Source organism: Triturus cristatus, chromosome 2_2 (assembly GCF_964204655.1).
Source record: "Triturus cristatus chromosome 2_2, aTriCri1.1, whole genome shotgun sequence".
Classification (NCBI taxonomy): Eukaryota; Metazoa; Chordata; class Amphibia; order Caudata; family Salamandridae; genus Triturus; species Triturus cristatus.
The window spans coordinates 1141617179-1141905536 of NC_140582.1; the positions used below are offsets into that span (position 1 = coordinate 1141617179).

At 44.7% G+C, this 288358-nt stretch overlaps 2 protein-coding genes and 1 long non-coding RNA gene across 3 annotated transcripts; 1 reads left to right on the plus strand and 2 right to left on the minus strand.

Moving 5' to 3' along the window:
- Positions 1 to 20755: 20755 nt before the first annotated feature.
- UBOX5 (U-box domain containing 5) lies at positions 20756 to 196222 on the minus strand. Its single transcript, XM_085642681.1, has 5 exons — positions 196096 to 196222; positions 184319 to 184416; positions 125398 to 126586; positions 55465 to 55635; positions 20756 to 22761 (listed from the first exon to the last, which is right to left on the minus strand). Exons 2-5 carry the CDS (start codon positions 184370 to 184372, stop codon positions 22553 to 22555), a joined length of 1623 nt encoding a protein of 540 aa, XP_085498807.1. The 5' UTR covers positions 184373 to 184416; positions 196096 to 196222; the 3' UTR covers positions 20756 to 22552.
- LOC146863257 (uncharacterized) lies at positions 49445 to 69836 on the plus strand. The gene is made up of 3 exons (XR_014978229.1): positions 49445 to 49510; positions 49597 to 49705; positions 69568 to 69836. It is a non-coding gene; the product is annotated as an uncharacterized LOC146863257 (long non-coding RNA).
- Positions 189895 to 210659, minus strand: FASTKD5 (FAST kinase domains 5). The gene is made up of 3 exons (XM_085642680.1): positions 210642 to 210659; positions 196096 to 196217; positions 189895 to 192568 (listed from the first exon to the last, which is right to left on the minus strand). The coding sequence occupies exon 3, from the start codon at positions 192534 to 192536 to the stop codon at positions 190056 to 190058; it is 2481 nt and encodes an 826-aa protein (XP_085498806.1). The 5' UTR covers positions 192537 to 192568; positions 196096 to 196217; positions 210642 to 210659; the 3' UTR covers positions 189895 to 190055.
- Positions 210660 to 288358: the final 77699 nt, after the last annotated feature.

Consider the following 288358-nt stretch of genomic DNA (forward strand, 5'->3'; position numbering starts at 1 on the left):
ATGGATAAGAATAGCACAGCCATGGCAAATAACCTTCAAAATTTGGGCTTTAGCCATTTAAACAGGTGTTTTTGTTTTTATTAAATCAACCAGCTGCATACATCCATTGTTCACAACTGACCTCTTTGGATTACACGTGGGTCTTATTCATGGATTTCTATGAAATCCTTTAGTTCTCCATTGTCCTGTCTTTTGAAAGGGACCATGCCAATCAAAAAATCATAATATTACTTAACCAAGGGTTTTAGAAAGGCCACGTTTTCTAGGATTCCAGGCAGAAATAGAATTAATTCACAAAATCAATTGGTGGTTTCAAGAGACCGATACCCTTCAATGAATCTCTCCATGGATAAATATATTTCAGGGGATAATTAGATATCTGCCCTTTTCCTGCAATGTCCCAATTTACAACAGGACTACTACAGTCAGCAAGAAAGGCTCCACCTACCCATTCTAGCTCGGTCTTTAATCTGGCAAGAAGGTATGCAGTAAGCTTTGAGAAAAAATTACGACAACAGTGCATTAAAATAGAAAACTCACAGAATCATGAGAATGTAAACACAACCAGGGCGACCTTTCATTAAAATATATATTAAAACAGCCTACAGTAAACAAAAAACTCCGGGCCCTTAGAAAAGAAAAAGAAGACAAACAACTGATTGTGCTTCACGAGACAGCGAAGCATAATGACTGATGGAAATTTTGGAACATAGTTAATCAGTGCATTGCACATCAAAACAACCTTCTCCATCACAATCCTGCAAGCGGCTGGACTGCTACATCAGCAACCTGTATGTTGACAATACCCTTCCATCCCATAAGATCGAATCCCAAATTATAATTAATCGCCCTCTATTCAAGGATGAACCTAAACTTGTAGACTCATTGATCTTGGGGTCTGTCTGGGAAAACTCACTTCTCCGCTATATTTAACCCAAAAAATGCCTCACGAAGTAAAAGGGGCACCGGTATTTGATCTACGCGTGGTCTCACAATTAAGTCCATCGATTACAGTGATAGATGTAGAGGACGCATTGTCAAGAGGAATTAGTATGAAAGCTCCTGGCCCCGATGGAGTTCCCCTTGATTTGTTTAAAAATAATCCTAAATTATGGGCACCCATACTTACTAATGTTTTTAAAGCTGTGGTGATCGGTCCCATCCCATCATCCTGGAAGCAGGCAATTGTTGTCCCAGTATACAGGAAAGGTAGTAGGAATGACCCTGCCAGTTACAGGCCTATTTCATTAATTTAATGCTACTGAAAAAGTACTGGGGAGGGGTATCCTTGCACGTCTTGAGACCTGGGTAAATAAGACAGGGATTGTCTCGAGATTGCAAAATGGATTTAGAAGGGGGGATGGGCACTACTGAACAGTGCCTAAACCTGTCCCTTATTATGGGCAAGTTCATGAGGGCCAGGAGGGGTTCCATTCATCTGGCCTTCATGGACTTGTCCAGCGCTTTTGACACGGTTAACCGGGAGAAATTGTGGGGGCTGATAAAGCAAATGGGTTTCGAAGAGGCTCTTATATCCCTTTTACGCAGGCTTCACACCACAAAGGTTGCCGTACGTTATGGTTCTGGGGGGAGAGGACGGGCTCAATTGTCTCTACGGAAGGAGTTCTTCAGGGCTGTATTTTAGCCCCCTTTCTGTTTTTATTGTACACAAATGGATTAGAGGCCTTTTTAATAGAGAAGAAACTTGATTTCCCTACAATTGGAGGCAATCCGATCCCATTGTTCTCTTATGCGGATGATACCATCTTAATGGCTTTGATAGCCAATAGCCTCCAAAAGTCACTTAACACTTTACTGATTTTATGGCGTCATTGGATTTAAAAGTGAATTTTATTAAATCTTATGTCATGGTATGCGGCCCTAAAGGCACTAAAACACGAACATTTGAGGTTAAGGGCAGGACCATTGACAAGTCAAGGAATTTTACATACATAGGGAATATTTTTAATGAAACTATGACTTGGGATCATCTTATTGCAGCTAGGGCACAACAAACCAGTCGGTCGTGGAAGGACTATTTTGATTTGCTCACAAGCTAGGCCATACACCTGTGTCTGAACTAGTTACCCTCTATAAAGCGAAATGCTTGTTGGTGGCATCATACGGGGCGGGAGTCTGGGGCTACTATAACACCAGACAGTTGCAGGTCCTGGAAAACAAATTTATAAAAATATTATTACTGGCTCCTAATAGTGCCCCTCCATACTTTTGCCACCAGGAGCTAGGGTTGGAATACCTTGAAGATCAATTTGCTATTGCCTCATTGCTTTTATGGGCCAAGATTTGGTTATCTGAGGACTTAATGTTCTCACAAGACGTTATCCTAGATTGCACCAACTTAGATAGCACACTGTCCATTCTCTGGCTTCGCTTTGTGATGGAAAATCAATACGAGTTAGCTTTGGGACACTATTATGATAATCCTTCAAGTATCAACATAAATGCAAAAGATGTCATAAAAGAGGCCTTTTATGCCAGGGCCCACTTGCGTTGTACACAATTGGTAGAACCCGATCCCCCTGTGTTTATCCCCTGGTGAACAGAAATTTTAACACTAACGTCCAAGCACGATTCTACCCGACTAGGATGCGACAAAATACATTGCACTATGTAGTGGCATTTCCTAAACAATCAGGCTGGGTTTATGGTTTGTCGGCTTGTCCGTGTGACAATTTGACAGTACAAAGCACGTTGCACTTTATTTTATTTTGTTCCCTCTATAAGGAGCCGAGAGGGCAATTTTTAATCCCATTATTAAGGGATATAAGGTCATGTACTTTCATTGGTAGTTTTAATATTTTACTGTTCTGGTCTACTGTTTGTTGCTCCTGAGGCGGAAGCCGGGAGATTGCTTGTTTTTAAATATTGGAGTCACCTGATATTGTGTGTGTTTTTAACTCGCTGCCTATCTCCCTGAGCACCCCCACGCAGCGGACCCTAGCGCTGACGCTGGGAACATTGCCTAATTGACGACACCTGGTCGAGCACTCAGGCCACGCCCACCTCGCTGACCACGCCCCCCGCATTCAGTACATAAGGCGCGCTGATTACTAACGCGCCCAGAAGACTGTTTGTTGCTCCTGAGGCGGAAGCCGGGAGATTGCTTGTTTTTAAATATTGGAGTCACCTGATATTGTGTGTGTTTTTAACTCACTGCCTATCTCCCTGAGCACCCCCACGCAGCGGACCCTAGCGCTGACGCTGGGAACATTGCCTAATTGACGACACCTGGTCGAGCACTCAGGCCACGCCCACCTCGCTGACCACGCCCCCCGCATTCAGTACATAAGGCGCGCTGATTACTAACGCGCCCAGAAGACTGTTTGTTGCTCCTGAGGCGGAAGCCGGGAGATTGCTTGTTTTTAAATATTGGAGTCACCTGATATTGTGTGTGTTTTTAACTCACTGCCTATCTCCCTGAGCACCCCCACGCAGCGGACCCTAGCGCTGACGCTGGGAACATTGCCTAATTGACGACACCTGGTCGAGCACTCAGGCCACGCCCACCTCGCTGACCACGCCCCCCGCATTCAGTACATAAGGCGCGCTGATTACTAACGCGCCCAGAAGACTGTTTGTTGCTCCTGAGGCGGAAGCCGAGAGATTGCTTGTTTTTTAAATATTGGAGTCACCTGATATTGTGTGTGTTTTTAACTCACTGCCTATCTCCCTGAGCACCCCCACGCAGCGGACCCTAGCGCTGACGCTGGGAACATTGCCTAATTGACGACACCTGGTCGAGCACTCAGGCCACGCCCACCTCGCTGACCACGCCCCCCCTCTCTACTAAAATGTGTCTATTCAGGAAGCGCAGCGGACGAGCGCAGCGGGAGCGCCGTCTGCGCCCCGAAGGCGCGCCTAAGGCAAGCCCGTCTGCGCCCGACCGCGCCCAGGGCCCGGACCCCTGGTTCGCCCTCCCCAGACCACCACTTACTCCAGGGACACCTTGCTGGAACTCCGAACCCCCCCAACCCCCTCCTGCAGCAACTCGATCTCGCTCGCTGAAGGGAACTCTCGCTGTCGTTCATGCTCGTACAGTTTCCATCTAGAGCCAACTTTGAAACCCACCTCCCTCAATATGGCCCTGCTTGACTGCAGATCCCTCCCAAAGCATCAAACGGAAATTAATCTGCTCCTGAAAGACTCCGACATTGAAATCCTATTCCTTACGGAAACATGGCTCGCAGCAGGATCAGAGCCTGATATCGTTCAGTCACTTCCACCGGATTACCTGATTAAATTTCACAACAGACCTGTAGGCATCGGCGGAGGAATAGCTGTTATTTACAGAGACTACCTCGCATGTCAATTCAGAGATAGTCCCATACTGGACTGCGAAAACATCCTTTTCTCAGTGAGCCGCCCACCATCGCTCACACTCTCGGGACTATTAGTTTATCGCCCCCCTGGACCAATCCGCAACTTTTGCGAATCACTTATTGACTCTGTCTCCTCCCTGGCCTGTACTACGCTTTTACGATACTGGGAGATTTAAATCTCCATCTTGACGACCCCTCCAACAAACCGGCAATGGACCTCAAAGCCGACCTAGGTTCACTTAGCCTCGAACTACTCAACAACCTCCCGACTCACATCAAAGGTCACCTGCTGGATCCTGTGTTCTCCAACCTCCCCCGTCTCACAGCTAGGCCCCCTATCCCCACTCCATGGTCAGACCACTTCTTGGTTCCATTCGAGCTACTGCTATCCACAGAACCTATGGGTAAGCCCCCTCCCCAACCCCCAGATCGCCCGTGGAGAAAACTGGACAAAAGCGCCTGGGCTCAGGTTCTATCCTCCACCTCCCCCCTCCTGGACGAAGACCCGTCCTTAGCAGAAACTCAGCTACAGGATTGGATCCATCAATCCCTTGATACCATTCTGCCACCCAAACCAATGCCTAGCAGGAACAAATCGACCAACTATCCCTGGTACACCCAGGAACTCCGTTCCCCAAAAAAGAGCTGCAAAAAATTAGAACGCGCCTGGAGGAAAAATTGGTCCATAGCCTCCAAAATCGAATACAGAAGCGCTATCAAGCTCTACAAAGCCGCAATTAAATCCACCCAGGCCACCTTCTTTGAAGGAAAGATTGCGGCAGCTGCTAACTCAGCGAAGGAAACATACCGCATAGTTCGGCTCCTTACCAAAATCCAGGACCCTCCCCCCCTCCTGACCCTGAAGGTGTGAGATGTAATCAAATGGCCAACTTCTTTTCCGCAAAAATCGACAAAATACTCACCTCACTCCCCGCACCCTCTGCTTCTCTCCATCCTATCGCACCCCCCCTTCGGCCGGAGGCTCCCTGCCTGCGAGCCTTTGATCAGATCTCCACGGAAGCTTTCTTAGAAACCCTGAAAGCTGTTAAAAGTGGCTCACCAGCGGACCCTGCCCCCATCAGTAAGATGAAACTGGTCGCCCCCACCATTGCCCAACCCTTCACCTATCTAATAAACGCCTCCTTCAGGAGTGGCACCGTGCCAGCCAATTGGAAAAAGGCTACGGTCAAGGCCCTCCTGAAGAAACCCCACCTGGACCCCCTAGACCCCTCCAACTTCAGGCCGATTTCCCTCCTCCCAGGGATTAGTAAAGTGGCTGAACGAATAGCTAACAAACAGCTATCCTCCTTTTTGGAGTCCAATCACCTACTACGCGACTCCCAGACTGGCTTTAGACCGGGTCAAGGCACCGACACCGCCTTGCTCGCAGTTGTCGAAGAGGCTAGAGCCATCATAGACGCAGGAGGATCAGTGGCAGTGATCCTCCTCGATCTAAGTGCCGCCTTCGACACGGTGGACCATTCCATCTTGGTCCACCGGCTGAGCCAACTGGGAATCACTGACTCGGCCCTCGCATGGATTAAATCCTTCCTCGAGGGAAGATCATTCCAGGTTTCAGACGGCTTCTCCACGTCCAAACCCCTACCGATGCAGTGTGGGGTCCCTCAGGGCTCCTCCCTTAGCCCCACACTTTTTAATGTCTATATGGCACCTCTCGAAGACATCATCACTCCCTTTGGTGTCAAGTCAGTGATGTACGCTGACGACACCCAGTTGGTCGTGTCCATTAACCACTCCGACTCTAGCCTAGGAAACTTGGCCAGGTGCCTAGAAGGGATCTCACAATGGATGTCGGACTCTAGACTCAAGCTTAACGGCGACAAGTCCGAAATCCTCCTACTGGGCAATCAACATAAATTACCCGTCAACCTTTCCTGGCCTGCCTGCATGGGCACCTACCCTACTCCCAAAACAGAAGTCAAAAGTCTAGGCATCTGGCTTGACCAGGACCTTAACTTCAAAACCCAGGCCAGGAAAACATCAGGGACCTGCTTCGGCCTAATCCGTATGGCCCGTAAGATCCTCCACCTGATCCCTTTCCATTCCAGGAAGCTACTGATGCAGGGACTGGTCAACTCAAGACTTGATTATGGTAACATCCTATACTTGGGAGCCCCTGCATCAGTCACTCAAAAACTCCAGGTGGCCCAAAACGCCGCAGCTAGAGTCCTCACGGGAACTAAAGCACGGAATTCGGCGAAACCTGCCCTCAAGAGCCTACATTGGCTCCCAGTAAAAGAGCGCATTACGTTCAAAACGCTCTGTATATCGCACAAAATTCTGCAAGGTAAAGGCCCCCCAATACTCCGCTCCTTGATGAAACCTCACAAAGCTAGTAGTCAACTAAGATCTGATTCACTTGTACTGGCATCCATCCCGAGAATAAAAAAGGCAAGATCGGGTGGCCGCAGGTTCGCCTATAACGCGCCTAAACTATGGAACTCCCTCCCATTACCCATGAGGAGTGAGCAGAATTTACTAGCATTCCGGAAAAAATTAAAAACCTGGCTCTTCCCCTAAACATTTTCCTGCTCCGACCCCACTGGGAATAAACTAAGTCCTCTCAGCGCTGGGATGCCCAAGGGTAGCTATGCGCTCTATAAATCCATATCCAAATCCAAATCCAAATCCAAATACGTTAACTATTTGCACTGCTGTTATTAATTTTATTAGAGTTGCAATGTCCATAAGCAAACGCTATGAACTGTTGAAATTTAAGCAATCTTGAGTAACCGTTCCCTATAAATGAGTAACACGGTCCATACTGTATAAGTGATGTTAAGAGTTGGATGTCTAGGGTACCTGACACCAGGGCTTATATCTCCTTTTAATATGTATGTACTTTTTATTGATTGCTAGTATTATCTGTTTTTTTATCTATGCCTCAGTAATTATGATAGGTTAATTTTATTTTTGTAATACATTTTTCGTCAAACCTTTATGGGACTTGTAACCCAATAAAGTCAATTTGACTTGACTCGAATCCCAAATTCTTCAAGAAAGGTTTGCTCCAGCCCTTGACCTAGGTATTTTAATTACTTTGTACCTGACTTTGAGGCCATTATTAAATCTTCCCGCCTCAGGACCTAACAGTATTCCAGCTGCCATCTTTAAATAAACTTTGATACAATGGGCTAATATACCCCTGCCTTTCTACAAATCCTGTCTAGTTACAAATGTAGTTCCTGATAGCAGGCTGGGCTTACTGTTGGACCCCGTTCAGAAAAATGGATCTAATAATGCACCTGGATGCTTTCGTATGTTAGCTCTCAAGAATGTGGAAGAAAAGTTTTATGTGAAACTCCTACTTAAAGTACGGGAGTGGTGGACTGTCGAAAAGCACCTCATTCCATCATTTCAAACTGGATTCCAGAAAGGCAGCAGGATAAACAACAACTTACTGTCCCTAGCAATATTTGTAGATCAAGTTCTGGAAGAAAAGAACAGACTATTATATACAGCCTTTATAGATTTTACCTCCACCTTCGAAAACATCAACCATGCAAAACTTAACAAAATGGGATATCCCACCCTTGTTGTTCACAGCCATTAACTGCCTTTATACTAAAACATGGATCAAGATCAAACTGACTTCCAAAGTGGGTTACCTCAAGTAAAATTGCCACAAATAAAGGGCTGAAAGAGGGATGTATTATTCAACCTTTATCTGGCACATATGACAGATGCATTGCTTCTGCTAGCGTCTGTCCCCAAAAGCTTGCCGGTCAGAGGGTAAATATCTTGCAATATGCTGAGGATGCCATATTACTAGATCAAACTGCAATAGTGTTACAAATATCGCTGGATGATTTAGCTGTATAATGCTCCAGTAATAAAGATCAACACAGACAAAACTGAGATCATCTTTGGCCGTAGGTTAAACAAGAAGTGCCAAAGGCTGCTTGATAATGAAAGAATTGAAAAAGTTCCATCCTATAATTACCTTGGGGTGTGCTTTGATGAGAGAGGCTGCACTAGACCACATAAAAAATTAAATCAATCAAAAATATCATCCTTTCCCATAGCATTACCTTTATGAGATTGTGGAAGAAGCTAACCGGGACAGATATAAACAAGCTCTGCAGAGTCACTGAGTGCATACCAACACCTTTGCTGCTTTACAGAATTGTTTCCTTTAGACTCACCCTTTCCAAATGGCTCGCTAATATCCAGTGTAGCATATATCAGTATTTTTAAGACTCCCAGATTCTACTCCGCAAGCCTAGTTATGACTGGAGGGACGCCAGTACATGGCCCAATCTACTACTGTTCCAAGCGCAACAATGCTCGGCCCAACACCTTAAAAATTTGCCATGGTATATCATAACGAAAGGAAATCTTCAAGTAAATTCTATCCGAATTTGTCTCTACTGGATTTAGAATCAGAAGAAATTTAGAACAGGGCACTCCAGAGTAAGTTACAAGGCAAACGTCCGCATAAACAACATACATTGATACCAGGTGCCCTCAACATGGGAGGCACAGCAATAAATCAAATTTCATACTTGAAACTGTACTTTACAATCCGTTGACCACCTCGCTATATCTGAAACAAAAATAGTTGCTTTAGTAATAAAAAAAAAAGACAATTGATGCGCTATAGGTTTGGTCCGATTTCATTAAAGGCCTATTGCTACAGCAGAATAAGGAGTGGTCGAGACAGATCATGCAGTCTATGTAGGTCTGTTCCTGAATAAGTAACTCATATTGTTTGCATACACCCCAAACTCAGTAAGCTGATACATTTTGGCTTAAACAGATATTTAGATCCTAAAATATATGCACTTGGAAACCCTGCTGACAGCTAATCTCACATCTTTAAAGTTTATAATGATGGCAATGGAAGAAATGAATAGTCAGGCCCCTGATAATCATTTAGACGTTCCAGGTCGATAATGATCGATAGACCTATTTTTGTTTCCAATCTTGGTCTATCTATTCATTCTTTCAAGGGATCCAGGACGTAAAACCACACTTTAAATGAAATAGGCAGACTTTAAGTTACCCGTGCAGTGTTGATGGTTTGTTTTAGAAAATCATCCCTAAAAGTATTTCATTGTTTGTCTTTTGATCTCTTAACTTGTTTTCTTGCAATGATTTTAATTAATCAAACAATACAAAACTACTACTACTACTCATCATCTTGCCCCATGCCATCTACTACAGGTCACAGACCCATGTCTACCTGGCCCATTGTGGGACTAATAATATTTGTGTCATGTACGGCTGTTTGCCCTTGCTTAGCACTAATGGTATAAGTAGAATTGGGGGAAAAGCGTTTGCAATTTTCCCTGATCAAACTATTGATAGGGAATTCTTCCGTGACCAGAGGTGTGGGTACCTGGATGTAAGCTTTGGCATTTTGCATTCTCTTGTGTTGTAAATAGATCTTTTTGTCGGATGGGCTACTCTTGAAACACCTTCATGTGAGGTGCCCGCTTGTCTGCTTCATATGTTTGCTTCTGTATTTTGGAAGCCTGTGAGGTGCAGAGATATTAGGGGTTTGTTCCTCTGAACAGCACATTTCCATATGCTCCGGGCTAGCTTGGGGAGATCCTGTGATCCAGATGCTCCCTCTTTGTTTATATAAAACATTGTTGTTGTATTGTTGGTCTGCATTTGAACTGTTTTCCTTTTGACTTGTGTCTGAAAAGTTGTCATAACTAGGAAGAATGTTTTGAGTTCCAACACATTTGTGCGTTTTAATGCATCTCCTGGGCTCCAGGCCGCTGGTGCAGCTTTCCCAGATGTGCCCCCACCTCATGTGGGAGGCATCCGTAGTAATTGGCCGGTTAAAGGGTCTGCCTATTGTAATGTTCTCCATACCGCAAAATTACATTTCCCTTTGTACTCTCTGTGTCTCACTAGATCCTCTCAACTCCTAGATGCTTGTGACTATTGATGTTGGAGACACTCCTGCATTGGACACAGATGGAGTTTAAACGTGGGGAATCAGGGGTATGAAGAATGCCATCATGCCCAACAATTTCACTACACTCCTCACTATCAAAGATTGTTCCTTCTGGTATAGATGAGTTGCTTTGTCAATGAACGGACCCTTTATGGTATGGGAAATGCTTTGGCCTCCCTTGAATTTAGTCTTGCTCCCTGAAATGTCTTTTCTCAGTCTGGGACAGGAGATGATTTCTCTAGGTTCAGGAAGAAACACAATTTTGGGAGTATTACCAGTACTGTGCGCCTAGTTTACTGGCGTTTTGTGACCAACTTCACTTTCACCAATCATCTAGGTAGGGGCCCACGTGTATCCCTTACCTTCTCAAATGTGCTGCCACCATTGCAAGACATTTTGTAAAAAAACTGGATACCAACTTTATCTCAAAAGGCAATACTCTGAACTGATCATGCACCTTGTCCGTAACAAATCTGAAGAATTTCTTGTGCTTGTTTTTCATTGGCACATGCAGGTAAGTGTCCTTCAAGTCTTTGATCTCTACATAGTCTTCATTTCTCAGGGGTGGGAAGTCTTATTGCAGTGTGGACATTTTGAGCTTCTGAGTTTTGATGAACTTAGTCAAAAATCTTAATTCCAGAATTCCCGTTAGTTGATTTTTTTGGCACATTTTTTATTGCTTACATTAACAGCTCTTCCACTTCTTGTTGCAAGCAGGTTAGCTTGGTTTGTCAACTTACTTTTGGACATATCCTGAAAAAGTTGTTTACAGTATTGCGTTCTGTATCCATTTATCTGAGGTGATTGCTCTTCACTCTAAGAGAAATTCCTCTATTCTTACCCCTGCTGGTGTTCTATGGTGTGGTCCTTTTAGCAAAAAGATACTTGGTTCTGGGCCCCAACTCTTCTGAGGTCTTGCCTCTTTCTCTAAAATGCTGGCATTGTACTTTGCGGACTGGCCAGTGAAATTAATGATATTTTGGAAGCATGGGCTAGGAAGCGTTCTTGTTTGGAAACCTTCTATTCCCAGGGTTCTCCTGGCAGGTGCAGTTTCTTTTCTAAATGACCACTGAAATTGAAGTACCTTATTGCCTTTGCGGTTTTCCCTTTTGAATAAATCCATTGCTTCATCTACTGCCGTGCCAAAGAGGTTGTTCCCTTTAAAAGTTGTCTAAACCTCTTGCTTAAACCCAGACACCCCAGTCAATCATTTATTCTAAGGGTGTCACCCATGCACATTTGCCTGCTTGCTGTGTCCATAGCGGACAGTGGAGTCTTTAAGAAGGTACTGACTATGATCTTTCCCTCTTTGTTAGACCTGGCATTTCTTGACGTGATTACCCCAGACTTTTTGCCTCTACCACCTCTACTTTTGATGCTGTGATGGATTTCGTTTTACCAACTTAGATGCTTTGGGCACTTTGCCACTGCTAATCAGTGTCAAAGTGCAAGTGCTCCCTGTATAAAGTGTAATGGTAATTGGTTGTCCATAATTGGTATATTTGATTTACTAGTAAAGTCCCTAGTAAAGTGCACTATGTGTGCCAGGGCTGTTAACACAAATGCTACTAGTGGGCCTGCAGCACTAATTGTGCCACCCACACCGGTAGCCTTAAAGAGAGAACTCAGGCCTGCCACTGCAGTGCCTGCGCACAGTTTGTTAAACTGCCTTGCTGTACTGACAGGTGCACCCACTTGCCAGGCCTCACCCTTCCCTTTTTATGCACATCAGACACCCCTATGGTAGGTCCAAGGTACCCCCCTGGGCAGGCTGCAGTGTATGTGAAAGGTAGGACATGTAATAAGCTGTGTACCATTTCCTGACAGTGCAATTCTCTCCATTTCGTTTTTCACTGTTGAAAGGCCATCGTGTCCATAGGACAGAATGGGGAGGCTGTGTAATATGTTTCCAGCCTATCTTCCCATAGGCTTAAGATGGAGAGGTTAAGTTTAGTGTGCCTGAACTCACAATTTAATAACAAATCTTTTTGTGAAGGTGGTTTTTGCATTGTGTGTTTAGAAATCACACTTTCAGAGGAGACGAGAGTGAGATCGCACCCCCCAGGTAATGCTCAGCAAGCGTGCATGCGTGTGTCGCGCCTGGGGCGGGATGCGGGCTACGAGAGAAACGCTCTTGGCCTTTCCCCACTTTGCAGCACGAGCCTCCGCTGAAGTCCGTATTGCAGCCCGTACTTGCCGAGGAGTGGCAGTACCGGGGCCGGAGTGTGGAGCTACACTTTGTTTTCCATCAAAGACCGCGTTGGGGGCATATTTTGGCAGTAGCTGACCGCGAGTCAGTAAGAGTGGCATAGAGACCGTCCAGAGCACCGCGATCGGTGCCGGAGTACATTATTTTGGTATTACGAACTGCCTGATTGTAGCATTACGAACTGCCTGATTGTTGCATTATTTTTGTATAACGAATTGCCTGATTGTTGCATTCCAAATTGCATTCTTTTTGCATTACAAACTGCCTGATTGCTGCATTACGCATTACATTATTTTTGCATTACGAACTGCCTGATTGTTGCATTATGCATTGCATTATTTTTGTATAACGAACTGCCTGATTGCTGCATTACGCATTACATTATTTTGGCATTACGAACTGCCTGATTGTTGCATTATGCATTGCATTATTTTTGTATAACGAACTGCCTGATTGTTGCATTCCAAATTGCATTCTTTTTGCATTACAAACTGCCTAATTGCTGCATTACGCATTACATTATTTTGGCATTACGAACTGCCTGATTGTTGCATTATGCATTGCAATAATTTTGCATAACGAACTGCATTATTTTTACATTACGAAGTGCCTGAGTCTTGCATTACGAACTGCAAAGCATTGCATTAGGACTGCATGGGATCATCGAGAATTGCTCATTAATACTGCAAGAAGCTACAGGGGCTTGCTGGCCTAATAACCGGCCAGGTGAAATATTACAAATACGCATATGTTGGATTTTTATCGTGTGGTCTCATCGTATATCTTTTTATATAAACATATTCTTGTTTTTTTATGAAACCCGTGTGGAGTCCATTTGTGGTGTTATCATTGGGTTACTGAGAGCGTGGTTGCAAATACTTTACACATTTGCCTTGAAGATAAGCCTGGCTGCTCGTACCAAGCTACCGAGGGGGTTAGCAGGGGCTATCTGAGAAGGTGTCCTTCCTTTCCCTGACTTAGAAGCAAGGGTCCTTATTTGGCCTAAGGTACCTACCTCAGCCAACTAGAGGCCCCCAGGTCCAACACTCTTCTTTAACCCTTTCATGTATTATTCAGGAAGGTGTTGAATACACGGTTCCATCTCTTCTCACTGCCAATGGCCATTCTTGTTTAGGACATTTGAATTCGTTATCCTCCACTGCATGGCTGGTGCTCTTTCTACCATCCGATCAACTATTTCCACACTCTTATTTTCCAATAGAAGAGACAGCCCATTGACGTAGGCCCTCTTTCTGGCTGTTGGCGCAATGATGGAGTCCACCACTGTATTGTCCTTGAAGTAGGTGTAGTCTTCAGAGGAGTGTTTGTTTCCGTTTTCGACCCTTGGTGTCACTGCGTTAGATGAAACAGGTTTTTTAAAACTTCTTTCCTCTGATCCAGAATACTCTAGAGCTCAGGCAGATTCTGATTTTTCTTTAAGGATGGCATCGCTTTCTCCAGATAGAAGCACGATTCAGTCTACTTGGCTTCCAGTTGCACCACATAAGTGCTCGCTGCTCTTTTCATGAGTGCATTGCAGCCTGTAATGTCGTCAGGTGGAAAAGGCCTCAAGGGGTACGATTCACACTCTCTTCAGGAGAGTCGGTATCAAGGTCTTGCCAGAGTCGTCTTATGATTCTGAGGTCCAAGAAGGAGGCCTGTTCATAATGGTCCTCTTCTTCATAGAAAAGCTCTTGATCTTAGTTGCGGGCTGTGGCATTGTTGGGGCTTTAAGCTCAGCATGTTACTCTTCCTACCTTTTCCCTCCTCTGGTTTTGTAGGGATTTGAAATTTCATGAAGAACTACTTGAAGTTTTGTTTCTTATTTAAGAGTGCTGCAATTTTGGCCTCGAGTCAATGCTTCTTTCTCTCGACTTCAATTACATGTTGTTAGGCAAAGCATGACTGGTGTCTTTCTCTTCAGAGTCAGGCCTCTTTTTCTTTAGACTCCTTATCCCTACCTCGGTCTCGATCGATTTTCGGAGTCTGAGAGTTTACCTTTTGCACTTGAACTTGTGGGTTACTTGTGTTGCTTTTTTGATGTTTCTTTTCAAGGCTCTTATTTCTTCAGGGCAATGCCGCCCTTTTCCATGAAAGATCCTTCCCCTTGTGCCAGCTCAGTGTCTTTAGGATTTCCTCCTTGTCACTGGACAGGCCAAGGTCCCGGAGAGGGGCTTTTTAGGTCTCGCCTAAGCAGCGCGTATGCGCTGCATAGGAAAAAGACCTTTAGTAATCGCTTCAGCTTTGCAGGCAAAAACGTGCACCCGTTGCACTGCTTTGAATGGCAACGCGTGCACGTTTGGCGATTCCCTTGCGGGAGCGAGCTTTGAAACCATTTGGTTCTTGCTCGCTCCCGCAAGGGAAACCGGCGCAGGCCTCCTCCTCTCTCCCCTCCCCTTTTAGAGGGAGGCGTGCACGCTTGTCACCTTGGGCCCTGTCAGCGTGTGGATGCGGAGCGTGAGGAGGTTGGGGATAATGTGACGCTATCTGGTTGGTAGTGCCTGGTATCTCTTGGGAAGAAAGTTCAGCTACAACGCACCGACATACACAGCCCTTTGGTTTCCTGGTCGCACCGACCCATGGGAGACCACTTTACTTTTGTTCCCGACGGCTTTCGATCATTTCCTTATGACATTGCTCATTTGGCCCTGAAGAGTCACAGTTGTTCTACTGTTGACGAAACACGTGTCGGCTGGCGCTCTTTGTACTGATGAAAGACATCGTTTGAATTAAAACATCATATTTCCATTGCTCATTGAACCCGGTTATCTTTTCTGTGATCTCATTAACTATATTGTCACGTGTGCACAGGATTTGCTTACAATTGTTCTGGTATGGGCTTCTGCCCACACCTTATACAGGGGTTTTGGGTATTCCCCTGACCTGTTTGCACCGTTAAGCATTGGTTCTTTGTTCTTCTGACTCCATCTGTCCGTTCATCTGCCTTAGCGCCATTTATCCTGTCTCCAAAACCCTCTCTGGTCTATATCTCTTGGGGAGGGTTGGGGGTCTCTATGAACAGCAAGTTCCCCTCTTTTATTACTGAAATCCTCAGAAGTACTGGTTCGGTTCTTCCTCTTCTCTCACCCTTACTGTTTCCCTTCCCTCCCGTTTTGGGCTCATAATGCTGGTAATCGCAGCTGCTCTCACTTCTCTTTAGCTAATCTCGGCTCACTAGCTTCCCTTTCCTGCTCCCACATTCGTGTTGTTTCGTCAATATGGGCTTCGGGTCTCGGCACACACCGCGACTGCCCCCGCCCAATCCCCTGCCCCCCTCCAGTTAAGCCCGACCGACCCAGCAGCGGTTTCTACATTGTTCTCCACTTCCCTCCTCAATCTCGGTTTAACTCTTCTCTGCTACCCCCATAGTGTGTGGCGCTCTACTATCTCTTCACCTACTGCTTTCCTTCTTTTTTAAATGCCCCCCCCCCTCCCATAGTTTCTCCGGTTTGATAGGTTTGCTGTTCATCTTGAGGGCCATATGAAATAGTAACATCTGTTATTCTGGGCGCTTAGAAAGGGTAAACGTGCTGTATTTAGCGCTATAAAATACGTTACAATCGCACTATTCATGCTCTTAATCTGTGCCTTGAAAATTATTTGTTTTACTCCATCACTAGTGACCACATCCCTTCCTCTAAACATTGGAACGTCTGCGGCCTGGAGCCTCTGAGAACAGCTGGCGGTGACCCGGACCGGACCTTTTCGGTATTATGTGTCTGTTTTCCATGAACCAATGACTAATCAGATCATCCTGAAACGCACTGCGTACAGCTGCCTTTTCAGTAGAATTTTATAAATGCATGATACTGCTTAGTACATACTTTGTGTACTCTGTTTTTCATGTCATGCATGTCTTTCTGACCTACCTCTGCAAGGCTTGCAGGGCTGAGGAGCAGTCAGTCATACTGTGTTGCCCCTTGCCAGCACTCAGTCCTGAACTATAGGTCAACAGCACTTAAAGTCCTGAGACTTTGGAGCCAACGCTTATAATGGGGACAATCTAAACTACAAGTCCCAGAATGCCGAGCTCTGCTGGCTAAAAACACTCCAGAAAAGGCTGAAGGTTGAATACGTGACCGTAGTGAAATTAACATCAACGCGGCCACACATTAGGATAATCTCTGGGTAAGGAAACAGTTTGTCACGCGCCGTTTTGGGGGTTGTTTACAATTTTTTATCAATTACTTAGTTGACCATGCATTATATTCCTTATATTGTAGCTACTCTCCTGTGGCTTGAAAGAATAACATTTAAATAAGTTGTCAGTTTACATTTTGTGCGCAATTAGCATTTGCAGGCAGTGTAGGTGTTGGTTGTTGGGCACACCTCACTTGTGGTGAAATCGCAACATCGCTATGAACCCGGCAATATAACATCAGTGTAAATGTCCTTTGCTCTTTAGACTTGCATTAACAGCAATCGAAAGATAATTCTAAACCTCTTGATCTAATGTATATATTCTCAACATTATTGGAAAATGAGAAATGCGGTTGATGTATATGGTCTATGAATATGATCACTGGTTGTAACATTGTGAAGTCCTCTTAGAGGATCAGCCTCCTTCCTCCTTTGATTCCACGATTCACGGTATTGGTGTTTCTCAGGGCTGAATGGTTGGGATTACGTCTGTTCACTCTGGTAGGATTTTGTGTCCTTTTTTCCCTCATCTTTGGTCCTATTATCTGCACAAAAGTTTTTGTACTTAACGGTGATTGGCTCTTTTCGCTCACTGCTGGGCGATTGTGCAGTGGTTCCATCTTTTCATTCTCATATGTAATTTTGATTTCCATTTGATCCAAACCAACTACTGGGTGTGAGGAATTAAGCACATTTGCATCAGTAAACAAGCATTGGCATAGCCAATAGGTCTCGCCTTTGGGACCTTATAAGTGTTCAGCCATGCAACACTTGATGTTGTTGCACCAAGGATATTGTGCTGGATAACTAAACACTTATAAGGTCCCAAAGGTGAGACCTATTGGCTATGCCAATGCTTGTTCTAATTCTCCCAGACTTTGAATGTTTTGGGTTGGAATTCTGCATACGATTCGCTCCCCTCTGCGCTATTGCCTTTCAGCAAATAGAGATTATAGACCCTGTGGGTGTCCTTTTGCAAGTATTTGTGGTAGCACTATGGGCAAAACCCAAAAGGGGATTTTCTCCATCTCCCTCAAACGCCCCCTGAACACCCTCCTCTCTCCTGCTGTGCATTATCATGCACACTTGGCCAGGTTCCCATAATGGTAAATCAGCTGATAGATTTGTGTTTCTTCCTAGTTTTTCAATCTTTCTTCAAAATTCATGGTTGAATGTGTGATTTTCATCCTGTTTTCTGGTTATTTCTTCAATGCACTGTCGACCACTTCTCAGTTCTGCTGTAAATGTTCTGGATCTCCTAAGTTTGTTTGCTGACCGAATGGCGGAAAAAATAATCTGAAGATCTGGACATACAGAGGTTATCTGGGGCATACGTCTGACCTCACAAAAGGATGGACTTACCATCAAACGGCCGACAACGCCAGAGAGGGGGATGAATTCCAGACCCACCCACAAGAAGGCAGAACAATGTACCTTGAGTGAATCCAAAAACGATCCAGGCAACGTTTGTAGAATTCAAGGTGAATGAAATGTAGGAGTGTGGAATGCATGTGTGGACCTTAATATAGTTGAACAATGTGCTAGGCTCTGCATGCCTGTTTCTTTGCTGCTCAGTATGCTTATCTATGCATAATAAACATAGGAGCCAGCTTTAGAGAGTGGCTCCATAATTGCGAGCATTGTATGTTAAGTATATTTTGCGATATGGGTCACAGATCTGATCCATTCTTCTTAAACATAATGTTGCTGCCTTGCACTTGATTAGCACTGTTTTTACGGTACAAATGATTTTGGAACAGATTCAGGATGACCTGAAAGAATTTATTTAGTTTTTTAAATCACACTTATTCATCTGTAGGATTGGAAGTGTTGCACATTCTTTCTTGTATACCTACATTAACCCTCCATGTTGATTAAAACATCAAGGATTAAGAATATGAATCCAAACATCCTGAAGTACTCTATCAGGAATGCTCACACTCTTTGTTTCAGTTTACTGATGGCAGTGCAACATTACTTTTTGTGCTATAGACCTTATCAATGCAAGTGCACTTCTAAACAGTTTTAGATGATCCATCAGGACATAGGATTCCCCTGAATGCTGATTACCGAAAAAGTCTATCCAGACACATCTGCTCAATATGAGGACAGTTTTATAAGTGATCTGTTGTAGATCTCCAATTTATTATTGTACAAGTGCTCATATTCGGGACCAGTGAAGTTTAACAGCAGATCGTGATTGTTCTTTGTCTGGCTGACATTTTCAGATATATTTTTCTTGAAGAGTGTCACATGACCTATAGGGACATTGTCGTTTTTCTCTAAGTTAGCATGAGCACGCTGGAGCTTACCTGCTGCTTTGAGCACGTCACAACACAACTTTATTTTTGCAATAATTTCTATGGCTGTTTTCACCCGAGAACTCATCACTGTGTTCACTCTCTGCAAGGTCCTGGGATTTTGACTGAACATTGTGAGCAAGATCGAACAACAATGCCCCTTGATATTTTGTTCTGGCCTAGCCTTAGCCCATAGACAAAACATACGGATGCAGCGTTTTTTTGGACAACGTACTTTGGTCTTATTAGAATACAGGAATAGGTAGCACGCACTTGGAGAGGGACCTTTCAATGGAGAAGAGCGAGACAGCACCTATGATGGCGATTTACCATCTATAGGTTGTGGTATGGGGTCTGCTGACAAAGCCCAGAGACCTTCTAATATATAATAATTACTGCTTCTTAGCAAGGGGAGGGGGGTTAGGCTCTATTGTCTTTCCATGATGACATTTCCCTTCATGATTTATGGACTAGCTGCTATGCTGACTGTATTTGTACTATGCATTTTCCTGCTTGTTGTGGCACGTACACTGCAAGTTAGGGCACATTAGTTAAAATAAATATTTTAAACTGTTTCATGTCTCTGTCAGATCTTATTGTGGACAAGTACAAGAGTGCGAGCGAAAGGGTGTGTCTTGTAACCACAATTCCTTGAATTTCTGGGAGTGTTGTGTTCTGGGGTGTCTAATCATTTGTTTCTCTGTGAGACACTATAGCTAGTCGGTCCTGGGTTCATGGGTACTAGAGTGGTAGGATGACTCTATCCCTCTACACCAAGGTCCTACAATCATGCTCATAGTTCTGTTTTTGGGCAGAATCCCTGCAACAAGAGAACATAGAGGTTTTCATGCGAGTTCTAAACAATAGAAGTTATAGACAGACACTAAGGCATATTTTATCAATAATTTTCTACTGGTTTTCCTTTTTATGTATAGTCCTGAATTTATAAAATAATGTGGGAATCAGTTTTTATCAAGTATCTACTCCTCTTTACCACCACAGCTGCCCATTGTTTTTTGTTTAGATCACCTCATGGCTGCTGTTCTCCATTTCTTTGGTCTTGCAGATATGTTGTTATTTACTAGTAGAATCTTGTTGAATTTTGGGGAAATAATGTAAAGCTTTATCAAGTGATGTGAAGTTTTCATTACTGTATGAAGGGCTCTTGGACATCTTCTGAAATAGACCCTACCAGAAGAGCTAAGCGCACTCTGACAAAAGTGTTCGACTTTTTGATATAGTTCTGTAACCTTGGACTTAATATTAACTAAGGTCCTACTTATCCTTCGGAATAAATGGGGGTAGAGGGGAGGGTGAAAGGAGTAAGCTTAAGGCTTCCATAGTCTTGTGTCTTTTTACTTTTGCTACATCTTTGCTGTGTTCTTTGATATCGCTTTTACTAAGCTGTCTCAGCCATAAAGCGGCACCTGTAGATCCAAAATGGAATTCGTGCTTGCAATGAATTTTAGTGGTTAGGCTTCATATCCCCTGGGCTTGCTAGTAATGGTACATTCATATATTTAGCAAATGGTATATGTTGTAACTTACAGGATAATTGTTTTTTTTTTTTTTTTTTTAGTCTTTACATTCCTTTATACTTTCGGTCACTTTGTTCAGCCCTGTTTTGGTTATGTAAACCTTACAATCAATGCTTTAATGGATTATAAGAAAAGGTCCACCAGGTAGTACACGTTTGTCTCATTGGATGTGCACCCTTTCGTTGTAAAACACTTCGATGTAGTTAAGTCATTGTACAGGGCAATCAAAAAATCAATGTATATCATGCATTGTGAAATTAGTATAATAATGCAACAAATAATTTAAGACAAAAGGAGACTTTTACCAAAATTTATTAAGGCATAAAGTTACACCGACCAAATGAAAAGCTCTTATAACCCCTACAATGGAAGGTCTGAAATATGTATTTCTTTGTACAGCTCATTACTAAGATGGGTATTAGACTGGTTCATGTACCCCTGAAGCAGATATTTGTTTTAAGCCACTTAACATCTGACTTCCACTGATCACAGTGCTATTCACAAAGATTAAGAACTTCAGCAGGTCACACCTTATTTGTAGGAGTTCTAGGACAACAACAGTACAACAAGGAGGTTGCTCGCTAAGGTCTAAGAATTCGAGCACAAGAACTGAAGCTGCTGCAAACTCCAAAAAGCAACAATGCAAACAAACACAAGACAAACTATGGCATGCACCCAACCCTGTTTTTCTAAAGTCTAAGTTCTTTTTTGGCAAAATACTCCAGTGACGTAAAAAGGAGTAAAGTTAATGGCAGGACATCTCACAAAGTATGTCATCTGGGCACAAAACTATTGTGCATAACATAACTTCTGAATCAATTGCTCACCCCTCCTTTGTGAGCTCCATGTGTAACTATAATAGGGCCGACCTACAAAGCAAATAGTAACTTTTTAAGAAGTACAATTCAGATACTCATAAAGTTACTCTTTTCTTGGGAGCCATAAAACTCTTGGCGTACGCACCAAACTAAGTAAAATGTCAAATTTTCATGTGCACTCATAACCATGAATCAGTAGGATTTACTGGTGAAAAAGCGTCTGATATGAGTCAATCGAGATTAAGCTGCAATTGTACCATAATGTTTGGGGGTTTCATCAAACTCATTACCCTCACTGCCCTCAGATAATAAGAGTGTTATTCAGGTCCAATTTGCACACTTCTTTCACAGCCTTTGCATGCCATTAAATATTAGCTAAATGTACAGATCTTGACTGAAAACCAATAAGAAAAATTCATAAATACCTAAGAAGTTGCATCTACCTACCCAATGGCCACTACTGTACCCCTCAGATGAAAGCACCTATGTATACCCAACGAAATATCAACCAAACAATGAGAAAACTCATACTGGCGAATTTCCCAGTTGCAGTTTCCAACTGTGGCCTTCATTGTCCACAGTTTGATTCTAACAATTAGGATTTGCTATTTTTCCCCAAAGACTGCACTATTTTCATCCCTGAAAGGAAGCTGGGCCCAGTGTTGTTATAACGTAACCTACCACTGGTGAACCCAATAAATAAAAATGTTAAAACTAAAATAAAGTTTATTTTGGCATCTGTGTATAATGATGTGATGTGAAATGAAACTAAGAGGAGAAACATGTTATGTGCTGTACTGTTCCCAGACCCTCCCCCAGATTACCAACCTCTGAGTGACCCGCCCTAACCTGAAGTGGAGTGGAAACTTGTGAAGTACAAACAGAAAGGGTGCAGCCAATGGGGAGATGGATTCCCCCTGTAAACATGCGTTTTCAATCTCGGAGATGGGTGGCAAACATTGACAGCCACATATGATTTTAAAAAGCCATGCTACTACTTCAGGCTAAAAGCTTTACTTGAAGTAACAAAATAACACATTGTTTATTCATAGGATTATGTGCATGATGTAAGTTTTGCTAACATAATTAAACAGTTAACACAAACAAAGCATGTGGTTTCTAACCGTCCGCTAAGCCCCCAACAGTGTTGTCTTCGAGCATAAACGTGATTTTACAGAACACATCCGCTGCCGTCTCATAGTATTGGCGTAAGAACTATATCTTTGTCCTCTGTTACTGGCCCGTCTGCTTGTCTCTGTGGCACATAAAAGTAAATTAGAAATGGACTCTCTGGATATCGCGAGAAGCGGCTGATCTTTTACAATTCATGCACACAACTGTGGCATTGCGCTGCTTTTCTGAGAGACAGGCACGACACATTAAGTGGCCGCAAGGAAGTTGGTACACAGACTCCGTTTTCGAATAAGCAGAAAATGTTCTAGAGCAGGAAGAACATCTTTGGACGCTGCTGCCCCGATTGTGATCTGAAAAAAAAGGCAAATCGTTACTAGTGAATATCCCCCACACTTCTCTACAATTATGCACCTAACTACACTGACCAGCACAATATCGAGGCATGGTTTCTCCAAGATAACCTAGGTGCCTCTAGAATATTGCCTCGTAGGATACCCACAAACCACTTAACAGGATTTGGCACCAGGTCGTTCCCACACAGATAGCTGCTGACACAGAAGGAAAAATGTGTGGTATTTACTATTATTCTCTTAATGTTATTTACTATTATTCTCTTAATGTTGCCATGGCTGCGTCTGGTAACTTCATTCTATTGCAAATCTTCCAGGACATGTTATGATGTAAGGTGGAATGTTGTGTTTTGAACTGTAATACAGATGGAGCCTTGTTGCGAGGAGCTGCCTGCTCCTGAACTGTGTAGCCTTAAGTATTAAACTACAAGATGTTTCAACAACAGTGTCTGAGTAATTTCTACATTTTACTGGCGACGATCTGGCTACACAGTGACCTTGTGTGCAACTACTCTCCGTGACTCCACCGACTCATTTTTAGCTTGCTTGCACTCTCCTGGCTGCTGCTGTGATCTGCTCCTTCCACAGTTCGCGTCTCCTGCAGGAGACGCGAACTGTGGAAAAAGCTCTGGTGTGGCCTGCTTGCTCGGGCACACCTGCGAGTCCCTCACTAGCGGTGGAGTTCCGTGGACCAAGACTACGTTGCGTGCCTCTGCTCGTTGTGCAGTGCATCCGGAGGTGGAGATCGGTGTCTGTCCCTCACAAATCCCACGACGTTGTTCAGGTCGTATGTCCCCACATTATCAGAGTTGTCTGCACCTCTACGACCGCTGTTGTGATCCGGTCTTCTCTGTGCCTCCCGCTTCTTTTCCCGGTGATTGTGCGAGTGCGTGTCACCTTGGCTTCGCTTCAGAGCCATTACTTCCTTGCACTTTGCCTCGATACTCCTAGTCAAGGCTTGGAAAAGGATTTCAAGACAATTTTGCATCGCTACGGACACACCGCTGTATGCCCCGCACGCCGGTGATGTCACCAAGCTCTATAGTTCTCCGACTTTTCAGATCGCGTTTTTTTGTTTGTTCGGCGTATCTTTACACTCTTTCTCCTAGTGACAATCGCTGTAAACACTACATTGTTTTTTTAATTTTTTTTTACATAATCCAATCTATCGTATTATTTCTGCTTGGGGCATTGCATCCCTGCTTTTCTTTCAACTAACCACAGAATTTATCCACAAAATCTACCAACTTTTGAGTTGTTTTAACAGCTTGTTCCTCCACTGCTTTCACGCATTTTACCTATATGGTACACAGTGTCTCACCCAAGTTTTTAATATGTTGGGAGAACGTTTTCAGCTGCATATTTTCTGCTCATGTTATTATGTATAGTGCCCTCTGCAATTAGGTGTTTTTCATTGTTTTTTCTAATTCAACTTTTCACATTGTTGCTAGGTTGTAATTTCTGTGATTCTTGTACATCTCCATATGTACCATGCAGTTTATCCATCCTCCTCCTGCGTTCCTGGATAACCCTTGAGATCCACCCGTTAGGTGGGAAGTCTGGTATGATGCTTTCAAAACTTATCTAGGAGCATCGGAGCACTCCGATTCAGTGCTGAAAGGAAAAAAAGCCTACTACTTGACTCCCTGAGGTTTGAAGGTAGATCTATTCTTAAGCAACTCCCTGAAGTTACTGCTCAAGAAGGTGTGGTGTTTGACAAATTTACTGAAACAGTTTTAAAGCTTAAAAATAGGTTTGACAAGCAACCCAGCATAATGGTCTTGAGACCCAAGTTTTTCAAGCGCAGTCAATCTGAGAGTGAAGACGTGGATGGATGCATTTCAACATTACGCATATTAGCTGATGACGGACAATTTTAGACATTTAATGATCAATTGATTAGAGATCATTTTGTTTGTTAATGTAAAGACAAATTAGGCAAAAGTTGTGGAGTATGGGCAATCCTTCTCTTGAAGAAACCATCAAAGTTGCCAAAATTAGTTAAATATCACAATCTTCTCTTAAAGAACTTGAAAACAAATTAATAAAGAGTATAGGTGTGGTTAGTGGTTACAAACCCAACCCTAAATCTGGTTGTTCGAAGTCTAGTAAACCAGACACGTTTAATGTTCAAAATGGGAATTTGTGCATGCGTTGTGGTAATCCGCCACATCCTAAATGTGGAAGGTGCCCTGCCATCAATGTCACTTGCAACTACTGCAAGAAACCTGGCCACTTTGCGAAAGTGTGTATGAGGAGGAAGTCTCATCAGAAGGTTGTTGCTTGTGTTCTTGAATCTGAAGGAGAATCTGATGTTGAAGTTATATCAGTAGTGTGTGAGCATGGAGAGAAGGATCTACCTGTTGAAGGTGATCCTTCGAATTGTGTTGATCCCATTGTAGAAGTTACGGGGGGAACAAGTCTCTAAACCTTCTGGTGGATCCGGGGCCAAGATAACTGATTACACAAAAATTATTTGAGGAAACATGAGGGGATAGGGATCTTTATCCTCCTGATAGGTCTCCTGTTTCGTACAAAGGTCATAGAATTGAGCTATTGGGCAACATTGAAGAAGAAAAACAATTCAAGGGCAAGAAAATCAAAGGGAAGGTTTATGTAGCTGGGAAGGGCCTTAACATTCTTGGATGGTTTCATCAAGGACTATTTGTATGATTTTGAGACCAGGCACAAAGAAACAAGTCTTAGTTGTTGACTGTGATAATTGTGGTATCAAGTGGAAGGAGAAATTTCCCACAGTTTTTGGAGACAATTTAGGAAAGGTTGCTGGTTTCAAACACAAAATCATTATGAAGGAGGGTGCTATACCCATCAAACACAAACTAAGGGGAGTCCCTTTTAGCTTAAGGGATGATTTGAACAAAGAATTGGAGTCCCTATGTGCTAAAGGTATCATTGAACCCACAGAATCCTCCCTGTGGCTTTCTCCCTTTTTGTTGAAAGAGATGTGGTCAGTTGAGTGTCTGTATAGATTAGCGTTCCCTCAACAAGGTGGACTCACACCCCTTGCCCAAAATAAACGATTTATTTGCTTGTATAAAAGGTGCCAAACATTTCACCAAAGTGGATCTGGCCAGTGCATACCACCAGATAAGAGTTACATCCAGAACCTCACCACCTTACTGTATTCACATCACCCTTAGGTACATTTCAATATTGGAGGATGCCTTTCGGTCTGGCCTCCGCTTTTCAGAGGATTATGTTTAATATTCTGAGGGACGTTAAAGGTGTGGTTGTATTTCAAGATGATGTTCTTGTTTTGGCAAAAGACATCGTTTCACATGATGAGATTGTGTGAAGTCCTTGACATCTTCTGTAAGAAAGGGGTCGTGCTTAAAGCCGTCAAATGCAAATTCAATTGTCCTTAAGTAGAGTATTTTGGTCATCTTATCTCTGGGGAAGGTATCAGCCCTAGACCAGGATTGGCTAATGCCATAGTGGAAACTTCTCCTCCTACTGACAAAACAGGAGTTAAATCATTGTTAGGTGTTTGGGAATTCTATTCCAAATTAATTCCTGATTTTGCTACTAAGGTTCGGCCTATTACCAACATTTTGAAGAAGGGAGTCAAATTTGTTTTGAATGAGGAATTCATGGAGGCTTTTGTTCTCATCAAAAGTATGTTGAAAAATAGTAAGGTTTTAAAACCTTAAGATCTAGAATGCTTGTCGTGTATCACTGTAGATGCCAGTCAGGTAGGTTTGGGTGCTATTCTGACACAGAAAATTGATAGCGTGGAGAATACTATTTTGTTTGCCTCCAGAGTTCTCAAGGAAGCAGAATTACAAGATTCAGTGATTGAGAAGGAACTGTTAGCCTGTACATGTGCCATAGAGAAGTTCCGTCCTTATGTATGGGGAAGGCGAGTCTTGCTTCAGACTGATCACAAGCCCCTTGTCAGCATTTTAGGAGGAGGATTGGGAAAATGTTGTACTCCCAGAATTTTGAGGATGGTGTCCAGACTTCTCCAGCACCAATTTGATGTAACACACATTTCTGGTGGCAAGAATGGTAGGGCGGACTTCTTGTCTCGCTTTCCTTTGGGTGGTGCGGATAGTGATGATGAACAGTTTAGCAATTTCCTAAAAGATTGTTTAGTTGCCACTTTGGAAATGTTTTAACCTAAAATGTGTTCTGAAGATGAATGGGTGAATGTGTTCAAAGAAGACCATGTTCTACAAGAGGTATGTGAGCTTGTAAGAACTGGTTGGCCTAATGAAAAAGCTCTCTCCTCTTCTCGAACGGTACTGTAAAGTTAAAGATGAGATCTCCTAAGAGGGTGGGTTGTTGTTGCGTGCTGACAAGCTAATGCCCCCTCATGTTATCAGGCATGTTATTGCCAAGAAAGCTTACGAGGGCCACCTTGGGTCCACTTTAACTAAGAGGAGGGTTCGTGAATCATTTTGGCGGCCAGCTATGGACAATGAAAACTGATGAAGTGGAGAGTAATTGTGTTTGTGGATCCGTGGACAAATCTCTCAAAGTTGTGACGCCACCTCTTACTCCCATTAAATGCCCTTCTGGACCGTGGGTCAAGGTTGGAGTTGATATCATGGGGCCTTACGATTGGTTGCCTGGTGGATGTAAATACATTTTGGTAGTCGTCGACAATGCATCCAAGTGGCCTGTAGTTAAGATGGTGAGAGATCCGAATACTGAATGTGTGATGACTTTCTTAAAGGAGATATTCTTGAGAGAGGGTTTTCCTGACGCACTGGTTTCAGGCAATGGTACGCAATTTGTGAGCAGGGAAATGCATGCGTTTCTGGAAGGGTGTGGTGTTATGCATTTTAAGAGTTCTCTGTACCACCCTCAAACTAACGGTTTAGTTGAGAGGATGAACCGTGTGGTGGGAGAGTGCATTAGATGGGCAAAGAGAAGTAACCATGATGTTTCACGGGCGGTGGACAATATGATCTGGTTCTATAGGACCACCCCACATTCGTCCACCAAGGTAACACCTTTTGATCTTTTGAGAGGGAGGAAAGCTAATACTAGTTTCAGACCCAGGTGGATGTCAAAATGGCTCAAGTCAGAGTCTGATGTGAGACAGTTGATGTTGATTGTGGAAGAAAATATGTTTCAGTCCCAAGGCAAAGAGATGATGTGGTTTGACAATAAAAGAGGAGTTAAGTTGGTTCCTTTGACCATTGGTGACATGGTTAGAATTACAATTCCCGTGCATGTCAGGAAGGGGGAAATTAAATTTAATGTTCCAGTCAGAGTGATTCAAATCAAACGCAACGCTGTCATGGTTGAGGACGGACATTGGTGGAATCTTGATAAAGTCGTTAAATCTAGATCGGGGATTAGAAATCGGCTGATTCTGAACAAGATAATGGGGGTTCTCCTGCAAAATGTAATGGTGAAACTTCTGGTGTGATGTCTGGGTCCTCTCCACAAAGTTACGTTAGGAGGAGCTCCAAAGTCAGAAGAGTGCCTAGTCGTTTCCTTGTTTAATTTTTATTTACTTTGTGTTTTTTTCCTACAGGTACATACATTTCTTTGGTTTTTTTCTTAGTTGTGTTATTTCATTGGGAAGGAGGGAGGATGTGTGGTATTTTCTATTGTTCTCTTAATGTCGCCCTGGCTGCGCCTGGTAACTTCATTCTATTGCAGATCTTCCAGGACAGGTTATGATGTAAGGTGGAATGTTGTGTTTTGAACAGTAATACAGTTGGAGCCTTGTTGCGAGGAGCTGCCTGCTCCTGAACCGTGTAGCCTTAAGTATTAAACTATGAGATGTTTCAACAACAGTGTAGCTACTGAAAAATGTGAAGCTCATTTTCAGTAACTGAAATGCTCAATGTAAGTGTGCGTCTGCAAAAGAAAAAAATAAGATATATCCTAGAACGTTAACCAGTGAAATACTGTCTTGAAAATCTATTCTGGTAATACAAAATAGAGAAGGATTTTTATATGGTTGTAGTCTGCAGAGATACTGTTTAGTTTCATCAAATGATGGTGAAGAGCAGATGATGCATAGTTCATTTGTTGATTGAAGTAATACTTGAGGGGGTGAGAACCTACCTCAAATAATCATAATCCTTGTTAGGGTAACCATAAAAGTAACTAAATAAACCTGGTAGCTTGGCACTAAGCAGTTACTTAACTTTAACACAATGGGTGAAGTATTTATACAGTGTTCAAACAGCAATAATGTGAAAACACAACAAAAGAACAATCCTAAACCAATTTAGAAAACTAGAGTAAATTTAATACACAAAATGACACCAAAATAAAACAAATTCCAATCAGTAGAAATGGAGTTATGAGTTCTTAAAGTTTTAGGTAAAAGTAGTGGCAACTGCAGGTATCTGGTTGTGCCGAACCAGGACAAAGTCACAAATTCAGGCCAACCACAATAGAACACGGGCCAGGTCCAGGACCAGGTTCAGCCAGCTGGGAGCTGCACCTTTTGTCGTTGGTGTGGGGGCTACACGCAGCTGCAGTGTGAGGCTCTGCGTCAGGTTTGTTGAAGCTGGTGAGCTGGAACTGCATGGTGCTGTGATGTAAGGCTCTGCATCAGATCCAGTGAAGCTACTGATCAGGAGGTGCTCAGAGCTGCAAAGCAAGGCTCTGTGCCGGATCAGGTGAAGTCGCAGATCAGGGGCTGCATGGTGTGAGGCCTTCAGTTAAGCAGTGAGAAAGTACAGCCAAGGGTTCAGCACATTCAGGACAGCACTTCTTGGGGGTAGGAACCCACCGTCACAAAAGCCTGCAGTGGGGACCAGGTCCTCTTGAGTCTGTGTGGCATCTGAGCTTAGCTCCTCAGAACAGTTGGAACTCTGTAGACGTCATTATGTTTCCTTCACGTGGAACTTTATGTAGGTCACTAGCTAAATCATAGGGGAGATATTTGAAGGAAGGTGGCAACTGTGGCAGTTGCCTTCAAGATCCATGTGCGATGGGCGAGATCTTTTATGTGGAATAAACTTGGATATACATAACAACTTATGTATCTTGTGAAGTGTTTACTTTGGATACCATACTGGCGTAGTCGGCATGATTACCACAAGAAGATCTCAACACATGAGTAGGGCTCCTGTTTTTTTTGTGTTTTTAACATTTCTGTCAGTATTTAGCCATATTTCGTTTTGGGCTATTTTATCTGTATTTGTCCATATTTATTTTGTGTTTTGCGGATAAATAAAGTTGAAAAACCGTACATTGCCATATTTATTTAACTAATAGATGCGCACTCATACTTTAATGCCTGTCGTGTTTTAGCTATTTAAGCTGTCAAATATTACATAACAATACATCCACTGGTAAACACTAGCATTAGACCATAAATATATGTTGACATATGCCCTTATTTAAATAAATTTTATCCTGTTTTTTAATTTCCAATGCTGTCCATCTGCTCAGCTGCTGGCCTAGAATTCATGAAGGACAGCACGGAGAGTCACTTAAAAGAAGCATAATTTTCTGTATTTATCCACTTTAAAAAAAAAATGCAGACAAAAAACACATTGTTTTCCGTCTGTATTTATCTGTATAAACGGAAAACAGGGAGCCTTACACATGAAGCAGGACTTCGGAGTTCAGCAGACGCTATCGACTTGTTGGTGGTGAACTTTGCATTCAGACTTTCTACCTGGTGAGATCGTACCTATGAGGAGAGACTGTTTCATGTACTTAGGGAAAGACAGTGCTTTTCTCTTGTATTTTATGGTTGTATGTGTGCCGTGGTAGACTGTCTGGGGAAGGCCGTAATGGTTCTAGTGAATGTAGCTAGCCCTCTGTCTCGTGCACAGACATTCCAGTTAAGAGAGCTTGCCGGCTCAGACCCTGAGCATGCCCGATCCTGCCATTGTAGGTGTGCTCAACACTCCTGCTCACATCCTCTCTGTTCGGTCTTGAGACTGTGTACGCTACTTCGTTGTAATAGTGTGCAATTTGTCTGGCTCACAAGACATTCTGCAATACCTGAGATGTGTGTAATGCATTTGCAGTGGCACCACCACCACGCAAAGCACATAAGCACTTACTTGTGATTTCTTGTGTGTTGGATTTCACTGCAGGTCAGCGTGTAGATCTATTTGCCTTATGGGGAGCTGCTTTGTTTCTGCTGCTCGAAACACATCTATACGGGATGCATCGAGACTGCTGGATCCATAGCCTTGCTTGGGATTGTGGGTGTGGCTTTACCGTAATGGGCAGACCTCTGGTGTGCTAACGTGCATTTTGGAGGGTTATCACTATTTTTAGTGACACGCTCATTTTTGGAATCAGTCAGTCCCGTCTTTAGCTTAATGTATTCAGCGGTGCTCACCTCCACATGGTGTTAATGAACCGTGGCACAGACACTTTTGTTTGAATGGTGCTTGCCATTTTTAGTGACACACTCACTTCTGAAACATTTTGCAGAGGGTTTGTTATTTCCAGTGACACGCTTACTCTTGGAATTCTTCAAGTATGTCTTAAACTTCATATCTTCAGCAGCTCTTACGTTCTTATAGGTATTAATTAGCAGTGGCACGCTCAGTTTTGAAATGCCAGCGTGTCCCAGTTTATATATTTTCAGTGACACGCACAATGGTTTTGTTTGAACTTTGTTGGTTAACTAGTCTGCTTCTGACTCGCTCACTTTTGAGAATCTCCTAGTGTGTCATGGTTTACATTTATACTGTAATGCTCTCATCCAAGGTGGGTGTTGATGAGTAGTGACTCACACTTCTGGAATCTCGGCATACCTCAGTTTTAGCTTCAGTGGCCCTCACACCATTCATGGACATACATATCAACTCCAATGGGGACACGTCCCGTATAATTTGCTGTGACTAACAAGACTATTTCTGGGGTATTCTTTACATCAAGAACTCTTTGTTATCTATATCTTCTTTTCACTTTCATATTTTGTTGTTGTTTTACTATACACATTTGTTACCTTGTTATACATGCAGAACATTACTGTACCACCTTTCGTCATGTCCAGTCAAGGCACACCTCCCATTAAATGGCAGAAATGGAAAAAAGTGTTTGATAGATATGCAAAGGTATGTGGGACCTCATTAAGAGCTGATAAGTGGACCTCATTACTACTTCACTACCTGGGTTCTGAGGGCCAATACGTTTTTGATCATCTTCCTGAGCCTTCCCCTTTGGAAACTGAAGATCTGAATGAATATGAAGTTTGCCTTAAAAAATTAGACAAACATTTTCTACCAAAAGTTAGTGCCATCTTAGAAAGATACCAGTTTGCATATATGATCAGTTTATTTTTGGGTGTAACATGGAGAAGGTGAGGGAAGAGCTATGGTTATGTGATGAGACCACTCTTAATGAGGTGTTGATGGTGGCTAAAAGAATTGAGCACTCCATGCAGTGAGTAGACATAATCAAAAAAGTTAGTGTGCAAGACATTAAGGTGCAGGTTATAAAGGAGAAATAGAAGAAGTTACAAGTCAAAGGAGAAGTTACAAGTCAAAGGTCAAAGTAAAAAAGAAATGGTAAGGGAAAAGTGCTAGAACGTAGATGTAACAGATGTGACAAAATTGCCTACCTGACCAATGATAAAAGCTTTCCAGCTTTGAAAGTTACTTATATGAAGTGCAAAAAAGGGGCATTTTGCAGTGGTAAGGTAAACCCAATGTTAAAAGAGTTGCTGTAGAGGTAGCCCAAGATAGCGATGACAATGAAGTTGACGATTTTGAGTGTGGGCAAATTGTATTGCAGGTGGCTGATAATAAGAAAAAAACTAGCCTGCTGGATACCATTTTAGTGGAAGGTGAGGCACTCGTGCATTATTTGATTCAGGTGCTAAAATTACCATAATTTCGAATTTGTTCTTCAATGCAAAATTGCAGGCGAAGGTCAAGTTGCTCAAACCAGACAGAAATCCCTGTGCATATGGAGGGGATACGATCAAGCTGCATGGGTATTTTAAGGGGTTTATTAAGTATAAGGAAAGATTTGCTTCTGGGAAAATGTATGTTTCGAAGAGAGGTGACATCATCATCAGTTGGATGCATCTATCTGATTTGTGTATAATGTTAGATACCAATAGTGATCCACCCATTCTACTGAAAAAGAGAGATAAAATGTTTGATGTGGAAATGAACACGGACAATGATTTGTATGTTAAAAAATGATTTCCCCAAAATATTTAGGAAAGAACTTGGATGCCTGACTGATTACCAGATAAGACTTAAGCAGGATGTGCATCCTCAATGCTGCAAGGTTAGAAATGTGCCAATAGCTCTCAGGGAAGAAATGCGGACTGAGATCATGAATTTAAAACAAAATGGAATTATAGAAGAGGCGGAGGGCACAGAATGGTTTGTCTTGGTTGTAGCAGCCAGGAAAACCAATGGGACCATGCGCTTGTGCATTGACTAAAGACAACTTAACAAAAATGCGATTGTGGATAGGTACTCTCTGCCTGACATTAGTGAGCTGTTAGTATTACTAGGAGGTGCTTGGGTATTTAGTACCATTCACCTCACCTCCGCTTATCATAATGTCGGGTTGCAGGAATCATCTAGGGATTACACAACTTTCACAACACCTATAGGTTTATTAAGGTTCCCTTTAAATTGGTTTCTGTGAAATCTGCCTTTCAATGAAGGACATAGAGGGGGAATGCATCTACCAGTATGATGTCTTAGCTTTTGGGAAAGATGAAGCAGAACAAAATGTTCGCCTGAGGGACGTTTTAGCGAAGTTGTGCGACTGTAACCTCACCATCAAAGTTCAAAAGTGTAAATTTCATACTAATACTATTAATTATCTTGGTCATAACATCAGTTGTGATGGTATCAAACCGAAAGAAGACCTAGTTTCCACTATTCAATGCACAAGTTCCCCTTCTTTCAAAGAGGAATTGATGGAAGTTTTTGGGGATGGTGGAACAAAATAGTAAATTTGTCAGGAATGTTGCAGACCGTATCGGAAATATGAGAAGTCTCCTGAAGAAAGGTGCGGACTTTGAATGGGATGGTAATTGTGACGGTGAATTTTGCACAATGAAAGAGAGGCTTGGTTCTGCGCCCAGTTTGAAAAACTTTGATCCTTAAAAGAAACGCTTCATAACCACAGATGCAAGTGCAAAGGGTCTGGATATTGTGTTACAACAACAGCAAAGTACTGATGGCATGAACAGCATCATGTTTATATCACAGAGTTTGAGGGATGCGGAGTACAGGTACTCTGTAGTGGAAAACGAAGCCCTTGCTGTTAATTGGGCTGTTAAGAAGTTAAAGAAATTTCTGTGAGGTATTGATAATGCAATTAGCACTGATCATAAACCTTTGGTTGAAATATTTAATAAAAAAGGATAAACTTGGTTTTGGGCAGGTTTAATAGGTGGGTCATTGCTCTACAAGACTACCGTTTTACTGCAAAATACATTCCAGGTGTGGAGAATGGGATAGCTGATACACTGGTGAGCTATTGGAGGATTATTCTTAGAGGGTTTGTTTATTGGAAAGTGAAGCCATTTCCGAGCCGAGATAGTGTGAAGAAATGACTTCTGATCTAGTAATAGTGGAACTGTTGTAACTCATTCAGGAATATCGGTTCAATAAAAAAACAAGTGTCACTGAGATTGCTAAATCGTTTTAGGGAGTAAGAAAGGAACTTGGTGTTTACAAGGATTTGCTGTTTCGAGGCACAAGACTGGTACCTATAAGTAGTCTTGCAGCTCATGAAACATTAGGGTATCTCCAAGACAAAGGAGAGATTACTGGCCTCTTATTGGTGGCCAGGCATGGACAAACAAGTGGAGAGAGTTATACGCAATTGTTTCTCTGGTGCCATCAGTGAGAAGTTCAGGAGTCCATGAGTACAAACCAGGACTGTCAGAGCGTTCCACAAGGCCTAGACAAGATATTGCAGTAGATATTTTACGGCACATTCATGGGGATGGTCAACAAGTTTATGAGGCTGTAGTTGTAAACGCTTACTCACGTTTGCCGGAAGTCTGCTTCACAACTGCAATAGGCACTATACAGGTCATCTAGTTTTTAAAGGAACTTATGTGTAGAGAGGGTGCTCCTGAAACTATTCTAAAGGACAATGGTGTTCAACTAGCTTCTAAAGAAATGGAGGAATTCTTGAGCAAAAGCGGCATGCAGCATAAAAAATGTCCGCTTTATCACCCAGAGACCAATGGCATGGTTGAAAGGTTTAATAAAGTGCTCAAAGAAACGATAGGCTTGGGCAAGTTCAACCATTTGAACTGGAGAAAGGAAGTGCGTAAGAACATTGAAATGTACATGTTTACACCTCACAGCACTACTGGGAAAACACCTTTTCAACTTTTTCGTGGGAAGTTTCCCAACACCTTTGTTGAACCTCCATGGGTAAGCAAATATGAATTGTTGAAAAGGGAAATAGTGTGGTGGGGGTGATTCTCAAAGTAGAGATGAGTCAAAGGTAATAAGAAGGAAAAAGGATTTTGACAAAAGGAAAGCAGTAAAGACGACAGAGGTCACTGTCGGGGACTTGGCGATGATAAAACGTCCCATGATGTGTAGGAGTGGTTCTAAGTATTCCAAACCTATACATGCAATTAAGATATTTAATAATGCTGTTAAGACTTAAGACCGTAGCATTTGAAATCTTAACAGAGTTACAATTTTTAAAAGAGAGACCGTTATACCTGGCACGGTTGGCATGGGTCTCCCTTCCATTTTTTGTCTTTACCTCCTGTGTTTGCTGTGTGTTGGACTCAATTTTTGCTGGTATAGATGCTTTGGGCACTTTGCCACTGCTGTTCAGTGCCAAGTGCAAATGCTCCCTTTCTTAATTATTGTTATGGATTAGTGATTCCATGATTGGCTTATTTGATTTACTTGTCAGTCCCTAGTACAGTGCACTATGTGTGCCCAGGGCCTGTCAATCAAATACTGTTAGTGGGCTGCAGCACTGATTGTGCCACCCACAGAAGCAGCCTGTAAAGTGTGACTTAGGCCTCCCATTGGAGAGCCTGTGTGCAGTCTGGGGCTGCCATGTCGACTTGGCAAGTGCACACACTTGCCAGTCCCTAAACCTTCCCTTTTCTACATATTAGTCATCCCTAAGGTAGGCCCAAGGTACCCCTGGCATTGTATGTGAAAGGTAAGACATGGCCTGATGTGTGTGACATGTCCCGATAGTGAAATATTACCAATTTTGTTTTTCGCTATTGCAAGGCTGGTTGTTCCCATAGGCCAGAATGGGGAGTTTGTTTATAACATCTTATAAACATAACTGACCCTGGGAGCAAAATAGAAAAATAAAGTTTAGATTGCCTGAACTCAGAATGTTAAAATACATTTTTTAGTGACGGTGATTTTTACATTCTGTGTTTGAAAATATCACTTTTAGAAAGTAGGTATTTTCTTGCCTAACCATCCACTGTGCATCTGCTAGGTTTGTGTATTGCATGTCTGGCTTTTGGATGACAGGGGCTGGAGAATGGCAGTAGCTACAGAAGTCTGATAAGTCAGGGCTGGGCAGAATAGACCTGGGCTGCATTTAGAGTAGGGGGAGGAGATTTCTTTTTCACGTGAATGGGCCTGGTATGCCTTCAACAATGCTGTCTCCACCACCTGCCAGAAAGATGCACCAGTGAGGACAGAACTGGTTTTGGCTGGGTACAGACACTCTCTGCCTTCAGAGAACAAAGAATTTTGGTGTATAAAAAGAGGGGCCAAGACCCCAAACCTTTAGATCACTTTTGAGAAGTCAAGAGGAACTTTGCCCAAGGAGAAGACCCGGATAAGCTGAGGAAGAATACTGCCCCTGTGCCGTTTGCTGTCTGGGGATGGTGTGCAGTGGCGGCTTGCTGCCAAGGGAAGGAGAAAAAGGACTTTGCTGTTTGCTCTGTCACCTGCTTGAAGAAAAGATCTCAAGCGCTTGAAACTAAGCTTGCCTCTTGTTCTGAAGTCTCAGGGACACAAAATACTTCATCCCTATTGTCTCTCTGCATCTGGAACTGCTGTTTCACTGCTACAGGAAATTGCAACACTGACGCACGAGAGCGACGTCGTAACCTGCACCAAAGCTGTGGGCACCGCTCGTGAAGAGCACGATGCACCGCCCCGACTTGCACCGTAGGCCCGACATCTGCTGACACCGTGCCGCATCGACTCCAAAGTTGTCCTTGAGGCTGCTGCCTGCACCAAATCCGAGGACACCACTCGCACCGTCCCGACTCACCCCGCAGCCCTGACTTCATCGACGCCGGTGCTTGATCAACGCGGAGCCGATCCTCGATGTGGGTGACTCCCGAATCCATTGACCTCGCACCGTCTTAAGGAACCGCCGCCTCGCCGCCATTCGTGACGTCACCTCCCCGACACAATAAGGAACCGACATCGCACCTCCCCTGCGTTGCAGTAAGGATCAGACGCATCACCTTCCCTGGGGTCGTAAGGAACCGACACCGCAGACGCCAACGAAGCATCACCTCCCCAACGCAGTGCACCGCTTCGCTTTCATCAATTCCAACATACTGTTCTTTGTGGGTCTGCTTGACTTCGGGCCTGAGGCCAGGCACCTCGCGGTCGGTGCCATACTTTGGGATTTTCATCTGTCACAACGTTGTAATAACTCCAGGTGGAGTTAGTTGTTGCTAGAACCTTAATTTGAGTGAATAACCTATTTTTAAGGATATTTTTGATACTATATTGTGGATTTTTGTCGTTTGGTCTTGTTTTGGTTTAGATAAAGATTACTTATTTTTCTATACTGGTGTGGTGTTCATTTGTAGTGTTTTCACTTTGTTACTGTATGTGTTCACAAATGCTTTACACCCTGCCTCTGAGCTAAGCCTGTCTGCTCGTGCCAAGCTATCAAGGGGGGTGAGCTGGGGTTATTTTGGAAGTGTATCCCCCTTACCCTGACTAGAAGCAAAGGGGCCCTATTTGGACAATGGTATCTACCGCTGCCAACTAGAGACCCCCATTTCTAACAGACAGATTCTCCTGATGTTTTGGGCAGGCCCAGTGATGTGTCTAAAGAATTGGGGGCAAACGGTGGAACAAAGCAATCTGTTGAAAGGATGTTGTAACAAGGATATCTGAAAGAGATGCGAGACAGTCTGCCTATCTGATTATGTTTAATGTTTTTACTTTCCTGTTTTGTGTAAATAGTTTGTTTTCATTTGAAGGGAGAGAGGTGTTTGGCATCTGTGCTAAGCTCCTCAGAACACTGCGAACTCTGTAGATATCAATAAGTTTCCTTCACATGGAACATAATGTGTGTCATTAGCTATGTCATAGAGGAGTTATTTGAAGGGGTGTGATAAATGTGGCGGTTGCCTTCAAGATCCATGTGTGGAATAAAATTGGGTCTACATAACGACTTATGTATCCTGTGAAGTGTTTACTTCGGATACTACAGTATAGTTTGCTGGAAAGCAGCAAAGGTCTCTGGTAGCTTGTTGCGTCCCTGTAGCTCAAATTGAGACAAGCCAACTGACCTCTGCAGTCACTTCTAGGGTCCTGTGCTCAAGGAAAGCAGGTCCAATCTTCCATCTTCAGACAGAAGGGCAGTCTTCCTTATGAGTAATCTAGTATCCAGGAGTGTTCCGAGTTGGGTACTGGAGGTGCCACATTTAAGCCTCGTACAAGTTTGTGGGTGTAGGAAACTCCTCTCCACTACCTAAACCATAGGGTAAAAGTTCCCAGAAGTGACACTAACCACTTTTGCAGCAATTCCTGTGTCTTACTTTAAACTATCCCAGTGTCCCTCTCTACCAAAAAAACAATATGGCAGAACCTTTCTTCCCCTGTGCAGACATCCGAGCACACTTGTGAGGAAAATGAGAAACTTCCCTTTCAAACCAGTAATGGAACAGGTTTCCTCCCCCCCACTGGGATTGGTGATACCCTGGCTAATTGAACGACGTCTAAGGCAGGTTTAGGCATGAGTTACATCTGCCTGTGACAGGGTGTGTCCCTTTGAAGTTTATGAGTTTGGTTTGCGCATTCCCCAGACCAGCCTGTCACGAGGGCATACCTCCCCCCAGTCAAGCTTCTTTTTTCCCCTTATCAGGAGTCATTTACGCCTCTCAGAAGACTAAAATGTGATAGCTAGAGATTATCTCTAAAAAGGTTACTAGAGGCTTTAAGCAGAAAAATGCCAACATGTGGACACAAGCATGATTGCTACCCCCAGACTAAGTTTGCGGGCTGGATTCATTCCCTAAGATACCTACATTCTCCTCTACTCAACGGAAGGCCCTCATTAAGGGCCTTGACACCGGACGGCCTCTCCTCCCCTATAGTAACCCGCGCTGGATGCCTCCTTTCTCTCTAGGACACTGCGTGTCTTCTCTTCCACGTACTGCTTTAGAACACCGTGGCTAACTGTGCACCCCCCGTCCTTCATGCCCTTTACATTGTCCCTATTCTTGAACCTATGATTGCCTTATACTTGGGACCTCACTGTCCGTTCAGCACAATAACCTTCTAACCTGGACCTGATGATGACCTGAACTCGTAACAGGTCAAAACGTCGTCGACTGCTCAGCGCAAATATTGGCTCATCTCCACGGTTCACCTAAACTGCTGCATTTTTGTAAATCAATAATCGTGAACCAAAAAACCTTTGTAAATATTGTCACTACTGTTTAGTTTTTGCGCCGCCTCTCGCTGTCACACTTGTCACTTGTGCCGTACACCTTTTCATAAGCACTTATGTGCACAAGTAGCTTTGGGTCACTTAACTCATTGTAAATAGTGCTGATACTGTTCCTCTGGCCCTTATTTGCTTTAAAATAAACCACTCTCAATTTTTCTAAAACTGCTTCTGTCTCCCTGTTTTCCCTTTCTGCAAAGTAATGTGCATGTTTTATTATTGTCTTCTCATTGTTACCTGAGACGTTGTTTCTTACATAATAATTACACCCGGTCTCAACTAAGTTTACAGGGTGCCTCCTGTTGTTTGTTATCCAACATTCTCAAAGTGGCATTTTGAAAATAGTAATTTAAAATATGACTTTACCACCAAAGAGGATTTTAAATTCTAACAAGTGGGCTGATACCTTGCAACTGGCCTCTATCAGTTTGGTCTGCGAAGTGGTTCAAAGGCTGTTGACAGGCCCACTACATTGAAGACACATTAAACCAAAGAATTGGCTTGACTAATCTTGCAAGCTAACTCACAGCGATATAGTCACCCTTAAAAAAAACTCTTCATGATAATGTAGAGGCTCTGGCACGCAGACCAGTTTATCAAAAACTGTGCATGTAAGAAAGGCTGCTTTAAGATAAGAGACTATCATGAATAAGTGCCCTAAAGGATAATCGTGGATTTTGAAATGTCATCATTTCTCCCTTGTTTAGTGACTCAACAACAACGTGTTTGAAACGTGCTTGAGTTGTGAGACCCAAACTCCGGCAGATGTTTGGGTCTCACATTTTAGCACTATGCACTCTGACTCTAAATTTGTGTAATTATCAGACTCCTTCAGTGATATGATCCATACTACAGCCACAGAGTTCTCGATTTAGAAAGTAACTGATGCCATTTACAAGGGCCCCAACAGAACACCCCAGGCACCTTTGTTTTTCTTGAAAAGAACATCGATCTATGGGCTTTGGTTGTTACAAACGTAAAGCCACTAGCACCACGTTATCAATATAATTATCAACATAATGGTCACAATCGATAAATACAATTTTTTTTAAAGGTGCTAAATGTGACTAAAGGTGTATCACCTGATTGAATATGCTACTTACCAGTATGCATCTGTTCTTGGCATGTAGGGCTGCTGACATTCATATCAGTGCATAGATTCCCGCTTAGTGTTGGGTCCGGATGTTTGCACGTTGTTGTCCTGGAAGAGTCTTCGAAGTATCCTGAGATAGGTGACTCCTCCCCTGGACCACAGTGCGCATGGGCATCCTCTCCATCCTCAGATTGTTTTTCGCCATTGTGGCAGTGATGGAGTAGATACAGAAAGTGATGACCATGCTATACAGTAATTCTGAGAGCTGCAGCTGCTACAGGCGCCGGGGAGGAGGGTGGGCGATATGAATGTCAGCAGCCCTACATGCCAAGAACAGATGCATACTGGTAAGTAGCATATTCAGTTCGAGGCATGTGGGCTGCTGAATTCATATCTGTGCATAGAATACATAGCAGTACCTCATATTAGCGGCGGCCACCAGTGCCAGCTGCAGCGGTCTGAAAAAGAGTTTTGAGAACAGCCTGTCCTACAGCTGCCTGCTGTTTTGAGTGTACATCTACACAGCAGTGTTTGGTAAATGTATGTATAGTGGACCATGTGGCTGCTCTACATATTTCCTGTAAAGGAATGTTTCCCAGGAAAGCCATGGACGCCCCTAACTTACGTGTTGAGTGGGCTCGTGGGGGAATCGTTAATGTGCGTTTAGCCTTTTGATAGCGAATTTGAATACATTTAACGATCCATCTGGCTATACCTGCTTTGTAGATGGCGTTGCCTTTGTGTTGTGGAGAAAAGGCAACGAAAAGTTGTTTTGTCTTCCTAAAGTCTTTAGTTCTGTCTATATAGTACATGAGGGCCCTTTTCACATCTAGTGTATGGAGCATTCTTTCAGCGACATTTTGTGGATTCTGAAAGAAAACAGGCAGTTCAATAGTTTGATTCATGTGGAACTGCAATATTACTTTAGGCATGAATTTGGGGTTGGTACGCAGTACGACCCTGTTTGCGTGAACCTGTATGAATGGCTCTTGAATGGTTAGTGCCTGGAGCTCACTAACTCTTCTTAAGGAAGTGATTGCTACTAGGAAAGCTACTTTCCAGGTGAGGAATTGAATCTCGCATGAGTGGAGAGGTTCGAAGGGTGGACCCATTAGTCTAGTGAGGACCAAGTTGAGGTTCCACACTGGTGCTGGCGGGTGTCTCGGGGGAATTACTCGTTTAAGTCCCTCCAAGAAAGCTTTGATGGCAGGCACTCTGAATAAAGAGAGGTGCTGCCTGTTCTGGAGATAGGCTGCTATTGCGGTTAAATGGATGCGTATTGAGGTGTATGCCAGATTGCATCAGTATAGGTGTAAGAGGTGAATGTGTAGTTATTTGTGAATGTGCAGATATTTATATAGCGCAAATCACCAACCGGTCTCTAAGCGCTTGCTTAGGGAACCCGTCCTGGTATTCCCCTGTGAGATAACCCAGCAGGGCATCCACAAGGTGAAAGCCAGGCATCCCGCTGCGAGGGGCCATTGTGGAGATTAAGCAAGCTATTGCCCAGTGTCGAAAAGAGTGTGAACCCATGAATTGAGTATGCACTGGAGCGAGAATAATCGAGTCCATGGACAATTTATGGACTCAAGACCCAGCCGAGCCGGGAATAGAACCCTGGTCCCAGGCTGACCTCTGCTTCCAGGTCTGCCTACTCTAACCAGTGAGCCACACTTCTCCAAGAGGTAACAGATTATGTTTTGAATGGATGCGTCTAGCGGGTTGATGTCATTGTGGGTGCAGTAAATGACAAACCTCTTCCATTTAGCTGCATAGCAAGCTCTGGTAGTGGGTCTCCTGGCCTCCTTGATGGTCTCCATACAGTCAGGTGGCAGGTTTAGGTAGCCAAACTCTAAGACTTCAGGAGCCAGATTGCCAGGTTCAGCTGTTGCAGATCTGGGTGCTGAATTTCGCCATGGCTCTGCGTTAGAAGTGCAGGTTTTATCCATAGTCTTTGATGCTGCACCACGGAAAGTTCCAGAAAGGTGGTGTACCATGGCTGGCGCGCCCATGTTGGAGCAACTAGGATAAGCGTCAGTGAGTGCTGTCGCAGTTTGCGTGCCACCAGTGGTATTAATGGTGCTGGGGGAAAAGCGTACGCAAATCTGCCGGACCAGTTCATCCATATCGCATTGCCCTGCGATTGTGGATGTGGGAACCTGGCGGCAAAGCTTTGGCATTTTGCGTTTTCGTTTGTGGCGAATAGGTCTATCTCTGGGTGACCCCACTGTTGGAAGTACGGTTGGAGTACTGATGGGTGTAGCTCCCACTCGTGCATCTGGTGGCTGTGTCTGCTGAGCAGATCCGCCATCTGGTTGTCCTTGCCCGGGAGGTGTTCCGCCATGAGGAATATGTTCCTCTGAATGGCCCACTTCCACATGCTCTGAGCCAGATGAGACAACTGTGGAGAGTGTGTTCCTCCCTGCTTTTGTATGTAGTACATGGCAGTCATGTTGTCCGTCCGGATCAACACGACTTTGTTGCACAAGTGTACTTTGAATGCCTTCATTGCCAGGAAGATTGCCATCAGTTCCAGAAGGTTGATGTGCATCTTCTTTTGTTGTGTTGTCCATAGTCCCTGCACTGTGTAATTGAGTACATGAGCTCCCCATCCCTGGAGAGACGCGTCCGCCGTCAGTATTATTTGTGGAACAGGCTCTTGGAACGGTCGGCCCTTGCAAAGGTTTTGTGGATTCCACCAATGCAGAAAGTTGTATGCCCGACCGCTCACCAACAATAGGTCTTTTAATTGCCCGTGAGCCTGATTCCATTGACGTGCTAAGCACTCCTGAAGCGGGCGCATATGTAGTCTTGCGTGCGGGACTATGAAAATGCAGGAGGCCATCATGCCTATTAACTGCATGAACACTCTTGCAGGAAGGGAGTGTTGTGGTTTGAACTTGGAGATCAGCAGTTGCATGCTGTTGATCCTCACTAAATTTGGCTGAGCTGTGGCTGCCAGAGTGTCTATTGTCGCGCCCAGGTACTGTTGTACGTGTGCGGGTTGTAGATGTGATTTTGGGTAATTTAGTGAGAATCCCAGACTGTGAAGAAGGTGAATGGTGAGGGACATGTGGCTGGCACATTGCTGGGCTGACTTTCCCAGAACAAGCCAGTCGTCCAGGTAAGGGTAGACGTGAATGTGTCGTCGCCGTAGATGTGCAGCCACAGTAGCTAGGCACTTGGTAAAGACCCTGGGTGCTGTTGTCACGCCGAAGGGGAGGACTTTGAATTGATAGTGCTGTCCCTGAATAGTGAACCTGAGATATTTCCTGTGTGATGGGTGGATGGGTATGTGGAAGTACGCATCTTTGAGGTCTAGAGTGGCTAGGAAGTCTCCCTGGCTGAGCAGCGGGAGAACCTGCTGTAGGGTGAGCATATGAAAATGCTCCGACAGAATGTAGTGGTTGAGGGGTCTGAGGTCTAGTATAGGTCTGAGCGACCCGTCCTTTTTTGGGATTAGGAAGTACAGGGAGTACACCCCTGTCCCCTGCTGGTTGACGGGTACGACCTCTATTGCACCTTTTTGCAGCATACTTAGCACTTCCTGCTGCAATAATGCTAAGTGCTCTGCGGACATAGGACGGTGCTTTGGCGGTATTGTGGGTGGAGTGGAGGTTAATTCGAGACAGTAACCGTGCTGGATAATATCCCTGACCCACCTGTCCGTGGTGATGGCTTTCCACGTGGACAGGAACCGCTGGAGTCTCCCCCCGACAGGTGTTACGTGGTCGGGGGGAAGGGAGAGGGCGTCACTGTTTGTTCTTGGGTGAGGACCTGGTGTTGCCGTAACCGCGTCCTCTGCCCTTGGTGCTGGAGCCACGATATCCACCTCTGTTGTTTTTATCATAGGTACTCTGTGTGCCCCCTTTATTGTATGTCTGCTGTGACCCCTGTCCTCTAGCTGCTCCCCTATTAGCGGGGCGACGAAAGGAGCCACTACGAAATGTTTGCGTTTGCAGAGCCCCCATTGACTTTGCAGTGTCAGTGTCCTTTTTTATCTTTTCTAAGGTGGTGTCAACTTCTGGTCCGAATAGGTAGTCGGGGTTGACAGGCTGATTTAGGATGTTGTTTTGAATCTCAGGTTTGAATCCGGAGATTCTTAACCAAGCGTGTCGGCGTAACATGACGCTGGTGTTTATCGCCCTCGCAGCTGTGTCGGCAGCATCTAGTGCGCACTTAATGGATGCGTTTGTAAGAAGTTGTCCCTCTCTGATGAGGAGCTCCGCTGCCTCTTTGTATTCGTCTGGCAGATGTTGGAGTAGTGACTCTAGCGTGTCGTAGTGTGAACGATCGTAGCGAGCCAGGAAGTCCTGTGTATTGGCAATGCGCCAGATGTTTGCTGCTTGAGCTGCAATCCTCTTGCCTGAGGTCTCCAGCACTTTGGACTCCTGTCTGGGGGAGGAGCATCACCAGTTGTTTGCGAGTGCGCTCGTTTGCGAGCGTTAGCAACCACCATGGAGTCCAGAGGTAACTGACCTCTAATGTACATAGGGTCCCCGGGCGCAGGTTTGTATTTTTTTTCAATCCTGGGGTTCAGCACCCGTGCCCTGGTTGTTTCCTTGAAAATGTCCTTTGCTGGCTTGAGAACACCTTTCAACATGGGCAGAGTTTTGACAGTCCTTTCAGAGGAGGCGAAAGTGTCCACCAAGAAGTCGTCCTCAACTGTGTCAGAGTGGAGTTGCACTCCATGATTGGCTGCAGCACGTTCTATGAGGGCATTGAAGGCAGCAGTGTCTTCTGTGGGAGATGTTTTTGCGCCGTAAAGCTGCGTGTCCTGGGTATCTGTTGCGGCACCCGGGTCTGCAGGGTCATCCCAAGCTTGATCTGGGTCCTGCTGCTCCTCAGGATCTATATCCCTAGGGTAGGTGGTATCATCACCCATGTAATCCTCCATTGCGTCCGTGTCGGAGGGCGTCGGAGAAAAGGACTGGGGATCCGGATAGGAGGTATGCAGGCGTTCGTATAGAACCGGTTCCGACTCTTCTGGCAGTTTCTGCTTCAGAGGGATTCTGTAAGAGTCCAAGGCCTGCTCTGGCGTGACCTTCCGTTTTCGGAGCATGAGTCTGCCGGTGTCGGCGTCGATGAATTGGGACGGTGAAGGCTCAGTAGGAGAGTCCAGTAGATGGGGACCTTGTCTGGCGGACACGTGTTCGGATCTCGAACATCTTCGGCGCCGTGGATGGCGGCAAACCAAAAGTGATGTTGGTTGGTGCCGAAGGTGCCTTCGGAGCCTTTTTTGGTTCGGGGCCCGACGTGGACTGGAGGGCTGCCCGTTCTCTAATGCGTTGCAATGAAGCCGCAACTTGTCGCACCGAGAACGCCGAAGGTTCTTTGGTGCCGAGTGGTTCTGTAGAGGTAGGCGTGGACTGCTTCGGAGCCACCGGGTCATCGATTCGAGGAGAGGTAGTAGCGGTCGACGGAGTCGATGACTTGACCCGTGTCGCTGCCTTCGAAGTGGACTCCGATGGAGCGGCCATCTTAACTCTGGTGGTCGGGGTCGATGGCTTCGGTGCCGGGGACCGAGGCGCTTTTGTGGTACCGATGGCCTTTCTTTTCGGGTCGGTACCGATGTCCGCAGCAGCGAGTTCGGCGCCGAAATCCCTTTTAGCGCGTTCGGAGCCGACGGTTTGTGCCGGCGTCAAAGGAGTGGAGGTCTTCGAGCCGACCACTGCTAGTTTCACTTTCGGTTTCTGTGGAACCGGTGCGACGATTGGTTTCGGTTTCGTTGAAGGGAAACCAGTCTTTTTCGGTAATAATGGCTCTTGCTGGATGTTCAAGGCCGGGCCCGAAGGCGGGGCCGAAGAACTGCAGGATTGATCTCGGGTAAGGCCCGGAGGCGATCCCTCGACCGGAGCCGTAGAATGACGCACTTTGATAGCCTCCGTTTCGACGGGTAGGCCCTGCTCTTCACCAGAGCTATCTTCTTCGGCCCTTTTAGCGGGAACAGTACCGACGAAAACTAAAGGCCTTTTGGCCTTAACCTAAATTTTCCTAACTTGAGCTAAGATAAGCACATCCGAACCCAATGGCGGAAAAAAACAATCTGAGGATGGAGAGGATGCCCATGCGCACTGTGGTCCAGGGGAGGAGTCACCTATCTCAGGATACTTCGAAGACTCTTCCAGGACAACAACGTGCAAACATCCGGACCCAACACTAGGCGTCGATCTATGCACACATATGAATTCAGCAGCCCACATGCCTCGAACCTCTAGATTAGGTTCTACTGCCAAAATAGCATGGATAGGCTCATAATATGGGCAAATGAGAACAATATCATCTCATATTCAGTTTGGTTTCAGACCAGTTCTGAGCACTACAGAACGATGTCTTAACCAGTACCTTTTGACCAAAAAGTATACCACTGTTAAAAATGGATCTATGCATCTGACATTCATGGATCTAACCTCTGCTTTCAACCTTGTAAATAGATCTAAATAGAAGCCTGCAACGAAGTAGTGTTTTGTGAAGATATGAACCGACGCCCAAGTCGCAGACTGGAAGACAAGGATATGCACTTCGCTTGACAAGGCAGTGGTAGCAGCCTTAGCCCAGGTGAAATGGATTCCCAGACCTTCCTGAGGCCAAAGCATAGCAGATCTTAAGGCAGAGGACTAACCACCTCAACAGAGCCCTCTTTGCAGCATTCCCTTTCTTCACGCTGGAAAACCACACATAAAAGCTGTTCAATCTATGGAAAAGCTTAAAGCTCTTTTGAGGTGCAACTGATGGAACGCCTTCGCCTATTTGTAGGGTGAGGTGTTGTATTGCTCAATGTGGAAAGAAGTTAAGACTTTCAACAAAAAGGCCCCCTAAGTCCTACAGCATTAGTCTGCCTCGTAAAAAGGTGGTTTCATGCGATGAATTGAAGTGATCGCAATGAGGAAGACAGTCTTTGACATCAGAAGATGCAACAAGCACATGTGCATGGACTCAAAGATGGTACACATAAAAAACGTTAAGTCCCACTGTGGTACAACAAACTGTTTGGTAAGGAACATGTGTGTTAAACCTTTAGGAAACTTCATCACAAGTGATTTAGAAACGGACAGTACGCGGGCACACACAAAACTGCCAAAAGGATTGACAAATAACCAGTAATAGTGCCGGCCACAAGGCCTTGCTGGGCTGAAGACTAAAAACACAATAAAACATCTGACAGTTAGGTTTGCAAAGGGTCTGTTTTGCAGACTTCTCACTAGGTTCCAAATTTGTCCCTTCGCCACGGCTTTATAGACAAACACCTGGCTGCAAGGTTAATGTCTTCTACCTCAGGTGGTAGATCGAACGCAGTCAACTGCCACTGCTCCAACTTCAGGGATGGTGGTGTAGATTGCACATGTTCGAGTGCAGATCCTGCCCTGCTGCTGTGACAGAAGATCCTACTAGAGCGGCAAACTGATTAGGGGCAGACACTCATGCCCAAAAACTATGGGTACCATACGCTTCTGGCCCAATCCAGAGCCACAAGGATGACTTGAACCTTGCCATTTCTGCAGCACTCGGAGAAGGAAGGCGTACAGGAATTCCGGTGTTCCACTCCAGCCAGAAAGCATTTCCTAGAGAATGTGGTTTGCGGGAAATCCAATGTGCAAACGTTCTAACACTGCGCATTCGACTGTGGCAAAATGGTCTAGCCAAGGTTGGTACCTCAGGATGCAGCCAACACCAGCTGATTTATCTGCCCTGGGGTTCAAAGATTCCACCAGATGGTTCAACAGAAATGGGCCATGTTGTTCCAGCCAGCTCCAGAGGCGCAGAGCACCCTAGCATAGGACCCCACTCTACTCTATCTGCTACATTACCACAAGGGGTACCAGCTGCCACTTGGCAGACGGCAGGAAAGCCTTCAGCACCATATAAATAGCCTGCAAATCTAAAATACTGATATGGTGCTGGGCTTCCGCCAGAGACCAGAGTTCTCTGATCTCTTCCTCCTCCTCCAGGTAACAGCCCCAACACAGCAGCAACACATCCGTTATCACTGTGCGCTCTGGGTGAGGAATGGAGAGGGGTCTGCCTCTGGTCTAACTGCAGTTGAGAAGCCACCACTGCAGATCATGTGCAGTTACCAAGAATCCTCAGACCTGCTCTCAATGAGATCTAAAGGCTGAAACATTGGGACAGAACATTGGGCTTATAGTACAAATGTCCCAGAGGGAAGGCCCTAAATTGAACCATCTCAAGGGTATTGCAGATGAAGGGCGCCTCTGCGAAGGAGTCAGGTGTGACTTCGGCTCATTGATAAAGAATTCCAATGATGTCAGGAGGTTCGCTTTTGTGTTTAGGTGGTCTACAATTGACAGTGGAGAGCCTACATTCAACAAAGGTAGGAGAAACCTGGTATACCCGACCTATGAAGTTCGGCAGTGACAACCCCCATCACTTTCAGTAACACCCAAGGGGCACTGGTGACGCAGAAGGGGAGCACAGCAAATTGAAATGCTCCTGGCCTACTCTGAACAGCAGGTAACGTCTGTGAGACTGCAGGGCAGGTATATGAAAATGCACATTGTGCATGCAGATCGCAAGCCACCTTTCAGATACCCTGACCCAGAGCAGACAGAACCTGGGAGGAGTGCGATCATTTTGACTTTGTTCTGCCATAGGAATATCCCAGCACCGATCTGGGACAAAAAATAAAGTAATGAACGCGCCCCTTATAGCCCACTTTCAAGAACTAGAGCTCACAGAGAGACCTCAGCTGGACTGTCCTCAGCGCAATCAGACACAACCCGAGAGGTGGTGATTTAGTAAGAACATTGCTCCGACGCGAAGTGTACTTAATCATGAGATTTAATACTGTTTTACATGACCTGAATGAAATGTCTGAAATGAACAGATTGTTAAAAAAAAACCTTGATTCAAAAAGTCACAACCAACGATGCAAATATGTGGATATCACCATCGAACTAAAAAGCCCAGAATGCATTTCAACTGCACTCGATAGAGTCTACAAGTAATGCCTGCTTTTATCTGTGGGGCACTTCCGCCATTCCTGAAATGCCGAAAATACCGAGGCAGTGAAGGAAGTTGCAACCGCTGAAAGCTGCTAAACCACAGGCGAGTCTCTAGTGCGTGCTTTAATTTCACTGACTTTGAACACCAAGCCCCGAACACTCATTTGTTCTCACGTATTTTTGTGGCAGGATCCAGCACTCGATACATTCACCATCGGGCTGTAATCATTGTAGACACCAAGTAAGGACTGACTTGCGGCCAGCTGTCTCACGAGTTCAGCGCGGATACAAAATTAAAGTGAGTTATGTCGAATATGCTGCTTCCAGGTTCCGACTTTCCAATTCAAGCACAGCCTTCCACTTCCACCGGTTTTAATCTTGTAGGTCCCGCCTGCTTAAGAATTAATTCTAGCTTGTAGGACAACTCGCACCAACACGATCGAGGCAAGTCTCTTTAGACAATTTAAGTAGATGCGTGCACACTCAAGCTGTCAAAAACTGTTGCTGCTCATTAGAGTGCACCTCCAAATAGATTGACCGACCCTAGGTTATTCTATAACTCCAATTCTTTCTTATCCATTTTTCTGCAGTACATCTGAATATATCTATGGGCATTGACTCCACCATTGGGTAACCGCCACTGTGCTCACCCAAATATTGAAATGGCAAGGATGTTCCCAGTAGTAGAAATAAGTCAGTAGGGTGGATACCCTACAGGGACTGAAAATCTGTTTTTGTGTTTCTATATATGTTCTACAGTCCCACCATGTCCCGGTCCTGAAGAGAACCCCAAAGAGATTAAGGGTTCAGAAAAGTGTCGACCCTTACACACTAGTCGCAATACTGATTGAACACACAACAGAGTAGCCCTGGGTGCAAACAAGACAATCGGCCTGTTGTACCGCTTCTACTTCACCCTAGCTTGTTGTGGCAGGCTATATCTTTGAAATGTTGTAAATAGTTTTTGCCGCCACCTATTTTCAAACTTGGACTGGTCACCGTTTGTCACACATGTACTGTCATTTTATTGGTTCTGTACCGGTTAACTGTTTTCCATGTTTTTGTGAATTCTTCTAATGGAGTGTTTTTCCATGTTTGACATGACGTAAATGTTGATCTTGTTGTTCCAAAATCATCTAACTAAGAATGGTGGAATAAAGACACCAAAATCACTTTAGTTGCCAAAGTGTTATTCTAAAATATCCTTGAACTCATATACCCTTACATCTTCTTGTTTAAAACTTTTGTGGTATTAGTAGCATAGGATTAGATACAAGCGATAGGGGGACAGGGTGGGCTAAAGCGGATTCAGAGCGTGACCTCAGGCGGGGTCGGGCCATCACAGTTTAAGGTCGAATATCTGATTGGGTACCAGATTCTCCTCCAGCACTGATTTTTTAAAAAGCAAACATTTTATCGTCCTTTATAAACAACAATGCATCTTCAATTGCAGCAATACATTTACATATCCCAGTCCTTCTGTCTCTTATAACACACATCTGTTAAATAGAAACTGTACTCATACACTACAGCGACATTAAACAATTAGTCCCAGTGCCGCTGACTAGTCTACCTCTGTGTAGGCATTATCACCCCCCTCCCAACTTGTCCCCAACATCCCCCCGCCTCCCCTGCACTGCTGCTGCCTATGATATCATACTACATCTTTCTGGGTTGCACTGTTGTCTTATATCCTGTACATCCGTAGCATGGGGGCCCTCACCGTCGATCTTGGGGGAACCTTTCTATTATGGACTCATCCCCTCTAGCTCTGGCTCCATTCCCTCTTCCCGATCTTGCCTCCCAGGGCTCCCCTGTCCAGATGCTCCCTCTGAGGTGGTGGCTTCCACTTCTGGGTCAGAATTTTTCATGTCTTCCAGCAATACCTCCCAATCTCGTGTTCTCTCAATCCTGCCTATACCTCTTCTCGCGTTCCTGAGCAGAATTCTACCTTCGCTGCTTGCCCATTTCTCCAGTTCTTGCTTCCATCTATGGAGGCTGGGGCCATTCGGTGCCGTCCATTTACTGGTTCTCTCTTTTTGCCAATATAAATGCAAGGTCTTGAAATTTATCGGTGACTTAGTTTTGGCTGTATGAGGGAACATGTTCTGGTGTGCGTGGTATTTCCCGCTCTATGATCCGTGCCACTTCTGTCACTTCCTCCAGCACTGATGAAGGAAGGACTGATGTGGGTCTTGGAGCCAGGGTAGAAGTCTGTACTAGAGTCAGTACTGAACCTGTAACAAGTCCAAAGGGTTCAGATGGCACAGATGATGGACCCACCAACGGTAATGTGACTGGGAGCCCCTGTGGATCCTTTGGGCTTGAAGGAAAGCCAGAGGTAGCTGAAAGAATGTCAAAGATAAGCAGCAGGGCCTCCTTAAAAGCCTCAACCTGCTGTGGCATCACGGATGGCCTGGACAACTCTGGCACATCGAATCAACCTCAAAACCGGCTCCTCAATCGGAGATCAGGAGTGAAATTGATCAGCACCTTTACGTCCTCCAGGCTTCTCTTTTGATAGAAATTGGTGGGATGAAGTTAAGTCCAGCTTCCCCTTCTTACGCTTCCAGCTGGACCCAAGATCTTCGACTGTGAAGACGACTTTTCCCACGAAGAAGACTTCTTTCGGGAGCGGGGTCTTGAATGGGACTTTTTCTTGTGTTCGGCAACGTACAGCTTCGTTTTGCAGCCCCGGATCACCTTCAGGTGAATGAGGGTGTGCTTATCACATGACTTCAATTTGAGGGGGTTGTCGAAAACTGATGAAAGCAGAAGCGAAGCTCCGAATCCGCATTTGAAAGGAATTAACTGACATTGGTGCGCAGGGGTAGCACTTATATGCAGGTGCGCTTTGCCAAATCCAAGGCAGCACGAAGCCTAGGCAGAGTCACAGAGCACCACCTGTAGGTCATGGGAGTAATGCTATTAAGAGATCCTGGATCCAGTCTGGTGACTTTTTAATATTCTAAATGTTAGAAATCTGAGGTTAAGGTATCCATCATCCCCTTTTCATTGCCTACATGATCTTCATGAGATAAAATCATATCCTGCATAGTGGAGGAAACAACCAGTCAGTCAGTATGCCACAGCACCTCATCAAGCTCCGCTAGCTCCATTGCTACGTGGCACAGCTTCATCCAAATGCTTGACAGCAGGTCAACCCTGAGATACAAATTATTTTTTACACTAGATAACACTATGTTCTTGTTTAATTGCTCATTCCACTCAGACTGCGAAATGGCACCATTTGTAGAGCTGTTCACAGATCACACTATAACTTCGCTCAACTTTGTTCATGGGACCAGACTGCTCCAATGCAAAAGAGACAGACAAAAGGCCGACACATTTTTAGCTCCTGGTATGTCCTCCACCCAGTAGTTAAACTACTGTAACCTAGATTGCCATTTAGCGATCATAGGAGAGGATTAGCCTGAATCATTACCCGGGAAAAGTCAATCAAAGGTTTGTGGTACACATGTACAGTAAATTCAGATCCTAACAAGTAGCTCCAGAAATGATAAATGCCGCACCAGCATGCCAATACTGCCTGTTTGATTATTGAATAAAATGGCTCTGCACTTCACAAACTATGTGAGACGAGCACAACAACCTCCTCCTTCCTACTCCATTTTTGGAATAACATAGGGTCCTCAGTGCTGGTTAAAAAGTTGTACTCAAATTGTGTAAAGTAGCGACTATTTGCAACATTCAACACTTACAACACAAGATTGCCCTAGACACAACACAAACAGCAAGTCTGTCATTGTATATTGACGTGTATAAAACATATGTGGAAATGAGCAGACCACATCCCTATGAACTACTCCCTCATTTAAAAACATTTAAATTAGCATAACGCTGCCTGGAGCCACAGGATTATTTTGTCAACAAAGTACAGAGTAATTTGAAGATACATTGTTACAGTTCCTTTAGTTCTTCAGAATGCAAACTGATTTATGTGGGGTTGTTAAAACAACGATAAACAATTGTTGCTTGAAACAAAATTTGACAAAAGGCAAAAACCAGATCACTGTTTTGAAAAAAGCAACACACAAACCCCTCACACACAAAGATTTTGTTGTGAATAGCATAAGAGAAATCAATCTTGCAAATGCCACATAGTAATGAAGTTCCATAGAAAGAGTGGCTGGCCCCCTCCAACTGATCTGCACACTACAAATCTTGGACATAAAACTAATTAATGGTACCATGCATCAGGAGGAAATAAAGTGAGGCGCTGCCTTGTTCATGTGCTCTACGTCCCTCCTGGTTGGTCTGGAAATGTGGCAGAGTCAATGGAGGGGTTGAGGATGGTTGTTAGTGCTTTGCTGATCGGTAGGAGTCCTTTGATGAATTCATGGTGGGGGCAAGAGTCAGATGGGGCCCCTAAGTTGATGCTCTTCATGATAGTCGCAGTTTTGCTGGTGGTTCTGGAAGGCCAAAAGGTCAGGGTTCGTTCTTCAGCTGTGAAAGGAAGTTGAGTTGCAACGGTCCAGTTGTGGGTTGAAGGTGCCGTATATGGAGGTGATCTGAGAACTTGTTGCAAAGGTCTTGCAAGGGGGTGATGTTACTGAAGAGGGGAGCAAAACTTTAATGATAGTGAAGATTTCCTTGCTGCAGATTGTGACAACTCGATGCGGTCTGCAAGAGCTGTGCACTTTGTGTTCCGCATCTGCTGGTGGTAGCGTCTTAGTGTCTTTATCTATGGTGTCTTGACATGTTCTCCATTTGCTATCCAGATAGTTGCAGTGCATTTCGTCAACCTGAGCTCCTCTGTATACGTTCTGTGTGCGCTCACCTCACATGGGCAACAGAAAAGAGTTTGGGTCACAAATGGAGGGTTCCTCTAGCTCAGAGACCCCCATGCATTCCTTCTCTCATAAGTGCTGGTCCAGCAGGGGGCTCTTCTGAGGTTGTCAGGTTAGCAGTTGGCAAAGGATCTACTAAGGAAATCACAAGGGTTAGGTAATGTAGGTACCGCTGGATGGTAGCCAAATATATAACTCATTGACAAACTACAGATGTGATGATTGAACCTGAGTGAATGGCATGTTCCACCTGCAGAAGAAGAGCGGTCTCGAACCTGGATTGAATAAAGAATCTCTACTCTAGGTGGATGCCTAGTAGAACACGTGATCCCTTGAGATGGCCTTCTTTCTTTAGGAGAGAAACTCTAGAGATGGGAAGATGATGCGGTATGGAAGAAGAGTATTTCCCTGATATCAAAACAATATACAGTTCAGACAATCAAAGGGGCTCGGTGGACCCTTAGACTTTAGAGGGCATGAGTGATTGATGGACCCTGCCACAAATCTCATTCCAGGTATTATATGATATTGATATCAAACAGAAGTAAATGAGTTTCTCCACAGCAAACATGGCCACCTCTAGTGCATCTGTGCACTATGTGACGGATCTTGATTTAATGCAATGGTGAGTTGTCCCTGATGGCAGTAGTATAAGCGCCCCTAGTGCTAGAGATGTGGTGTTCCCGTTTGCTGATAGGGCTGCCTGAGGTCTTTCTATGTGCTTTGCAAGGACCAAGCCAGAAAACGAAGGATTAGTCTTTAGATATGGAAGTCATTTATGAAGAAGCATGTTTAAGCAGTACCAGATCTTTAGCATGTGGCACAACATAAAAGCAAAGCAGTGACTCATGAGATAGTTGAAACCCGCAAACATGATTTCAACAGGAAACTTAGCATATGAACTATAATTTTCTTCCATTTCCTTGAATTTAGTCTTTACTTCTTAAAGTTACTAGTCAAACTTATTTCCGAGTTATCCACTTTTTTTAAATTTAAAAACAAATCTAAAGCTGAGAGATGTTTTTGTATATGTGCAGAAGACCACTACTTATGATTCACTTGTCCGCAAGGAAGATCACTTGACCCCCTCGTTTTCCATTTGGAAATAAGACAATATTTTTCTCAAGTTGCAAAAGACCTTTACCTGGAATAGAGGAGTACAAAACAAACAACTGCTATAGCTGGAGCATAGAGCATATGATAAACTCGCAATATAAATAATATTAGCATGGTTGAATTTGTGTACCTGACAGAGTGCTAGTAACCCAGGAACTAATGCTGCTGAGACTGCCATCACAAGCCAGTTGCTGTGGACCCTTTGGCAGCTTTGAAGTAAATGATGGCATGGAGCTGAGTGCAGAATTCAAGGCCATATCCAGGCTTTGCGAGAGCCTTTGTTCATGGCAGACAGGCGGCACTGTTTAAAGAAATATGGGAGAAAAAAAAATGTGGTCTATGTCAAACACCATGTTGATGAATTTGGTTTCTAACTACACAGGTTGGAGACATGTCAATAATTATCAATTGTCGTTGTTTTAACAGCACAAACACATAGCTTCCAAGTGGTACCATGTTAAGTAAAGCCTTGAGCCACCTGGCTCTTTAGCCAGTGGTAAACTGAGCTCTCTAACTTATAGCTTCAGTTTTAATATTGATAGTCAAGGCTCAAAAATCCCAGCTAAGAAGCAAGGTCTTGTTTAAAGTGTCATGCATGACATGGTACCACTTGGCAAATGTGCAAACAGGATGTATATGAAAAATGAAAGCAATGCACTCATTTCAGCTGATAAAGCTACTCTATGATGTAGCACAATTCAAGAAATAAATATTATCATGAAAGCAACATTTATAGGCAACAGCTTTGTACAACTGCAAAGTCGAAGGGAAGGCTAACAAGCATGTAAACAGAAGTAAGCCAGTTTGCATACCCAATAGCTGACCAAAATTGTATGCTTAAAATCCAGTCAGACTGTTGGAATTGCTTGAGGATGTACCCCAACATCTCAATATAGAGTCAGTTCACAGATTACAATGAAAATTATTTTATTTTTGTACTGGTGTCACACTAATCTATTGTGTGCAGAGTGGTCTAGGCCTGTCCTTGACAATGAGAGGTCCATGACCAACTACGTCCTCATAGAAGATCGTGGACTACTATCCATGTCCAGAGAGAAGAACAAAGTGGTGGTGGCGGCGGCGTACCATGTTTTGTACAACTTTTGTAAGACACAACCTTTTTACCTGTGTGAGTGTGGCCTACTGATCCCTCTTGTATGAAATTTCGCAGTTATGTGACAGCAGAACCACAATCCATATGCCTGTCTAGTGCATGTATATTATGCATGCAATACATGTGTGGTAGTAGGACTGTGTGTGGGTCAGTGGAATCCATCATTGCATATGATTTAGGATGAGGATAGCTTTCCCAGACAGCGGAAGTGAACTGCCAGAGACCCAGACACTGAAGTGAGAAGGAGCGCGTCAGGGCTATCTGTAGAAATTCCATGAAGACTGTGTTAGCAGGAAGCTGCTAATTCCTTTTTCCTGAGCACTGCCATATGGTAGATGGTAGGAGCGAAGGGTGGGACTGCAGCATTTATTCAAGAGGAGAACATTCCTAGGCATAGTCTGAAAGTTTTACACAAAGGCTGATGTCAGCCATGTGCAGAAAACTCACTGTTTTTGGGCTCCCACTTGGAGACAGTCCCAGTGCTTCCTAGTGTGAGAAGTATCACTTTACATAAGTAATACGTCTGGAGAGTAGCTTGAGGTGGTCACTTGAAAAAGAACCATATGAAGCCAGTTCTCAAGTTAGAGACAGCAGATCCATATCCCATGTGGACAATGAGTAAAAAAATAAAGAAATAGTGTTAGACCCGGCATCCTTGCCATGGTTCTCCCCTAACATTTTGCTTTCAATCCTCCTGTTTTGCTGACTTTATTTTCGCTGGCAATAGGACTCTGCACACTTTACCAGTGTTGAAGTGACTGTGGTCTCATTAAAACATGGCAGAATTGACTTACTCCCAGTTGGCCTATTTAAAATACTTTTATGTCCCAAGTAAAGTGGTACTACATGTGCCCGGGGCTTGTAAATTAAATGCTACTAGTGTGCCTGAAGCATTGTCTGTGCCACCCACTTAAGTAGCCCTTTAAACATGTCACAGGCCTACTATTGCAGCCTTTGTGCGCAGTTCTGAACTACTTCTGTTTTGACCTGGCAAAATAAAACTTTTGCCAGGCCGAAACCTCCCATTCAAAACATACAAGTCATCCCCAGGGTAGGCCATGGGCAGCCAAGAGAGCAGCATACAGTGTATTCAAAGAGTAGGACACATACTTTTAAGTTTTACATGCCCATATAGTGAAAACTCCTGAATTTATTTTTCACTACTGCAAGGCCTACCTCTCCCATACGATAAAATTGAAGTTATCTCATTGGATTTAATAAGCTGTATCTTCCATTTGGGAGTAAGTAGACAGGTCGAGTTTGGTGTCTAAAGAATTGTAATTAAAAACCCTTATTTATGGTATAGTCGAGTTTTTAATCACAATTCTGAAAATGCCACTTAAAATAAAATAGCATTTTCTTGTCCTAATCATTTGGGGCCAATGTAGGTGGCCAAATAGCGATCAGTAACGCTATAATTAGCAGAATTTCAGCGTTTGCGATCGCTATTTGGCTGCGAGCAATGTCGGTGAGTTTAAACATACTAGCAAAATAAGAAATCGCAAAATTGAGATTCCTTATTTTGCTCTTGCATTTAAGGAATCGGAAATTGCGATTCCTTAAATGCAATGTAAGTAGCACAAAAGAAAGTGCACTTTAGCCTTAAGGAATCGCTAATTACCACCAACTTCGAGTTGGTGGCAATTAGCGATTTCCTTTTAAAAAAGCACTTTTTTGTTTTTTTTAAAGTGCCATGTGGCACACATTCATGCCCTCAGGGCATGTATGTGCGCCACATGTGCACACATGCACATTTCAGGGGTGCAACAGGGTGTTCTTTTGACACCCTGAAACCCTTGAAATAGCACCCGCTATTTGCCATTCTTTAATAGCGAATCGCAAATAGTGAATATCTTCCCATTCATTCCTATGGGCCTCCTCCCTCTTACCTTCGCTTGCGACTACGCCCGTTAGCACTGTGAGACGCCTCACCCCTGCCAACACAGACCGGATTCTCTCCTATGCGTCCCGTTGTGGTGCGTCCGCATCTCTCCTTCCCGCACTGCCGCCATCGCACGATAAACCGCCTCAGGCTTCCTACGCGTCTTGGTGCGGCACGGCTGCTCCCCGCAGCTCCAATGTACGGATTGCGGGCTGCGCCGCACCACCGTCGTGCCTTCCGTTTTCGGCATTAGCGCACATTTCATTTCAATAAAAAAAAAAAGAGCGCATAATGACTCAAAGGGGCCTCCGTATTAGAGGATACACCCCTAGCAACGAGTCTCCTCACGTTAGGCACGTCCTCTCCCCACGATTCTGTTACTTAGCAACCCTGCCTTTCAACAACTGATTACCGGCGGTTGGCAGCTCATCAACTTTCTCCGGTCGTCCAAATCTAACCCTTTTTTCTCTCACTATAACATACAAAAATATATATATATTTTCAGATATATATTTGAATTTAATGCTAATATTGGTTATAATTCTAATTTCCTAGTGACTCCTTTAACCCCTACCATGTCGGACGCTGAATCTGATGATTCTCAGACCCAAGTACCGGCTCCTAATAGCAACGAGGAGCTTGTTAAACAAATGATACACAAGGAATTACACTCATGTATGAGGGAGACTATAAATAAGATTGTTTCAGGTAAGAGACCCCCTCCTGCACTCCTTGGTGCGCACTCTTACGAACCAATCAAAATTGGGGGTAAAAAAACAAAACAATGCAACAACCTAGAAAACGAGGGCACTATGGGAGGTCCAAGCACCTCGAATATATTGGGAGGTCCACGCGCCTCAAGACTAGGGGTGGGCGGAATTTGAGAAATTAACTTTCGCAAATTATCGCAAAAATGTTTAAAATTATCGCAAACAAGCGGAAATATCGCGAAGATGCGGAAGTTTTTTTCCGGCATGTTCGCGAGATTTTCTGCATGGTTGCGGGTCGCCAACTTACCCAAGTGGTTGCTTGCCAGCGCGGCCATCTTGTTTTGAGTTGTCTCGCAGTGCATGATCGCGAGAAGAAAGACGTGATCGCGCGACGCATGAAGTCACTGCAGGCGCGAACTGTCGCGAGACAGCGCAAATGGCTAAAAACAATACAATATCTCATGGAGAACGCGACCGGATGAAGAAAACTTGTCGGCGAACGCAGGGATTCAGGTAAGGCGATCGCGCGCGAGAATGTATTATTTTACAGCGCGAGCAAGAAACAAATTATCGCCAAGCTGCGGAAACCGGAATTTTTGACATTTTCGCGCTCTCCGCGGAACGCGAAAATGTCAAATTATCGCAATTTCCGCGAACGGAACGAAATTTTCGCCCAGGCCTACTCAAGACCTGAAGGAGGACTAAGCTCCTCAAATATTACGGGAGGCGTACGCGCCCCAAAAAGTCTACGTGCCAATAACGGCACAACTCATTTGGATGCCCTAAGCGGCTCACAGTATCAAAGTGCCAATACAGATCCCCTCTTACCTAATGACGCCTCTAATGAGTCACTAGACGAATATATATTGGACCTAGGTCAGATCGATGATGATATCGACCTTGATTTCTCCAAGGAGGAACTCCCCTCCTCCTCTAAGCAGATTATTCTTGATCCCCTTGGCGGAGAAATGTTTTCCCCTGACAACATACAGCACCCTAGGAACTCCCAGTGGTGGCCCCAAAATCATGTAGTCAAGTTTATTAAGAGATGGGTCAAACACCCATTGGAAAGAGAGGCAAGGAACTTTCTTAAGGCAGAATGACCACGACCCGTCATCCAAGACAAATATTGCCTTACTCCTAACCTGAATCCCAAACTTATACAGTTCTTATTCAAACTGGGCAGAGACCCTAGGAAGGGTATTGAACGCTCCCTCAAAAGTTGCCAGGACCGCATGCTTGACATGCTCGGCCCCTTGTGCCGTATGATCTATCTAATTGAGGAGAGCTATATCAAGGACACACAACCTAACATTGATCTCCTACGGGGATGGAGCCAAAGGACTCTTATCCTCCTCGGTAATGCTAATGCATCTCTCAATACTGAGGAGGAGGAAAGTAGTCCTGTCTAAAATTGACCCAAAGCTCTGCGACATGGCAGAGAAGGAATCCTCTTCTAACCCTAATGATCTACTCTTCGGGGAAGATATGATTAAAGGTTTGTGGAAGTATGTAGCAACCTTTAGGGCTCTTGATAAGGCGCAAGCCAACATGCGCAGAGTTTTCCACCCTAATGTTTTTGCAAGGGCCGGCAGAAGGGGTCATTCTGCCGGCCGCCTCTTCCAAAGACCTTTTTTAAGATCAAGAGGTTTCGGTCGAGCTTACCAACACAACTCCTCATTCTTCCCACAACAAGTTTGTTCCTTCCGTTCAAGAGGTTTCAGAGCCAGAGGCATCAAAAACTCCAACTCAGCAAGTAAGTATCCTTCCTCTTCATCCTTCCTCCTTAACTCAAAGAGTAGGGGGTCGCCTAAAACATTTCCTTCACGTTTGGGAGCAAATCACACACGATCCTTGGGTTTTAGAGATAATTCAAGGCTTCAGAATAGGCTTCACGGAAAAACCCTTCCAGGTTTCAACTCCCCAAGTCTTAAGCTTGACGCTAGAGCAACACTCTATCGTCGCGGAGGAAGTAAATTCAATGTTATCGAAAGGTGCAATTCTAGAAGTCCCTTGGGATCGCAAGAATTTCGTAAGCAATATCTTCCTTGTGGAAAAAAAGGACAAAGGGTGGAGACCGGTAATAAAGCTAAGAGAGTTGAACAAGTATCTCACAATCATTTCAAGATGGAAGGTATCCATCTCCTCAGGGACATGCTCTTAGAGAAAGACTGGCTAGTAAAATTAGATTTAAAAGACGCCTATTTCACCATTCCTATGGCAGAGGAATCTCAGTCCTTCCTTCAATTTGCTTGGGACAACCATCTATACCAGTTTCAAGCTCTTCCCTTTGGCCTATCTTTGGCCCCCTGGTGCTTCACCAAAGTTATGAAGGCCATTACCACGGTCCTTCGGGAGAGGGGTGTCCGCCTCATAATGTATCTAGACGACATTCTCATCATGTCTCAAGACAACTTTCAAATTCTGAAAGACTTAAACACTACTGTGGAATTGATAGAAAGTACAGGTTTTATTATAAACAAGGAGAAATCCATCATGACTCCCTCGAGGTCTCTAGAGTTCCTAGGCTTCACGGTAGACACCGTGAAGTCTATGCTTTTACTTCCCACCAAGAAGGTAACCAACATTCGCAAATAGATACGCCACGTTCTAAAATCAGATCTCCTAACCTTAAGGGAACTAGCCAGACTTCTGGGCCTCCTGCCATCATCTATCCAAGCTATCTTTCCAGGCCCCCTACATTACCGAGCCCTTCAAAGACTCAAAGGCAGGGCCCTCTGTTGCGGCCTTTGGTACAGAGACAAAATTCACCTGGACCCAGAGGCAAAGGAGGAACTGACTTGGTGGTTGGAGAATCTAGACGCATGGAACGGGAAAGCCATTTTTGGGACTTCCCTGGATTACGTACTGGAATCGGATGCCAGCCTTCATGGCTGGGGTGCTTGTTTTCAGAATCAGAGCACTGGAGGTTTATGGTCTTATTCGGAGAGTTTACAACATATAAACTTCCTGGAATTAACCGCCGGGCTCTATGCCCTAATGAGCTTCAAGCAATCCCTTCAAGGAAAGTCAGTCCTCCTCAAGATGGACAACATATCAGCTGTTGCTTACATAAATCGCCAGACCTCTCCAACCTGGCTAAAAAACTATGGATGTTCTGCTTGGAACACCAAATTTCATTAAGAGCAGAATAACTTCCCGGCCTAAAAAATGTCTGTGTGGATTGGAATTCAAAGTTCCTCGTAGATCACACCGATTGGAAATTAAACTCAATCGTATTCAACAGTCTAGATTATCTTTGGGGTCCCCTAGAAGTAGACCTCTTCGCAAGCAGACTCACGACCCAACTTCCAAGATACTTCAGCTGGTTGCCAGACATGGGTGCTCTAGCAGTGAACGCCTTTCTCCAGCATTGGAAAGACATTCGGGAATACGCTTTTCCCCCCTTTGCGATGATCCAACGCGTCCTTCAGAAGTTGAGGACAGAACTATCTTCAATAGTCCTAGAGACCCCTTTTTGTCCGTCCCAAGCGTGGTTCCCAGCAACTTTGGAATTAGCTTACGAAACACACTTTCTACTTCCAGCTTCACCAGGCCTCCTAAGAGACAGACGATTTGGATCACCCGCTCATTCTGAACGGGACTTTGAACCTTCTTGCCTGGAAAGTGTCAGGCGAGCCAATGAAATCTCTGGACTTTCGGCGCTAGCTTCTTCTCTCCTCCAAGAATCTTGGGCACCTGGTACACACTATAGATACAACGGCATCTGGAAAAGATGGGTTTGTTGGTGCCTGGAAAGGAACCTGGATTCCGTGCATGTAGCCAATTTTCTTGTAGAACAATTTGAAAGAGGTCTTTCCTATAGATCTATTAACTGTTCTAGATCTGCCATTTCTGCTGGTCATTCCCTCCTTAATGGTAGAACTATTAGCAAGAACCCTATTATTTGCAGAATTATGAAAAGTATCAGGCTTAAAAGACCTCCCAAACCTAAATATGACTCCCTTTGGGACGTTAGGCTACTACTTGATCTTTTTTGTAACTGGCCGGATAATAACTTGTTAAATAATAAGTCTCTCTCCATCAAACTAGCTACTCTCCTTTGTCTGATATCCTGCCGTAGAGTTTCGGACGTTAAAGCTTTGGAAATATCCAACAGATCCTATGACGCGTTCAGTGTCAGATTCAAAATTATCAAGAGAACTAAAACGATGTCTGATATGATTTTTTACCCTAGGTTTGACGCTTGTAAAACCTTAAGTGTGTTGGATTGCATGAAAGAATATGATTGAAGGATGGACCCTCTTCGCACCACTGGTGTAACCCTAACTCCTTATATCCTTTGTTAAGCCCTTCAAACCTATCTCTTCTACCAAAGCTAGATGGGTTAAACTAGCTGTGCAATTAGCAGGCATCGATCTCCGTAGATTTCAGGCACATTCCTTAAGAGGGGCTATGGCCAGCCAGTCCTTTTGGAAGGGAGGCAAGTTGGATGACATCCTTAAAGCAGCAGACTGGTCAAGTTTGTATACTTTTGCAAAACATTACTGCAAACCTGTTGAACACATGTCAGATATAGTTCTTCTTGACTACCAACATGCATAATGGCAGCCTCCGTTCTTGTAATGAAATTGCGATTCTCCTATTACCATGACCAGAGAATAAAAAATTAGCTAGCATTCACGGCAAGAATTTTTTATTCTATTAAGGAAACGGAGGCGAGGATTATGCTTCTTTCTTATTTATTGCTACTCACAGCAACCAATTAAAACTTTTCTTATGTAAAACAAACTACATTTCCCATGATACATGCACCACATCACTTCCTGCAGAGCCCCATAAGAGCCAGTAATACCGGAACCAGTCCTCTTTCTTTGCTCCGAACATTAAAGTCCAATAATTATAACAAAAGTTCAACAACAGCTTCCAATGTGGAAGAACCAGACCAGCTGGGAGGAACGTCAACTTCGAGCAGGATAATGACTAATCCATCTTCTTTTCGGATCCTGAAAAAACAGAGATAGAACAACCCGTAACTTCTGTATAACCAGAATATGTATGCAAACGGGTGGGCAATAATTACAATACTGTAATTTAACCGGGTGGGATAATCCTCGCCTCCGTGTCCTTAATAGAATTCAAAATTCTTGGCGCGAATGCTAGCTAATTTTTTATTCTATTACAGGACCGGAGGCTTCGTATTATGCTAGTTTAACGCTGATTAAAAACTACAGAGGATATGTCACCCACCGGTTTATAATAAAACTGTTTAAATGTTGACTCAGAAGACCAATCTGCAGAATGCATGATATCCTGCACAGTAGAACCCAACATGAAGGTCTTAGAGGCCTCGAACAGAATGTGCACCAAAGACCTGAGTACCAACACCTGCTTCCTGCATAACATTTTTTAACCATCTGGCTATAGCAGCCGCAGTAACAGGTTTGTACGGTTTCTGCAGAGCAATCAACAATTGTACCACACCATCAGGCCTGGTAGACCTGGTACATTCTTCATAAACCTTAAGGCATTGGAGCACACAAAGTTTAGCATTCTCGGGAAAAGCATGATCGTCTACACTGCGTGACATGGTTTTAGTTCTAGACGTAATATTAAACGAAACTCCCTCCGGAGTAAATACTCTACCTGTAATATCAAGAGCCTTAACATCCGAGGAACGTCTACAAGCCGCTAGGCATAGCAACATGGCCAGTTTGGCCGATAATTGTTTCCTCGACAACATATTGTTGTTGGGCCAGCTGTTAAACAGGGAAAGAACCAGCGAGACATCCCACAAGGAAGAATATTTTGGTTTGGGTGGATTAGCTACTCTGACACCCTTTAGGAGTTTGCATATTAAAGGGTGCATCCTGACAGGTTTGCCCTCTATCTGAAAGTGGCCCGCCGATATGGCTGAACGGAAATTATTAACAGAGCGATACGCTAAACCTTCCGACGCTTTTTCGGACAGGAAGTTTACAATAAAGGGTAATTCTGCCCCCACGGGATCCACATGCTGTCCCATGCACCAACGAACCCAGCATCCCCAGGCTGAAGAATATCGCTTCCTGGTAAAGGGGGCCCACGCTTGGTTGATGAAGCCTGAAGCTTGTTCCGAAAACCCTGGAATTTGCCAACGCTGCCTGAAAGTCTCCAGGCCATCAGAGACAGAAGCCCCGAAAGAACCATCGGGTGCTTCTCTCCATGAGGGCCCTGGAGCATTGTTGAGGACCATGGGATCCTCCTGGGGAAGTTGCAACTCGCCTCCAGCAACAACGGGAACCAAGGCTGCGACTTCCACAAGGGAGTCACTAATATCACACAGCTTTCTGGCGCAACACGCGAGGAATGAGAATGAAGGGTGGAAACGCATAATTCAAAGTCTGAGTCCACTCCTGTGCAAAGGCATCCGTCGCCAGAGCCAATGGGTCTGGCCTCCAGCTGAAAAACTTCGTCATTTGACGATTCAGCCTGGAGGCAAACAGGTCGATCTCGCAAAACCCCCATATCTCCTGCAACCACTGGACCACCCGTGGGAGGAGTTGCCAGTCGCTGTAGTCCTTGAGGTGGCGTGTGTTCCAATCCGCCACTACATTGGACTGACCCGGAATGTATTCGGCTATGACCGAAATCTGATGACTCAGGCAATAATGCCAAAAGTCCTTCGCTATCTCTATCAGCATTGAGGACCTCGTGCCCCCCAGTTTGTTGATGTACCGTAACGCTGATATGTTGTCCATCCGAAGAAGGATGCAACATGAGACCTGTCTGGGAGATAGGGTCCTGATCGCAAATGACCCTGCAAGGAGTTCTAGACAATTTATGTGAAGATTTAACTCTTCTAGGGACCACCGTTCCCCTGTGGAAATATTTCCGCAGCGCGCTCCCCAACCCCAACGGCTGGCGTCGGATTCTATGACCACTTCCGGTAGGGAGCCGAAAATTGCTCTGCCGTTCCACGCTTCCACGTGGGCAAGCCACCGCTGGATCTCCTCCCGCACTTCCGGGGAAAGAGGCACTAAGTCCGTGTAGGAAAGACCCATTTGCAAGTGTTGAATTTTGAGTCGTTGAAGGGCCCTGTAGTGTAGGGGTCCCGGAAATATTGCTTGAATAGACGACGCAAGAAGTCCCACTATCTGGGCAATCACACTGAGAGAAACCATTTGTTTGGTTAGGAGGGAGCGAAGCTCCTTTTTGATATCCTGAAGTTTGGAACGTGGAAGACTGAGCTGGGCCGTCTGAGAATTTATGATGAACCCCAGAAAATCTATCATCTGCGTGGGACACAGAACCAATTTTGGTTCGTTGATCACAAACCCCCGGTTCTGCAAGATACGAATGGTCATGCGCAAATGCTAAACCGCCAATGTCTGAGACTGCGCCATGATGAGCATGTCGTCTAAATAGACAATCATGCGAACCCCTTGTTCCCTGAGGTAAGCTACTACAGGTTTCAGAACCTTGGTGAAGCACCACGGTGCTGAGGAAAGTCCGAAAGGAAGGACCAAATATTCGCACCACCGGTTCCGCCATTGAAATTGAAGGAATCTGCGATGGGGGCGAAATATGGGAATGGACAGATAGGCGTCCTTCAGGTCCAGACGGACCAACCAGTCCCCCTGCTTCAGTAGGTCTGCCAACAGATGGATGCCCTCCATCTTGAAGTGCTTGTAAGTCATGTACTGGTTGAAATCCTTCAAATTGAGTACCAACCTGTAACCACCGTCTTTCTTCTGTACCAGAAAAATATTGCTGCAGAAACCGCGAGGGCCCTCGTCGCAAGGAGCTATCGCGTGTTTCTGCAGCAATCCTTCTATTTCTGAATCTATGAAATCGCACTCTAGTCGGGAAAAAGAAAGCTGTCTGGGCCGATGAACCTGAGAAGGAGTCTGGAAGAAATCTGGATGAAACCCCTGAACTGTCTGCAAAACCCAGGCATCCTGCGATAGTTGAACCCAATTGTGATAAAACTGCTGAATACGTCCCCCCAATGGAAGAAGGAATAAGTCTGGAGCGCTCACCTGAAGGCTCGGTGTTCCGGAATCCTCCCCGATAGGAGCCCTGTTAAAGCGTCGCTTGTTGAAGAGCTGCCTGGTGGGGTAGAAGGTGCCGCCGCGGGTAGAGTCCCACTCTCCCCTGCCGCGACCGAAATCTCCTCGCTGAGGACCTTGGGAGAATTGACGGCCAAACGAGCATCCCCGGCCTCGTCCGGCCCTGTTGAAAACCCCAGCTTGAAATACACGTTTGATTACTGCCTGTGCTTTATCCAGGGTCGTGAGAGTGCCCACGTATTTTGCCACATCCTTGACGAAACGGTCGCCAAAGAGGTTTCCGTCCGCCAATGGGCCAGGCTCTGCCGCCGCCAACTCCGTCAGATTAGAGTCCATGCGCATCAGAATGGACTTTCGGCGCTCCGTGGAAATTGCGCAGATGGCATTACCTAAGAGGCAGATGGCCCGCTGGGTCCAGCCCGCCAACACATGGGAATCAATAGTGGTTCCCGATTCCTGCGCCTCCAGAGCCATCTCCAAGATCTTGGTCAAGGGACCGACCACATCAAGAAGTTTGTCTTGACACCCTCGCCAGGCGCGATCTATACCCTTCTTAGGGTCCTTGGCAAACTTTTTAAGGAAAGTTAGTAGACTAGAGTCAATTTCAGGCGTTTCAGCCACCTTGTCCGAAAGATCAGGTCGGGGACATTCAGACCGCAGTCTGTTGCACACCTCCTTGTCAAAACTTTTGCGCAAATTCCCATGCAGGTACGCCGCCACCTCTGGGGCGGGCAGCCAATCAGAGGACCTAGGATGAACAATGTCCGAGGGGTTGAACGTGAAAGGCGTAGGGGTCGTCTGTGGAGTTTCCACATTCTTAGCCTTCCTAGATTTCTTCTTGGGAGGGGAATCATCTGGGGTGTCCGATGAGGTGGAACCAGGTTCCGAGTCGGTATCCTGAACCCTCTCTCTCTCAGTCTCAGGACGCGGAAGTGAAGAATAAGAGGCAGAATGAGGCCAAGGCTTAGGCTGTGGGCCTTCTGCCAGAGCCCCTGCTGGGGTAGTGAAGCCATGATGCTTCGCGAACCTCTCCAATTGCCTAGTAATAGGCTTCAACGCAGTCGCCAATGCCTGCTGTACAGTTCCCAGAACTGCCTTCTCCAGGGCCTTGTTGACCGGCTCCTGCACGGAAGCGTCCAGGGCCTCAACAATATTTTCCTCGATAGAAGGTGTACCTACTTCCTCCTCATATAAGGTATCATCCTCCTCATAGTGCACCCAATTTTCCATTGTGGAGCCAAATTCATAAACGTACTTGCTCATAAAGGCAGCAGTTAGGAGGAGTAAGGGGGGGAGGAGCCAACCCACAGCACAACAGTACAGGTACCTAGCTCCTCAGCAGCAGCTGTGTCCCAATTATTACAGCCCACAGGGCGTAGTGGAGACAAAAAGAGCAGAAAAAATCCAAGGAGGTGTGCTCCCTCCAGGCCCAGGTCGTTTTTGCAGCCAGCCAGGCGTCAACAAAGCTCTCTGTGGAAATCCGAGCTCACAATGAGAAGAAACAAAAGGAAAACGATAGAAAAACGGGCTGTAACAACGTGTGTAGCCCAAATCCTACCAAAATAGCCCAATTGGGCTACGCACGTGGAAACTTAAATGAAAGCAAAAGTGACTGGCTCCAAGCGCACCGGCATATGAGGGGAGCCTTCGCGCTGATTTAAATCGGTAATTTCACCCGCCGAAGACGGGGCGGTACCTGCACACACTCCCTGTTGAAGCGCTGACTGCGCTGGGAGACCAACGATGCGGCCGAGCGCCGCCCTTCGCGCGTCATTCAGCGCGCAACCAAATCCTCGGGGAAGACTCTGTTCCACACACACGCTCCCAGCGGGAGCCCCGCAGCGCCAAGGGCGCGGAATGCAAGCCGCCTGACGGCGTTAACCAAGGCAATTATTTATACAGCAAAGCGGCGTTCAGTTACGCGCTAAGATCAAACACAAAGCGCTACTTGAGCAGTCATAAATCACAACATCAAAATAATTAAATGATAGCTATATAGATATCAAGAAAGCTCTGTGCAACCTAACTCTCTGTGTGAGCAGCAAAGAAAGAGGACTGGTTCTGCTATTACTGGCTCTTATGGGGCTCTGCAGGAAGTGATGTGGTGCATGCATCATGGGAAATGTAGTTTGTTTTACATAAGAAAAGTTTTCATTGGCTGCTGCGAGTAGCAATAAATAAGAAAGAGAAGCATAATACGAAGCCTCCGGTCCTGTAATAGAATCTGGATTTCATTAAAGACACGGAGGCTGACATTATCCCAACCCTCCCTCCCCGGAGTGGAATTTAACATCCCTTCATTTCTCATGTATAATGCTTTGATTTATATTTGATTTTAACATCAATTGTCATGTGTAATGCTCCGAATTAATTACAATATAACTCAGTTTTTTTCTCAACTGTATTTTCTATTTTCATTGTGTAATGTGTGATATAAAATCATTTACCACCTTTTCTTCCTTTCTCCTTTACATAAGGTGTTAAGTACAATTCCTAATATTGTCTCCTTTTTCAGATAATCCTTCTTGATTGGTTCTTCTTCACAACCCGTTGTAAGCAGCACCCAACTCTTCGCCTTCTTCTGTTCCAAGGAATGACCTTCCCTGCACAATGCCAACTTCTGGACTTCTTTCCTCTGGAAGATTTGTTGCCTCGCTCTCATTGCATTTAAAAGAGGATGATCTCTGTGCTGCTGTTGCCTAGTTACACTTGTTTGTTCTGGAAGTTTTCCTTTATGATGTAACTTTTAAGTGGCTGTACTTGAAGTTGCATTAAAAGATTAATGCATAATGTCAGCCTCCGTGTCTTTAATGAAATCCAGATTCTCTGATCATGGTAATAGGAGAATCGCAATTCCTACCTACATTCAATTTTGCGAGTCCTTAATAGCGAATCGGTAAAATTCGCTATTAAGGATTCACAAATTTGATTTTACCTACGTCTGGCCCTCAGTGCCTGCATCCTGATCCTGTGTCATGTGACTAGGTGTAGCTGGCAGTTGGTCTTTGTGTATTGATCCCAGTCAGTGAGACAAAGGGAAGACAGTTGTTGGCAGGATTGGCCACTCTGAGTTAACGAGGGGGAGGAGCTGTCACCTAACACTTGCACATCCAAAGGCTCTGCTTGAGCACTCTCACAAAGGGTTCGTCACTAGTCTTTTGTGACTCCAGACAAGCTGGGGCCAGGACAGGAAGGAAAGGGATGCCTGACACCTCAGGAGGGGTGGAAACCCCTAGAAGTTACCTTCACTTCAAAGTAGGCACCAGGTAACATTTTGGATCCTTAGACCCAACTCTTCAGAACACTTCAGAACATGTGGAAGATTGCCAGGAAGAAGTACTGCTGTGCTGCTGAAAGGGACTGCCACTGTTCTGGACTGTTGCCGTGGTAGGTGAGAAGAACTCTACATAAAACCCTAAACCTAGGACCCCAGAGTAAACCCAGGGGCTAGTGGTTTGGCCGCTTGATCAGAAGCCTGAGGGACGGTACAGGCTTCCAACAACCTTGAACCCAGCACACAGCCATCTGTGAATCCTCCCTCCCAAATGGTGCCATCTCTGCTCTGAAACCTTTGAAGTGGGGTTGTAGGTGCTCAGCCAACCCATCTGTGTAGCCAGCAGAATTGACGCATCTCCTTTGCGGGCGGTGCAACCCTGAGCAGAACCGATACATCGCCTCGGCTGCATGGACTTTCCCATTGCAAGGACTTCACATCGCTTTCGCAGCCTCATTGGAACCCCCAATGCACAGCGTATCCCCCCTGCAGGCCACTGCATTGCAAGCCCTTTATCAACTGCATCTTCAATAATGACAGGAGACTACGCATTGTAAGCCCTACAGCTTCCCTGGAACTAGCCGGTGCGCAACGCATCCTGGACGCAAGACTTTGCCTTGCAAGTCCCCTCATTGACGGCCTCCTTGACAACGATGGGAGAGCTTGCATTGCAACTCCACGGAATAGACGGAACGTGACCTATCTTCGACCATGACCTCGCATGGCCCCGGTTGCGGCCCGCATCCTTGACGCAGACCTCGCAACCAGGATTGAAGGTACTCTTCTTCAGTGGGCCTAACCAGGTCCCTGTAGCCGATTCACGCTCAATTGCGGTCGGCCCAAACTTGTGACTTTGTCCAGGTCCAGCACAAACATATAACCACATTGGTGCGTTGTGCGTTTTTGGTACCATTTTCACCGAAATCTTTAAAATTGGGTTTCTCTAGTTCTACTGTTTGGTCTTTTGTCATTATGATCTTGATTTATTAACATTTACTCTATTTTTCTGAAATGGTGTGGGGTTTATCTTGTGGGGCACTGTCACCTTATTAATGCTTGAATTGCTACATAAATACTTTACACATTGCCTCTAAGTTAAGCCTGATTGCTATGTGCCAAGCTACCAGGGGGTTGAGCACAGGTTAATTTGGGGTTTGCTTGTGACTTCACCCGGACAAAGAGTGTGGTTCCTGCTTGAGTAGGGTTTCACCTCCCTCAACCAGTAACCCAATTTCTTATAAGTGGGATCCAGACCACCCTACTTTGTTGCTTTCCAAAATTATTGTTGACAAAAGGAAAGAAGTGTTTTAAAGAATACTCAAAGAGTTGGTGTGTAAACAGGCTGGTATCTGCTGGAGAGCCAGTCCTTTAAAGGTGAGAAGACATCACCCGAAGTAAATACTTAGCGCTAGGGGAGGAGAGGGTTTGCTTGAAGTGCTTAGAAGCTTGCCTGCCGATAGAGGGAAGGTGTGTGCATGACTCACCAGGAGGACTATCCAGGAGGAAAGGCCCTTACGCCCAGCTAGGAGAACTCCAGACTAAGGTGACAAACTAAAGAGTGCATAAGTTGAAACCCGAGGCATGAAAGTTACCTTTGGCCTCTCGGAATAGTCTGTGTAGTACACTGCATCAACTTGTGCCTTAAGCGTGTGTAGTATCTATGCTTAGTGCTGGGAGCAGAGTGTTCTGTGTTCCCTCTGTCATCCTCTCCCAGGGGTTCTATTGTTGCCTAGTGGCCTTTCTGTTTAGAATGTGTTGGTTCAAAGAGACGGTGGGTGGTTGGAGCTGGATGGGAAGCTGGCTGTGAAGTACTGTCCAACGTGCAGCTTTACTGGAATAAACCTACTTAAATCTACTCTGATCCTGCGTAATTACTACAGCGTGAGACCTGGCAGTCGGCCTTAGGTGCGATCGAGTGCTGTTGCCGCCAACTAGTAGTAAAGGCAATACATCACTGCAGAGTTGAGCCTGATCTGCCCAGGTGCTGACACTGCCTCAAATCATCGCTGTTATAAGATTCGGCTTAGAGGCTGCAAAAACTTTTAGCTGAGTTTGGCTGTCAGACACCAAATTAAGACTGGTGCCGAAGAGCTGAGCGTCAATGTGAAAATCCTCTTTTCCGAAAAAAAAGTCTGGTTGTGCCATTTAGCAAAGTAGCTACTGGTACTCTTTAGAAAGGAATCCGTGCTGTGAAAGAAGAGTGGAACTGTATCCACCACCTGACAAGAAAGGCTCAAAGCGATGTGCAGGTATATATCGTGGGGGCTGAGCCTGCTCCCACGATCAGTATACACAAAGTCACAGGTTGATTCACCGCATCTGCTGAGACTGGTAAATTACCACTAACGAATGAGAAACTATTTTACTGGGATGCATTTTAAAAACACTGAGACCATTTGATAGACCTGCACCTGAGCCTAATCCTGCCTAATCCCACAGAAGGGTGGGGACGGTAATAGCAGGAAAAGGATGAGTACTAGGATGAAAGGGCCTCATTGACAGAATGCAGCATTTATCAACCCTGTTGTCATACACGTTGAACTGTAGAGTATTTGATTTTGATTACTCCATTGGTGCTAAAGATTACCAATGGAGTGGGCTTTACATTATTCCATAACTTGGCTGATTGTTGGGTTGGAAGTTCTTGGCCCTCACACTACCTCCGCGAGAATCTTTTGACTGCTGGCCCTCACAACCTTCAGTATAGAGTGTGGGAAGGACTGTATTTGGTCCAGCCTTAGTTGCACGGACCCAAAGACACCATTGCCAAATTACTTCAACAGCACTACGGGGGCCCCATTTGCACCCTTGTCTTAAATGTACTCTTCCCCAACCTCCTCCCACCCTGACCAAGAGAGAGGTCCATCAGTTCCAAAGCATGACCTTCATTTATTCAAGTTAAATATCTTTCAGTCTTTCACTTACCTTTCCTTCACAAATAACAGTACATATACCCAAGTTACAAAGGTATCCACAGAATTTAACATAGCGAAAACTGCTACCTTTGATTAAAAAAAAAATATTTGTTAGACTCGTCAGCCTTAGGGTGGTCTTCCCCCAAACATTTTGCTGTTCCCCTCCATTTTATTTTTTTGCTGATCTCATTTTGCTGGCCTTAAAACTCTGCACACTTTAACATTGCTAACCAGTGCCAAAGTGCATGTCCCTTCTCCTTAAAACATGAGAGCACTTGCTTTTCCCCAACTGGCATATTTAATTTACTAGCAAGTTCCTAGTAAAGTGGCACAATATGTGACCAGGGCTTGTAAAATACACTTTCTGAACCTGTGGATAGTCTGCCAGGAAGAAAGATTGCTGTGCTGCTGAAGGACTGCCACTATGCTGGACTGCAACCCTGCTGGACTATTTCCTTGCTGTGCTGACCTGCTGCATTCTTTCCTGGGCAAGATGGACTGGACCTGCATCTCTTGAACACAGAGTGACTCCAAGGGCTAGTTGACTGGCCTCCTGATCTGAAGCCTCTGACACAACCGCATTGCTGCGCGGTGAGACCCTTAGCAGAAGAGACGCATCATCTCTGCTGTGTGGATCGAAACTATCGCAAAGACCTGCATTGCATTGCAGTTTGCAGCTGTGCAATGCATCCTTGGTGCAAGTCCTCGCATCCCTCATCAATGGTAGCTTTGACGACGACGGACTCGCAGTCTCTTACCTCCTTGCACCTGAAGCACAAGTTACTTACCTTTGGTAATGATATATCTGTAAGAGACATTAGTTAGTGATAGGCTCCTTACCTTAGAATTACCCCCAGACGTCTGACTGGATCCGTAAAGTTTTTGTCAGCAGTACCCCTGCGTGTCGGAAGATGGCGTAGTGCGGTTCCGCGTCCGTCGTAGGCGGCGTGATCGCTGGGATGACGTCGTGGCAGCTACTTAGATGCTGCCCTCGCGCGCGGATGTCAGTTCTGTACACGACTTACCGCGCCAGGAACGCAGAGCCATGCAAGATACTGACCACTGGTGCATTGAAACTAGGGCCCTGAAAGGAATGACCTTAACCCTAGAAATCAGTTAACAGAACGGGGAGGATGGGTGGGGCGGTAAGGAATCTATCACTAATGTCTCTTACAGATATATCGTTACCGAAGGTAATTAACTTGTGCATCTGAAAGAGACACGTTAGTGATAGAATCCTTACCTTAGAATGGATACCCCAGCAATACCAACTCCCGTGGTGGGTCTGCGAACCAAGATCACACCAGAAAGTCACAGAGAACAGAACGGCCAAAGAAGCCGTCTCTCCGGACATGGCTGTCAAGGCAATAATGCTTAATAAAAGTGTGCAGCAAGGCCCACGTGGCTGCCTGACAGATGTCTTGCATGGGGACCCCACGTCCCAATGCGGTAGTAGCTGCTGTTGCCCTAGCCGAATGGACGCGCAGCCCCACCGGAGGCTCCTTTTTAGCCAGAGAATAACAGGCTTTTATACACAAGATGACCCAGCAGGAGATAGTCCTCTTGTGTACAGCCCGGCCTTTCTTGGCGCCTACGTAGCCAACAAAGAGCTGGTCATCCACCCGGAACTATTGTGTGCGATTCAGGTAAAATGAGAGCGCACGTTTCAGGTCCAGGCGGTGGAGCCTCTCTTCCTCTCTGGAAGGGTGCGGAAAGAAAGTGGGCAAGGTGATAGTTTGCCCGATATGGAAGGCAGTAACAACCTTTGGCAAAAAGGAAGGACGAGTGCGGAGCACAACCTTGTCTGGATTAACAGACCGAAAAAGAGGTTTACAGGAAAGAGCCTGGAGCTCACTCACACGCCTAGCGGAGGTGATGGCAACCAGGAAAGCAGTATTTAAAGTTAGTAAACGAAGGACAGTTGTGAAGCGGCTCAAAGGGAGCACACATCAAATAGGCAAGAACCAGATTCAAGTCCCACTGTGGCTTCACAAAAGGAATAGGAGGGAAAAGGTGAGTAATGCCTTTGAGAAATCTATTTACAACAGGGGACTTGAAAAGAGAGGGCTGATCAGGGAGTCTGAGAAGGGCTGAAATTGCAGAAAGGTAGCCCGTAATAGGGCCCAGAGCAGAGCCCTGCCGGGCCAAAGAAAGAAGGAACAAAAGGACTTCTGAAAGAGGGGCAGAAAGGGGATCCACAGCCTTTGATGTGCACCATGCCACACATTTGTTCCACTTGCAGGTGTATACCGATTTAGTGGAGGGACGCCTGGCTGCGAGAATGACATCACAGACTTCAGGAGGCATGTCAAATGGAATCAACTGTCGCGCGCTCAATCTCCACGCAAGGAGGTGGACACTTGACAGGTTCGGGTGGAGGACCGTCCCTTGCTGCTGCGACAGAAGATCCTCCCGAAGAGGCAGTCGGATCGGGGATCCATGCTCATACTGAGTAGCTCTTGATACCAAACTCTTCTAGCCCAGTCCAGGCCCACAAGAATGACTTGGGCCCAGTCGCGCCTGATCTTCTTCAGCACTCTGGGTAGGCGGAAAGGCGTACAATAGACCGCAACTCCACTTGCAATGAAAAGCGTCGCTGAGCGAGTGCCGCCTTGGAAATTCCAACGTGCAGAACTGCTGACATTGCGCGTTCTCTTCTGTGGCGAATAGATCTAACCAAGGATCTCCCCACTGTTGAAAGAGACCTTGCACCACCTCCGAGTGAAGATGCTATTCGTGAGCCATCATGCACCTGTGGCTGAGTTCCTCCGCCCTGGCATTCAAAGAACCTGCCAAGTGTTGAACCACCAGGAAAATGCCCTGGTGTTCCAGTCACGTCCAGCGGTGCAGATCCTCATGACATAGGGTCTACGGCCCCACCCCGCCTTGCTTGTTGCGGTACCACATGGCGGTGGTGTTGTTTGTGAACACCTGCACTACTCTCCCCTTGACAGCGGGAAGGAATGCCTTCAGTGCAAGTAGGATCACCCGGAGCACCAGAAGGTTGATATGGAGACTGGACTCCGCCGGAGACCAGAGGCCTCTGATCTCCGCCTCTCCTATGTGGCTGCCCCATCCCAGGAGGGACGCATCCATCACCACTGTGTGCTCCAGCAGGGGAAGGGAGAGGGATCTGCTGCTGACCCAATGCTGGTTCGTGAGCCACCACTGCAATTGTCATGCAGTGCCCTCCGAGATCTGGACATACTCGGACAGGTTCTCCTGATGCTTCGCCCTCTGCAACTTCAGGTCCCACTGCAGAGCCCGCATATGCCATCTGGCATGATTGGTCAGTAGGATGCAGGAGGCCATGAGGCCCAGATCTCTCCCCTCAGCAATAGCCTGAGATAGTATGGTCCGAGCCTCCTCCGGACACTGGGGCAGCACCTGCGCAACCGTATCCCACAGAGAGTGGGAATAACGGCCCAAGAGGCATGCGGTGTTCACAGACCGCAGCCCTAGACTGGCAGAAGAAAAAACCTTCTTCTTCCCAAACTGCTCCAGTCTCTTGGATTCCCTGTCTGGGGGTGCGGAAGGGAATGCGTTTGGGGACACGGAGGGTTGGACAACCAAGCTCTCAGGGGTGGGGTGTTGGGAGGGGGAAATGGGGTCACCACAGGAGCCCCTATGTTGGGCCTGGAAGAGGTGCCCAAAAGAACGTCAGAAAGTGCATCATTAAAGGGCAGCAGCAGCTCCGCAGAGGTAACCGCTGGCTGAAGCACTTCTGTCAGGAGGTGAGTCCTGACGGCCACAGTAGGTAGCTCGAGCTGCCCTACGCAACACCACAGAAAAACTAGCACCCTCCTCCCTAACCACGGTAGGAGGAGACAGCATGCCAAGCTCTGGAGAGGTGTCCAGACCACCGGCGTCCCCCAACTCCTTTGCCCAGTCCGGGTCATACTCGCATTGAGCTGCAAGAGGGTCCTCAGACCCCTCCCAGTCCTCCCCTTCCTCCTCATGCTGTTCCACAGGCCTAAAAGGAGGAGTATGGATATAGGGAAAGAAACTCCCAAACGGCGTCGGAATCGGCATTGATCGACACCCTTCCGGCTCCCTATCCACTTTGGGGCTGAAACCGGGGCAGCGCCGGACGACGTCAAATCAAATGTGGTGCAGGTGGGGTCGATGTCAGTGGAGGTGTCACGAGGTCAACCGGCGTCGACCGGGATCCACAGGAGTCCAGCGGTGCCGAGGCCGGAGCCGACGATGACCCCAGGGCCTGAGCCACCGGCGTCAAAGTGCGAGGACTCCCAGTCGGGCCCAAATGCGCACCGGAGGAGCCCAAAGGCCCAAAGAGGCAAGCCATTGCGAACAGGAATTCCTGTACCTGGGCCGGAGTCGGCGACGAACCCGGAATGGACGGGTAGGCTGACGGCGACTGCGTAGGATCTGCCGGAGCTGCGGTGATGGCACCACCCGCAACCTCAGCCGCATCGAGCGACTAGCGAGGGGAAGTCAGAGAACGATGTCGTTTCTTCGACTTCTATTGGCGCTTTGCATTATCTGACCCAGAGTGCGAAGACTTCAATTCTGAAGATTTCCGATGGTGGTGGCTCGGCGACCGGTCCTTCGACCTCCCTCGGCACCAGGACCTAGAACGGTGCGGAGCCGACTGCCTGGCTTCAAGCAACTTTCTAGACCGCTCCGCAAAGTCTTCGGCGCCATGATCCGGCAGTCGGGGCACGACTTGGGGTCATGGTCGCGCCCCAGGCAGAGGAGACACACGTGGTGCGGGTCCGTCACCAACATCATACGATGACAGTCCCCGCAAGACTTAAACCTGGGCATCCCTATCGGCACCAGGAGTCGATCGACTTGAAAAAAGGATGAGACCAGTCTGACGCTGGAGGGTAATTCTAAGGTAAGGAATCTATCACTAACGTGTCTCTTTCAGATCCTGGGCTCTGCTATCGGTGATTCTACCCTGCCAAGTGATGCCACCCCAGTCCCGAACCCTTGGAAGTGTGCCTATGGTGCTTTGCCAGCCTACGCGGATACAGCAGAAATGAGGCATCACCCCATCTGTGCGACAAATCCTCGACTCCGGACATTGCATCACAAGCCTCATCGACAAGATCCTCGATGACGCAGAACCTCACACCGCAGTCTCGCCACACCTGCGAACAGATGCATAGCTTCGGCTGTGCAATGCATTTATTTATTTATTTATGTCATTTGTAGAGCGCATGAATCGCCCCAGATGGGGTATCTCCGCGCTAAGGACGGATAGAGGTGATGACTTAAGTGTTTAGAAAAGTGATGTTTTGAGTTTTTTCCTAAAGGACAGGTAGTTAGTGCAGATGCGAATGTCCAGAGGTAGTCGGTTCCAAAGTTGAGGGGCTAGGTAGGAGAAAGCTTTGCCTCCTAGTCTGGTTTGTTTTATCCGTGGAATGGTAAGAAGACCCTTTCCTTTAAAACGGAGGGTACGCGAGGGTGTGTGTCTGACTAGTTTATCTGCCAGATATGTCGGTCCCATTTGGTTTAGGCCTTTGAACACCAAACAGCAGATTTTGAATTGAATTCTTTGCGTATTGGTAACCAGTGTAGTTTGCAGAGAAGGGGAAGAGAGGGGGTTCGGTAGGGTGCGCTGGCTACCAGACGAGCTGCTGTGTTCTGGACCACCTGTAAGCTGTTCAAAGAGGACTCCTTTGCAGCGATTAGCAGAGCATTACTGAAGTCCAGACAGCTGAGTACTAAAGCGTGTACCAGTGTTTTCCGAGTGGAAGGGGGACGAAGTGAAAGACCTTGCAGAGTGAGCCAAGGGCATGAAAGCATGCTCGTTTGGTAGCAATTATGTGTTCATCCAGGTTGAGTTTGCTGTCTATTAGGACCCCTAGGTTTTTAATCACTAATTTTGGGGATGGAGGCGAGCCTAATTCTTCTGGCCACCAGCTCGGAGCCCAGCGAGTAACTGCGTCCTTGAAGAGCATTATTTCTGTTTTTCCTGCGTTAAGCTTTAGGAAGTTGTTGCTCATCCATGATGTTATAGTTTTCAATCCTTCCGAAAAAATGTTTTTAGTGTTGGGAGAATCTTTGTCAAAGGAAAGAAGCAGTTGAGTGTCATCTGCAAAGGAGATTGGGGTGAACCCAATATTTCTCAGGAGTGCAGCAAGTGGGGCGACGTATACATTGAACAGAGAGGGGCTGAGACAGGAGCCTTGAGGTACGCCCTTGGTTACCGACGTGGTCTTGGATTTGAACGGTCCTAAGTTTACTGTTTGGGTTCTTCCTTTGAGGAAGTCCCGCAGCCAGTCTAGTGCAGTGTCCTGTATGCCTATGGTTTGCAGTCTCTACAGCAAAATCTGATGCGAGATGGTGTCGAATGCTGCGGACAGATCAAGCATCATAAGAATTACTGCTCGGCCCGCGTCCGCCTTCATTCGGATGTTATCTATGACATTAACCAGGGCGGAGTCTGTACTATGTCGAGGGCGGAATCCTGACATTGAGTGGTCAAGACAGCCGGAGGATTCAATGAATGCGGAAAGGTGAGTGTTGATATGTTTTTCCAACAATTTGCTATGTAGCGGGAGTAATGAGATTGGTCGATAGTTAGATATTACATCAGGAGGCATTTTGGTGTTTTTCTTAATAGGCATAATCTGGGCCGCTTTCAATTCATCGGGAAGCTTGCCTTCCTTGATGGATCTGTTGAGAATGTGGCAGAGGGGTGCTGCAAGTTCCGCTGCTAGGCTTTTTGAGATTTTTGCTGGTATAAGGTCTTTAGGGGAACCGGATTTGGAGGATTTTAAGAGAGATTCTGTTTCTTGGATTGAGAGCAAAGGGAATTCTTTAAGTGTGAATGAGTTAGATGGAAGGGGGGCTGTTGCAGTGTGTGAGTTTTGGTGTGTTGTATTGGCGGTTATTTTGTTGTAGATATCGTTTATTTTTTGTAAAAAATGATTGGCTATATTATCACATAGTGCCTGGGTGGGTTCAGCTTCCGGGTTACAGGCTTTGGGAATAATGAGGGTGTTGAGCATTTGAAAAAGTACTTTGGGGGTGTTATTTGTTGACTCCAGTTGGTTGGCTATGTAGTTTTTCAGGGCGAGTTTTATGTTTTTATGGTAGGAATCTAAAGCTAATTTGTACTTTCCCTTATCAAGGGGGTCCTGAGTTCTGCGCCATTGATGTTCAATCTTTTTGCAGTGGCTTTTTTCTGATCGGAAATCTGTGGAATACCATGGTGCCGGTGAACGTTTGGGGGTGGCAGGTGATCGTTTTAAGGGAATCAGAGCGTCTATGGTGGATTTGATAGTGTTCTGGAAGGAGTTAGGCATGTGTCCATTGTGTCAAAGGCAGATTGTTGAGGGGGAGTGAATGTATCGCGAAATAGTGTAGGTGTTAATTTATGCCACTGTCTGTATTCTCGAGATAATGATTTTTTCATGGCTGTTTGATCAGGGGGGCCTGTTAAATTGAATTCAATTGTAGAGTGGTCAGACCATGTCAACGGGTTAGTTGATATATATTCTGTGTGCGGCGAGTCGGAGAGGACTAAGTCCAGGGTATGGCCTCCAATATGTGTGGGAGCGTCATTAATTTTTGTGAGTCCTAGCGTTGACAGCTCGGTCAAAAGGGTTGCCGCCTCTGGGTCCTTGGGGATCTCACTATGGACGTTAAATCACCTAGGAGAAGGAATTTATTGGAAGATATCATGTGAGGACCAATCATATTTAGGAGATGGTATACGGAGTCAGAAATAGGTCCAGGAGGACGATATACAAGGGCTCCTTTCCAACTCAGCTGAGAGTGGATGTCATTTCTAAATGTTAGGATTTCAATTTTATCACCAGTGTGTTGGTCAAGTATTGTTGCTTTTATTGGGTCTTTGTATATGATGGCTATACCACCACCCACCTTGCGTGGTCTGTCAACTTTCAGGATACGATATCCATTAGGTATTGCAATGGCAGGGGTAGAGGAAGGTTTTAACCATGTTTCAGTAAGGAAGCCAATATCTGGGAGAGTGGAGGAGAGTAGGTCCCAGATATTAATAGCGTGTTTGGTTAGTGAGCGAACATTGGCTAGGAAGCAGTTCCAGCTAGTTCTGATTTCACTTGTTTTGCCTGGATGGAGTATGGTTATGGGATCACTGGTTAGGGAAAGGGGAATACTCTGGAAACCACAGTATGAACATGTTAAAGGGCCTTCGATAGCTGCGGGGAATTTGTGGGTACACGGATGTGTTCCTTTATGTTGAGCGTGGGGTTGTGTATGTTCTCTTAAATGTACTAACTCCGATCTTGAGTATTTAATGCGTGGGGCAGGATCATTAGTCCGATAAGTGAGAGATTTAGCAGGGTTCCTGGCGACGTTCTGGCGCAGACGGGCTTGCCTTAGGCGCGCCATCGGCGCACCCTCTGCGCGCGTCCGCTGTGCTTCAGCCAGGGCATCCCACTTTGTAGTTTCAGGCAGCAACCAGCTGATCTGGTGACTACGCGTCACTTCCGGTAGCGCAACACTCCCTCCACTCAATCAGAACTTTACGTGGTGGACCGGGGAGGCGCTCCTTCGTGTGACCCTTGACCCTGACTAGCGTGAGGAGTACATAAAAGCAATAGTGAATGCAATATTTAGTGGTTTTGTTTTAAAATAAACGTGACTTAGAGCAATTAAAAACAGATTGTACTGCCAAACATTCAATAAGTCCACAAGCGGTCGCTAAGTTACCAAAAATGCAGCGTTAGCGTGCGTGCTTCGGTGGGGAGGAGGCAGAGAGTAGAGTAGAGCCCTTTACCAGGCGCTCGATGCTAAAAAGTACCTAAGTGCTGCCTCTAGCGCGTGCATCTTCAACACAGATCCTCGCAACACTCAGAAAACCACAATTTAAGATACTTTGCTCAGTGGACAAAACTGGGTCCCTGTAGCCGCCCTGCGCTCCATTACGGTCGGCCTGAACTTGTGACTTTGTCCTGTTCTGGCGTGACCAGATATCCATGGTTGGTGCTTTATCCCTTTTGGCCCTATTTTTACTCAAATCTTAAAAATGTTACATCTTCTGTTCTACTGACTGGATTTTTATCGTTTGCGACTTCTTTCATTTATAATAAATAGTAATTTTAAAAACGGAGTGAGATCCTTTTGTGGTGTGTTTCCACTGTGTTACGGTTTGAAGTGTTGCACAAATACTTTACACATGCCTCTGAGTTAAGCCTGACTGCTCTATGCCAAGCCACCCGAGAGATGAGCAGAGGTTAATTTAGGCATTGCTTGTGATGTTACCCTGAGAAGAATTGTGGTTGCTGCTTGAGAAGGGTTTCACCCCCCTCAACCAGTAACCCAATTTCTTACTATATTGAACTGGGAGGGCATAGATAATAGGCATTTTCAAGTTGAAGGGAGCTTATGAAGGTGTCATTCAGAGGGGCCCGAGGAGCGCTAAAGTATAAGCATTTGTGAATGTGTCACTCACCTAGTGGAAGAAATGGTTAATGATCATACTAGCTAGCCAGTGTTATGAAGCAAATAAACACAAACAAATCTACTGTAACTAGCATTTGATGACATTTCTTATTTTGAAGTACATGATGCAAGAAGCTGGACTGCTCTATGGAACAGGGTGGCCCTTCCAGTAGTAGGCTGTGCTCCTGCAGACCCATGCTGCTGGTGGGAAGGCTGTAGCATTTGGGGAAGCAATGTTAGTGCTAATTCTCTGGGTGCAAATGGTGGCAGAACTTCCCACACACCACATCTGAACCAGCATCCCCAAAGAAGGCACGCCACCCTGCTCTAAATGTTTATAAACCACTGCAACAATAAATGTCTTTAAGGCTTAATGAAGTTTGTATATTCCAAAATAAAGATTGTAACTTCTATACAGACACCAGCTTGGAAAGGAAATGGTACCTGGGTTGGGTCACCACTAGAACCCATGCTAGACTACTGAGCAGCCAAAAGCAGAAAAAAATGAAGATAGTAGACTGTAGGGGAAAAGACCCCTTGACTCGGTCGGCCTACCGTCCGTTATCAATATTAACATCTGATTATAGGATATTAAGTAGGATTCTTGCGACTCGGCTCCTTCCTTATATGGCGCAGTTGGTCCATAGTGGCCAGGCAGGCTTGATCCCGAAACGCACTTCGGCGACTAATGTGAGACGCCTCCTCCGCATTCTGGGGGAAGATCATAGCAAGACCCCCACTGCAGCGGTTCTCTCTGTAGACACTGAAAAGGCACTCAAAAGCCTGGAGTGGCCATACTTGTTCCGGGTCCTTCGCGCGCTCGGTCTTGGGGAATCCTTTGTGGGGTGGACAGAGATCCTTTATAGATCGGCGACGGCTCGAGTACGGACAGGTGTGACTATCTCCCCATCTTGCCTGATAGGGAGGGGAACACGACAGGGATGCCCACTCTCTTCATTGTTGTTTGCCTTAGCCATTGAGCCTTTGGCATTACCTCGGATTAGATCTCCGTGGGGATACGCAGTTTATCTCCTTATATGCTGACGATTTGTTAATCTTTCTGGCAAACACGGATACAGCCTTGGAGGGTGAGAGGCGGTAGCTCCATGCGTTTGGCAGGTTCTCTGGGCTGGGTGTGAACTGGGCGAAGACTTGCTAGTTTCCAGTGGTTCCGTCAGGGGTGAGGCCTTCACAGGCGGCGGTATTCGCAGGGAACCCCGATGTTTGCTTTACCTTGGCATTAACATATATCATAACCCTGTGAATTAGCTGGAAGGTAATGTGGGTCGGGCCATACGGGGACTTAGGAGCAGCTTTGCGTTTTGGAGTACATTGCCGCTCTCGGTGGTGGGCCGGGTGGTACTTCTGAAGATGGTGGTGCTCCCCCGATTATTGTATTATTTTCGGACATTGCCGGTCTGGGTGCCGGGCTCCATATTCAAGCAGCTCCGCTCCATGGCTAGGGAGCTTCTAAGGGGGTCTAGCAGACAGTGGGTTGCGATGACTACAATGATGCGTCCGAGAGCCGACGGGGGTATGGCAGTGCCGGACTTTGAGTGTTACTATTTAGCGGCACAACTGCAGTGGCTCACTCAAGCGGTGGCTCGGGAGTTCGGGCCCGGACGGACCTGAGGGACGGTGGGTCCCACGCTATATCTTGTCCTTTATAGTAATTCAGCAGAAGCTGCGCCTTGAGCTGCTTACTAGTGAAGAACGGACACTGAGATTGTGCTGGAACCTGAGCCACCGCAGAGCTGGGTTCGCTCGCCCGTATGCCCCGGAGATTCCACTGGGTATGTGTACCGCCCTCCCACATGGCGGGGCCTGGACAACATTGGCTGAATGGAAGGTGTTGGGAGTCCAGGTGCTGGAAGATCTCTATGAAGATGGAGTCCTGTTGCCATTTCAGGCTCTGCAGGATAGATATGGTCTCCCGCGGGGGGATTACTTGCTGCATTCAGCACTAGTCTCGGCAATGCAACGTTATTGGAAGGTGGGATTGTCAGAACCACAGACATCAATGGCATGCCAGTATGTGGTAATGGCTGCAGGAACCTTCAAGGCCATAGGCGCATGTTGACCGAGGGGCTAGAGCCGTTGCGCGAGCTGCAGGGGAAATGGGAGGCGGACCTAGGCAGGGAGATCCCTGAGAAGACATGGGCCCAGCTGGTTAGGAGGGCTTGGAAAAGTAAGAGGAACGCCAGATTTCAATTGATGCAATTTTATATCCTGCATAGAGCGTACTTAACACCTGCTAAGATTAACCAATTTTTTTTTTATTTTTTTTTTTATAAATCTGTTTATTCAGATTAGCAAATCAATGACATTACAGTTATGGCCCCATAGAGCCGCAGCAAAAGCAGGCAAGTTTCGAACCAATCAGTCACTGTAAATCAGCATGTAAACAATTGTCGTTTTTCGTTTACCCCCAAATCCACTTTTACGTAACCATAACCAAAACAACCAATGGTACAAACGGAAAGCAGCAGAGATAAAACATAGTACTCTAGCAATTGAGGAGCAAAACCTACAAAGGAAGCATCACATATGCAGTAGTTGTATACAGCAGCAGAAATCACACTTATAGATCGGACCACGACACAGCGTAATAGGCGCGGGCTTCCGCCCTGTAGTATATGGACTCCAGGACTAGCTATTCGCGGCATGCCACCCCTCAGACGACGGGGCCCTGCATCAATACCACCACCCACAGCAGGCTGCATCAAACTGCAAAATTGCCCAGAGTTCAGCAGCACGGGCGAGCACCTCCCCTCAATCAACAGTGTCAACCCATATCGTCAGAGACCTCTCCAGACATCGAACGCGTAGAGCTGGGGGAGCCAGCTCTCTCCCGGGCCCACTGCAGAAAGGGCTCCCAGATGTCCCTGGGCCGGGAAGCAACTGGCATCGTTTCCCAATAGCGTTCAAGTTGTGTGTTACCATATGTTACATCCTTCACCCACTCCGTAAATTTGGGCAGGGATCTGCGACCCCAGCGCACCGCCACCTGTCTCTTAGCATAAAGGAGCAATAGCGCATGCAATTTCCTAGTCTTTGGTGGGGTATCTTTAACATAACCTAGTAACCCTCGGTGTGGAGACGGCGTGTCGGCTCTAAGTAGAATTTGATTAATAGCAGTGAAGATGTTTAACCACTATTCCTCTAGCCGCGGGCAGCTCCACGCCACGTGCATAAAAGAAGCATTTTCGGCCCCACATTTCCAGCATGTATCATCCTCCCTGAGACCCATGCGGTGTAGCGATCGTGGTGTACAATAGTACCTGTGTAAAAACTTGAAATGCACCAGGCGCAACCTATAATTAGGCGATAGTTCCTTCAGTTGCCCACAGCAGAAGGCCCACTGTTCTTCAGACAGAGGGGCCTCCAACTCCTCATTCCATGCATGCAGGGAGGAAGGCATAACGACAGGGGATTGTTCCTGCATACAGTTGTATAACCGGGACACAAGTTTTTTGGGAGATGCTTTCGAGAGTAAGTTTTGTAATGCCTGGAGTTGTGGGGGCTTGTCCGGAAACTGAGGCCACAGTGCTTTACAGGATTCTTTAATCTTATGGAGAATAAAAAGGTCGGCGAAGGACTCAGGTGGGTCAACCTCTCCAACCGCGGGAGCCCTGAAGGTGCCATTGGGGTAAATGTCGGCGAAAGTATGCAGGGGTTTCCCTCTAATCACGACGTCCCCTCCTCTGTCCTGCAGGCAGGGCAACAATGGATTGCCCCGCAGGGGAATGGCTGGCGCATACAGGAGAGGGAGTTTTGCCCTCCTCTGCAATTCCCGCCACGTCCATCTAAGCAGGGCCACCGTGTCCACATCTTTAGAGGGACGAGGTGACTTCCCGTACAACGCCACACTGAGGGGCAAGGGAGCCGCAACCGCCAACTCCACCGCAACATGCGGCTGATAAGGAGTGGGAAAAACCCAGAAGTGCAGAAATTGTGCTTGCGAACACAGCGAGTATAGTGCCATATCCGGGGCCCCCAGTCCTCCCTGCCTCAACGGGAGTGTAAGCAGCGCCCAGGATGATCTCGCCTGGCCCCCAGCCCAAACCAGCGTCAACAGCAGTGACCGCACCCGAGCGTGGAAATGTGCAGTCAGGGGCAACGGGAGATTTACGAATGGGTATAAAAATTTTGGAAGGACCACCATTTTTGCTAGGGCTATCCTTGCAACCAAAGACAGGGGGAGCTTGTTCCAAATTTCGATCTTCCCTTCCAGCCAGTCTACCGCCCTACCATAATTCAGAGTCCACAAGTCGCTCAGGTTTCGGCTGATCCAGACCCCCAGGTACTTGACTGAGTCAGTTTCCCAGCGTAGGGGATAGTCCGACATCACCTCAGATGTGGCATCCGTCAAAGGGTACGCGACAGACTTGGACCAGTTGATAGATACCCCTGCCAGGCCCTCGAAGCGGACGAACTCCCTCAGCAGTGGGTTCAAGTTCTCAGCGGGGTTAGTTACATACAGTGTGACATCATCCGCGTACAGGGAAATCAGCAGACTGCGAGAGCTGAAGCCAATGCCCCTTGCTGTGTGGTGCTGCCGGACCCGAGCCGCGAGAGGCTCCATGGCAATAGCAAATAGCAGTGGGGACAAAGGGCACCCCTGTCTGGTCCCGCGGGAGATGTCGAATGGCTGGGAAATCAGCCCATTCACCCGCACTTGCGCCCTGGGAGCGGCATATAGTAGCCTTATCAAGTTTATAAAGAGGGGGCTAAATCCCATCCTGCCAAGAATCCTAAACAGGTAGGGCCATTCCAGTGAATCAAACGCTTTCGTGGCGTCCAAGAAAATGACCGCCGCCTGTATGGAAGGGTGTAAATAGTGTAATACTAAAAAGATCGTTCTTAGGTTGTGCGATGTGGCTCGGCCAGGGATAAACCCCGATTGATCGGGTAGCGCCACCATCGGCAACAAGGGCTGAAGCCTGTCTGCGATTAGTTTAGCGTAGATTTTAACATCTACGTTAATGAGGGATAGTGGACGGTACAAATCCAGCAGCTGGCAATCTTTGTCCGGCTTTAGCAGCGTAATTATTAGTGCCTCGCGCATCGAGTCGGGCAGGGAGCCAGTCTCCAGGGCCTCAGCAAAGACAGAGTGGAGTCTAGGGGCCAGTTCTCTGACATAGGTCTTGTAAAAGACTGTCGACAGCCCATCTGGGCCAGGGGCCTTGTGCGCGGGCATGCTTTTTATCACCTGCGCGATATCCCGGGCAGTAAATGGGACATCCATATACCGACGGTGGTGGTCATTGAACCAGACGATGGCGATCGAATCTAGGAAGGCGTCGAGGGATGCCGGAGCAGTAGTCTGTCTGGAGGTATAGAGGGTCAAATAAAACTTTGCAAAAGTAGTAAGAACTGCTTCGTGCCCCAGCAGGAGCACCCCCTCACTATTTTTTATGGAAGGTATAAAGTTGGACTGTGCGCTCGGAGATATGAGCCTCGCTAGGGTTCTACTAGGTCTATCCCCCTCTCCATATCTACGGGCCTCCGCTCGCTTGCCCAGGAATTTCACCTCTCGCTGCGCCTCCTCGCTGAACTCCAGCAACTTAGCCTTCATCTGTACCGCCAGCTCGGGTGAAGGGTCACTGCAGAACCGCACGTCCAACTCCCTTAATTCCCCCTCCAACTTGCTGAGAATGCCACGGATTGCTTTTAGGACACCTGCCTGTCTAGAGATGCACTGTCCACGGATCACCGCCTTAAATGCGTCCCAGAGGACGGCCTCAGTAGTAACTGACCCCGTGTTGTTGTCGAAATATTTCACGATGTCCGCTCTAATTTCCTCAGTGAAAGCAGAGTCGGTAAGCGCATGCGGGGGCAAACGCCAGGAGAACGCACGAGCAGGGGCATCAGGTACTTTTGCCACCAACAGGCAGGGGGCATGATCGGAGAGTGACCTGGCCTGAATGTCCACCTCCACCACCCAGGATGCCACATCCGGCGAGACCAACCAGTAATCCAGGCGGGACCAAGCCGCATGCTGACTCGTTATGCACGTCCCCACGGTATCAGTTGGGTGCCTTGATCTCCATACATCTGATAGCAACCCCTCCTCCATGATATCCAAGACGGCCTGACGAGCTCTAGTGTGTGTGGGCCCTCCTGCACCTCTACAATCCAACACATCAGCAAGTACAACATTAAAATCTCCACCTAGGATGATTGTGGAACAATCCATTAACATGATCTGTGCCCATAGCGCTCTGAAGAAGTCGGGGTCATCCACGTTAGGCCCGTAAACGGCCGCCAACACCAGCTCCCTCCCCTGAAGCACGCCATGTGTAATAACGTATCGCCCCTCTTTGTCTAATAGAGTGCGGTGTTCCTTCCAGTCCAGCCCATTGCGTATGAGGATCGCCACCCCTCTAGCGTAATTAGAATAAATGGCGGAATACACCCGTGTCAAACGCGAGTGCTTCAGTCTGGGTGAAGGAGTGGAGTTCACGTGCGTCACCTGCAAAAAGCATATATCCACCTTATGTCGAGCGAGATACCCATGCATTAGCCGAGCCTTTTTGTAGTCCCCAAGTCCTCTAATGTTCCACGTTAATAACCTAACGCCTACCATCCCGATGTCCGTTCCGCGTCGTATCCAACCTGCCGCTGTGTCGCATAATGTATAGCCTCCCTAGTGTACATCCTGTGCAATGAATAGCGCAGTTCCCTGTTAATCTGTGAGAGAACACATCCATCGTACCAATACATAAATAACATTAAACGTCTCAACTCCCCCCACCACCCCCCGCCCTCACCAACCCCCCAATCAGGTTGTGACAAATGCCCACCATAGACACGCAAAACGTGTTGGCAACTTAAACCCAAAAACAATGGGAGACACCCATGGGGCGTGGTGCTCCAAGCGTACCCCCCTGTTTGCACAGGGTGGCTGCACTATAGCAGTCCCTTCACAACACCAGCGTCGATCACCTCACCCAGTCCGCAGCCCACACCCTGGAGGGACAGTGCGATGTAAGTACATCCCAGCAACAAAGCGCAAATGTCAGGGGCAGGTACCCCGCGCCCTCCCATAAACTAAAAACAGGGCCGCAAGAGCAACTGTGGGTGGGAAGAGGCTGGTAATGAACTAACAGTGGAAGATGCCCTATGAGGATAGGACATGCCGCACACTCTCAACTGGGTCAGTCATTGTCACTCAGACGTCAGTCTTCCACCTCCACACGTGGCGACGTCCGTCTCGCTCCAGCCCCACCAAGATGTTTAGCAAACTTCAATGCCGCCTTGGCATCCATGAAGTGATGTGTGGTACCCTCGTGCGTCACCCTCAGCTTCGCCGGATATAACAATGCATATTGGACGTTAGCCTGAAGTAGCAGTTTTTTAGCAGGTAGAAATTCCTTCCGGGCGGCCTGCACCGAGGGAGTGAAGTCAGGGTAAAAGGAGATGTGATTACCTTTGTGCGTGATTTTACCCTTTTCACGAGCCAGGCGTAAGATGAGGTCTCTGTCTTGGAAATTCAGGATCTGAACTAGAATGGGGCGCGGTTCCGCCCCCACCGGCGGTTTTTTCCCAAGCGATCTGTGCGCCCTTTCAACAGTGTACACCGGGGAGAGCGCCGGGTCAAAGATTTCGTGGAGCATTTCAGACACGTACACTTCCATTCTGCCAGTGTTCGTCGTCTCCGGGATGCCCGTAATGCAGATGTTGGATCTTCGAGACCGTGCTTCTAAATCATCTGTTTTGGCCCGGAGGAACTCCAGTTCTTTTTCCACAGATGTAAGTTGTTTCTTGGTGTCTTGCCGGAACTCGCAGCATTCGGTATGCTTGGTCTCTAGGCAATCCAGTCTGGTCTCGTGCGAGTCCACTTGCTGTTTGACAGACTCCAGCTGTGCGGACATGGCGTCGAGCTTGGCATCAATGCTCTTGAGGCTCGATCGAACCTCCATCATCAGTGCCCGGTAATCGCCATCCGACCCTGCCCCCTGCGAGGAAGACTCCGCCGACTCCAGGTCCGCCGCTTGTTGTTTAGCCTGGCGCTTGTGGTCGAAAGTGAGCCGAGACTGTTTCGCATCATTTTGCCCCCCGTGTCGATGGCCCAGGCTCGTTCACGTATGGGGAGGTCGCCTCAAGCACAGCCACGCAGTAACGCCAGGAATTTTCTTATCCAGTCGGAGGTGCCAAAGGCAGCGGCTGGGACCCCAGGGGCCCAACTCCCACTTCTCACGGTCACCGCCCAGTCGTCCCCAGGCCACCAGGGGCACAGCGTGGAGCCACAGGCGTCACCGGAGCCGGCTATGAGGGTATTGCAGCAGCGAAGTTACTACGCAAGCAGGCCCCGATCGCCAGCGGGGCCGCCGCAGACGCCCCAACGCTGAGTGTCTTAGGGTCGGTTATGTGTGGAGCCACCTTCTCTCGGCCTCCACACCCCTGCAAGCTCGCGGAATCAGGCACAATGCTGCCGCACCCCCGCCTGTCGACCTCCACATAGGTATCGCCGCCCCAGCTCAGCCGCTCCCCGGTGCTTCAACTCACAGTGGCGTCCTCAGCCTGGCAGCCCGCAGCCTGTAGATGTGTCCGTCACGCCCCTCGCGGCCAGCTCCGGGATTCTGTACAGCGCAGCCCACGATCCACGCGCTCGAGCCTCCGCACTCAGGATGGGGCCAGGAGCATCACCACACCATCCAAGCCCAAGCCGGGCGACCACAAGGTTCAGTCCCAAGTCCACGTAGAGCCGGCACCAGGGTCGTGTGGTACACCAATTGCGCAGCTGGCGCGAGCCTCAGCAGAGCACCATCAGCACAGCTATTGCTTGCAGTGCACAGTTCCGACAGCCACCAGGAGCGCTTAATATGGGCGTCGCGGTCACTGGGCGCCCCGTAGTCTCACCCACATCTGCGCCGCGTCGCAGGGCCAGCCGCCAGCCAAGGGGGGCGAGCCGCCTCCACGCAACTCTCTCTCCTCATCCGTCCGCGGGCTGCGGATCGCGCGCGGCGTCCCCCCCCCGGCAGCAGCCACCCTCACGAGCTCACCTCCAGCGGTCACCGACTCTCTCCGCAGTGTGTACGCCTCGGCGTGGGTTCGCCTCTAAACCAGCTCAGTCGGATCACCACCGCAGCCAGCCGTCATCTCATCTCCCACGGTGCACACAAAATGGCGTCTGCGTCGTCCGGGTCTCCCCTACCCCGGCTAGAAGTATGCAGTCACGCTCGTGGCTCTTACAGTCGGGCAGGCAGAGATCAATGTTTCAGCCCCAGCGCATACCCGTGCCAGCGGCACCGTCCTCCTCCGACTCGCGTTTATTGCTCCGCCTGTAGACTGCGGCGCTTTGATTCTCTTCCGGCCTGGTCGACCCCGGACCACAGTAACCGTGCCCGCCCGCCAGCTATGGAGGCGGGCTTCCACTGCAGTATTCGCTCGGGCAGGGCGTCCGGGATCACAGCTCGACTCCCTGTCCCCCAGCAGCCACTAGAGTCCGAGCGATGAGGCACTGGGGCTCCCGCTACCAACCGGTGTGTGAATCGAGGCGCTGAGTGCGTCCAGAGCAGGATTTAGACAGGATCAATAGGTGCAGCCGGCGGAGCTCACTCACAGAGCGGCCATCTCGCTGCCCGGTTGGCCACGCCCCCCAAGATTAACCAATATTTTAAACTGGACACTGCCCAGTGCTCGCGATGTAGTTTAGAGGGGGCAAACTTCCAGCATATGTTGTGGGGGTGTTCATGTTTGGGAACATATTGGGAAGAAGTGATTGATTTGCTATATGGAATAACTGATCGGAACATGGAACCAGATCAGGGCACTTGTTTACTGCACTGGTTCCCGCACACTTCTAAAACGAAGGGGACGAGCAAGTTTATAGACTTGGGCCTATTATTAGCTAAGAGAGAGATCACTGCGCACTAGAAATCAGCAAGAGGGCCCAGCTTGGGGAGATGGAGGGCGGAATTACTCAAATGGGCATTGAGCGAAGGTACACTCAGGCTACAACAGGCCATGTGAACTAATAACGAAAAGGCGCTGGAAACAGCGAGGGCGTGGAAGGCCTTAGTTGCAGCACTACAGGCGCCTGAGATGGACTCGGAGGAGGGTTCGGCCCTGGAAGGTCTAGTGGGTTCGCCTAGCTCCACAGTTCTTGGAGATTAACACTGGGTATACTCTGTGGAACGATTATTGGGCTCCAATAAAAGTATGTTAGCCTGTACTGCACTACCGCTGTTGAATTACCTGTCTCAGGAGAATCAGATGCACCTGTCTATCTACACTGCAAGTAGTTAAGGCACACCGGTGGTAGGGGAGGGGTGGGGGGTATGGGGATAAGTGGCTTGAGAATTTCTATGATCTCATTCACTTGTTGTTTCAGTGTTGGGACATGATTGCTAATTGGAACTGAATCCATAGTTAGGTCGAATGTCACTGCATTAATGAGCTGGGGACGGCTTTAATTATGTGATAGTCATTAATGTAACCTTTACCTAGCTGTGAAGCCGGAGCTGGGGTAAGGGGCAGGAGGGACGGCTGGATCATACAATGAGAATTCGCAATGCTGTCTTAATTGCCAACTGTTATTTGAAAATCAATAAAACTATATTAAAAAAAAATAGACTGTAGGGGGCAACAGGCTAATCTCACTTCGATCATTGGTGGCAGGTGCTTTGTTGCAAGCAGTGGGTGCTCTCTGGTGGACGTAGGGACACACCACTGGCTGATGACTTGGCTCCAGTTGGTGTTCAGCTCTTCAGACAGCTTTTACTCATGAAAATGGTAGAGGAATTCTATTTGTATTCTTTCCTTCCCACCTATGACGCAAATCTCAAAGGGGGATTCACTAACTGAATTGCATTTACCATAATGCACTGCAGAAGCTGTGTGCAACAACAGCAGAGAGCTACCTATTCCCCATGGCCAAATGAGAAAAATCATCTTCAGTGATTTTTAGAATGTCTGAGTTATGACTGCAAAAATAACTAAAATGTGCGAAAAGTGACTTACATCTACCATAATGCTTTGTGGGAGAACTAGTGCAAAATGTAATGCAGGGGATGAATCTTTGCATGTCAGCGAGTGCGGGTTGGTGTATATAATGAAGATTACTAAGGGACCATGGGAGAGCGCAATGGGCGAGCCAGTGGTACCACTTTATGCTCTCTGAGGTCTGGGCAGTGTGGGGATTGCTGCTTTAGCTCACAGCTGGCTTCCAATGAGTGTCCGGCTCTGCTGGCAGCTTATCCTCATGTAACTAGTTAACAGACTCTTCTTTTGACCCAACTTGCAGGGACAGTAAAGGGGTGGTTTTCTTTGCATACTATATCCAAGTAACCAGGTACCATTTTTAGGAACATTCAAGTCTGTTCTGGAAAGACAATTTTCAGAGGAGTGGGTAATAACATTATATTGATCCGCAGTCATCATGGAAAAAAGAATACGTTTCAAATGAGAAGGTTTCATTGGAAATTTTGAAGATATCCAGACAAATACTGTTACACACAACATGGTCTGTGGGTATCCTATGATAATTTGGCCTGGAACCTGCTCTATAAGATTTAGGTTGTAGACTTAAGGTCCATGACATTAACAGCTCAGTGAGCTAAAAGTAATTAATAAGATATATTCTGGATGCAAACTTTTGACTTACTAAACTCTGACTCTTTGTTTTCATTTGAAAATACAATATTAGAACCACAAACAAGCACAGCCTCCCTAGTGCCAAATCATGGATTCCTCCATCTCTAAGTAAGGAAACTTGGGGAAGGGAAGAAGGAGGCGGGCCTGCTGAAGATGCTCAACTGGACACAAAATCCTAACAGACACTGAGTATATCAGAATGTTAGAAGGGTTGGTGGAGGGAGAAGAATAAAGAAACTGCTTTGCCTCCGTGCCTCAAATATGGTAAGGATAAACCTCACATTTTCAAAACTACCACACTGAAACCCAAATAATTAGACAAGCAGGCAGAGATTCTTTCGTACGCGTTGTAAAACCTGCAGCATCCTAGAGTGAGAAAGGACAAGTAGACACTTACACAGGCATCTCTTCCACTATAGTTTCTATAGGCCATACCCAAAAAGTCACATATCAGTCAACCATTTTAGCAGCATCTAAAGAAACAAGACCTCTTCACAGCAGTCTTTCACTGTTTTAAACCAATCCAGAAATCCCCTCATTCTATAAACCGTTCCATAATCAATCCTCCATTACCAAAAGAAATGAGATGAAACATCAAACCAACCACACCAAAGAACTAAAACGCACAAAAATATCTTCAGTGCGACATTACAAATACTGAATGTGATAAGTAGTTGCTCACAAGCTAAGATCTCGCCAACACTTATGCTTCTATTAAAGCCATAACATAGTAAGGGGAGCGCCTCACTGCCAACGTGAAACTTCTTGCCTTGACATCAACTCTAAAAGAACTTTATTCAAGATTCTATCAACTACAAAGCCTGCTACATTTCCAACAAAGTAGGCTGTAACAAACAACACTAATTACTAACACCATCAGTAACTCACCAACACAGAAGTGCAAATTATACAAAAGCCATGACATTGCCAGATTAGAAATCAACTCAAGTAAAAAAGGAGAGAAAAAGAAAACTAGCTTTCTCCAATTATGCACCAAGGTCATAAAACAACATCCCACCCAGGTCCGCAGGATAGTAATGCCCCAAAAGGTATGTGGCATTAAGGGAGCACAATGCCAAGCTCTCAGCAGAAAACAATTTCTTATATTCCTCTTCCAGCTTTTTAGAGTATTTGTCTGGAGGGTGAGTGGGAAAGGCCTCAAAGTTTAGTTTGGTGGTAGAGTAGGCCTTGGCAACCATACTCTCAGGTGATGTATGCACTGAGAAAAAAAGCCAGATACAACTGTGCCGGCCTATATGGTCTGGCTACAGTACAGCCTAAAGCATTGTTGACTTCGCCCATGGTTCCTTTACGGCCTACAGGAGGGATTCCTAGAAGGAAAGGAACGGTCCTACTGAAGTAGTAGTTGATTGCACAATCTCTGTGAGGATATTTGGGTGACGTTTTACTGATGGAACAGCCGGCTCTAAAAACTCTCCATATTTTCAAGCACATCATGAAATTATGCCATCTATGCTGGTGCAGGCCTCGTCTTTGGGATTAGTCAAGGTCAAGGGATGTATCTAATCCACTTGCAGTTTGCAGGGCTAGATACTCTGATTCAGCAGACAGAAAAGACATCAGGGGATCACCCCATTTCGTGTCTCTAGGTTTACTAATGTCTGACAAAGGTCAGAGTGTCCCAATCTCTTTGTGAAACATTAGTGCTTTTTGTCTGCAGTGCTCTTCTTCCAGTAAACCTTCAGTCTTTTGATGGGATCCTTGGAGCTTGACAAGCACTAAGTGAGGATCTTGACTAGGAGGTGGTGGATAAGGCATCAGAGTCACTAAGGCAAGAGGGTTTGATGCAGTTCCTTGGTCGTGGCAACTAGATGCTTGTTGATGCTTGGTACGGAGAGCCTGGCCCAAAGGCAAACTGCTGAATAGTGACTCCTACAGCCCCATGGGGCCCAAGGGGCCAAAGGGTGCTGCAGAGAGGATCACTGCGATGCTAACATTGCCTTGAAAAACAGGGCTAGGCTGGCACCCGGTGCTGGAAACTCCGGGTAAGCCGGACTCAGCACCAACATCAGCCGCAAATTAAGCTGATGGCCCTCACATTCAGCTACAAACTCTCATGATAGTCAAGAAGAGACAACTTTGTGGGGTAGGCAGCAAGATGACATCCATCACCTCCTCATGCAGATTAAAATTACTCAGCTGATTCTGCTCAGTTGCCATGCATGGAAGCTCAAGGTTATGGAGGTTTGGGTGTAGCACTCTGCTTTGTTGTTGGGACAACAGATCATCTAGAAGAGGAGGATGCAGTGGGCAGCAAGTTCTCAGACAAAGCAGGTTCCCAATCTGAGTCCATTCTAGCCTATCAGAACCGGAAGGGGGTCCCTCTTGACCATGAGAACCTGGGTAAGCAGGAGGCAGTAATGAGCAGAGGAGACCGAAATTACACTAAAAGCAGAACACAACACCAAGAGAGCCTTGTGGCGGAACTTCGAGCACAAAAGGGTCAATAGGCATGGTGCACCGGTAAAAGGGGACTTGAACTGCTCTCAAAGTCAGCTGGTTAGAATCTGCTTTGCTCATCCACCACGTCATTAAAAGACCTGTCAGATAGTTGACAGAACAGGAAATTCCCTCTTGGTAAAAAAAGCCAGTGCCATATTCCACCATGTGACCCCTCACTGCCATATTTGTTGCAGTACCACATGGTGGCTGAGTTGTTGGAAAACAGAAAGGAATTGAGTCTCGGGTAGATGGCACACAGCTCCAGAAGACCAATGTGATGCTTGTGCTCCACAGAGACTAAAGTCTCCTAATCTCCAATTTATTTAGGTAGATTTCCTAGACCACAGCTAATGCATGTGTTACTGCTGTTTGCTCTAGGGGGCTTGGAGGTGGGTGGGGGAGGCTATTGGAGGACAACCAATCACCAAAACATCCACCATTGACGGTCCTAGGCTGCCCTGTCAGGCACTGATTTTATCATAGGGGAACCCCACCTGCAGAGCTAATTGAAGGTGGGGATTCTACTGCAGAACCCACATGTGACAATTCTTATAGACACCATCATGATACAAGGGTCAGAAAAGCAAGCCACAGAACTTTTCAGGGCAGAACATGAGGCCATGCCTGAAGTATCTGGATCATATAGTGACTGTCCCAGGCCAGCCCTGGAATGCTACTGTGCCTTACCGGCCCCTCAATAGTGATTCCTGTGCAACAGCCTAGGTAGGATTTCATCTCATCCCATAATGCACTAATCTATTAAATGAAAGGTCTGGCCTGAAAATGGTTCCCAGCGTACTCGGAGCAAGATGGCTAAACACTTATTTTCATATTTTTACCTTAAAATAACAACTTGACATTTCACAAGATAAAATAAAAGAAAGTATTATATACATTAATTTTCAATCTTTACTGTGCTAAACTTATTTATCTTTTATTTTTTATAAACCTTGCTTTGACACAAATTAAATATGTTTACTATTTGTTAACATGCTGGATAATAACCAGTACATAATTTCTTTTTAATTGTTGTACATCCTTGACTACCTGCATCTGTTAAGTTTGCTTGCCAACAATAGCTTCAATACAGTTCACTTCTGATTGATCTGGCTGACTGAGTAAATCACTCAAATGAGAGGGCGGGGCAACACAGATCCCAGTATTGAAAATAAAGAGATCAGCATGCATGAATATATCAAAATACCTAGCTCAACAAATGCTTCTCCCACAAATAAATTTTGCACACATTGCACTTTATTTCTACTACTGTTAACGAGCCAGTGAGAACCACAAGAAGTGCATTAGAATGCAAGAACACAAAACTCCATTCCTGACACTGGTATAACTTTCTTTAAACAATTACAATGCAACCCCTTGTACATTATATTGCCTTGGGTTAAAAAGCTGAGAGCTCAGAAAGGGAGAAAATTAACAAGTATATACATTTTAACTGTTTACTGCCGGTGCGTAACAGTTTACTCCACTTCCTTAAGCTCACTAGTTCTGGAGACCAACCTTACAATGTCATTTTATGGTACATATTGGATTTATAAATGTAATGGTTCCAAGCTAGTCATGGCATGGTAATGTTTAGAGGCATACATTTTATGTTGATTAAGAGGATGATAAGATTTGCAAAAAGGAAAACACTCGCTCTTGTCAATACCTGTTTATTTGCAGTTACTTTTATAATGGATCCTTCTAACTGCAGGTTCCTCATCTTTTAAATTAGGGCAAGTGCAATACTGCATCTAGAAACCCTTTGGAAATGGTTTACCCGGGTTCATAGATCGGACTATGCCCCACATCCAGAGTTTATGGCACAAACGTTTATACAGGCACCAACCTCTGCGCGCCAACATCTATTAAATCCCCCCCCCCCCCCCCCGACATCCCACACACACACTTCACTACAGATCCTGAGATGGCATTCTGTGCTTTACACACTTCCAAAACAATGTTTTCTGTGATAGTATGCAAGGGAGAATGTCTCCCATGAAGACTACAAGCATCAAGCTGTACCTGACATGCAGGAATCAGATGTTGAATACAGACCTGCATTACATTTATTTTTGTTAAATCTGAATCGAGCATGGTTCAAAAGTCATGCACCCGATGACCATCAGGAAGCAGAGTGTACACCACCGAACACAAGCCCCAGTATAGGTCCCATCAGTAGAGGTTCCCATCTTCTGGTAAGTCTCAGAGAAAGCCCAAAGACAAATCTAACAAGCATTGGCATAGCCAATAGGTCTCGCCTTTGGGACCTTATAAGTATTTAGTTATGCAGCACAATATCCTTGGTGCAACCAACATTAACTGTTGCATGGCTAAACACTTATAAGGTCCCAAAGGCGAGACCTATTGGCTATGCCAATGCTTGTTTTGAATATTGTGAATTAATATTGTGATGTCTTCATGAATTGCGATTTGGGGGATGTCTAGAAATACGAACTGTTGTGAGAATCCCTTGCTAAACTTCGACGCACGATTATGTTAAGTATCGAGATTCATGCCAGAAGGAAGTCCGTAAACATACAGAAGGAAAAAAAAAAAAAAAAAAAGAACAGTGAAAAACATTACTGCCCATCTACCAAGCTAATTCCCTCAGTGATGGGCTTTTGAGAAGGACAGGGCAAGTAAATACATGCTAAAGCACACCTGGTGAGAAGGGCCAGCACCTGTGACTCCATCCAGTGATCTGCTGTCTGTGGAGATGCCATTCTTCCACAGGGGAGCCCCCTTTCAGGCCTTTTCAGTAGATGAAAGAAGGCACATTAGACATCCGTTGTCACCCCACGACTTTAGTATACCATGAAAATAGTTGAGTTAGGTGTTAGCGCAATGTTACGTTTAGTGTGATTTTTGTATCGTTTATTGCTTTTTCATTAGTCAGGCGTGGCAACGCTCCCTACCATGTCATTAAAAATGCTAATTACTTGTCACGATACAGAAGACAAACTGGCGGGATGAAATCAGACTTTCTATTGATTTGTAAGAGACCTTCAGCCCTTTGCAATGCAGCGATTAGTCATTGACAACAAATTCAATCACTTCCGTTTGCAATCCCCGGGACAGAACTCACACACTGCGTGGTCAAGAACAAAACAATTTCTTCGAAATGAGTAAAGGGCAAAGAAGTCGAAGAGCCATCATCATAAAAACAAAAGGAATATTTTCTGGAATATTAAATCTGATCCTATTAATATGTGCAGAGCTCAGTGCAGCAAACGTTGTCAGATTACTCTACATAAAACACGTCGCTAGTCTTGTACGTACAGTTAAAAAATCTTAACCAAATATTACACCTGGGAGTTTATATCTTGCTTCAAGTGAACTAACTGAATGATTCACAATGAATGGAGGTGCACTGAACATAGAAAAGAAGTCCAAAAGTGTTTCTTTTTTCTTTGTTTAATATTTATTTTAGATAGATACACAACCGCAGCCAACGCGTTTCGTTCCTTAAAGAGAATTTCTCTCTTCATAACCTCTTTCCAGGAATTTATTTCCTGTCTCTAAGACATTTCTCTCGAAAATGTTTGTTTCTGAACAGTTTCTTCTTACCCTTAGTAACTCTCCGTAAGGGATATTCTTGATAACTGATCTAGAATGGGCACTCGTAGCATGGAGTACTCCATTGCAGGATGTCTCTTTTCGATACAGAGCACTCTGTATCGTTCCATCTTTCACATATAGATGTAGATCTAAAAAATCTATTTTTGTTTTATTATAATTCATTGTTAAAGAAATTGTAATTATGCTATTTAGACCTAGTATATTGGTGGATCAAAATTCTTTTTTCTATATTTCACTATATTTTTGTAAAATCGGTGTTCACAAAGTGTAGGCAAATGTGTAAAAGAATGTAATGAATCTATAGAGTTTTAGGGTATTTTTGTATATATTAACTCTATTTTTGTATAACTGGTATGATCTTAAAACAAAAAATAGACATAAAAATCGTTTTTAATGTTTGTAAATATATGTGTACGTCCGTCAGTTTTAATGATTGTATTATATATATATTTTTTTCTATTCTTGTTGCAGCCCTGAAGAAGTTCCGTTTAAAAAAATTCTCTTTAAGGAACGAAACGCGTTGGCTGCGGTTGTGTATCTATCTAAAATAAATATTAAACAAAGAAAAAAAGAAACACTTTTGGACTTCTTTTCTATGTTCAGTGCACCTCCATTCATTGTGAATTGTTTGTCAGAATTTCTCCTCTTCTGAGGCACCACTAGGTGAATGGTGCTGGAGTCTCTGTGCACTAACAGCCGGATAAGGCAGCAGCATTACTAGAAGTGAAGTGCTACCATTTAAGTCCGTCACCTTTGTTAGTTTTGATATTAACTAACTGAATGATTATTTACGACAACAATGCACTTCTTTTGTTCCACACACAGCCTTCCTAATGATTTTTTTCACCCTTAGAACTGCACCTTGATATGTCCTTCTTTTGTTTCACACACAGCCTTCACACTCAGAACTCCCCTCGGGCTCTCCTGGGTGTGTCTGCATGTGTTTGTGCCTTTCTACGAGACTGAATGTGTATCTGTATGTGGGTTGTCTGTGTATGTGCCCATGTCTGTTTTTGCATCTGTGTGTTCTTGCATCTGTGTGTGTGTCTCAGCCAGTGTGTGTATGTATGTGTGTCTGCATGTGTCTGTGTGCGAGCATCTGCGTGTGGACCTCCGTGTGTGTCTGTATGTGTGTTTGTATGTGTCTGTACGTCCGTCTGTGTGTCGAGGTGCGAGTGTGTAAGTGTGTTTGGGTGTATGCGTGGTGTGTGTGTGTCTGCCTCTCTGAGTGACAGTAAATGTGTCTGCTTGTGTGTCTGCGTGTCTAGGTGCGAGTCTGTATCTGTGTATAAGTGTGTGTCTGGCTCTCTGAGTGTCTGTCATTGTGTCTGCCTGTGTCTCTGCTTGTTGTGGATAGCCGTAAATGTGCCAACTGTGTAATCTAATGTCTTGAGTTTAGGCGCGATTGTTCCTTCTCAATTATTGTTCAAAACCCCTGCACATCCTTTCTTTTGGTGTTGGGGCGGAGGAAATGTGGGTGAAGTGAGGCCCCCTGTGGTACTACTTTTGTTAATCACACATGGGTAATTCCCTCAGCGTGAAGGCAATGAGAAAGGGGCCTGACTGGTGGTAGCATGTGATCAAATACAGGAAGTGCCCCCGGCTTTGAAGTGACTGGCTTAAGCACACAGGGCCATGGTGACGTCACAGACACTGGGGTGGAACTCCGTTTCAAGCAAGCATTGGCGAAGCCAATACGTCGGCCTGGCTTTTTGAATCCTAACTAAAACGTCTTAGACAAGAGAATGTGAATGCCGCAGTAGAGAGATAACAGGAAATGGTCTCAGAGATAAAGGGGCCCGTGACGTTAATCTCCTAAAGAAAAATAAACAAACACAGGAAAAAATAACCAGGCCAATGACAGTTCACAAGAGGGGAAGTGATGAATGAAACCGAGCGGAAATAATGTACCGAGAAGGGAAAAGACAAATGTGGAGATTACGAGTGTGCGGCGGAAGCGAATAAGAACAAGTACAGGCTATGCCAAGCAGAAGTGATCGAGTTGCGATCAAACATCAAAGCGGCAAAAGTGAAAGTAATCGAGCAGAGCATCAAAGGGCTGGGTGAGAAGAGAGGGGGAATGCACGCAGCAGAGGAGCAGCTGTGCACGTGCACGCCATCGTGCACTCAAGCCCTAGGCCAGCAAAACCATGTGGGTAGCACTTTTGAAAGCCCACTTACAAAATGTCTCAAAGAGACAGCTTTCGCTGTCTCAGCGAGACCTAAAAAGGAGTCTTATCCCCACCACTCCCACCCCAGAAAGAGATCACACAGTTGTCACTCTAAAGGCCCAAACTTCACTTCAGCCGCCTGACTTAGAAAACAATCCACAGCTTGAACCAGCATGCACCATATGTCCTGGGTCGTAATCGACTCTGTGCAGTTAGAGTCCTTCAAGAAGGCAATGATACACCTTTTTCTGGATGATCTTGGCCCATTGAATCACCATGATCTCCAGCTGGACTTATGCTAGAAGCTTGCCTCGCACTGACTGACCCCCGTTAGACCTACAAGTGGCCCCTTAACAGTGCAGAGCCATGGTTTAATTTGTTGTCACCAGCTAAGTTGGTAGCTGCACTGTCGCGGGTCCCAGTACTGATCCAAATGCTAATCTCAAATCCGGAACAGAGTATGGCTAAATCTCATCCAATGTCTCACTATTAAACTACTGCGGCAAAGCTAATTGGGTTAGTAGTCTCTCCAGCAGTGTCTCTGCTTTAGTGCCAGTATCTTCCTCGACCTACGGTCTTATTTATCTCAGACGTCATACTGGACCCTCAGGATGTTCAACATGATGGGAATGATGAGGAGGAGGCAGACAATCTGTTGCCATCTAAGTATAAGGATGATGAACTACACTTCAAATCTCTAAAATGCTGGCAGGCCTGATTCCACACCAGAGACTGATTTGGGTTAACGGATGCCTCCCTCCACTTAGTAAAGGGTCTCATATACTCTGGTGGTATGCCTGCTAATACCTGCTGCTCGCAGCCATAGGCTGTGCGATGCAGTGGTGAACTGTCCCTGGTCACTTGGCAAACAGGTCCAGCAGTCTTCAACCCGTTGTGCACGATTGTACACAATAGAAGTTGGAAATTAAGTACATTATAAAAAACAAGAATATTCACGGGGAAAAACTGAGTGACATTCCTGGCTCAAACATGCTAAAACACTGAAATTCGCAAGATACAGTTATCAACACACAAAATACAAACCATAACTTGGGCAGTTCTCTGTGCATAATACACTAGTTTGTCGAACGGTTCGGAAGCAAAGACAAAGCCAACAGGAGAACAACAATGCTTGCTGTGCAAGTTACGGTGGCGTTGTGTGCGAATATCAATCGTTTTTCATGTTTGAGCCAGAATTAAAACTCAGTTTTTAAACATTATTTTTCAGTGACAAAGAACAGGTTACTTATTTTCAAAATGCTTTTTAGGTCTCGCCTGAGACAGCGCTTTAGCGCTGCTCTGGCGAGACTTATAGTAAGCACTTTTGGAAGTGCAAACGAGTGCTTTCAGGCCGCCAACTACTGTGCATGTGAGCCGGGCGCGCGCACCATTTGGCAGCCTGAAAGCACTCGTAGTCTTTCACTTTCGCGGCCGCTCGGCCGCTTTGATGTTTTTTCGCGATTGCGATCACTTTCAGTTTCGCGCCGCTTGTTTACTTTGCTGCTGGCATTTCCACATCTGGCAGGTTCCTGCACTTACCCGACCCTGTTTATTTAATTATGTTTAATTTATTCATAATTAAATTACACTTAAATGATGCAGCCCACGCCAAGGCTCGAACCCTGTTTTCCTGCTCCAAAGTCAGCAGCGTTATTTGTTGAGCCACCACCTCGCACCGTTTGATGTAATTGGTTTCAGATGCTACATTTGTCCATCTCAACTGTGTTCTTTTTAAATTGTATCTGTCTCCCCCTCCATGTGTATTATTTTTTTAATTTGACTCTCCCCACCCCGAGATCGCTTTTATCTTTTAATACTTAAATAATGCAGCCCATGCCGAGGCTCGAACCCTGTTCTCCAGCTCCTCTGTGAACATCATCAGTGACGAGCCCAGTGAAGAGGCCTCCGCCTCCCACTACGAAATCCAACCGCTGTGACAGGCATCACTTGCAAGTAAGTGTTTCACTTTCTGTTTAATATTTGGACAGTTCCTTCGATGCCCCTTGTTTAACATTATATCTGTTTAACTGCAGGGCACGCCATTTTCATTTTGTGTGCCGGCTGTTTGGCCGATGCTACAGGGAGGGGGCAGGGCACAGGGGCCAATCTCTTCAGAGCAACAGAGCTGCACCTAGTCAGAACGTGTGGCAATTGATGTTTGACTTCCTGTAGGCATGCTTTCCTCGGCTGCCACTGTAGTAACACACATTTACAATGCAGTAGGTCTCGTGTTTGCCAGACTTTGAGCTATTGGCATTTTAAATGACAATTAATAAAAGCCACTGTCATTTACAATGCCAATAGGTCAAACTCTCGGAAATGCAAAACCTATTGCATTGCAAATGCTTGTTTTGTATTAGTTGTTCAGGGTGTTGTAAACCTGTGTACTTTTAATACTTGCTCATTGGGCGTAATCAAGTTTCAGGCTTCTTGAGATGTACATACTTTGCCATGCTCGACTGGATGATGAAATGCCATTTAAATAGGGATCTTCTGAGCATTAAAAACATTTGATTTAATAACGTTCTTTAGGCTCCAATGTGAATAGCATTTATATAGCATGGAAAGTCCCGGAAACACAATGGAAAGTTACTATGAGCCCAAAAAAGTCTACAAAATCCGATCTCAAGGTGTGGGAAATAGAGGTGCCAAAAGTAAAACAAAAGGTGTCACTGTACAGACCTACTTCTGTTCTTGTTGTAATAGCAGGTCCGCCAGGCACACAGAGCGTAAACAGGGCAGGCACTTGTATCAAGTGCCTGGGAAAGCATCACACGGGGGTAAAACTGGAAATTCGGGCTCCGGGCTTCGAGGCCAATGAAAACGGGCGCCCTGGGAAGGAGTCTGCTGACATTCGGACGCCTCAGTCGTTATATAGTATGCATATGGAAGCTGCAGAGCTTGGTCAGCTTTGATCCAGTGCTTAATTTGAGTAGGTGGTTTCTTTTGTTCAGCGCCAGCACTTAATTGTCAGCACAGGCTGTAATGATAGTCCACCACATGGCAGAGTCAGTCAAACATCAGGAAAAAAATAAAAGATGCGCTCCTTTTATTCCACAAAACATTGTAAGGCCTTCAAGACAGGCATACTATATAGAATGTAAAGGGGTCTTCATCTGTATAGTCGAGGAGATTACAGGACATTCTCCTAATGCAAAACAGATGTTTGTGCCTGGCGCGAATCTGCATCATGGTGAGGGATAAGCTCACAAGAGCTATGTGAATGCGTATGGCGTCATCATTAACCACAAGATAATATTTTTGAATTATTTAACAGAACTAAAATGATTCACGTTATTATCTTTTGGTTGACAATGATCCAACTTCGATGACAGGATATATGTTAATCTTACGAGACTTTTGTTTAGTTATCCTTAACTATTTATTTATTTTCCTTTTACCCCTTACTTCAGCAGTGACCTACAGTTTGTTTTACAAGCTTAGTATCCTGCTGTGTGCTGATTTGCATCTCACAGATGCTGCAGAACAAAAGATTACGATCTTTACTACAAGGCTTATTGGAACTGAATTAGCTTGTCCTGGTTTTCTTTCGCAAGTGGCGAAACGTGCTAATGTTTCACACTATAGCAGACTTGCAGTCTCCTTTTTTTCCTAAACAAATGCCAGTACATTACAATATATGAACACACTTACGAAACCAACGTGTAAGCAAATATATTTTAAAAGAAAGTTTAAAGCGTATTACAAAGAAAACCATTATTGATTTTTAACGGTGCAACTTTTATTTGTGTGTAGCTTTAAGCACGTAGCTACAGTTGCTTTTTAAGTGGGTAATTTGTAAGAAAAAACAATTGCCTGTGTATTCATCATTTAGCAACTTTACACAATAAATGCAGCTTTACACACAAGTGGTCAAGATGCACTGTCATGGCGCTTCCCTTCTTTTGTTTACACTTTTGGGCATATTCCTGGGCACAAAAACAAAATGCCCACCGGATGCGTTCTTGTCTTGCATCACCTGTGCTGTTTTTATCAATTTCGAAGGCAGTCTAGCAGCTAGGGCAACCGCCGTTACAAAATAGGTTTCTATATGAGACTTGTGTACATTATAATAATGTACCCGAAATCGTGAGCATGTAAGACGAAAAATGTTTATAGAATCATTACACTTCCCAGCCTTGGTGCAACACTATCAAACGATATTCAAATTCGTAGTGCTGCTAAATGGGCAGGCGCCTTTCCATCCATCTCCTGCAGCCCATATGGTCTTTGGGGTCCCCAAATCAATTCCGTAGATAAACCATTAATATCACTTAGTGTCTACACAGTGGGCAAGTAGAAGAACAAGCATTTGCAATGCAATAGGTCGCGCAGTTACGCGGGTTTAAGCTGTTGCATTGTAAATCACAATGCCTTTTATTTATGTTTTAATAAGCAAAACAAAAAAAGGCATTGTCATTTACAGTGCCAATAGCTCAAACTCGCGTAATTGCGAGACCTATTGCATTGCAAATGCTTGTTCTGGTTGGAACTAATCTCTCTAACTGTAGATTTCTTCCAGCACTTCTGGTCCTTCCCTCCCACCTAGATGTAACCCTTCACACCCTCAACCCTGGCTGCATCTTCCTATGCTGCTGCATCGCCACACCACATAACACAACACTGAGGTAGAATTCTCCTGCAAGTTTTCATGCAGTTACACACACCCATCACTCACTGCACCTGCCCCGACAGCACCAAACATCTCACTCTCTCAAACACTCCTGCAACCACCCACACAAAATCCCACACTCAAACACACGCTCCTCCACAACCGAGAACTCAAACACACCACCGAGAACTAGGGCCTGCTGTACCACAATGCCCTAGAACTACTTTTCCTCATGGAAACCAGGCTGAACCACGTATTGGCACTGAACATCGTCACAGCCTAGCTACAAGATCGCCAGGTAGGACAGACTTCACAAACCTGGAGGTGGAATCAGCATCATCCACTAGAGTGCCATTTGTTGCACCACCTCCATGGACATGTCATACTCCAACTTCGAACACCTGTCATTCAAGCTCCACATCACAGTCAACTTCACTCTAAGTGGCAGTCTCATTGACAGACCACCTGGACCACACACCAACTTTACCAACACCATCACAAACTTCAGTGCATCACTAGCCCACAATGCTAACAACTACATCCCACTTGGAGACCCGAGCTTCCACCTAAAAGCAGAATCACTGACAAGAACTCAAACACTGCTCTCAACACCCACCGACTTGATATGACCTCCAAGTCAATGAAGTCCCTCCCTTATGCTTCTGTACCAGAAAGATGCTGAGGAAGATTTTCAAATGGCTCCCAATCAGCACCCACAAAAGCGTCACACATGTGGTTGTCACAAACAAGTTGACTACGGGTACATCCTCTATGCCGGGATCAACAAATCACTTCCCTAACGTCTGCGGACCCTCAAAAACTCAGTAGCCATAATCACTCTCAACCCCGCACACGATACATCACACCACACCTGATGAAGCTCCACTGGCTCCCCATACACAAATGATCACAATTCAAACTTCTCACCCACACTTTCAAGGCAATACATAACACTGGTCCAGTATACCTCAACAATCATATCGCCTTTCACAAACCTTCCAGACACCGCCCCTTGTCCGGACTCTTATTTGCACACATCACATGCATACAGAAAGTCAAATCTGGCAGTCAAGCCTTCGCCTACATTGCTCCTAAAGCGTGGAACAACCTGCTGCTATACATAAGGGCCTCCTCCTCACTTCTTGGATTACGCAAGAAACTGAAGACCTGCTTTTTCGAGCAGTCCCACTAGGTCCTAGGTTTGTCTAGGCTCACACCCAATTAGTGCCAGGATACCCGCCCGTGTGATGTTGCACTCTACAAATCTCCATAACAAAGTAACATAACACATTGTTCCCATGGGCCAGTAGGACGCACTCTATGCCTCCAAATGTACTCCATACAGCCCTAGAAGTGACAGAGCAGATGCACATATAAACAACACCCTAAAACAGAGTGCAGAACCAACAGACTGAGACTGTGGGCCAAATTCCTAACTTAAGACCGCTTTAGATGGTAAAAAGGTAACTCCACAGAACAGGGAGGTTTATGTAACACTTTTTGGAACTCCAGAATAGGTATATGGAAATACATGTCCCGCAAGTCTATGGACACCATCCAGTCTCCTGCATCAAGAGCTGGCAGGATATGAGGCAGTGAGCATTTTGAACCTCTCCTTCCTCAGAATAGCACTCAATGGGGGTGGGGTGGGGGTGGCTCAAAATAAACCAAACGTCTAAACCAGCTTCAGAATGAGAAAGTAACACAAATTGCACCCTTTCACATTCTCAGACTTGGGTACCCGCTCCATGCCATCCTTGCACAACAGAATGTTGACCTTTATCAGAATTGTAGATTACTCTACTGAAGTTTGCGAGACCCACCTGTCTTATGTGATGCCCACCTCTCATGCCGGAGAACAATTGCAGTTTTCTGCTTTCTACCAGCCAGGCATGAGCCAGAGAGGGCAAACTAAAGTAACTTGGCTTGGAGGTTGTGGCTGCAAGGGAGAAAACATTTGAGGATCGCCACTCCTACAGTCAGTTGATGAAGTACTGTTTGGGAGAGCTGGCGTTATCCATATGCTAATCCCCTGGTGTAGCCTCTGAAATTTTTATACCGGTGCAGCAATTATTTAGCTTGTGCCAACAACCCCAGAGATTATGCTGTGGCACAAAAGTCACAATCATTCTAGCGTCAAAGTAGTTTTTCCTCAGAAGAACCTGGGGGTATCAAAGGTCCTGGAGGTATCATTAGGGATGACTGTCGGTCTTTAGAAAACTTAGTTGATCTCATCCATGCATGCCTTTTAAGTACAAAATTGCTGCCAATAGCTCTGTCAATGTAGTCTTTAGTGTCCAGGCCAACCCAAAGCTCTTACTGGACTGCATCATGACCATCATTTATCTTTTGGGCCAACAACGTCCCGTAGGATGGCCAACAAGATATCACAGGCCATTTTCTTTACTGTGTGGCTTTACCTACCCAAAAGACAAATTGCATTTACAGATCTAAGGGAAAGACTTGCATTCTCTTTCGGAAAGCACTGTCTTTTTGAAGTCCTATCCGTCGGATAGTCAACAATGAATGCAGACTCACCATCACTTGTTTAAGCTTGAACAGTTCGACTTTCCAGTGCAGAATGCTTGGTCAGGAACTCTGGCTCAACGGCAGCCAGTCTATGTTGCTTGGCCACAGGCTAACTGGCTGGCAGGCCAGGCTTCATCAGTTCAATGAGGAGGAAGCAATCTGTCTCCTTATTTAACATCATCACTGTCCTCAGGGACACTGACCTCTTGCGCAGGTCCGAATCAAAGCCAAAAAAGATGTGATTCCTCTGCTGATGCAAACACCCAGGTCGGAGATTGCTATATAACCACTGGTTGCTTTTTCGCAATTTCATAGTGTGACAGACCTGCAGAGGGCTAATGCTAGTTAAGTGTTGGAGACCCACATTGGGACGAAATCACTGACCAGTGCTTGCAGAGTCGGTAATGAAGAAACCGGCATGGACATTGACGCTGGAGTCAAAGTCAGTACTGGAGTTGGTACGGGCCCAGTAGCTAACATATACAGGGTAGACTGGGGGGAGGACCTACTGGACATCAGACGTGCAACTGGAGACTGCTGTGGCTTTGTGGAGCCCAAAGGAACCTGAATCTCTCCAGAAATCTGTCCGGCTTCTTTGAAGCCCACAATTTGCTGCGGGGTCAACAACGGCCCAGGAAACCCAAGGGACAGTGGGACCAAGTGTGGGATCAGACACCGGAGGAGAGCAATCTTTATCATGACACCCTTGCACCTTATAGACAGACTTAGTGTGGTGGGATGGGTTCTAGTCCTGCTTTGAACTCTTATACTTATGCCTTGACTTTGCCTTTGAGCAGGAAATGGACATCTTCTGGAAAGAAGCCTTTTGACTGGGATCTTGATTAGGCCTGCGCCTTTGCTCTAATAAGCGTCAGAAGCCACGTCACTGCAGCTTGCACCACCCACTGCCCCAGCCAGCGCTGCCATAAACAGTATCTAAACGACAATTAACCTATCACAGTCCAACAAGATTTGCAATTCAGACTATTTCACAGTCCCCCCCACCCCAAAGCTATAAGAATGGCCTGGGTGGCTTGTATTAGACATTTTACATTGTATATTGAACTGAGAAACAACTTGTTCTGCTCATATGTAAATTACACAAACAGCGCCACCTTGTGGCAGAATGTCATAAGTGCTGGTGTTGACAATTAAGTGCCAATGTCGAGCACCGGAAACCACGGGCTCAAATTAAGCACTGCCAGCGACCCAAAACAGACATGGGACTTCAGTATTAACAGAGGACTCTTTTATTCAGAGATGTAGAGTTTTGCTTCTCGGTACCGAATCACCTTAGGGTGCAACTGCTTACTCCAGACTTGGCCTGACTTGAACCCTGTTGTTTTCATTGTGGACACATTCGCTAATATAGTTTGCTAGCCTTGAATGCACACTGAAGGACACAAAGTATTTTTAACCAGAATCTTATTTTATTCCTGCAAAATATTGTTTTCCAAATCACTAGACAACAAACGAAAGGACTTCATCAGGGTTAGAAAACACAAAGTACTCCATTTACTAAGCACAGACAATAACAATTATCCTCCCATCACCAACACAAAGAAAAAGAAAGGGGGAAGTACCCCACCCTGTGAAGAGGCAAAGCACAGTTCAAGTTGAGTAGATTAATAGACATAGCAAAAGTGAGAGACTGTGTCATGTTAACACCAGAAGTATGTAACTGCTTTCATATAGAAGGCGTGAATTTTAATGTAAACCAAATTCAAACCTGGTCAAGACAATTGGATCATAAAAGATATGAGTCAACATCACATTAGTCCTTACCAAAATGTCATACTTGTGATTGCTAGCAGAGTTTATGCGTTTATCCACATTGAAAACCCTCTTTTGAGGCAAGACATTAGAAGTGAGTCACTTAAGTGTACTGATGTTATCAAATCAAAATCTATTCCCACCTATACCCAACACTGTATCATATTCTTGTCCAATTTGTTTAATTTATTCCAATCTGTACAGACCAATGTACAGGTAACCCTATAAAGGTCACAGACTACTCTTTACGGAGAAAACCATAAAACCAGAAACCATGAAGTAATTCCTCTTGCGAAAAGCCACAGTGTAAAAGACCATTACAACAAATGTTCTCATATGTTTATTAACCACCATCCTACCATTTTGCAGGACACAGAAAGAGACCACAATCACACACAAACAGATTTATAATCCTATTGTGGTTTCTTATAGGTTGTACACCAAACTGTGAGAAGACCAACACTATCACCTTTAAAGTGCCATATAAGCAACCCACAGAGGAACAACTCACTGATCACTAAGAAAGTTAAGTCCAATAGCGCAGACTTCAATATCCAATAATCATGTTCCTGTGCAATGTTTCTTCCAGGAGTCCCTAGCGTAAATGGAACCCTGAAAATAAAGTATAATATGAGTTCAATTCATAGCCTGTACAACAACCTTCCAATATTGGAAACCCAAATCAGGGGCTAATTTCAAGTCAGCAACTAACTTTCAATACATCACTGGACGCTGACGTGTTTGCCTCAGTGCAGTCTTACTGTGTGTTCCTTGGCATCCAATACTCACCTCATAAGGAGTGGATTAAGTTATTAGTGCTAAAGATGTGAAAACTAAGCGGGCTCTTAGAGCATCTGGATTATCATTGCCAGTAATAATTGTAAAAAACAAAATTTATATTATTCCTATATAGCGAATGAAAGTCTGTATAAAAACATATTTATACTGAATAATCTGCACTAAAACGGGCTCTATCCCATTGAGTCCTCCAGGCCCTGTTCCAAATCAAACAGGACACTATCCAAAGTTGGGCAGAAATTTCAGTGGCAATCTTGAAAGTACAGGCTATTATTACTCTTGATGTAGAGTGTGAGAAACCATAATCACCTGGAGTAATCCGGGGCTTAGAACCTAGTAGAATCTCAATCTATTTCACACTGATGGCTGTCCACCTATTACTTACCAAGGGCAACCAAAGGTTCAAAAGAAAGAAGGTGTGTGCAAATGAAATCTTGAACCTGCAGAAGTAAGGACGGATGAATGTCAGATCATACCATGGAGAGAACACCCACATCTATCGCAGTGGTTAATCTGTCAAACATGACATATATGATATATGGTGTCAGTCTTGAAGAAGGGGTTGAGCGTTTACAGTACTGTGAGTTGTGATGGATACAGGTATAAAATTGACCTTTATAGGTTTGTGAGAAAACTGAAGTAGCAATCTTATTTTGAGAATAAACCAAAATTTGTTCGACCAGAGATGAGTGCTGAAATTATTAGATCACTCAATTCAGGACATTTACGATACAATCGATCGACAAAGACCCTGATAAAATTATAGATCTTTTACAGGATCTTGACATTCAGGGAGATTTGATTAAAGATGGTGGTTTACAAGTAAATATAAGTTCATGCCCCAGTTGCCTAGTGGCAATGATACAGACTTATTTTATCAAATGGTTTTGAATGACCTCGATAAACGGACGGGAGGTATAAATGAAGGAAACAGATCACAGGGTTATGATAATCTGGCACCATCTGGGATATTAGCCTTGTCACAATTGAAGAATGATGATAATATCATAAGGGAAGCAGAATAAAGTTGGAACGTTATGAAAAATCGGTTGGATATGAAATGAAGATTGAAACAATTAAATGGTCGCGGGGAAGTATACCAACCTGACACTTAATCCAATTCCAGACATAACAAAGATCAGTATGAAACTGAAGGACTGGCATGATGACCTACTTCTTAACAAGTATGAATGTGCTTATTTGAAAATAAAAAAAAGCCAAGGTACCTGTGCCTATATATGCTACCAAAAAAACACAAAAAACTGCCTTTTACACCTGGAAGGCCTATAGTTTCTGGCATTGATTCGCCAACAAAACGGTTGTCAGAATTTGTTGATTTTGTTCTAGATCTGTTGTTAAGAATCTCTCTTTATATATCAGGGAAACACAACATTTTCTTAATATTATAAATTATATGACATGGGAACCAGGGATGATGCTGGTTACTTTTGATGTAGTTTCTCTTCGAACTAGTATTGAGCACAAATGAGGTTGGAAACAAAGGAATATTTTTTAGAAAGCAGCCAGCGAACTTTAAGCATACAAATATGCTATTGGAGGTGGCAAATTTGATATTAACTAACAATGTGTTTATGTTCAATAAAGATTGGTACAAACAGGAGTGCGTGACTGATATGGGTTCTCGATTTGCTTCTTCATACGCCTGCCTCTTTATAGAGTAGTGCAAGTGAAAGCATGTCTAGAGGACATTCTGTATTGGGGGCATTCCATAGAAGATATACTATGAAATGGAAGGGTTTTGGAGCAATTTTCAATGTTTTTTAAATGACAACCGATACAATATTAAGTTAACACTGGAACATAATACAGAAAGGATGCCCGGGAACAGGTTGTATAGAAAAAGGACCTCGTGCAATGAACCTCTGCATGCTAGAAGCATGAATTCCAAGAGTCAATTACGTGCCCATACCATACAGAAGGAAAATGCTACTTACCCAGTATGCATCGGTTCTTGGCACGTAGAGCTGTAGAATGTCATGCTTATGCATAGATCGCCATCTAGTTTTGGGCCTGGATGTTTGCACTTTGTTTTTCTTTGAAGAAGTCTTCCTAGTCACGAGGTAGGTGACTCCTCCTTTCGGTGATAGTGCGCATGGTCATCGACTTCATCTTCAGATTGTTTTCCAGCAGAGGGTGAGAGAATGGAGTAGTATTAAAGAATAAAGATGTCCATGTGTATTAACAAGAGAACTACAGCAGTCACAGGTACCCGGGGAGGTGGGTGGGCGCATGAGATTCTACAGCTCTACATGCCAAGAACAGATGCATACTGGGTAAGTAGTATTTTCCGTTCGAGGAATGTGAGCTGTAGATCACACGCTTATGCATAGACTATACAGCAGTCTCCCCTAAGCCGTGGCTATCCTGTAACTGATGGAGTTGTCTGAAACAGCGTTTTAAATACCTCTTGGCCCACATTAGCTTGTTTTCTGGCTAACACATCTACACAATAATGCTTACTGAATGTGTTTGGTGTGGACCATGTTGCAGCTTTGCAGATGTGGGTAATAGGGATGTTCTCTAAGAAAGCCATAGTAGCCCCTAGCTTACGAGTGGAATGTGCTCTAGGGGGTAACGTTAGAGTCCTTTTGGCTTTTGCATAGCAAACCTGAATACATTTAATGATCCACCTAGCAATACCTGATTTGGACATAGGATTGCCCTTGTGAAGCGGTGCAAAACCGACAAAGAGTTGCTTGGTCTTACGAAAAGATGTTGTTCTTTCCGTGTAATACAACAGTGCTCTTCTAACATCTAAGGTGTGTAGAGTTTGTTCTGCAACAGAGTCAGGTTGAGGGAAGAAAACAGGTAATTGAGCAGACTGATTTATGTGAAATGCAGATACAACCTTAGGTAGGAATTTGGGATTGGTACGAAGAACCACTTTGTGTAGCTGGAAAAAAGGTTCTTCAATGGTTCAATCAGTCAGAGTACTTGTAAAGCGCGCTACTTACCCGTGAGGTCCTAAGGCGCTGAGGGGATGGGGAGTGCTGCTACTGCTCGAAGAGCCAGGTCTTGAGGAGTCTTCTGAAGGCCAGTAGGTCTTGGGTCTGCCGTAGGTGGGTGGGGAGGGTGTTCAAGGTCTTGGTGGCGTGGTAGGAGAAGGATCTGCCGCCAGTGGTCGTTCGTTGGATGCGAGGGCGGGGCTGGCGGAGTGGAGCTGGCGGGTGGGGGTGTAGAAGCTGAGTCTGCTGTTCAGGTAGGCTGGTCTGGTGTTGTGGAGTGCTTTGTGTGCGTGGGTGAGGAGCTTGAAGGTGATCCTCTTGTCGACGGGGAGCCAGTGTAGGTCTCTCAGGTGGGGGGTGATGTGGCTGCGGCGGGGGACATTGACGATCAGTCAGGCGGAGGCGTTTTGGGTGCGTTGTAGTCGTCGTAGGTGTTTGGCTGGCATTCCTGCGTAGAGTGCGTTGCCGTAGTCCAGTCTGCTGCTGAAGAGGGCCTGTGTCACCGTTCTACTTGTTTCGGTCGGGATCCACTTGTAGATCCTGCGGAGCATGCGGAGGGTGTTGTAGCAGGAGGAGGAGACGGCGTTGACCTGCTTAGACATGGAGAGGGAGGAGTCGAGGATGAATCCTAGATTGCGTGCATGGTAGGTGGGTGTTGGTGCTGTTCCCAGTGTTTTCGGCAACCAGGAGTCGTCCCAGGCTGAGGGGGTGGGTCCGAGAATGAGGACTTCCGTCTTGTCCGAGTTCAGCTTCAGATGGCTGCTCCTCATCCATTCGGCGACGGCCTTCATTCCCTCGTGGAGGTTGATTTTGGCGGTGTGTGGGTCCTTGGTGAGGGAGAGGATGAGCTGGGTGTCGTCGGCGTAGGAGATGATGTTGAAGTCGTGAAGGCGGGCCACTTGTGCGAGGGGGGCCATGTAGACGTTGAACAGCGTCGGGCTGGGGGACACCGCAGAGGATGTCGGTGGCTTCGGCTCAAAAGGGTGGGAGGCGGACGCTCTGGGTTCTGCCGGAGAGGAAGGACGTGGTCCAGTCAAGAGCATTCTCTTGGATTCCGGCTGCTAGGATGCGTGTCTTTAGAGTGCAATGGCATACCGTGTCGAAGGCAGCTGACAGGTCCAGGAGGATGAGGGCTGATGTTTCGCCGTTGTCTAGTTGGCGCCTGATGTCGTCTGTGGCGGCGATGAGGGCTGTCTCGGTGCTGTGGTTTCGTCTGAATCCGGACTGGGATGGATCCAAGATCTTGTTGACTTCCAGGTGGCGGGTCAGTTGCATGTTGACGATTTTCTTGATGACCTTTGCCGGGAAGGGGAGCAGGGAGATGGGCTGGAAGTTCTTGAGGTCCTTGGGGTCCGCTTTGGGCTTCTTGAGAAGGGCGTTGATTTCGGCATGCTTCCAGCTTTCCGGGAATGTCGCTGTTCCAAAGGAGATGTTGATGACCTTTCGTAGTTGGGGTGCGATGGCTGCGTCTGCTTTGTTGAAAACGTGATGTGGGCACGGGTCAGCAGAGATCCCGAGTGGATGGAGTTCATGACCTTGCGTGTCTCGTCGTCGTTGGACCATGAGGTCAGGCGGTTGGCGCTGGTGGTGTTTACAGGGGGGTGGAGTCTGGCGTAGTCGGGGCGGTCGTGGTGTTGAAGCGGTCGTGGATGTCAGCGATCTTGCGGTGGAAGAAGATGGCTAGTGAGTCGCACAGTTCTTGTGAGGGCGGGATGTCGTTGGCGCTGGGGTTGGAGAGTTCCTTTACGATGCTGAAGAGCTCTTTGCTGTTGTGTGCGTTGTTATCCAGGCGGTCTTTGAAGGAGGATCTCTTGGCTAATCTGATGAGGTGGTGGTGTCTGCGGGTGGCGTCCTTGAGGGCTGCGTGGTTGTCCGGTGTGCGTTCGTGGAGCCATGTCTTCTCCAGTTTCCGGCATGCGCGTTTGGAGGTCTGGAGCTCATCGATGAACCAGGTGGCTCTCTTGTTGGCATGGCTGTTGGAGGGTTTCTTGAGCGGGAAAGGGTGTTGGCGCAGTCGTCGATCCACTGTCTGAGGTTGCGGGCTGCAGCGTCTGGGTTGGTGGGGTCGGTGGGTGGGTTCTTGGCGAGGGAGGTGATCAGCTGGACTTCGGTGACTTTGCTCCAGCCGCGGCGAGGTGGCTGTTGGGTGCGGTGGTGCGTGGTTGGTTTCTTGAACGTGAAATGGATGCAGCGGTGGTCGGTCCAGTGGAGTTCGGTGGTGTGGTCGAAGGTGACGTGGGGGCCTGTAGAGAAGACGGGATCCAGTGTGTGGCCGGTGGCATGGGTCGGTGCGGTGACGAGTTGTCTGAGGCCGAGGTTGGCGATCAGGGTGGCGGAGTTGGCGTCGTTGTTGATCTCAAGGTGGAAGTTCAGGTCCCCGAGGAGGATGTAGCCCGTGGAGGCGAGTGCGTGGGTGCAGGCGAGGTCGGCGATGGAGTCGCTGAACTGAGCCCAGGGTCCGGGGGGTCTGTAGATGAGTGTTCCTCTGAGGGTGGTGTTGGGGTCGGTGTGGATCCGGAAGTGCAGGTGTTTGGTGGTGTTGAGGGTGTCGTCTGCGTGGGTGGCAACCTTGAGGGTGGACTTGTGGACGATGGCTATTCCTCCTCCGATTCCATTGGCGCGATCCCTGCGGGTGATCTTGTAGCTGTCCGGGATGGTTATGGCGATGTTGGGCGCCGAGGAGTCGTTCCACCAGGTCTCGGTCAGGAAGGCCACATCGGGGGTGGAGGTGTCGAGCAGATCACAGAGCTCGACGTCGTGTTTTGTGTGCGGAGCGGGTGTTGAGTATGCAGCGGAGGTGGTTGGGTCCGGTCCTTGGAGGTTTGGTGGGTTTGTCGCAGGTGAAGCTACAGGTGTGGCAGGAGAAGGGTCCGTGGGTCCGTGTTGGGGCGGGCTGGAAGCAGGTGTGGTTTCAGACAGCGTTCAGTGCGTGGAGGGTGCTGGCGTCGTAGTGGATTCTGGTGTCGTGGCGTTCGCGGGGTCCAGGGGTTCTGGTGCTGGGCGCGGTCCCGGCGCGGACGGGCACAGACGGGCTTGCCTTAGGTGCACCTCTTCTCGGCTTGCATATGAGGTGGCTTGGGAGGGAGGGCAAGCTGGGAGGCCAATGGGTGTGCAGGGGGGCAGGGCCGTGGGGGAGCAGCAGTGGGAAGGGCCGGAACGGGAGCGGCGGGGAACTGGCGCGCAGGGCAGAGGGAAAGGAAAAGAGCCCAGGAACAAGGAGGCAGTAACCAGGCGGTCAGATGACGAGCAGCAGCGTGGGGGCGACCTGCCTGCAAGCAGGGTCAGATGGTTAGTGCCTGAAGTTCACCTACTCTCCTCAATGAAGTGATTGCAATGAGAAAAGCTATTTTCCAAGTGAGGAACTGTAGTTCACATTTGTGCATGGGTTCAAATGGGGGGGCCCATTAACCTTGTGAGGACTATATAAAGATTCCACACTGGGGCAGGTGGAAGTCTTGGTGGTATAACTGTTTTTAGTCCTTCCATAAATGCTTTGATTACAGGCACTCTAAAGAGCCGATAAATGTTGCCTATTTTGAAGATAGGCTGCAACTGCAGCGAGATGCAGTCTGATGGATGTATAGGCCAATGATGACTGCTGCAAATGTAACAGGTAGCAGATAATGTTTTGTATGGAAGCATCAAGAGGGTTGATGTTATTGTTATTGCAATAGATAACAAATCACTTCCATTTGGCTGCGTAGCAGGCTTTTGTGGCAGGCTTTCTGGCTTCCTTCATAATTTTTCATTACAGTCTGGTGGAAGGTTCAGATAACCAAGCTCTATGACTTCAGAAGCCAGATCACGAGGTTCAATTGTTTGGGATCTGGGTGTTTGATTTCTCCATGGCTGTGTGAGAGGAGACTGGGAGTTAAATGTAATTTTGAAGTCCTCTTCAAAGGGTTTCTTTATGGAGCTGTACCTCATGGTAATTGGCAGCCCTGCCTAGCAATTTAATATAGCCCACACTGTCGTATGGTGGAGAGGGCCTAGTAGGATATAGGTCAGGATCATTGTCTGTGGGCGAGTCAGTGTTGTAATCGTCCCACTCATCTATAGGTCCTGGCTGACCATCATCGCCATTATCCCCATCACCCTAATTGTCAGGTTTAAGTGGTGGTGATTGGTCAGGTTTTTGGAGCGGATCACCAAAACTGTCTTTTTAGGGTGAGTTTGGTCTATCAGTCTGTTTCAGCGCCCAAGGTTTCGGTGCCAATGGCTTCAGGGTTGTTATTTTCGGATCCAAGCTTGTTTTCGGTCCTGAGTGATGAGGTTCGGAGCTGGACTTTGGCTTTGATCCCGAAGGCTCTGTCTCGGTACCCGACTTGCCGTGGGGTTTTTCAGTGCCGGAAGGCTTTTTGGTTGGCTTTGGTGCCGAGCCAGAAGGCGGGGCGTCGGAAGCATGTTCTCGGTGCCGGCCGGGGCCTGAGGACGCGGGTTGGTCCGGAGCCTTCTTTTTCGGTTGACTTGGGATTCGGGGCGAGGTAGGGACTGTTCTTACAGTATGTTGTCCATGCGGGATGTCTTCATCCTGGTCGGAGCCGTCGTCGGAAAGGGAGATCTGTTCCTGGTCCTCCTTGGCTCTGCAACCGTCGCCGGTTTCTTCATCAGATTCAGGTCCGAAGAGGTCCGGAATGGAGCCTGTGTGTTGGCTCTGCATGTCGCGTTGTCGTGCCCGATGGTCGCGAAGAGTCTATTTGGAGTGGTAAGCTCGGCACGCGTCGCAGTCCAGTTGACAAACACAGGTTGCACACTTCGTGTGAGTTGGTGCGTGGGTATTTCGCGTGGCACCGAGGACAGAATTTAAAGGGAGTTTGTTCCATCGACTGCGAGTCGAACCGGGGGCTAGGCCTAACGGCCTACCACAAGCTCTCCGATCGAAATAGGGTTTTTAATCAATAAACACGATACGCGAAGAATGCAAAACATGATCTGAAACAATACCGTTGAGGGCGAGTGTTCTATGCACCGAGGGAAACCGAAAGATCGACATTGGAGCGCAGCGATTAACTTCCGAAACCCAATAGCAGAAAAAAACAATCTGAGGATGGAGGAGATGACCATGCGCACTATCACCGAAAGGAGTCACCACCTACCTGGTGACTAGGAAGACTTCTTCGAAGAAAAACAAAGTACAAACATCCAGGCCCAACACTAGATGTCGATCTATACATAAGCATGTGATCTACTGCTCACATGCCTCGAACAGATGGTTATGGCTAGGAGGAATTGTAGTAAAGAACAGGAATATTTAAAGATCTTGAATGGCATGGGTATTAGATTTGGTACAATGGGGTATGATAAAGGAATTATAAAAATGGCTAAGGATAGGGTGATTAAGCTAAAGAGAGTGGATACCCTGGCGGATTAGAATAGGAAGGTACAAAGCAAGGAGATGATAAGATTTAGAACCTCATATGGTCAAAGTACAGATAAATTCAGTAGAATATTGAACTGGAACTGTAGTCTGATTAAAGATAAATTGACAGTTAAATGGATTATATAGAAGCCACATTCAGTGTGACCCAAAGACATAGTTAGTTCTACTCCCCCCACCTACTAGTAAGTAATCTAACTAGATGGTTTACTCAAATATGTTTTTTTTAAGTGTGGGGACTGTAGTGTTTGCAGATGATAAAAAACAATCTGTCCAATATAATACGAAAACTGATACCCCGTAGCAGTACACAAAGGTACTTGCCAACCAACATAACAAATTATATAATGGTATTCAACATATGCCAATTGCTGCAAGGTCTGGGAACAGGAAATTGATCAAGAGCAATTTGGATCTTGAAATTAAAAGTCTAATTGTGGACCATTAATTACAATACCTTTGGTGGGCTTAAGTGGTAGATCATGACGCAATGTGATATGGAATTGGGGGGGTGCTTTAGATTTGATATACAACTCAACTTTGTTGTATGGGTATGGTTGATACTACATGTGTTACTGCAGTCTCAGATGCGAGATAAAAGGGAAAAAAAAATAGATTTGGTACATACATGAGCAATATATAGTACGAGAAACAATTCTACTTCACAAATTACGATTGATGTATGTAATATTTGAGGCAAGATATTTGAAGCGTATTGCCTTTCAAATTAATGAACTCTTGGCATAAAGTTTTGATGTGCGTAAAGTTTGGTTGCCTTGGGGAAGTAATGGGACGGACACCGATCAAATAGAATTTGTGAAATAGTTTATGAGAATGTATTAGTTTCCTAGCCCCAGTTTACTCCAGGTGATGTTGGTTTCCCACACCTACATTCAAGATGGCCACTAAAAATCTTTCCCCAATTCGGATGATTTCCCGTTTGAGATGAGAAGGGTGCTGAAGGGCTCACTGGGGTACAAACTTTATGGCACTATACTGGGGTAGAAATAATTTAGTTTTGTACAGTATACATTCTAATAATAACCCAGATGCTCTAAGATGGATATTCATAATGCAAAATAAGTGCAAAATCAGTTCAACAAGATTATGGGAAACATGTGAATAAACAAGCATTGCTCTAGCAAATGGGTATGGCTTTGGTGGTCAGTCTTTTGATTTTGTTAATGCATGCCTTGTTGTGGTATGGGTTATTGTAGTGAGCGCTGCTAGGCCCGCATCATTATAGCAAAAACAATTGGCTAAGAGTGAAAATATTTTTGGGTTTAAAATAGTGCACATTGCCACAGTAGTCCCTAGCAGTGAAAGAAAATAGTTTTGTGCTGAAATGTTCCTTGTGAAAGGTCAGAGTGTAGTTACAGTGAAGCAGATAGATGGAACTTTTTAATTTAAAAAAATGGTCTTGGCCAACGCCAGACCTAATTAGAAGCCCAATTCTTAAAGAAAGTCACGAAAGTGCACCCATAAGTCTTTGAATCAGTGCAGATATACGACTTTCATGAATTCACAATAAACTACAAAAACAGGTCTGGAAATCATAGTCTTTGAAAATTTTTGTGAATTGCATTTTAGCAAGAGTAAATAAGTACGTGTAGATTTGCTCATGCACAAATCTGCTGAGCATTTGCAAATTTACTTTCTCTCCAACTCTTTTTTCCCACCCCGGAAGACGTTTTACTTCTGCAATTGTCTGGAGTAAATTTCCAACCTTTTTCAATGTGGGAAAAGATTAGAGAAGAGCTGGTGAAAACCCATAAAGCATGCAAGTTTGAAAGCTTCAACAGACTCAAAAGGAAATTCCAACCATGGAACTAAGACTTCCCGCTACGTACAGTCCCAGTATGTAAATCTGCAGAAAGATGGCAAAATAAGGAACTTGCTAGTATCCAAACCCTACTATAAAATGAACGCTGACATATTCAGAGAGGCTATTATCGGAGTTCTTATTTAATGAGATTTCTGCCCGCATTTGTCACCTCACTGCAGGGCAGCAAAGGGACACTTTTTTTTTTTTTTTTACAGAAGCAGATTTATGAAACATTGTGTCTCAGTCAAGTAGATCGTTAACTAAATTCAACACTGCAGCATGTCTTCAGCGGGTATACGCTGAACGCAGCCTTAATATATGGCACGAGTGCAGAGACGCTGAGAAACACACAGGAAGATAGAGCTGAGGTTAACACGCCGGTGTCCAGCAATATATACTTTATTAAGGAAGTTGTGGGCTTCTGTATTTAGGTGCCCAGTAGTGGGAGGTTGATTTACAGCAAAGGTACTCAAACATTGGCCAGGGGCCACAAAGTACAGTCTGTGGTGTGAACGAGGGCTGTACCGATACCAGCAGTGTGGCGGTAGGGGGTCTGGGTGGGCCAGGGATGTGTAAAGAGGTCTAAAGAAAATGTTAAATAAACAGACAAGCATTTACTTTCAGGTTAATAAATGCTTGACTGTTTATTTAAAAAGAAATTCTGAATATATTAGTGGCCACCTGGGACAGCCAGATATTTTTTTGGGGGGGGGGGGGGGTGCAGGGTGAGCCCCAGAACCCCCACCAATTTCTTTTTTTTAAATTAATATTGGGGAGGTGGGTGCAGCTCCCCTCCTCTGGGGACTTAGTTGGATGGCCTAGGTACAACAACAAATCAACATTTAGGGCCACAGGGGGAGCCCGAGGACACCATGCCCCTCCTCCCCATGGCTCCCTGCATGCATGCTGAGTGCATCGGGAGCCGGCATTCCTCGTGCCTGGCAGAAGCAGCTGTTTTTGCATGCTCCTACCTGGCGGCAGCAATCAGAGTTTCCCTGCCAGCAAGAGCACACAAATACCTGATATCACCCAGTGGGAGAATTTTTAAGCTCCCGCCCAGTGGGTGCCGACAACTTTCCCTGCCACATTCTCATAGGCACAAAATAGTGAGCAGGCACTGGCCTAAGAGGCTAGGGGGATGGTGCTGCAAACCCCCTCCTCTTTAAATGTATGCCAGGCCCCAGGGGATGGGGTCACAAGGGCCGTGATCAGTTTAGAAAGGCCGAGGGTACACATACACCCCACTTCCCAATTATTATAGTACATTGACCCCCTGGGGTCATATATATTTTTGAGGACCTTTTGACCATGTTGCAGCCAGCCAGTTAGAGAGAGCAGTGGAGTCGTTTGTCCACACTTAATCCTCTACTGAGATTCAAACACCCACCTTTCTGCTTAATGGGCAAATGCTATCCAAGCAAATCCCAATATTACTCAAACCTGGGCAAAACAAAGTACAGAGAGTCCTTAAGAACAGGGAGGAGCCTCAGAAACATAAAACACACTGGCTCTGAAGACATCCAAGCAAGTGATAATAAGGTCCGGGGACACTTCAGAAAAAAAATGAAAAACTAGCACGAAAACCTTATAGGATAGCTAGAAAAACTTAGTGCAGGGTCCAACGCAATCAGATAGTTACAGAACACTTAGAAAATCTTCATAATGGGGCAGTAGAGTAAGGCAGGTTCTCAAGGTAGGAATCAGTGGGTACCACTTGGCCAATCCCATTAAGACCTACATAGCACTCTGTGGAAACAAGCAAACTATTGTTATTTGGATCACAACTTCTAAACTCAAGGGTGACAATGGCAGTTGTAAAAGAGTTGGCTATAGAGGGTTAAATAAGGCCTAGGCACCTAACAGAGCTTAACTGGGGAAGTTCTGCAGACAGGCTCGGACACACTCCCCAACATCCAACGTTGGGAGGATAGGGAGGGCTACAAGCGAGGTCCAAGTCATGAGAGGATTAATGCAAGAGGAGCACCAAAGTACAGCACAAGACTCCCTGTGGTAACCGCTTTACCCAGTAGTGTCTTGGTTGAATAATCTCCTGAGTAAACTTCCAAAATACTACCTAGGTGTAGAAAAGAAGTGGCACCAACGATCAGTATACCCTACAGGACATGAAAAATGGAGTCTATAAACAGGTAAGGTAAAAGAATCTAAAAGTACCCAAAGAAAATATAATCTTTAAAGGCCTGATGAAAATTCATAAGGGATAAGACAATGTGTTGGCAGGCAAGTTGGGACTTGTGAATGACAACTCAGTAAGGAACCCTAGAGATAGAGACCTAAAAGATTGCTTGAGGTAGGTTAAATGTATCTTAGGGTTGAAGACCCTTAAGAATCCCAAGGATGCAATATGGGCCAACACATCTGGGAAGCCCAAGGGTAATGCCACTCTGGTCAATCTAAAAAGAGTTTGGTGTAAGCATTAGGAAACACCTTCAGTGAAGCCCAATATTGCAGACCAATGGGGCACCATGGATCAAAGACCAAAGCGGAAAACCCTAAAGGTTTGGTAAAGCAAAGAAGAAGGTTTGATATTTTTGTACAAGACAACACAAAGAAAGGAAGTTAATGGCCCACATCTGCACTTTAGCTTCAGTCTTTAATCTATCCTGTGCAGGGCAAAATATTAATTAATCCTTTGCCTGCCAAGATTTTTGAGAGAAAGGGTTACAGAATCCACCAATGTAAAGTACAAAATTAAATGAAGAACTCTCAGTTAGGAATACAGAGGTTTATAGTTCATGAGCAACTTCACTCACACTATCTTCAAGGAAGTGTCAACTACAGAGGTTTCAATTCTTTTATAAACTATCCTAACAATTCGCTAGGAGGCCTCAGGGTAGCTAAGCGCTATACAAATCCAATTTCATTCCATTTCATTTCAATTCCCCCCCCCCCCAAAAAAAAGGTCCATGCTAAAGAAACAACTTCACAATTATCGCAGACAAGGCCCTCAGTCCATTATATCAATCTATTATTCAGGAAACAAAATTCACAATCAATTACTTGTAAAACATTGATAATTAAATGCAAGATGTACAGTACCTGCTGAGCAATCCATTTGTGCTGTACCTATATCACAGTCAGTTTTCATTTTTTTAGCACAGTTTTCTGAGGTAGACATTACTAGAGAGTTTGTAGCTGCAAAACAGGAGGGCTCCAAACAACTGCTGTTATTTACAGATTGTTCTATGCAAACCAGCTTTCTTTTTAAAGAAGGCAAATTGATGGAAGACGGTGCTACGATGGCTCTTGCTTGAGCCCTTCCCAAAATATTGGAGCCTGGAACACCATGCTGCAGGAGGAAGTGGTCTATTCGTGCCTTCAGTGTTGGGTGGGGAAGAGGCTGCGAGTGATGGCTGTAGGTAACGCCTGTGAAAGGGTCACTGGGCATCCTACCCCAAGAAGCCTCACTGTGGTTACATTTTTCCAGAGTACTTTGGTCAATCACTTTTCCAGAAGGCAAAAGTATGGGAAGTGTCATTACTTCTAAAGTGATTGGATCCAGAAATTCCTCCGGAACATCATGAATTTCTAATTCCTGAAGAATTTGTTGTGCAATGTCTGAATTACTGTTGGACATACAGTTGCTTTCCATTGGAGATGCCGGGTCCTGTGAGAAAAAGGCTCGAGGTAGGCTTTCACTGGTAGTTTGTAGCACAGAGTCCATTACTGCTTGTGGACAAGAACTTGCTGGCTGACCCCATACCTCCACACGTTTAATGCACAGAAGGCCTCCACCAGCTAAGTGGGAGATGCTAATCTTCAAGTGTGTCACGTTGTTAAGTGAGAATGGCCCTTTATTCCACAATTCAAAAGATACAAATTCAGTACTTGGAAAAGCTGAAGCAGGTTGTGTATGATGAAAAGGGGCCCTTGTTTTGAAACCTCGGTTGTGGAATACTGCTCTATGAGGATTTTTTAATAGGGCTTTACCTACCAATTTATACACATCTTTCTCAGAAGAGCTGTGGCAGGAAACCTCTGGAAAAGGGTTTCCTTGGCTATTAGATGCGGATTTGCTTGTTGAAGTAAATATTTCAAGCTCAGTAAAATGCTGATTTCCCCCTGATGATGTGACATCCACGTTAATTGTACTGATGTCTATATTAAATGGAAATGTGATGGTGGCATGTACAGGTGGTCTAATAAAATATTCAAAACGCAATCCACGATTTCTCTTCCCAATGTCTTCTGAGATCAAATTCTCAGCTTCATAACCATCAGCACAGACCTAGGTGTAAGGCAGGAGACAAAATTACATAATTTAAAGCTTCTGTTCAGATACTGATCGAATTGTTAGCTCAAAATTCTGAAGCTGACAACTGTGTAGAAGTACATTATCTTACTATTCTACTTCGTTTAGAAAGGTAAACGTGGAGCCAAAAACACTTTCCAATTTACTTAAGAGTTTGTAGCATTTGAGGAAGCAGATATCATTATAAGCATACAGCAAACCCAAACAGAATGTTTTTTTATTCTATTAAGAGCAAGAGATATTTTATCAGATATGCAACACACCACTGGGTGGCATTTTATCAACGCACTTTATTAAAAATGATCCAGATTTTGTTAAAAGCACATTTAACTATGTGTATTTTAGTTCATTTATGAATCATCAAATAATTCTATGTATTTTTGATACATTTTCACTGTCCCTAGTTGTAATAAATGAAATTTAAATTTGTTGTCCAGAGAAGAAGAAATTAAAATATCCAAACATATTCAATGTACAACTACAGTGGAATGTAAACAACTGAATGGGTCGTTTCTCCTTACTACAAATGAGCTGATAAACAAAGACATAAGTAAGAATTATTTTGCAGCTAAACAGTCAAAATATATACTAGGCTCACGGTCCATAATACAGTCATCTAGTATTTGGGTTCAAAGTAGTATTAGAAGAAAGGCTAATGCAAGGAACTGCCTGCCCCCCAAGCTGTAGTATTGTAAATGGCTTGAAAAAGATATAGGAAGGCAATAAATAAGTATATGAATGTAACTAATTTAAGTAATTTAAACTGAGTCTACGTAGTGGACTCAGAAATTAACAGAAGCGAACATGGAATGGTTTAATTCCTTCAGACCCAGCAACCGCTATCACATCACAATAGCATTAAAGTTGCTTGGAAATAAGGCATAGATGCAAACACCATCAATCTGTTCCGTCATGTATGAAAATTATATTCAAGAAAGTACGGAATGCAAGAAGGTAAAATTTTAAAAAGGCATTGTTTCAGTGGCATTGTCATTACATTTATATAGCGTGTGGCTGTCACTAGCTATTCAATCAATTATCATTTGTAGAACGCTGCACTGTGACCCATGGGGGTATCTGTGTGCTGGGGTGCGATGTCTCCGTGTAAAAGCCAGGTCTTGAGGAAACGGAGGGAAGAAACCAGCAGAAAAAGGCAAAACAGGGGGCAGAAAAACTAGCAAAAAAGGCAAAACCAGGGCAGGAAAACGATACCAAAAAGGCACAAAGAGTGCAGAAAAAGTGTTGTAATTTGGTTTAGTCTGATGCATTTCATTGATGCAGCACACTGTACTTGGATAGCAATGTGTCACTGTTTACCTAGGTAACTAGAACTTTACCTAGTTCAATGATGACCCCAGAAAGCGCTGATATGAACTCCTAGAAGGAGTTGAAAATATGGTCAGTTGTGCTGCCGGTTCGGATTGGTGGTCTGTAAAATGTACTACAAATAAACATCTTGGAAATCTTTGTGAATGCTTGTGGTACTTCCTGGAACTAGATTTAACATTAGTGACAAGCGCCTGCTGGGGACAGGTATGTGACAACCAACCTCCCCACAATCCACGTGGAACTGCTATCTCATTATCTGTGCTGGCATCAGCGACTATGGAATCGTCACATTAAAAAGCGCTATCGGCATTGGCGTGCACATACCATTGCAGTGAATTTCCTCAGGACCACGGCAGCAGTGGTATGAAAGTTCCAGAGACCTGCTACTTGGTTGTGGCCGATTGTGAGGATGGCAGATCCTACAGAAGCAGGTGATCCTATCACAATGAAGCCAGCAACTGTCTGGTGACGTCAGACACAGGTACTGGTATTTTCGTCCTGATAGAATGCTGTGCAACAGTGTTCTGGGGACGTCATTAATGTTTCCGTGTGATGCACAGGTGTGTGTGTGTGTGTGTGTGTGTGTGTGTGTGTGTGTGTGTGTGTGTGTGTGTGTGTGTGTGTGTGTGTGTGTGTGTGTGTGTGTGTGTGTGTGTGTGTGTGTGTGTGTGTGTGTGTGTGTGTGTGTGTGTGTGTGTGTGTGTGTGTGTGTGTGTGTGTGTGTGTGTGTGTGTGTGTGTGTGTGTGTGTGTGTGTGTGTGTGTGTGTGTGTGTGTGTGTGTGTGTGTGTGTGTGTGTGTGTGTGTGTGTGTGTGTGTGTGTGTGTGTGTGTGTGTGTGTGTGTGTGTGTGTGTGTGTGTGTGTGTGTGTGTGTGTGTGTGTGTGTGTGTGTGTGTGTGTGTGTGTGTGTGTGTGTGTGTGTGTGTGTGTGTGTGTGTGTGTGTGTGTGTGTGTGTGTGTGTGTGTGTGTGTGTGTGTGTGTGTGTGTGTGTGTGTGTGTGTGTGTGTGTGTGTGTGTGTGTGTGTGTGTGTGTGTGTGTGTGTGTGTGTGTGTGTGTGTGTGTGTGTGTGTGTGTGTGTGTGTGTGTGTGTGCCGTTGCGTCGTTACTTTTTCGCCCGTCATTTTGGATTGGTGTGGAAATTGAAACTTAACTTGTCAGCTTTTCAAGCATTGCAGCCATTTTGAGTAGGACAGTCTGAGGTTTTAGACGTATTTGACCAGTGCACAGAAAAGCAAAATAAATCAGACTAAGGGCCTCATGTAGGTAGCATACCAGTTACCACTTCTAAAATACCGAACGATACCGAATCGGTATTTTAGAAGTGGTAACTGGTATGTAGGTAATGAGTCGGTATTTTTTACCGAATCGTTACTAGTCGGTAATTACCGAATCGGTATTTACCGATTCGGTAATGAGGCATACCTTCCCATTGATGGGAAGGTATGCCTCATTACCGAATCGGTAAATACCGATTCGGTAATGGGGGGGAACACATACAAGGGTGGCAGGGTGTCACATTGACACCCTGTTGCACCCCTGATTCGGCCATGTGTGCACATGTGGCACACATACATGCCCTAAGGGCATGTATGTATGCCACATTGCACACTGCTACGCGCGTAAAAATGCATTTACACATACATTCATTATTTACCACCAACTATAAGTTGGTGGTAAATACCGACTCTTAAACACACACACACACACTCCCCCTACATCTCGATTTTGCTTTCGGAATTTACCGAATCGGTAAAATTACCGATTCGGAAAAGTTACCGATTCGGTAACATTACCGATTCGGTATTATTACCGAATCGGTAATTTTACCGATTCGGTAAATTCCGAAAGCAAAGTTTGTCCCCCTACATACCAATGGCCAAAATACCGGTCGGTAACGGTATAATTACCGAAAATCGGCCGTTACCGACCGGTATTTGCCTTCCTACATGAGGCCCTAAGTGAGGGAACTGTATGGATATTCACGCAGAAGGTATTTGGAAGACAGCACAAAAAGGAGGAACAGTTCATGAAGAGCGCAAACAAACTAGTTTAACACTGATCTGCGGAGTAACATACTTCTTGGCAGCAACAGGAGTCGTCAATGACATGATTTTCAAGTATTTCATATGACCTATTTTACAATGATGTGTGCAGGGCTGTGTCTTTAAACAATTCTGCTACATTGCTAGTGTGTGGTTTACATCAGATATATAAACCGTCTTACCTATTCTTACACTTGGACTACTGGAGATTACATATATAATACAACATTTTGGAAATGAGGATGGAATATGAACCAAAGTGTGCAAAGTCATCTTAGCCAAATCGTTGTATTATGTATAGGTATTCCAGTTGAGATGACTGTTTAAGAAGTAGTCACTCATGTCTACCAGCATTGTGTGGTTGTAGGTTAATCACCCACATATATATATATATAGGCATTATGGTAGAGATGACAGTACGGGAGAGTTTGAACACCCATTTCTGGCTGAGTGTGAGATTTCACGGTTACCACCATTGTGTAGTTGTGGGATTATTATAGGTGAAATATATATATATATATATATATATATATATATATATATATTCACTTAAAAAACCATAGGTTTCACACATGTTATAGTTAGCTGGGCATTTTCCTCATGAAAAACCAATGAAATTCCCCCGTTATAGTTAGTGCAGGCAACTATAACTCACGCGACCGTAATCCGCTGCTGATGACGTCAGATATTACATCACTGTATTTACACATTTATATACCCATGTCTTCTTCCTTTTTTTTTTTAAGCTATACATATATTTTTTTTTTTTCAGAAAGACACATATGTCATCAGTGATGTAATATCTGAAGAAAATACACTGAAACAAGAGAACGGTGAAAGGTTAGAAGACAACCGCAGACATAAAAACAAGCATTGGCGAAGCCCATAGGTCTCGCCTTTGGGACCTTATAAGTGTTTAGTTACTTGTTGGTGCAACAACATCAACTGTTGCATGGCTAAACACCTATAAGGTCCCAAAGGCGAGACCTATTGGCTATGCCAATGCTTGTTCTAATACCCGCTGATTTAACCTACAGTTTGTGGGTGATCTATAAATACACTACTACTCCTTCGCCACAAAACATGAAAAAATAAAAATAAACTCGTTTTGTGCTAGTCTCACACGTTGTGATTCTTTTTCATTGCCACATCTAATTAAAATACAATATCAAAAATTGTGCAGCGCGAACTTTCAGAGATGCGACAATTAACACATTATGCCTTTGTCTCTAGTGAGAAACGCTCTATACACAATATATTTATTTCTCAGAACAAAGTGCGCTCATCATGCCTCCGTATTAGACGGGTATTCCAGCAGAGCAGAGGCCTCTTGTGGTGCAGCAGCAGCACGCAGCTACTGCAACAATAAAATGATTGAGCAAGAAACCGCCCAACTTCGAGGCAAATCGCGTAAACGGTGAAAGAAGTCTGTTTTTCTCCAGTAGGCCCTAGTTTCTTTTTTTTTTTATTACTTGGGAACGCAGAGATGTTCACATCTCTAAACATTAAATGGCAGCACCCTTTATTTTCCATGAAACTGTCACTCCCATACGTTAGGAGGGTGAAGGAAGCAGGGAGTGACCAGGACGGGGTGCCAGTTCTTCAGAATGGGCCAACTAAGTATAGCAGGGCCCTTCCCTTCCTGCAGCTAGCTCCAGCAGTCTTTAGTCACCAGAGACATTGGGCCATTCACAGCAGGTGCTTCTGGGTAATCGCCCTCCATCAAGGCCTATTGTGCTCCGTGTTTTCATTCTATCAATCGGGGAGACACTCGGGCGGAGTGAAAAATGTCTCCAGACGATTCACAGTGCTTAGAGGGGGTCTTATGCAGAGCAGGTAGGGGGCGGCGTAAATTTAACACCTGGGACTATTTTTATTGATGGTTTTATTAAAACCATTTTTATAAAATGCAGTCTAGAATACAAATTGCTGGAGTAACGTTCAATGGAATCATTTTTACAACTTAAAATGCATTTTATTTCAAACAACTTGATGCCCGCTTTCTATACAATCAAAGCCATACTATTGCAATGTTAACCCTGCACCCTATAGGTATACCTTGCCAGTGGTGCAAATTCAAACTTAGAACTCCAAATGATAAAACATAAAAGCTTCTCAGTGAAATAATCAGTAGGGCTCCATTTGCAAAGATTTAGACATAAATATGTGTGACTTTGACTTCTGGAACTCCTGGCTTATTACAGAATTCCAGGAGTACGCCAAGCAGTCTTTGCTGAAAGTAGTTAAAGAGAAAGTCCGAATACAATATTTGTGAAGCTGACCCGTGGCATCTGCTGACCCAGGCTCCCCAGCTGGTATAGTACCCTGGTAGAGTAATAATAGGACCAAGGAGTGCATCAGAGAATTTCATAAGCGATACCTCTACTGGCATATTTTTCCTACACAACCCACTCTGGCTTGCTTCCCTGCCTGAGTCATCTACAAACTTTTTCAAAGTGAATTTAATGCAATTCGTGTGTGCGGTATCAAACCATGGACATTGGCTCAAAGTGAATTTAATGCAATTCGTGTGTGCGGTATCAAACCATGGACATTGGCCCGATTCACAAACATTTGGCTGCGACTTTTCCATGTGGCCCTCCTCACTCACTACTGAACTTCAAGAGTAAGACAGGACTGCTGCTGACTTACTCCTGGAAATCTCAATAGAAAAAATAGACATCACTGGTACTCTGTAGTATGAGGTATGTGCTTACATGCTCTCGTGCTTAGGGCACGAGAGCTCGTGTTCATTTGACTGTGGTTCTACAGTCTGGCTGCGAACGATGCGTGCCAGGATTCCAGCAACGTTAGTCAGTTGCTGGAGATCCTGGTGCGCAGCGGGAGCGCCGGGCTGTGGGTGTCATTGACTTTTACAATAAAAGCTTTCAAAGAAGAATTCCGTATCTTCATTTACCACATTGGCGACAAGGAAGAAGGACGGACCGACGCGTCTGACACCCACCAGCATATTTCGAAGATTTGGGTGCAGCAGTTCCTTACAAGACTCCGCCTCGTTACGTTTTCACGCTCCTGCTGCCAGCCTCATTGGTCGTCTATTTTGAAGCTGCTTCCTGCATATCGATGTTATGCTGAAGGCATTCTGGGCCATTTTCTCGTGATTGGAGACATCGCGGTTACAACGCGCTGTCTCCTAGCAACGAGGGAGGGCAAACCAAGACGCTTCCTTCGCTGACATCACACGCAAAGGTTTCCTAGCAACGCCCACAAGCTCGAGTCAGGAAGATCGACGCTTATTTATTTATACTCGAAGGCAGCCACGCGCTGAGGCATTACCTTGCTGTCAACACTATTCTTCTGATCCCAGGTAGGATCCAACCTTCGCTTTCAACACAGTGACAGGCACACTTTTGTCTCAAGCACATTTCAGCCTGCACTTTTCACGGTGACAGGCACACCTCTCATATGTACTTTCAAGTTTAGTCCAAGGATATTTTGGTCACTTTTTAAAGAACTACTTCATTTTTTTTTTAATATGTATTAGTGATTCAAAATTGTTCTATTTAACAGCATAATACTCACTTGCTCATTTTAAATTTAAAATTGTTCTATTTAACAGCATAATAAGTCATTTATTGCTTAAATTTTGTCTCATTTATAATTTATCAATAATCCATTTTGGTCATGGCTTCTGCTCAGCAGTTTGCTCAACCTCCTCCTTTTCTACAACGACCTGGCAAACCTGAAATTCCATGGCGTCAGTGGGTTAAAGCCTTTGAAAATCATATTGTGGCTATAGATGCTGTTAAATTTTCTCATGATCGCAAAGTTGCTATTCTGTATGGTTGTTTGGGTCTGGCAGCGCAACATGTTTTTGAGAATTTACCAAAATTCCCAACACCACCTGGGGAAGCTGGAGATGCGCAACATTGGAATTCTTATGAAGAAGCGTTAGCTCGTTTGGCAAGACATTATGACCAAGAACCAAACATTATGCTTGAGAGACATAATTTTCACAAGAGGAAACAGCGTGAGGATGAAACAGTAGATGAATACATTGCTGCATTACGCGTTCTTGCTTCCACTTGCGAATTTGAAGCAGATCCAGAAATTTATATACGTGACCAGTTTGTTTTTGCTTGCTTTTCCAGAAAAATACAGGAACGCCTACTCAGCTGTAGAAAACCATCCTTACAAGATACAATTGATATTGCCAAAAGTATTGAAAGGTCCATTGTTACTTCAAAAGTTCTTCAACAAGACCAGTCTATTAACTCCTTCAGTTCGGTTCCAAACGAATCTGCGAATTCTGTCAATGCCGTTAATGTTCGCAAAATTTATAAGCAGCCTTTCAGAAAGGTTAATACAATATGTTTCAGATGCGGTTCTCGTTCACATCTTGGAAATCATCCCATGTGTCTTGCGTCAGGGAAAAGATGTGTTTCATGCCAAAAAATTGGCCATTTTCAAAGTGTTTGTAAATCTGTCAAGAGACCTACCAGAGTTAATAGCATAGAAGTTGCGGAATCCCTTGAGGATTGTACAAAACAATTTCATGACATGATTGTCTCAATTGAATGTAATTCAATTTTCAATTCACATTATGTTAAAGGCCCCATAGGTGTTGCTCTATTTGGTAAAATTGAAATTCCTATCATGGCAGATTCAGGTTCTCCTATAACCATTTTATCAGATGTAATGTTTTTGGAGAAATGGAAGAATTCCATCACCTTGACCAAAACAGACATCAATCCAAAAGCGTTTGGTGAATTTGACATAGAGATGTTGGGATATTTCATTTCTAGGTTGGAGTGTCTCGAAAGATCAATATACACTAAAGTCTATGTCGCAGTTAGGGGACGCAATATAGTTGGTTGGCAGGATCTTGCTAGAATGGGGCTGTACCTTGTCCCTGGCGGTGATAATCCCATTATGCGTGGTGATCTACCCCAAGGTTATTCTCCAGCCGGATGGACAGAAGATGAACTAAGCTCAGTAGATTGTGTTGATGTCACGGATCATTCACATGATCTCAAAAAGATTCTAGATCTTTTTCCTAATTTGTTTTCCGATAAACTTGGCACTGTCAAAGGTTTCCAACATCGGATTAAGTTAAAACCAAATGCTCAACCCTTTGTACATAAGGTTCGCACTTTACCACTCAGTGCTAGGGATGAACTCAAGTCTACACTTAAAAAATTGTGTGATGATGGGGTCATTGCACCTTGCAACTCTTCAGAATGGGTTTCTCCCATCGTTATTGTCCGCAAAAAATCAGGTGAGGTGAGGCTATGTGCGGACTTGCGCACTTTGAATAAAAATATATTAATTGATTGTCACCCGCTCCAAAGGATTCATGATCTTCTTGCTAGTTTAGGGGGTGCAAAATATTTTTCATTAATCGATCTTCGTTCAGCCTGTCACCAAATTTGTTTAACAGATGATTCACAAGAGCTTACCACTTTTGTCACACCCTTTGGTGTCTATAAATATCTTAGGCTTCCTTTTGGCCTGGCATCTGCAGCCAGTGTTTTTCAAAAAATTATGGATAGTTTATTTCAAGATCTGCCAGGAGTCCAAGCCTATCAAGATGATATTCTGGTTTTTGCAAATGACTGGGAAACACATGTAAAAAATCTTACTTGTGTTCTATCCAAGTTGAATGATGCGGGCATGACTATCAGATCTGACAAGTGTCAATTTGGGAAACAACAGTTAGACTACTTAGGTCATACGTTGTCTTGTCAGGGAATAAAACCTAAGTTTTCGCTTGTCGAGGCCATCAGTGAGGCTATTCCTCCCAAAGATAAAGATGCGCTTCGGTCTTTCTTAGGTTTGGCAGAGTACTATGCCCGTTTTGTTAAAGGATATGCCCAGACCGTGGAGCCATTACGTGCCCTGTTGCGTAAAGGTTCAAAGTTTCTTTGGTCCAAGGAGGTCTCATTTTCTTTTGATCAAACAACAAAAATGATTGTTGAAGCTCCTGCTCTTCATGCTTTTCAAGATGATGCTAAATGCTTCATTATGGTGGATGCCAGTCTGACAGGTTTGGGGGCAGTTCTTGGTCAGTGGGTAGCAGGAAAAGAACATACTATAGCCTTTTCATCCAGAATGCTCAAACCTGCAGAGACCCATTATAGCACAATTGAACGCGAAGCACTCGCTTGCGTTTGGGCAATAGAGAAGTTCAGGAACTACATTTGGGGACGTGAATTTGAAATATTCACCGATCATAAACCTCTTACACATTTACTTGATGGTGATGGGTTTGGTAGGACCTCTGCCAGGTTGATTCGGCTATTGTCAAAATTGCAAGAATTTTATTTTACCATCAAACACATTTCTGGTGGGGGAAATTTCAGGGCTGATTGTCTTTCACGCATGGCATCTTATGATGCTCCTGATTTAGATGTTGTTGAGGACACGGAGTGTGTTGTTGCTGCACTTGACGCAATCAAAGAATGTCCTACCATTACTGAACAAACTTGGTTGGAAGCTTATAGTAAGGATATTACGCTCAAATTTCATTACAAGACCGGAGGCTATCATTATGCATTAATCCTTTTAATGCGTCACAGACAGCCGCACTACATCACAAAGAAAGGAAACAGTTCTAGAATGTAGTGCCCAGGATACAAATGGCATGAGACACAAACAGACTGCCTCTTTTAAATGCGGCTCACAGGCGGATAAGTAGCATTTACTCTTCTCGCGTACTGTTGCTTGTTATTTATTTAATATTTATAATGGGGGATTTGCTGTTAACATTTTAATTGATTTACTGTTTCCTTGTGCTTAAACCTGCTTTGACTGGTGTCTTTTCAAAGAGATACATTAACTTATAACTATCGTCTTTCCTTCAGCGTTTCCCTCGCTCCTCTAACGATTCTGGGCTCACCCCCCCTTCCCCATTTACCCAGATCGACTTCCTATTAAGGTTGTCGATCCCCTTAATATTCACGTGTTTTATTTATTTCCCATTTACCATACTTTTCCGGTTCTAACGGGCCTTAACACCATTTACCATACTATTTTCTTTAACGCGCTTACCTATTTTATTCAAAACACGTTCTCTCAGTGTCTTTGGGCCCCCCTTCGCGCTCGCGCTGATCTAATCTAATTTCCTCCTCGTATTTTGGGCTTACTGACGCGCTCGCATCAATCGAGCGAGCGCGTCATATTTTCGAGGAATGCACCTTGGCAACGGTGCACGTTTGCGGTCCCTTTCCCCGTGTCCTTTCCTTTAACCATGACGCTTCCCTGGCAACAGCTGATCTCGCCCGAGAGCTTCGATCAGCTGTTGCTTCCACGGATCGTGTCTCAACGGATTTGTTGCCTTTTCAAACAAACGATAACCCTTCAAGCCCATCTTTCTAAGGATCTAGCAAAGATCTATTGAAATTATCTAATTTTTTGCCATAAATCGTTTTTCCCAGACAAAAAAAAAAAACAAAAAAAGGGGGAGAGAACTAATACTTACCGTTGCCACTCAAAAAAAAAAAAAAAAAAAAAAAAAAAAGGGGGAATAAAAGGGAGAGAGCCTAACAATAAACTGCTCTATTTTAACATATAATTCAAGTATGTCAGATCTTGACTCGGATGATGCTACTGCTAGCTCACCCCTCCATGACAATGACTCATTCAAACTTTTCTTACAAAAGGAAATGCGCTCCTGCATGTTATCAACCTTCAAAGAAGTTCTCTCTTCTAAAAGGCCTCTACCCTCTGGTCATGATGACCCTACCCTCGACCTTACAAGTCATGGGAAAAAGAATAAAAAACTCAAACACTGTGCACATCCTTATGACTACTATAAGAGGTCGCAGTACCTCAGCTGACCCTCCTGGTCCTAACTCCTCTTGTCTGCTGGGAGGCCCAAGCGCCTCAAATGAGAACATCGCCGCTCACGGCTTAAATCTGATTGGTGCCCTTAGCGGTACAACATTGACTGGTACCCCTCGCGGTACATCCCGTTATGACGGGAAGGATGTTGCAAACTCTGATTCAGAGGAAGAAGACTTCAATAACCCCTACGACGAATTCGTCTTAGACCTTGACGTCCCTAACCAAAACCTAGATCTCAACCCTGGCGAAGGAGAATCACCTTCCTCTTCTGATATGATATCATCTTAAATCCCTTAGGAGAGGAAATGTTCTCCCCCCTAACCATTTCTCACCCTAAAAGCTCTAAGTGGTTTCCCCAAGAACATGTCTCTAAGTTCATTAGGAGATGGCTGAGGAACTCTCTGGAAAGGGAAACCAGGAATACCCTCAAATCTGAGTGCCCGAGACCCACCATCCATGATAAGGTGTCCCAAACCCCCAACCTCGACCCCGACCTAATCAAATTTTTATTTAAATTAGGGAAAGACCCTAGAAAGGGTCTGGAGAGAGCTCTCAAGAGCTGCCAAGACCACCTCCTTGACGTGCTCGGGCCCCTTACCCGGATCTTGGATCTTGCAGAGGAATCTCATATTTCTAATACCCCTCTTGATACCAATCTTATTCGGGGTTGGAGCCAGAGAGCTATCGGCCTCCTTGGCAACGCCAACTCGAGCCTGAATATCGAAAGGAGGAGAACCATTCTGTCCAAGATTAATCCTAAACTCAGCGATCTGGCAGAAAAATAACCTTCAGAAAACCCTAAAGGTCTTCTCTTTGGGGAGGACATGATCAAGTCCATCGGCAAATACGTTGTCACCTTTACCGCCCTCGACAGGGCTCAATCTAATATGAAACGTGTATTCAACACAAGCCTTTTTGATCAGGCCGGAAGAAGGGGCCGTTCTTTCGGCCGCAGTTCACAGCGGCCCTTTTCCTCATTCAGAGGTTCTGGTAGAGGCTTCTACCCTTCAAACCAACAATTCTACACCCGCCGAGCCAGGGGAGGACCTCGTAATAGAGGCTACAGATCCCGCGGAAATCAAAACATCTCAAATACTGCAAGTAAGTCTTCCTCCTCTTTTTCCTTCTTCCCAAGTAGGGGGCAGGCTAAAACTCTTTTATCACATTTGGGAGTCCCTAACTCAAGACCCTTGGGTTCTAGAGACCGTCCAGGGTTTCAAAATAGATTTCTTAGAAATTCCCTTTCAACGTCATTCCCCGAATCCTCTAATCCTTTCTGTCGATCACCAGAAGATCGTCGAAGAGGAAATCTCTTCAATGCTAAAAAAGGGAGCTATCATAGAGGTACCTTGGTCATTAAAAACTTTTATCAGTACCCTTTTCTTAGTTCAGAAAAAAGACAAGGGTTGGAGACCAGTTATAAATCTTCGAGAGGTGAACAAATATTTAGTTTACAGACATTTCAAGATGGAGGGTATTCATCTTCTAAGGGACCTTCTCTTGAAAGGAGACTGGTTGGTCAAGCTAGACCTCAAGGACGCCTACTTTACGATTCCGATGGCAGTAGAACACCAGCCCTTCCTTCAGTTTACTTGGAAGGAGCGTCTATACCAGTTCAAAGCTCTTCCTTTCGGTCTCTCTTCCGCACCCTGGTGCTTTACCAAAATAATGAGGACTATTGTCTCTATTCTAAGAGAAAGGGGTATCCGGCTCATTATTTACCTAGACGACATTCTTATTATGTCTCAAGTCTTCTCCCAAATTCAGAAAGATATCGTTACCTCCATCCACCTTATCGAAAGCCTCGGCTTCATTATAAACAGAGAGAAATCCATCCTTACACCTTCAAAATCCCTCGAATTTCTCGGCTTCACCGTAGATACCTCGAACTGTCTCCTCCTTCTCCCTCCCAAGAAGATCGCCAAGATCCGCAAAAAAATCAGGTATGTCCTAAAAAAAAGATTCTTTAACTCTTCGAGAGTTAGCCCGTCTTCTTGGTCTCCTCTCTTCCAGCATCCAAGCTATCTTTCCTGGGCCTCTGAACTACCGTGCCCTTCAGAGAATAAAGAGGAAAGCTCTGAATTCTGGTCTCTGGTACGAGGATTCTGTGACTCTCGACCAAGAAGGGAGATTAGAACTCTCTTGGTGGCTAGAGAACCTGGACGCGTGGAATAGCAAAGCAATTTTCGGTTCTGTCCCGGAATCTGTCTTGGAATCGGATGCGAGCCTCCATGGTTGGGGCGCTCGTTTCCTCGATCAGAACACCGGTGGCGCATGGTCCTCTTCGGAATCCTCCCACCACATAAATTTCTTGGAACTGTCAGCTGGATTATATGCTCTAATGAGCTTCAAACACTCTCTTCAAGGCAGATCTGTCCTCCTCAAGATGGACAACGTCTCTGCAGTATCCTATATCAACCGCCTTGGCGGAACCAAATCTGCAGATTTATCCACCTTAGCGAAGAAACTTTGGATGTTCTGTCTAGAACACAAGATTTCACTGAAGGCGGAATATCTTCCAGGGAAGTCGAATCTTGCTGCAGATTGGAACTCAAGATTCCTCTCAGATCGTACAGATTGGAAGCTCAATGTGAACGTTTTCAACACCCTTTCTCTCTTTTGGGGTCCACTAGATGTGGATTTATTTGCAAGCAGATTAACTTTCCAACTCCCGAAATATTTCAGTTGGATGCCAGACCCGGGAGCCCTAGCGGTGAATGCCTTTCTTCAATCCTGGTCAAGCCTCCGAGATTACGCATTCCCTCCCTTTGCAATGATTCAAAGAGTCCTACAGAAGGTCAGAATAGACCAATGTCGCTTGATCCTGATAACCCCATTCTGGCCCTCTCAGCCCTGGTTCCCCACCGCACTCAAACTTTCTTGTGACATCCCCTTCCTCATTCCAGCGGAGAGGGGTCTGGTCACCAACGCAGACGGAGAAGATCACCACCTAATCTCTTCAGGGAATTTGAACCTTCTTGCTTGGAAAGTGTCAGGCAATCCAACGAACTGTCTGGCCTTTCGTCATCAGCTCTGTCCCTCCTCGGAGAATCTTGGGCACCCGGAACTCATTATAGATACAATAACATTTGGAAAAAATGGGTTTGTTGGTGCGTGGAGAGGGACTTGGATCCCTTGGAGGCTCCTATCATCAATATAGTTAACTTCCTAGTAGAACAATTCGACAGGGGTTTATCCTATAGATCTATTAATTGTTATAGATCCGCAATTTCCGCAGGACACTCTCTGGTCAATGGTAAAACGGTAGGTAAGAACAATATTATTTGTAGGGTAATGAAAAGCATAAGACTTAAAAGACCTCCCAGACCTAAATACAATTCCATGTGGGATGTTAAAGCTATCCTAGACCTTTTCTGTTCCTGGCCAGATAACGCATACCTTAACAGGAAATACCTCTCTTTTAAACTCGCTACTCTCTTATGTTTAATCTCTTGTCGTAGAGTTTCAGATGTTAAATCTCTGGATATTTCCCATAGATCTTACGATATGTTTGGTGTTAAATTTGACATATTTAGAAGAACTAAGACCATGTCAGATTCCATTTTCTATCCTCGTTTTGACCTTTGCAAGAAATTGTGCGTCTTAGACTGTATGAGAGAATATGACTTGAGAACGAAAGACCTTCGTCCTCCAGATGCCAATCAACTCCTTATCTCTTTTGTTAAACCCTTTAAACCAGTTGCCTCCTCCTCCATTTCTAGATGGGTCAAATGTGTAATGAATCTAGCTGGAATTGATCTTTCTAAGTTCCAAGCTCATTCTCTCAGAGGTGCTATGGCAAGCAAATCCTTCTGGTCCGGAGGCAAGTTGGATGATATTCTTAAAGCAGCAGACTGGTCTAATGCCTCAACCTTCGCTCACCACTACTGTAAACCTATCAAACACATGTCGGATGTAGTACTTCATGGCTACCAACATGCATAATGTAGCCTCCGGTCTTGTAATGAAATTGCGATTCTCCTATTAACATGACTAGAGAATCTGGATTTCATTAAAGACACGGAGGCTATCATTATCCCTCCCTTCTGCTCCACTCCCTTTGTTGGTATTTTGTTGAAATATGTGTTTTAAGCTATGTTCTTTCATGATGTTCTGAAACCATGTTCTCTTGTTGATGTTTATCTTTGCTTATCAATTGTGTCTTTCGTACTATTTTACCCCTTCTACATCCGATCTCTCTTTTCTTTCAGATATTTCTTCATAATCATCTATCCTCCAGCCTCCATTCGGACTCGTTGTTACCTTCAATTTCAAGACCAAGTTGGACCACTCTTCTGAACTTATTTTCTGTTATTTGCATTTAAAAGAGGCAGTCTGTTTGTGTCTCATGCCATTTGTATCCTGGGCACTACATTCTAGAACTGTTTCCTTTCTTTGTGATGTAGTGCGGCTGTCTGTGACGCATTAAAAGGATTAATGCATAATGATAGCCTCCGTGTCTTTAATGAAATCCCAGATTCTCTAGTCATGTTAATAGGAGAATCGCAATTGGTCATGCAATATATTGTAAAGGGTTGGCCAGAAAATAGAAAGCTGTCAAATGAGTTAAAAGCCTTTTCCATGGTGGCTTCTGAACTTTCCTTGATCAATGGGATGGTTATGAGACATGAATCCTTTGTTCCCCCAGTGAGTTTGAGGGAGGATATCATTAAGTGTGCACATCAGGGTCATTTGGGGATTTCAAAAACCTCTCAACTTATTAAGTTGTATTATTGGTGGCCATCTTTAGAATCACAAGTCAAGTTTTACATTGATTCATGTTCAGAGTGCCTTTTGTCAGACAAAAAATGGAGGGTCATGAAAACACCCTTACATCCGGTCCCATTTCCAGACAAACCTTGGGAAAAGGTTGCGGTGGATTTCTCAGGTCCTTATGATCTTTTATCTCCCGAGTTGAGATTTTTAATTCTGTTGATTGACTATCATTCCAAATGGATTTATCATATGTTTTGTGATTCACCTAGTTCCAATAATGCCATTAGATTTTTGAAGAGAGTGTTTGCTATTGAAGGTTCGCCCTCCATTATCGTTAGTGACAATGGTACACACTTTGTTTCACAGAAATTTGAGGAATTTTTAGCGGAAAAGGATGTCACTCATTTCAAGGTTGCTTTGTACTCACCATCATCTAATGGGTTAGTTGAAAGGGCTAACAGAGTGGTCAAAGATGCCATTCAAGTAGCTCTTTCATCAAAAAAGAATGTTCAGGATTTTGTTGAGGAAAAATGATGGTCATACAACATTTCACCACATTGTACAACAGGTCTTCCGCCTTTTTCCCTGTTGAGAGGTAGGAAAGTTCACACTACCCTGTGCCCTGGTTGGTTGCAGGATAAACAAAGTAAGACTACGCCTCAAGATATTAATCTGGCTTCACGAATTCTAGAAAAACAATCTTACATGAAAATGGTGTATGATCAAAAGAAGAGTTTTAATGATGTTGATTTAAAAATTGAGGATTGGGTTCTTATCAAAAACCCAAAGAAAGTGGCAAAAGGTTTGTCCAAGTTCTCTTCTCCAGTGCAGGTTACAGATGTGCACAAAGGTTCAGCACTCCTTGGGTATAAAGGGTGGTGGTACAAGAGATCGCTTGTCCGACTAACTGATTCACAGGTTTCATCCTTATTGAAACTGTCCAAGCAACAGTTTGATCAATCTGATTGGACAATTTGGCTGCATGATGGTTCACATCAGAGGGAAGCTGGTGAATCTATGGGTGGACAATTGGTTGATGAGGTTCCTCATGATAGTATTGGGCATGCATTGTCTTCACCTACTGTTTTGGATACACGTCAAAGAAGATTGCCTGCAAGATTTAATGACTATGTTTTGTCTTAATAATTTCAATTAGTATTGCTGTATTATTAGTTATCCATTCACTTCTGTTTGTTAGAAGGAGAGAAATTGTAGTATGAGGTATGTGCTTACATGCTCTCGTGCTTAGGGCACGAGAGCTCGTGTTCATTTGACTGTGGTTCTACAGTCTGGCTGCGAACGATGCGTGCCAGGATTCCAGCAACGTTAGTCAGTTGCTGGAGATCCTGGTGCGCAGCGGGAGCGCCGGGCTGTGGGTGTCATTGACTTTTACAATAAAAGCTTTCAAAGAAGAATTCCGTATCTTCATTTACCACATACTCGCAGCAAAATCTTTGTGAATTGGGCCCAGTATGTTTTTTTTTTAAAATGTTTTTATTGGTTTTAACATGTTTTTAATCCCCCCCTCCCGACAAGTAGACAGTTTGTATTTTTACATCATACATTTTTATGTTTATCACATTTATATAACTATTATAGGAGATCTTACAGGAAAAATTCCAGAGAAAAAATCATAATAATAAAAAGAAAATGAAAAAGAAATCAATAAAAAATAGATGAATGAAAAGAAATAAGGCAAAGATAGCATATACATGTTACGGCATTGATAGTGAATCATATTTGTAAATCTCGCCAAAGTGTAAGTGGAGTCCAGATATTCATACCCCTTTCCCGTCGCCTTCTGTTTTTCCGTTTGTAAATAGCTATCTCGATGTTGTGCAACGCTAAGAGCCTTGCTAGCCATTGTTGAAAGGTAGGCGGTATCGGGTCTAGCCAGGCCGACGCTAAACATAGCCTCCAGACGGCCATGGCCACAAATACTAGGTCATAGCCATCTTCAAGTTTTTCTGTATCACCAACCCCAAGTACCATTGCCTCTGGAGGTAAAACAACCTTTCTATGAAGGACAGAGGTTAAAAACCTTTCTATGTTTTGTATAAGAGGCATTAGCACTGGGCAGGTGGCAAACATATGGATAGAATCTGCTTTAAAAAGATTACATCTGGGGCAACAAGTCCCATTGCCAGTTCCCCATTTTGCAATCTTATTCGGTGTATAGTAGAGACAGAAAAAGGTTTTATAAAATTGTGTCTGAAGTTTGGTGGAGATAAGAAGAGTTTGAGCTGATTTATAGGAGTCTAGAGATCCTTCTTTAGAAATACTCAGGTTGTTTTGCCAATTTATTGCCATTTTATCTAAATCATCCGGGAGTTTATCCAGCAGCGCCTCATACACTCCCCCAATCGACTGTTTCTTAGAATGTATAATTATCTCTATAGTCATAGATTTTTCCCAGATGTTTCTTAATCCAAATTTATGAGTCAGAAAGGTTCTAATTTGAAGAAACTTAAAAAAGTCCCGCCAATCTAGGCCAAATTCTCCTTTCAAGAGTTCAAAAGATTTAATCCCTTGATTAGTATAGAAATCCCCTAGTTGTATTATTCCCAGGTGGTACCATTTTTTAACACAATTATCTTTGAAGATGGTTAATGGGAGAATTGGGTTATTTAATACAGGGGTGTAGTACGAAAATCGTCCTATCCCTAACTCTTTTCTTACGATCTTCCATACCTTAAAGCAGCTATACAGAGTCTTAAATTTAACCTTTTTGTAGTAGCTATCATGTGTGTGTGTCCAGAAATATCCATAGCAGGATTCCCCGACCAATAACTGAAAGATTGAGGCAGTGTTTTCCTCTGTAGTATTACATCCTTGTAATAATTCTTTACTGTATAGTAGTACACAGGACCAGTAGTATCTCCTTAAATTGGGGAGCGCTAGCCCACCTCTATCCTTGGGAAGAGTAAGAAATGTATATGCTCGCCGGGGTTGTGCGTATGACCATATAAATCTAGAGAAGATACGTTCCATTACTTTGAACCACTGGTTTGTAATTTCTAAGCAGACTGCCCTGAATACATACAAAATCTTTGGAAAGTACACCATTTTAATTGCATTAGTCCTTCCAATAATGGAAAGATGGAGATTATTTACCCGTTGTAAATCCTTTTGTATTGTATTGAGTAATGGCTTAAGATTTAAATCCACCACTTCCTCTAGTTTAGAAGAGATAGTCACCCCCAGGTATGTAGCTCCCAGCACGACCCTAGGATCATCCATCCAAATTTTTTTGTTTAAAACAATTTGTGTCTTTCCTTGGTTTAACGCATAGCCAGAGACCAGCCCAAATTTTCTGGCCTCGGTCTCAATAACCGGCATTGCTATCTTAGGGTCTGCGGTAACTATAGCAATGTCATCCGCATATGCTAGTATTTTTGTTATATATCCCTGTGATATAATGGGGATTATATGGGTGTTTTTCTCTAAGTAGCGGATGAAAAAATCTATATATATTGCGAAAAGCAATGGCGAGCAAGGGCATCCCTGGCGAGTTCCTCTCGAAACAATGATTTCCTTAGTTAGACTTCCATTAACAGAAACGACGGCTCTAGGATTATAATACATTTTTTGTATCGCTTGAATAAACTTGGTTCTAAATCCCAACGTCGCCATTGCTTTCCAGAGAAACGGCCAGGAAACCCTATCAAAAGCCTTTTCCGCATCCAGAAGTATCAGGGCCATAGGGTCTCCGGTGGTTTCTGTTCCATCAAAAAGTGTAATAACCCTCTGAATGTGATTTATAGTTGATCTTCCAGGGACAAAACCATGTTGGCTTTTGACGATGACTTTATGTATTATAGGCGCCATTCTATTTGCCAGAATTTTAGAGTATATTTTGGAGTCCGCGTTTATAAGGGTTATTGGGCGATATGATCCTAATTGTTCTGGGGGTTTCCCTTTTTTAGCAAAAATAACAATTCTTGCCTTAGCCCAGGAGCCGGGAGGTTCCCCCCCAGAAAAGATATGTGTAATTAGATCAATAAATGTATGTTTTATTTCTTCCAGAAATATTCTATAAAATTCTGCTGGGATGCTGTCCAGCCCTGTTGCCTTTCCATTAGGGAGGCTCTTAACAGCTGTTAGGACCTCTTCCATATTTGGTGTTTCCTCCAGAGCCATCTGTATATTTACCTCGAGTTTTGTGGTTTCACAATTCTCTAGGTATCTTTTTATTTCTATGGAGTCTCCATGACTGCTGTCAGTGTATAATTCTTTATAAAACCTCCAAAATGCTTGCTTGATCAGCTCTGGGTCCTTTAACAGTCCTTCTACTGGATCTACAATTTCCCTTATTAAATTAGCATTGGCCTGTTGTCGTAGTTGCATTGCCAGTTGATGTCCCACTAGCTCGTTCACTTCATAGACTAGTTCTTTTCGTGCAGTAGCTTTCCGAATTGCTTTATCTGTAAAAATATTAGTAATAGCTGCCTTGGCAACTGCTACTTGGGCTAAAGTGCTAGAAATATCTCTGGTCATATCTATATTGCTAGTAGCACTAATGAGATCGATTTCTGCTGATATAAGTTCATCCTGTAACCTCCTTAATTCCTCTTTCTCTCTTTTATTTATTCGAAGCGAATATGACATAGTCTCGCCCCGGATCCCTGCTTTCAGCGTATCCCACACAACCTCTATTGTTGAGCTATTAATATTTTCTGTGAGGAATTTTGGTATCCAGTCTTTCATGTGGATAAGATACTGAGGATCATATAGTAATGCTTTTTCAAATGACCACATGTTAGGCTCTGATTTGGCTAAGCTAGAAGTCAACGTGCAAAAAAGGGGGTTGTGATCAGATAATATCCGGGGCAGTTTGACTGTTTGGGAGGTCCTAATTAATGAACTTGAAAGTAAAATGTAATCAATTCTGGTATGTGTACGATGTGGGTTTGAATAAAAGGTATATCCAGGGTCACCAGTATTGAAGTTATCAATCTGCCAGCTATCCACAAGTCCATGTACAAGACATAAATCTTTAAGCGAGCGGAATACTTTCGGTTTTCGCCCTTTATAGACCCAATCATCATTTACGGACCAATTAATGGGGAGGTTTATATTGAAGTCTCCACATACCAGGGCCGGAAGAGGCCAGTGTGTTAATTCATTGGAGACCTCATTGAAGACCGCGGGGTCATCTATATTGTTCCCATAAATGGCACAAATTGTTATTTTTTGCCCTATTTGATGGTTACATTCGGTGATAGCCCAACGGCCAAACTTGTCGGTTTTAGAATTATTGAACACCAATCCACTCCCTTTAGCCAGAATAGCCACACCACGATTTTTAACCCCTTGTGAAGTAGCGCAAACAAGTTTATAGCCTAGTGTGTTTAACAACTGTCTCTGGGATCCTTCAATATGCGTTTCCTGCATGCACACGACATTAGCTCCCCAGTTTTGTAACCCGATAGTAACCATTTGCCTTTTTTTTAAGTCGTTTAAGCCACCTATGTTCAAAGATAATACCTTTATCGCAGCCATGCTGATAGAACAAGCATGCCGTATTTTATTTCACATGTGTTTTGATTTCCTGTGGTCCCTAGAACTGTTTCCTTGTTCCTTTTTAACATAAATTTACTATCCTTTGTGTCTAACCTGTCCGAATTTCCCCCCTCCCCTTTGCCCTCCCCCCACCCACCACCATCTTGGAAGGTTACCTGGGCCAATCTGGTCCAGGGGTGTGACATCTGCGCAAGCAGGCCCTGTGAGCTGGGCTATTTCGAGGTAAATAAGATGCTTACTTTTATGGATAGTCCGCATCCTTAGACATTTAAATTCCCCGAGCCAATCAGGCTAAATTCCACGTGCTCCACAACGTGTAACTATTACAAAATAAGAATTATAATGATTAATTAATCTTAAATGTCCTCTTTTTTACTACAAGATAATGCTTGATTTAGGTTATTTCCCTGAGTGTCGGGAGACTGTCTCTGAGATTTCCCGAAGATAATTCTCCGCCAGTATTTCACTATTAAAATTTCTTGTAACACCCTTAAATATAATTTTCAATCGTGCTGGGTTTTGAAGGAATATTTTAGCTCCAGCTTTTTCAAATGGTTCAAATAATTGGCGCATTCTCCACCTTCGCTCCACAGTGGCATGAGCGAAATCTGGTCTGACAAAAAAATTAAACCCTTTATGTTCTCTTTGGGTAGTAGGTCTGGCAAGATCGTAAATTTTTTCACGAAGGAGAAAATTCCCAAAGTAGACCAACATTGCTCTTGGAAATTTATTTTGTTTGTTAGAGTTTCTTGGTAGCATTAAGGGGAAGCGATGGGCTCGCTGGACTTCCCTCTCCATATCCCATGTATCCAGTTCTGGAAATGAAGTTTTTAGTAAGGTAACCATGGCCGCTCTGGCATCATTTCCTTCAAAGTTTTCCGGGATTCCAAGAAACCTTAAATTGTTTCTTCTGGATCTGTTTTCATGATCCTCCACTTTGGCCATGAGATCCCTGATTGTTCCATCATGTTCTGTTTCTTTTTTTTGAAGCGTTGCCACATCGGTTTCAAGATTCTCCGTGCGAGTTTCTACCATAACCATTCTTTCCGAGATCTCAGAGCAAATACTACCCACTTTTTTAATAGCACCTTGTAATTTTTCAATTGCTATACGGTTCTTTTGACTCTCTTTTTTTACATCTTCATGAAAAAATTTTATTGAGCAAAGCACCTGGCTCAGCGAGGGTTCTGGGGTTTTAGCTTGGTAAATTTCTTGATCTTCCTGCATAGCTAAGTTTTGACATGGTATTTCCTCTGCAGATTTAATCCTTGGACTTCTTCGAGGAGGATTAGATCTATCATTAGCGTAGTCCGTATTGTTCCCAGGATCTGTAGTTTCCTCGTTCAACACATCTCGTTCTCTTTTGTGTTTTGGCCTTTTTTTCCCAGCCCCACTTTTTTTTTTCCTTGTGTTGATTTCGCTAAGCACTCTTGAATCATTAATGCCAGAGATCTCCAGTGATGCCGCTCCCCTTCGTGTACTTGGGCTTGATTCTCTTGATTTGCTTAGTTGGCTAGAGTCACTAGAGATAGACATTCCTGTTTCATATAGGTCTGAGTCGGAGTCTTCGTTCGAAAGAGAATATACTTTTTCCCCCCCTGGAGGATCTTGTAGATTAAAAGGATTGGGTAAGGGTATTAGCTCTTTTCTCACCTGGCTCAAAAATTGCTTTTTTTGATCCCGTTGCTCCATTTCCTTTTTACGGTTTTCGGTGTCTATCTCAATGGGTGTTGTTGTCTTTTCATGGTTTATGTTAGGGTCAGCGTTCAACATTATAACACTCTGGCAGTCCTTATGTAAAGGGCTAAATATATTAGAAATTCTTGGTTGCGATGATTCTACTAGGCAGGTGTTCTTTGCAGCTGCTTTAAAGTTTTTTATAGTCTGTAATCTCTGCGCTTTTTTAACCATTAATTCCAGTTTGGTGTCTTCCTCTGTGGTTAGCTCTTTCTCTATGGTGTTACCAACTTCTTTGTCTTTCTCTTTCTCTTTCGCTTTCTCTTTCTCCATTCTTTTGGTCTGTTCTCTCTCTTTCCCCAACTTTTTATCCATATTTTTATCCTTAATTTTACTTTTTTCGTGGGCCTCGTTTTTAACCAGGTCGTTAGCCGAGTCTTTTTCCAGGTCTTTCTCTTTCTCTTTTGCTTTAACTCCTCTGGTTTCCGGTCCTTTGCGTCTGTTGGTCATATGCTGAGCAAGTGTCCGCTCAAACTCCACACTCTCGGCTGCCTCACCCTCTTCTTCCATGTTAGGGGTGACATTGCTTGCTACCTCTGTATGTACTTTCTGGCTTATTTGTTCTTTCTCCTGGTTGGGTTCTAGCCCTTTGTCGCCTCTGTTCTGATTCTCTCCGATATTTTTTTCCATATTTTTTTCCATATCTGGAGGTTTATAGGCCTTATAGGCCTTATAATTGGGCCCAGTATGTGATGCGATGATTCATACTTAAAACAGCAGAGGTGGGACTTTAGCCTAATTCCCGACCAGTTCGAAACATTCAGAGTACTGTAGTACTTTTTTCCACACTCTTACATGTTTTTATGAACTGACTCTGAACATCTAAAATCAGAAAATTCAGAGACAATTCATACACAGTTAATACTAATGGAAAGGAGTGGGTCCGCTTTGCACTTTTACTAATAGGGAGTTTGGCATTTCAGGGTGGCTTCTAGAGCACATATCAGAGTACCCAGTGGGGGCGGGGCTCGGTGACGTAAAGTGATGGGGACCCCTGCAGAATGTGAGGAGTGGCCCTGAATCTTCAACGTCTCACAAATATTCATTGGCATTGGGGGAAATGCCCCCCCCCCGAAGGGCCTTTGTTACTACGCCCCTGATAATAGCACTAATCCTGTACTCGTGAACTTTTTGTGAATAAACCCCATGACATCTATCTTTAGAAAATTATATAGATGGACGACAAGGTAAAGCCCATTTAGCTAATATTTTGATCTTGTATGATGTTTGTATTATTGTACTTCTATTCCAATTAAACCAAATGTTTGAACTTATAATCTTTCAAATACAAGAAGGGTGTCCGAAGATCGGAAAAAGATCGGATTACTTGCAGATCGGTTCTATCTGGCAAGAAGGCTTTCTGTGTACATAGAAAGGCAGCTGAGGTGAAAAGCGGCAGAGCCGGCTCGCGCTCACACGCCAGTGAAGCAGCCTGTTTGATTTCCTCCCTCCACTATGGTGCGTGACATCATTAAAAGAGAAGGCAATGCCATCCTTAGCTTATATATTGAAACGGCTGCTGCTGCTTCCCGTGACATTCTTTTTGTTACATTCCCTTTTCAAAACGACACGTGCTGCCTTCTCTTAACATACGTAGCAGAGGGTGCTTTGTCCCAGGGCAAACATTCAAGTTCAGGCCGAGGGTTTCATTGTTTATATGCCATGCTTGGCGGTTACCGGGGTCGCTCACAGCGGCGGCTGACTTCTTGTTAGTAAAGAAAACCAAAATAAGGAAATTCTCAAAACACTTTTTTTTTTTACATTTCTGTCCTCACGAATGCACTCTTCACGACATATTGTCTGACCCACACGCAATGCAAATGTTTTTAAGCACGAGTCCTAAAATAAACAAGCACGGCAACAGAAAGAAAAACAAGCAGAAGCGCACGCGCGCCTCGTGCGGCTGCAGGGAGAGAGGAGGGGGCCTGCGCGATTCCCTTGCGAGAGCGAGCGGCAAGGTGCGATAATTGATACCATATGGCGCTGCCGCTCGCTCCAGCAAGGGAATCGCCACACGTGCAAGCGTTGCCATTGAAGGCAATGGAACGCGTGCACGTTTTTGGGCGAAAAAGGGGAACCAATGGCTAAAGGTCTCCTCCTATGCAGCGAATGCGCGCTGCGTAGGCGAGACCTAACAAGAGGATAGTTGCCCTTAACTCAAGCAAGAGCATGGGAAAAGTCCCCAGAAAGACAGCAAATCCTAGGTGTGGCAGAAAGTGCCACACGGTACATTGCAATATACAGGAATGCAGAACTAGGTGTGGCGGAAAATACCACACGGCACAATGCAATAAAGAACAAGGTATGGCGGAGAATACCACACGGTACTTTGCAATATGTGCAAACAGCAGAAACAGGTGTGGTGGAAAATACCACACAGTACAATGCAATATGTACGAACATTAGAACCAGGTGTGGGGAAAGAAACCACACAATACAATGCAATACAGAACTAGGTGTGGTGGAAAATAACACACGATACAATGCAATACAAGAAACGTAAAAGTAGGTGTGGCGTAAAATACCACACAGTATAACGCAAGGTGTGGCGTAAAATACCACACAGTACAGTATAATATGTAGGAATAGCAAACAAGGTGCCACACAGTACAGTGCAAAACACAGGAGCTTCAGAAGCAGGTGTGGCGTAAAATACCACACATTATAAATTCACCAAACAAAAGCTGGGGTGGAAGGTGTGGCAACTAGCCACACGGCACAATGTAAAACGCAGGGATTGAGGCACTTCCCCCAGGACAGAAGCACTAGAGCAATAACATGGAATGTGCAGAAATACAAATCACGTAAAGAAAGGTTCCTTACAAAAAAACCAACGCATGTAAGAGAAACAGCATGCAGTCATGTAAATATAAACTGTGCAGGACATCAGCCCTTACAGCGGTATCGGAATGAAGCAAAAAGAACAATGTAGCAGAATAAATGTTAATGCAAATTGACTCAAAATATTTGTGAAACCTTGTAGCGTAGCACGGTGAATCTTTGTAGCGCAGCAAGCAAAGTTAAAGTACTAGATGGCACAGTAGAAAAATGAAAGTCCAGAACTTTGAGTGTGCCAATAGTGATACGGTTGAAAAATGCACGATTTAAAAAGTGCAAGGTTCCATTAACAGCAAACGCACCCAAAGCGATACTTGACTCCCAGAGAAAACAGCAGATCCTTGTGATGCTTAAAATTCCCAGAAGAGAAGACTTGACTCAAAGATCAATGTAGGAGGGGCAGCAGGTTTACAAAAATAAAGGGAAACAGTACCTGAAGTGAAATACGATGATCCGCTACAGCGATCCAATGTCTTTGAAACAAATCCACGTGTGGTAGAAAAACGCTGAAGCTGAAGAAGGCGCAACAGGGAGACCGCGCGGGAGACCTCTTCACAAAAACTTTATTGAAAAAGCAATGACATTGTGTTTGGCACAGCGCGAGGTATGTTGGAGATTGCAGGTGACCTGAAAAAACACGCCAAAATCAAGATGGCGGCACGCACTGGTGACGCCGCGCCGAATGGCTCCCGGCATCACCGTGCACCAAACGCGCACAGCAACAAGAAGCAAGCCGCAGACATCATAATGGAGCGAAAGGAGGAATCACAAGGCAGCGGGAGGAAGAAAAGTGCTGCGCGTGCTCGGTCTTTGCTCAAGGCGTATTTTAAATGTGTGTGTCAGTAGTTCAACTGCCACGAAGGAGTCACACACGTAAGTAATGCGCAAATTTGAAAAATAAAGAAAATACTCACAGCTAACGTTCCAAATACTGGCATCAGCCCTTCAAATGTAAATAAAAGTACTGGATGATCGCATGTGCCGATGTCCCCACTTACTTTGGAACGCAAATAAGTCAAAGAGGCACGGTAGGGCTGGTATGTTGCTGTAGAGTAGTGGCAGGTAGCACAGAGGAGACAATAGAAGCGACCAATTCACTGCAGCTCTCACACAGTTAAAGCAGATACCACACGGACTGGGACACTTGAGTTGGGGCGACCGATGTCCCGAGAACTGTCAGGCAGCAGGTCAGGGAGGCAGCAAGACCTGCAGTTAGGAGCTGGCACACTTCAGATGTGGGCGACCGGTGGCAAGGTCACTGGTGGGGCTCGGAGGTGCCAGTTAACTTGAAGTGCTCAGCATTAGTCTCAAAGGAAGTCCTCTAGCTTGATCGTGGGTTGCCGGTTTAATTAGACACCCCACTCCTGGTACCAAAATGTAGTATAATGAAGGTAGTAAAATCCAAGTAGTTTTCCATGTAGGTTTATTGAGCAGTAAGTTACATAGGAGAGAGCCCCACCAGGAGCAGCCTACCTGTTGCTCAGCCCATCCACCAACGGACTTGGGCACTCCAACATTCCACATACCAACATTCTCTCACGCAGTCATTCTGGATGAGCAGCAGGATACCACATCCGCCACACAATGAAATGCTGAATATGCAAGTTCTCCTGTGTTAGCATCCAGGTCCTAAAGAATCACAGACCCTTAAATAAGGTTGATGACTGCAGGCTCACTCACCAAGTCCCAAAACGCTCTTCACAGTGGAGTAGACTGCAGGCTGTCAGATGTTGCAGACACCGATGGGGCTATCAGGGCATTCAACTTTCTTGAAGGCATTAACTTATTTCCTCTTATTGTCAGTAATGAGTTCACTTCGTCTCTTGTATTCTTTTTCTTCCTTCTGGTCCTCTTTCACTTAGTTTCTTGTAGACTTGACATCTTCACACGTGGGTAAGTTTTCCAATTGTTGCCATGGTTACAATCAAAGAAAGATCCTCTGTAGACAGATCATGTAGATTTTGATAATGAAATTTATTTAATGATAATAGTCTTAGTTACAAGATAAGGTGTCATCTCGATGCCATAAAATGCCCCACCAGGAGCAGCCTCCTGCTGCTCAGCCTGCTCACGCCAACTGATCTCTCAAGCAGACATAAACATTCTAATTCTATGACATCACACACAAGCTGAGCAGCAGGTAGCAGAGAACTAAGGAGAGAACGCATCATACCTAATTCAGAATATAACAAGAGGGCAAAACAGAGGGCAGAAAAACTAGCAGAAAAGGCAAAACGGAGTAGAAGAGGGCACAAGAGTGCAGAAAAAGGAGCAGGACAGGCAAAACAGAGGGCAGAAATATGAACAGAAAAGGCTAAACAAAGGGCAGAAAAACTAGCAGAAAAGGCAAAACAGAGGGCAGAAAAACAAGCAGAAAAGGCAAAACAGAGGGCAGAAAAACGAGCTGAAAAGGCAAAACAGAGAGCAGAAAAACGAGATGAAAAAGGCAAAACAGAGCAGAAGAGGTACAAACAGAGGGCAGCAGGTAGACAGGCAGCAGAGGGTAGAGGACTGTGGGCAAGCTGGACAGGGTGACTGTCACGGGGAGCTGTAACAAGGACTTGCCTCAATGGGGCTGAGCTGCGGCCTCCCATTAAGTAGGTCCTAAGGGGGTGGGGTGTACCGCTGGGGGGTGGGAACTGGTAAGAAACTAAAACAAAAAGTGTGGTTTCTGGTTCTCAGTGCTATGCATCTTTCCTGCTTCTCTGCCTTGCTGCTCAGCCAGAGTGGATGTGCTGTGGAATGTCAGGTTCTATTCTACCTTTGCGCTAAAGTATTGTGCGTGGATAGCCTTGCATTTGAGGTCCTCTCATCAAATTTCCTTATTGTAGGTACTTCTAGTGGGTATATTTTTCACCCTTCTTCATGTGTGTCTGTGAATTTTTCACCCTTCCTTTTGCTGTGTGTGTGTGTAGGAGATTCCGGTTTGGTTTCCCTTCCTGGGAGTACCTTTTGTCTTTCTTGGTTGTTGAACTTTACTTTTCATTTTTGGCGTTCGCTGATTATCCTGTACTTGCTGGTCTGGCGAACTGGTGTATGCTGGACGTTTTGTCCTGTGTTTGCATTTCCTCTATGCGTATGGTGAGAACTATGTTTTATTCTCTTTTTTTAGTTTAAGTGTTTTACTTCAGCCTCTAATATGTAAAAATGGTATCTTTTATTGAAACTAGTGTTTATATCCTAAATTTTCTTGTTAGGTTTTGCTCCGAAAATGGGGAAGATGTGTGTCATGTCATTATTGATTTATCTTTGCATTGTCTTCACCTTCCTTATTGTGATGTTTCATTCTATTTCATCTTATGCATTTATTGATTGCCTTTCCATGAAATGCTTTGTGCTGTCTATTTGATATTACGTTGGTGGCAGCATAGTCCCTTGTTGTTGTTTTGTAAAGAGGGAAGATGTGTGATATCTGGTTCTCAGTGCTATGCATCTTTCCTGCTTCTCTGCCTTGCTGCTCAGCCAGAGTGGATGTGCTGTGGAATGCTGGTGCATGTGAGGTACTGGAATGTTGGGGATGCCTGGTGATGTCAGTTGAGTATGGGCTGAGCAGCAAGGGAGCTGCTCCTTGTGGGGCTCACCTTATGATCTACATCTACCTTTATTACCATCTATGATCTTCTACAAAAAACCTTCATCACCATCAAGCCAGCTGATAAGAGTAGAGCAGTGTTTATCCTGTCCACAGAGGACTTCAGACAGGATGCCTGCGCCTCTCGGGAGATTCCAAGAGCCACAGAAATATTATGTATGACCCTACATACCTCAGTCAACAGATACAAATTATGGTTCATGATGCTGAATTGAATGGTTGGATTATCAGAAAGGAATCCGAATTATTTATAAACCCACATCCTAAGATTCCGCATTTCTACATTTTGCCCAAGACCCAAAAGGGGAAGATCTCCCCCTCCCCCCCACACCACCAGGACATGTCATAGTATCAGAGATGGACTCTGTGTTGGAACCCCTATCAAGGTTTAGTGATCACTTTCTCAGACTAGTGGTGGAAGACACACTATTTTTCGTGAAAAACACCAAGGATGTCTTTCATTTGATCAACAAAAATTAATGAGGGGTGTACTAAAGACCTACTGATAACACTGGGTTTAGAGGCCCTCTACACCAGTATTTTGCAGGATGCCACCTTCAGGGTCGTTGAGGACCTACTATGGACCTACGAATTGAATTCGCAGACACCAATTAATTTTGTTATGGAATGTGCAAACTACTTTCAATTTGAGAAAACCCTGTATTTGCAAACTCAAGGGACTTCAACAGGCCATTCTTTGCCCCAAGTCTGGCCTGTTAACACATGTATCATTTTGAGAATGATTTCATCCTACTGGAAACCAACGCCTATAAGGTCCAAATTCACTGATGGCACCATTTTGTCAATTACATTTTGGTTGTTTGAAAAGGTCAAGGGGTAGATTCCCTGAACCCGCATATACAATTCACATACGCAGTCTCTGAAAAGGAGCTATCCTTCTTGGACTTCTCAATCAGTATTGAGAATGGTACCCTGTGGACAAAGACTAATAATAGAGAGTAAGATGCTGTTGTAGTCAGTCTCCCTAACAGCCAACATCCGAAGGCACTAATGATGAACCTACATTATGGTCAGTTTTTACGCCTTGGTCAAAATCATCAATGGTGCTGCAATTTCTGCAGACAATCTAATGGACAGACAGAAAAACTGAGAATACTGAATGTAGGACTTAGCCTTTTTAGCTAAAGTTCCCTAAACCTTTTGCTTTTCCCCTAGACCGTTTTCCAGACAGAGTTGCCAATTTAGATGCTTTGGGTACTTTGCCACTGCTGATCAGTGTCAAAGTACAAAGAGTTCCCTGTGTAAATTGTAATGGTAATTGGTTGGCCACGATTAGTATGTTGCCTTACTAGTAAAGTCCCTAGTGATGTGCACGGTGTGTGCCAGGGCTAGTAATGCAAGGGTGCATGGAGAAGGGAACTCAGGCCTGCAGTGTGGGGACTGCGCGCAGTTTGCTAAGTTAGCATGTTGTCCTGACAAGTGTATCCACTTGTCAGGCCTTACTTTCCCTTTTACGTACACAGTGGGCACCCCTGTGGTAGGTCCCAGTTAACCCCTGGACAGGGTGCAGTGTAAGTAAAAAGCAGGACATATACTGAGGTATGTGTTATGTCCTGACAGTGAAAAACACTCCATTTTGTTTTTCACTGGTGAAAGACCATTCAGCCCATAGGACAGAATGGGGGAGGCTGGGTATTGTGTTTGTTAGCCTAGTTTCCTGTAAGTTTAAAATGGAGAGGTGAAGTTTGGTATGTATGAACTCACAGTGTCATAACACAACTTTCTATGAAAGTGGTTTTGTCACTGTGTGTTCAGAAGCTACTCTTTTAGAAAGTGACTGAGTTTGGGCTTTAAGTATTGCTCTGTGTCTCTGCTGAATGTGGATTGACTGTCTAGATCTGAGAGGTGCGGGGAGCTGGGAGAGGTCTTGACCCAGGGAGGGGTTGAGATGGCAAAAGGCTGCTCTGCATCTGGAGAGATTAGGGGGGAGGAGAAGCACGGGAGGTGAAAAGGCCTGGGCTGGTGCTATAAACCAATTGACCCATCTCCTGCTAAGTGATTAAGGATCCAGACCTCCAGCATCAAAGGGAGAAAGGTGACAGTGGCACATCTTAGTAGAGGATGCCCAAAAAAAATGGGAAAAAACGTGGACCCACTGGGAAAAATATTGAAGTTAATTGGTATCAGAGCCAGGGAATTTTCATAATTGATGAGAATAGGACACAAGATGATGGACCCCGGAATTGTGAGACCTATTTGCTTGAAATTGTATTACTCCTCTAACTAATGGTGCCCTAGTACACCCTATATTGCTGATGTATATGGAAAGTATCGAGCAAATGGTTAATAAAAAGATTTTTTTTTCTTTTTAAGAAGCATTCTTTAAACCTGGAGCACTGACAATTTTGGAGAATTACCCTCACATAACCCTCGTTTTGCCACTTTGACTGACGGAGGGTTCCGAGTCTTTATTAATAAAGGGCATGTCATCGCCATCCTCTTCCGTTCCTTGAAAACCTGGTTTTACAGATAGGAACTATGAACCAAAAAGGATGGGGGGGAAAAAATGTGCTCTCTTATTTTACTAAGGCTGGACTGGGTTAAAATGTGTGAGATTAAAATCAACCATCAAATACTGAGAGTTACCAAATGCAGTATAAAAGGGACAAATGATGATAATATTCCCTTATCATACATCTCACCTAATGTTATAAAAACAATTTTGCTCAAATATGACGCCCATTAGGACTCGGCTATACCAATTCGCTCTGGAACAAGGTCATGTTGGGCAGATAAGGTGGTAGAAAGCTCACTGACCTCTAGTCTGTTAGTAAGTAAGGACTGTTGGGTTGCAAGCTTTTACAGCATTTTTTCCTCAGGGCAGGGATTCGCCTCTAGGTAGAACAAAGCGCTTTATAAATTAGGTTAATATTATTAAGACCCACGTTCTACTACAAAATCCATATACAAACTGCACAATGACATCCTATGCGTTTATGCAGAATGACGCAATCTAAACACACCCGTGAACATGGCCTTAAAAGGAAAGTAGCGTCAAGACTATCTCATGATGGGGTCCAATAGGTGGGTTGGCAAATGGCAGAGGTGAAGCTATGAGCAAGTAAGCGGTACTGTTTTGGTCCAGGGCCCAGCAGTATATTGTTCAACTTCGAAAAGAACGGGTCCGTTCTCCTGCAAATGTCTAGCACAGGAGTTCTGTTCCCAAGCCGTCTGATTCCTGGGCCGGATTCCTTTAAGACGTGCGTGAAACTCTATAGTGTACGATGGCGATCTAAACAGTCAGGAGAGTACTCACTACCAGGGTGTGTTTTAATGAAATTACACTACCTCAAGTATAGGAATGTAGCACACATACACATTGCAAGAAACTGAGAATTATGCCACTTGAATTGATTTTCGAATGATGCATTAGTGAATAAACACCTTTGTGGTGTGGTTCAACAAACTACAACCACCTTGTATATATGTGTGCAGTGACATCTCAGAACGCAAAAAATTTAATGCTCAGCTTCTATCACCATCAAGGCACTGGTTATCCAAAACATTCTAAATTAAATGTCTCATTGTTTTATGTGGTTTGTTTTGTTTCTTTAACTCTGGACATACATGGCAATAATCCTGGTTTCCAGTGCGTGGGCAACAACCGACTGGTACTAGACACAGGTTTGACTCCAGGTTGGGTCAAGTAAGTTGGACTTTAAGTCTTTCTCACTAGGTAACCCACTCACGTAGATTAAGCATACAAGTCTGGTACTGACAAATTGCCACTGTCCACATGTATTCCCCTCCTTGCCTTCCTATCCGTATGTATTTACTTCTTCTTCTTCATTCTAAACCTCACAACGCCGTCCGTCTCTCCCCGTCCCGTGTCTCTTCTCCCTTCCAATCGCACTCACTACTCGGGACACGCCCCCCTCGTCACACACCTTCTCCTACGTAGGAGAATGCATATGACCTGCCCCTTCCGGTCCGACACTCGCTGCAGACCCGGGAACTTCTACTCGAGCCCAGTCTCGCTACGGAGAACCAGCTGACCATTCAGGTACTGTGATCGCCCCTCTAACGTTCATCGGCCCCCCACTAACCCTCGGCCTTCTCCGCACTACCAGCACTTACCCCCCCTTCCCGCCCACAGATTACCCACCATTGACGTGAACAGTCTTGGCTCTCCGATTTCCAGCACGAAGGATTCCTTAATCGCGGCGAATCTTCTGCCGCTTTTCCCGTACCAGGACCTATCCAGTTCCTGGCTTAATTCCCAGGTAATTACTTTCCCACCCCATTAACGGTTACCGCGCTGGCCTGCTACAACTCATTACGCCGCTCACCGGCACACCAAACCCCCCCTAATTAATTTCTCCTGCCTCCAGGAATTCCACTGCTCAACTACCTAAGACTGGATTTCCGCTGTCCGGCCACACGGAATGAGTGCACTTAGACTTAACTCTCCACCATCCTCAATCTTGACGGTTCCTATAGTCCTATTCCGCTAATTCCAGGTAATTATTACCCTCCACCTCCTCCGGTCCCCTTGCGGCTCCTTGACACTTCATCCCCTTCATTCTCCCCCCATTGTTTCGCCAACAGATATTCCCTTGTGGCACAGGAGAACCTTTTAGCTCTTTCACCTGCTGTAACTCTCGCTCTCCAGCGGTATATCGCACAGTAAGTTCCTTTCCCTTTTCCCCTTCCCTCCACCCTTCCCAAGGCACTATCCCACTCCACCTTCACTTCCTCCCTCCGTTATCTCTTATACTCACACCCCAATTCTGGTATCATTCCTCCCCTTGCTGCTCCCTCACATTTTTTTCCTTCCACCCCAATCCTTCTCACCCTTCCTGCGTATATATCCCTAGCATGCACATTGCTCTCCCTCTCCAGTGCATCCTTACCCTGGAATGCTTCATTTTGATATTAGCCTTTCCTTTCTATTTTTAATAACCCTTTCCCTCCTCTCTTTTTTCTTCTACCCCCTTCTTTTTCCCCCCCCTTCCTTCCCTACCTACCCAGGCATACTTTCCCAGGCATTTCATCAATCGGTTAGTCCTGAAGAGATCCCACCATACTTTGGGGATCGAAACGTCGTCGACTCACATCTCTAATCTCCTAATAATACATTGTAAATCTTATTTGAGTACGAGATGTTGTTCAATTGTGACTTTCAATAACCTTTATTTTCACAAACACAAAAAGTCACATTTTAAGTCACTTGCCTGCGGCTAGGAAATCGGCTGATTTCCTTTTACAACTCACGGGCTGCTCACTTATTTCACCACATGTATTTTGGTTCGTAGCAACTGTACTATATCTGAATCATTTTTTGAATAAAACATATAATCCAATTTTTGATTGGAAAATTGTGAGATTATACCTATCTTTAAATTGAATGGGACCTTGTTTCTTAAAAATAACTGATCCTTTAGGGAGCAAAATTGGGCAAGAAACATGTTGAAGTATTTTGATTGATTTCTGGGAAAATCGTTTTCCAAGTGATTCTCACTGTTTGTAATTTTAACAGAGGCTCCTCGGCATTAACCACTTTGGGGGCCTTTAGTAAACCTTAAACTTTTCTCTCTTTGATCAATCGACTTTACTCCACCTTCTCTCCCACTAAAGTATGAGGGTGTGCATCTCATGCTTAACACTCACAGGTTTTCAAATGATCTTCGGCACAGAGCAACTCCTATGGAGCGCGTGAGGCAAAGCAGCACCAGCCAACAGAGGAGCACTACCCAAAGATGAAGCATGCCACCAATGGGTGGGTGAGGGAGTGTGCTCCGCAATAAAGTTCCCTCTGATTACTTCAATGGGCCCAGTCAATCACAGGAGCTAGACGGGACCACCACTATGGAACAGCACTCACATTAATTTATCAGTGTGTTTACCAGGAGTCGTACTTCCTTTAGGTCCTCTTGACATGGAATCAGTGGTTAATTTGAGCCCCTTTTCGACACGGGCACTCAATGCTTCCAACAGTCGATTGAGGTCATTCTGCAGCCAGCAGTCCTGAGAGTCTTCTGCCTAGCCAACCACTTGTTTTCACCCAGACATAGAGATATCACTAAAATGGTAGTGGGGATGGGCTTCGTGATCACAGGATACGAGTTATCACCAAGTTCATGACACATCCAATTTATCATTTCAGGCAAATATGGTGGATTTAGAATTCTTGTCACAGAATAAAATCCATGTTTGCCCTAAGAGAGTGCGACAGGCCTAGGCTCCACCTGTTGTCATTTCCCCGGCTGTGGACCACGGTGGGCCAGACAGTGCACTCCCTGCAATGGACACACCTCTAGCTCAGATCGAATAGTACATTGGAAAAATCCTGAACAGTGGGTAACTTGAACTGATCAACAGAAGATAACAGGTGTTTAATGTGGCCCGCCCATCACTTGTTGCTTTGCATTACCTTATACTATGCCGGCTTTGGGCCTTCATTCTGAGCATGAAAAACGCTTTTGCCTTAATCATGAAGATGTGTCATTTGGCAGTTAATGTATGGGATTACTGTAATTGAATACAAGAAGTGATATTAGGTCGACAGCCTTTCAAAACTAAAGTTCAGCTATTTTGCCTGAAATTAAAATGTTGTTTAACTTTAAACTAGGACTGCTGAATTCCTATATAGTTAAACTGTTTCACCTTAAACGTGCCCTTGAAATGGATCCAGCTATAGGCATATTTTTTGATGGACATTTTGGATGGTCACCTGAGCGTTATATCGACATAAAAGCGAAACATCACTTTTGATTATAAATTGTAGTTTATTATACAGCAGTATTTGTACTTTGTACCCTTCACAATGTTGCATAGAGCTATAAAGTTTTGTTTACTTATCTTCACGTTTGCTTCATTGCAGGGTGTTGTCTCATATGCAGACTGCTGTACACGTGCGTACTGGATCATGGAGAACATCAATATACTTTATATGAGCAAGTGCCTGCACTTTATGTTGGGGCAAGTCAGTGTACCGCTAATATTAAACAGGTAGGAAGGGACAGGTAGAATGTTCCCGGAGTTTGAGTAATTGTGGTTGCTGATTTTAGGTGACTGGTAATACTGCAGGGTTGCTACCAGGCTAAATAACATTGTTTTTTATAAGAACTGTTAATGATCTGTGGTGACAGCTTTAGCTTTTTGCAGTAGTTTGGTGGCTTCCTGTACATCCTATATGAGTAACAGAGACACATGGTCAAAGTATGAACTGTCTACTCTCTCCTTATTCTGCCTGTAGCTTTCCTTCTGAGTTAGATAGCTATTGAGCGAACAACTATGGGTGTATCTAAACCAAAAGTGTCTAGGTACAAAATCATTCAAAGAACACTCAAACTTTCAACAGAAATTTTGAACCATTAATTAAATACACACTCAAACTAAGAAGTGGTCAGGGCTTCTGTTAATAGTGCCTACCATAAGCAACATGTTAAAAAGGGTTATTAGCTCCAGGTTCATGTTGTGCTAGACTGTCACTGACTGACGTCCTTTCAAAATATTTTAGGTTACTAAAACAAAATAAAAAAATAAAAATGCACGCAGCTATATTAAAGATTTTCAAATAGTGATGAGCCAATGACTAGAACTACTGGTCTCACAGGAGGAACTGGACATACTGATATTAAATCATATCACTCTGTGGCCATGTGTGATATGAGAACACACAAAATAAATCCTCAGGAGGCGAAGTTAACATGGGTTGTGGCGAAACACACAAGGAACCAATGCAATGCTCACCAAGACCCAACTATATTAATTCAACTAGGATCTTAAAAAATCACTTAGAGTTTGAACAAAACATCAGACCCAATCTAGATCAAATGTTACCGACCTCTGTTACTAAACACTCTTGAATTATCTATTAACCCGGACAAGCATGAGGTAACTGAAGCGGTACTGATGCAGTTCAATCAGGTGTTTTAAAGTTTCACCTCAAGTGGCAATGAGTTATATGAGGTGATGTTTTTAGAATATGCTTTTTCACAATTTCAATAGCTTCTCAATACATTTTCCTCGTTAAGTTAGAATATTCTTAATCGTCCTGATTTTTTAAACACCCAAGTGAGGTGAACATTTTTAAATCAGGAGACTTGGGGGGGAAAACAGAATAGGAGAACATTTATTACCAATTGGATTTCTCTGCATTTGTGCCTTCAAAAAGTAAGCCAGTGTGTAAGAAAAAAAGACGGTTTGAAAAATACCCTCTGAATCACATGCTGGTATGGATACCCACAAATTCTGAGATGGTCAAATAGCCACTTCTCCTAAACTCATTATCTGGTGTGCATTTCAGAAATACATTAGTTTCTTTCATGCCCATTTTTCAATCATTTTAGCATACGAATTGATGTCTAGTTGGTACACAATAAAAAACTAATTCAAGGTGCAGCCTAGCCGGTGGCAGGCCCGGACTACCCCAGGTTCTTGGAGCGGCTACAAACTCCATATATCCCCGTGAATTAAATGGTCTAGCGGACATAACGATACATAGCTTTTGTAAAATTGCTCATAGTGACAAGAAGTTACAGATAAAAAACGTGGTCACAAATGGCGATTTTTACCAACTCATTTTCAATATTTTGTAGGTCTCGCCTAGGCAGCGATTGCGCGGTCTCTACGAGACATGCTGTATTCAGGATTTGGGCTTTAAGCTTCGCCCATGTTTTTAATTGGCTCCTTTAACTGTCCTTTCCAAATGCATTTGGTTAATCTCTTCACTCGACCCTCCTTAGTACCGCCTTTTCTCCTGTTGTACTCTCCCATTAGGACTGCCCGTTACATGTCTTGTTACTCAGGGTTGTTATTTAAAGTTTGCGGGCACTATTTTGCTAATTACTTTATCCAAGTAAAGTAGAGGGTCATGCCCGCTTCACCTTTAACGGCGGCCATGCCTTTTTTTAAAGATCTCTTATGCGTGGCTGACCAAACGATTTGAAGCAGACTGCCATGCCTGTTTCAGCTGGAACAATGGCGATTGCGTGCCTTTCTTATAGCGAGGCTCACCCAAATCTTTTTTTTTTCCAATTACATTTTTTTTATGCAGTGGTGCACGCTGCGCGGGATCTTCATGGCGGCCACGCACCTTTTTGTTTTTTAATGCCCATCTCTGAGCAAAGCAGCGTGTCATGCCCGCTTCACCTTTAAGAATGGAGGTACGCCTTTTTTTAGTTTTGTTATGCACGGCTCCACAAACTTTTTCAAACACACTAGCATGTTGCGTTTGAGCTGGAACATTGGCAGCTGCATACCTTTTTTATAGCCGGCTCGTCTAAAGATTATACTTTGTTATGCGGCACGCCGCACTTGATAGCAGCGGGTGCATTTCTTTTTTAGGTACACAATGCTCACTTTGTGAAACAGATGCAACCACGTCACCTCAAGATGGCTGCTCTTCGACAGACCAGTAGTTCAACAATACTAGAAGCGAAGAATTATGACATGCACAGTAAAGACCCGCAAAAAAAACTTAAGAGGAAGTAACTCGCCACGAGCTAACATTAGCAATTAAACAAAAGGTCAAGGGTATTTTTTAAAATAGTAGCCCAGAGGCATGAACATTACTCAACCAGAGTTATGCAAATGAGGTAGCTGGGAATTAGCTAAACTAATGCCTTTTGCAGTGAAATGAAAGTGGGTATTAATGATGTAAAAGGAGTAAGAGACCCCAAGCCCAACAATGTCCCCTGATTTCTTTGAAGACCCCGATCTTCAGATGCACTTAGGGGGGATGACAGACGTAAGGCATGTTTTGCTTATGTGATACAGGCCAATATTGGTCGGTTTTAACATTAACAACCAGGGCTGCCTCCTAATTACCTTCCAACTTTTCTGCTATTTGAGTTAGCTTGCTCGGAGTTCTCTCATCTCCATCAGACAAGCCCCCCGGAGTGTTCTTTCTGTCTGCCCTACTTCACTGCCTAGCCCACCCTTGCACCAGCTTCGTCCCAGAAGCCACACTAACTCCCCCACGGGGCAGCTTTCTGCACCAATGGCAGTGTGGACTAAGTTTCCCCCAACCTGAGCTGTCCAGACTTCAGTGCCAACTTTTGAACTCCTATGGGCCCTCCCAGTTTCTAAGCGCCATCTTTATTGTCCAACACACAGTGCAGCAACTGTCTGGTGGACTTTTTTTGGTTCGAAAATATCATAGTAGTAGCATAAGTAAGGGTGCAGTACCTTATGCGGCTAACAGGGGTCCCTTTACAACTCCACAGGAGCACCTAGTAACAGCCTGTGGAACTCCACCCTTTTCTTGCTTAGTGGATTTTAATACTTATGCTACTGCAGGGATATTTTTTTAACAAAAAAACCCTAACAAACATTATAATTTGCAATGCCAATAGCTCAAATGTTCAGTAATGTGAGATCTACTGCATTGCAAATGCATGTTTTATTTTAACAGTTTCTTTGGGAAAGCCTTGAGGGAGTTAGACAAATGACCCCATGCTGAATTCAGAATTTTTATTATTTTTCAGAAATGTATAGCTTTCCAGGACCACCCACAGGTTTCAGAGATTTTCAACATAATATGGAAGTAGGCTGGGGGCACAAAAATTAGGAAACATGGGCAACCTTTTTGAAAAACGCCATAACTGATGTAAAAACATTTTTTTTTTTTTGATGATGTCTTGAGCACAGCCAACCTTTCATTGATGCCATTTGGAAAAAATTATGAAAATTTAGCTTGGATACCTTATATGGTGAAAGATGCAATTTTTGGAAAAAAGGATGAAAATTTAGCGTGGATACCTTAAAAGTTATGGGGGCCTAAGTGCGAAATACCCAAGATAGTCAAGACAAGCATTTGCAATGCAATAGGTCTCACATTCACACGAGTATGAGCTATTGGCACTGTAAATGACAATGCCTTTTATTTATGTTTTGGGTTTTAAAACATAAATAAAAGGCATTGTCATTTACAATACGAATAGCTTAAACACTCTCTAATGCGCGACCTATTGCATTGCAATAGAGGGACTTCTTGACCGCTTGTTAGATTGTAAATATCAGAGGAAGAGACCGGCCTGCGACGTCCTCAAAGTAGTGATAAATAGTGCAGTGAAGAAGATGTTGAAGTGTGAAGTGAGAGTTACATATGATCCGAGCTATAAACACTAACTAAGCTCTCCAACACCTTTCGCTCTATGATTACACTGTCGCGGCTCAGAAGTAGGAGTGGGAGGGGGGCTATTTCCTGCCCTTTTTGTGATTTGAGTGTGCAGTGGGGCATTGCAGAATGTAATTGCTATATCTGGCCTAATAAAACACACTCCAGCAGCAGTAGGGCCCTGGCTTCACCTCCTTGTAGAGGGCGGGCTGTGCTTTATGGCAGGCATGGAGGGAGGGAGGGCGGGATGGTCTCGGCTCAGCTCCGGCCTCGTACAGTGTCCCCGCTATTACTAGTGAGCGAGAGGGGCTGAGGTGGTGGTATTGGTGGTGGTGGTGGTATTATTGGTGGTGGTTGCGGCATTGGTGGTGGCATTGGTGGCGGTGATTGCTTTGGTGGTATTGGTGGCGATGGTGGAGGTGGTGGTATTGGTACTGGTAGTATTGGCACTGATGGCATTGGTTGTATCGGTGGTGGTTTTGGTATTTGTGGTATTGGTGGTGGTGATAATGGTGGTGAGGATATTGGTGGGGTGCTGGTGGTATTGGTGGTGATGGTATTGGTATGGTGGTAGTGGTATTGGTGGTGGTGATGATATTGGTGGTGGTGGTATTGGCAGTTGTATTGTGTTGGTTTTAGTGGTAGTGGTTTTGGTGGTGGTGGTATTGGTAGTGGTATTGATATTGTTGGAGGTATTGGATTGGTGGTATTGGTAGTGTATTGATGGTGGTGGCATTGGTGGCGGTATTTGTATTGGTGGTGGTATTACTGGTGGTGGTACTGGCGGTGGTGGTGGTAGTATTGGTGTTAGTGGTATTGGTACTGGTGGTATTGGTGGTGGTGATGAGGATATTGGTGGTGGTGGTGATGTGATATTGGTGGTGGTGGTATTGGTGGGGGTGCTGGTGGTATTGGTATGGCGATGGTGGTAGTGGAGGTGATGGTCGTGGTATTAGTGGTGGTATTGGTGATGATGGTGATATTGGTGGTAGTGGTGATATTGGTGCTGGTGGTGGTACTGCTGGTGGTGGTATTGCTGGTTAAAGTGATTGTAAGTGGGTGCCAGTGTTATGGGGGTGGCCGTGCTGCTTAAAAAAAACAGTACCAAAGGGGGTGGTGATGGACGGAGCATCAGAACCAATCAAACACTCACACCCAGTCAACAGATCTGGGTTTGATCCATCACCATTCTTTGGCCCACTCTGCCACCCCAGTTCAGACATGGCCATATGCAAATCAGTCTGACCCTGTTGACTGGGTGTAAGCGTTTGATTGGTTCTGATGCTCTGTCCATCACCACCCCCTTTTGTACCGCTTAAAAAAAACAAGCGGTTTCAGCTGAAGTAGCGCATTTCCGGCTTGCAGCAAGAGAAACTCAATTAAGTAACTAGTGCTTATAGACTAAATAACAGGTCCCGTGTAATAACCGAAGTAAAGAGGCCAGTCGTCATGGGAGGGTACAAATGAAGACAAGGCCGTACTAAGGAGGAACTAATGAGCCTATTAACGAATCCGAAGGCAGAATTTACGAAAGACAATGACAAGCCAATGAAAAATATGGGAGGAGAGTGGGCGGCGGCTTCTCTCCCACACTCTACTACAGCAGTCTCGCAGAGCGAGCAGTGCATGCACGCTGCCGCTTGGCTCAATCTAAAAAGGCTGAACACTCTAGGAGGAAAAGGCTTAATAGCCAAGGGGGTTAAAAGAACTTACTTTTGGAACAATTTCTGATAGCTACAAGAACATCAGGTGTCAAACGTCTCACTACTGCCAGCATTAGAGTCACCTGTGCAACCATCAGCAAAAGGAACCATGGAAAAAAAATCCAATAACTAAGCACCAAATGGACTGCAAATTGTTAGGCTTCATCTTTTTTGTTCTGTGAAGTGGGTTCGAACAGTGTTCAATGAGCTTTTTTATTGGAAAATATATGTTTAAAACAACTTTTACTTGTGGCATGAAAAGAAAGGTATAAGGACTTTTTTTATAAGGTTAATCAATATAAATGTATTATGAGCAGACTAGTTTGAAGTTTCAAAGAAGAATTGGTTACAGCTAAATTTGTGAATGACCTTTATGGAAACAAATTCAACATTGTGCGTTTTGGGCTAAATTATTAAGGCTGAAGAAATTTCTGATATGCATGTTTTTAAAAGCTGCTGTGAGAATTTGAAGAGTTAGGTCTTCGGCTTCTTTTGCTTTGCAATGCTACCTTTTATATTGTAGACACTATTGATTAACAGAGCCAAAGGGTGAAAGCAGCAACTCAGAAAACAAGCAAACGACTGCACATAATAAACCTAAATGTATTGCTAAGGTAAGTTTCCAAACAAAAAAAAGGTTTGCACAGTGCCCTTTTGTCTCTGGGATACAGTAAGCTAAGGGAGTCAAGTGTCCATGAAGGAAAGTCCAAGACCATCTTCCATGACTTAGTGGTGTGGCCTCGGCATGAGCAGCAGACGAGTCTTGTGGGAGCATGGATATGGTCTATCTCTGCAAGAGATGGACTGAAGGAGGACTCTGGCCATGCTGTTAAGGGATACAGAAGTAGGACTCTTAGGAGGTACTGTCAAGAGATGCTTTGTGAGGGAAAAGCAACAGAATTAAAACAAGCAAGGAAAAGGGGAGATAAACTGATGGAAAAAATTACAGACAAGCATTGGCATAGCCATTAGGTCTCGCCTTTGGGACCTTATAAGTGTTTAGCCATGCAACAGTTGCATGACTAAATACTTATAAAAGGTCCCAAAAGCGAGACCTATTGGCTATGCCAATGCTGGTTTTCCTTCCACCCAGAACAGCATGGGGTAATGTGTCAGTCCACTTCAGCCATTGGCTCTCTTGTATTTTGAGTGACAGCATGTTCCCCGATTACATGTGCACATCTGAATAAAATAAAGAACGCTTCAGTACACCGTGGTGGGCGAATACTTTCCACTTTCTTTTTTTATTGTTTTTTAGCCATCCTTGTGTGCTTAAATAATTTTTCAGATTACAGCAATTCAAAGCTAATAATGCATTTTATTGGTGCCAGTGAGGATCATATTTTCCGATATGTGTCAACTTAAAAATTGTTTTGAGGGGGCGTGGCTTGACGCCCAATGGAGTCGGCGGTCCGCGAGTGAAGCTCTCCGGCGGATTTCGGCGATACAATGATGGACCTACGCTTCTGAAGGTTGGTGGATAAAGATGTTATCTTTGGCGCATCTTGGAACCTACAGCAAGTACTTTCATTTTGAATAACTTTGTCTCACATCGGTCGCGTTATCTCGCGGCCGCAATTTTGGAAATTTATCGGGATTGCGTTTTACTTCAAATTGCATCCATATGGTGCCCTGATTATTTCCTGAAGCTACCAGGACTATTTCACCCTAGTCCTAAGCTTATTACCTCCTTATGGAGCTGAGTCTGATGCTGCACAATGCTCTTTTGCATTTTCTGCGCGCTCTGAGGTGCTGAGGTTTGGCAGCTATTTTGAGTGATTCACTCAGGTCCATCAGCGATTACTTCGACCTATTCCTCATATGGCGGACTGAGAATTGATTCCTTGTGTTAATAGCTCCTTGCACTGGTTGTTCCACAGCACTGTGACACCATTTGACATTTTGAGCACTTCAGGATATTTAATGCGGAGGATAACATTAATGTGGATTATGTGATCTTTGTGTTTGAGAGGCCATCATACGACTTTCAACATCTCTCCTCAGGAAGTACCCTCCCACATCTCTTCGAAGTTTTTTGTTTTGGAGGAAAATTATTTATTTATTTATTTTCTTTTATGGGCAGAATAAAAGCGACCCGCCCTCTCTCTTCCAAGCAGCACGTCTTCATAAAAAAATTCAAAACTTTTTACAGAATTCACCAAGTTTGAAGACTTCTCCCATCTTCATTTCAAAGCCCTGAGACAACTATGTATCCTCCCTCTGGCGTCCCTGGGAAATCTATCTCTAAAGGCCTTAAAAAAGACCCTCCCTCACCGCCTAAATCAACATCACCTGTTTCAATGGAGCTTTTACTTGAGGAGATAAGAGCCCTCAGACCCTTTATGGAAGAAACAAACAATAAACTGCAAACTCTCACAGATAATTGGTCTCAAATGGACATGAGGGTCTCCGCGGTCGAGAACACTGTCACTTCCTTAAAGGAATCTTGCATCATAGTTTCTCAACTCCCAGGTATGCACGCTTCAGAAGCAGGTTGAGGCTCTTGAAAACCGTAACAGACGGAACAACCTACGCCTTTATGGCCTGGGAGAAGGTCTTGAAGGATCTGACCCAACCACCTTTTTCAATCTTTACTTCCTAAGCTTCTTCATTTGCCTGATGGAACTTTACTCAACATCCACAGAGCTCACAGGCTAGGACGTCCTCCATCTCATGTTTCTTCTTCACAAAGACCAAGAGGAGTCATTTTATACTTCTTGGAGGATACTGATTTGTTGAAGGCTCTTTCTGCAGTTAAAGCCTTCCCAAGACTTACATGGTCAGGTTCATCCTTATTTTTTGCGCAGGACTATGCTAAAGCTACTGCAAGCAGACGCAAAGCCTTCCTTGGCATGAGAGCTGATTTACGTTCAATGGGAGCTCGGTATGGCCTTTTCCATTCTTGTCTTTTTAAGGTCACGTATAACAATAGAACCACGACATATGAAGATCCGGCAAGGCTACAAAGCTTCATTAATTCTTGCAGTATGATTGGCATGGATTTCTCTGGACCCTCGACCTCTTCTAACACATGATAACAATTTTATTTTTACAGGTTCATCAGTTTCTGTTGTTTCTCTTCTAATATCCTGATCTTTGAGACTAGATTCTACATAGATTTTTCTTTCGTTATACTTGCTGCTTATACAGAGTTATGTTTCCCGCCTAAATTTGTTCACCCTTCCTGATGCTGTTTTTGTGAAATATTTGCTTGTTTGTTCTAATCTCCTCTTTTCTTATTTAATTCTAATTCTTTACTTGTCGCCTTCACAGATTCTATAATCCTTTATCGTGGTGCCTCCGTGGTCCTCCGTTTGGCTGCCCCCGGACTCGTGGCCCTCTCCAAGTGGTTTCACCCTCCCCTACCGTGTATTTTTGAGTCTCTCTTTCATAGGTATGTTACTTTTTTGTCTTATTGTTGGTTTGTTGAATGTCGTCTTTTTTGTTTTCCTACATTGATTCGTATTTTCTTCTCTGATGGTGTCTTCGGTTCTTCCATTCCTTTTTATCTTTTCACCTTTGTTGATATTATGGTTATCACAATTGTTATTTTTCTTAACCTTTTTTCCTCTTATTGCTTATCTACTTGGTTTCTTACTTTTTTTCATATCTTTCTCTCTTGGTTTCTTTTCAGGTTTCTTGATATCTTTACCTTATCTTATTCCAATACTGCATCTACTCCTTTTTCCATATTTCTTATTGTCATTTTCATGAATTGGATTTGCATTTGACAATTTTGGTTCACTTTTTATATTATTATTAATGTCACTAAAGTTGATTACATGGAACGTTAAGGGTTTACACTCTCCCATCAAGAGGCAGAGAGTCTTAACTCACTTAGCTAAATTGGATGCTGCTGTTGTTTTTTTGCAGGAAACTCATCTTTCGGCCCCCGAGTCATTAAAGTTTTCACTTATATCCCAAGAGTCTGATACGGATGGCAGATGGGTGAATATTAAATTATCTTTGAAAGGGGTTCCTGTCTCTCTTTTAAACGTTTATGCTCCTACGGGTGCTGCACCCTCTTTTTGGCCCACTTTGGCTAAACAAATTACACAATGTATACAAGACAATTTTATTTTAGCTGGTGATTGCAATCAAATTTTTGATCCGTTTCTAGACAGAAATTCAAAAATTTCCTTTGTACCCAACAAATCACACAAGTCCTTTGTGCAGGCTATATCTCAACATAAACTTCTGGATGCCTGGCGTCTTTGCAATCCGACTACTAGAGAATATACTTTTTACTCCTCTTCCCATCACACTCCGTCAAGAATTTATTATATATTTGTCTCACACAATATCTCACAAACTCTTACAAGTGCTGAAATTGGCCCTATTTTACTGTCGGATCACGCCCCAGTTTCAATTGGCCTCGACATCCTTCCTCCGGTCACGGGTCCTAGAAGATGGCGTTTTAATAATACCCTCCTTTTGGATCCGAAATTTACCGCTTCCTTTGCTGCATTTTCTAATGAGTTCTTCGAATTAAATCAAACCCCTTCTATGCCACATGCCACGGTATGGGATGCCTTTAAGGCCTCAGCACGGGATTTCATAAAAGGATTTGTTGCCTTGAAACGGAGAATCTCCCGTAAGTTCACTAAAGATCTCCTTCAGGACATTAAGCGTTTGGAACATACTTATTACACTTCACCTTCGAAAGATTGTCTTACAGCCCTCATAAATGCCAAATTGCAATTTAATAAAAAGTCAACGGAAGACGCCTCCCTATATTTGCTAAAATACAGTGCGAAATATTATGGGGATAAGAATAAAGCTGGGAAAACGCTAGCCAACTATTTCAAAGTTAAACATAATAAGTTAAATATGGAATCTATTTATGTTGATCAATCAGTTTTAAAATTTAAGGATGCGGAGATTCTGAATGAGTTTTCCCTTTTTTACAAATCATTATATACTTCTGAATCACAACCTTCTACTACTTCTAGTTCTCATTTTTATTCCACCATCCAGAAACCCTCACATAGTACACCGGATCTTTCCTCCTTAGAGCTTGATTTAACCTATCAAGAATTATTAACAGCTCTGCAACATCTTAAAAAAGACAAAGCCCCGGGGCCAGATGGTTTTACTGTAGAATTTTACCAACATTTCTCTAGACTTTTATTGCCTATACTACATTCCCTACTTACTTCTTTCACCACGCTGGGTAGTTCCTCAGGCTCCTTTTCTGAAGCACATATATATGTCATTCCTAAGCCCGGTAGAGATTCTAAACATTGTAAGAACTATAGGCCCATCTCCTTGGTCAATATAGACTATAACATTTTTGCTAAAGCGCTGGCTATTCGATTAGACTCCTACTTACCTGATCTGTTAGGAAAAGAGCAGTCTGGATTCGTTAAAGGTAGATTCATTACCGATAACACAAGGCTTCTTTTTAATGTTTTATCCAAGTCCCCTCGTCTAAATCATTCCCTAGCGGCAATAGCATTAGATGCCGAAAAGGCGTTCAATAGAGTTGAGTGGACTTATCTGTTCCATACACTTCATTGGTTTGGCTTTGGCCCTAAATTTATATCCCTGATTTCTCTTCTCTATTCTAACCCTCGGGCGGCGGTATGCGCCAATGGATTGGTCTCCACTTTTTTTGATTTACAGAGAGGCGTACGACAAGGTTGCCCTCTTTCCCCTTTCCTTTTTAATCTGGCATTGGAACCTTTTCTTTCTAAACTACGTCAGAACCCAAATTTACAAGGCTTTCTAACTCCCAATTCCCATGTTAAACTTGCGGCTTATGCCGATGACATTTTGCTTTTTATATCAAACCCAAATGACTCGATTTCTGCCTTTTTGGCGGAGGTACAAGCTTACTCTCTTATTTCTGGGTACAAACTAAATGAAGATAAGTGTGAAATTTTACCCTTAAATAAGTTCACGTTTAAATCGGATTTTAGTGCTTCCAACTTTACTTGGCGTCCTAACCAAATTAAATACTTGGGTCTACATATCACTTCCTCAATTTCTGATACAGTAGCTTTATGTATGAATAAATGCATACAAAAAATTTCAGATCCAACTACTAAATGGCACCCTCTCTACTTATCATGGTGGGGCCGCCTAGACACTATAAAAATGATGTTGTCGCCTATAATATTATTTACCATCTCTAATATCCCGGTATCTATCCCCATTAAATTCTTTAAGAAAATTAATTCAACCCTATCTTCCTTCTTATGGAACAAAAAGAAACCCCGAATGTCACTACTTAGATTGACACGACCTAAAACAGAAGGGGGGGGGGGGGGGGAATTTTCCTGACTTCCAGGCATATCACAAAGCATTTCTTTTACGTCAAGCTTCACTTTGGCTACTTAGCCCCACAGACGACTGTCCTTTATGGACTACAATGGAGCGTCTTTTCTTACCCCCCTTCTCTTTTTCTCAATATCTTTCTTTCTCACACAAGCCAGAGATTGTATCCACTCCCATAATTAAGCTGACCTCTAAACTCTTGGAAACTACACATGCTTCCACACTTATTACTGTTCATTCCTTTCTTAATTCAACAATTTGGCATAATAAACCCCCGACTATCCATAATAAGCCATTCTATTGGAAAAGCTGGCAACCAAAAGGTTTAATTTGGATTCATCAGTTATTCACTAACTCTGATTTTCTATCCTTTCCTTCACTCAGTCAGTTATTTAGTTTACCGCCCACATTCATTCATAAATATAATTGACTTAAGAAAGTAGTGAGGGATAATTACACCCAGATATCTGCCACTCCTACTGTTTCTACTACATTCAGACCCCCCTCACATCTTTACACCTTGCTGACGGCCATACCTAAAGCCTCCACGGTTTACAGTTACTTACGGAATATAGGTAGCCCTAGACAGAAGTCTAAAACGGAGGAGGCTTGGGAAAGGGGTTTAGTACTATCCTGGCCAGTATCTCTAAGGAACAATATATGGGCTAAAATACGTAAATCCTCTAGAGCAGCTAACATAGTACAATCGTTATTCTTTATTTATAATAGATTATTATTCACACCGAGTGTCTTAGGCAAAAGATTTACGAATGCACCAGATACTTGTTGGACATGTTCTTCCCCAAATGCAGATTTATTACATATGTTATTCCTTTGCCCAACTGTAGATACCTTTTGGAGGCAGGTATGGTCCCAAATTAATTAAATTTTTGGAACTGACATTTCTTTTTCCATTATCCATGTTTTCTTAGGTAGTCTTTCATATTGCTGGGAGACAGTTACATTTAATGTCAAAATTATTGATTTATTGCTTGCGGTTGTTTTTCAGCAAATTACGGTTAATTGGAAAGATTTCAAAAAAATTCTTACAAAGCTTGGTGGTACGCTGTCTGCCATAATCGCAGATTAGATACCTCTTTTGTTTATCCCTTACATTTGGCACCGAAACGTCTTGAAATGTGGTCCCCTGTTACATTGTACTTAGATGAATGTGCCAGACGTCATTTCCATTTGAAACCATCTCAGCAAGAAGTTCTTAAACCCCTTGATCCCCTTATACGTTCCTAGTTTATCTGGTATTAACTGCCTGTTTTTTTTTTTTGTCTACGATGCTCTATTTATTTTGTTTTCCATGCTTGTAATTATTAATCCAATTCATTTGTCTTTTCCTATTGTAATATATTACAATGTATTGACTCAACCTTAACATTGTGACTTATGTATTGACACCTTTATCTTTTACCAATAAAGTTATCTTTTAAACTTAAAAAATTGTTTTGATATCTGATTTAAGTGCACTGTCTGCTAGGAGGTGCCAGCACTGTTGTATTAAATATATATGTGATGGTTAATTTCTTTTTAAATTTACATTTTATATTACAATTATTCGTGTGCCATATTTAGACAGTGGCATATTGCTTTTTTTTTTTTACATATGCTCATTTTTTTTTTTAAATAACTATTGTACCAGCGTGTCTAGGCCAGACCTGCTGGTTTACCGATACTTGCTTATTTATGAAATGTGTGAAGGAAGTGGTAGATATGTGCTCAGTTATGGCCTTAGGTTTCTGTTGAATGGAGTCCTGGCAGATATGTATTTGGTAATGAGAGTTCAAGTTTTCTGCATGGCTGAAGGAAGTGGCACAAATGCACTCGCTGATGGAAAGGGACACGAATGCACAGCCTCATGTTAACCTGCAGTTATTGAACTGAGAGGACATGGGTGTCAGCTAGCGTGCTTTGCTTGTAGTAAAAGGGGAAGTCACGTGATGTGTTTATGTTACGGTAGTCTATAGCACAACTTCTTCCCTGCACCCGTTTCTGAGACTATCACTCAGTGCCTTAACTCCGAATTTTACATGATGTAATTGCATTGGCAAAACTACAACATCTGATTTTTACCCTCACTGGCACGAGGTTGCAACTGCCAAACCATTTTTAAAACAAGCACTGGCAATGGAAAAAAAGATCTGGTGTTAGCTGACAGCTTTTTGGCTTTGTCAATGCTTGTTTTGATATGGTTTTGGGAAAGTATTTTAGATGAGGGAGCTGCCGGGCCGTAGCGAATATAAAAAAAATTGATAAAAACAAAATTATTTTTGGTCTAAAAAACATACATTGCCATGGTAGTCCCTGACACTGAAGTGTGCAAACGTTCTCCTTGTGAACGAGTAGTGCAGTTAGCCAATGCCTGAAATGAGCTGACCTATTGCCCCAGTGTATACGCTGTAATTGGTAGAAGAAAATATAAGTTGGACAACAACGCGCTAATGGATGAAGCGAGCTGACTTGAAGCCCTTTAAGTAAGTATATTACATATATGGTTTTACTAAACTCAGAAGGCCATGGCTAACGCCCGTCATAAAACGTGTTGACGCCAAAGCATTCCTAGATTTTAAAGAAATTATGAATGCTTAAGTGTGTTTTTAAAACGTAACCAACATGTATCTCCTCGCAAAGCTCTGAAAACCAAAGCACGTCATTTCATGCAACAGAGTGTTGTCAAAAGTATAATGCAATATAAAGTGGGATTCTGTCTCGAGATCCCAGAACGCATGCATTCCTTGACTGTGCAAAAAAAATGTCACCCACAAGCTCATCCATTTGAATGACGCATCCGTTTGTATTCTGGGTTTGTCAGTTGAATAAGCACCAAAAGCATGTACGGATAAAGCGGATAAAAATCCCTTCTCTGCGGACTTATGACTCAGTGAAGGAATGCATCCCCTGCTGAGATACGAGTGACGATCACAGTTTCAGACCCAACACGCCCGCACAACATTTCATCCTCCACAAAGATCGATGTGCCATCTCACAAAGGGGCTCGAATCCTAGCCGGCGCACTCAACCCTTCATCATCCGCTACCGAGATAGGTGTGTCATGCACCTGTCAAGGGTTCGTATTCCAGCATTAACCGACGCAGAGATCTGACGGTCATGGGTTCAGAGCCCAGCAGCTCGACCAGCTTTTCACCAGTCGCGTTAAATCAATACGAACCGTTGGACACCTGCACCTGTTAAAGAGCTTCGAAAATTGGGCGGGTAGCCGCTATTAACCAAATAGTTGTTCTGACTACTATACAGAAGCAGAGTTCTGTTCTTAGCCTGGGGTAGCAGCCCAGGGTAAATATCCACGTGTTCCCACGCAGGTGTGGGGATGTTTTTAAAGACAGCCCGCCTCACTCACTCCTTCAGAGTACCTCTCTAACTCAGGCAAGCCCAAGGGTCTCTACTTGAGTCTCTTGAAGCGATTTTTATGGGGACACATAGATAGATAGATAGATAGATTGGATAGATGCTCGTGTATTGTTTTAAACAATAAACGCTGCATTTGCAGTAAAAGGCAATAATGTTTCAATGTGCGGTTTCTGTGCTTTTTCCTGCGTCTCCTCGGGGCATGGGGTGACATTCAACGGCTGTGGTAAGGGAGAGGAAGTCGAATGTGCAGACAATGACCAATAGAACTTGGACATAGCCCCCACATGACCCTGTCCTTCAAACTCCAGAGATGCCAATGAGCAAGCGACATGCTATCAACCCCTGGTCGTCGATGCGCTTTTTAAGTAAAAATTCTACATCCCATATCTCTCCCTGCACCTGCAGTCACTTATTGAGTTGCTGAGTCACAGGTTCCAGCGGGCACGCGCAATTGAATCAGTAATATATCACAACAAACGTTGAGAATAAAGTTATCAGTGCTAAAAATGTCAACATTACGAAGTTGTGACGACGAAAGAGGAATATTCCAACGTCACATTGGGAGAAGCTCGGCTGCTTGATAGATACTGCGCACATGGACTCGAAGTTTGCGCAGCTCTTTCCAAAACAAAGCGCAACCACAGGTGTGTGCAAATAAGATACTTCTAACTTCACAAAGCTCTAATGCTACGTTCCTCTCCTCGCTAGTTTGTACTCCTGTTTTTTGTTTTCTTCCCCGTAGTAGCTCTGGTGGGCAGTCCAGTGAGGGTGGGATCAACTCTGCACACTCACCGTCGAGCTCACCGTTTGTCGGAGAGGGCTGGGAGGCGGGGGCCACGGGGGTGCGAGAGAAAAGGAGACATAAGTGGGGGAATTTCATGGGAAGTGGCCTGCAGATGTGGCTGGCACGGGCACCACTCTGTCCCACAATGAGAACCGCTAGGGGTGGGGGAGGGGCCGCGCAGCACTGTGTGAGGGGTGTGGCCACGGTGCACGCCCTCCTCCAGGACTCGGGCTCTCCGCACCAAGCACTCTTGCACCGAGTTAGAGTGCTGTGAAGGGTCCGATTATAAAAGTATTGGCAGATTAAACACAAACACGAAAAAGACAGGCGGCTCAGCACAGATCCCTGTAGATGAGGGAAGGCTGCCCTGGCCTCGCGTGAAGACTGCTTTGTAAAGCGCAGGAAAATAGTAAATACCACAAGAACCACGTGTTTCTGTGGCTTCTGTTATCAGTAGAAGGGCCCTGCAGGGGTCCTCTGAGAGGCACCACTGCTCTCCACCACAGCACTTCTTCTGAAAGACCAGCCCCAACATCTGCACAGGTAGACACGTCCATGCGTTGGATGCTCATCTGTTGTTAGCCAACAAACTTGTTTATTATGGCCCAACCGAACCGTGTCATTATCACTCGCACAATGGCATTGCATCCCTCCCTCTCTACGCACACACACACCATCTACCTCACCCACTCTCTTACACATTATTTTGCTCGTTATCCATACAAGTTTCGAAAATGATATGACCAAATTAAAAAATACACTTAAAATGATACTTTCTATGATTTTGGTGCTTTACGTTAAAGAATCGTAACCTGCATCCATTGATACATGATTGAAAAGCTAGAAATCAATGACCTTTTGTTTTTCGAATGCCCGTGACGAAGTAAGTTAAGTCGTTCCCACTACGACGACGGTCAGACTGTTTTCTTTCACATTCGTTTTGAAGTTCTCGTGTAATTGTAAATCTGAAAGAACGTACTTCATCATGTGCAGTGCTGGCTTCATACATATTTATGTAAATGTGTTCATTGGAATAACTATTTGTTGCCCTAATATATTTTAGGTTCAAATAAGGTGCAGGTGGCAAACCGGATTTACGTGTATTGTCCCAAGGGACATGGACAGGACACCGTGCACGTGCCCGCGCTCCCTTCCCGTGTCGTGGGCGGGTAACTTCATGTGCTGCGAAGCCGGTTGGCCTCCGTGTGTCTTTGTGCTCAGATAGTCTGTGTTCCTCGTGGCCTTTGAGAGCACGCCGCCTTATGGTGTCTGGATTTCGCTTTTTTTGCAAGGGACCCGATGTACACCTCAATTCAGACACATTGTAAACTTTTTGACCTAAGGAACAGATCCCTTGTCACGCCCGTAATCCAAGTTGTCTTTGTGGGCGGAGGAGCGCATATCAAATCTGGTGAAACTCTACACGGACGATATTGATCTATTGAGCCGTTCGTGTGTTCTTTGTTAAAAAAACGGAAAAACTAACTTCAACTCAGTTTTTAAACTATAACACCATTGCTCAATATTTGAAGCATTTGCGTGCACAAGCCTGCGTTTTGCCTGAAACTACTCCTGGTAGGATTTTATAAACTAAAATACACCATTTTTATCTTGGATTTCAAAAGCGTAATCTACCCTTAAGTATATTGCATACGAATATTTAAACGCATTAAAGACAAGCATTGGCCGCGCGGCCCGCGAAAGTGAAAGTGATCGCGGGCGCAATCAAGCAGGGCAAGACACATGGCGGCTGCGCGCGTGCACGCTCACGCAAGCTTTAGGCCACAGGCAGCACTTGGAAAACCCGCATACAAAATGTCTCAGCCAGACCAGCGCATGCGCTGGATCAGGCGAGACCTAAAAAAGGAGAAAAATGTGTTCTGATAAGGCAGGCCACATGGTAAAACAAGGGGAAGTAGGAAAGAATTCAAGCTTTGGATAGGTATCAAGAAAAGAGAGCTCAAACCTTCAAGCAATGATATAACAATGTCCTAGTATATTCCCTATTGCTGCTGGGAGTCCATAAAAAAGAAAGCATCTTAGATTTTCTCTGCAATAAAGCTCCCCTTTTCAGCAAAGACCTGCTAGTATGAAGCTGACAAATGTTGTTGACGTATCATGTAACTACTTTACTAAAGGAAGTGGATAGGGCACCACGACTGAAGCTTCTCTGTCCCCCCCCGGTGGATAGGGCCCCAAGACTGAAGCTTCCCTGTCTACCCCCCATAACCCCACCCCCAGTGGATAGGGCCCCAAGAATGAAGCTTCTCTGTCTACCCCCGCCCAAGACAGAAACTTATCTGCACCTCCGGTGGACAGGGCAACAAGACAGAAGCTACTCTCCCAAGCAGTGGACAGGGCACCAACACTGAAGCAAATCTCCCCCCCCCATGGACAGAGCCCCAAGACTGAAACTTCTCTGTCCCCCGGGTGGACAAGGCGCAACACTGAAGCTACTCTCTCTCACCCCCTCCCCCCGGTGGATAGGGCCCCAAAACTGAAGCTAGCCTGTGCCCCCGGTGAACAGGGCCCCAAGACTGAAGCTCCCCCGCCCACGGTTGGACAGGGGCCCAACACAGAAGCTACTCAACCCCCGCTCGCCCCCTCGGACAGGGCCTCAAGACTGAAGCTCCCCCGCCCCGGTTGGACAGGGGCCCAACACAGAAGCTACTCAACCCCCGCTCGCCCCCTCGGACAGGGCCTCAAGACTGAAGCTACACTCCCCCCTCTTCCCCGGTGAATAGGGACCCAAGGATGAAGCTGTCCTGTCCCCTCGGGGGACAGGGCCCTAAGACTGGAGCTACTCTGTCCCACCGATGGACAGGGCCTCAAGACTGAAGCTACTCTCCCCCATGGAGGACAGGGCCCCAAGACCAACTACTCTGTGCCCTCGGGGGACAGGGCCACAAGACTGAAGCTTCTCACCCCCCAGTGGACAGGGCCCCAAGACTAAAGCTTTTCTGTTCCCTAGAGGACAGGGCCCCAAGACATGTACTTTGATCTATGTATTAATTACTTTCCTCCCCAAAAATAAGCATATTCAATGCACTACCCTATTTATCATGCTATACCTCTATCAATATCTTGAATCTACATATACTACTTCTTTTATGCACCTATAAACTTTCCATGTACTTTTAGATCTATATATTTATTACTTTCTTCTAATTCAGCATATCCAATGCGCTACCCTATTTCTCACCCTATACTTCTCTCAATATACCTTCTACCTCAACTCGGACTCACCTCAAACCTCTTTCTTCTACTCTTTCGAATGCATTACCCTATTTCTCACCCTATATTTCTCTCAATATATCTTCTACCTCCACTCTCTCATTCATCCCAAACTCCATACCACTACTACGATCACCAAAATAGCCTTTTCTAGACTCTCCCTTACTCTTCCCCCCTCCTTGCACCATCTGACACCTTTTTATTTTTTTACAATACTGATCCCCCGAAACAGGCCTTTCTAAACTCTTCCCTCTGACTCTTCCCCGCCACATCCCAAGCCTCCCACTACTGCTAAGAGGTCCACAAAAAAAAAAATTCTTCACTCTTCTATCCATATGATAGGATAGGATATAGTTTTATAGAGTGCTCAATTGCCGAAGTGTCTTGGCGCTAGAAGGTGAGATTACAACAGCTTTTAGTACTGGAAACAACCACGTTTTTAGCGTCTTCCTAAAGAGAAGCCTATTCGACAATCTCATGGAGATGGGCAGCTGGTTCCACAGTTTAGCTGCGGAATGTGATAGGCACCTCCCTCGCCATCTGGCTTTACGAATTTTGGAGATGCAGATAGAAACCTTAGATCCACTGAAGCAGGTTTCATCTGGTGGGGGGGTGTACCAGGAAAAGAGTTTCTGCAGATCTGCTGCCCCTCCGCCATATAGTGTCTTATGGACCAGGAATAAGGCTTTAAACTCCGTCCTTTGCTGAATCGGAAGCCAATGTAATGACCTGATGGCAGCGGAAGTGGGCTGACCCCTCGGAAATTTAGCAGTAGCCGGGCAGCGGCATTTTGTATTGACTGCAGTTTTGTTCTCTGCAATACTACTTTCATATAGAGCGCATTACAATAAGGTAACCGCGAGAGGAGGAGGGCCACAACTACAGAGTTCCTCAGTTCTTGGGGGATGAAAGGAATTATCTTTCTAAGAAGCTTCAGTACAAAAAAGCAAGACAAGGTTACGCTGTTGACCTTCCACTATGCTTTAATAAAAAATTTAAAAAACAGACTAACATGTCCACTTGTTAAATTTCAAATTTAACTATACTAATTCACCACTAATCCTTTCTGGGTTCCGGAGTAGCGTGCTTTTTCGCCGAAAAAGTGCTTTGACGCCCCTTCAGGGGTAACAAGCGCTAGATATATATGCAAACATCTGTCCCTCTTCTATCCCTCTGCTACCCTTCTCAATCCAAATAACCGACTTAACATATCATCCACCACTCAAATTACTTTCATATTTCACTATACTAATTCACCACTAATCCTTTGTGGGTTCCAGAGTAGCGTGCTACTCACCAAGAAAGTGCTTCAACACCGTTAGGAGTAACAAGCGCCATAAAAATGCAAACCTTTTTTCGCTCTTCTATCCCTCCGCTATCCTTCTAAATCCAAATAACTGACTAACATATCCACCACTCATATTACTTTCATATTTAACTATACTAATTCAACACTAATCCTTCTTGGGTTTCGGAGTAGCGTGTTTCTTGCCGAAAAAAGCGCTTTGACGCCTTGTCAGGGGTAGTAAGTGCTATATAAATGCAATCACAATACAATACTTATTTGGTAAATTAGTTGGGACAGCTGTTTAAATTTGAATAAAATGTTGTATTTGTGAATCCTGAAGTATCAATTTAGTATCACTAAAGTATTGTTACCTTGTTGCAATGAATTTTGGGCCTAAACTGTGCCAGGCAGAGGTTTATGACCATTTTCACAGGTGATCACAAGGTCCCTCAGTGTATCAGTCATAGCCCTGAAACAAGAAGAAAGGATACGAGTTTTATAAAGACAAAATTAAAAAGCACTTTATTTTAATTTCTTAATCCACTTTCAATTTAAAAAAAAATTGAAACAGTATTATCAAATATCACATTTTTAGATAATTTCTCTCGTCCAACAGATGCTAGTCAAAGAATCCTGCAGAATAATTCCACATAGGGGAAGAAAACAAAACAGAGAAAGAGGCATGTAATTCTATCGCCGTGTGTACAGTCGCAGCAGGGAGTCTGGACTGGCCCAATCAACTGGCTAAATTGGCCTTTGTGCCCCCCTTTTGGAAATTCCCTTAGTGTAAAAACGGTGATTTTCAAAAGAAAATCTCTTGGGACTCAGGTAACTTCCATCAGCCCTCATCGGGCCTTAAATAAATTCCCTACAGAGCAGAAAGAAGATGGAGGAAACATTCCAGCTCTGAGATCACATGAGCATGGGTGTAGCTCGACTGAGCTTGAGACATTCAAAAGCATCTATCACAGCTTAAACCCATCTTGAGACAGCTCATAAAATCAGCTGGCCCTCAGAAAGATAGCCACCAATATTCATTGCATGACTCTCAGCTGACAGTCACCTTATAAAATAAAATGATAGGATAACGATAGGTTTTGGAAATTACATTTCAAATACTGATCCTTTACACCAATGTATTGCTTACTTGCACCCCAAGGCACAGGTTCTCTCTTATATAAGTCAGTCTGTATGTGGGTGTTGGTACACTCAATCATCACACACTGAAGGCCCTGAGGATTTGCCAAATCCTTGCTTCCACGCTGTGTGCCACATTTACCTTTTTCTCTTTTCACGACAGACAAACTTTTACAGAACAGTCACTCCTATTTATTTGCACTTCCCTATAGCCATACCTGGCGGAGAGATGAGCAAATACAGGGGGATTTTGAAGTCGGTTACGTTTATTGAAGATGGATCTATTCTTTGCGGTTTGTCAGACACATTAAATGCAGACGGGTAAATAGTGAATTATTGTCCTGAATGGCCAGTGTGTGTCAATGAACCAAAAATGCAGCCAAACAGAATATCATAGCAGAACCCCCATGGTATTTTCAAATGATGCACATTCAAAGGAATCTACCAGTTGGAGACAGAGCATCCTCCTCTTATTAACTGACCGGGACACCTTAGGTAAAATGGTTTAGGTTTTGTAAGAAAGGGTCCCAAAAGAGACATGCAATAGGCCTTACTTGCTTAGAGCGGGTCTCTGCCAAAGTGGATCCTAGTATTCTAATGGGCCCTGTGCAGAGTAGCAAGTACTGGCTAGAATCAAGGAACTAGTCCAAAAAATAAATAAAAATATCAGTGAAGGTGGCCTTGTTCGGCAAGTCTAGTAAATTCAACTGCATTACAATACATACACATGTACCAAGTAAAAATGTTGTACACGTTTGCAGACAATTTGTAATGTGCACTGTTTATTTGATGCCCATGAACAAGTGATATGCGAGTGTGCAGAGTTTGTACTGTTTATATTTGTGCCCCTCAGATGTGGGTTATTTATGGACATTCATTTTTATGCTGTGTGATGCTGGTAGCAACATGCACACACGCAACTAGTTTTGCAATTTAATCTGCGTACAAGTGCTAGCAGGTACGTGTCTAAGTGGGTGAACTATGCCTGCTATTCCGTCTCTCACTTTCCTCTTGTCCTTCTCAAGCACCATTGCATCTTTAAGTCATCTATTATGTTATCACTGTCTGTGTGGTCATCCACACCCATTGCTTTAAGGTTTTTCTGGTCTTTTTCCTACGAATCTTGATATCTTACCTGTATGACTGAGGTACATCTCAGGGGCTGGGAAGTCTGTGATAGATATCAATCCTTGAAGATTCTACTTCTCTTATGCTCATCTGCATCTGTCTTTCCTTTGAGGTACATCTGTAACTTCGGTGCATTTGTGCCTTAGTCAGGTCTCTTTCTAGTCCACCTTTGAGAAGCCTTGCATTCTCGCTTAAACTTGTACTATTCTGAAGTTGTTTCTTCTGTTTCTGTGCCACTGGCTCCTACAATTATGTTTCTCTAGGGCTTTATGCTATGTTCCTATTCGCTCACTCTCGTTACGTCATTCCTTTTCTTGGATCTACACGTATTGTCATTAGCAGGGGGTTGAAAGAGAACTAGGACGAGGGACTCTTGATCTCCATACGTGAACTCCAAATGAAGAGCCAAAAAGTTAGAGGATGTCTTTTAGTCAAGAAAAATTTAATACCTCAACAGTTTCCCTGTATCCAAAGACTTTTTACTTTAAAATAAAGTGCAATCCATGTTAGTTTCAAACAGCCAGGAAGGGCATTTTTTGTGTGAGAGAAATGATTACTACAGTAATTGTCAAGATGAATTGGATGCGGCCTTTACTGCAGGGAGATGACCTCTGTCTGGGATGGAGTTCATGCTATAAACAGTAGCTGTCACTTCTGCCATGAAACGATCTGAATATATACTCCACTACAACCAAATGTGTCCTAGAAAGCATTATCACTAACGTTTGTCTTACTGTTAGAATGTGATGTGAGGATGACTCACTCTCATCGGGGACAACTTTTGTTTAAATTAATTTATCCTGGACAACTTTATGGCTACGGGAGCTCCCCCTGAAGAACATGCTGACCCAACTAAACTCCCCTGAGATCTTACAAAATTCTTTGGTGCAATTAATCTTGCAAAGATCTTTCTTTAAACTGAAAGAAAGACCATTACAAAATGGCCATTGTAATGGCACGTGGATAAAAGACATCTTGGAATGTGTTTTCTTTTAGTTTAGGAAAAATTATTACAAGATGGCCGCTGAACAGGCACATACATGGGTGGCCATCTTGGAATGGTTTACTAACCATTTCAAGATGGCCATCAGCTGATACAGCTGCAGGGAGCGCAAAGGGCATCAGGGGGCTGCTCGGTGCAATCACTTTCTAGGAGAACCGTATTTTTACATAAGCAGAGTGGGTGGGAAAGGATCAGAGAGAGATTTAAACAAAAAGTCCCTTGCGTACTGCAATGTAAAGACTGATGTCAGCAGCGGAAGGATACATTTATTCATTCAAACCATGGTGAAACCAAAACGCGCCTGGGGCTGGACAAACAAGAATATGGAGGAAAGCCATCAAATCAGGAGCAAAGAAGTGAGATAGACAAGAAAGCCATAGATTTGTAATCCAGAGCTGGACAAAAGCCCACTCTATGTCCATTCAGTGGGAATAGTCTGTTTGCCAACAGACAGTTGTAAGTGAGACCTGAATAGCAAAAGGTCTTCAGTCAGTTCCAGTGAGCAGGCTCAGCAGTCTTCATAACCCTTGGCAGATTACTTCAAGACAACCACACTCCGGTTGAAACAGTCGTATATAGCTCATTGTCTTGATAGTCAGAAAACAACTCCTTTCCACACATGCGATATTTTAAAATATTCAGAATTACATTCAAAATTAATCCAAGTGAAAAACAATTACATAGACGGTAAACTAAAAATAGGTCATTGCTCTCTCTCTTTGGGACAATGTTGGAATCCCAAGTTTAAAGCAAGAATCCTATCCTGAGCTACGAATGCCAGACCCAGGCAACTCTGAACTCTCTGATAAATGTGAATCTCCAAGAAGGAATAGGCGTAGCAGGGGATGGACAGAAAACTAGAGATGGAAAAGAATGGTGCTGGGGCTGAACTAGAAAAACCATTTAACCCCTTCCATGCGGCGCGAATTCCGCCGCGGTGCTGACCGTTTCTTGCGCGGGCGGGCTCATGACGGAACGGTTCCGTCATGAGCACAGCTCAACCGACGCTCATGACGGAACCGTTCCGTCATGAGCATGGAAGGGGTTAAGGGGAAGAGACTAACTTCTTGTTGATGAATAGGAGCTACCAAAAGAACAGAAGCTTTGCATCAGCCTTTTAAGAACCATTTGGTGGAAATATGTGAACTAGTAACTTTGCCCTGTATATAAAGAAGAAACAACACTTTAAAATAACTGCTGCACATGATCTAGCATTGGCATGCCCCTCCGGCTATCTTTTAATGATTTGCATTGCATTTTGAAAACAAAAATCTCACAATGGCCATCCTGCATAAGCAAGCATGCCCCCCGAACCATATCAGAGAGCTATTTTTCCCTTTTGACTGTGTATATGCTCACATGAAGCAGCCATCTTGGTTTTGGTTTTTTTTACTATTCAGTTTTTACTATTTCAAGTTGGCAGACATTTTGGAACTGCAAATTACTAAAAATCAATTGCCTGTTCTGAATTCTCGCTGCAAGGAGACACTTGAGGATTCCAAAGGTAGTTACCCTGTGATGTCTTTAAGCCAGCAAGATTGCTCTCCAAGTCACGAGTTCAAATCCAGACATGGCCAACTCATTATTTATTCGTTTGCATGTAGATACACTGAGTACTATTAAACTGGATACAAGTAACACTAGCAATCCTTAAAAGCAGTGAGATACAGCGATAAAGAACACAAATTAGCACTGTTTTTTGGCAATTGTGTGCCCTTTTCTCTTCAGGTGAATGTGTCCTAATTGTAATGTAGGTGCAACAGCTTTCATTTAATGCTTGTCAAACAAAAGGATGTGCTACTTCTGATACCTCCACCCCTTCGTATAATATCTGGAAACAGTTTGCAAGACATTGTGAGACAATCACCCCATGAGGTGTTTTGCTGGTATTAAAAGGATCATAATACTCAAAAGACTTCCTACTGATGTTGATGGTTAGTTTGTGGAGAGTTCTATTTCTGTTAATGAAGTTCCTTAGTTTATCTTTTCATTTTCTAACACAACACCACACAAGCAAGGTTCCTCCATGGAGTTAAGAGCAGAGATTAGGTTGAGTTTAGCCTCGTGCAAAAAGCCCTAACTCCCTTTGGATTGTTCTTCTTACAATTCAGTGTGTGTGTTTTTTGCTACCGATGATTGCTGTGTATTATTTGCATTTATTAGTCTGGTATTTCAACAGTTATTGTAGCTATATCCATTAGGTTTTACCTTGGTTTCAGAGGAAATTAATTTAATTGAACTTTCATTTTGAAATGCCTATGACTCACTACCTAGAACACATTAATTTTGTGTATGCAAATAAACAATGCTAAGAAAATGAAAAACAAAAACAAGTCCTAGCAGTAACTACATGGTACACATTGTTCACCACACCTTAACAGTAAACCAAGAAAGCAATTAAAAAGTAAGCATTACTCATGCTTAACAATGAAGGCCAAGCCTACCAAAGCATTGTTCAGTGAAACAGCATGCGGATGGATACACAACACCAAATAACACCTGCCTAGCTAAGTGTTTTGAGAAGTTTGGGAACCTCATGCAAACCGTATGCTATCCGGAATATGTTCCTCAAACATTGCATTTTTAGACAGATGGTTTTCATTTGAAACTAAGGCTGTACGGAAGATAATACCTAAAATACTGAATGGCATTTATATGCAGTAAAGCAAATGCAACAAAGCAGCTCAAAATAGTTTTATCATAGATAATTTTATACATCTGATTATCATTCATAAATATCTTATTAAATCAAAGAACTGTACAGCCTAGTCCGCATCAAAGCAGATTACTCATGGCTCATCGATGCCACGTTGATCACCAGAATTCACAGTCAAGATTGTTCAGTTAATACAACTAAATACTTTTTGATGTAGGTAAGCCAGTTTTTCAGAGCGAGTTCGTTTGAGCATTGGAACCCATTCCCAAAATGGTAGTTCAATCACTACATATCCCAACTGGCAGAGCTGCCTCCTTTTCAAGCTATGAAGCCCTAGCAAGTGCCTTGAAGCATAAGCATAGTGGTTCCTGTTCGACACCTGAATAGCTAATTTCAGAACATTCGGCTTGGTCCCAGGTTGGGAATCGTGGTTCTCTGTAGCGCACTTGGAGTCAGTCAAAATACTGAGAAGGTTGTCAGTGAGAGGCACCCCATCTGAAAATAAAGAAACATCCAAATCTCCCTTGTAATCTTTCCCAGGTAATATCTCCTCTTTTGCAGCAGCCTCCAACTTTGGTTTCAGTTCTACGTTTTGGAAGTGAGAGCCAGATTCATTTTTGCCACTCAAAAGTTGTCTCATTAAGGTATCAGTTAGATGAACGCCCAAGGTTTTAAGTGGTTGCTCGGAAACTGGAATGTCCGTGGCACCTTTATTAAAAGGCAATGCATGTCCATTAATGTCCAAGTGAACTTCAAGATCATTTGATCTGGTATGAGGCAAAATCATGTGATTTTTTACATAATGAGGCCCACCCAACATGGCGCCAAGTAGAGTAGCAGCTTCAACAACTTCCAGCCTGGTGCAGAGCTCCTTACTTGCAAAATCCCAAAGCATTTCTGAGATCTCCTCCTTAAGCTGGGTACTCAAGCGATTACCAGTGTATTTTGGACATTCAATCCCCACACTGCCATCAAGAGTGAAGAGATCTTTTTTTAGTTCAAATCGGCTACCCTTAGTGGCTAGCTTCACAAACTGGTCACTCAGAGCAAAATCAATAAGGTCAAAAGGAAATTGATGACCAAAAGCCAAAGCCAATAGACAAGTGAGTAAATGCTCAGGGAACTTCTCAAACTCATGCATCTTCATGCGTATTTGGTCTGTTAGGCTGGAGTAAAACAACTGGGCATTGGGTGGCTCATAATTTAATGCTCCAAAAGACCACAGAAGTTTGGCAACATCTTTGCTCCTACAGTAGACTGCCCGGGAAGGCATGGTTTCAGCTATAGCATTCATAATCTTTTCATCAAGGTAATGCAGAGCAGCACAGGCTAGGGATATGTGCATGACTCCCTGAGTACCTATTGAGGGAATACGTTGTGGAATAATCTGTCCCAGACGCTTTAAGAACTGTAAATGGTCAACGTGAGTAAAACGAAACATTTTAAGTACATTTACCAAAGCATAATTGCTTATGTCTTCCATTGCAAGGGAAACCTTGTCTCCAATTTTCCGCATAAGATGCTCAGATAACCCACTGCGTGACTTAAAGTATCCCAAACAAACAGCCCCTATCTCTTCTAAATTCATGGATTCAATGTTCTTTAATACCAATGTTTCAAGCTTCTCCATTAAATCAGGGGGTGCTGTCCTTCCTTCTCCAATGAGATAAATTAGCTGAACGAGCTGTGGCAAGCTGAGGTCTTTCCAATGTAAATGAAAGTAACTGTACAAAATCTCTAGATACCTAGGTACAATACGATCCAGGCATCGCCACAAGTCAGCCACTAATAATAGTTGAACTACATTCATATCCCAAACACGGCGGCATAATTCAACTTCATAGACATTTAGCATGGAGTGAGTTGCTGGAATACCTAACTGAACAAACGCCTGAAGAATTTTTATAAGTTCAGAAGGGCTAAATGAACGGATACAGTCAACACTGTATCGACAAAGCATAGCAAACCTGGTGTCTGCTCTTACAAGTGACAAGTGTTCCTCTGGTAAATGACCAAGTTTTTCCATATACACAACTAGTGTTTCTGGGGTAAGACTGCTCTTCAAAAGAGAGATTTGTTTTAAAATGATCTCTCCTTCTTCAAAAGAAAGAGTGGTGAACGGTTCAGAGTTATCTTTACAAAGAAAACTATATCCGGGCCTATGCTTTTGAAATGCTCTTGGGTCTTCCTTTGTGTTGAAGGCTTCAACATTAGACTCTGCTATTTGCTTGTTATCCACTGGCTTTGTAGTCTGTGGCAACCTTGAAGGCACATTAATGGGTTTAGAAAAAGCCAAATCCAGAAGTGTGTTTTTAGTACTTGATAAACTGCGAGAGCATGTGATGCTATAGGTATTCTGAATTTGCTTTGAACTAGAGCTGGAATAGTTATTCTCTACAAAATCATCTTCAGAATCCTCGGCTGAAAAATAGGCATTTTTTTTCGTTCCTAAATATGCCAGCGGGTTGTATAGCACGCGATACTCCACAGGGTGCAACACCACTTTTGCGTTTAATTTAGCTGTAGTGCAATTGTTCACACGATCTTGGGTGGAATCCTCAGACTCTTCCCGCAGCGCTCTCTTCTTTGTGCACCTGCCATGGATGGACAGTGTAGTTGCTCTGCAGACTCTTCCTGGGAATCTTCGACTGATGACAGTTGCCATGGATCACGAGTTACAAGATGTGGATCCCAGAACTGAAAAAAGGGTAGATGAAGAATGAGTGCTTCCCTCTCTTTATTTATTTATTTACATATCCTTACACAGTTAACAAGCTCTTAGTGTAAAATAGGTTACCTCATAGTGGCAACGAGTCAGCTCGCTCGCTTAACAAGAAGTACTAATAAGATGTCCAGTCATTTAACAAGACACAGACAATAATGTGTGTGTGTGTGTGTGTGTGTACACACACATAACTAAGCAATTAATATGAACAAAGCAAATGGATTTGGTGTTAAGGTTAGTTTATAGACCATTCTACTTAGTATTCAATGTCTTCATAAAGCATGTGCCAATATTTAAAAGTTGCTAAAGTAACAAACTACACAATATTTTTGTGTGGCAACAACAAATCAAATGTGCAAGTTGATCAAGCACTTAGCTATTCAAAGGAGAGAACTGCAAAAGTAACTTGCATGGTTTGGAGAAGATATTATGTCTTCCCTCATCAGATGATCATATGTCTATGTAGCTAGTACAAATAATAAATGATGCTACAACCACAAGTACATTTTTATCTTAAGTTATGACATATTTCTAAATACTTTGGGCATTCTTCAGGAAACAATGAATGCTGGCCTTTCCTACAAACGTGGACCACTACGGCTGTCAGGTCATAGGGCCAGTGGCTACAAAACAAAGAAATGTTCAAACGTAACCAGGAAACACCATCTCTTGCCGGGTCTTAAAATCTACAATCAGATTTTCCTACTTAAGAAACAAGGTCCCAAATCCAACCGTCTGCAATATTGGTAATGTAGTCGAAGTGTAAACTGGATTGCCTCTTAATCTCGAACGAAATAAATCAAATTAATTTCCAGCTGATCTACAGAATCCAGAGTCTAGGGGTTAATACCACTGATAGTAGAACGTAGCTTAATTCTCACTGTAAGTGAATATGCTCATCTAAACTTTGAAACCAACTGAAAACATTTATTTTCATAATTGCAATAACTCGAGGGATATCCTTTTTAGCTGGAGTTATGTTTAGATCAACCTTATTGAAGTCACTCTGGTGCCATATGGACCAAATTCCAAAATCGTCACGAGATAGCATTAAAGTGTATAAGAAAGCACTGAACCATAACTATCAACCAAGATTTTACAAAGTTCTCATATACATACTCAATCTGAAAAAATCTGGTCTTTATTGAGAGATACAAACAGCTACTTTTCTTTGTAAACAGACAAACACTGGCAAAAAGCCTGCCGCTTTCCACTGCTGGTATCTCTGAAATGAAATGGTGCATTTGTAGAGCACACCATTAGCGCAGAAAGAGCCTCAAGGCTCTGAACAATGTACATCTGTAAATGTTTCATCAAACACCTTACTTGTTTCCAACTACATGTTCCATTTACCTGTTTGCTGCAATATCACTCAAAGTGTAACTCTGTTTCAACTGTGCCTAAACACTTGGTGTAGCACGAACCTGCCCCCTATGATTATTGTCTCTAGTGACCTAACCTGCTTCCATTTATTTGTTTAAGTTTGGCACTCATGGCAACTCTCTTGACTAGAGTAAGCCTGCTATATTCTAAAAACAAAGAGATTGGTTGCATGACTTAAGTCTCCTTAACGACAATCCATATGAAAAAAAACAATAGGTTGCTGCTGAAATACAAAAAAATTATATAATAAATAACGGATTTCACTCAAAGGGTCTAGGAATTTAGCAAATTTGTAAAAAGTGGGCCATGCAACAGAATTGACGCCTGTTACAAAAAATATTTATATCTGTCTGAATCTCTGGGTGTTCCTTTTTAGAGGACTCTTAATGGAACAAGACTAGCTCCATGGATCACAGTTGATCGTAGTTTTGGTGTGAGCTATGAGTGGATTAAAGTCTTCAGTCATCGTACCTAAAACTGCTCTAACTTTTTTTCGTATTGGTGAGCAAGGGATGTGACAACAGATGGGCTCTGCGGCATACCAAGAAAGCAATAGGTCTAAGTAGGTGCTTTGTGAAATGTTTCAAGTATAATGGTTGAGCCATTAAAGTTGTATGTGGCATAAGAGGTATTGATACTCTGGGATGACAAAAAAAAAGAGATCATGTAAGATGATGCAGGAGCCAGTTGCTAGACTTCTATTAAGGAATGACAGCCATTTTCATTAGACTGCAGGAAATCTCAAAGGAATTATTTATAGCTGTACCAGCGACTCGTGTAATTTGCTTGTGACAACAAGCTTAAAAGTAAGGTACAACCTGTAAAACATTGCCTATGCCCCCTTCTTTTTAATGCGTGGGATGAGCTTAGAAAAATTCAGGAGAAAAAGAGTAGAGATGGTGTGATTGACCAGATTGAGTCCTCCCTTTGGTTGTCAACAAATGGCATAGCAAGAAGAAAAACTAGCAATCTATGCTTGTGCCCCATTTTGCGGCGATGAACATGGGGATATGGGTCTATTATCACCCCATATATTTGAAAACTGACAAGTTAATTGACACCTTGGTAAAAGCAGCATGGTTTTTTTTCAGATCAGATCTCAGAGCCGCATATAACCTAAATCAAAATTTGATCATGGTATATCACAGCATTTGTAACTCACTGCTGCATTTCAGTTTCAGCAAAAGACATTCAGTCAGTCTCACACTTCATCAATACTTGCGGGTCACGCACAAGTTATTTAATTAAATAAATGGAGCGGTTTCTTTCCAAGAAAGATTTTTGGTAACTACATAATGTGTGAGCAGTTTTTGATATACTTATATGTATTATGAAGTCAACTGTCCTGACTTGCAGGAATGACAATAATAGAGTGGAATATCTGGGAGATGCAATTTCAAAGGAAGGAGTGAAGCTAAAGACATGTCTGGTTAGTGCTTTCATATCAGCCAACAAAACAGTAATGGATGGAATGCTCAAATTAATCTCAGCCACTGGTATTAATTACTCCGGTAGGCTTCCAAGACCACTTCTTTTACCCATTATACCATCGCAGGCATGATCCCGCCCTATGCAAATCAGTCTTGAGCCTGCTTCAACAGCAACTCTCCAGCCCGAACAGTTAGACGTGATGCCGTCTGAACAAGAACACTTGCAACTCCAGACCGGTTTCAGCCTAGCCGGGCTTCATCAATTAGGTTTAGCTTGACTTCAGTTTCAGTGGCACAGTGAGCACGGGACCCATATCTGTCACACTTAGGTTGCCACACTCAAGAAAATGAATAGGTCATGGGTGGAATACATAAATTAATATCACCCACTGGCAATTACTATGGCCAGCATCTTATTCTATTGTTTTTTTGCCCACCGCAACACTTCACATAGAAACTAACCATATGTAAATCATTCTGAACAGCAGTCAGAGAACATGTGGTCACAAATAAATTGATTTAAAACATTTGTCTTGATGTGATGTAGGACTGCACAGCGGATTTAGTTAAGGATATCTTCACTGCGATGGTGATGTTAAGTGTTAGGGATAAGGGCCAATTAGCATTTTAAAACTGTGTGGAGCAGACAGGTTTTGTTAAAAACAGATCAGAGACCTTTACTTTACCTTTTGAGTGAAGCACCATGCGGAGAGAGGAAGGCACGACTTGAAAGGCTGTGTAATAAGAACAATGGTTCCTTCAGGTACAGTTGTAAGTCCTTTACACCTTAGTTGAGTAAATTTGGCTCCTGCAACCGAGACAGTGTCATAACGTTAGAAAAACAGTCAATTTTATTTCCTGTCATCATATAAGTCATCACGCATACTGTGCAACATTTAGATTTTGAAGATTATAAAGAATATTTATTTTGCAATCAATAATTCATAGGTATATACAATCAAAAGACAAACAGAGGGTACTACAAATGTAACAAGTGAGGATGCAGAAGCATATATGGGCACTTGAAGACAATAGCTGTCAGAGACTCCTAAAGGAACTATACAGGTGCAATAGTTTAATGCAAATAGAGACTGTCAAAGGCTACACCAACATCGGCGCTTTAACCGGCAGGGATGTGGAATTCCTATAGCCCGACACCCAGGACATATTGTTTGGGGTCAAAAGCAACAAGTTTATGTGTATTTTGTCTTTGGGACAAGTAGGCCCAACCCCCCTTCATCATAAACCCTTTGGCTGCCAGTTTACAGTACCACATTATGGATCAGGGAAAGGCATTGCCTGCAGGTAAGGTAATATTTTTGTCCAGGTGTTAACGTCGTTCAAACGTGTATTTATGGTTCATTAATGCAAAACCTTTATTATTCGGGTGAGCGATCTAAGTAAATGTTGTAAGCTCAAACTGTACTACTGACAGTGATTACAGTATACAAATGTGTACACACGTTTTCAATGTTTAGCAATATGAAGCTATGCATACTGCTCCCAGAATGCTGTCTGGTTAGATGCAAATACATGCAGAAGCTTGAAAGCAAGATTGGGGATTCTTTCCTTTCAAAATAAAATGTTCACAAAAGAAATGCAAATACATTTTGTTAAACTACTTAACATTTTAGGTAGTTTTTTTGCAGCCTCAATTAGTAAAATGTGTTGATGTATGCTAGTGTTTGTTTCCCAAAAATATTCATAATGGAAGATTAGTGTAACCAGTTTTAATAAGATTATGGGAAACATAAAAATAGACAAGCATTGGTAAAGCCAATAGGTCCGAAATTGTTAGTCAGGCTTTTGGTTTTGACAAGGAGTGAATTGATTTGGCATGTTTTTTGTAAAACCGTATTGATGTGGGAGCTGCCGGGCCCTCATCATTATAACAAACATTGGCAAAAGCAAAAATTGTTTTGGTCTCAAAAAGCACACTTGCCACAGTAGTTCCTGGCACTGAACAAAACGACTGTGTCGATTATGCTCCTTTTGAAAGAACAGAATGCGGTCACTCACAGTGAAGCTAGCCGAACAACAGAGAGAGACAGAATTTAAATAAACGCAAAAGGTTAACGCCAGACCTAATTAGGGGCTCAATTATTAAATAAAGTCTCAAAAGTGCACTCCTGTCCTTGCATTAAGCGCAGATATACGACTTTCGTGAATACACAAGACTTTACAAAAGAAGGCCAAGAAATACTACTCCCAGAAAATATTTGTGAACCGCATTTTAGCATGAGCAAATATGCAGGTGTAGATTTGCTTGTGCGAAAATCCGAGTGTTTGCAAGTTCACTTTCCCTCCAACCACTTTTTTCCCCAACCCTGGAAGAAGTTTTATGTCTGCCATGGTCAGGAGTACATTGCCAACCTTTCTCAGTATGGGAAAAGATTAGAGAAGAGTTGGTGAAAATCCTTAAAACATGCAAGTCAGTAGGTTTGCACAGACTCAAGGGTATTCCAACCCTGGAACTGTTGCTTACCTTCAGTGCCAGTATGTAGATCTGGGGAAACGTGGCAACATAAGGGAATTGCTAGTATTCAAACCCTACTATGGAAGGAGCCCTGGCATAATTAGAGAGGCTATTTTGGAGCTCTTAAATAATGTGATTGCTGTCATAATTTGTCACTGCATTACACGCACAAAAGGGACAAGTGGATTTTGTTACAAGACAAGTAGATTTATGAAGCAACCTGTCCCATGGACAAGTCGTTATTTCATTAAATTCCACATCCCTGATTTAACCCCAGGGACTCATTTACAAGGAGTCATCATTATGAAGTGTCAACGACATTAACAAGCATTTACAATGCAACGGTCTCGGCATTGTTAAAGTTAGAGCTATTGGCATTGCTCATGACAATGCCGTTTCTTTAAATGTTTTAAAAACAAAAACATAAACAAAAATAATGTCATGAGCAATGCCAATAGCTCTAACTTTACCAATGCCGAGACCATTGCATTGGAAATGCTTGTTACACCTTGCCCTCGTAGGAGCAAGTGTGAAAAGGGGTGCAAATGTTATTAGCATATGGTGTAGCTCTTGTTCGTGTGCCTAAGAGACCTTGTTAGTGTGTTCTCAGAACCTGTCCTATAGGAAACACCCCCTCCCCCACACCCAAGCACTGCTCTCCATGGCTTATTTATTTTGGATTTTATATAGCGCGGGCCACGTGGCCAGAGTGGTTTACGCTGGCGAAGGCAGAGCGCAGAGAGCCATGTGCAAGCACACTGTGTGTAGTACAAAACACAGAAACAACGAGGGTGTAAATGCAAATGCAGATCATAAAATTATACCTGCACCGTCAGTTGCCTCGCTCGGTGAGCCGCAAACAGGACAAAATGTGTCTTTGATTGCCGAACATCCTTGAGAGAAACAGGTCTTCAGCAGACAGTCTTTTTTCACTCACACCATTGAAGGTGACAGGTGGCATCCCAACATTAAAAATGAGTCCTCCACTTTCTGTTTTTAAACTAATTATTTTGTTCCAAAAAAATCTGTTGACTAAAAAAAAAACATGGCGCAGCGGTAAGGCAATAATGCCACACTCGTATTTATGACGCTGAGAAACGTCAAACTTTCAGAGAGGCGCTATTTAAAGAAAACAAAGTATTGTTGTTTTGGAGGGATCTCGGCAAACGCCACGCAGGAGGAAGGTGATTCATGGTGAGGTGACAGTCCCGTCGTTACATATAGAACAAACTGGCAGTTTCAAAAACAACTGGAAATGTTTCCATAGTAGTTCGTACCTCATATGCCTTCACGTATATAAAGTGGTGATATCTCCGGTGAAATGTTCGCCAGGGAGTGTGGCACATACTGCTTTGATGCTAAAACGTTTACATCCCTTCTATCCACTAACAATCTCCCCTCCCCCAAACAACACAACAAACGAACACCACGGCATATATTTTCGTTGCAGGTTCACTCTTCAAACCTTTTTCCTTCTTACAGTGCAGATATGAAGGGTTAATGCCTTCTAACAAATAATATGACGGAAGTGGGCAGCGAAGGCAACGATTCCCAGTCGTTTTCGTTTGGTTTTCATTGAAGAAAACAAACCATGCAGTTTTGGGTTCCCAGTTAAAAGAAAACAAACATTAAAGAAAGAGTGCCGGCAAAAGAGTGGCTTTACTTCTCTAGCGCTTCGGGCTGAACAAACCGCCTCTGTGCGCTACGAGCTGATATACTCTGGTCGGTCCAGTGTTTCTCGAGCTCGGTGTGGACAGCGACCCCTCCCGTCTTGAAGTGCGGGGACAGACTTTACATACAACAATGCGCTCCCTTCTCATCCGGGCATACTGTGTAAACCTCACTTTCGCTTTCCCTTGTTAGCTGGTATGATGTTTCTTTTCCGGTATGCCATGGGTGCTTTCATGAGGAATTCCGAATCCAGAATGTAAGAGGGGGCTGACTGCCTGCGACCTGCCTAGCATACAAAAGGTAGGATCTGTTTTGCGCTACACATAAACATCCAGCTAAAACTCATTGGATCTCAGCGCATTGAACTTAACAAACCCTTACTACCCCTACCACCCCTCAAAGCTGCCTTTCCTAAACAGTAAAAGCTCCTAACTACTCCTTAAAGCTACCACTCCCTGAAAAATCGAAATCCTTTTGTTGCGGGTTTATATATCACAACTCGGCCTGAAGGTGTTCGAGCCTTCACATGAGCACCATACACATTACATAAGGATGCATTGATTTTTGGTCGGCACGGGGAGATTAAGTGATTTGCCCAGAATCACAGGATAGTGAGCTTGCACGGAGACTCGAATTCCTCAGCTCCAAAGTCGGCAGCTCTGACCCTCATGCCACATCCTCTAGTCTCCCGCCACCTTCCCACTTCACTTTAAATCTCCTCTCTACTTTAGCAGGAAGCCCCCTTGCTCCTAGTAAGCTAACCTTTGCCTTGTAAGCCACAATATTTTTCGATTTTGCGGTAGCAGCACCTTTTTTAATTTTAATTTTTCAGTATACTGCATTTTTGACACGACTTTCTCAGTGTACTTTTCCCCACAATATGTTTACACCAAATCAAAAAAAAGGATTCCAAGCGCTCTCAACACCTGGGTCTGTCTATATTTACCCCATACTAAATGCCCAGTCACATAACCTTACCTCCCAAATATTGTTCATTTAACACAAATCTATATTCTTACAGAAAACGACTCGATTTCTAAGCGGGTTCACTGGTGTGTGTTTTTTACACCTTGCCCTCGTAGGAGCAAGTGTGAAAAGGGGTGCAAATGATATTAGCATCTGGTGTAGCTCTTGTTCGTGTGCCTAAGAGACCTTGTTAGTGTGTTCTCAGAACCTGTCCTATAGGAAACACCCCCTCCCCCACACCCAAGCACTGCTCTCCGTGGCTTATTTATTATGGATTTTATATAGCGCGGGCCACGTGGCCAGAGCGGTTTACGCTGGTGAAGGCAGTGCGCAGAGAGCCATGTGCAAGCACACTGTGTGCAGTACAAAACACCGAAACAACGAGGGTGTAAATGCAAATGCAGATCATAAAATTATACCAGCACCGTCAGCCGCAAACAGGACAAAATGTATCTTTGATTGCCGAACATCCATGAGAGAAACAGGTCTTCAGCAGACAGTCTTTTTTCACTCACACCATTGAAGGTGACAGGTGGCATCCAAACATTAAAAATAAGAGTCCTCCACTTTCTGTTTTTAAACTAATTATTTTGTTCCCAAAATATGATGACTAAAAAAAAAACATGGCGCAACGGTAAGGCAATAATGCCACGCTCGTATTTATCAGAGAGGCGCTATTTAAAGAAAACAAATTAAGTATTGTTGTTTGGGGGGGGATCTCGGCAAGCGACGCGCAGGAGGAAGGTGATGCATGGTGAGGTGACAGTCCCGTTGTTACATATAGAACAAATTGCCAGTTTCAAAAACAACTGGAAATGTTTCCATAGGTAGTTCGTACCTCATATGCCTTCACGTATATAAAGTGGTGATATATCCGGTGAAATGTTCGCCAGGGAGTGTGGCACATACTGCTTTGATGCGAAAACGTTTGCATCCCTTCTATCCACTAAGAATCCCCCCTCCCCCAAACAACACAACAAACGAACACCACGGCATATATTTTCGTTGCAGGTTCGGCTCTTCAACCCTTTTTCCTTCCTACAGTGCAGATATTATAGCCTTATAGCCCGCCGTAGCGGGCTATACCGGCTGTTAAAGGCCCGCTGCAGCGTTAAAGGCCCGAGCCGAAGGCGAGGGACTTTAACAAAGCAGAGGGACTTTAAAAGCCGGTATAGCCCTGCTACGAAGGGCTATAAGGCTATTAGAACATTCTGCCACTAGAGGGCAGAATGTTCTAACAAAACAAAGCCTTCAGGGAGCGCGAGGGGATTGAATTCCCCTCAGGCTCCCTGAAGTCTTTGTTCACAGCCAGAGCTGTGAACAAAGACACATTGGAATGTAGGTGCTCCGGGCTTATACCAGCCATTATAAGCCTGGAGTGCTCCATTGTTTTCAATGGAGCTTCCAACATTCCAATGTTCTAATAAGGGTTAATGCCTTCTAACAAATAATATGGCGGAAGTGGGCAGCGAAGGCAACGATTCCCAGTCGTTTTCGTTTGGTTTTTATTGAAGAAAACAAACCATGCAGTTTTGGGTTCCCAGTTAAAAGAAAACAAACATTAAAGAAAGAGTGCCGGCAAAAGAGTAGCTTTACTTCTCTAGCGCTTCGGGCTGAACAAACCGCCTCTGTGCGCTACGAGCTGATATACTCTGGTCGGTCCAGTGTTTCTCGGGCTGGGTGTGGACCGCAACCCCTCCCGTCTTGAAGTGCGGGGACAGACTTTACACATACGACAATGCGCTCACTTCTCATCCGGGCATTGTGTAAACCTCACCATACCTACAAAAATATAAACCGAGCAGGGGACTTCAGTACCTCATTTTAACACCCCTTTGCTATACCCACCCCCCCACACGCACCTTATCTCTGATCGTGGCAACCTCCCGGGTAGTTGAAATAAACACTCGCGCGCTCTGGGCTCCATGCGGCGAGAAGCCGCCAGCGCGTTTGGCCCATTTGGTAGCTTCGCGGCGCTGTGAAAACAAGCACACCACTGCCTTTCTCCGAGGCGAAGCAGAAATGCCTCGGAGAAAGGCAGCGGAGCTTTCGGATTTGGGAGCGTGTTCTCCTCCTGTCATTGGCTGGAGGAGATAATTAGACTTCTTGAAAAAAACACGCCCCCGAATCCGAAAAGGACGGGGCCTGTTCGGAGTGACGGACCTCTTCTCCAATGGCTGGCCAGCATTCAAGAGGCCAGCCAATGGAGAACAGGGGAGAAGAGGGGCGGGTTCAAGCCCCTCTTCTCCAAGTCATTAAATCTCCGACTTCCGGTTCTGCCTTCGGCAGACCGGCGGTCCTCGACCTAAAAAGGAGCCCTATTTCTCAGATTAATGAATGCATGTAACAACGTCAACGGCAATGAGTCGCGGGTAAGTTATTTAACAGATGATTCAATTGTTCGTTATCGGCATCGAGAGAAGTAAAGATGGCAGTGCAGGTCCCTAATTGTCCAGGCTAGTGATTGAGAATCTCTGCCTTTCACCTTCCTGATAAAGGCAAATGCGTTGTGTGCCCGAACACAGAGAAGCAGTGACAGTTCGGTGCAGCCTTCATTAGTGTGGTCGAAAAGACATTAGCATAACCTTGTCTCTACTTGTATCAAACTATTATAGTTTGACTATAAAGGACTTAAAACTGTACCTGAAGGGACCATTGTTCTTTTTACTTCCCGTTACAAACATTTCCATTGTTACTAGGTCAGCATCCTTTGAAAGACTGGCAAGTATAGAATTGGTGGGGAATGTTTTACAGATGTTAGATACGACAATCCATTTTTTTTCCTTGACTTACAGAAGAGGAAAATGGGAGACTGAGTCTCAGTGTGTCAGTGTCTTTCTCGATGCAAAAAGCCCAGTAGTTAGCCGCCATGAACAATTTTGTACAAGAAACTGAGGTTAGTGAAAATGTGGATGAGTTGTAGATGGGATGGAAGTTTGTATGTAAAGGGTGGTACAGGAGGGTAGGTGTGGCAGGCACATACGAAACTGGCGCATGAAGGTCATTTTAATATTACATTAGCAAAAGCTTTTTTTTTTATTTATTTACAAAAACATTTGCTTGCTAAGGACTGTTCCACCTTTCAGTGACAGATAACTGTGTGAAATTTGTATCCAGCAAAATGTAGACGTTTTGAAAAAGGCTGCAATATAACACTAATTATTACATATTATGGGCCCCAGGCGAGTGGTGCAGAGGAACACATTAAAAGAATGGTGTGAGTCTACAGAATTGTCAGTTGCCATTCAGATGCTAACTGAAGAAATACGAACTATGATTTCACTACTATCATGAGTAGGGCTCCTTTTAAATTGTAGAGAAGTACAGCTGTGTCCTCCTGGATGGACAGACGTTGGAACGAGAGAAGTATAGATCTTAAGTGTAAGGGTTAAAGCAAAGTACCTGGATTATAAAAAGAAAGGGAATAATCATTAAAAGGAGACATGTTTTGTGTGAAATATCCAATTGTAGCTAAGAGCTGCAGAGGTAGAGTTGTAATGCGGAGTGCTTGAAATGAAAGTACTGGTGTAATAGCAAAATATTAGGGAAGATCACAAGATGAAGTGCAGAAAAAAACCACAGGAAATCTCAGAGGAATTATGTATAGCTGTATTTGGTATGACTGGGTTTATCTTTTAACAGTTTGGAGCTGACAGGTGAGAATCAGAAGTATCAATGATTATGTGTGCTACTGTATTTTCTGTTACGTTTATTTTTTTCTTTGCATTTATTTCTGTTTCATGTGTTTATCTGCATGCTGCAGGTCTGTTGGTTTTGACAGTCTTGTTGTCCATTTTGTGTTACAGTTTCAGCGGAGATAGATGAGCTTTATCTGGCAGATCGTCACTTGTATGTTTGTGTTATGCAGTCGGAAACTTAAGGTGTAACTTCTCAGAGGGTTTACATTACAAGCGAACTCAGTTGCTCCAGAGGTCTCAGCTGACTAGGAGCTGTTGTTTGATTAACGGTTTCCTAGATCTTAGCCGAAATTAATTATCGACAGCTATAAATTGGACTTTAATATTTAATACAGCCTATACTAAACTGTTAGCTGGCACTTCAGACAGCCCTTAACCATCAGTGCTGAGGATGAAAATTAAGCATTATTTAAACACAAAGCTGATTTTTTTTTAAAGATTTTTTTTATTTCTTTTGGTTGGATCTAAAACTCCACCAAATAACATTTAAACGAGCTTTACTGAAAGTTCGGATTTTACGTTACTACAGGGCTTCTACACTAATCAAAATAAGGAAGTTATGAACTCCCTGTAAAACGTTTCTTTACATCTGGATATTCTGTGGCTTCCTTCAGTGCAGGATAACAAGTGTATGCTCAGTACAGTAAGAATCTGTATTGATTCCATATGTTTTTAAAAGCTGCTGTATTGGACGAAAAAGGAACACAATGGAGTCTACTAAATGGGAATGGCTGTCTGGAATGGTCGAAGAAAAATGTTGCCATCAAATGGTTTATGTAAACTGCTGAATAACAAGGATGAAATAAACCTTTCTTTCAGTGCATTTTATTAAAGTTTTCTGTTAGGGCTGTCAACATCTTTTATGTTTGTATTTCAAAAGTCTATATATGCTCATATATTCATTTATAATGTGATTAGGAGTTCTAATTCATAACTTTTAAAGGGAAAGTGACTTAGTCGGAACAGAGCTGTTCATCTGTAGTATATTTGAGAAGATGAGAAATAAAGGAATCATTACTCTCGCAATGGGGCATGAAAGTAAGGAAAGAGCTGTGCAGCATAGTTCTGAAATAATAAGGAGGAGAAGATTTCTCTATCGAATGAGGGAGCTGGTGCATATAAGGGGGAATGGAACCTCACTATAGCTGTACATGTCTTAGCACTAGCAATGCAAAACAATGAAACGGTTTCCACAGAAGCATGGCTACCAAGGTTATCACTGCAGTGGTTTAAGCGTTATGTTTTCACAAGGGTTAAGAAAATGAATCACTGGACAAAGGGAAGCATGCAATTGCATTTTCACCTAATTAGGACAGAGAATGAAAATGTATACTCATTCCATTGAACTCTACCCCATGGTCCAAAATGCAGAGTACCGAACCGTCTACCGCGGGCTTTTTCGTGCCTCATCAGTGAAATAAAGTGCTATTCAAGTGTTTCTTCAAAACAACGCAAAGGCCATTGCTGTGTTTATACTTCGATGATGCACTCTTGATTCTAATGAAAAGTGTATTAATCCCTATATTGCGATGGACGAAAGTTTCTCATCCTCTGCAGTACTTATGCAGAGAAGAGGATGCAAACGTCTAATCCTCCCACTGCAGACAGAAAATCCGTCTGGGACTTGTACCAGTAGGATTTAAGGATTTTCTGGTTGGCTAAAAATTTCGAGCTGTTAAGTAAAGTGCTTGCATCATAGCCGGAGATTTTTTTTTTTTTTAAATAGTCTCCCTGACTAGCAGCGCGACATGCACAGAGGTGTCACAGAGACTAAAAGTGAAAGCAGCCAAGAGCCTCTAAGATTCAACAGCTTTCACTAGGATTAGTGCCTAAAGGCATCCCAGCCCTTCTGACCAAAAGTCACAGGTATATGGACCATCGGCTGTGTCATTTTTGCTGACAGGCATTGCACTGCCTGCACTGCAGTTGTGGGTGGTAAAATGTCCATGTGCAAGGCTGGAAGGGGATCAGGGGGAGAGAGGGTGGGATGATTGTGCAATCACCACAGGGCAACCAGTCGAGAGCGAGCCAGTGTTTGTCCCGTGGTGAACTGTTGAAATGGGCCTCTTCCCAATAGTACCCTCTACCTTGTGGATCCCTGCTTGGGGGACTGCCACATGAGGATAATTCTCGAGCTGGGATCCACCCTCTAGGCACTAGGGATGACTTTAAAGTGAGGAAGCAGCCCCCATGACATGGCCATGTATTCAAAAAGGACCATTTTAAGTCTTTCCGTTCCTGGGGGGCTGGGGAGGGCTCTTAGAATGTGTACGCTCAATCTGCCCCGCATGGAGGGCAGAAAGCCCACTAAGTCAGAAATATTATTTAGAGGGAGAGAAAGGGAAAAGAAAAAAAAAAAAAAAAAAGGTGGTACCGACCCTTAACAGCCAACACCCCTTACTCCAATGGTGCCAACAGTCTTTCTACCCCTCCCCAGGGCAGATGTGGGGGAAAGGGAAACAATAGTGCATTAAAGAGCAGGATTTGGGTTTAAAATTACAATGGAGCAAACTCTGGCCTACCCTGGCATTAGGATGTAACCCTAGCCCAGAAGGCAGAACAATCAGAATACTGTGATCCCTATGGCAACACAAGAGGATGTTTGGAATCGTTTGGGCATACTTTTGACATCTGTGTCAGCAGAGATGAGATTAGCCCCACATTCTGTCTCCTCAGGGTGGCAGAAAGAAGACAGCCAAGCCCTGCATCCCAGTCGGTTTCTCACATGTTTCCCTCAGATGGAAGGGCTTTTTAATACTCACTTTGATAGACAGATATGTGGTGAATCTGCTCATGCTGGGGGGCTGAAAGCTCAACAAAGACAAAAAAATGGGATGGGAAGCTGGGCCAGCCTTGCATCGATCCCCATTCCTAGAACAGCAGAATATATTTCCGTCCTTAGGTGGAGCCAGGAAGGAGGCTCTCTGCCAGCCCATATGTCACAACCACTCGCAAGGAAACCCAAATTTCTTTTCAATTGCCATGTTGAATGGCTGCACTGTTTAGGCTCTGAATCAGCCATCAACTGGTAAACATCTCCATGCCTGAGTATTTCCAAAACAGAGACAATTGGGAATTATGGGTTGTGTGGATATCACTACGTTTCAACCAGTTTCTGTTGTTGCCGATAGGCCCACCGACAAGCACTATTACAGGGAGAATTGTGGGAATGCTAAGTGGTAGAAATTATCTGTGTACCTCGATGAAATGAGGAAAATTTGTGATTTTAGCCAAAGTTTGATTCTTACAGGGGAAAGAAAATGTGGTAAAGCCCACTCAAGTCATGCCACCCTGGACATCCCCTGGTGTCTAGTTTTCAGAAATGTACGAGTTTGGTAGGTTTTCCTGGATGCCAGTCAAGTCGGAACCCAAAAACTATAGCTACTCACAGTATTAGAACGAGGGCATTTAAAAGGAAAATCTTTGTTTCCGTCTTGCCTTTTGGGACCTTTCATGCTGTAGGTGAAAGAACCACCCACACAAGAGGGTTACCACTTTTTAGCATCAGAACACAGAATAGTACAACATTTGTTATTAGCAACTGAATTCCTCCTCCCCAGATTTTGCTTCAAATCTAATCAAGTGTGCAAAGAAAACACATGCAGCAAAATGCCCTCGGAATCACATGATATTCACAATTGTTCAAATAACCACTAATCTTAGACTCATTATCCTGAACACATTTAAAAAATTGAATAGGTTTCCTTCATATCAATTTTAATTTATTAGATTTTACCATAGAAATTGATCCATGGTCAGTACATAACTAAAAAATTATAAGCTGCTGCAGCTCAGCTTTGGGTATTGCGTACTTTTGGACTTCCAACAAACACAATGTGGGCTGAATATGATCTTGGTCGGAAAGCCTCAGACCTTAGATCGGAGGCTTTCCGACAGAGATCGTTGGTTTCACTTCTGACCGCCTAATTACAATTTAGGCGGTCAGAAGTGAAACCGGTCTGTCATTCCAGCTGGATTCCGACGGGCTCGTAATCCATATGGACAGAGTTTTATGCCTTCCTGATTACGATGTACGGTTTCCAGCATGCTTTCCATGCCTGACTTGCGACAGCTTTCTGACATGGAAAGCATGTCGAAAAACGAGTTTGGGGGGCCCCCTAGCAGAGCCCCCTTCTGTTTGCGGCCTCCAGTTGGGGGCCAAGGGGGCGTTGTTCCCTGCACCACGTGGCAGGCACCCTTGGGTGCTTGCCACAAAGTGCAGGAATGAAAACAAACTCCTATTTCCCTATGGGAGCTTGTGCTACGGCCAGTTTAGGGAAATGAGAGTATGCAACCGCACCATGTGTGGTCGCATCGGAATTAAGCGGTCGGGACAGCTGACCGGATGCCAGTCGGTCCTGTTTCTGAGACTGTGTCGTCCGCCTGACATCGTAATAAGCCCCTATTGATCTCTGTGACAGAAATATCAGTCAGACGTTATGGTATAATATTTCTGTAAAAAGGATCGAGGAAAAAGAAAAAAAAATAATACAGATGAAAAGAGCTCTCTTTCTTTCCTACTCATCTTGATTAGTTTTTGTACTAGTTTCTGTAGGGAAAACCTTGAGCAATCCACACAAACATCCGATGCTGAATTAAGAATAATGTCAACATTACAGAAATATACAGCTTTCAGGGTTCACCCATTAGTTTCACACCAGTTTCCACCACAAACTACAAGTATAAAGAAACCACAAAAAGAAGAAAAAATTGACTACCTCATAGAAAATTGCAAAAACTGTGGTAAAAAAAGGTTGTTTTTTTATTTTTGTACATCTGCCTATTTCTGAAGGCTCAGGAGTGGGCGAATTTAGTACGACAAACCTCTTGTTGATGTCATCCATAGGAAAATAAAAATGCATACGTTCTTGAACAGCATATTTACCCATTTTTACCACACACAAAAAAAAGTTGTTTCTGCATATTGGCTATTTTCTCGACTCCCTCCAAGGGAATCCATGAAGCCTGAACTTTTAATTTTAACAATTAAGTTTGAATGTTTAGGCGCAACCCCACCAATTCCCAGCTGCAAAAGAAACTGCTGCCACAAATGCATAAAAAACACACAAAAACAACTGAACTGGAATGCACACAGTGAAATAGTTTTAAAAGTCAAACACGTAAGGCTCCAATAGGTTCCAAACTTCTTTATTCTTATTTTAGAATTAAAAAACAGCCAACGAGTTTTGTTCCTTTTTCAGGGCTACTACTCTGTCATGTAAACAAGTATTCCCAGCATAAAGGTCATTCATAGAGCGTTTACCCATGTGTAACTTTCAAAGTCGGAACATCTAGGGAAAATAATGCAAATTTGGCTTGCATACGGTTTGTGGAATAAAGTTGTAAAGGCTTAAGAACGAATACACCAAACATCAAAGAGAGGCCTCAGCACTTACGGGGTTAAACAAATGGGTACACAAGACACTGGTGACTCCTCTTGGATGGAACTGGAAACACAATTATTGAAATGTATGCATGGAAAGTATGCTACCAACAAATAAACAAATAAGGAAGTGCATGTAAGATAACTCGCTCAACATGCACTCAACTAGTGGCGACAGTAGGTATGGATGCTTTACACAAATGCCAGGTATGTGTACAAACTTCTAAACAGGCCCACGCTTGCTCAGGATCATGTGCACGACTGAGAGAAGTAAGCTTACACGATGAGGATGACAAGTAAGATCGATCAGTGGAGGTGGAATACACCTCTTTTGAGAGTCCCTTAGTAATTGAGATCCATTACTTGTGTCACTTTAAATGTTCAGTTCACTTATGCACGGATGCCCACTGTTTTTCTTGAGCAAGAAGATAATGTAATTGTAGGGGTCTGCGTTTCTAGCCACACCGATACTGTATTCCTAAGTATGTCAAGATTACTGGTTACTCTGACAAGCCTGAAATACTGATGAGCTGAAATGTGCTTTGAAGATAGATGAGATCAAGGTCGCTCGCCCCTTACCCCCTCCCAGACATGAGCATCTAGGATTCCTCTCCCCTTCAATTTTGAACGTTCGGTTCTGCTGTCACCAAATTCACAGACTGCCATTTTCTGATCATGGGTAATCCTTTTGTATTCTGATATTTGCATAAATACTATAAAGTAAGGAATAAAACAACAGCATAATATGATGAAAAATACATACTAAACAACACTATGATAAATGGTTTATACTATGGCTATGTGAAGAAAAAGTGTAGTGGACCTTGCTCCTTAAGGTTTACAAAGTAGTGGTTCGAGTTTTATCTTTTCCAAGATAAATATTTTCGTGTGACCCAAATAGGCAGCTTAGCAATATATCCAGTCTTACAAAGTAAACTACTTTTTTCTATTAATTCACATATAGCAAACTTAAGCCGCCCTTTCTCTTTCATTGTGGAGGCAGACACCTCAAATTTGAAACAATAAACAAACTGTTACCTTAAAAATTAATGTATCGTAGTTTGGCCGCTTTTATCTGAAATGCACTGGATACTGAGTATGACGATGTCAGCGTGCGTGTTTCGTTTTCTCGGCACTCGAACTGTTTTATTTTTTTAAAGACCAGAGTTTAAGTGGTTTGCCCACATTCACGGGAGTGTGTGGACTTGTGCAGGAACATGGCTGTGTGCCCGTGTACTGCTCACATTTTTTTTTAATCTGTGGAGAAAAGATGTAAAGGACACGGAATTATATTTAGTGCCTATCAGAAACGTTAATTCACCACGTCATACATTGATCAACTCAATTTCCCCGGGTCTAAACAATGTAAATATTTGTAAAATAGATTGCAACTGTGAAACCTAACTTTAACGTGTAGTACAAACAGGTTAGTCCCCAAATGATATGCACCAGCCTGAATTGTCCCCAAACAAAACAGTAAGTACATTACGAAAATGCCATTTCCAAAAATTCTGCATTCTACTAAGAATATGTTGTCCATTTACAATGTCTAGTCAAACTATGCATTTCTATAATTTATTCAAACAGGAATCACCTTGGCTTTTTATTTCAGCTTTTAATCAGCTATACTTGCTTTAATGATTTTTCATTATATGTCCCAAACGACTCGTAAAAAATAAAACTCGGGTTTCATTTCACTATGACGACACACCCAGACTTTCTAATGTATTTATTATGCACTGTCTGCGTTAGGATCCTGTACCGACCACCTTCCTAATATCAGCCTTTGGAATATTGCAAAATCTGCCCAAAATTCATCGGTATATGGGAACAGCTTCAGTCTAAATTCCGACTCTTAAGTCCAGCATAATGTTAACATCTACCGGCTACTTACATAAGCCATCCGTGAATTTCTCCTACTGTCAGTTCTCGACTCGAGCTTAGCGGATGTGGTCTATAATTCTGGTACTTCCGGGTCACAAAACAACCAATCCGACGGCTGAACACATTCCGGAGACGTCTGGAAGTGGGAGGTACCGCTAATGAAGGAAGTGATCCGGCATTGAGGAATCTGAGCCAATCCTAATGCGCAGCACAAAATCCCGAAGTATTGATTGGCTCTGGAGACGTCGAGTCGTTCTGGCTGTTGCCCAAAAGGAAGGGTGTCTCTGTCTAACTTAAAAGAAGCGTTAGCTAAGGGTAGAACTGTGGAGCTTGTCTTGGACAGGCGTTAATGCAGCTTTCTCCAGTTCTTAAGGAAGGGTTGGAGGGAGAGGGGGCTGGAAGGAAACGTGGAGTATTGACCCTGGGTATGCACGTGAGCGGGGTTGATTGTAGTCTGTAATACCTCTGACTCTCCCCAAGGGCATTCGGCGCTTTACATTCGTACCAGTTACATTACACTAGGTCAGATTCCTTTTTAGGTCTGACTTTTGAGAGAGCCAGCCAGACTAATGTTTTTAAGAAACAAAATATTCCATATAACATATACAGTAAACATAGTTTACAACGATGTTGATTCTTTGCGTTCTATTACATCCAACGTTGTCATTACAATGACCTCGTTATTACATCGCATATTTATTTATTGCGTTTTTATATAGCGCGGACTTTACCCGAAGGTGTCAGAACGCTTCACAATAGGAACAGTAATGATACATAAGGAGAAAAATTACAAGTGAGCATGATACAAAATCAAACGGTACGTTACATGAGGCAATAGTGACAATTGTGCAAGTATCAAGAGCAAACAAAATACAAGAGGTAGCAAACGATACGTTACAAAAGGAAAAAGTGACGTGTGCAGGTTACAAGAGCATACAAAGTACACGTAGAGGTAAAAAATTGCAATAAATGGCAGACACTCAAAACATTAAAACGCAAGTTACATTACATGAGGCAGTGGTGGCCGTTGTGCATGTACCAAAAGCAAACAAAATACAAGAGGTAGCAAACGATACGTTACAAAAGGAGAGGTGACGTGTGCATGTTACAAAAGAGTAAAAAGTACAAGTAGAGGTATAATACTGCACTAAATGGCAGACACTCAAAACACAAAAACACACTGGGAAGGCACTTCTATAGGCAAGGAGAACAGAATTTCCTATAATGGAAGGACTTCCTTCAGAAAATAGAGGGCGTGAATTAAATTTGGAAGTGTCTTTGAAGGAGGAGAGCTTTGAGGTCAGTTTTGAAGGCCTGGGAAGAGCTGGTGGTCCGGAGCTGAGGCGGAAGTGAGTTCCAAATTCTCACCGCGTTGCCTGAAAAGGATTGGGCCATCGATCTTTCCTTCTTGAAAGTGGGAGGTTCAAGCAATACATTTTCTGCATTACGTGATGGTCTGGAGCCTCCAGAGAGTTTCAGTTTATTCGCCAGGTAGCGAGGGGAGGAGGAGTGCAAGGCTTTGTGGGTGATACAGCCAGTCTTGTAGATATATCTTGCCTCTATGGGAAGCCAACAGAGGGTGGATAAAATGGGTGTGATGTGGTCGCTTCTTTTGGCCCCATATATGAAACGAGCTGCTGAATGGAGAACAGACTTCAGGGGGGACAGGTGGGATTTGGAGAGGCCATTAAGAAGAGAATTGCAGTAGTACAATCTGGAGAGAACCAGCGATTGGACCAGGGTTTTAAGGTCGTGCTCCGGGAAGAAGCGACGAATCCCCCAAAGAAGGCGCAGTTGGTATCAAGCAGACTTTGCAATGGAATCGATGTGGGAGAGTAGATTGAGTTTTTTGTTAAGTATGACACCAAGGGATTTTGCGCTCTTGACAATGATGGGTTTATTGTTCAGTAGATTAATCTGATCCATCCATGATTGCACTAGGGGAGGAGAAAGTGAGGAGGAGGAATTCGGTTTTGGAGGGATTCAGGATCAGTTGATGTGTTAACATCCAGTTTTGAATGGAGTCGAGAGTAGAGCTTAGGAAGGAGAGATCGTGAGTGGAGGCCACCTTAAGGTAGATTTGAGTGTCGTCTGCATATAGATGATAGTGGATCCCGGATTTACTCAGGAGATTTCCCAACGGTTCTAAATAGAGATTGAACAGTGTGGGTGCAAGTATAGAGCCTTGAGGAACACCTTGACCGACCGCTGAAGGAGATGAAAGACTGTTCGCTATTTTGATCATTTGGGATCTATCAGAGAGGAAGGAGGCAAACCATTTGAGCACAATGCCCTCCATGCCCATTCTCTGTTGAAGAGTGTTAAGGAGAGTGTTGTGATTGACAGTGTCAAAGGCTGCAGAAAGGTCATATCATTACAACGCACTTGCTGTAGGGGGTAGAAGGTGTTGGATTTGAAATCCAATACCTTCCCTACTGTTGCACAGACTGGAGTTGGAATAGTAAATTACACTATTCCAAAATCCAGACTCCCTTCCCCCCCCCCCGCCTACAGCAAGTCGTTGTAATGACTTGGGTCGTAATGGTATGCGGCATATCAACGCGGTCGTTGTAAGGACTGCGTTGTAATGGCTTGCGTTGTAAACGCATGCATTGTAACGTGGCCTATTCAACATATACTCATGGGGCTTTTTTCATCCTTTTTCAGCCCTTGCTCTGTTCAACTGTCAGTCACTTTTTTGTTTCCACCCACTACACTGTACAGCATGGCCCCCAACACTGAGGAGGGCACATTGTCCTTGAACAATGGGAACTTCCATCTATCAAGTAGTGCAGTTCATGTTCATTTCTGACTGCTGGGGTAGTCGGTAGCAGTGCACATTTCAGCACTTAAACACACCAGGCACTTGTTTTCCTGGTTTTGTGTCTAGTACGCTCCCACTCTGCTTTAGTTCGTGTCAGGACTACGCCTCCCCCTTCATACTTCACCAACATTTCACAGCAGGGCGCCTCAAAGGAGTTAAATATCAACATGTAGTTATTTTTGAATCTTGCAAACTCCCAACTCCCTCACTTCCAATTACTGTCCTCCCCCTCACCACAGTTTCTAAAAACAATTGACACTGTAATGATATTGTTACATTAAAAATACATTTGAGTTTTCCCTCCTCTACATATCACTTACCTTGTTACCAACTTGCTTTTTGTTGCATTTTAGCAACAGATTGCCATCTCCACTGGATTCTAAATTGTGGATTCCAGTGGTCAGAGATCAGGCAGTTGCTGAGGTGAGAGGACGTAGACTGGGGTTGTTGCTCTGCACTTAACAAACCACTCCGGTGACTCGATTGGTTCAATAACTTGTGCTTCACACAACCTATGCAGTTCCTTCTTCAAATGTGCGCTTAGAACAAATAGTACATTCCTCACTTTATGTACCATAGGAATTCTCCCAGATTTCAACACAATGCAATGATGAAATATGCTTAAACATCCCAGATTGCTAGCAAGTAACTTAGGATACTTGGCGAGCCACCTTGCCCTCTCCACATCTTCCAATAAACAATACCTGTTGAGGATGATTGGGATCTAGAATAATGCCTAATGCCTTCTGGTTACTCCAGTCTAACAGAGCTCTCCCTTTTTCCACAACAAACTCCAGTGAAGATACTGGAGCCAAGATAAATTCAGTAGTTGTAGTGGCGACACAGTTGACAGGTCCATCCAGTGCTCAGCCCAACAGTAACTCACCCAGTCAACAGTCCACACTTGAAACATAACATTCTCAGAACATGACATCATTCATAGCAACATCAGAACTATTGGCAGAGAAGGGGGGGGTGTCAGAGAGCCCAACTCAAGATGGCCGCACTTTAGTGCAGCTCCACCTGCCAGGCGTTTAAGATCCATGAAATATCCGCTCATCCAACACCCTCACGACTACAAACTGAGCTAAATGCACACCACGGAACCCTGAACCTGCTGTGCTGCCCTGAAAGAACTACGGCCGCTGTGGTGTGGCACTGACCGTGCGACAAAGTGTGGCGTTCCGCACTGGGCCTAGGCTGATGCGTCTGCTGCAGGGCTGAGCGCTGGGAAGTTAGCTCTATACAGACACGCTGATCCTGCTAGGACTGATCGGAGGAGCAGCTGGCTGGCGGGTGGTGCAACAATAGCTGCCTGCCCCCCAAGCGAGTACTGTGGAAATCTGAAATAACTACGGTTAGCATAAGCTGAAACCATCTTGGTTATGGCATCCATTTTGTTGGCTTTGTAATTCTCTCATCTTCTGCTGCCCGTCTTTTTCCCTGCCTGTGCTGTCTATTTTAGTTGACTTCCTGATTCAGCTAAAAGCAATTTGCATGCTAAAGAGTTTGTAGCTGCCAGAACACCTGGTCTCAGACTCAACTGTCAATCTCTTAGTGCTGCCATAAGCACTCCTGCTCCCCCTCCCACTTTGCTGACTAAGTGTTTTCCCATCTGCCCATGTTTGTCGGTAGTTATTCCTGTGTATGCTTGTACCTTCTATTTGTCACTACATGCTTACTCTGCAACAACTCTGTATATAACGCCTGTGTTCTGTGTCTTCAATGTACTACCTCAGGCAGCACTTGAGAGTGCTGTGTGGACGTAGTCCCACTCATGAGTGATTAATAAGCTTGTTATTTGAATTCCAGCTTCAGTGCCTATCTCTATTTCGTTGGTCTAAGGGCCCGTGAACAGAGAAGGGTGACCCCTGCACCGGTGTGCTCATTAAAAAGCACATTTCCACAGTTGGCGCCGGACACGTGGGTCCTCATCGGAGACACAGCCGTCCAAAGGAGTGGTCTTGACGGGAGAGTGGTATTTTGCTGAGGAGACGTCCTGCATGAGGAGACCCTTTGCAGCCAAAGTGATTTTTCCGGTTTTCTCGATTTGACCCTCCAGGTGTTGGCCAGTCCCGACTTCGGTATCCTTTGGCGTTTTTAGGTCTCACCTAGCGTTGCAGCCGAATGGCTGCTGTCGCTTTGCGAGGCATGCAGTATATACTGTAGTGTGGCAACTTCGTGGAAGCTCCGCCCACCCTCTGCCCATTGGCTTTTGTCTTAAATGCTGCCTTCTGATTGGTTTGAGGCTTGTTAGTCCCTCCTCATTCATCATTTGTTTCCTTTCACGGCTATTGGCCCCTTTGCTCCTAACACTATTTTCTTCCCTGGCCTTCTCTTGTTTTTCATGTTTAATTTGTTTAATCTTTTCATACTATTTTTGGCCTTGCCAGTGCTTTTTTGGCTTTGACAATGTATTTTCGTTTTGTAGGAGACCCAGCAGCTCCCAGCACACTGCTACAAACTGCACGCTTCAGATTGCTTTCCGTCGTCAGGCAGCTGTCTCTTCATGGATATAGTATTGTTGTGACAGTGCATCAGTCAGTAGGAGTCATAGCGTAGCTGGTATTTCTTTATCTCAGAAATACGAGCTTTTTACAATTACGTGTTCTAGTCCCAGGCGTTGTGTTTGTGTAGATGATCTGCCGATTTTTATTATGCAAAGAGCCGTTTTGTTTTGCAATCGTTCGATCCTGGGAAGATTGTACTGTGTTTAAGGAAGTGCATGCAAACAATATTTTTTCTTTGGAGAGGCCCTGCAGCTTCCGGCACGCTGCTACTGACTGCTCGTTGTTACGGTGCGCCATGCTGTAACGCTCACTATTATAAGCATGTGGAAGGGATACACTTTCTGCAAATAAATGAATAATCAAAAGCAGAATGATTTGCTCTGGCATTCCTGTAACATAATTAGTAATTCTGATAAAGAGCCCCCTGCCTTGGTGAATTATTTTGGCTATGAAAGTAAAATCTGAAAGTATATTCATAAAAGAAGAGCTTATCTGCTCGTTTTAAATCAGATAAGCCGCTGAGATGAAAGCGATTTAAAGCTGGAAGGAGAGGAGATGTATTACTGCCATTGTCAGAATGATAAAGCCTTTAAAGATATTAAATTATCGTTCTGCTGCCCCCTAAATTGGAAAAAAAAGTATAGACTTGGTTTCAGCTTCCTACAACTTAATTACAACATGTTAGTGTTTTGTCACAAAGAGAGGAATGTATTGACACTCCCAAGTTGAAGCCACTTCGAGCTCTGTCTTGTGTGATGTATCATTTGCATAACAATGTTGAGTTAACTGCGTGCTTGTAAAAGGTCCCCTTTTGCAAGCGCCGGAATTCAGACCAATGTGATCTCCTCATATTGAGTCCCTCCCTACTGCCTGCCGGTGCTCTCTGCTCACGTTTCTTATCAGTGCAAATTTTCACCTTTCCCACCAGTACCAGATTTTTGCACTACTCCCCAGGGCCAGCTTCACACGTTGCCCATCAAAGTGAGCTCTTCAAACTGCCCAATAGTGCCTTCTCTTCACCACAGCATTAGGGTGAACTTCCCACATCGACTAGTTAACCAGTACCAGATCCTTACACCATCTGCTTCTCGCAATGAGCACCAGTGTCTATTTGTCATACATCTCACTAGTGCAAGTTACCCACACTTCAAATCAGTGCCAGCTCTTCACTCACTGAGCACTGCCACCGCTGTGCAATCTTCATACAGTCAAGGGTGCCAGCTTCTCATACTGTCCACCTGTGCTAACTCCCTACACCGCTTACCAATGTGAATTCCTCACACTGCACCCTATTGTTTACACATCATACTGCCTCTCAGTGCCGGCCCCTCAAGCTATTATTTATTTTATTTATTATGTTATCTATTTTTTTATTATAAAGCATGTAATCACTCTTAGTATGATCTCTAATTGCTTGATATCAGCAAAAAAAGCTACAGTTAAACATCCAAGATCATATTGAGTGAAAATCTGGGTTTTAAGGGCATTATAAAATTGAAGTAGCTTTTGTTCTTTCTTTAAAGCAATTGGCAAAGAGTTTCGGAGACGAGGGGCAGGGCCCTAGATTCAGAAAACTCTGCCTCCCCACTTCTGTACATTGAAACTGGGAATTGCAGAAGTAAGAGAACTCTGGCATATCTTAGTTCTTCTCGAGTTGGACAGTGCTCGAGTTGGACTGTGTACCTTTATCTATTTGTTAGAAAGATGGGGAGGGAGCCGTGATATACTCTGAACATAAGACAAAACATTTTGAACTCAATCCTTTTTAGGTCAAGCCTAGAGCCAGCACGCATGCGCTGCTCTGCGAGAATTGTAGGGAATAGAAGCCCCGCCCCCTCTTCGCCCATGTTTGCCATTGGATTGTGATATCATTCCTTCACCAGACGCACAGCTAGAGCCGCGTATAAAACGCAATTTTAACCTTCAATTTCTCCAGATTTGAAAATAATGATTCCATGTACTCCCAAAGTTCTTGGTCACTTGTTTATTATCCTTTCGAATCATACGTGAGATGCTTATGTTTTTAACAGTTTCTCATGCGGCAGATATGCCCATCCGGGCCTTTTTCTGTAGCACGCCAGAATACATAAAAACATCCTCAGTCACTGATCTTATCTCACCCAATGCATTTCGGGCTGTTAAAAGCCCTTCGTCAGGGGTTCTCTACAATTACAAGAACAATGCAGTTAGATTCTGGGCTACGGACATCTTCACCTTACATTTTAAACCATGAAGTATAGAATACACATTTCATGCCAAATTTGATAACTGACCTGTCAACAGCGTTATTCCCACTAACAGCGTGACTACACGCTGCAACGGTGTTAACTAGAAAAACCTAATTCAGGCTGTATTACCCCACATCACTAATCATCCCCGCTCTAAACTGAAGCCCCCAAGCTGTTCCCCCTCACCTTAAGCCACATACACACATACTTTGTCACTTAGTACCACAACGTTAACCCGCTTCGCTTTCTCCCGTACCTAACTGACTTCTTTCAATTTCTTCTTTTAATCAGGCTCGGGGTAAGGTAATCTCGAACATCAACAGTTGATTTGCATTCACGTTATCACTGAAGCAGTGAATTATGGGAGGTAGAGTTATTCAGGAAAGGCATCATAACAGCCGTGTGGTTGTGATTGGTGCATTATGAGGGGTGGAGTCACATTATAATAGTTAAAAGAGAGGGAAGTTAGCCGCGTTTGGTAAACTTCCTTGTAAAAGAAGAGAACGCCGGGAAGAAATTGAAAGAAGTCAGTTAGGTACGGGAGAAAGTGAAGCGGGTTAACGTTGTGGTACTAAGTGACAAAGTATGTGTGTATGTGGCTTAAGGTGAGGGGGAACAGCTTGGGGGCTTCAGTTTAGAGCGGGGATGATTAGTGATGTGAGGTAATCCAGCCTGATAGAGGTTTTTCTAGTTAACACCGTTGCAGCGTGTAGTCACGCTGTTAGTGGGATTAACGCTGTTGACAGGTCAGTTATCAAATTTGGCATGAAATGTGTATTCTATACTTCATGGTTTAAAATGTAAGGTGAAGATGTCCGTAGCCCAGAATCTAACGGCATTGTTCTTTTAATTGTAGAGAACCCCTGACGAAGGGCTTTTAACAGCCCGAAATGCATTGAGTGCGATAAGATCAGTGACTGAGGATGTTTTTATGTATTCTGGCGTGCTACAGAAAAAGGCCCGGATAGGCATATCTGCCGCATGAGAAACTGTTGAAAACATAAGCATCTCACGTATGATTCGAAAGGATAATAAACAAGTGACCAAGAACTTTGGGAGTACATGGAATCATGATTTTCAAATCTGGAGAAATTGAAGGTTAAAATTGCGTTTTATACGCGGCTCAAGCTGTGCGTCTGGTGAAGGAATGATATCGCACTCCTTCTTCTATGTTGTATACAAATACGTGATACTTGGGTAGATCACGTTTTCCAGGCTGCACGCAAAATAAGTGGAAATTTGGGAAACAAGCATAACAAAGTTTAGTAGAAGTTTAAAGTGGTGTGCACTGTAATAACTTTATGTGAATTGCCATTGGTTTGTGTCATTGTATGTCCTAAATACTGGCTTCTGAATCGAAAATAGTCTTGTTAGTCCCTCCTTAGTACCGCCATGTCTTCATTTGTCACCTCGCATGGCAACTGGCCCTTTTACTTTAGTTGTTACGCGGTACCTGTTATTTAGTCTTTAAGCACTATTTTCTTTAACCAGTTTCTCTTACTGCAGGCATGACGTGCTTTGGTGCCTTCTTTACCCCCCCGCCCTCCCTCCCGTTGTTTTGCCTTCTTTATCCCCCCGCCCTCCCTCCCGTTGTCTGTGCCTCACCCCCCACCTGTCCTCTCTCCCGCAATCCGTCCCTCCTGTTATCCTTGATGCCTACCATTTGGAATGAAATAGGTCTTGCATTTATGCAAGTTTGAGCTATTGGCTTTGTTAATGACAATGCCTTCTATTTATGTTTTCGTTTTTTAAACATAAATAAAACTCATTGTCATTTACAATGCCAATAGCTTAAACTCACATAAATTCGAGACCTATTGAATTGCAAATGCTTGATTTTTCAGTGACCATTAGGTCGAGCAAGAGCTTGGCAGTTGGAAGTTGAAGACTTTTGTTTTTTTAAGGTCGCTGAAGTGGCACTCTTGATTTGCTTGGCCAAGATCCTGGTTTTGTTTATTTGATTCATCCTTTGCAAAAGATAAAGGCAGGTAATGTGGAGATTTTTCTCTACTTTTGAATATTTTGGAGACGTAATATTTTACAAAAACTTCGTAGCATGCCTGTTCCTAGCACACTCCGTAGGTTGTGTTGCTGTCTTGGTGGTACCAAAATGGATTTAGAAAGAAGTCAGCCGGCTCCCCCAGAGGGGACACCTAATAGTCATATGTACATTAAATACGGTATTTCTTCCATAATGTATAGTACACAGTGGAACAAATATACGCAAAAGGATCCTGATCTACGATGGCCAGTGAATGGGTCATTTGATTTACAAAAAAATACAGTATGTAGTGCAGTGTTTGTTTAAACATAAGAGTCTACAAGATATGTTTGATTGTGTACGAATGTGGGAGAAAGAAGTGCAAGAGAGAGTGAGGAAAGAAGAAGTTATAGCAGAAAAGGAACAGCGAAAAACGATATATAAAAAAGCGTTAGGATTAAAAAATAAAGAGATGAAAGCAATAAAAGAAACAGAGGAAAGGGAGCGTCATTTAGTGTAGCCAGTACCCTGTTAGGCACCCCATTTATCCCATACTTAATAAACTTTAGGATGATTCCATCTTGTTTGATCGACCTCCGCCCCGTATAAATTTCCCTCTTCCCCTGAGGATGATCTTTCTGAAGAAGAAAATTTTTCTTCAGATGATAAAGACTTAGATACGCAAGATGGTCTGCAGACTCGCTCTACTTTGACTGTTGACGAAAAAGCCACTATCAGATCCACTGCTCGCAAAGAAGCTCATGGGACTACTTCTGCCCCAGACCTTGTAGTAATGATTCAGCCGTGGAAGGATTTAGAGCAGTTATATTTTGCGGAGAAGTTTACATGGGAGGTAATACTTGGTTTTAGAAACGTTTCTAAAAACTTAGAGCCCACTGATATCAATCCTGATTATAAACAATTAAATGATGGATGATGGAACTTTTGTTTTTTCAAATATACCTGATTTAATTAGGCGAGTAGCTAAATTAAGACATGATACACTATGTTTAAAAGCGGAGCAAAGATCAGCTAGTAAAGTTAAAACTGCACAAACAGTTCAGACCCCAGTGCAAAATGAAGAAGTTTTGGGAACAGATATTGACCCTAGTGGTACTGTGGTTACTGTAAAACTGATGCGTGAAGCTGCGCCTTTGTATGTTTCTCCGAAGGGTGCGGGAACAAGTGCTGATAAAGATTCAGATGATGCAAAGGGATATTTTGTCTATAATTGGGTATATACTCCTTGGAGTAGAGCAGATGTTATGGCTCTTAAAGCTGCTTTACCTGACCCGCGGAAAAATCTGGCCGTTTTCTATGAAGAAGTGGAAGGTGCCATATGCTCCTGCACTATGACCTTGCCAGATATTGTTATGTTTTTGGGACTTATTTTGCCCCCTGATATGTAGAGAACAAGTTGGAAAACAGATGATAATGTAGCATATGGTGATACTTGGGTGCATTTAGAAGAAATAGATGCGGCTAGAGAGCCTGCGCAGAAACCACAACAGGAGATATTAGATCTTCCCAAAGCTATTGTAACTAAGTTAAAAACTCTCATACCCGCTAAGAAAATAGATTGGACAACATTAACGTCTTGTAAACAGAAAGCGGATGAGTCAGTTTCTGATTTCTTTACACGATTTGAAGAGACATTCCATGACTTTAGTGGACAGTCATTGACAGATGACACGGGTAAGCATCTGTTCGTTGACAAATTTGTCACTAACATGTTGCCAGAAATAGCTAGTCGCCTAAAGGCCAGCGAGAGTTCATGGACTACATCTTCCCCAGTCTCCCTTTTGACTATGGCCCAGTATTATTAGCGTCAGGAATTGGAAGCAAAAGGCAAAGAGGATAAGAGGGTAAAGGAGTTAAAAATGAAAGTTATGTTGGCTCAAGTATATGGTCCACCATTCAGAGGTGGTGGAAGAGGCGGACGTGCAGTATATACCCCTGGTGTACCCCCTTTCTCTCGATCAACTTTGTCTTCTGATCAGTGTGCTTCTTGTAAAGAGAGTGGACATTGCCGTTCTGAGTCCCCTATTTTGCGAGGTCAGCATTATCAACGGGGTAGAGGAAGTATGAGAGGACGCCCAGGGAATTCAGGAAATAGGGGAGGAATAGGAACTCGTACCAGGTTTGAGGCAGTTGAACATGGGCCAAATTATTCTAATACTTTTGATAGATGAAATCAATATCAAATGTCTGATTATTCGGCTGATGGTCTTGGGGATTCGGATTATGCATAGGAATGCATAGGATGGGGTGAGGAACCAGTTGAGGTCCCAGTAGATCAGAAAGGTCCTTATGTTGATGCAAATGTCTTGGGCTCTACTGATAGGTTTCTGGTGGATACAGGAGCTACTCGTAGTGCTCTTTCTAAAAAATTGGTTCCTAGGGCTCCTCTGACTGGCGCAATGATAACATCGATAGGATTCGATGGGACACCTACATCTAGCCCACTGTCACAGCCACTTGCATTTAGTCTTGATAAATTCACTGCAACATGTCAATTTTTGCTTTCCCCTACCACGCCAGATATTCTTCCTATTTTGAAAAGAGACACTGATACTAAAATTTAGAGATTCATTATTAATTTGCTGGTGGTTAACAAAATCGTAGTGCATCAATATCCGGTAGTTTCTGACATCACAACACTTCTTACTATGGTTCGTCCTACTGCCACTACATTTAGTGTAATTGATTTGAAAAATGTGTTTTGTTTGAAACCTATTCACCCTGACAGCGGTTATTTGTTCGGCTTCACTTTGAATAATAGATCATACAGATTCTGTAGAGCTCCACAAGGGTATACAGAGAGTCCTAGCATTTATAGTCAGGAATTGAAAAGGCAGCTTGATTCTTTTCCTGTCCCAACAGGGGTGGCTCTTATTCAATATGTCGACGACATCTTGCTGGCTGCCGATACTCCTGAACAGTGTAAAAAAGGAACCCTGTCATTAGTGTAATTTCTTGCCTCTCACCGTCACAAAGTCTCTCAGAAGAAATTGCAATTTTGTAGACAGCAGGTTACCTATTTAGGTCACCTCCTGTCTAAGGAGGGACGTGCACTCACACCAGACCGCATTCAGACCATTTTAGACACTCCTGTGCCCCGTACTCAGAAGGACGTTCGTGCACAGATTGGTCTTACTTCCTTTTGTAGGCAGTGGATCCCTAGTTTCTCGTAGATTATTAAACCCTTCTTGGCCCTTTTGACTAAAGACACTCCGACGCCTCTCCCATGGACTACTGAGTGCCAGAATGCCTTACAACAGCTACGTCAAGCTCTTTGTTCGGCACCAGTTTTATGAACTCCAGACTACACTAAGACTTTCACACTCTATGTACATGAGAGGGAAGGTTGTGCCCTCTCGGTTTTAACACAGACGGTGATAAACAACATTCTTGTGCATATTTCTCAGCTGTCCTTGATCCAGTTGCTCGCACGCTGCCTGGTTGTTTCCGAGCGGTAGCAGCAGCGGCTGTGTCCATACGTCAGAGTGAGGGAATAGTCTTGTCACATAGATTGTTTGTGTTAGTACCTCATTCAGTCGATGCCTTGCTAAATCAAACAAGACACAGCATCTGTCTAGTGCTCGCTTGACAGAATATGAATTGACACTTTTGGCCCCTCATATCACTTTGAAAAAATGTTTGACTCTGAATCCTGCTATATTATTGCTACTTCCAGCTACCCAGTCTCAGTCACAAGAGCTACATAATTGTATATCCCTTACTGAAGAACACACAAAGGGTCGTGTTGACCTACAAGATACACCTTTTTCTACTGTTGATGGGGAATTGTGGGTTGATGGGTCCTGCTTTAAATTGCCTGATGGCACTACATCTGCTGCTTATGCTATTACAACACTTCAGACAGTGGTTGAGATGGCTCACATCCCACAGAAGTCAGCTCAAGCAGCTGAGTTGATAGCACTGACAAGAGCATGTGAGCTTAGTACAGATTTGCATGTTAACATTTACACTGATAGCCAATACGCCTTCGGCGTGGCTCATAACTTCGGGATGTTATGGAAAGAAAGAGGCTTTCTTACTTCACATGGGACACAAATAGTGCATGGGGAATTAGTACATAATCTCCTTACTGCTTTGACCTATCCTAAGAAATTAGCAATTGTTAAGTGTAGCGCACACAAGACAGTGACCGATAAAATAGGAGCAGGCAATGCCTTTGCGGATCACATAGCTCGGGAGACCGCAATGCAGCGAAGTACCACATCTATGTATGTAGTTAAATCACAGGCTGAACGTTGCCGTGATGCCAGGCAAGAGGTGCTGTACATGCAACAATCTGCCTCTGTTGATGAATTAGACCAATAGTCCAAGGAGGGAGTATTGGATGATGAGGGCTGTAGGAGGAATAAAGAAATGATCAAATGGAAGTTACCCACAGCCTATTTACACCCTATGATTCACATGGCACATGGGCCGGCACATGTTGGAGCAGCCTCAATAGCAAAGCAACTTATGCAAGTTTGGGATCATCCAGAGATTGTCGGTACAGCTAAGAAAATAGTCCAGTCCTGTTTGATCTGTCTCCAGTATAATCCTGGAAAAGGAACACGAACTCCAACAGGAAGGTTTGCAATACCTACTGCACCTTTTGAGGTCCTGCAAATGGATTACATCCAGCTTGAGCGCTGTAACAACCTGAAGTATGTTTTGGTAGTGGTTTTTGCCTTCAGTAAATGGGTGGAGGCATACGCTACGAAAAATAATACAGCTCTTACTACAGCAAAGGTGCTCCTAAAGGAGTTCTTTCCCCGATTCGGGATTTGCCGAGTTTTGTGGAGTGACAACAGACCCCATTTTATTGGGCAAGTTGTTGAGTATCTCATGAAAGGGTTGGGAATTAAGCAGACGTTTCATGCTGCTTTTCACCCACAATCAGCAGGACTAGTGGAACATTACAATTCTACCCTGAAATTAAAATTGGCCAAGATACAGGCTTCCACATCTTTGAAATGGCCTGATGCACTGCCTTTAGCATTGCTATCCATTAGATCAATACCACATACACAATCTGGCCTCACACCGTATGAGGTGGTCTTCAGAAGGCGAATGAATATTTGGGGGATTCCTATGCCACGCCCTATACATGATGTTCCCTATGTATTGATGAATGACTATTTGTCTCAGTTGACTGACAGTTTGTCTTCTATTTATCAACAGGTTCAGGAGACTCTTCCAGACAGGTCGCAAGGTGAGGGCCACTGCTTGCGCCCTGGTGACTTTGTGGTTGTAAAGTCATTCCAGACAACCAGCTCCCTAGCACCGAGATGGCGAGGCCCTGAGCAGGTGCTGCTGGCTACCAGGACTGCAGTTCAAGTGATGAACCGGAAGAACTGGGTCCATGTGACACACTGTCGAAAAGTGTTGCAAGACCTAGTGAGCCTAGCTGTGTTGGCAGATCACAGCGATATCCTGGTCACTGAGAAAGGACAAGCCACGTGACCTGAAGGATAATAATAATAATAATACTGCCATTTATAGAGCGCGAACAGCTACCTCCGAGGAGGTGTACTGGCGCTATAGCAACAGGAGTCCATGGAGATTAATCTTGATTAAAAAGCCATGTTTTAACTTTTCCTAAATTGCAATTCCGAGGTAATCTGACGGAGGGAATTTGGCAAGGCATTCCATAGCACGGATGCCCTGAGCATGAAAGATCTACCTCCCGTCTGAGAAAGTCTTCCCAGACCACACAATTCCTGGTACATCTCAATATCAGCTGCGACCCAGGAAGAAAGACACTTCATTGCTGAAAAAGAATGTTTGAGCCACTGTCCTGGGTAGTGAAAGCCTGAGTTACAAAGGGGGATAAACTTTTAGTGACTACTCGTCTCAATCTCAGTGAAGAAACCAACGTCTGCCCATTACCTTAGGGCACCATCTGTTTTGTTTGTCGACGAAATGAATATGCCCAAGGAGAAGAAACCAACTGCTGCAAGAGTTTGAAGCAAAAGAACAATGATTGCTACTGGACTTACCTTTACTGTTGTTACTGTTGCTATAATAACATGGATTGTAGAGGAAGTAGCTCCTGTCCGAAATCCACTGACTGCTACTACTCCTGTACCCATTGAACATCACTACTTTACTCTTCCTTATCATAAGCAGAAGCACAGAATGTCCTACCTCAATAACACTTTCATTCAGATGTTGCACCATACACACAATGCTACAAACATTACTAACTGATGGGTAAGTGGAATGATGCCAGCTCATCAGAAAAAGGGAGGAACACCTTTTATTCCTTTGCCGTTTTCACATAATGACTCCTGCAGAGCCTGGTTTGCACTATTGAGGGATTCTCATATCACTAATATTACTAACTTTGATGTAGGAAGACTTAACGCTCAGTTGAATAAAGTCTGTTACCCTGATGAGGAAGGAGATCCACAAGCTAAAGGAACTGTATGGGAAATGGAGGAGTATCGTCCAGGAAATTCCTCCACACACTATGTTTTCCCCAACACTCGAACCTTCAAGGGAAATGGGCCTCCTGTTATTGCTGTTACTAGAGCTTGAGCGGATCTCTGTGTGAGCAGTATTGGCAATATCCCTGTGGGAAAAAGTGACTGTACTTTAGTGTAAGTTTTACTGGAATGAACAATAGCAGTTTTTTGTCCTCACACAACACCTATTTCATTTGCGGAAGTAAGGTTATTATCATCTACCTATTGGTTGGTCCGGCATCGGCTATGTGTCCTTTTTGCTTCCACCTGTGTTTTTGGCACCTGCATTCTACCATAAAGACTATAAACTGTATAATGACATTTCTAAGAGTCGATTTAAGAGGACAATAAACAATGATGAGGTAGATCAAACTGATACTGCACTACAGCAGTATATTGACTCTTATTTGGGACTGTTTCTCTTTGTTGGAGCGTCGAAAGATCAGACGTTTGACACGAGTTGCAGAGGCTGTAACCAATTGTACAGCAATGGCGCTTGCAAATATCACAGAAGAACTACAAATTGCGAGAATTGTGACGCTCCAAAATAGGATGGTTCTTGATGTCATCCTGGCTGACCGTGGTGGAGCATGTTGCATCATCGGGAGTAGCTACTGCGTTTATATCCCTGACCACGCCCCTTCTGTTTTTGATGCAATCTCCAAGATGCACAAAATAGCCACTGAAATCCACCAGGATACAGGGACTTGGACTTTGACTGGATGGCTATGGAACATGCTTACTGTATGGGGTTGGAAACTATTGTCAGCCCTATGTATAATTTTTGCTATTCTTTTTACTTGTTGCCTATGTATTCAATGTGGCCCAATGCTCTGTTCCCTATGTATTTCTATGGATGCAAAAGGAAAGGGTTTGGTTCTATGCGGGATGAGTTGGCGCCTACTCATGTGCGCTTCTGGGTGTATCTAAAATTAAGTGACCCACGGTGCTACAGGCGAAGGGATAACCCTAAACCCCTCAAAAAGATACAAGGCCTACCAATTTATGTTACAAATGCCTATGCACATGCTCTTTTGTATATTGCAAAACTAGATTTTGGTGTTGTAATAGTTAACGTGGATTTTTAAAAAAAGTATGGCTCTATCCAGGGTCCTTTAAACCCTCGAAGATCCCTGTAACAGCAGCCGAGTACGCTGCTTGTTTCTGTGACCCACTGCGAAAACCTGTTTTCGCTGTGGGTCACGGAAACAAGCAGCGTACTCGGCTGCTGTTACAGGGATCTTCGAGGGTTTAACGGACCCTGGATAGAGCCATACTCGGCCTTTTCTTCTTTTAAAAGCCACGTTATACTATTACAACACCAAAGGCTAGTGGATCATTTATTTCAATAGTTCCAATTTGGATCATGTTTGGGAGAATATTTCCTTTATATGCCAGCCGGGACGGAAGTACAACCGGTAGAGTGATCACATTTTTTTCGTTGTATTTTGCCATAGAGCCCTGAAGAAGTAGTGGGTTCACACCCTGACGAAACACGTGTTGGCTGGGCATTCGATCCTCATTAAACCACAAGAGCACGATATACCTGGAGTGTTCTGTTGTCATTTCACTTTTTTGATGTGTGGATAGTAAAATGTCACTTGATTTGTTGTGAATTGAGAATACGCAGTACTGTTTTTGCAATATACAAAAGAGCGTGTGCATAGGCATTTGTAACACCCTATGTATTTCTACTTGCACCTCATGTATACCGACTAAATGAAATGTCACAAATGTAAATGATCACTTGGCAATGGACCAAGAAATTACTGAATTAATGCAGATAGATGTGCAAGATGTTTTCCGGACTTCCTCAAAAGCATTGGAAGATGTCTTTAGCATATCCTAAAAGGGTCGTCAGTGGAAATCTGAAATAATTACTGTTAGGATAAGCTGAAACCATCTTGGTTATGGCATCCATTTTGCTAGTTTTGTAATTCTCCCATCCTCTGCTGCCCGTCTTTTTCCCTGCCTGTGCTGTCTATTTTAGTTGACTTCCTGACTCAACTAAAAGCAATATGCATGCTAAAGAGTTTGTAGCTGCCAGAACACCTGGTCTCAGACTCAACTGTCAATCTCTCTGCTCCCCCTCCCACTTTTCTGACTAAGTGATCTCCCATCTGCCCATGTTTGTCGGTAGTTATTCATGTGTATGCTTGTACCTTCTATTTGTAACTACATGCTTACTCTGCAACAAACTCTGTATATAACGCCTGTGTTCTGTGACTTCAATGTACTACCTCAGGCAGCACTTGAGAGTGCTGTGTGGACGTAGTCCCACTCATGAGTGATTAATAAACTTGTTTTTTGAATTCCAGCTTCAGTGCCAATCTCTATTTTGTTGGTCTAAGGACCCGTGGATAGAGAAGGGAGACCCCTGCACCGGTGTGCTCACTGAAAAGCAGAATTCCACAGTACCGCAGGCCGGGGTGAGTGATTGAGGCCTGTGGCACTGTGTCGCCGTGAGCTGCCTGAGGGGGCAGGGTCTCGCGGGGCCTCGGCCTACCAACGCTGTAACAGCGCGGCTGGTGCGGAAGCAGCAGGGACGCAGCCACTGAAAAAAATCTACTGCATCGCGGGTGCGGAGAGACCGGGTGGCACCACTGCTGGCCAGCAAATAAAGGCACCACATCGCCGGCTCATGGTAGGCCTCTGCCTAACGGCAAGTGTGAACAGAGAACTTGCAGGGAAGTTAGCGGGCAACACAAGGTCTCACGCACGGTATGCCCAGAGCCAGGGGGTTGAGAACCAACAAGTGAACGACTTGGGTGCATGGACAGAGCTGGGCCCGTTGTGTGGGCTGCGTGACATTGCCGACCCGGTGTGCGGGTTCGCTGCCCTGCACCTATCAAACTTCCGCCCCACTCTCAAGGCATCTCATATAGAACTGTTGGGAGCGCTGGGCCTGGGACTGTGCGCGGCCAGCCATCGTGGCCCAATCTAGATGACGCTTGCTGCCAATTTTAATTTGCATAGGTACTTACATTAGACACGATGGGAAAACCGGACAAGGGGCAGCCCAGGCTCACCGTAGAGACCAAAAAAAACACTGCGTTCAACGCAAAACGACCAGGGAGATCCGGGCAGGATCCTGCGGACCAGGGAACTCTGCAGCTGGCAATGACCCTGCAAGCCATGCAACAAAGTCTGCTATCCATTGACGCCAAGATAGATACTCCAAATCAGCGTATGGACTTCAAGTCAGCGAAACTAGAAAAACAGGCCTCCAGAATCTTGAAAGCGGAACAACGATTATCCACGGTCGAAGATGACACGCAGGCCACCTCGGGCAGGTGTTTGGCAGGTGTTTGAAAATGGAGAAGCTCCTCAGTGTCATCCAAGCTAAAAATGAAGATTTGGAGGCGTGTTCTCGTCGCAGCAACGTGCGCATAGTGGAGTTAACAAATATAGGCAAGATGGAGCTGCATGTGGAGTAAATGCTCACTGAGATGTTTGGCCGGGAAAGCTTCTCAGATGTCCTGGTGGTTGAACACGCCCACAGGACACTAGTGGCAAGACCGCCCCCAAGTGCTCCAACACGTCCGGTCGTTGCCAAACTACTGAATTACCGAGACACGATACTCCGGTTGGCCCGTGAGAAGGCAGAATTACAACACCAAGGTTTCCAAGTTGCATTCTATTCAGATTTCATGGCCACGGTGCAAGCAGCGAGAAGAGAGTATCAGGCGGTTAAAAAACAACTACAGAAGGCGAACATAACTTACACGATGCTATACCCAGCCAGGCTAAGGATCGAATACCACGGACAGCACAAGATATACACATCCCCTAAGGCGGTGCAGGAATTCTTGCAAAAGTTACTAAAACAAAACGCACTCAACGATCGCAAGCAGCTGAAGCCTCGGACTAACAACATGCATGTGAGCTGGGGCGTCCTCGGGGGCCTTGGCAAGCGGGGCTCATGTGTGAGTGAAAGGCCCACATCGCTAGCACTCAACTGAAGCAGCTGAGGTTGTTTGGGGCTTTCCACATCTGGCCACCTCCTGTTGAGGAGGATGCTCGGGCTCCTAACGACCCTCCAGTGGGTGATCCCCAGCTGGACTGCTAAGTACTGTTTACTGTTCGGGTTTCAGGGTATTTGGGGATTCTATCTTCAGCATAATTGGGATGCTGCTGTGGGAGGGATGGGTGGGGGGAGAACTACAGGGATGTTTTGTCTGGCTTGTTGGAACTCATGGACTCAATCGTTGCTCTATATTTTGCCTTCACTCATGGATGAAATACATGTCTCACCAGATAGCTAGAATGAAAGTGAGGAATAGAGAATCAATTTCTTGTATGACATGGAATGTCCGCGGGCTGAATTCCCTGCAAAAAATCAGACAAGTATTGGCATACCTGGACAGACACAACATTAAGGTTGCTCTCCTCCAGGAAACTCACCTGACGAGACAAACTGAAACCAGGGTGGGCTCGCATTGGTCTGGGTACCGTTTAGCTTCCTCGTACACATCGTACGCAAGGGGGGTAATTACATTCATAAAGAAAGGTCTCCCATTCACAATGATTAAATCCATCAGAGACGATGTGGGAAGGTACGCCATAGTTCATGGGAAGCTAGCAGGGTCACTTATAACTTTAGTGAATGTGTACGAGCCAAATACCGATGAGCCAGGTTTTTTCGCAGGTATCCTGAATGTGTTACGTGACCAGCCGAAAGCTGAAATGATATGGGGAGGTGACCTGAACTCACACCTAGACGCTATCAAAAACAAATCTAGTAAACAAGGCTGACATTCATAAAAAGCAGCTCATATTATCAAAGACGGGATGGCGGAGCTGGGACTCGTAGACACTTGGAGTCTTCACAACACTGACAAGCTGGAAGGCACACACACATCCACTGCACACAGAAGTTGGTCGAGGCTGGATTACTGGCTGCTGAGTGAAGGTGCGAATGCATGGGTGTTTTACATAGACATGCTACCCAGAACTCTATCTGATCCCAACCCTGTCCAACTCACTTTACACATCCTGGTGTGTGTCCCTCACCACTTCACATGGAGGTTTAGATCAGAGGCACTGCTAGACCCGCTGTACACTGTCACGATTAGGGAGGCCATAGCCCATTACTACAGTATAAACAAGGGGTCGGTGAGTGAGGCCACTACACTTTGGGAAGCCTTTAAGGCTACTATCAGGGGCACATGCATCAGCACAACTGCGGGCATACTCAAAGATATTCGAGTCGAGACAACGCTAAAGCAGCTTGAGCGGGATTACGAGGTTTGTCCATGCGCGGACACTTTGGCCAAAATCAAAGTCCTAATCCTAGAATACAATGAGTTGGTGGCTGGGGAGGTGCACTATCTATCTAAGAGACATGTGGCTCGCGCATACGGTGAGGGGGCAGACCAGGGCACAACCTAGCGTCCAAGATTAAGTTTAGAACTGATCATCACGCTATTCCAAAAATCACAGACGACTCCGGGAGGGACCACTACTCTCCGCAGGCAATAGTTGGGCAATTTCAGAGTTGTTATGCTGACCTGTATACCTCAAAGGGCGGAACAGACCCCAGCGAATTGGATGATTACTTGGCAGACATTGCACTCGCCTGGCTGTCCAACGGGCAACGGGAATATTTATGTCAGCCGATTGAGGCTGCTGAAATACGCAATGCAATTTGGTCCCTCCCAAACAAGATAGAGCCAGGGCCAAATGGTCTCACATGTGAATTCTAATAGGAGTTTGTGGATGAGCTGACACCGCACTTGTTAGACATGTAGGAGAAGGCTTACGAGTCAGGCAGGCTGCCGCCAACGCTTAGAGAGGCCCTGATAATCACACTTTAAAAAAAGGACAAGACACCATCCCGTTGCGAATCGTACCGCCCATTGTCACTTATTAATGTTGATGCAAAGATTTTGGCAAAAATACTGGCCACTAGACTCCAACCTCTAATGCCAAAGCTGGTCCTGCCGGACCAATCTGGGTTCATTCCAGATAAGTCCACGTCGCACAACCTGCACACGATTATCGTCATGTTTAATCTCCTGAACCTCGACCTCCGAGCCGCGGCAGTTATGCTGGATGCGGCCAAAGCATTAAATTCTATTGAATGGAGCTATATGTTTTGAATTTTGCAACGTATAGGGATCCCTGAATTTTACAGTAGATGGGTGCGCTTGCTGTATCTCGACCCAACGGCGCGTGTCTGGATAGACAGGTTTACATCTGATCCAATTAGGATCTGCAGAAGGATAAGGCAGGGGTGCCCTCTCTCGCCGCCCCTTTTTTCTTTGATGCTGGAGCCGCTGACCTGCATTATTAGGCAGCGCCACAGAGAGGCAGCTCTGGGGTTTGCACATCGACCTGTAAGTATATTGCTATATGCTGATGACATGGTGCTGTTCGTCAGGGAGTCACACACATATCTAGCGCCAATTTTACGTGAGTACATCAGATTCGGGCACTTCTCGGGGCTCATCATCAATTGGAACAAATCACTTGTAGTGTCACTGAACGAGAGCACCGCTCCGCATGCCTTGGAATTCCTCCTTGTGTGGTCCGCTGACCCTGTTAAGTACTTAGGTATATGGATTCATCGCAATCCGGAGATTGTTGTGAGGGAAAACTACGGCAAAGCTTATACCACGCTGGAACACCAAGTAGCTAGATGGATGGGGATGCCGTTATCACTGACTGACCGAATAGCCCTCATTAAGATGATCATCCTGCCTCGATTCTTGTACTTATTTAGCAACATACCCATAAAACTGACCTGTCTTTAAAAAAAAAAATATATACACTCTTTATTGGTGAAGCTGGTATGGGGGGGGACTAACCCTGTGTGGGCTGGGATACACTCATCCTTGATTACAACAAAGGTGGCTTTACCGTACCAGATATGCATTTATATTACCTGTGTGCGAAAGCGCAATACGCACACTACTGGTACAGTCCCCATGAGTTAATTCCCACATAGCGGTGGAGGATGGCGATGCTCACCCAATCCCTTTACGATATATACTGTCGCACTCCCAACAGGGGACTCCCAAAGCGGAAATTAACAGCATAGACACCACAATTGCAGCTTGGCAAGCTATAGGTCGCTCGGCAGCAAAGCTTCCACTATACGCTCCTTTGCTCCCTTTGGCCCATCATGCAGCACTATCTGTAACGCACGAGGCGGGGGCTATGCACACCCTGAGAGTAGCAGGTATAGAAAAAATGCAAGATTTGTACCCAAACGGCAGATTTCTCACGACAGAGGAGCTACAATGCATACACAAGTCGCCGCTATTCCTGGTCACATTTCACAGGCTTAAGATGGCGGAGCAAGCGCACTACCACACCTTTCCTGATGAGCCGCCAACATTGCAAACACTGCAGATACTTTTAGTCAGCCCTACGCGGCATAAATTAGTCACCAAACTGTACAGAGCAGCCTGGGACGAAAGGATCACTGTCAAAACTAGAAGCCTTGCCTGCTGGAATGAAAGGCTCCAACCCCAACTCACGCAGAAGGCATGGGAGTACTGCTGCAACTCACTGGCGTTCTCACCTCGAACGGCAACTTGCGCATTATTCACTTCAAATACATCCACCAAGTATACCACACACCAGTTAGATTGCACAAATATGGTTTTAGGGAGAACAATGCATGCAAGAGATGTGGGGCTCAGGGAGCGGACTTCATACACCTGGCGTGGGAATGCGGGCGGCCGAGTTCTGGGCAGAGGTGGTACACAGGCTTCAGATCTTACGCCACATCTGAAGGTCCCAATTGGTAAATTTACGAAAATTGCATTGCTGTTAGCAAAGAGGAGGGTGGAGATGAACTGGGAGAGCAGGGCGGCTCTACGCCCTAACAATGGATAAAAGACAATGTGTACTGTAAGGAGAACCTGGAACTTTATGCAGAGGAGCTGCCAGCTCCTTCTAGACCCAAAGACATTTGGGAACCACTCATGAACTATTTGAGAACAAGGGAGCAAGCTAAGTCAGCCGGAGAGGATGACAGATAATACACTTTATGTAAAAGTGTAATTTTGAAAAATGTAATGGTCAATGTGATTGTCACTGGGGGCACATGTGTAGCAGGATCAGCAAGTCACATGTCCGTTCTATTTGTTCTTGTTGTTCATGCTTTTTTACAATGAGAAAATACCAATTAAAAAAAAACTATTGGCAGAGAATGCTACGATTGTTCAGACCAAGACATTCTCTGCCAGTACTTCTACAAGATAAAGCAATAAATAATGATAGATATAATCACTCAATGAACCTTGTGGGAGTCACTATCATTCTAGAACTTCTCCTAGGAATATCCATCCTGGTTGACTCAGACATTTTACAGCACTTACTGGGACATGGTGGCATACCTGTTGTGTCTTTGCCATGATCACCATCTAACTTGGTTCTCACCTTGACAATGTTTGCATGGTTCCTCCAACGCCCCCTTCCACCTGAATAGCATTTCTACCAACCTTTTGCGTTTTCCCTTTATTACATGAAAGGGAGACTTAATATCGACCAAGTCTACCACCTCCAAGGGAACAATTTTAGCACCTTTCTTCATATTGTACCAAAGCTTTTGTTTAATTTGAGTCTGTGACATGTTTTCTTTCACAATATCCATAGGTTTCATCACATCCAGGTCTAAAACTAGTGTTCACCTTCATTCCTCTTAAAAGTTCGAAAGGTGAGATTTTTGTGGAAAAATGCAGATTTGTCCTATAAAACCACAACATGCAATTCAAAGATCTGGTAATATCATGATTCCCAGTTTTTGCTCACTTAATGCAGTACCCCATCACACGATTCATCCTTTCCACAAGACCATTTGTTTGGGAGTGGTAAAGAAAACTATTCAAGTGTTTTATAACACATGAAGTAAGAAATGTCTGCAACTCATTACTTACACACCGAGGTCCATTGTCAGCCACAGGAACCTCTGGGAACCCTTCCCTCATGCAAACTTCCCTCAAAAAGACAAATATACCCGCTGCATTGGGTTCCTTGACCATCTTAATTTCTAGCCATTTAGACGCATAGTCCATGAGAACTAAAATATACCTGGATTCCACATAGCAGAGAACCAAAACGCCCCATTACATCAATCCCTAACTTGACTCATGGACCAGAGGGACACTCAGTAGGCAATAAGGGAGGTGTCAACATCTTGAGGCTTTAGTCCACAGCTCTACACACACCATAATTCTCTATCATTAGATTAATCTTAGCATCCATGCTAGGCCACCAAAAAGTTTCTCGAATGCGACATTTAGTGAGAGTCCCCTCCAAATGACCATCATGGGCCTTTCTGATAATGATCTGTCGGACTGAGGAGGAACGAGTTTATCAGAACATAATACCATGCCATCCTCCAGGGAAATCTTGTTCTCAACCTTACAGTAAGGTTGTAAAAGAGGAGACAGCACCTTCTTCCTAGGTCAGCCCTCCCTGACCAGCTCACTCACTTGCTGCTGTAGTGTATTATACCTCAACGCACTCATCCAATCTTTCTCCGAACCTATGTTAATGTTCGGTATTTCCAAAGTGGTTACAAAACAATCCAAAGAATCGTCAGTGCAGAGCTCATGAAATCTAACTCCTCACTTCCATCTTTACTCTGTTGGAAGGGGGAAAGAAAATCAGCCCTCCCATTTGTTCCACCAGCAATGTGGAACACATCGAACTGGTACTGCTGCAACCTCGGAACCATCCTCGTAATCCTAGGAGTATAACATATGCTGGCACCAGTACCAAGAATGGCAACTAAAGGCTTATTTATTTATTTATTTATTTATTTATTTAGAGTTTTATATAGCGCAAGCTTTACCCAAAGGTATCTGGTATCAGGGCGCTTTACATGAGCACCAATTGAGTTACTTAAGGACATATTCATTTTTGTTAGGCGTAGGGAGAATAAGTTATTTGCCCAGAATCACAGGATGTTGAGTGTCTTTGCTGAGACTCGAACACGGTTTGAGGTTGACCACCTTAGCTGTTAAGCAACATCCTCTCCCCAAAATATGATCAGTTAGGAGTTTGAAACGCCTTCCCCATACATATGGACACAACTTTTCTGTAGCCCACAAACAAGCTAGTAATTCCTTCTCTTTATTGAGTACTGCAGTTCGGCATCTCTAAGCACTCTTGATGCAAAAGCCACAGTGTTTTCCTCATCACCATAACCTTGCGTCAGGATGGCACCCATTCCCACCTGGCTAGCATCAACAGTGATACAGCAGGGCAAATCAGTATCAAAGGGTTTGAGAGACTTGCTATTACTTAAGTTGGATTTGACCTGATTGAAAGCAGCAACACATTCCTCAGACCACTCAAACTTGACACCCTTCTTGAGAAAATTGCTGATAGGGTGCACCATGGTGGCAAATTCAGGGATGAACTTTTAACTCCAGTTTTATCATTTGGGTTAGTAGCGTTTACAATAGCCTCAATAAGACCATGAGTAGGTTGAATTCCTTTTTGAGATATTAAGTGACCGAGATATTCTACTTCTCTACATTTCTTGATCTTGAGAACTACCCCCAGTTTCTCAAAAATTTTGAGCACATTATATAGAATAGCATTGGGAGACTGTGTATCTTTAGCATAAGCCAACACATCGTCTTGAAACACTAATACGCCATCAACCCCACTCAAAAGGTCTTGTATTACTCTCTGAAAAACAGAGGCAGTAGATGCCAAGCCAAATGGCATGCAACGGTATTGGAAAGTTCAGAGGGGAGAAAGGAAAGCAGTCAAAGAGTGTGAGTCTGGATGTAACTCTGGTGGTAAGCACTAGCTAAATCAAGTTTGGAAAAAACTTGGCCCCCTTTGGCACAAGCAAATAAGTCATTGATTTTGGGTAATGGGTGTGAGTCAACACAAATTTCCTCATTGAGTGACCTCAAATCCACACATACACGTAGTTGTCTGCACCTCTTACGAGGCGCAACCATGGGAGATAATCACAAAGAAGACTCAGTGAGCTCTACGATTCCTTTGTCACACAAACACTTGAGCTCCTTGTTAAGATCTTCTCTTACACTGAAATGAACACCTCTAGGTTTGCGCTTAACAGGAACCGCACCTTCCTTCACAATAATCTTGTGTCTGAAACCTCAAATTTTACCTAGACTATTACCAAAGACAGAAGGAAAACTCTCCTTCCACTTCAGTCCCTCCTCCTCGCAGGCAACTACCAAAAATTGCTCCCTGGCGCCTGGTTTTAGTATCATGTCAAACAAACCTTGGTAAAACCATCCAAGGATGTTAAGTCCCTTGACTGCAACGTAAATTTTACCCTTGATCTTCCTCCCTTTGAACACAGGCATGTCCTCGATAAAGCCAAGAAGTTCTATCCTGCGCCCTTCGTAAGAGACAGGAGAACGTTCTGGAGGCACCAATTCTTTGTTGCACCACATCTCTTCAAACAATATCTGAGTGATCATAGTGATCCTAGCGCCAGAATCAACCAGAATCTTAGGACCTTGTCCCCAAAACGCACCTCTACAATGGGATCAACACAACAAGTAGGTCCCCTACAACCGATTCATTCACATTGCTTTGGGAGTATATTTGCTCATCTCTGATCACAAAGATAACTTCAGTGTCTGACTCATCTTCCGACTCCATCACACAAGCCACTGTTTTCTTTTGAGTTCTCCTTTTCAGACAGACCTTGGCAAAATGTCATGTCTTTTTGCAATAATTGCATATGATATTTGCTGCCAGACATTTTCCCCCTTTGGGGTGTAGGGCCTTGCCACTCCCAAAGCACATATTGTTATTGTTGTGACTTTTAGTGTCTGCCTTACTCTTGATACTTGTGAAACCGCTGTTGCGAGCAAATATTTGCTTGGACTTATTTGCCCCTGCTACATTGACACTCTCAAAGGGCTTATCATATTATTCTTTCAAAGAAACTTGAGAAATCTCGATACTCTTGGCTACTTTGATGGTCTCTTCTAAAGATGGATTTCCCATAGCAAGAAGTTTCTGCTGTATGTGCTTATCTTTGCACTGACATACAAATTGGTCTCTAAATAGCTCATCAGTAAAACTTTCACATTGACAAACAGATGCTAATCTCCATAGAATTGATATATACCCATCTACGTCTTCTTCTTCAACCTGTTTCCTTTTGAAAAATGTGTGTCTTAATAACATGAGACTGGGTTGTTTGTCAAACTTGGTTTTAAGTTTAATTACAATTTCTTGATACCCATCAATATTCTCAACATCGTCATGTGAAATGTACGGTAAATGTTTGAAAATGGAACTCCTTTCAAAACCTAGCGAATGAAGCAATAAACATTTCTTGCTTTCAGCACCAAATTTCAAACTGCTAATTGCACCAAGGTAGGTTTCAAATGCGTTAAACCATACCTCCCACCTGACAAGTGGTTTACCAGGATTGTCTAGGAAAGATGGAGGAGGTGTGCAGCTTGCATAGTGCACATAATAAAAACTGAGGAAAAGGAGACAAAAATGTCTTCTATATTGCAAAAGGAAAAAAACAAATTTCCTATTAACAAACTGTATGATACTAGCAACCAGTCATAACGCCCTGAATATTCTATATAGCAAGTTATATACTGATGTACCAAACAAATATGACAACAGTCAACTAGCAGTGACTCAAATAAGCAATTGTTTGACCATATGACATTCAGGAACAGAAAGTAACAAAACATAATTTTGCAATAATGTATGAGAATAGCACAAGAGTGTGTGAACCACCGAGGTCCATGTTGAAAATGTAAACATTTATTTCTGGCTTAAAAACGTGTGAATCAGTGTGATCCACAACATGATCACTACCCTTTGTAGTTTTTTTTTTAAAACAAAAGTTCCTAGTATAAATACATAAGATATTTTATAAATGACATAAGGTGTGCGAATCTCCATAATCTGCTATACTCACGACCTTTCAGCTGTTGTTTGAAAGCAGAGCACATCAAAATGCAGCTGTGATCAGTAGTAGGTACGTAAAGAAATAGCGTGACTTGGCAGTGTTTGTGGTATGGAGTGGCTGTGGTTGCCCCTGGAACTGAACAGCGTGACTCAACACTGTTGATTGCTAGACGGTGACTGCCAAGTCGCAGTCGATCATGAAACTGAACAGTGCAACTCAACACTGCTGGTTGCTGGGCATGGCAGAGGTTGTAGAGCCTCTGTCGATCCAGGAAAATACGTAATTCCACAGTCACTCCAGGAAGGAACATGCTTTTGTCATGGGAATGCGCATACCACTGTGCACAGGTTGTTATCGGGGCTAAATAGCCATTTAAATATATAAAATAAAATGCAAGGCAATGTTTCCAGAGCTGGCGCACGCTGATGTCACTGGAGGCAGAACCGTACCAATGCGGTGAGCTCAAAATCAGTAGAGAGAGTGCTCAAGGTCCACACAAACAGCCAAAACCACTAGAGGTGAAGTCCAATGGCAGACGGGGTGCCATCAGAAACCACTGAGGAATGGAGAACAAAATCACACGAGATGCTGACACAAACCAGAATGGTGTGTGCTTGCAGAAACACAGCGTGGAAGGCAGCACTGAAGAAATAGATGAAACCTTGGAGGTAATCCACACGCAGTAAGTTCTACCGTGTAGCCAGATCGTCACCAATAATTTTGTAGTGAAGATGCTAGAGACAAGGTAAGTTCAGTAGTTTTATTGTAGTGGCTACACAGTCATCCAGTCAACAGTCCGCACTTGAGCCATAACTTTCTCAGAACTTGACATCATTCATAGCAATATCAGAATTATTGGCAGAGAATGCTAAGATTGTTCAGACCAAGACATTCTCTGCCAGTACTACACATACACTTTCCCATTCACTTTCTTATCTTTGGAAACTCCATTTACACTCCTCATTGGGATGCAAGCTAGCACAAATGTTACACCTTCATGATGAACAAATCAGGCAAGAGGAGTGAGAATAAGAAGGAGTTGGAACATAGGGGTAAGGAGTATCAGGAGTATATGCATAGGGACAACTGCATGTTGAAGAACAAGACGTGCACGTTTGTGTGCAAGGATTAGGTAAGGAAATGTTAATGGACGCTCAAAAGGTGGACGCCCAAGCAAATTAAGAGTATTTTGGGAACCAATATGTGGTTGGACGATGAGAGGAGGTGGAACATCCGAAAAGTAACCTTGTGCAATGATCTTGAATGCAGTGTCTGGTTGAAGGATTCTAGTGGCAGTAACTCATGTGTCCACTGGGCACCGGAAGCCATAAACAGCAGGTTAAACGAGTTAAGTCAAAACCTTGATGGCAAAAAGATTATATTTGTTCATAATAAGACGTAGGTTATTTCTCAGTGCACACGCACCACATTTGGATGAGTTATTTGTGTTATAAATTGTTTAGAAAAGCATATGCTCAAGCATAGTGTTTTTGCAGTAGTTGATGTGTGTTGCCTTAGGTACCTTTATGTTATTTTAGTGTGTCATGATTGTGTGAATTTATAAAGAGGCAAGATGTGTTGCATCTTAGCAACAGATTGCCATCTCCACTGCATTCTAGATTGTAGATTCCAGTGGTCAGAGAGCAGGCAATTGCTGAGGTGAGAGGACGTGGACAGGGATTGTTGCTTTGCTCTTAATAAACCTGCCATCACCCTCCTGCTGTGTCCTGGTGACTTGAATACTTTTCATTTCAAGCCACATGTCAGAGCTAGCTGAAAGCCGTTGATAACTTCCCACACCGGTAACAAAAGTCTCACCCTTTTTACTGGTCTGCAAAGAACTTGATTCTAAGATGGTCACTGCATTCGTTTTCTTAGAAGACAGTGCCTCACTGTGTTCCTTTTTTGTTTTGATTTAGATAACTTGCAAAGCCCACGTATCTGCCACTTTAATAATGCTTCATTTACTTACCAATAATCTCCATTATCCTTAGTCTGTAGTCCTCAGCACAGTCATTTACTTGTTCGGTGATCCCACCTCATCCACAGGAACAAAACCAGGAAGTATGGGTGGCTATGACATCATCCCACCACTTAAAGGAGCTATAATTCATGGCCAAACATACACATCTTCCTGAACAAGCCTTTTTTTTAAGCCAGAAGCTCCAGGGAGAGAGGGAGGACCGTAATGACTGTAATGAGGATTGCGGACTATAGATATTGAAGATTACCGGTGCGTAACCCGATCATTAGCCCTACTTCCTAACATCCTTGTTGCAGTCATTTACTTGTGAAGAATAACAAAACTGAACTGGCCGAAGAATAACACAGCTCATCATTAATGCAACCAACTCACATCTGTTAAAGAAGAGCATGACATTATCTTTCTTTCATAATACAGATTCCAGTACCTTGTAACTAAAATTATTTTTCTCAAACCCCCACCCTCAATCTTTTAATGCCAGAAAAGTATGAGGAGTGGCCCAGGTTTTGCTCGTTCAACTAATTTCGGATAACACAAATTCTCTAAAGTCAGCCCAAGATGCATTTATCCTTCTTGTGGACCTGCCCTTCTCCTCTATTGGTAGGAAAACCTTAGAGGACTCATAAACTAATGCAATAGTTTACCTAATCCTTCTATTTATAGTCCTGGGTGTAGCTTTACTACACTGGTTCACTTTACCAAAGATTCCAAAAAACAAATCACTTTTCCTGAAACTCTTAGTACGATCTTAGTATATCAAAACTGCTCTCTTGACATGTAGAGAATGAAGTATAGACTCATCCTGTGAGGAGGGAATGGGAAAGAAAGAAGTCAAAAAGAATTCCCGTTCCCTATGGCGCAAAGAAGACACTTTCATTAGGAAAGCTGGGTCAGGTCTCAAAACAATGCCATCCTCCATAACCTTCAGTCCTGGAGATTTGCATAGCTAGAAACTCAGCTCACCAATTCTCTTTGTAGATGATACTGCTACCAGGGAAACTACTTGCAGTCTAAGTATTAGAAATGAGGTTTCTGGTTGTCAGAGTATGCACCTTGTACAAGCAGGAACCACCACTCTAGTCAGATGAAGTAGATACACACTAAAAGATAACATGTGCTCACTCTCTGGTAGCTTGGCACCGAGCATTCAGGCTTATCTAAAGAGGCAATGTGTAAAGTATTTGTGCAATACGCACTTCCAGTAACACAATGAAAACACCACAAAAATACTCCACACTGGGTTAGAAAAATAGACAATAATTGTATGAGTAAAACAAAATCAAAACAACAAAAATCCAATAAGTAGAACTGTAGGTATGAACTTTTAAAGAATAAATCAAAAAGTAGTGCTTAGAATCAACTAGCGCTTAGGGGTTACTTGAGGTCACACTGCACCAGGGTAAATCCAAAGATCAGGCCGACCGCGATAGAGGGAAGGTCAGCTTCAGGACTCACACAGGTCCCACTGAAAAAGTGCCTTGGATGGAGCAAGCGTTGATGTGGAACACTCAGTGCATTAATTCTGATCCACGCAGGCGATCAAGGCTTAATCGACGAACCCCTTTATGATGCAGGCACTGTGTCACCGTCGAGCCACGCTGTCCGTTGTCGTCGAGCTGCTCAGTCCATGTAAGAGATGTCGTCGATCAGCTCCTGCGTCAGCATCGAAGGGCAATGCGTTGGTTCCGATCTGTGCTAAGTCGTCACTGCGTCGAGTTTTATAATTCTGTACAGCATAAATCACCTTTCATGGCCCTGAGACTTCACAACAGGGAGCAAGCCAGCAAGCCCTTGGAGTCACGGTGGCTTCAACTGAGATGAGTCCAGTCCTTGTCTGCAGCAGGGCACCCCTGCAAAGCAGAAAAGCAGTTCTTCCAGAGCAGCAATCAAGCAGAGTGGCAATCCTTGTAGCACAGCAGTCTTTACTCCTGGCAGGGTTCTTCAAAGGTCCAGTACTGTACTGTCTTGGTAGGGTCAGAGGCCCAGTATTTAGTCCCAATTGTGCCTTTGAAGTGGGGTTGACTTCAAAGCAGGCTCTTGAAGTGCACAGGTCCCCCTTTCTTCGCAGCCTGGCTTCAGGCTATCAGTAGGGGGTAATCAGCCCACTGTGTGGGAAATAGGACACGGTATATTCCGGCATAAGTGTCAACTCCCCCTCTCCCTTCCTTCCAATGGCAGGCCTGAGACAGGTTTGAAAGACTACTTGTGTGGGTAGTTCGGGCTGGACTGTTCCCATGAGGCACAGGGTCAAGACTGATTTGCATATGGCCATGTCTAAACTGGGGTGGCGTAGTGGGCAAAAGAACGATGGATTTAACCCAGATCTCTTGACTGGGGGAGAATGTCTGCATTGTCAGCATTCCATCCATCAATTGTTTGTTGTAACGCTTTTCGCCCTAAGTGGGATGGGTATTCCCAGACGTGGGACCCGTGCTCACTACGCCACTGGAGTCAAGCTATCCTGGCTGATGACGGCTGATAGCCAGAAACTGGTCCTAGGATGCTTGATTCCGGTCCAGGGAAGACATGGCTTGGTAGTTCGGGCTGGACTGTTCCCATGAGGCACAGGGTCAAGACTGATTTGCATATGGCCATGTCTAAACTGGGGTGGCGTAGTGGGCAAAAGAACGATGGATTTAACCCAGATCTCTTGACTGGGGGAGAATGTCTGCATTGTCAGCATTCCATCCATCAATTGTTTGTTGTAACGCTTTTCGCCCTAAGTGGGATGGGTATTCCCAGACGTGGGACCCGTGCTCACTACGCCACTGGAGTCAAGCTATCCTGGCTGATGACGGCTGATAGCCAGAAACTGGTCCTAGGATGCTTGATTCCGGTCCAGGGAAGACATGGCTTGGTAGTTCGGGCTGGACTGTTCCCATGAGGCACAGGGTCAAGACTGATTTGCATATGGCCATGTCTAAACTGGGGTGGCGTAGTGGGCAAAAGAACGATGGATTTAACCCAGATCTCTTGACTGGGGGAGAATGTCTGCATTGTCAGCATTCCATCCATCAATTGTTTGTTGTAACGCTTTTCGCCCTAAGTGGGATGGGTATTCCCAGACGTGGGACCCGTGCTCACTACGCCACTGGAGTCAAGCTATCCTGGCTGATGACGGCTGATAGCCAGAAACTGGTCCTAGGATGCTTGATTCCGGTCCAGGGAAGACATGGCTTGGTAGTTCGGGCTGGACTGTTCCCATGAGGCACAGGGTCAAGACTGATTTGCATATGGCCATGTCTAAACTGGGGTGGCGTAGTGGGCAAAAGAACGATGGATTTAACCCAGATCTCTTGACTGGGGGAGAATGTCTGCATTGTCAGCATTCCATCCATCAATTGTTTGTTGTAACGCTTTTCGCCCTAAGTGGGATGGGTATTCCCAGACGTGGGACCCGTGCTCACTACGCCACTGGAGTCAAGCTATCCTGGCTGATGACGGCTGATAGCCAGAAACTGGTCCTAGGATGCTTGATTCCGGTCCAGGGAAGACATGGCTTGGTAGTTCGGGCTGGACTGTTCCCATGAGGCACAGGGTCAAGACTGATTTGCATATGGCCATGTCTAAACTGGGGTGGCGTAGTGGGCAAAAGAACGATGGATTTAACCCAGATCTCTTGACTGGGGGAGAATGTCTGCATTGTCAGCATTCCATCCATCAATTGTTTGTTGTAACGCTTTTCGCCCTAAGTGGGATGGGTATTCCCAGACGTGGGACCCGTGCTCACTACGCCACTGGAGTCAAGCTATCCTGGCTAATGACGGCTGATAGCCAGAAACTGGTCCTAGGATGCTTGATTCCGGTCCAGGGAAGACATGGCTTGGTAGTTCGGGCTGGACTGTTCCCATGAGGCACAGGGTCAAGACTGATTTGCATATGGCCATGTCTAAACTGGGGTGGCGTAGTGGGCAAAAGAACGATGGATTTAACCCAGATCTCTTGACTGGGGGAGAATGTCTGCATTGTCAGCATTCCATCCATCAATTGTTTGTTGTAACGCTTTTCGCCCTAAGTGGGATGGGTATTCCCAGACGTGGGACCCGTGCTCACTACGCCACTGGAGTCAAGCTATCCTGGCTGATGACGGCTGATAGCCAGAAACTGGTCCTAGGATGCTTGATTCCGGTCCAGGGAAGACATGGCTTGGTAGTTCGGGTTGGACTGTTCCCATGAGGCACAGGGTCAAGACTGATTTGCATATGGCCATGTCTAAACTGGGGTGGCGTAGTGGGCAAAAGAACGATGGATTTAACCCAGATCTCTTGACTGGGGGAGAATGTCTGCATTGTCAGCATTCCATCCATCAATTGTTTGTTGTAACGCTTTTCGCCCTAAGTGGGATGGGTATTCCCAGACGTGGGACCCGTGCTCACTACGCCACTGGAGTCAAGCTATCCTGGCTGATGACGGCTGATAGCCAGAAACTGGTCCTAGGATGCTTGATTCCGGTCCAGGGAAGACATGGCTTGGTAGTTCGGGCTGGACTGTTCCCATGAGGCACAGGGTCAAGACTGATTTGCATATGGCCATGTCTAAACTGGGGTGGCGTAGTGGGCAAAAGAACGATGGATTTAACCCAGATCTCTTGACTGGGGGAGAATGTCTGCATTGTCAGCATTCCATCCATCAATTGTTTGTTGTAACGCTTTTCGCCCTAAGTGGGATGGGTATTCCCAGACGTGGGACCCGTGCTCACTACGCCACTGGAGTCAAGCTATCCTGGCTGATGACGGCTGATAGCCAGAAACTGGTCCTAGGATGCTTGATTCCGGTCCAGGGAAGACATGGCTTGGTAGTTCGGGCTGGACTGTTCCCATGAGGCACAGGGTCAAGACTGATTTGCATATGGCCATGTCTAAACTGGGGTGGCGTAGTGGGCAAAAGAACGATGGATTTAACCCAGATCTCTTGACTGGGGGAGAATGTCTGCATTGTCAGCATTCCATCCATCAATTGTTTGTTGTAACGCTTTTCGCCCTAAGTGGGATGGGTATTCCCAGACGTGGGACCCGTGCTCACTACGCCACTGGAGTCAAGCTATCCTGGCTGATGACGGCTGATAGCCAGAAACTGGTCCTAGGATGCTTGATTCCGGTCCAGGGAAGACATGGCTTGGTAGTTCGGGCTGGACTGTTCCCATGAGGCACAGGGTCAAGACTGATTTGCATATGGCCATGTCTAAACTGGGGTGGCGTAGTGGGCAAAAGAACGATGGATTTAACCCAGATCTCTTGACTGGGGGAGAATGTCTGCATTGTCAGCATTCCATCCATCAATTGTTTGTTGTAACGCTTTTCGCCCTAAGTGGGATGGGTATTCCCAGACGTGGGACCCGTGCTCACTACGCCACTGGAGTCAAGCTATCCTGGCTGATGACGGCTGATAGCCAGAAACTGGTCCTAGGATGCTTGATTCCGGTCCAGGGAAGACATGGCTTGGTAGTTCGGGCTGGACTGTTCCCATGAGGCACAGGGTCAAGACTGATTTGCATATGGCCATGTCTAAACTGGGGTGGCGTAGTGGGCAAAAGAACGATGGATTTAACCCAGATCTCTTGACTGGGGGAGAATGTCTGCATTGTCAGCATTCCATCCATCAATTGTTTGTTGTAACGCTTTTCGCCCTAAGTGGGATGGGTATTCCCAGACGTGGGACCCGTGCTCACTACGCCACTGGAGTCAAGCTATCCTGGCTGATGACGGCTGATAGCCAGAAACTGGTCCAAGGATGCTTGATTCCGGTCCAGGGAAGACATGGCTTGGTAGTTCGGGCTGGACTGTTCCCATGAGGCACAGGGTCAAGACTGATTTGCATATGGCCATGTCTAAACTGGGGTGGCGTAGTGGGCAAAAGAACAATGGATTTAACCCAGATCTCTTGACTGGGGGAGAATGTCTGCATTGTCAGCATTCCATCCATCAATTGTTTGTTGTAACGCTTTTCGCCCTAAGTGGGATGGGTATTCCCAGACGTGGGACCCGTGCTCACTACGCCACTGGAGTCAAGCTATCCTGGCTGATGACGGCTGATAGCCAGAAACTGGTCCTAGGATGCTTGATTCCGGTCCAGGGAAGACATGGCTTGGTAGTTCGGGCTGGACTGTTCCCATGAGGCACAGGGTCAAGACTGATTTGCATATGGCCATGTCTAAACTGGGGTGGCGTAGTGGGCAAAAGAACGATGGATTTAACCCAGATCTCTTGACTGGGGGAGAATGTCTGCATTGTCAGCATTCCATCCATCAATTGTTTGTTGTAACGCTTTTCGCCCTAAGTGGGATGGGTATTCCCAGACGTGGGACCCGTGCTCACTACGCCACTGGAGTCAAGCTATCCTGGCTGATGACGGCTGATAGCCAGAAACTGGTCCTAGGATGCTTGATTCCGGTCCAGGGAAGACATGGCTTGGTAGTTCGGGCTGGACTGTTCCCATGAGGCACAGGGTCAAGACTGATTTGCATATGGCCATGTCTAAACTGGGGTGGCGTAGTGGGCAAAAGAACGATGGATTTAACCCAGATCTCTTGACTGGGGGAGAATGTCTGCATTGTCAGCATTCCATCCATCAATTGTTTGTTGTAACGCTTTTCGCCCTAAGTGGGATGGGTATTCCCAGACGTGGGACCCGTGCTCACTACGCCACTGGAGTCAAGCTATCCTGGCTGATGACGGCTGATAGCCAGAAACTGGTCCTAGGATGCTTGATTCCGGTCCAGGGAAGACATGGCTTGGTAGTTCGGGCTGGACTGTTCCCATGAGGCACAGGGTCAAGACTGATTTGCATATGGCCATGTCTAAACTGGGGTGGCGTAGTGGGCAAAAGAACGATGGATTTAACCCAGATCTCTTGACTGGGGGAGAATGTCTGCATTGTCAGCATTCCATCCATCAATTGTTTGTTGTAACGCTTTTCGCCCTAAGTGGGATGGGTATTCCCAGACGTGGGACCCGTGCTCACTACGCCACTGGAGTCAAGCTATCCTGGCTGATGACGGCTGATAGCCAGAAACTGGTCCTAGGATGCTTGATTCCGGTCCAGGGAAGACATGGCTTGGTAGTTCGTGCTGGACTGTTCCCATGAGGCACAGGGTCAAGACTGATTTGCATATGGCCATGTCTAAACTGGGGTGGCGTAGTGGGCAAAAGAACGATGGATTTAACCCAGATCTCTTGGCTGGGGGAGAATGTCTGCATTGTCTGCATTCCATCCATCAATTGTTTGTTGTAACGCTTTTCGCCCTAAGTGGGATGGGTATTCCCAGACGTGGGACCCGTGCTCACTACGCCACTGGAGTCAAGCTATCCTGGCTGATGACGGCTGATAGCCAGAAACTGGTCCTAGGATGCTTGATTCCGGTCCAGGGAAGACATGGCTTGGTAGTTCGGGCTGGACTGTTCCCATGAGGCACAGGGTCAAGACTGATTTGCATATGGCCATGTCTAAACTGGGGTGGCGTAGTGGGCAAAAGAACGATGGATTTAACCCAGATCTCTTGACTGGGGGAGAATGTCTGCATTGTCAGCATTCCATCCATCAATTGTTTGTTGTAACGCTTTTCGCCCTAAGTGGGATGGGTATTCCCAGACGTGGGACCCGTGCTCACTACGCCACTGGAGTCAAGCTATCCTGGCTGATGACGGCTGATAGCCAGAAACTGGTCCTAGGATGCTTGATTCCGGTCCAGGGAAGACATGGCTTGGTAGTTCGGGCTGGACTGTTCCCATGAGGCACAGGGTCAAGACTGATTTGCATATGGCCATGTCTAAACTGGGGTGGCGTAGTGGGCAAAAGAACGATGGATTTAACCCAGATCTCTTGACTGGGGGAGAATGTCTGCATTGTCAGCATTCCATCCATCAATTGTTTGTTGTAACGCTTTTCGCCCTAAGTGGGATGGGTATTCCCAGACGTGGGACCCGTGCTCACTACGCCACTGGAGTCAAGCTATCCTGGCTGATGACGGCTGATAGCCAGAAACTGGTCCTAGGATGCTTGATTCCGGTCCAGGGAAGACATGGCTTGGTAGTTCGGGCTGGACTGTTCCCATGAGGCACAGGGTCAAGACTGATTTGCATATGGCCATGTCTAAACTGGGGTGGCGTAGTGGGCAAAAGAACGATGGATTTAACCCAGATCTCTTGACTGGGGGAGAATGTCTGCATTGTCAGCATTCCATCCATCAATTGTTTGTTGTAACGCTTTTCGCCCTAAGTGGGATGGGTATTCCCAGACGTGGGACCCGTGCTCACTACGCCACTGGAGTCAAGCTATCCTGGCTGATGACGGCTGATAGCCAGAAACTGGTCCTAGGATGCTTGATTCCGGTCCAGGGAAGACATGGCTTGGTAGTTCGGGCTGGACTGTTCCCATGAGGCACAGGGTCAAGACTGATTTGCATATGGCCATGTCTAAACTGGGGTGGCGTAGTGGGCAAAAGAACGATGGATTTAACCCAGATCTCTTGACTGGGGGAGAATGTCTGCATTGTCAGCATTCCATCCATCAATTGTTTGTTGTAACGCTTTTCGCCCTAAGTGGGATGGGTATTCCCAGACGTGGGACCCGTGCTCACTACGCCACTGGAGTCAAGCTATCCTGGCTGATGACGGCTGATAGCCAGAAACTGGTCCTAGGATGCTTGATTCCGGTCCAGGGAAGACATGGCTTGGTAGTTCGGGCTGGACTGTTCCCATGAGGCACAGGGTCAAGACTGATTTGCATATGGCCATGTCTAAACTGGGGTGGCGTAGTGGGCAAAAGAACGATGGATTTAACCCAGATCTCTTGACTGGGGGAGAATGTCTGCATTGTCAGCATTCCATCCATCAATTGTTTGTTGTAACGCTTTTCGCCCTAAGTGGGATGGGTATTCCCAGACGTGGGACCCGTGCTCACTACGCCACTGGAGTCAAGCTATCCTGGCTGATGACGGCTGATAGCCAGAAACTGGTCCTAGGATGCTTGATTCCGGTCCAGGGAAGACATGGCTTGGTAGTTCGGGCTGGACTGTTCCCATGAGGCACAGGGTCAAGACTGATTTGCATATGGCCATGTCTAAACTGGGGTGGCGTAGTGGGCAAAAGAACGATGGATTTAACCCAGATCTCTTGACTGGGGGAGAATGTCTGCATTGTCAGCATTCCATCCATCAATTGTTTGTTGTAACGCTTTTCGCCCTAAGTGGGATGGGTATTCCCAGACGTGGGACCCGTGCTCACTACGCCACTGGAGTCAAGCTATCCTGGCTGATGACGGCTGATAGCCAGAAACTGGTCCTAGGATGCTTGATTCCGGTCCAGGGAAGACATGGCTTGGTAGTTCGTGCTGGACTGTTCCCATGAGGCACAGGGTCAAGACTGATTTGCATATGGCCATGTCTAAACTGGGGTGGCGTAGTGGGCAAAAGAACGATGGATTTAACCCAGATCTCTTGGCTGGGGGAGAATGTCTGCATTGTCTGCATTCCATCCATCAATTGTTTGTTGTAACGCTTTTCGCCCTAAGTGGGATGGGTATTCCCAGACGTGGGACCCGTGCTCACTACGCCACTGGAGTCAAGCTATCCTGGCTGATGACGGCTGATAGCCAGAAACTGGTCCTAGGATGCTTGATTCCGGTCCAGGGAAGACATGGCTTGGTAGTTCGGGCTGGACTGTTCCCATGAGGCACAGGGTCAAGACTGATTTGCATATGGCCATGTCTAAACTGGGGTGGCGTAGTGGGCAAAAGAACGATGGATTTAACCCAGATCTCTTGACTGGGGGAGAATGTCTGCATTGTCAGCATTCCATCCATCAATTGTTTGTTGTAACGCTTTTCGCCCTAAGTGGGATGGGTATTCCCAGACGTGGGACCCGTGCTCACTACGCCACTGGAGTCAAGCTATCCTGGCTGATGACGGCTGATAGCCAGAAACTGGTCCTAGGATGCTTGATTCCGGTCCAGGGAAGACTTGGCTTGGTAGTTCGGGCTGGACTGTTCCCATGAGGCACAGGGTCAAGACTGATTTGCATATGGCCATGTCTAAACTGGGGTGGCGTAGTGGGCAAAAGAACGATGGATTTAACCCAGATCTCTTGACTGGGGGAGAATGTCTGCATTGTCAGCATTCCATCCATCAATTGTTTGTTGTAACGCTTTTCGCCCTAAGTGGGATGGGTATTCCCAGACGTGGGACCCGTGCTCACTACGCCACTGGAGTCAAGCTATCCTGGCTGATGACGGCTGATAGCCAGAAACTGGTCCTAGGATGCTTGATTCCGGTCCAGGGAAGACATGGCTTGGTAGTTCGGGCTGGACTGTTCCCATGAGGCACAGGGTCAAGACTGATTTGCATATGGCCATGTCTAAACTGGGGTGGCGTAGTGGGCAAAAGAACGATGGATTTAACCCAGATCTCTTGACTGGGGGAGAATGTCTGCATTGTCAGCATTCCATCCATCAATTGTTTGTTGTAACGCTTTTCGCCCTAAGTGGGATGGGTATTCCCAGACGTGGGACCCGTGCTCACTACGCCACTGGAGTCAAGCTATCCTGGCTGATGACGGCTGATAGCCAGAAACTGGTCCTAGGATGCTTGATTCCGGTCCAGGGAAGACATGGCTTGGTAGTTCGGGCTGGACTGTTCCCATGAGGCACAGGGTCAAGACTGATTTGCATATGGCCATGTCTAAACTGGGGTGGCGTAGTGGGCAAAAGAACGATGGATTTAACCCAGATCTCTTGACTGGGGGAGAATGTCTGCATTGTCAGCATTCCATCCATCAATTGTTTGTTGTAACGCTTTTCGCCCTAAGTGGGATGGGTATTCCCAGACGTGGGACCCGTGCTCACTACGCCACTGGAGTCAAGCTATCCTGGCTGATGACGGCTGATAGCCAGAAACTGGTCCTAGGATGCTTGATTCCGGTCCAGGGAAGACATGGCTTGGTAGTTCGGGCTGGACTGTTCCCATGAGGCACAGGGTCAAGACTGATTTGCATATGGCCATGTCTAAACTGGGGTGGCGTAGTGGGCAAAAGAACGATGGATTTAACCCAGATCTCTTGACTGGGGGAGAATGTCTGCATTGTCAGCATTCCATCCATCAATTGTTTGTTGTAACGCTTTTCGCCCTAAGTGGGATGGGTATTCCCAGACGTGGGACCCGTGCTCACTACGCCACTGGAGTCAAGCTATCCTGGCTGATGACGGCTGATAGCCAGAAACTGGTCCTAGGATGCTTGATTCCGGTCCAGGGAAGACATGGCTTGGTAGTTCGGGCTGGACTGTTCCCATGAGGCACAGGGTCAAGACTGATTTGCATATGGCCATGTCTAAACTGGGGTGGCGTAGTGGGCAAAAGAACGATGGATTTAACCCAGATCTCTTGACTGGGGGAGAATGTCTGCATTGTCAGCATTCCATCCATCAATTGTTTGTTGTAATACTTGTGTGGGTGGCACAATTAGTGCTGCAGACCCTGTAGTAACTTTTAGATTGCAGGTCTTATGTATATAGCATACCATTATACAAGGGACTTATAAGTAAACTAAATATGACAATCATGTATACACCAATGTTGCCGTGTTTATGAGAGAAGCACATGTACTTTAGCACTGGCCAGCAGTGCTAAAGGGCTCAAAGACCTACGGCCAACAAAAAGATACAGCAAAAAGAGGAGGGAAGCAGGCTAAATGTTTTGGGGAAACCCACCCCAAGGATGAAAAGGTCTAACAGTAAGGAATTTTAGCTCTCCCATAAGTAGAGATTCAGAAGGGAAACTCTGTAAGGCATTCAGTCAGGACCAAAGGTAAATTCCAAAGGGGGAAGAAAGAATGAATCACAGGTCTAGAAAGGAAGAAACGCTTTAGCAACCTAACCACTAGTTTTCTATCTTTAAAAATCCCACCACCTGGATCTTTAAAGGTTAGGGATAGTCTCCCACTGTGCTCTCAACGTAGCTACTGCTAGATCGTAATTATAGCTATCAAAAATGGAACTGAAGTATAGAACCGATAGTACAATCAATCAGAGAGATTTGTTTCTCTAGAAACCAGTGTTGCAAATTTCTCAATGTCTCGATTATGAGGGCAAAGTGGATTGACCCCTAGCATATTGAATCACAGAGGTCAGATTGTCAGCAACACCACAACATCTCTGCACTCCCTCTTTTCAATCTCCAAGCTGAAAGAGATAAATGAGCTAGCTGAAGCTTCCCCTGATTCACTAGAGGTGAAGATGAAATTGAAATTCTCCAATGAGGACCCATAGACATCAGAGATGCATAGGGAACCAAGTTTACTCGCCCAGAAAGGAACCACCACCACAACGTCTGCTCTCTCGCTCTGAATTCTCTGTAATATTATAGGAATTGAGGGTAAGGCTGAGAAGGCATAAAGAAGTTTGCGGGGCCAAGGTGTTTATAATCCATCCAGTCCCCATGCTCCTGGAGCTGGTGTCTGAGAGCAAAATTTCAGCAACTGTGCATCAGTGGGTGATGCAAAGAGATCCAGGAATGGTATCCCAAACTCTGACAAATCTGGTTGAATGTTTGACATGAGAGGCAGAGGTCTCTGGATGAAACAACCTGTTGCCCCAGGAGGTTCATTAGCACATTATTTTCCTCTTATATATATCTGGCTGTTAGGGTTAGCAGATAGTGGCAGCCACCGGATTCAGTGAGGATGACTTTGATGCTCTTTGACTGTTGACATTAGCCGTAGCTACTCGATGGTCGATTTGTACTACAACATGATTGTGACCGAGGATGCGTTTGAATGCTTTCAAGGCTGTCTAGGTCGTTGAAAGCTCTGTTCAATTTCAGGAACATTTTCTTTGTGTTATTGACCATCTTCCCTGAGCCGTGTGTGACACCAGAGTTGCTCCCAAATGAAGCAAACTTGGGACTGGTGTGAGAACCAGAGGTGGATTTGGGCTCAGTGGAAATCGTCTGGTCAAAGAGGAACCATTGAGCCACCACAAGAGCTGGAGTGAGATTTGCTTTGTTTCAAGGATCTTCTTCTCAAAATTCAATTTTGCCGGTCTCCAATACTTGATCAGGTGTGGTAGTAGACACCTCATATATAGCAGGAAGTCACATGCGATCCTATATTCTCAACCACATCCTTTTTTTTTAACACACTTTATTGATGACCTCTTTGAATGGTACATAACATAAATCTTTAAGCCAAGTTCTCAACAACATCCTTGCTGAGGCTTTGTTCTGTGAGAGAAGCTGAATTAGAATCAGCTTTGGTCAATCTGCCCTGGGGAAGATAGACTAGGCCTTCTAGAGTCCCGAAGAAAGCTTTGATAAATGTTCTTGTTTGAGATGGAATCAACTGGTGTTTGGCATAATTCAAAATGAGCCCTTGGGCTTTCACACTGTTCTCAATCAGATGGAAACCTTGAATTTACTCCTTTTCTGATCTGGCTACCAAAAACTAACCGTTCAGGTATGGAAAAATGAGAAGACATTGAAGATAAAGGTAAGCCACTAGATGATCCATTTTTTGTGTGAATATCATGGGGGCAGACTTGATTCCGAAGGGCAACAACACAAAACCTCAAATACACCTGACTCTCTTCCGCTATCGGAATATGAAAGTACATATCCATTAAATCGATTGTTATCATGAAGCTTCTCATGGGAATCAATGGAATAATGCTTTGAAGGGTTTCCATTTTTAAATGTATGTCTTTTATCCATTTGTTCATATTTATGAGATCTTTCACTAGACAATATCCCCCCTTAACATTTAGGCTGCAACAAATCCTCAAATAGGTTCATTTGCCCTGTTGATAAAGTGGCACTGGAACAATGGCATTCTTGTGGAGGAGAGTTTGAACTGAAGAAGTCAGAGATTCTAAATTGTCTACATTTAATGAGCTTCGGGTAGTAATGCTCCCAGTGTCTGGTGGATTGGAAAGTAATTCCATTGTGTACCCCTTTTCCACTATCTGGAAGACCCATGGGTCTCAAGTGGATTGCTTCCATGCCGCTAAAAAATGAGCAATCTTCCTCCAACTGGCCAGTGTGGCCATTTTCGGTATATTCAGGATCACTGATTCTTATTTGCCAAGTTTGATCTGCCTTTGGTATCAACTTGAGTTTTGAAGGATTTCCCCCTCTGTGTCTTAGTGGGTTGGTGTACTATCTCCTTGAAGTTTGCCTGAAAGACTTATATGATTTAGCAGTGGATTATGGAGCCTCTGATAGACGAAATGAAGAAGAGTGTTTCCTCTCTTTGAAGATTCAGTGACCCTTCTCCCTAAACTCAGGACCAAATAATTTAACCCCTTCAAAAGGCATTCACAAGGCTTCATATTTCTGTGCATAATCAGTGTGCCAGTCTCTTAAACATTTCTTCTTGCAACAATTTCTGCATGCACCCTCTGATGAAGCTGCCACTCTTACAACATCAAAACAGACGTTGGATAGAAATTCTGCTTGCTTTTCCAGGCTGTCAGTCATAGCAGAACATGTTTCTCCTTATTGAACAGCTTTCAAAAGATTGACTCGGATTTGTTCCATAGATGCCAGCACTCATAGCTAAATTAGATCCCGCAAATTACTTTTTGAGAATGAAATCAGTCTTTTTATCCGTAGGGTCCTTGATTATGTTCTCTTCAGCCACTAACGTGCACCCCACCAGACTGGCAACCAAGGAGGCGAGCAATATAGATTCAAGAAACGTTTTGTCAACACTCTCCAATGGACCTAGTTTATATGTAAAGCAAGACATAATGATCTTGTCTGGATCCTTCCTTTCCTTTAAAATCACATCTGAGACATGCTGATTAGTGGGCAATGTTAGAGACTGTGAAGTTATGAATTGTCACAGAATATGTTCTGTATGTTATGTTAAAATTTCTTATAAAGTGCACATACACCGATTGGTGCTGACCTAGGATATTGCTGAAGCCCCATGTATTTGGTTGTCTGCAGAATCTAGATATAAGCTTGGGTGAATAGCCAAGTCTTTAGAAGCCTTCTGAATCTAGAGAATGCAGTGCAGGTTCTGATGTCCATGGGAAGAGTGTTCCAGAAGCTGGGTGCCAGTACTGCAAACCTACAACCACCTATTCGTTTCCGTTTATAGGAAGGAATGGTTAAGAGGTTCTTGTGGGCAGAGCGCAAGGTCCGGGAAGGTATATATTTTTTACCAAGTCTGGATATGAATTTTGGACTAGCACCATGCAGGGCCTTGAAAATAAGGCAATCAACTTTAAATGCATATCTTTGTGGGATAGGAAGCCAGTGTAACTTTCCCATAGTGGGGGAGACATGTTCCCATCTGAGTTGCTGAGATATCAGGCTGGCTGCCTGATTCTGCACCATCTGCAGTCTTTTAGTGAGATATAGCTGGATGCCGAAGTATATAGAATTGGCATAATCCAGGTGAGATATCACCATGGCTAGGACCACCTGGATCAGGGCTTCCCGAGTAAGTAATCTCCTGATCTTCCTTATCTTCCTTAGCTGAAAGAAACAGGTGGAAGTTACTGATCCTATCTGAGATTTCACAGTGAGATCACTATTGATGATCACCCCTGGACTTTTGGCTGAGGAAGTGGGAGTAGGGGGGGAGCCTAGTTCACTTGGCCAAAAATGTGCGTTCCAAGGGTTCAGGGGACCACCTATCAGAATCACTTCAGTTTTATCTGGATTTAGTTTTAACTGGTTACTATTCATCCAGTCACGGATGTGCAGCATCGTTGCCTGGAATTCAGATATCGAGTCTGGTGAATTATCGATAGAGAACACCAGTTGCAGACAGAAGATCCAGAAAAGTCTGATTTTTTATTGCTGAGAACTGTTCAAGAGAACAGAAGTTTTCCAGCATTGAGGATGATCCCTCAGGAGCAGGGCAGAAGGGAATACTAGCTTTTATTGTAGCAATTATATCAATAAAAAACAAATTAAGAGAGTTACAAAATGCTTGACAGGGTGTAGATTTTAATGTAACTCCGTCAGGGTTGGATAATTCGTTCACGATGGAGAATATTTCTTTAGACCTGTTGGTAGAGCTCAGGATTCTTGAGGAGAAGTAAACAGCCTTAGCTGTAGCAATTGACTTTTTATATTCTTTAAATTGGATCAAATAGCACTCTTTTTTATCAAGGGAATAGCTAGTTCTACATTTTCTTTCGGATTGGCAAAGTGCTAGTTTTGGGGATTTTAAGTCAGGAGAGACCCATCTTTGTGCCTCATGACGTCTTGCTGATCGTATTGTTCTGAGTGGACCATGTTCATTGCTGGCCGATGTGAGCCATGCTGTGAGGTTTTCTTCACTTTAATTAATTGACGCCTGGTGGGTTGGAACTGTATTTGCTAATGTGGCATAGAGATGGGTTTTGTTGATATTATTCCAATTCCTAGCAAATAATCTTTTTATACTTGGAGGTTTTACCATAGTAATGTCCTTAATAGTGAACTGAATTAAGAAGTGATCAGACCATATACAGGGAGAGACAGTCAGTGTGGACACTGTGGTGTTAGCTGTCCATACCTGATCCAGAGTGTGTCCCTTGTTGTGTGTGGCTGTAGTTATTTGCTGAGTAAGGTTTAGCCCACTAAGGAGGTCATTCAGTTCTTTGGCATGGGGTCCACCTTGTGTATTGTTAGCCCAATAGTTAAAATCACCAATCAGCAACATTTTTGTATGATTGGTAATTAGATGAGCCAACTGTTCAGCGAGAGAATGTGGGAACAAGGACATATTCTTGGGTGGTCTGTATAATAGCACACAGATTAAAGGGGTCGAGACCGACTCCAACTTGAGGACTAAATTGTCTACCAAAGGTAGGTCAAGTGGGGTTAGGTTTGTGAATTTTAAATCTTGGCGAACAATGGCCGCTACTCCACCACCTATTTTTCCTAGTGTACGATTTGCCTTGAAAATATAGTAATTGTTAGGGAGAGCTGCTAGAATGTCTGGGGCTGAATGCTGTGACAGCCAAGTTTCCGATGAATAGGATGTCAGGGGGGCTTGAGTCTAATAGATTGAATATGTCAAGCTGGTGCTTCACCAAGGAACGAGTGTTGAGGTAGAGAATAGTTAGTTTGGAGTCAGAATGTCGGGTCTGTTTTTGAGTGATACCTGTGGCATGGGAGGAAGATGGTAATTTCAGGAAGGGAGGCCCTTGCTTCCATAATCCCTTGTTTAATTAGTCCGATTAGTAAGGGGATTAAGAGGGTAGTTACCAGAGTGCAGGAGTTTTATTTCTTGTGGGGAATAAGAGATAATTTGAGCATAATTACTGGCCCCTGGTCCCGTCAAGGTGTGGACGGGCACAGATGGGCTTGCCTTTGGCGCGCCCGCTTTGCTCCAGCGCTGCGGCTGGCATCAAATAGCCGAGATCCGCCTTAACTCCGCCTCCCACCCTCCGTGATAGGACACTCCTAATGGGTGTCAACCAGGAAGTGAGTAGATAGGTGCCACGATGAAGGCGACCGATACCTAAAAGGTGATGTAAATTTTAAAAAGGCAATTCAAATTCAAGGTGACATTCAATGTTTAAAAACAATTTTAAAGCCAAAAGCAATGGGCAGCAGCGCTATCCTAATGCGCCCGCTCCCGCGCTGCGGCCGGCATCAAATAGCCGAGATCCGCCTTAACTCCGCCTCCCGCCCTCCGTGATAGGACACTCCTAATGGGTGTCAACCAGGAAGTGAGTAGATCGGTGCCACAACGAAGGTGACCGATAACTAAAAGGTGATGTGAATTTTAAAAAGGCTATTCAAATTCAAGGTGACATTCAATGTTTAAAAACAACGGGCTGCTGCGCTATCCTAATGCCTGTAGAGGTGGAAGGCTAGGGAAACCAATATTCTATCTTATTTTGGATAGTATCTCAGGCACAATATCCTTATCAATGTATTTGCCTCATAGATCAGAAGACTGAGAAAACTCCTCGTTCTCCTCCTCTTCATTACTACCTGAAGAGGAGTCATCCACACGTTTCTTATGTGGATGTTTGCAGGGGCGGCCGGCACAGGTAAACCGGGTGAGGCGGGCGGGGCGGGGGGGGGGGCGGGGTGGGGGTAGTCAATAGACGACGGAATAGATATAATTAAATAAATAAATATCACCTATTGCGTCGTCTTTTGGCTTTCCTCCTTGTCACGCCCTGCCCCGCCTCACCGAGCTTCTCTGTGCTGGCCGCTGCTGGATTTTTGGGACCTTTTTGAACACCCACTAAAGTTTCCAGAAGATCTCCTAGATCTCTTTCTGAGTGAATATCTGGAGTCATCAGACGATGGTTCTACATTTCTGGGCTACTACTTATGGTGTTTACCAATATTGGCACACACAGAAAAAGCAACTGAGGGATCACAAATGCAAAGAATCAGTAAGCAAAAATCCTTAGAATCTGAAAAGATGTCTTACCTCTATCCAGCGATCCTTTAACTAGAGAAAAAGGGGCATGGCAAGACAGTGAAACAAGTAGAATTTGCAATTAACAAAAATGGCTTGCGTACATGCTCCACTCTGCAATAGTGATCCCCTCGTGCTTGCTTGTTGTACAAGACACAATCTAGAAAGTCTATCGCATAAGAGACACCAAACGGGCCTTCATAAGAGACAAAGTCCAGACCAACGCGGCCAACGCCAAGGAACTGTTCAATGTCATACAGCAGTTCACAAAACCCCCCAGCGAAGCCGGTGACGTCACACCTTCCCAGGAATTCTGCGACAAGCTTAGCTCCTACTTCCATCTGAAGATCAAGGTCCTCTACGACAACTTCAGCGAACAGACGCTGGACACCCCCCCCCCCCAACGCCGCCGATAAACCAACCATCATGACTTGGAATCCCGCCACCGTCGAACACATCACCGCAACAGTGCAGAAAGCCTACTCAGGAGCCTCAACATACCCCTGCCCACCACACATATTCCACAAGGCCGCCGCCGCCATCGCACCCGAACTGGGACAGACCATCAACTCCTCCTTCATGACGACTGGAAATGGGCGAAGGTTAAACCCCTCCTCAAGAAACCAACGGCCAACCCAACAGACCTGAAAAACTACCGACCCATCTCTCTCCTCCACCTGGGACAATACCTGGTGGCCCTCCGCACTTGGGAATCCACCCACCCCTACAGATCACGCACGAAACCTCGGTATCATCCTCGACTCCTCCCTCTCGATGAACCGCCAGATAAACGCCGTAGCTTCCACCAGTTTCAACTGCCTGCGGATCCTCTGCAAGACCTTCCAATGGATCCCCCCCCGACTGCAGAAGGACCGTCACCCACCCGCTCATAACCAGCAGACTGGACTACGGCAACGCCCTATACGCCGGAACCAACAGAACATTTGTACACAAACTCCAAACCATACAGAACGCCGCAGCCAGACTCGTCCTCGGGACACCGCGTCACGAACACATGACTCAACACCTACGAGACCTCCACTGGCTCCCTGTCGAGAAGAGGGTCACTTTCAAACTCCTCACCCACGCCTACAAATCCCTCAACAACATCGGGCCAAATACCTCAATGAGAGAGTATCCTCATCTTGGAAGGTGTCAGACATCCTCTCGAGACTTAATAACCTCCAGAGGCGAAAGTGCCACAGTGAAATAGCGGGTGCCTCCTTTTTCTTCCTTTCTTCTTTTTCTGCCGCTATTGCTGTTTTCGCCGCCCCAATACAGGTCCACATGATGGCCTTATCGGCCTTGGTTTGATGTTCTAAAGAAGGGTCACGGAGACCCAGCAGTGTCTCTGCCATAGAAGTCGGCATGGGGGAGCCCAGTATCTCTTTAATGTGAGCAAGTATTTCTGCCCAAAATAGCCGGATAGTGGGGCAGTCCCACCAATAGGCCACAACCCCTCCAGCACATATCCGATGTGTTTGGGAAAATGCGTTAAAGCTTAGAGGGGTATAGGTACCAGTCCATCATAGTTTTAAGGTGAGCCTCACGCAATTCCATAGAATGATTATGATGTGATGTCTGGCCACAATCCCTCCCGTTGAAGAAGTTCCTCCTACAGGTGTGTATATCGAGGTCTTGGGGAGTGTGTGGAGTGGAGTAGATATTTGTAAAGGAAGGAGATCACCCCTCTCATGGAGTTGGCATTCTGGACATATGTTTCAAATTTTGTGAGTGGCCGTGTAGCTGCTTCGCGTGTGTGAGGGGAGGTGGCCCAGTGTTTTAGTTGGAGGTATCGGAAGTGTTCTGACGGCTCCAAACCATAGTCCCTCCTGCAATTCTCGAAGGTAAGTATGTCGGCGTTATGAAAGAGATGTGTTAGTGCCCGGCATCCGCCTTCTTTCCAGGCATTAAAGGGGCCCTCATGAAGAGACGGTGGGAAGTCTGGGTTAAAGTGGAGTGGGGTGTAGGGGGAGGGGAAAGTGATCCATTGGTCTTTGTTAGAAAGAGTGTCCCAGACTGTCAGAGTGGTGCGAGTGGGGGTGCTGATATAGGCATTCTTTGATCTATCTTTCTTAGGGCGCCATATGAGATCCCAAATAGTCTGACCCGTGACGGAGCGATCCATATGTAGCCAGTGTTTCTCTGACTTGTGCTTGGACCATTCAGTTACCACTCGTAATCGTGCCGCTTTGTAATAATGGCCAAAATCGGGGAGGCCCACCCCGCCCGCAGATCGTAAGCATCGTAGCATTGAGTAAGAGAAGCGTGCCAGGCCACCATTCCAGATGAATTTGAATATTATAGATTTAATTTTCGAGAGGAAGTCCCTGTCGAGTTCTATGGGTAGGGCCTGGAACAGGTATAGGAGTTTGGGCAGCACGGTCATTTTGATCGCGTGGACGCGACCTAGCCATGAAATAAAAAGAGGTTTCCATCTAACAAGATCGGCCTGAAGTTTGCAGAGGGTAGCTGGGAAGTTAGCTTTGAAGAGCCCTTCGACACATGGCGTTAGTTGTATCCCCAGGTATTGTAAGGAACGGGACGTCCATTGGAGCGAGGTGTGTTGCTGTATCTCCCCCACCTCATTCCCTGGGATAGTTACGTTGATTTGTCCAAGTTAATTTTAAAACCTGCTACTGCCTCAAATCGTGCTAATTCCAACTGGAGGTTGGGGAGGGAGCAGGCTGGCTCAGTGAGGGACAGGAGTATATCGTCCGCAAAAAGCGAAATTTTATGGCTTTCTCCACTAAAGGGAATTCCCTTGATCTCCGGTGCGTTCTGTATGGCCACCGCCAATGGCTCAATACTGAGGGCAAAAGGTAGGGGGGACAACGGACACCCCTGGCGTGCTCCTCGGGTGTGGAGGAAGGGGGCTGAAATTATCCTGTTAACCTCTACCCTAGAGCAAGGCTGTGCATAGTTAGCTCTAAGCATGGTCGTCCGTGAAGCCAAATCGGGTAAGGGTTTTAAAAAGAAAGGACCAATCCATCCTATCAAAAGCCTTCTCGGCGTCCAGACCCACGAGCACCGCTGGTATTATCCGTTTGGTGGCCTTCTCAATCAGGTGTACTATGCGTCTGGTATTGTCGTGGGTCTGGCGCCCCTTAATGAATTCGGATTGATCAGAGTGGATTAGATCTGGCATGAGATCATTTAGCCGGGCAGCCAGGATAGCCGAGTAGAGTTTTACGTTGAGATTTAACAAAGCTATGGGGCGGTACGAGGAGCAAAGTTGTGGGTTCTTCCCTGGCTTGGGGATTACTGAAATTAGGGCTTCGGTCATTGAAGGGGGTCCATACCTGTCGTGGCCATCTCGTTAAAAATGCGTGTGAGGTGGGGCAAGATATCTGGGGCGAATGTTTTATAAAAGTACGCTTTAAGCCCATCGGGCCCAGGGGCCTTGTGTATTTTGAGGGACTTTATGACTGCGGCTGTTTCTTCAGAGGTAATGGGCGCTGTTAGATTGTCATTCTGTTCCTGTGACACCTGAGGGAGTAGTGATGTTTGAAGATAACCCTCCTGCAGTTCCAGGTCTCTTGGTTCACCCTGGTACAAAGCCTTGTAGAAGGACCCAAAGGCAGCAGCTTTTTTGGCATCTTGATGTGTTAGTGTGCCCTCTTCGTTGACAATGCCCCCTATGTATTCTCGGTCGCGCTTCTCATTTAATTGTCTGGCCAAATTTTTACCTATCTTATTACCTTGGGAATAAGACATTTGCCGAAGTTTTAAGAGGGTGAATTCTGCCCTGTTATTATAGATAGCTTTTAGTTTTCTGCGAATAGCCGTGAGAGTGCGTAGGGATTTCCTGGTGGGTTTAGCTTTATGTTGGTTTTCAGCTATTGTGAGTTTGGATTCTAGATTTTCCCTTTCCTTGGCCCGCTGCTTGTTCAGGGTGGAATTAAGGGCAATACATTTCCTCTGGAACACTGCCTTGAATGCATCCCAGTTATTAAAAATAGTGGTGTCTTCGGGCTTATTTGAATAAAAAAAGTCTGCGATAGCTTCTCGTAGTGTGGTGCAGAGCACTTTATCTCAGGTGAGGGAGGTCGGAATGTACCATTTGGGTGCAGTGGACGCAATATGGTCCCAGGACAGGCAAATCGAGACCAAGCAATGATCCGAGATAGAGAGGGGAAAAATCTTGGCCTCCCTTAGGGAACCCTCAAGTTTTGGCTAATGAAGATGTAATCAAGTCTCGAATAAGAGTGGTGTACATGGGAATAGAAAGTGTAATCTCGTGTCTGCGGGTAGAGGGTGTGCCAAGCAGCTAGAAAGCCCATGTCTTGGAATCGTTGTTTAGTGACGTCTGGAAAGGAGTGAGAGACTGCCCTGTGCAAGTGATTGCTATCCAAATCTGCTTGCCACGTCAAGTTGAAGTCACCTAGGAGTACCGTTTTCCCTTCTGCAAAGTCTTGAATTTGGCCAAGTATGTTATTCAAAAATGGGTGTCTACCCTGTGTTAGGAGCATAGGTTGCGATAAAAGTGCAGAGTGTGCTCTGTAAAATGCCTTTAACCATAAGTAGTCGCCCGTCTTTGTCCATCTGAATGTCGCTAGGTTGGAATTTCATGGAGTTGTGAAAGAGGAGAGCAACACCTCGGTGTTTAGTCAGTGCGGAGGAACGATAAATCAGTGGGTCGTGTTTCTGGCAAAGTCGAGTGTCCTTTGCACGGGCCAGATGATTTTCCTGAAGTGCTACTGTATCAAGATGGTGATCTGTGAGATATTTCCAGATCTTCTGTCTTTTCTGAGGGGAGTTGAGACCCTTCACATTCCAGGAGCCTATTGTGAGTATCATTGCACCTCAGGTAACCCCCCAGCCCTGCTTCTAGACCTGTGGTGCTGGCATCGAGACGCAGTTGCTCCTGCCCAATATCGTGTGTGGAGCATATGACGCGAATGTAGAACGAGTCTCTGGCGTAACACCTGTGTCAATGGGACATATTTAAAAAAAAAAGCCACCTTTCCCAGAACCCACCCCGTCCCATCCAAAAATAAAAGAAAACTCAACATTACCAACAACATCAAGTCTCCCAATGAGGAAAATGTCCCAATCAAAAGTCAGGTGTCCTCTATGTGAGTGGTGGGGGGACTGTAGGACCAGGGTCCCCATCCGTGCCCACTCCGAACAGCTCGTAGATCATCGGTCATAAAGTGTATCTTTCAGAGGTCGGCAAGCTGGGTGTAGGACATCACTGTCGCAAGGATGTTCGTAGAGGTGTGCTTGCCACAGCAGATCTTTAGAGTGAAGTAGAAAAGATTGCAGGACCGGAAGTGAGCCCCCCCAGGATCTTGATCGTTAGGGGGAGCAGCTCTGCCGTGAGGAGTCGCTGCATACGGCTGCTCTAGGAGAGAACAGCCCCGAGTGGATCTGTGTTTACTGCCAGGACGTGTTTCAAAGCTGGGGCACTAGCGTTATGTGGGTCTCGTCTGTGGTTTCTCTGGGAGCTATTCGACCATTGGTGTATCGAAGGTCACCTCTCGATGAGTCCTGCATTCTGTTCTGGGTGGGTTTGAGGGTATCTGCGGAAAGGCCTAAAAGATCTAATCCTTCTTGCAAGTCAGAGATGTGACATGGTTTGTTGTTAAACTCAAATGAAAGGCCAAATGGAAATGTCCATCTGTATCTGATGTTGTCGTCCCGCAGTTTCAATGTGATGGGTCGGAATAGCTGCCTCCTGGCTAACGTGGCCGACGCCAGATCCTGGAAGATGGTGCATGAGTGGTCCTGAAAAGAAACTGTCCTCTCTTTCCAGGCGGCTTGTAGGACGGCTTCTTTCGTTTTATAGGAATGAAATTTGGCGAGCACATTGCGTGGGCGCTTCCTTTCACCGGACACCAGACCACCGACTCTGTGCACTCTGTCCAGTTTTATCTTGAGGGTCTGCGGGCTGAGGATTTCCACGAAGAGGCCCTCCAGGAATGCCTCAAGGTCTGTTTCCTCCGCCTCCTCCTCCAAATCCCGGATTCGTAGATTCTCCCTCCGTGCCCTGTTTTCAAGGTCCTCGGTTTTTAGTTGGGACTGGAGCAGTTGGTCTTGGAGGGTGCGGATGTCTTCTCGCATGTTGGTGATGTGCTTATCTTGATCTTGGGCCTGTGCTTCCAGATCCACCACTCTCGTGCCCACTGAGTCCATGTCTTGCTGAAGGGAAGCGAGTCGTCCAGTGAGATCAGATTTCAATTGGTCGATCGAGGCCTTAAGATCCTGTCCCAGTTCGTTCCGCAATTCCGTCTTGAAATCTTTTAATGTGGCCAGGTCACTTTTTGTGAGGGCCATGGCTTCCGATCCCTTGCCTCGTTCCGCTGATTGGCTTTTGTCTGAGACCGTGAAGAAGTCAGACACTTTATTTGTGGCCTTATTAGTCCCCTTCTTTGGTGGCATATAGGCAAGCCCAAGCAAGCTGCTGGCAGCGGTGCTGTGGGAACTCCTCTTGGGAGACCTTGTTCACACTCGGATCGCCGTCACAGAATCCGGCACAGCGTGCACTTAAACCCACATCGGTTTCCCGCTGTTGTCACCGTTCAAGCGGCAGTAGCAGGGTGCGTGCCATCTTGTTCTCTACAGCAAGGAGCTGTGATTACCCCCTCCTCTCATCCCACGTCCCTGGATAATCTGAAGCCGGAGCACGATCACGGTAGCGACTCCACCGCGACGTTGCCCCCGGTAGTCTCATTGGCAGTGACTGTCGTGACCTTGAACTATGGAGGGAGTTTCCTGGGCCAGTCAGCCGCATTTCCATTAATCCCAGCAGCACCTTGTTAGTGAGCGCTGAAGTCGTCGAACAAGTTTCTCCCCTTAGCGGCAAAGACTATGCTGTGGGGGTTCTAGGGTCGCTTGCTGGACAAGGGGGAGCGCTGGGTCCCATATGCCAAGGTGTTATTTGTAGGGAGCAAGGCCGCGCGTCGGAGATAGTCAGACAGTGACGCCTATTTTCCAGACCTGGCCGCCATGTTAGAGTCAGGCAGGACGTGTGGCAGAAGCTGCATTCGTGGTATTCAGCCGCCGTTGAACGGGAAACGTTCGGTAGGAGGTTTATCACTAATGACCGGACACTCGAAACTCGACAGGACTCTCACCTCTTAGGCACACATCCGACGAATCCGCGGCGTCGCGCAGTCCTCACCGGGTCTGCTCCGGTAATACGTCAGGTAAGGTGCTTCACATGAGCCCCAGTGTTCACGGTGTCAGAAAGCCACTCCAGCGGCCCCGTCCAGTGGCCCGACGCAGGCACAACAGGTCTGCGAGAGTTTCACCAGACCTCCAGAACTACCATCCCCTGCAAGGGGTCGGGTGCCATCTTAGCGAGTGCTGGGGTTCCACCACCGGGCTGCACCGACGTGACTGGAGGGACATCGGCAGAGAGTGAAGCTGCTCAGTGTCCCCCATAGGTTCAGCTTGCCATCGGTGTACTTTTCGACCGAAGGATCGCCGAGAAACAGCAATTATCCGTTCCGGAGCTGAGCGCGGACCGGGAGCCGGGACCAGTTACGTCTGTTCGGCCATCTTGCCTGGCCATGCCCCCAAAACAATGTGTTTTGAGGTTTTGATTTTGTCATCAGTATTTGTTTAAGCAGTTTTTCAAAAAAGTTGGCAAAGTGTCCCTTACAGTGTTGTAGGGCCCGCACCATTTTAGATTTCCCTTCTAGCTTGACATTCTTTACTAATGGTGACTTTTTGCATATTTTTCTCTAACACAAGAATGTGCTATACATGAATTTATTCTTTTTAGGCATTGTCTCTCTGTAGTCTGCACATTTTGGTCTAGGGTCGTACAATCAGAACGCAATGTCTTGTCTTATTTTCTGTGCTCATTAGGAGACACTTCGCTTATATCATACAATATAATATAATAAAATGTATAAAGCGCACAGCTGCTTCCAAGGAAGCGTCCTGGCGCTAGTGGCAGAACAACCAGAATGAATAAAAACCCTCATGAATCTCGGAGTCTGGAGCCTAGACAGGACAGAAGAAAGTCTTAAAAAAAGTTAATTGAGAGGGGGACAAACACAACGCAATGGCAAAGGCATTCCAGAGTTTGGTAGTAAAGAATGCAAATAATCTTCCTCCCTTCTCGCCCTGCACACCCTTGGAGCTTGCATAAGCTTCAATTAGTTCGGAATGCAAGGCTCTGCCCTGATAGTACACTTCCAGCTTTCTCCTCCGAAAGAAGGAATCTTTCAGGTGAAAGACTCTGTAAGCATAAATTGATGCTTTAAATTGTTTACGGCAATTGATGGGCAACCGGTGTAGTGGGTGCAGGGTGGCAGAAACTGATAGGCACGCCGGAACCTTCAGCATTTTGGATGATCTGCAGACGATGCAGCCAGTAGGCTTGCAGACACAGGTACAGACAGTTTGATAGAGCGTCATGATGTTCTGAAAATTGTAGAGTGCATCATAATCGTGAATAGTCTCGTGTTGTACTAAAACTGATTATTAGAACTGTAGGGGTAATAATGAAATGTGTGAACATGACGATAGAAACTGGAATATAAACGTGTTTAGTAACTCGATATTCTTTGCAAATGCTTAGTGAACAAGCTCATGTGTAATGTAATGCATTAGATTTAAACGTGCATCATATTAAAGTCTGCATATGTAGAAATGAATTAATTGAGCCTTAATCGTAATGAAGAGTGGTACCTACTGATGCAACATTTATTAATGCGTGCAATTCTTGATGTATAAAGGCCTAAATGAATGTTCACGTTTTGCTATGAACGGCCTATACGTATTTCTTATGTTAGCTGAATTGTGTAGGCCGAAGTGTACTTTCTCTGGAGAGGCTCTTCTTTGGAGGTAGTCAGTGAATTTCATGTGCCTGCAAGGATATTTTGTTCTCATGCTCCTGTTGCAGGTGCAAGGACACCGTCTTCGTTAGTTAGACAGATGCCTTTTGTTTTAGGAGTTAGGAATGGAGGAGAGCTGAAACAGAGTATCCTGGAATGCTGATAATTGGAAGAAGCCTGAGACCCAAGGACATACCAACCGTTGCTGGACGAAGTACAAGTTTGATGGAAAATTACCTACGAGAGGTGCTTAGCCAGAGGAGGTGTTACAGAGGCGTGTCCTCCATATTGTGCATTTTATATTAGGGACAGTGCCCCGAGGGGGGAGGGCAGATGGAGCCGTTAGAGGGTAGAAGGAAGGGATCGATACTGAGGAAGGAGACTTAGAATGAATTTGTAGCTTTGGCTACTGACCCTTTCAACATGAGTGTACTTCTTAGGAAGTCTTCACGCGCTGACACCTTTTCATTGATCTTGCTTGGGAGATGCAAAGTAGGGCTGTCACCATAGTGATAGTGTAGGGACAGACTAACGTATTTTTCCGCAGGTATCAATGAAGACTGATTTAGATGTCGGAGCAATTATCGCTTGTTTAATATTTTTAGAGTTTCGTATTCTTTTATGGTTCACCGAATTAAATTGTTGCGTAGGATGAACTTTGTATTACTGCCCATGTATTTCCTTAACCTCGTCATGAGATGCTTGTACATTCAGTTATTTTTGGCTTTGTAATAAATCCCCTAAACTTAATTCAGAGTTAGTGATCCTTCAGAGTCGGAATTGATTGGTTTATTGAGTTAATTTGAATGAATTGGTTTTCTCCCCTTTACACTTCACAGCAGGTAAAAAGGTTCAGTCGGTCGAGGATTCTTAGGAGTGGTAAGATAAGATAAGAATCCGGCGTTATCAGTTGGTAGCAGAGTAGGCTGGTTATCTCTGTAGTAAGGGGAGAAGTAGAAAAGGGTAGCTATTGATCCCATAGAGCCCAAGTGATGGTGAGCCATTGAATCATGTGCGTAGGATGACGGCGTTTGATGCAAGCCGGTAGAGAGTAATGGTGCGGCAGAAGTAGCAGTTCGTGGAAGAGTGAGTAAGAACAGGGATGTATGCCTGTTAGATTGTGGTGTTGTGTTGATTGTGTGATGTCTTGCGGAGTTGGTGTGAGAGTCGAGTGATTGTGGTTTCAGACTGTGAGCGCATGCGGTCCATGAGATTTGATTTTGATATCCCGGGATAAGCGATTGTGGTGTAGAAGACACCCAGAGTTGAAATTGTCTGACCAGTGATTGTGGGAGTCATGAGACGTCGTTGACTGACCCACCGGTGATAGGGAAACCTGTGTGAGAGTGGGTGAGTAACCGACGCAGGTCGTGGGTTGCTGTATGTGGGACATCGACCGTTTGGATCCTATCGATTAAGTACATGACTGTCCGGCCGTTCGTGGGCAGATAGTCTGAGGCAGTTGTCCGGTCGTTTTGCGGACAGACGATTGCCGGAGTTGAGGTCGACAATTGTAAGAGACTGTCCAGTCGTTAGTGGACAGGCAGTCAGAGAAGTGACTGTTCAGTTGTTTGGTGGACAAACAGTTATTTCAGTGTATGAAAGAGACGCGTGAGAGTTTGAGAGACGAATTGTAAAGGAGGGGAACTGGCCATGCGGAAGAAGAGTGACGTTAGAGGGTGCCACGCTGTGATAGGTCGGTTGGTGTGAAGCCGCGCTGGGATTGGTGGTTCAACTTCAGGAAGTAAAACGAATGCTGGGTGTAAAGGAAAGTTGATTTCATGATGAAATGTTTTAAAGTTTTACAAGACATGTGTGGAGGAGATAAAAGGGTGGTCACTCGGGGGGAGAAGAAGCTCCACCTGAGGATACCCCAGCCCATTACATGGCTACGAATGTGGGATTGCATACTATAATTTGGCTTGCAAATTGGCATAAAATGTCTGAAAAAGAGGGAGAATTGGCTTTTCCGTGCTATGGTTCTTTCAGATTGGAAGCGTTGTATCAGTTGAAATCCGTGATGTCCTTGTTGCGACCTCTACCCAGACCAACACAGTTTGAGGCATTACACGCATGGATTAGGGCAGCACATGACAGTAAACGAGACTGAAGTCAAGAAAGGGTGAAAAATTTGATTAGGGCATTTCAAGATGCACGATGGGACGCATTGGAGAAAAGATGGAGGGTGGAGACTATCGAGGAGGATAGGCTATTCGCATTGATGGTGAAGGTGGAAGACATGCATCAGAAGAGTGCTGAGGAAGACGATAGTGACACAGATGACAGCTTGTTAGAAAGGTTATTATCAGAGAGACCACCCCCATATAACCCAGACTCAGAAGAGCTAAAGTCAGTGCTCACAGAGGGGATTGGAGAATCGCAGACTTAACCTAATGCGAGAGTAGTTGAGAAAATCTCAACAGGAACAGAAGGGATGAGGACGCAGACACCAGCAAGTACTGAGGCTAATGGAGTTACAAGGTCACTGGATGCTCTTACAGTGCCGGTTACCATTGGTCCCATAGTGTCAGTATATGACCCGGATCAGGGGAGAAATGGGATTTCGGTGCAGTCAGCAGTAGCAGAAGGGATTATCTCTGGAGGGAATGGAATAGCTCACCTTCCAAGACCCATAGAATCGAGTACGCCATTACAAGCCACTGCAGACTCCTCTAGAGGACATGTGGATGTGAGAATGGCGAGACCACAGTCTTTGACCGAGTCAAGATCAGATCTAAGAATGTGGGAACCACCAGTAAGAAACCAGTGTGACAGGATTGCAGGAGATTGGGATCGTGAAGACTCAGGAGGTTAACCAGTCCTTAGGAATGTAGTGGAAAAGGACCGATGTGGAGATCAGAATAGTGAGAATGAAGGATCGAGTGGCGCAGCTAGCCGAGGGACCCTGAAGGCTGCTATAAGAGCAAAGGTGTTGGATGTGGTCAAATCAAAATCAAATCAGGTGTTTGTTAAGCGCGACTACTCACCCGTAAGGGTCTCAAGGCGCTGGGGGGGGTTCGCAGGTTCCAGTCCATCAAGGAGGGGGTCTGTCGAAGAGCCAGGTTTTCAGGTTTCTTGCGAAGATGGGGAGCAATGTTATTTGTCTGAGGTGGAGCAGGAGGTCGTTCCAGGCTCTGGCCACGCGGACGGAGAAGGAGCGGCCTCCTGATCTGGTCTTTCTGGTGCGGGGGACCACGGCGTAGGAGAGCTGGGCTGATCGTAGGGCCCTTTGGGGTGTGTGGAAATAGAGTCGATTATTCAGTTATGCTGGTCCAGTGTCGTGGGGGGCCTTGTGAGCGTGGGTTAGCATCTTGAATGTGGTGAGATTGAAAGGTGAAGTAGACGAGATAATTAATGGGAACCTGCCTTTGGAAAGAGTGGAACTTTATGAACCAGACGAGTTACTGTTTATAGCGAAGGATGTAACTCGCAAGGCAAGGTCAGCACATGAGAAACTGACAGAGCTGGCAAGAGGGTATGAGGTGGATCTGTCCAAAACAAAGATGTTACAGGGAAGTCACAGTTTGCAGTACAGTGACCAGTAATTGGAAGAGAAGAGAATCATTGGGTTGAAAGCTCATATTCGAGAATTGATTATAGGGATACGCGCATGGAGCATGCTTGATAAGTGGGAGGAAAGATGGTCCAAAAAGAAAAGCACTAAGAAGAGTGTAGGAGAGACGCCACCTCCAGGAGGGGGAATGATAAGAGTGGAGAATTACCTTTCATAAGAAGTACAGAACGGAGGGTATGTGCATGTGACTTGGAGTAGGGGTGATTTGGCAGCATTCACTAATGACTTTCCTCGGCTGAGGGAGAAGCCCGTCGAATGGTACAAGCAGGTCAATCGTTTTGTTAAAATCTCGAAGGTGTTGTGGGTTGATCTGAATACATTGTTTGACATTGTAGTACCAAGTGATTTGTGGGCAGCTTGTAAAGTTCCAGTTGATTGGCAAACTTCTGAACCAAGAAAACAATCAAAATCCTTGGGTCTATTCAAAGAAAAAGAAGAAGGAAGACACTGACTATATCACACAGACCTAACTGTGGGATGATCCCTTTTTAGGACGAAATCCCTAACCCACCAAAGGTGGCATGCTTCATCATTTGGTATTCTCCTCTCAGAGGAAAAACCTAGTTCCTCTGAGGGCTACAACCCCCTCTCTGGTAGGGAGGAGCACAGGGATGTTTTGATACCTACTCTGCACGGATATTCTAAATCCACCAAATGAGATGCATAGTGAGAGTGAGGGCGCAGCGCAAAGAAAGATTAAACGTGATGATAAATCTAGCTAGAAAGGACTCAATATATCCTTTATTAATATGTTCTCACTGTCAGGATTAAAAACAGTGCATCTGCGGTATGGATTTAAACCGCATGTGTGTAGTGCAATATCATGGTCAACATGTTTCAGCCATATTACCCCGGAAATGGGCAAGGCTTTTGTCAGGACCTATAAGATGCTGCTACTTAAGTGATATGTGAGATAACAGATTTTTAAAAAAATGAAATACGGAACCAATGATGCTGGCGGTTCCTCTTCTTTAAAAGGTATCTGTACAAGATAATGGGTAGTCCATGCAACTCACCCAATATAGGATTACAGAAACCAAGCGGAAAATTCAGAATCGTGCAAGACCTGCGAAAGGTCAACACGATTGTTGTTCCATGTTGTCCAGTGGTACCGAATCCATCAGTATTACTGTTCCAGATTCCATGGCAGGCCGAGTGGTTTAACGTGATTGACTTGTGTCGAGCATTCTTTTCGATACCTCTCCACAAGGAAAGCCAATTTATGTTTGCTTTCCGGCTGGAAGACTGTGTGTTAACGTGGTGTCGGATCCCTCAAGGATATACAGAGAGCCCATTGATCTTTAATCACATCTTGAAAAAGAATCTTGAGAGTCTTGTATTGCCCCAGAACTCCGTTCTCGTGCAGTACACTGATGACCTCCTTGCTGCATCAGAAACTGAGGACACTTGCAGGATTGACACGATTGCCCTACTGAATCATTTGGCAGAGAATGGACACAAGGTGTCCCCAAATAAGCTGCAGTACTGTTTGACTGAGGTACAGTATTTGGGTCACCGAATTGAGAAAGGCAAGAGAAAGGTGTTACCAGATCAGATTGAGGCGATCATGAACATGGCTGCACCTACCACTCAGAGGGAAGTCAGAATGTTCTTGGGGATGGTTGACTATTGTCAACAATGGATTCCCAATTTCTCTCTGAAGGCGAAGCCTTTACAGAGACTGACGCACAAGGATGTAAGTGATCCGGTACCATGGGACCATGATTGTCTGGTTTCATTCTTGGAGTTGAGAGAGGGCATGTGTCACGCTCCGGCTCTGGGAATGCCTGATTACAACAAGTCCTTTTCATTGTTCTGTTGTGAGAGAGAAGGTTGTGCATTGTCTGTCCTGACTCAGAGTCATGGAAGTGTCCGTAGACCATTTACCTATTTCTCAGTAGCTTCAGCGTTGCCCGGATGTCTCAAAACCGTTGCTGCAATAGGTGTCAGCATTGAGAGATGTGGTAGCATTGTCATGGGTCACCCTTTGATAGTTTATGTTCCTCATTCTGTTGAACTGTTGATGACGAGGACTAAGACACAGCACCTGACAAACAATTGACTCACACGCTACGAGCAAGTCCTACTTGCCGCGGAGAATGTGACTCTGAGAAGGTGTTCTGTTTTAAATCCTGCTACATTATTGCCTTTGCAAAATGTAGATGATGAAGATTGTGAAGACCATGACTGTCTCGATGTGACTGAACTTTGCACCAAACCGAGACCTGACATTATTGATGAACCTCTGCCTGACCCGGATGAAATCTTCTTTGTCGATGGTTCATGCTTGAGGGACAATGTTGGTCAATTGAGAGCAGCGTTTGCTGTATGTACCATTACGGGAGTGGTTGAAGCCGCCTGTCTAGAAGGAGTATACTCTGCACAAGTGGCCGAAATCATTGCCTTGACTCGCGCCTGTTTGGCAGCCGATCAGATCCGAATCACCATCTACACCGACAGCCAGTATGGGTTCGGTGTGGTTCATGATCTTGGACAGCTTTGGTCTCAGAGGGGTTACATGACGTCATCCGGTTCTCCCATTAGGAACGGAGAATATGTGAGACAACTGCTGGAAGCTTTGCAATGTCCGAAGGAAATTGCTGTAGTGAAATGTGCAGCGCATGGGAGGGGAACTGACTTTGTTTCTCTTGGTAATAAATACACAGACGAAGTTACCCGTTTTTACCCTGAACAAGGTTGTATTTTTACTGGAGATTACACAGGAGAGAGCCAAGAAAGAACCGAGCTCAACATGATGTTAGCCATGGCAGACACTTGGGATGAACTCAAGCGTATGCAGGAAGAGGTTTCAGAGCAGGAAAAAGAAGTATGGGTCAAATCAGGATGTAAGAAAAGGGACATTGACATTGGGTTTCAAGTGATGGTCGAGCAGTGTTATCAGATGATTTATTGAGCCCTATGCCGAGGCAGATTCATGGTACTGTGCACCTGGAAGGGATGCAATGGTGTGAGTGTTCAGACAGAAGTGGTTTTGTACGGTTGCTGAAGCAGTGTGTCAGAGGTGTGTTACTTGTCAACAAATGAATGCTGCAAAGAAGACAGTGGTTACACTGAGTCACATTGGGAGGTCGGATTGGCCTTTCAATAAGATGCAGTTAGACTTTATCGAGATGCCTAAGTGCAATGAATTGAGGTACATTTTAGTGATGGTGTGTGTTTTTTCATGGTGGGTGGAAGCTTACCCAATACGAAGGTGTGACACCCTCACAGTGGCAAAGCTGCTATTGAGGGAGCTGATTCCTAGGTTCAGTTTTCCAACCTCGTTGGAGTCGGATAGGAGGACGCACTTCTACAGCGAGATCATGAAGTTGATCTGTGCCGCCATAAATGTTGATCAGACTCCATTCTAGCTATCGACCAGAGGCTTCTGGAATAGTGGAACAGATAAATGGAACTTTAAAAGCACAGATGGCAAAAGAGTGTTCGTCTACATCTCTGAAATGGCCTGATGCATTGCCTTTGGTGTTGATGAGTGTTCGCAGTGTCTCAGATAGGAGGACCGGTCTTTCCCCGCATGAGATCCTGATAGGGAGGGCGATGCGATTGCCAGCAGTACTGTCCACAGCTTTGATAAACATCACTGATAACTTAATCCTTGATTACTGCAAAGGACTAGCGGATGTGGTCCATTCTGTGTCTCAGCAGGTGCAGGCTGCTGCTGTTCCAGCTTCAAGTGACCTATGCCACGATTTGTGCCCGCGAGATTGGGTACTTGTTCGCAAGCACGTGAGAAAGAGCTGCCTGGATGCTCGGTGGTGAGGCCCTTATCAAGTAATACTGGTAACGAACACAGCAGTGAAGTGTGGAGGATTGCCAAACTGGGTACATGCTTCTCACACTTGCAGAGTTTCAGCAACTTTGGAGGAAACAGCTCCTCTCACGAATGAAAATCCAGCAGTGGCGGCAGGGTCACGAGAGAGGACAAGTCAAGCTGCGAGGGTTGTTGGCGAGGTAGGTTGCTCACCAGACCAGGCTGAGGAGGGTCACGTTATCCATAACCTAGATATTGACTCTGAGGAAGTAAGTGACGTTGGGTGTGTCATAGAGTCAGACTCAGTGGAAGGAAGTGGTGCGCAAAGTGAGGGAGAAGAAAGCAGAAGGGCTAGAAGTGCAGAAGAATCCTGGCCTGGGAGACAGAGAAGGTTGAATCTGAGGCTGGCTCCCGAGAGAGATCTTGCCCCTGTGACTGAGGTCTCTGAATCGGAAGAGAGTGACGAAGAACAAACTCAAAGTCTGAGAAGATCAAAAAGGACAAGAGTGCCTTGCCAGAGATACGCTGTCCCGGAGTGGACTTTCGCAGTAACCGATGCCGGGAGTAGTGAGTTCTGGGAGGCTGAGGTCCGTGAAAGGGATCAGCAGGAATCCTCGACTGAAAATCGATGTGGAACTGCTAGTTCCAGGACTTGAAATCGAAGGGGTGTTGACCTTCAGTATTGAGTAAGGTACGAATCCTAATCTTGCACAGATTGGTCTTTCCATCGTTTGGATTTGAACCACCACCTCACCAAATGTTAGATGCTCGTCTTGAAATTTTGCATCATGTTTTAGCTGCAATTGGATCTGAACTTATTGTGGATTGTGAATGAACTGTGTTTGTAAATAAGTGGTTAAAGAAGATTACTTAGGCCCGAGAGGAAGAAAAAGAAATTTAGGAACTTTCCGTAGAAGAAGAAAGAGGGTTAGGGAATTCTTTTTTGACTGTGTAAATAAAGAACTAAAGTACTGTAAAGGGAATTTCCAGCACTTCCGGAGTGGTGTTTGAACTGGTTAAACAGCAACTTGCGGTGGAGAAAGAGACTCTAAGTGTTTGTTTGCTGTAAACTAACCTGACGAAGAAAATGGAGGCTGGAAATCTGAACCGTATGTCCAAATGTATGATAGGTACACTGATAGGAGGAGTGATAGTTTCAATAGTTGTCGTTGTTATAGTGTCAGTTGCTATTCCACATGAGGTAGAAGTTGTAGAGGTGAGGGGAACACCTACACCCAGTACTTCAACCAAGAAAGAGGGTATCATAGGAGCTTAAAAGGCTATGCTAGATCAGAATAATTGTAGATTGCATGTAGATTTGTCTAGAGGTGATTTGAAGCTTAATGCGTATGCCAAGCTGCTATATGAGTATGTGGAGGCAATAGATGTGACAGATTGTTATGTGTGTATGCAGTTGCCTACCTCAGTGGACGAGGGTATTAAATACCATCATCTTCCACTGACGTATAGGATTTCATGTAGTTTGTTGCTAGTATGTTCTATGGGAGACGCCATTATGAGTACTTCTTTTCGAATTACAATGCAGTGCTTTCAGAGGTACCAGCTTACAAGCACTTGAATAAGTATAATTATTATAAGCAGGAAGATAGGATTGGGAAGTATTTCATACCGACTACAACTTTAGATACGGCCTATGCTCATAGACATAATCCAACATGTTCACTAACTAGTGTAGAGAAGAAATTTGTAAATCAAGTAGAGGATAGATATAGACAGCTAACACAAACACGGAATACTGGGGAAAGTCCAGTAGATTGGACAGAGGAGGAGCGAGTTCACCAAACAAAGGGGAGTTATGGCCCTATAGCATTGGATCTTGCGCAGTTGGGGAAAGCTGTGTGTGAAACGCGTACAGACCTATTATGATAAGGTCTATGTGGGACAGAGCACGTTTGATCATGTTTTCACTATGGAAGAGTCCGCAAAGAACTTTTTGCAAGGTCCGGTACAGATGGTGCCAACAGTACAACAGTATATTATTTGTGTGCAAAAAATGCTTATGTGAGATTGGCTAGAAATTGGTATGGTACATGTTATATAGGAATTATCTTCCCTAAAATCTACCATGCAGAGGAATTAGAACTTTTGGAAGGTGAAAAGTATTCTAGAGCAAGGAGGGATGCAAGTGCAGGAGCAGTGATTGGAGATATCTTTGGAGCAGTAATACCAAGTTTGGGAGTAATTATGAATGACGTGAAGATTAGAAAGTTGGCGACTGTTGTTGACAAGCTTGCGACTAATACAGCTAAGTTGTTGATACTTGTTGATGGAGAGATGTTGTCAATAAGGACGATGGTGATGCAGAAACGTCTTGCTTTGGACGTGTTATTGGTAAAAGAGGGCGGAGTCTGTAAAATGTTGAAGGCAGGCGCGGTGCGTCCATTAGGGCGTTGGGGCGTAGCCCCCCCGCCCGCAGCGTCGCCCGCAGCGTCGGTGTCTTTGAACTTAAGTAAACTGAATCAGTTTACTTAAGTTCAAAGAGGAGAACTGACAATCATGTCAGTCAGAATGACGTCGGACCGCCCACCCGGGGGTGGGCGGTCTGGCGTCATGTTGACTGACATGATTGTCAGACAGACCAGGCAGGGGCAACAGGCAGCAGCACAAGTTCGCATGACTGGGGAAGGTGAGCGAATTTTCGCTCCGTGCCCAGCCATGCGCACTTGTGTCTGCTCTGGCTGGCGCATGCCCATTAGGAGACCGAGGGTTGAGCAAAGGCTCAAACTTCGGTCTCCTAATGGGCAGGCGGGCGAGCAGTAACCGTGCCCTACGCCAATCCTGGCACTGCTAGCAGCGCCAGGATTGGCTGATAGCCTGAGAGGGGCTGTAGGCGCCATTCCAACGGACGGACCTGAGGCGGTGCGGACGTGCTCAGGACCTCAGGTAGGATAAGTATTTTTTTAAATTTATTTTAACACCCCCCGCGCGATACCCCCCTGTGCGACACATACACCCCCCCCCCCCACCGCCACCCCCGCGAGCTGCAACTGCTCCCCCTCCCACCGCTCCTACAAGTTAAAATCTGGGACTGGGATCCCTCCCTTGGGGTGTGAGAGGTGAGTTTTTAGAGCGCATATTTAGGACTTTTGCTCAGTTGTTTATATGATGGGTGGAACAGCTTCCTCACTGTGCCCCTTTATAAATACTGGGTGTTCTTTTGGAAGTTAATAGCGATTGATCGTTTGTTGCATTACACGTGGACGTTGGGGGCTCCTGTTTCATTTATTGACATATTAACTGGAAAAAATGTCGTGTTTGCTTCCTGTGAGGTCGTTGTGAATTCGTGGGTCGGCAATTTAGTGCGCGGGGAAAGGGAATCAGACTGCATTCGTAGACAGAGCAAAAGGTGTCACTGTCCACGTTTTGCAAGTAAACTGGTATATTGTCACTTATCGCCTCACCATTTGGCTATTGTTTACAAACGTATTTGAGGAATGCCCCTTTTAAAGTATTGTCTAATTTCAAGTTATTCACGCTGCTGGTGGTGTGTGGAGTTTCCAGTCACCTGACACTGTAGTGCAACATCCCATTGGCAGTGCTCTGAAGCGCTTCAATTAAAACGTGAAATGGCCCGCTCAAGAGTAGCATTCCCACGGCAATTCTAGAATTTGGCACACAGTGCAACGTTTCTAAAGATACGTAGTGACACTGGCTCACTCGAGTGCAGTATTCGTATGGACATGTCATCCATTTGGCACACAGCAGGACAGTATTTATGTGGCAATGATGTAGATTCGAGTTATTGTAGTGTCCCATTGTAATACTGTGCATTTGGGTGTCTATAATACAGTATACCAGGCCATTCTGTTGATTTTCCTCACTACAGAGCACTATTCTCACGGTGATTGGGTGATTTTGGCACACTGTACTGCAGCATTCTGTTGATAATGCTGTGGCCTGCTACGGTGAAATACTACTATAGAAATGTGAATGTAGCACACTGCAGAACAGTTTGACAAACAGTTGTGCAGTGTTTCTATAGAATATTGTACTATTGGCACTGGCAAGTGCAGTATTAATATGGTCATGCTGGCGATTTGGCACACAAAAGCATAGTGCTAATGTGGCCATAATGCAGATATGGCGCACTGTAGTGCACAATCCGCAAGGTAGTCCTGGGGGTTTAATACAAGATAGTTCTGTATTTTATGGCCATACTATGACCTTTGTAAACTGCATTACAATATTCCTGCTGGTAATGCTCTGGATTTGCATAACACAGTGCTATACGTGTGCTTGTCACAATGTTGTGCAGTATTCATAGTACAACACTGCGTATTTAGCATACTCCAGTGCAGTTTTCCTATAGTAATGGGAGGATTCGAATCAAAATTGTGCAGCATTCAGAACCCCCCGAACCCCTTTTATTGCCGTCGGTCTCGCTCGCTGCGCTCGCTCGCATACGTTAATTTGTTATGCATACGCCCCCCCAGTTTCAAATTCCACCAGCCGCCACTGGTTGAAGGTTCAAGAGTGCTGTACTTACATACCAGACAACAGCAAAGATCTGGAGAAATATATAAGTAACATCACTGTGATCCATCATGAGATCCAGGATCTGAGGGAAGAGGGTGTTTGGGAAAAAGTTGGTAAAGGATTTGGTACAGTGGGAAATTGGTTTGCGAATTTGGGAAAAGGTATTCTTGGTTATATTCTGAAGCCTATCATTATCATTGTGGTTTGTGTGTTTTGTTTGTGGGGATTTGCTAGAGCCTATCAGTGGTACAAGGCGAACCAAGTTGAAAGGTCCCTTAGGGAGCAAGAGATAAGGATGGCTAGACTGCAGGACAGTCACTACCAGAATATCAAGAATCTAGAGATGTTCCGACAGGGACGAATGGCTACGAGCTCTGTTTAGGTTGATTCTTTCTCCAGGGAATGGTAATTTTGTGATGACACTAGTCATCAAAGTGGGGGAACTGATAGAGCGTCATGATGTTCTGAAAATTGTAGGGGTGCATCATAATCGTGAATAGTCCACACCCGCATATAATCTCGTGCTGTACTAAAACTGATTATTAGAATTGTTGGGGTAATAATGAAATGTGTGAACATGACGATAGAAACTGGCATATAAATGTGTTTATGTAACTCGATATTCATTGCAAATGCTTAGTGAAGTAGCTCATGTGTAATGTAATGCATTAGATTTAAACGTGCATCATATTAAAGTCTGCATATGTAGAAATGAATTAATCGTGCCTTAATCGTAATGAAGAGTAGTACCTACTGATGCAGCATTTATTAATGCGTGCAATTCTTAATGTATAAAGGCCTAAATGAATGTTCACGTTTTGCTATGAAAGGCCTATTCGTATTTCTTATGTTAGCTGAATTGTGTAGGCCGAAGTGTACTTTCTCTGGAGAGGCTCTCATTTGGAGGAAGTCAGTGAATTTCGTGTGCGTGCAAGGATATTTTGTTCTCATTCTTCTGTTGCAAGTGCAAGGACAACGTCATCGTTAGTTAGACAGATGCCTTTTGTTTTAGGAGTTAGGTATGGAGGAGAGCTGAAACAGAGTATGCTGGAATGCTGATAATTGGAAGAAGCCTGAGACCTAAGGACATACCAACCGTTGCTGGACGAAGTACAAGTTTGATGGTATTTTACCTACAAGAGGTGCTTAGCCAGAGGAGGTGTTACAGAGGCGTGTCCTCCATTTTGTGCATTTTGTATTAGGGACAGTGCCCCGATGGGGGAGAGGGCAGATGGAGCAGAGAGCCGTTAGAGAGTAGAAGGAAGGGATCGATACTGAGGAAGGAGACTTAGAATGAATTTGTAGCTTTGGCTACTGACCCTTTCAACGTGAGTGTACTTCTTAGGAAGTCTTCACGTGCTGACACCTTTTCATTGATCTTGCTTGGGAGATGCTAAGTAGGGATGTCACCATAGTGGTAGTGTTGGGACAGACTAACAGATTTTTCCGCAGGTATCAATGAAGACTGATTTAGATGTCGGAGCAATTATAGCTCGTTTAATATTTTTAGAGTTTCTTATTCTTTTTATGGTTCACCGAATTAAATTGTTGCAAAGTATGAACTTTGTATTAGTGCCCATGTATTTCCTTAACCTCCTCATGGGGTGCTTGTACATTCAGTTATTTTTGGCTTTGTAATAAATCCCCTAAACTTAATTCGGAGTTAGTGATACTTCAGAGTCAGAATTGATTGGTTTATTGAGTTAATTTGAATGGATTGGTTTTCTGCCCTTTACACTTCACAGCAGGTAAAAAGGTCCAGTCGGCCAAGGATTCTTAGGAGTGGTAAGATAAGATAAAAATAAGGCATTATCAAGTTTGTATAGTCCAGTTTGGATTTCACCAGAGAATTCATGATGGTCTTCCAATTAGTTTTATGCACTAGATGAAGCATTCTTCTAAGTGATTTCAAACTGAAGAAGCAGCTGGCCGCAACAGTCTTTACCAGACGGCCGTGCGGCGAAATCGATGATCTTTGGAGCCTCGACAGGCCCTGCAACACGCTTCTCCGGTGATGCGACGGCAACCTCTGCGGTGGCGGCATGCTTCTCAGGTGATGCGACATGCTTCATCAGCAATGCAACAGCGAACAGCTGCAGCGGTGGCACGCTTCTTCGGCGATGCACTGGAAACTGCTGCAGCAGCGACACTCTTCTCCTCGTTGCGTCGCTCTTCCAGCTCCCAGCGACACGCAGTCTCTCAGAGGGCCCAAACGACAGCAGGCACCTCACTGCAGGTCAGAATTCCTAGAAAGGAAATTCATGGGGAGCTGGTGGTGAAGTCTTTGTGTCCCTGAGACTTCAGACAGGAGGCAAGCTCAGTTCAAGCCCTTGGAAATTTTTCTCAAGATGACAAAGAAAACAGCAAAGTCCTTTTCTCCTTCCCTTGGCAACAAGTAACCACTGCAGGCCAACCCAGACAGCAAACAGCACAGCGGCAGTAATCCTTCTTCAGCTTCTCCATTTATTCTCCTTGGCAAAGGTTCCTCTTGATTTTCCTGAAGTGATCTAAGGTTCTGGGGTCTGGGTCCTCCTTTTTATTCACACAAATCCTTTGTCTCTAAAGGCAGAAAGTGTCTGTACTTAGTCCAAACCAGTTCTGGGTGCATCCTGCCAGTGCACAACTTTTTCCTTTGTCAGTGTGGGCCAGGGTCATCAGACGCACCACAGGAGGTGAAGCCAGCATTGTGGAAAGCAGGCACAGCCCTATTCAGACCCAGGTGCTACTCCTCCACCACTCCCAATGCAGATAGGTCTATTCAGCCTAGTGCTGACTCACCCTGTCTCCTGGAGCCACCCCAACCCCTGTCACTCACAAACCAGACATACAATACACAACCTAGCAGAGGCAGGCTGGATGGTTAGGCAAGAAAATACCTACTTTCTAAAAGTGGCATTTTCAAACACAAAATGTTAAAACCAACTTCACTAAAAGATGTATTTTATCATTCTGAGTTCAGGCATTCTAAATTTGTTTTTCTATCATGTTCCCTGGGTCAGTTAGGGTTATAAGATGTTATAATCAAACTGCCCATTCTGGCCTATGGGAACAGGTAGCCTTGCAATAGTGAAAAACTAAATTGGCTGTAATTCACTATCAGGACATGCCACGCACATCAGGGCATGTCCTGCCTTTTACATACAATGCACCCTGCCCTTGGGCCTACCTTAGGGGTGACTGTTATGTAGAAAAGGGAAGGTTTAGGGACTGGCAAGTGGGTGCACTTGCCAAGTCGACATGGCAGTCCCAGACTGCACACAGGCTCTGCAATGGCAGGCCTGAGCCACATTTTACAAGCCGCTTCTGTGGGTGGCACAATCAGTGCTGCAAGCCCACCAGCAGCATTTGATTTACAGGCCCTGGGCACACATGGTGCACTGTACTAGGGTCAGACAAGTAAATCAAATAACCAATCATGGAATCACTAATCCAGTACATCATTTTACCATAGGGAGCACTTGCACTTTGGCCCTGATTAGCAGTGGCAAAGTGCACAAAGCATCTAGACCAACAAAAACAGATGAGGCAACAGCAAAAGGTGGAAGGGAGACTCAAGCCAATGGTGCCAATTTTAACACGTGTCCCCTCCAGCTGAAATATGGGGAGAACTATTGGCATGCTCTGTACTAGGGCGGTGTTCCACCGTGAAGTCTATCCCCTGTAGGGAAATGGACCACCTCAACAACTTTGGATTCTCACCCCTCATCTGCATCAACCATCTGAGGGGCCTGTGGTCTGTCTGAACCCGGAAATGAGTCCCAAACAAGTATGGTCTCAACTGCTTCAGTGCCCAGACCACAGCAAAGGCCTCACGCTCAATTGCACTCCACCTCTGTTACCGTGGAAGTAACCTCCTACTAATGAAGGCTACAGGTTGGTCTAGGCCCTCCTTATTCATCTGTGAAAGCACAGCCCACACGCCATGCTCTGAAACATCTGTCTTCACAATGAATTCCCTTGAGAAGTTGGGCGCCTGAAGCATGGGCGCCGTGCACATGGCAGATTTCAGGGCATCAAAAGCTTTCTGGTAGGCACCAGTCCAGTTCACTTTCTTGGGTTGCTACCTGGAAGTCAGCTCTATCAAGGGTGCAACAATGTTGCCATACCCCTTGACAAACCTCCTGTAATACCCTGTGAGTCCTAAAAAGGCTCTCAGCTCTGTCTGGGTATTGAGGGGTTCCCAAGCCAGAATGGTATCAATCTTGGGTTGTAGAGGCCCCAGCTGGCTGCTCCCAACCTGGTGTCCCAAGGACACCACGGAACCCTGCCCGATCTGGCACTTACTCGCCTTGAACGTGAGGCCTGCTCTCCGCAGTGCCATCAACACTTCCCAGTGGTGGCACAGATGTTCTTCTCAACTGGCGCTGAACACTGCGATGTCATCCAGGTAGGCGGCGCTGAAATCCTCCAGCCCACCCAACACCTGGTTGACCAACCTCTGAAAGGTGGCAGGGGCATTCTTCATCACAAAGGGCATAAGCCGAAATTGGTAGTGCCCATCTGGGGTGGAGAATGCTGACCTCTCCCCATCAGTTAAGGTGATTGTCACGATTCCACAGGTCCCTATCATCAGCACAGTGAGTTATCACCCCCACACTCCCTTTCTGGTACGAATGCACGGGAGTGAATGGAAAAAGGGGCCGCGGCACTACAACTCCCAGAATGCCAAGGGACGGGACTTCTCCCAGCTGATTGGCAGCCTCAGATTCAAACACCCTCATAAGCACCTCCTATACAGGAAGAAGGTGCTTGACAATCGTTTTGCTTTCCTGAGTCGAGGCGGACGCTTTCCTTCCCGCGGAATCCTGAAACACCGCCGCTGCAGTTTCCTTGAGGTTCCTCTCGGAACACCGAAGCGACGTTCCGGAGACGTCGTTCCAGACTTCCAGATCACCGCGGATTGCAGAGAATCCTTGACAACGCACACGCAAGTACTTGCTCCCTGCGGGTGTGCGAACTCGAATTCCTAGTTTACCTGTTTTCTTCGTGGGATTCCAGGGACAGTTGTATTTCCCGCGCTGAGGTTTGCGGAGAGCCTGTAATTCCTCAGAAAGAGACACGCTTGGGGGAGGTTCCAGAAGCAACCATCCTCCTCTGTTTCATGATCCCGTCTCTCCTTTCCTTCGTACTCTGGCATCCCCTGCCCAGGTGGTACAGACATTCGTGCCCAGATCAGGGGCGGCTCCCCCGTCGTCCTCATTTGACCCTGCTGTGCATCTAACAGCACTCTTCGAGGACACCGACTTTTTAGAGACATTTGCCAGGGATTAGGAGTTCCCCGTGGAGAGTGGACTGCTTTCCTTTCCTTTGTTGATATCTGGAGAGATACTTTCAAGCTGTTACTGTCTGGATTTTGTAAGTGCCGTGGTGTCAACCATGGGAGGGGGAAGAGTATGAACGGGTGGATGAAAGGCAGTATAGTAGTTTATGCTTGTGTTCCTTCTTCTCGTCCCCTCTGTAGGGTGCTCCCGCTGTCCGGATTCGAGCACAGAGCAGCCTCAGGCCAGACGTTCCCCAGACAGTGACCTTTGTTATTTTATCCCCTTCCCTTCTTCCCCGGGGTGCTGGGTTCCATAGCTGCGTTTAATTGCACTGTGGGGCTTATCATTTCGGAGAGCTGGGAGGACTCTCAGCACATCATCGTTCCTGCTGGCTGCGGTTCAAACGGTTAGTGGTGTCTAATTCTGTCCGTCATCACTAACCTTCGTGACAGATTGTCAAGCCCACGAATAAACGACCAGCCTGAACGATGGACACAAACGTAGTGTTGTCCTCTTTACTTGAGAGCCTAAATGCGCTACAGGTAGAGGTGCACACTACGCGTTTAGAAAATCAAGACATCAGAAAAGAAATGGGGACCTTGCGTAGAGAGGTGGCAGGTCTAACGAGGAGAGGTCCTTACATTAGAGAAGCAACGCTCCCCCCCCCAGGGGTTACCGCACATCCTCCAGCCAGAGAGGAACAGGCAGGTGGGGGGTTTTTCACCATGTCTTCGAGACCTTTACAGTCGAGTGATTCAGGACCCACCGTTCATGTGATTCAGAATCCTAGTATCCCTTTGGCACCCCCTGAAAGGTTCTATGGCGAACCAAAGAAGTTTGAGACTTTTTTAAATCAGTGCAGACTGCACTTCTTGTGTAAACCCGCTGTGTTCCAGGACGATACTGCGAAAACGGCATTCATGATGTCCTATATGGGAGGAAACGCCGCTAGCTGGACCATCCCTTTGATGGAGAGAAACGATCCAGTGTTGCATCAGTTCCCTGAATTCTGCCTTGAATTACGTAAACTCTTTGATCGCAAGACACACATGTTAACCTTGGACCGTGAGCTAATCACATTAAAGCAAGGAACACAAGATTTGCTTACCTATATCACCTCATTCAACCGTCTAGTGGTAGAAACCGACTGGCCACCTGAAAAACAAACCTCCTTGTTCTACCAGGGCCTGAGAGGGGAATTGAAAGATGTACTGTCCAAAGTAGTTCAATTACCTCCGACGTGTGAAGAGATGATAGAATTAGCCGTGCAATTAGACCACCGGTTACAAGAACGCAAAGGAGACAAGACACGGGGGGATTCACGCCTCTGGTACCCCAAACCTAAAGAGGCTACCGACACGAGACCCAAGACTTCGGAAGGAGTTGAACCGATGCAGATCGGAGGGATACGAGGACCTCTCTCCGTAGAAGAGCGAGAGAAACGGAGAAGGATGAAATTATGTTTATACTGTGGAAAAGGAGGCCACTTCATTCGAGAATGTAGAGCTCGAGCACAGCTTCCCGAAAAGAGCCTGTCTCCAAGAAGCCCTGCCTTGTTGGGAACCAAAGAGACGGCGGAAAACTGAAGAGCTCGAACCAGATAGAGATCGCTGGATCGGGCGGAAGAAGAACCCAGATCTCCTCCATCATAGCCAATACCCTACAACCCGCTGTGGCTCACATGAATGTATCCGTATCCATATGGG

Excerpts from the sequence above, each read along its gene's own strand:
- UBOX5 (XM_085642681.1), bottom strand. The coding sequence starts at position 184,372 with ATGGTCATAAACCTCTGCCTGGCACAGTTTAGGCCCAAAATTCATTGC. Across the intron at positions 55,636-125,397 it reads ACAAATGGATTGCTCAGCAG|TGCCGCCTGTCTGCCATGAA; the intron begins GTACTGTACATC and ends TTCTTTAAACAG. Across the intron at positions 22,762-55,464 it reads GGTTACTAGCACTCTGTCAG|ATCACAATCGGGGCAGCAGC; the intron begins GTACACAAATTC and ends CTTTTTTTTCAG.
- FASTKD5 (XM_085642680.1), bottom strand. The coding sequence starts at position 192,536 with ATGGCAACTGTCATCAGTCGAAGATTCCCAGGAAGAGTCTGCAGAGCA.